This window comes from Salmo salar, chromosome 12 (assembly GCF_965601325.2).
Source record: "Salmo salar chromosome 12, fSalSal1, whole genome shotgun sequence".
Lineage (NCBI taxonomy): Eukaryota > Metazoa > Chordata > Actinopteri > Salmoniformes > Salmonidae > Salmo > Salmo salar.
The window spans coordinates 65,168,063-65,402,433 of NC_138302.1; the positions used below are offsets into that span (position 1 = coordinate 65,168,063).

Below are 234,371 nucleotides of genomic sequence, written 5' to 3' on the forward strand. Positions count from 1 at the left end.
TCCTCCCCTGCTGGCGGTGGTGCTACATTCGCTGGGAGGACTGTTCAGTATGTTATCTACCATCAAGCCAGGTAGGGTCAGCAACCTGTTGGGGAAGACAGAGGGAACAAACAGGGCCCAGTACTAAATTCGCCAAAATACGAAGTATACAAGCAGTGGACACTATTTCTGCGATTTTAGGGCCCATAATGCAATTCTTCTAAAAATGGGCGTGGCTTCACAACATTTTCAGATTTGAAGAAAATTGAGGAAAATATGCAGCCGAAGTCCGACTAGAGAGGTTACAAATTCATTGCTTTAACTAATTATGACACATGTTAAGAAAATATTGAGCAGTGTAATAAAGTAATGACTTTTCAAATATGTTACATTACATGTTATGTTGTCTGACAATTTGTTAGCTATGCTATCCCTACGAACCGCATAGCATTACAGCAGTATGTACCGGTATGTTAGCTAGTTACCTAACGTTAGTTGGCTACAACATTGAACTTGCCAGGCAGTATATTAACTATATGGTATCTAACTAACTACCCAACGTTTATTGACTTGATTATTCACATAATTCTTAGCTAAGTGGTATAGTCGTTGTGCATTCTCCTTGGACTTTGTTAATTCTGGCTATCTACTCCGATTTCAGAGCACTCTTGTCTGAGTGTGGATAACATGAAAACAGCCTAACTAGCTATGCTAGGGAGAGTAAAATGGTCAGAGTGAGGTGTTCTCTCATTTGTGTCTGGAAGTAGCTAGCAAGCTAGCCAATGTTAGCCAGTTAGCTTGGGTGCTTGACTGCCGTTGTGAGGTCAAAACGCTCGGATCAACCCTACTCCACTACCAGAGCGTCCAGTGTGCACTCTGAACTCTCCAAGAGCGAAATGCTCTGAATTTACGAATGGACAATCTGACAACCCTCTGGATTTACGATCTCCCAGAGCGCACTCTGGCACTCCAGATTGAATTTACAAACACACCTGAAATCATAAAATGTCTAGCTAGTAATTTGTTATGCAGGCAAGAGGTTGCATAGTGTCATGACCGTCCTGTGAGGATCCAAATAGGTCAGATCAGCTTTGAAATAAATAACTTCAACCAGACCCCTCTCACCTGCAGAGGGGGGGTAGGTGGGAACTGGTGGGGGTTAACACCTTACGCCCTGTTGTAAATCAAGGCGTGAACATTTAGACATCCCTCTTCAAATTCACCAAAGGAATGCGATTTGTTTTTAGAATATTTTCCCACCGAAACTCTAACACATTCAAAAGCAACTACTGGAACAATATTTCTAACATAGAACGTGAGGAATGGTCAGAGGTGACATAAAAGAACACTAAAATCATTTTGGTTGTTATTTTGTGATGTCAATAAAAATGTTATAAAGGAAATACTGTAACTTGAAAGTATACACACTACATGTATGAAGTTTCCATCCTCTGCATGCTATATGAAAAATGATTAAAATGTTCTTGTTAAGAGAGGGATCTGGTTTTAGAAACTTTAAGAGGAAATTGTTTCTATAACTGTACACAGAAAGTAGTCACCGCCCCCTTGAGTGAGGCTCAGAGACCGTGGCAGCCTGACGGAACCGCCCCTTTTGAACGAACTGTATAAAATGATGGGTTAAGAATTAACATATCAGACCAGAGAGACGTAGAGCTGCAGCTCACGTTTAAAGTGGTTTGAACTGAATCTCAACACGAGGTAGAGACAATAAAGTCACCTCCCGGACAATCACTCGTACGGCTGATTAGCTGTCCTAAGTAAAGTATCTAGAAAAGCGAATATAAGTGGGACCATTCTACTACTCTCGATAAACCATTAGATTCCGCTACCCCACTGGAACCATTGACACGGCTGGCTAGCCTATCTTCAAAGAAGCATCTTCCAGAGCGAATGGAAGTAGAATAAACTCTGTAGTTCTGTTCAAGTCACCGGATACAGGACGACTGTAGATGCAAGGAGGTTACAACTGTTCAGAAAGATGATATGATACGAGGTTATGATTAATAAGTTGACTGTTTGTAGATGTGATAGGTAAAGACCTTTAGAGTTTAATTCGGGAGATGGTAACTCTTTAAATAAGCGCTCTCGTGGTGCTCCAGATCATAATGAGTTAATTGTTACATTATTAATTTAATTGGGTAACAATTAAATATAGTTAATTAGATAAATAACAGTCTTCAGATTAATGAAAGTAAAGTCACAACATATTGGAGCCCCGTGCGAGGAATCTCAGACAAAATTGTGTTTAATTCAGTCTACATGAAATGTGTAGCAAATTACATTATACACCAATAGAGCAGTAGGCAGGATTGTCGTTGAGAATGTTTGTGTTTCCTTTCGACCCAGATAGCAGGGAAAGATTTACTCCGGTGTTGTATACCTGACAAAGGGTCAGAGTGCATAGGCTGAATTATTACGTTTCCAGAGCTAGGACATCAGGGCCAGCGTATTAAGGAAATTTGAGAAAATATATTTGTTTAGCTGAAACAAAGTATTATCTCTCTGTCTCTCACGCTTCAGGAGCGAGTAGACTCTACGAATTATTACGTTTCCAGAGCTAGGACATAAGGGTCAGCCGATTAAGGAAATTTGAGAAGATATATTAGCTCCCTGGTATACAGAAAATACACGAGCTCTGAAGCAAGCTTCCAGAAAATTGGAACGGAAATGGCGCCACACCAAACTGGAAGTCTTCCGACTAGCTTGGAAAGACAGTACCGTGCAGTATCGAAGAGCCCTCACTGCTGCTCGATCATCCTATTTTTCCAACTTAATTGAGGAAAATAAGAACAATCCGAAATTTCTTTTTGATACTGTCGCAAAGCTAACTAAAAAGCAGCCTTCGCAAATGGAGGATGGCTTTCACTTCAGCAGTAATACATTTATGAACTTCTTTGAGGAAAAGATCATGATCATTAGAAAGCAAATTACAGACTCCTCCTTAAATCTGGGTATTCCTCCAAAGCTCCATTGTCCTGAGTCTACACAACTCTGCCAGGACCTAGGATCAAGGGAGATACTAAAGTGTTTCAGTACTATATCTCTTGACACAATGATGAAAATAATCATGGCCTCCAAACCCTCAAGCTGCATACTGGACCCTATTCCAACTAAACTACTGAAAGAGCTGCTTCCTGTGCTTGGCCCTCCTATGTTGAACATAATAAACGGCTCTCTATCCACCGGATGTGTACCAAGCTCACTAAAAGTGGCAGTAATAAAGCCTCTCTTGAAAAAGCCGAATCTTGATCCAGAAATTATAAAAAAACTATCGGCCTATATCGAATCTTCCATTCCTCTCAAAAATTTTTGAAAAAGCTGTTGCACAGCAACTCACTGCCTTCCTGAAGACAAACAATGTATACGAAACGCTTCAGTCTGGTTTTAGACACCATCATAGCACTGAGACTGCACTTGTGAAGGTGGTAAATGACCTTTTAATGACGTCAGACCGAGGCTCTGCATCTGTCCTCGTGCTCCTAGATCTTAGTGCCGCTTTTGATACCATCGATCACCACATTCTTTTGGAGAGATTGGAAACCCAAATTGGTCTACATGGACAAGTTCTGGCCTGGTTTAGATCTTATCTGTCAGAAAGATATCAGTTTGTCTCTGTGAATGGTTTGTCCTCTGACAAATCAATTGTAAATTTCGGTGTTCCTCAAGGTTCCGTTTTAGGACCACTATTTTTTTCACTATATATTTTACCTCTTGGGGATGTCATTCGAAAACATAATGTTAAATTTCACTGCTATGCGGACGACACACAGCTGTACATTTCAATGAAACATGGTGAAGCCCCAAAATTGCCCTCGCTAGAAGCCTGTGTTTCAGACATAAAGAAGTGGATGGCTGCAAACTTTCTACTTTTAAACTCGGACAAAACAGAGATGCTTGTTCTAGGTCCCAAGAAACAAAGAGATCTTCTGTTGAATCTGACAATTAATCTGGATGGTTGTACAGTCGTCTCAAATAAAACTGTGAAGGACCTCGGCGTTACTCTGGACCCTGATCTCTCTTTTGAAGAACATATCAAGACTGTTTCAAGGACAGCTTTTTTCCATCTACGTAACATTGCAAAAATCAGAAACTTTCTGTCCAAAAATGATGCAGAAAAATGAATCCATGCTTTTGTTACTTCTAGGCTGGACTACTGCAATGCTCTACTTTCCAGCTACCCGGATAAAGCACTAAACAAACTTCAGTTAGTGCTAAATACGGCTGCTAGAATCCTGACTAGAACCAAAAAATTTGATCATATTACTCCAGTGCTAGACTCCCTACACTGGCTTCCTGTTAAGGCAAGGGCTGATTTCAAGGTTTTACTGCTAACCTACAAAGCATTACATGGGCTTGCTCCTACCCATCTTTCCGATTTGGTCCTGCCGTACATACCTACACGTACGCTACGGTCACAAGACGCAGGCCTCCTAATTGTCCCTAGAATTTCTAAGCAAACGGCTGGAGGTAGGGCTTTCTCCTATAGAGCTCCATTTTTATGGAATGGTCTGCCTACCAATGTGAGAGACGCAGACTCAGTCTCAACCTTTAAGTCTTTACTGAAGACTTATCTCTTCAGTAGGTCCTATGATTAAGTATAGTCTGGCCCAGGAGTGTGAAGGTGAACGGAAAGGCTGGAGCAACAAACCGCCCTTGCTGTCTCTGCCTTGCCGGTTCCCCTCTTTCCACTGGGATTCTCTGCCTCTAACCCTTTTACAGGGGCTGAGTCACTGGCTTACTGGTGTTCTTCCATGCCGTCCATGGGAGGGGTGCGTCACTTGAGTGGGTTGAGTCACTGACGTGGTCTTCCTGTCTGGGTTGGCGCCCCCCCTTTGGTTGTGCCATGGCGGAGATCGTTGTGGGCTATACTCGGCCTTGTCTTAGGACGGTAAGTTGGTGGTTGGAGACATCCCTCTAGTGGTGTGGGGGCTGTGCTTTGGCAAAGTGGGTGGGGTTATATCCTGCCTGTTTGGCCCTGTCCGGGGGTATCATCGGATGGGGCCACAGTGTCTTCTGATCCCTCCTGTCTCAGCCTCCAGTATGTATGCTGCAGTAGTTTATGTGTCGGGGGGCTAGGGTCAGTCTGTTACATCTGGAGCATTTCTCTTGTCTTATCCGGTATCCTGTGTGAATTTAAATATGCTCTCTCTAATTCTCTCTTTCTGTCTTTCTCTCGGAGGACCTGAGCCCTAGGACCATGCCTCAGGACTACCTGGTATGATGACTCCTTGCTGTCCCCAGTCCACCTGGCCGTGCTGCTGCTCCAGTTTCAACTGTTCTGCCTGCGGCTATGGAACCCTGACCTGTTCACCGGACGTGCTTGTTGCACCCTCGACAACTACTATGATTATTATTATTTGACCATGCTGGTCATTTATGAACATTTTAACATCTTGACCATGTTCTGTTATAATATCCACCCTGCACAGCCAGAAGAGGACTGGCCACCCCTCATAGCCTGGTTCCTCTCTAGGTTTCTTCCTAGGTTTTTGGCCTTTCTAGGGAGTTTTTCCTAGGGAGTTTTTCCTAGCCACCGTGCTTCTTTCACATGCTTTGCTTGCTGTTTGGGGTTTTAGGCTGGGTTTCTGTACAGCACTTTGAGATATCAGCTGATGTACGAAGGGCTATATAAATAAATTTGATTTGATTTGATATATTCGTTTGGCCGAAGCTGATTGAATATCGTTGTCTCATTCGATTTAACAAGGACGTTAAATTGCCAAACAAACATTTTTACCAGGTTAATCATTCAGATTAGGACCGAATTAATTCATTACAAACAATGAGACATTTTAAACTTGACAATATTAGCCTAGATACAGCAACGCTTTCAGGCTAATTCAAGCTTAATTCCCAGATAACCTATACAGGTATGATTAATCATTAACATTGCTAAATCAATTAAAGTTGTGTTTTCAAGTTCATTGAAGTCTAACTCCCACATTACTGATCCAGTATTGATGATTCATTAACGTCTATAAATTGTTTAAAATTATTTTGGCAGCTTTCAATGACTCAAAACCCAAACATTACAAAACATAATAATAATAATAATGAGCAAGCTATCAGAGGGTGTGCCCCCCATTCTCCCGCTAATAAGTGAACCCTCACCAACAGAAAGACTGATCGCTGACCTCTGTAGCAATGCAAACCCAAACTATGCTAAAGGGATGAGAATGTTAGATCACAATGCCATAAGCTAGCGCTAGCGTCCCACTGATCCGCAAGAAGTTAATGAACACAATGACCAAATTGGATGAAAAAACAGCGGAACTCATTGAAGTCGCTGATCAAATGAATGATGAGAAAACCCAGGTGAGGAAGGTGGAAAAATGTATCTCTAAGCAAGCAGAGGAAATTTCATCACTGACTCTCGCTCCACACTCAAGACCTCTCCCTGCAAACCATGACAGATAAGTATGAGGCCTAACGGAGCAAGTGCGACACTCACATGTCTAAAATAAATACTCTAATCGCCCATGTGGACTCTGCGATGCAGCAGAATACCACCCTTAGGTACCACCTGGAGGAACTTCATGCATGACTACCAAAGTTTTCTACCAGAGCTCGGTTCACAAAGGAGTGAAGATGACAGAAGATTTTAGACTTTACCTCTCTCAGTTGTCCCTCAGTCTATTCCTCTTAGCCACTCGGCACAGAGTAATATGGTTCCTCCCCGCTACCAAAGCTTGGCTTCTCCTCTTGGCCTTTCGGCCCATCCTCCCCCACAGGATGAAGCAATCCCCCCCCCCCCCCACTTGGCACGGAATGTCTTGATAAAATCAAAGACAAACGACACAGACGTTCCTAGCAGACACAGAGGATGCCTTAGATGGCTACCCGAATGCTACGGATACTGACAGGCTTTACCGGTTGAAGCGAACGTCGAATAGACACGTGACAAGGTTCATCTGTCTACAACAGCAACACGTGCAAAACGATTACGTGAAACTTGCCACGGCACTGAAACAGGAATGGAAGAGCTACTACCATTCAAACAAATGTTTATGTCAAATATGTATCCCAACTTCATTAACTTCTCAAGGGCAGGGGGCAGTATTTTGACGTCCAGATGAAAGGCGTGCCCGTAGTAAACTGCTCAGAAGGTAGGATATGCATATTATTAGTATATTTGGATAGAAAACACTCTGAAGTTTCTAAAACTGTTTGAATGATGTCTGTGTGTATAACAAAACTCATATGGCAGGCAAAAACCTGAGAAAAATCCAACCAGGAAGTGTGGAAATCTGAGGTTTGTAGTTTTTCAAGCGATTCCCTATCCAATCTACAGTGACTTAGGGTTCATTTTGCACTTCCTACAGCTTCCACTAGATGTCAACAGTCTTTAGAATGTCGTTTCATGCTTCTACTGTGAATATGGAGAGAACAAGAGGTCCTGGAAGTTGATGATTGAGAAAATGACATGGGCTCAGCGGCGCACGTTCCCATGAGAGGTAGCTCTGTTCCTTTTCTTTTTTGAAGACAAAGTAATCGTCCGGTTGGAATATTATGGAAGATTTATGATAAAAACATCCTAAAGATTGATTCTATACATCGTTTGACATGTTTCTACGAACTGTAATATAATTTTTTAGACTTTTCGTCTGAACTTAATGCGCGAGCACTAGCGCATTTGGAGTACTCGACCGAACGCGCAAACAAAAACGAGGTATTTCGACATATATATGGACTTTATCGAAACAAATTAACATTTATTGGGGAACTGGGATTCCTGGGAGTACATTCTGATGAAGATCATCAAAGGTAAGTGAATAAGTCGCTCTGGATAAGAGCGTCTGCTAAATGACGCAAATGTAAAATGTAAATGTGAATATTTATAATGTTATTTCAGAGTTTTGTTGACACCAAAAAAATTGCAGGTTTGGTTTCATGTTTGAGCGCTGTACTCAGATTATTGCAAAGTGTGCTTTCACTGTAAAGTTTTTTTTAAATCTGACACAGCGGTTAAATTAAGGAGAAGTGTATCTATAATTCTTTGAATAACAGTTTAATATTTTATCAACGTTTATGATGAGTATTTCTGTAAATTGATGTGCTCATTCACCGGATGTTTTGGGTGGCAAAACATTTCTGAACATTACACGCCAATGTAAAATGTGGTTTTTGGATATAAATATGAACTTTATCGAGCAAAACATACATGTATTGTGTAACATGAAGTCCTATGAGTGCCATCTGATGAAGATCATCAAAGGTTAGTGATTAATTTTAGCTGTATTTCTGGTTTTTGTGACGCCTCTCCTTGCTTGGAAAATGGCTGTGGTTTTTCTTGTATAGGTGCTGTCCTAATATAATCTAATGCTATGCTTTCGCCGTAAAGCCTTTTTGAAATCGGACAATGTGGTTGAATTACCCTGTTGGGGATAGGGGGCAGTATTTGCACGGCCGGATAAAAAACGTACCCGATTTAATCTGGTTACTACTCCTGCCCAGTAACTAGAATATGCATATAATTGTTTGATTTGGATAGAAACACCCTAAAGTTTCTAAAACTGTTTGAATGGTGTCTGTGAGTATAACAGAACTCATTTGGCAGGCCAAAACCTGAGAAGATTCCAAACAGGAAGCGCGGTCTCTGACCTTTTCTTGGCCTTCTTTGTTATCTCTATCCAAAACAAAGGATCTCTGCTGTAACGTGACATTTTCTACAGCTCCCATAGGCTCTCAGAAGGCGCCAGAACGTTGAATGATGACTCTCCAGTCTCTGGCTGAAAAACAGTAGCGCATTTGGTAAGTGGTCGATCTGAGAACAATGAGACGGGCCCGCGCATGCACATGAAGAGTTCATTTTACTTTCTCTGTCTTTGAACGAAAACAACGACTCCCGGTCGGAATATTATCGCTTTTTTACGAGAAAAATTGCATAAAAATTGATTTTAAACAGCGTTTGACATGCTTTGAAGTACGGTAATGGAATATTTTGAATTTTTTTGTCACGAAACGCGCCGCGCGCGTCACCCTTCTTTACCCTTCGGATAGTGTCTTGAACGCACGAACAAAACGCCGCTATTTGGATATAACTATGGATTATTTGGGAGTGCATTCTGACGAAGAACAGCAAAGGTAATCCAATTTTTCTTATAGTAAATCTGAGTTTGGTGAGTACCAAACTTGGTGGGTGTCAAAATAGCTAGCCTGTGATGGCCGGGCTATCTACTCAGAATATTGCAAAATGTGCTTTCACCGAAAAGCTATTTTAAAATCGGACACCGCGATTGCATAAAGGAGTTCTGTATCTATAATTCTTAAAATAATTGTTATGTTTTTTGTGAACGTTTATCGTGAGTAATTTAGTAAATTCACCGGAAGTGTTCGGTGGGAATGCTAGTCACATGCTAATGTAAAAAGCTGGTTTTTGATATAAATATGAACTTGATTGAACAAAACATGCATGTATTGTATAACATAATGTCCTAGGAGTGTCATCTGATGAAGATCATCAAAGGTTAGTGCTGCATTTAGCTGTGGTTTTGGTTTTTGTGACATTATATGCTAGCTTGAAAAATGGGTGTCTGATTATTTCTGTCTGGGTACTCTCCTGACATAATCTAATGTTTTGCTTTCGTTGTAAAGCCTTTTTGAAATCGGACAGTGTGGTTAGATTAACGAGAGTCTTGTCTTTAAAATGGTGTAAAATAGTCATATGCTTGAGAAATTGAAGTAATAGCATTTCTAAGGTATTTGAATATCGCGCCACGGGATTCCACTGGCTGTTGACTAGTGTGGGACGTTAACTACGTAGGTTTGCCAATCTCAGAGAGCTTGCGAGCACAGCTTTTGAGGCATCAAAAGTGAACCTCTCTAAGAGCCCTGACATCTTGGCTTTCAATATTGAGCAGGAGCACTCACTCCAGTTAGAGGGTGCAGCATTAGGATAGGAGCGGTGAGTGATGACGCAAATAAACTGTATCTACCACAAAACCATGACACCAATAACCACAGCTGTAAAAATACCTATAAAGAACATCCCCAACCAACCAGGTACTGCAAAAGTTCGACCTGGCCGCTATGTTCCTGCACCCAACTCACACAAAGTTTGACAAAGGGTTCAATGACCACCAAAGCATAGACCAATGCTCTCTAGAAGCTCTGCTAAGAGAAGTACAGAAGCAACAAACAAAAAAAGTACTACGTGTGGAATTGCCGGAGGACAGGTCTGCTGAAATTGACACCATCTGCGAGGACGTAAATAATCAAATTACCCCCACTCTCACTTGAAACCCTATCCAGGGCCCCCTTGATCAAGAAACGAGCCCACAGGCTTTGACAAAAGTCCCAGATACAAATGTTGCGACGCACAACATAAGCAACATCGCAATAGCCAATTCCACTCAAACTCTGATAGAGGACCCACTTGATCACAAGTCTGTGATCACCAGTCTGTCTTGACAATTGACACAGATAACACACCACACAGTTGCGGACACCCGCTCCACTTTGTTGGGGATATGACGAGAAAAACAAGTCCAACAGGCCATACCTCAAAACAGTCTTAGTGGACTGCTTAAACTGTGATGTGCTGATCGACTCAGGCTCGACAATTTCCCTCATATCTCAAACTTTGCTGGACAAACTCAAAAGGGCAGTGGACCCAGCAAAATGTTGGTTAAAAACTGAACAATGCGACACTAAACTTTGTGGTTTCACTCAGATTACCTCACCTCTCACCAGGCGTCTCCTACTAAAACTGAACTTCCAGAGCGTGTCACTTTTCCACCTTGTGTACGTGACTAGCATTGACACCGAGCAGACACTGATTGTGGTAGAGTTAATAGACCGTTTGGTACAACTAATGGATTGGAAAAACAACTAAGTATGGTCACAAATAACCATGCCACCTCCACTGACATCACTGCCGTCATCAGAGGCTACCTGCAATACCTTACGCAACAACGAAGGAACGGCGACATCAACCGAGAAACCCCTGGTGAACTTGGTCATGACTCCGCCATTAGTGGTAGATGACCGTGTGACAGGTTTAACTCTAAAGTTGACCGAATATGACGTTTTCCTGTGTGGCTTGGGTGAACCTCCTGCCGACACATACCGCCCTCCACTGATCGGCGGCGTGTGCCTAAACCTCACAATGGTTGAGGATACATACTGGCAACCTGGTCGGAAAAATCAGCAATCAGTTTGGAAATGTTCAACATTTGTCAGTTGTTGATGTGTGCAGAGGGTCCCTCGTTCGAGCCCAGGTAGGGGCGAGGAGAGGGACGGAAGCTAAACTGTTACACCATTTATCCAGCAACAGATGAAATCACAGGCACTCAGGTTGCAGCATGTCTCTCCAGGACACTATTCTGGTTGTAAACACACACACTCCTCTCCTGAACAAAACCCTCATATTGGTAGGCAAGCTAGTGGAGTCATGAACCATGACTATGCCCATGTCCAATTGGTTCGATTATTGTTGGAGGATTTTCTCTGTGAAGTTAGCTCTTCTATGGACCACTTGGCAATGAATAGAATCCCCTCATATCTAGTTCCCCTCTCAATGGTGCACAACATATTGACCTCAGCTACCACAACCACGATAAGGCCATTACAATGACACCTGGCCTATAGTCTGGGGTCTGCAATTCCAATACATGTTGATGTTAATCGTAATGAAGTGGGATTTTTACTGACGCTGCCAATTGTTGACCTGGAGAATATCTATAGGTTGAAAACGGTTCTAAACGTAGGATTTTGGTGCAACAACACCCATGTGAAAATCACCACACCCCAAGTTATAGCTTATCAGGAACACAACCCCGATTTCTATCTCACCCATAACCTGTTAATGTGTACTCTAACCAAAGATGTCCACTACCTTTGCCCTAGCAAACCATTCGTCAGGGATAACACTGAGCGCCTTTGTGGCCTTAAGCCTATCACCAGCGAAGAACTCTGTAGAGCCAAACTAAAAGCAAGAGATGGGGTCACCAACACACAAGTGAAGGTATTAGGGAATCAATGGCTGGATAACATTCCTTTCATGTTCGCTAGGTCCCGAGTGTTTTCCTCTGCGAGATCCAGGAGTGACAATACAGGGGAGGGTAGGTTCCGTATTAGGATAGGTCCCTAGTGGGTGTATTCCCCTGTGAGATCTGTAAAAGGGCCAAAAGTCCCAGTTGCAGTGAGTTTTTGTAAGAGGAGAGTTCTAGAAGCTAGTGAGTTAAAAAACAAAAAGAAATCTAAAATACCCTGAACACCATCGGGAAAGTTTAGGGAATAATAACTATTGATATGGCGACAAACGGCACCGTTTCTTCCTGTAATATGGAGCTAGAGGATTTTACAAAAGCCAAAGAGGCGTTAAAAGAAGCGCACCAGCATTCTACCAATTTGGCTCGAATATGGGGGAAAATGAGCAAACTGGATAAAATTGGGCAACATTTCCCTGCTGACGGAGAATTAAAATCAAATAAAGAATTCAGGGAGGCAATTATGACTTGGCACAAAGACATAAAACCAGAATCAAAAGCTCAATATAGCAGCGTTTTGATGTCAGCATTCTATCAGCAAAAAATGCATCACGATAAACCCGGAATGAGTACCAGTACTCTGCCACAGAAAGACTGGGAACGGGAGTGTATTGACAGAATTTGCACTTCTGCTTTGATGGCAGGTTTGAACCCTGTGATCATAACGGTAATTGCGTGGGTAGTGGATTTAATTCAAGAGGATGTTTAGAGAGTGGAATATGACTCCGCTCACTTCACAGACGTGCGAGGGGTTAATAAGGCCACAGGGAAAAGCACTAACTATAGTTTCAATGACCAAGATAAGACAAAGAAACATAGCGGAGAAGCATCAAAGCGTAGGGAGACAGAGTCCTGCTTTAGGTGTGGGGCTATTGGTCATTGGAAAAGGGAGTGTAAAGTGCGTATGGAGTCTGCTGTATTCGGAGAAAATGCTGCCAGGCAAGCGTTTGCATCGTTTTCAAAAGAGCAACAACAAATCCTCCAGAAAGTGCAGGAATGGAACTTTCACCTAGCGGTGTATAGTCTCTGTTCGATCGATAAGTGGTTCATAGAGATTACAGTTTATATGTGAAGGAAGACGTATGAGATCAATATTGGCCAGGGATCAAATATTGCGGATTCCTTATGATGAGAAATTGGCTAAATTTGCCACAGGAATACATATTTTGGGTTGAAGAATCTAGGCGAAATTCCAGGGGAATGGATTCTAAAGGTAATACATTTAAATTATACGGCCAAACACTCCTTGCAAACCTGGAGGCATAGAGTCAGGTGAAGAAAGAGTGGGAATTGTCATGGTCTCAGACTTTTGTTTTCATGCATATACACTGCTCAAAAAAATAAAGGGAACACTTAAACAACACAATGTAACTCCAAGTCAATGACACTTCTGTGAAATCAAACTGTCCACTTAGGAAGCAACACTGATTGACAATAAATTTCACATGCTGTTGTGCAAATGGAATAGACAACAGGTGGAAATTATAGGCAATTAGCAAGACACCCCCAATAAAGGAGTGGTTCTGCAGGTGGGGACCACAGACCACTTCTCAGTTCCTATGCTTCCTGGCTGATGTTTTGGTCACTTTTGAATGCTGGCGGTGCTTTCACTCTAGTGGTAGCATGAGACAGAGTCTACAACCCACACAAGTGGCTCAGGTAGTGCAGCTCATCTAGGATGGCACATCAATGCGAGCTGTGGCAAAAAGGTTTGCTGTGTCTGTCAGCGTAGTGTCCAGAGCATGGAGGCGCTACCAGGAGACAGGCCAGTACATCAGGAGACGTGGAGGAGGCCGTAGGAGGGCAACAACCCAGCAGCAGGACCGCTACCTCCGCCTTTGTGTAAGGAGGACAGGAGAAGCACTGCCAGAGCCCTGCAAAATGACCTCCAGCAGGCCACAAATGTGCATGTGTCTGCTCAAACGGTCAGAAACAGACTCCATGAGGGTGGTATGAGGGCCCGACGTCCACAGGTGGGGGTTGTGCTTACAGCCCAACACCGTGCAGGACGTTTGGCATTTGCCAGAGAACACCAAAATTGGCAAATTCGCCACTGGCGCCCTGTGCTCTTCACAGATTAAAGCAGGTTCACACTGAGCACGTGACAGACGTGACAGAGTCTGGAGACGCCGTGGAGAACGTTCTGCTGCCTGCAACATCCTCCAGTATGACTGGTTTGGTGGTGGGTCAGTCATGGTGTGGGGTGGCATTTCTTTGGGGGGGCCGCACAGCCCTCCATGTGCTCGCCAGAGGTAGCCTGACTGCCATTAGGTACCGAGATGAGATCCTCAGACCCCTTATGAGACCATATGCTGGTGCGGTTGGCCCTGGGTTCCTCCTAATGCAAGACAATGCTAGACCTCATGTGGCTGGAGTGTGTCAGCAGTTCCTGCAAGAGGAAGGCATTGATGCTATGGACTGGCCTGCACATTCCCCAGACCTGAATCCAATTGAGCACATCTGGGACATCATGTCTCGCTCCATCCACCAACGCCACGTTGCACCACAGACTGTCCAGGAGTTGGCGGATGCTTTAGTCCAGGTCTGGGAGGAGATCCCTCAGGAGACCATCCGCCACCTCATCAGGAGCATGCCCAGGCATTGTAGGGAGGTCATACAGGCACGTGGAGGCCACACACACTACTGAGCATCATTTTGACTTGTTTTAAGGACATTACATCAAAGTTGGATCAGCCTGTAGTGTGGTTTTCCACTTTAATTTTGAGTGTGACTCCAAATCCGACCTCCATGGGTTGATAAATTGGATTTCCATTGATTATTTTTGTGTGATTTTGTTGTCAGCACATTCAACTATGTAAAGAAAAAAGTATTTAATAAGATTATTTCTTTCATTCAGATCTAGGATGTGTTGTTTAAGTGTTCCCTTTATTTTTTTGAGCAGTATATAATTATACATAGCTTATCACATTGTTAATACTGTTATGTTTTGTGTGTCTTTTTGTTGCTTTCCAAGTCTTATGCTATCACTCTCTTAGGAACCAGAAGGAGGAAGTGGAGAAACAAAAAGCGCGCCAGCTGACACGGAACAAGATAGCAGATTCAGCTAGAATGCCATTTTGTTGTGTGATGAGAGATGGAAATAAAATTGTTTATTGTGTGATCATAGAACAGAGGCCATAAGTCTCTGAGTTTGTAAACCTCATGGTGAATGTTTATTATCATTGTTTGTTCATTTATAATCATGTTTTATTATTTTTTGTTCATGTTTTGTTATCATTGTTTGTTCATTTATAAGTAATTTCCAAGTTTATGTAAATTGAAAAGTAGGAAGCTATTGTTCAACAGGAGGGACTGTTGGGTTCTGAGAATATGAAATGTTACTTATTCATGTCACTGATGGAGTGCTAAGGTTGAGGGTCTACACCAGAAGTTAAGGGTTATAGGAGGAAGGTATATAGTGGGTGCAACTAAGCTTGGAATGTGTTGAGTGCAGGGAAGCGATTACATGTGGCAGGCATTGATAAGGGGAGACAGGTGATCTTCGAAACTAACAAATGTCACTGAGGGAGAGAGGGTAATGTATAACGTTTACATTATGTCAGGATGTGTTATTGTTAGCCATCAGGGATCCTCTGGAAGGAGAAGAGGAACAGTGTGGTATCAATAAACATGACAGCCTTGAGTTGCGGAGGAGTGAGCACTTTGGGGTAGAGGTCAGGTTAGATGAAGTGAGGAACAACAGATATCACTAAGGTTCTGTATAGCAACAGGGATGCATTGGCTGTTCGGTTGTGGAGGAGGAGACTCAGCCTAGGAGAAAGGGTTAAATATCAGTGCATGTGTAAAAATGTTTGTTTTTTTGTCTGAATTACAGCTGTAACAACCCTTTGGGAAGAATTAAGCTTGGTTAACTTCTCTAGGGCCGGCGGGACGAAATCATCCCACCTACGTAACAGCCAGTGGAATCCTGTGGCGCGTTATTCAAATACCTTAGAAATGCTATTACTTCAATTTCTCAAACATATTACTATTTTACACCATTTTAAAGACAAGACTCTCGTTAATCTAACCACACTGTCCGATTTCAAAAAGGCTTTACAACGAAAGCAAAACATTAGATTATGTCAGCAGAGTACCCAGCCAGAAATAATCAGACACCCATTTTTCAAGCTAGCATATAATGTCACAAAAACCCAGAAGACAGCTAAATGCAGCACTAACCTTTGATGATCTTCATCAGATGACACACCTAGGACATTATGTTATACAATACATGCATGTTTTGTTCAATCAAGTTCATATTTATATCAAAAACCAGCTTTTTACATTAGCATGTGACGTTCAGAACTAGCATACCCCCCGCAAACTTCCGGTGAATTTACTAAATGACTCACGATAAACGTTCACAAAAAGCATAACAATTATTTTAAGAATTATAGATACAGAACTCCTCTATGCACTCGATATGTCAGATTTTAAAATAGCTTTTCGGTGAAAGCACATTTTGCAATATTCTCAGTAGATAGCACGGCATCACAGGGCTAGCTATTTAGACACCCAGCAAGTTTAGCACTCACCAAAGTCAGATTTACTATAAGAAAAATGGGATTACCTTTGGTGTTCTTCGTCAGAATGCACTCCCAGGACTTCTACTTCAATAACAAATGTTGGATTGGTTCAAAATAATCCATAGTTATATCCAAATAGCGGCGTTTTGTTCGTGCGTTCAAGACACTATCCGAAAGGGTAAATAAGGGTTACGAGCATGGCGCATTTCGTGACAAAAAATGTGTAAATATTCCATTACCGTACTTCGAAGCATGTCAACCGCTGTTTAAAATCCATTTTTATGTCATTTTTCTCGTAAAAAGAGCGATAATATTCCGACCGGGAATCTGCATTTAGGTAAACAGACCGAAAGAAAATAAAGCATGGGGTCGACTCGGGCACGCGCCTAAGCCCATAGTACTCTGATCGGCCGCTTGCCAAAAGCGATAATGTGTTTCAGCCAGAGGCTGCCTCGATATCGTTCAGCTTTTTCCCGGGCTCTGAGAGCCTATGGGAGCCGTAGGAAGTGTCACATTAAAGCAAAGATCCTCAGTCTTCAATAAAAAGAGCCCAGATGAACAACAACTTGTCAGACAGGCCACTTCCCATATAGAATCCTCTCAGGTTTTGGCCTGCCATATGAGTTCTGTTATACTCACAGACAACATTCAAACAGTTTTAGAAACTTTAGGGTGTTTTCTATCCAAAGCCAATAATTATATGCATATTCTAGTTACTGGGCAGGAGTAGTAACCAGATTAAATCGGGTACGTTTTTTATCCGGCCATGTCAATACTGCCCCCTACCCCCAACAGGTTTTAAGCTTCTCTAGTGTCCACAAGTTATTTAATCTGAAAAATTAGAACCTAACAATAAAAAGCAGAAGATGGTAAATAACATTAATCGCAATGGTTAGCCTATGCAAATTAAAAGGAATACATTTAGCTTAATTGGTAATAAATATGACGTGGGGGAAAGTTGGGATCCTAGTCAGGCATTTGTTTGTCAATTCCAGATTAAATATAGGTCTTCATGTGTATCAAATCTATAGGCAATTGTGGGCTAAATCAATGACAAACAGCTTAAATGTTCAGGCTTCATCTTGATCTGTGATCAAAACAGGCTGGGGTGTTTTCGGTTCCGTTTAGTCTAAGCATATGCATAAGAACGCAACTGCACTGAAATTAATAGCCTGATTCAATGGGATTCTCCTGAATAATAAATGTTTTCATCCGCTAAGGTGTTTGGTCGACGCATAGATCCATACCGATTCTAACTTTGGTATTTTGCATTAGGTATAGCTCTACATTGTAGAGCATTTAATAAACCAACCACATTTCCTGTGATGTTTAGTCTGCGCAAGACCTTCGATAGGCTAGTAGACTGCGGAAATAATCGTGGAGTTTATCATTGTTATAGCCTAGATCGCTTTATAAAATCTGGACCGTTGCTTTTCCTATGGCTAAGCAAACAAGTGGTAGGCATATGCTTTTTGCACGTCTCTATAACAAGGCCAATATCCTCACATACCCCCTCAATTCGAACCCTGCTTTTAACCATAAGACATCTCCACAGAAATGTATAGAAGAAGGATTGCATGGTGACAGTGATTGTGTCTGTTAATCCGGTAAACTGGGAATTGGGGGGAAAACGAGGTCAAATCATGACGTCAGAGAAAGATGCCAGAGATTCTGAGTTAGATGACTGTTCAAAACAAAAATCCCAGTCTGAGCTAATTTTTTTCTAGAGTTCCCAGTTGTCTTGAACGCACTGAAGTCGGAAGTCAGAGATTGCCGACCTCCGAGTTGTTTCGAATGCGCCACTAGAGACCTAGGCTACCTCCAACAAAGAAAAGGAAAAGGGTGATACCTAGTCAGTTGTACAATTGAATGCATTCAACTGAAATGTGTCTTCTGCATTTAACCCAACCCCTCTGAATCAGAGAGGTGCGGGGGGCTGCCTTAATCGAAATCCACTTATTCGTCACCTGGGGAACAGTGGGTTAAATGCCTGGCTTGGGCAAAACAACAAAAAAGTTTATATTGTCAGCTTTGGGATTCAATCTAGCAACCTTTCGGTTACTGGCACAACGCTCTAACCACTAGGCTACCAAGAAACCCTTGTGTTTGTATTGATGCGAGAAATAGGCAAATCTACACAGTAATGGTGGCTGTGATATAAACTAGCCTAATCATTTTTTGCATTGAGGTGATAGGCCTATTTTAGCTAAATCGACAAATGAAATTGATTTACTAAACAGACACTTAAACTAACACGTGTAGACGTTTTTAAGGCGTTCATGGTAAGATCATTCATAATAAACTTGCCTGTCACGTCATGTGACGGCGTCGGCAGTTTGACGCCTTAGAAACAAACTTGTCTCCATTGACAGTCCATGTTAATTCATGGCATTATTTTATGGCGCTAGTTAGACGTTAGGTGACTTGGTGAGAGGTATCAGCAGCTTCACGAGCCTTAATTCTGGCATGAATCACCCCCCATAGGTCCTCCTGGCGGATGCACCACAACCCAGCTCCGACAGCAGTGGAGGATCATCGGCACTGTCAAGCAGGAACATCAGTCTACCAACAACAAACCATGGAACGAATGACAATGAGGAGGATCACTATACTTCTCAGGCATCACGCCATTACAGACTTCCACAAAGACCCGGACCAGGGATGGTAGTGATGTGGAAACAAAGCTTCCTGATGCATTGAGCATTTCCAGCCAATTGTGTCAAAAATAGGTTCATTACTCAAGGCTTTGATCAACACAGTGTACACTAGTTGCACCTGCTGGTCAAAATAATTTAGAACAGCCAAATGATTATAGATAACGTTGCACATGCCCCATAACATGTGCGCAGGGTAGCCTTTTGTCTTCTACCGAAACCAATACCAAACCAATCAGGTGGTTGTTCGACAAAACAAAAAACTTTGATCATGTGCTTCTTATAAAGTGATACAAGCATCGGCACAGTGTTTTGAAGCAAACTTCTGAGTGATTTTGACGCATGCCTAAGAGCTCAGATATAAAATATAACATCACTAGGCGAGGACGGTATGGGGGGTGGCACAATATAAGGACATCAACATCTAAACCACCCTCCGAGCCGACCAGACCAAGACCATCCCCAGACCCGTCCTACGGCCTTCAGTGTCCAGCCTCGCCGCCGCATTGCTCCTCCTCCACGCCACCGACCACGCCTCCAGCACATGCCAAGGCCGATGGACACATTCACTACCCCCACCCCCCCTTTCTTTCTCAATTTCTCTTGTGTAAGCTCCCTTGTGTACCTGATTGTAAGTCAGTGTCCAACCTTATCATAATCCACCGAGAAGGGTGCAATTCGGGGCGTTCCTGCACCTGCAGAAACCCCTATTTATACATCTATTGATCAATTTTTTTGTTAGGCCAGGCAGTAGGCCGGAGATGCTCCAGTACTGTAGGTAGAGTTAATGCACAATAATGTTGGATACCAGCCACGGATAAACCCCACAGAAGAATGGGGGGTGTCAGGCACTGTTTTCCCACAGTTCTGTTAACGACAGCGAGGGCATGTGTTCAGCATTCGGGAGTGAAGGACACCGTGTGCTAGCTTAGTCAGCTAGCCCGAAGAAGGACTCCGGTACACAGCAGTCGGGAAGCAGGGGTGACACGGTGTCGCTTACTAGCAAGCTAGCACAGGCTGAGGCCCCTGCCTTCCGCCTAATGTGTACCCCGCCTGTCGGGCACTGTTTTCCCGCAGTTATGTTAATGACGGTGAGGGCAGGCGGGGTACACATTCTCCCACTAGCTTGCAAGGAGGACTCGGGTACACGGGAGGCAGGGGTGACACTGCGTGCTAACTAACTAACTATCAAGCTAGCTAGTACACAGTGTCATTCCAGCCTCCCAACCACTGTGCTAGCGGAAGTCGGGACGATCGGTAGACAATGTCCTTCGCCCTCGCCTGTTGGGCATGGTTTTCTCCAGTACACAGCAGGTGGGTATGACACCTTGTACTAGCCAGCTAAATAGCAAGCTTGCACGTGGTGTCACTAACTATGTTAAAAGCTAGATAGTCAGCTAGCACACAGTGTCGCCCCGACCACCTGCGCTAGCGGTACAGTACAGTACAGTTTCACAATGAATGCATTCAGGACTACGACATACAAGTTTGGTTAAGCAGATTCGCCACCCTCAAGGCAGCGGCTAGGAGGGTCCTGGACAAAGACAACGTCTAGACGGGGACAGGAAAATGGCTGGTACTTTTAAGACCAGACTTTTAAGACCAACACCTCCCCAGCAACATCACGCTGGGAAACTACTACCGTGCAGCCATTGGCACCCTCGTCAACAGGGGTAAGATTTTACAGTACCTGTCACAGGACTGGTATGAGACTCTCACCACCTCTTTCCCTGTCAAAAAAGACGCCATCAAGCTGCTTGGGGTCACCTTCCAGAGGGATGGAGGTGGCTCCATCAGCTGAGAGGAGACGATCTGCCATGTCCAAGACTGCGAATGAAGCGCATGGTCCCTACAATGATGGGTAAGATCCTGCTCTTGAAGGCAATCATTCTCCCCATTCTCCTGTACCTAGACAGGGTGGTTTCCCCCAGACAGAGCGACCAGCAAGAAGATAGGTGAACATCATTCGTTCTATCTCTGGGGGAGACAGATGAAGTGACTCAAGCGCAGCACCCTTTACAATGCAGTTGAGAATGGTGGGAAGGGGGTCCCAGACATCCTTAACATCATTAGGGCACAAGGACTATCCAATTTGGTCACCAACATCCACAAGACAGACAGAAAAGCCAGCTACTTCAAACAGTACTTTGCCACCCGCATCCTCAGAACCCTCAGACTCAGCACCATCGACCACACTGTGCCCTATTGCTGGGACCCCCCACCAGTGTACAAGACGTGGAGAGATCTTGCCTGCAGGTCAGGTCTGCCCTCTGGGCTGGGCTGAAGTCCGGGAAGTACAAGGACATCGTGGCCCACATCCGCTCCAAGGACACCATCGCACACCTTTGAGCCAGCTCAGTCTTGGACCCGCAACAGGTATGGTTAAACATCAATCACCATGGCATCACAAACAAACAGAAAGACATCTCATGGATAGCTGTTCATAGTTGCCTCCCCACTAGGAAATTAATGTATAGATGGCACATAGCACGTACAGAGAGCTGCCCCCATGGATGTACTGACACTGAAAACATCCACCACCTGTTTGCTGAGTGCACCATGGCCAGGCGGGTCTGGGCCTCGTTTGTTCCCTCTGTCTCCCTCAACAGGTTGCTGACCATACCTTACTTGACAGTGAAGAACATCCTGAACGGTCCATCTGGTGGATGCTCCACCACCCAGCTCCGCCAGCAGTGGAGGATCATCGGTACCATCAAGCAGGTCCTGTGGGAGAAATTACATCAGGGTCTACCAACAACAAACCGTGGAATGAACGACCCTGAGGTGGAGGATCACCATCCTTCCATCCGACCAAGACAAACCCCAGATCCGTCCTCCGGTCTTCATTTCCATCCTCACGGACCACAGGGGAATGCCACAATTGACCTCCGGGTCTTGGGCTCCCTTGCTTGCTCTTCAGGTTGTCCTTCCTCCCCTCTGCAGATTCAGCACTAGCCCAAGCACCAGTCCAGTTCCTGGTTTCCAGCATCAGACCACCAGACGAGGTGCGGAGACACAACACCAGACCTTCACCCGGAGCGAGCAGACCACAGGGAAGTACCACCATTAACATCTGGGTCTAGGGCTCCTTTGTGTGTCTGCTTGCTCCTCCTGTTGTCCTTCCTCCCCTCTACAGACCCAGATCCCGACCCAGCACTTGCAGCAGCCCCAGTTCCCGGTACCTGGTTCCTTTTTTTCCGGTCTCAGCACAATTCCCGGTCCAAGCCACCACACCAGCACCAACCCTGGGCACAGCCCCGACCAACCATAACTGTTCCTTTCAGCAATTGCCACCCCACCCCAGCGCAGCCCGGACCCCACCCTGTCCTCTCCCCCAACAAAAAGACACAGACACATTGTAGCCAACGTTAGTCTGTTAGCTAGGATGCTTGACATTGAGAACGTTCAGATCAACCCTACTCCTCGCTCTGAGCGCTCCAAGAGCAAAATGCTCAGAATTTACCAATGTCGAGAGCACACTCTGGTACTCCAGAATGAATTAATAAACACACCCAATTATTTCTTTCTTTCTTCAAATACTCCATATTTAGGCAAATTTAGTACGACATCTGGGAACTTTTGGCATACTAACTATATCCATACTATGACTAATAAGCATACTACATACTCAAATTACGTCACAAATAGTATGGTTAGAATGAGTATTCGAACACAGGTAGTGTCTTTTGGGACCGCATGTCGGGCACTACTTTCCCGTAGTTCTGTTAACAACGGTGAGGGCAGGCGGGAGTGAAGGACACTGGAATCCGCTACACATCAGGCGGGAGGCGGGATACGTAGCTAGCTAGCTATGACATCGTTAGACAGTGTCCTTCGCACCTGCCTGTCGGGCACTGCTTTCCCACAGTTCTGTTAATGCCGAGGGCAGGTGTTCGGCAGGAGGACGCGAAGGACACTGTGTGCTAGCTAGCTAGCATGGAGGACTCCGGTACACAGCAGGCGGGAGCAACACCGGTAGCTAGCTAGCTAGGACACAGGTAGATAGTGTCCTTCACCCCTGAAAAACATGGATAATACTATTTCCCTTTTGACCCACATTTTAATTGCTTAGACAATCAAGGGAAATCCAGAATATCAAAAGTCTCACACAAGCCTGAAGATGGCGCGCTCGAGTGGGGGTGTTCATGCAGGAACCAATGCGATGCTCGAGGAGGGCGTTCTTGCAGGAACCAATGGGATGCTCGAAGGGGGTCTGAATGTGAATGCCCACATTCAGGAGCGCCCCGAATTGCGGCACGGAATCACACACTATTGGAGAGTTTCGCATCTGCATATCACACGTGTACATGGAATTAAATATAAATTAATCACATTTCATTCTGAAATAAAATAAACAAATTAAAAGAGGATGTTCTATTCCATTGATCACAGAAAGGCACAGAAACAACAATTGAGAACTATTTAAATATTGGCAAACTTCTACTGTCTAACAGAGTGACTACGTAATGAGAGCATAATAAACAACAGTGTATTTTTACAATAGGTGATGGCAATTTATAGGTAATATTGGGAATTTTGACAAATAATGTTAAATGCATTTGGTTCATTTTAATTATAATTGTACCAGATATTCTGTTCACTTGGATATAAAGAGCATAGGAAATATGTGAGTTTTTGTCTTTATTTCATAGCAAGAACAGGGGACTTGGCTAAAGTTTACATAATAAGAGTTCTACTAAATCAATCTGTGAAATGTCTTCATACCAAAACAATATGTCACCTCACACATGTTCCCTTTGAATATTTATTCATTCACATAGACATTTTTTAAATATTTTACAACAAAATATATTCCATAAATATCCACATGTCATGCGGTAATCCTGCATTTCATGAAGAACACTGACATCACTGGCTGTATGAAGAGGTGCACTTGATTTGTTTCGCCTGGCGGGCAAGATAGGCAGAGTTAGCACCCTAGACTAGAGCCAATGGCGAATGGTACAAAAAGGGAAAAGTCAGACTACCCATGTCAGGGTCAAGGGTAAAAGGTTACGGCTGCTCCTGGGAGACACAGCGGAACCCTAGGTTAGAGGCAGAGCTGTCAGGGGTGTTCTGACTCCGTGCTGCACACCTGTACCTGTAACAGTATGACTGGAGTGGTAGAGATAGAGAGAGAGAAACAGAAAATCATACGTCAATGTACATTAGATTGATAGCAATGTGCATTAGATTGAAAGCATCCAAACCACAAAGAATATATATTTTTAAAGTGCTCATTTTGGAAAGTAGGGTTTCCTTTAGCATTCACCAATCCAGAGTTACGGCAAATCAGTGAATACGCCATAGAATATAGAACGTAGGATGGGAAGGATGTACAGTCAAATCAAAAGTTTTACAACACCTACTCATTCGAGGGTTTTTCATTATTTTTACTATTTTCTACATCGTAGAATAAGAGTGAAGACATCAAAACTATGAAATAACTAATATGGAATCATGTAGTAACCAAAAAAGTGTTACACAAATCAAAATATATTTTACATTTGAGATTCTTCAAAGTAGCCACCCTTTGCCTTGATGACAGCTTTGCGCACACTTGGCATTCTCTCAACCAGTTTCATGAGGTAGTCACCTGGAATGCATTTCAATTAACAGGTGTGCCTTGTTAAAAGTTAATTTGTGGATTTTCTTTCCTTCTTAATGCATTTGACCCAATCAGTTGTGTTGTGACAAGGTAGGGGTGGTATTTAAGAACAGCTCAAATAAGCAAAGAGAAATGACAGTCCATCATTACTTTAAGACATGAAGGTCAGTCAATCCGGAAAATGTCAAGAACTTTGAAAGTTTCTTCAAGTGCAGTCGCAAAAAACATCAAGCGCTATGACGAAACGGGCTCTCATGAGGACCGCCACAGGAAAGGAAGACCCAGAGTTACCTCTGCTGCAGAGGATAAGTTCATTAGAGTTGCCAGCCTCAGAAATTGCAACCCAAATAAATGCTTAACAGAGTTCAAGTAACAGACACATCTCAAGACTGCGTGAATCAGGCCTTCATGATCAAATTGCTGCAAAGAAACCACTACTAAAGGACAGCAATAATAAGAAGAGACTTGCTTGGGCCAAGAAACACGAGCAATGGACATTAGACCAGTGTAAATCTGTCCTTTGGTCTGATGAGTCTATATTTGAGAATTTTGGTTCCAACCTCTGTGTCTTTGTGAGACGCAGAGTAGGTGAACAGATGATCTCCTTGAAGCATGGAGGAGGAGGTGTGATGGTGCTTTGCTGGTGGCACGGTCTGTGATTTATTTAGAATTCAAGGCACACTTAACCAGCATGGCTACCACAGCACTCTGCAGCGATACGCCATACCATCTGGTTTGCGCTTGGTGGGACTGTCATTTGTTTTTCAACAGGACAATGACCCAACACACCTCCAGGCTGGGTAAGGGCTATTTGACCAAGAAGGAGAGTGATGGAGTGCTGCATCAGATGCCCTGGCCTCCACAATCACTCGACCACAACCCAGTTGAGATGGTTTGGGATGAGTTGGACCGGCAGAGTGAAGAAAAAGCAGCCAACAAGTGCCCAGCATATGTGGGAACTCATTCAAGACTGTTGGAAAAACATTCCAGCTTAAGCTGGTTGAAAGAATGCCAAGAGTGTGCAAAGCTGTCATCAAGGCAAAGGGTGGCTACTTTAAAGAATCAAAATTATAAAATGTATTTTGATTTGTTTAACACTTTTTTTGTTACTACATGATTCCAAATGTTCCATTTCATAGTTTTGATGTCTTCACTATTATTATACAATGTAGAAAATAGTAAATATAAAGAAAAACCGTTGAATGAGAAGGTGTGTCCAAACTTTTGACTGGTACTGTATTTTGAAGTATTTAAAACATAGCCAACGTTTGTTTTACAATCACAATGCCTGTTAGATTGAAGTCCTTTTCTCCTTCACATGACCCCCTCAGATGAAACAAACCCAGGTTGGTGCTTGGGAATCGTTTTGCATGCTGTCAATCGCAACACCAAAGCAACCAGAGGAGGTGGGGCTAATAGCTCAGTATACTATGGAAGAGAGCATATTGGGTCTCCCAGAGGATCACGTAGCAACTGTACCAGGAAAAGTAGAAGTATGTTTTTCCCCTTAAATCATTTCCCCCTTTGCTGTTAAGCAGGTGGAGGTTGTATACAGCACCCTGTTGTTACTAATTACAACAGTACGTTGTGTAATTCAAGCTGAAAGACTCTCTCTCGAGCTGTGGTAGCCGAGTCAGGCTATTCTACATGGGCATAGAAGTCAAACACACACCTACACACCAGAGCCGGTCTCTGAACCACCCACACACAACGCACCCCTCCATACAGAAAGGCCCACTGTACTTTTTTTTGTGTGGGTAGATCAGCTTTAATATTGCAAATAGATTGTGGTTTCCATCAATGTAATTGTCTGCATCATTTCCAATCTCCCATACATTTTTTTGTAAATATAAACTTTTTTTTGTATATATTTTCTTTATCATTTCCCCTAACCCTACCACCCCTCCCCTAATTGGAGTAAACAAATGGACAACACTTAGGCTTCTACTTCCAGCTTATACATACTATATACATTTTATGGACACAGTATATTTTACAATACTTATCTTATTCCCACTCCCATCTCTGAAGACCATCCAGTTCTGATTTCAATTTGCCATATGTTTTTCAACTATGCTTCGATATTTCACAACCTTTCTGAACCTTTCTATTCTCATAGTTTTTACATATTGTAAATTAAAGAAACATTTTTGATATGAGTATTATTAATCGATTGACTATGACTTTTTAAAATCACCCAGCAGTGCTATTTGCAGAGTTAACTCTAGATAAATGTTGTAATTCGTCAGCCATTCCTTAACCTGCAACCAAAAACAAGCTACATATTGAAAGTACCAAAACAAATGATTTAAAGATTCATTCTCTTTGCAGCAAAATCTGCAGAGCTGGGATGGTTGTATCCCACTGTACTTGATTGCACTAGGCTAAAGCAGTGGTTCCCAAACTGTGGGAGGTGCGAGGGGTCGGCAAGGAGGGCACGCCCCACAGTTTGGGAACCACTGCTTTTTTCAAAGACCGGCTAGGCTCTGGTATGTAGGTGTGTGTTTGACTTCTATAGGTGCAATTTTGAAATTGGTTAGTGCACCATTAGTTTTCCTCTTGTCATGTCAGTCATTGGATACCTTAGAGAGCAATTTATAACTTGTCAGAAATGTACAAATCAACTAGCTCATGTCAGCTAATGTTTTTTAGTTATGTTTTTTAGCCCATAGATTTTGTTATAATGTTTGAGTCACTCAAATATCACATGAATACACATTAGACATGGGGAAATGTATAGAATTGCAAGACAATTAGCTTTAAACCTGCTAAATGTTCTCTCCGCCATCAAAAGGGGTGTGAAGAGTTTGTGTCATGAACAGTGCTTGTGGCCATAGAAATAGTAATTGCATGAAGGTTACCTTATGGCACATGTAGGAGCCTCCTTTCTTCACTCGGTCTGTGCCTGATGGTGGACCTGCCTGCAAAAGGGAGGAGAAAATATCAAAACATCAAGAGGAAATCCTCACAGATGTGACATAAAAAGTGTGTGTGTGTGTATTACCGGGTTGTGCCGTTCATCTGTGGTGTGGTGTACAGTCCACCAGTCAGATGTCCACTCCCATGCATTCCCTACCATGTTGTACAGGCCATAGCCATTTGCAGGAAATGACTTCACCTGCAGACATAGAAAGATATGAGATAGATACTTTCACATTCTACACCAATAAGGAGTCCCAAATTATTGAAATAGCGTTGCAACTGTTGCATGGGAAGCGTATTAAAAAGAGCTATAAACTGATAATTAAACATCACATTTGAACATTTTAGACATGCATCACAGTATGTTTTTTTGCATGTGTAAAAACAGTGCATATATACAGAATATACACTACTGTTCAAAAGTTTGGGGTCACTAAGAAATGTCCTTATTTTTGAAAGAAAAGCACTTTTTCTGAATTGATCAGAAATACAGTGTAGACATTGTTAATGTTGTAAATGACTACTCTAGCTGGAAACGGCAGATTTGTTATGGAATATCTACATAGGCGTACAGAGAGCCTGTAATCGAACCCACAAATGCTGATGCTCTAGATACTCAACGAGTCTAAAGAAGGCCAGTTTTATTGCTTCTTTAATCAGAACAACAGTTTTCAGCTGTGCTAACATAATTGCAAAAGGGTTTTCTAATGATCAATTAGCCTTTTAAAATGATAAACTTGGATTAGCTAACACAACGTGCCATTGGAACACAGGAGTGATGGTTGTTGATAATAGGCCTCTGTACACCTATGTAGATATTCCATAAAAAGAAAATCAGCCATTTCCAGCTAGAATAGTCATTTACAACATTAACAATGTCTACACTGTATTTCTGATCAATTTGATGTTATTTTAATGGACAAAAAAATGTTTTTCTTTTAAAAACAAGGACATTTCTACGTTTTTAATGGTAGTGTATACGTCATAGAAAGTGTAACCCTGAAAGACCTGTAAAAGAATGGAGCCGATAAATCTCAGCAGCCATTGAAGTGAGACAAATGATATCAAATAGTATCATTTCATGATTACTATGCAATTCGTTAATGTTCTCAATGTTATTCATGTGATCTAGAGCAGCTGTGAGCTGCTGGTGTTGTGACATTCTAAACTTGATTATCTCTCTAATCTCCAATGACACACAGTTCCTGTTGGTAAGCAGTGGCTGAATCAGAGATCAACTTCCTGTTTCATCACAATGGACTGTGGGTAAGGGCCACCCTGACTCCCTAACATGGGAGTGAACAGACTCCCTTGAGCCCTTTGTTTTCACAGTCTTTAGTCAAGTCAGACCAATTTTACATACTGCATTTCAGTCTCATTCTCTGTCTCGGTCTCTCTCTCTCTCTGTAACTGTCTCTCCCCATCTCTTACTGGTGAGGTTTTGGTGTACCCGTCCTCTTCTGAGTTGTGTGTGGGGAACTTTCCCTGCCAGAGGTTGGCGTAGTGCTGTCCTTTAGGTTTCAGTTTGTTCCCCCACGGGTAAAGTCTGAAATACAGGAACATAGGATCAGGGCAGTGGATAAAGATAGGCACTACTAGAACTGTGCAAGGATTAAAAGGTGTACTGTAGGAATAGTGGCATATAACATATTATAATCTGTGTGGTTTAAGCCCTGAATACGGATTGGCTGAAAGCTGTGGTATATCAGATCGTATACCATGGTTATGACAAAACAAATATTTTGACTGTTTTAATTAGTGGGACTGCAGGTAGCCTAGTGGTTAGAGCGTTGGTCTAGTGACCGAAAGGTTGCAAGATCGAATCCTCGAGCTGACAAGGTAAAAATCTGTCGTTCTGCCCCTGAACAAGGCAGTTAACCCACTGTTCCTAGGCTGTCATTGTAAGATTTTGTTCTTAACTGAGTAAGAACAGCCTTTAGCCATGGTATATTGGCCATACACCACACCCCCTCAGGCCTTATGCCTTATTGCTTAAATATACTCAATCTATATATATTAGCAGTGGGGTTGTTCCCTCACACACATATTACACTACCTGTCCTGTAGGCCCCCTCTGCAGGCGTACTCCCACTCAGCCTCTGTGGGTAGTCTCTTGTGGGCCCAGGAGCAGTAGGCCACAGCGTCCTGCCACGACACATGCAGCACAGGGTGGTCCAGCCTGCTAACACAACCAGGTTAATAATAACATCATAATACATGGTAATTTAGTAGTATAGCAACACATACTGTATACTTTGTACATTTGGCTCAAGCAGGAACCAAACACACAACTTCAACCTGAGCCATAAGAACCATCAGTTTATCAACAGACCTCTACCCATCTGTGACATACAGAGACTGGTGGACACTGGATCTCATTAGAATGAGCCAGTATAGCAATGTAACTCCTACCTGTCTGTGATGCTGGAGATATGACTTTATATTGGATTCTATTAATTCTGATTAGGATGATCCAGTGTAGAGCTCTGCCTCCTACCTGCCTGTGATGCTGGAGTCGGGGCCCTCAGGGTGCCTCCAGTCTGCTCCTCTGACAGGCAACCACCAGGGGGCAGCAGCCACCTGACAACCAGGAAGTCACAACAGCTGCTATGTCACACAGGTAGACAGAACACAACTTATCAGGAACTGATGTCATGGTGGTCAGGCCACAAAAAAGCACAAACACACAGTCTAATAGTTGAGTGTGAAGGGAGGGATAGTGCTACATTCCTAAGGCAAGCTGTGTTTACACACGCTTTCACCACTTCTAAAACACTCTCCTCTCCGGGTCCCCGCTTCAACTGAATCTGCACCCCATGTCTATAGTCCACCAACAGTCTACACATAACATAAATCTCTCTCCCTCCCTCACTCCCCCCTCTCCCTCTCTCCCAACTAGTTCACAGAGAAATAGAAAGAGTGAATCGACTCCAAGGCAAAACTGTGTTTTTTACACAACTAAAAATAACAGTGTAAGATATTGGTGTCTTGACTGGAAAAAGCTGTCAACAGCCATCAAAAACATATGTGCTTTCCTAAGCCAATTCGTCAGTCACACTAAACAACTCAGCTTTGGGAGTACATCACAACAGGTTTGAATAAAAAAATGGAATAAATCATTGAATCCAACCTAATGCACAGGGATCTGTATAGTAATACTGAGGTAAAAGATACAGAGAAAAAAGCAAGAAGTTCAAACAGCAGTCCAAGTTCCAGAAGGAAAACAAAGCGTGTGAACTAGTAACCTTGCTCTCTCAATCACCATGTTAACCAGTGAGGACATCCATCTGTGACTGATTACATGCTAATGTGTGTGCCCCAATATCCTCCATCCCATGAGGACAACAGTAATTAACTTCCAGTTTTCAGAGTAAGACATGGAAAATAAGGAAGTTGTTTGTAAAGACATATCATGTTTACAGTTGGCTATGTTGAAATCATACTGTAATCTAATTTGATGACATTGAATTCCAGTACTATGTGTCAGTACGATGTGTCAGTACGATGTGTGTGTGTGTGTGTGTGTGTGTGTGTGTGTGTGTGTGTGTGTGTGTGTGTGTACCTTTAACAGTTACTGGCATTATATCAAATAAAATGCTATTTGTCACATGCACCGAATACAACAGGTGTAGACCTTACAGTGAAATGCTTACTTACAAGCCCTTAACCAACAATGCAGTTTTAAGAAAATACAAACAATTAAATAGTAGCAGTAAATAACAATAGGGAGGCTATATACAGGGGGTACCAGTACAGAGTCAATGTGACTCTGTTTAGAAGCCTCTTGGACCTAGACTTGGCGCTCCGGTACCGCTTGCCGTACGGTAGCAGAGAGAACAGTCTATGACTATGGTGGGTGGAGTCTGACAATTTCTGGGCCTTCCTCTGACACCGCCTGGTATAGAGGTCCTGGATGGCAGGAAGCTTAGCCCCGGTGATGTAAATGGCCGTACGCACTACCCTCTGTAGTGCCTTGTGGTTGGAGGATGAACAGTTGCCATACCAGGCAGTGATGCAACCCAGCAGGATGCTCTCGATGGTGCAGCTGTAAAACCTTTTGAGGATCTGAAGACCAATCATACTGATTCCCTCTCGTATACTCCATGGTGAGAGAGTTCCACTATACAGTCTAAATGACATGTACTACCCCAGGGAGAATTACTTGGCTGTCTGCTGTGGAGCGGAGTGAACGCTGCTCAATAATTAAACCAGAGGGCAGTCACCTCTCTATACAGGCTTCAAAGCATCATCAAAGGAGACTGATAAAATGGGGGTCTATTGGAATGCCATCAGATGACAGAATGAGAAACCACAACATTGCCTCTCCATGGGCCGTAGACTAACTTTAGACACATGCTCATTGATGCAAAAAATTGGAGTAATGCACATGGAACTCAAGTTAGGGCCCTGTGTGTGCAGGACTAAAACAGCTATGAAAACAAGACGTAGGCTATACTAGCCTGGACGCCTGTATTTTCTTTAGCCAACTCCTGTATCGCTTTTGTCTAGGAAGGAGCATTGTTGAATGCAGAAACAGTCACGCTAGCACCTAGGTTAGATGTAAACAACCCTTAAAGAAGTTTACAATAGAACATTGAATGCAGCCGTCACTTCATTTCATCAGTATGATGGATGCACAATACATATCCCTTGCCTTGGGAGAATTAAATGTATCTTCCTATCTTTTTTGCTCCGAAGGGTACTTACTGCCTGGGATATCTGGCTTTTGACCTCCTCACTCAACACCCCCTCGAACACAAACGAATCTCCAAACCTCTCTGCCTGTAGGAATACACAGTGGGGAGGGAGAAGTGACAGCATCTTAGAACAATAAATCAGAGACGGAAGGGAGCAATCACTTCTATAGAGTGACATCTGTCAGCATGGCTGTCTCAGAGTAAACCACAATTCCACGTGTGAGGCAATGTATGTTTTCATGTTTGTAATTCATTTGTAACACTCCTGACACTACTTCTGTCTTTGACCAGCAGGTCTCCATTAAGAAAAAGAAACACTTAATATCAATAAGACTAATCTCAATAAAGTCAGTTACATTTTAAAAACCTACCTCAGTGATGTAGCCCGTGGCATTGATGAAGCTCTGGAAGTGGCGGTTGCTGACCTCATGAGCGTCCATGTAGAAATGGTCCAGGTGCACCCTCCTCTGGGGACCCTCCCCGTCCTGAGGGATGCCAGGATTGTCTGTACCCATCAGGAACTCCCCTCCTGGGATCAGGACCATCTACAGGCACACAACAGGACCATCAGACAACAGACACACACATCTACAAACAGACACATCAGGACCATTTTTTACATTTACATTTAAGTCATTTAGCAGACGCTCTTATCCAGAGCGACTTACAAATCAACAGACACACATCAGGACCATCAACAGGCACACACTAGGACCATCAGACACACACACACACACACACACACATCAGGACCATCAACAGACACACACCAGGACCATCAACAGACACACACCAGGACCATCAACAGACAACAAACACACATCTGGACCATCAACAGACAACATAAACACATCTGGACCATCAACAGACACACACCAGGACCATCAACAGACACACACCAGGACCCTCAACAGACACACACCAGGACCCTCAACAGACACACACCAGGACCATCAACAGACAACAGACACACACCAGGACCATCAACAGACAACAGACACACACCAGGACCATCAACAGACAACGGGCACACATCAGGACCATCAACAGAAAACAGACACACATCAGGACCATCAACAGACACACATCAGTACCATCAACAGACACACATCAGTACCATCAACAGACACACATCTGTAACATCAACAGACACACATCTGGACCATCAACAGACACACATCTGGACCATCAACAGACAACATAAATTGTTCTAGAACCATATGATAGACACCAGAACTATGTACAGACACCACCTACACAGACATATTTAGAACAGGGATGGGCAGCTTTGGTGGGGGTGAGGGCCACAAAAAATGTAACTCATCATGAGCTGCAGCAGTTGCTCGCGGGTCTGCGAGCAACTGCCATGATGTTGCAGTTTTAAAGCAAGTTTGCTGCAATTCTACACTTTTTTGGGGGGGGTAGAGTTAATTTCGTGCAATCCTACACATTTTGCCATTGGACGGAGTGTTCTTATAGGAGACCTTATACTTTTTGTTCTATGAGATAATATCAGTCAGTTAACATGACCTTAAAAAATTAGCTGTTGAAGACTCTTATATAACAAAATGGAAAATATATCCTAACCCTGTGTTACTACAGACCTTATTTTCGGCGTTAATCCAAAAAACCCTACAAAAACGCCATTAATTTCCTCATAGGCTTTGTACAAAGAACCATTGCGGAGTGAGTGCCTACATAAAGAGTCCATTACTATTTAACGTTATCTCTATAACGATGTGAACGCTTGATAGAATACCTGACTACGAGTATCTGATTCTTCCCCATTCGTCTGAGTGTCTGTATGCCTTTCATTTGACTTTTTCGAGTATTTGACAGAAGGGTTTTCTGTTATTATGGAGCTTTCCTTCTCGATATCCACAACTGCATCTCTCTTCAGGTTGTGGCAGCCACAGCTCGAGCTCTCTGCCGCCAGCGGAACGATCGTCTCAGGTTCTACGCCGACGGAGAGTCCTGGCTTGCTTTGAACACACAGCACATCATCTTTGACATTCAGGTAAAATAAGAAAAACACACAATAAAGCAACATTGTTGCACCATTCAGCTCAAGACCACTTGTTTTTGGACAGAGCCATGCTTCCGCATTATCAATCACGTGATCAGTCAGCTGATAACTGTAAGGTTGCAACTCTGTACCGTAAACATATAGGCTATCATTTCAGCATACTCATGATTTACAATGTGTGTCATAATGTTTGTGTATAGTTCTTGATTTAAATTTGAATTGCATTTCCTCCAGCAGTGTCTAAAGTTTGGAGAAGTTTCTTTAAATAACGCGCAATGCTCACCACACTTTGGGAGTTGTAGTCATAAATATGCTTTCTGTTTTGTTAAGTATCCGAAGGAATAATTCAAGAAACAACATTTCCCAGAAACCAGTACTGGTATATAATTTTCTGAGGGACTTACAGACCTTCAAGCGGGGACGAGCGCTCATGTAGCGAACGAACGGAAGGCAAGGTGATTGGATTGAGCTGTCAAAAAAATCTTTGGATTCTACTCGCCGACTGAATCTCCGTCCTATGGATTAGTTGAAAGCGGTATATCGCTGCTATGCTCTCCCGTTGACCCAGCCTCGCGCGTCGCTCCCAACCTCTTACCACAGCGAAGGTAAAGTTGACCACAACTCTGTACAGTTTGCGGGAGCATCCCCGCCTCTTAAATATGTATTGCTTGTGGCGAGGGAAGAAGCGCAACAATGTATCTGCCTCCTCATGAACGGCCAGTCATGATTTTCTGCACCGACGCTGATTAAACAACCCCCCCCCCCGATGAGAAACACGGTTTTGGCAGTCTGATATGACATATAATATAATTGAACAATTGAAGCAACGCAAGTGGTCAAACTGTAGACTACTCGTTCCATAGATGTGCTGAAGCTCAGTAAAGTTCAAGTGATGTCATACACTATCCCGTTTTGAAAGAAGACAGATAGATAAATATGGATTTGTGCCGGCAGTTTGTATGTTTCTAAGATGACTGCTCTGAAACTAGGCCTTGAGATCAGCCTCATTATACTCACTCCTGGGGGATGTTGCAGTGTAGGCAAATAATACGTATGTGTGTAGGCTACTAGACTCGCACAGTAGGAACTCTGTATACTGAAATGTCACCAATGTGAGTCGGGACTCAGTAGGTGCAGCATGTTCCAGGAGTTTTTCTCTACCAACCACATGATCAGGAAGAACTCTAGTCCCCATTGGCAGCCTATAGTTAGAGTCTGGAGTTTTTCCTGGACAGGTCAAATCAAATGTTATTTGACACATACATGTGTTTAGCAGATGTTATTGCGTGTGTAGCGAAATGCTTGTGTTTCTAGCTCCACCAGTGCAGTAATATCTAACAAGTAATATCTAACAATACACACAATTGAAAGTAAAAGAATGGAATTAAGAATATATAAATATTTGGATGAGCGATGTCAGTGGCAGACCAAGATGCAGTATAATAGGATAGAATACAGTATATACATATGAGATGAGTAATGCAAAATATGTATACGTTATAAAAGTGACTAGCGTTCCAATTATTAAAAGTGATCAGTGATTTCAAGTCTATGTATATAGGCAGCAGCCTCTGTGCTAGTGATGGCTATTTAACAGTCTGATGGCCTTGAGATTTATGTTTTTCAGTCTCTCTGTCCCAGCTTTGATGTACCTGTACTGACCTCGCCTTCTGGAGCATAGCGGGGTAAACGGGCAGTGGCTCGGGTGGTTGTTGTCCTTGATGATCTTTTTGGCCTTCCTGTGACATCGTGTCCTGGAGGGCAGGTAGTTTGCACCCGGTGATGAGTTGGGCAGACCGCACCACCCTGCAAATCCTCCTACTACCTCTCCTGCTACCTCTCCTCAGCTAAAAACAAATGTTCCCACAAATTTAGAGAACATTCCCTTAAGTCTCATTAGGTAGGTAATTAATTAATGTTGTCATATGAATGTTCCTGTGATGTGCAAGGAATGTTTCCAAGAGACCATTCCCTGAGTGTCAAATATAACTTACCCAGAACATGGTTACCATGTTTTCAGAATTGAAGATAAGAATATTGTAGATGTGTTTCATGGGAGTGTTAAAAGAACATTCATGCGTCCAGTTTTCTGTGGTCAGTAGCCTCAGTTTCCAGGCTTCCTAACTGTTCGTGATGTACGAGACATGGGGGCATGGTAAGGACTGGCTCTTAAGGGTCTAAACACAGCATAGGACACAGCTTTACTCACTGGGCACTGTAAAACCTGCAGTACAGTAACTATGCACTACTAGAGTCCAGACCATGTGTCATCCCAAGATGTCATACATTGTATTCTAACCACTGACCAGACTTGGGGTAACTTCCTTTACAATTCAGTCCAAGTCCAATAGAAAGTAATGGGCTGTTTTCACTTACTTCCCTGAATTGACTGAATTGAAAGGGGATTGAATCCAACCCTGATTGTAATCCAGCCTGGGTCAGTGTTACAATAACACACAGTGACACCATAGAATTTGTTGAACTGATGGGTCTGTCACTCCCTCCACCATATAGCCCAGAGCAGGTCTAATAACCACAGGTGCATGGCCTTCCTGTTTCTCTCTGCCTCTCCTAATCATTAACTGTTTACCCCACACACACACACCAGGCTGGAGCATCAGATAGTGCCTGGCCCCATGCAAATCTTCCTGCTACCTCCCTCTCTGGTATTTCTCCTCAGCTAACAACAAACTTTCCCACAACTTGAGAGAATGTTCCCTTACGGGCCTCATTAGGTAATTAACTAATGTTGTCATAGGAATGTTCCTGTGACGTGCAATGAATGTTTCCAAGAGACCATTTCCTGAGTGTCAAATAGAATATACCCAGAACATGGTTACAATGTTCTCACAATATAAGATATTCATGTTCTAGACACACTTCATGGTAACGTTGAAGAACGTGCATGTGTCCAGTTTTCTGTGGATTAGGAGAATATTCCATCAACGTCAAACTAAACATACACAGAACATGGTTGCCATGTTCTCAGAATATAAGATATTAATGTTCTAGACACTTTTCATGGGAAGGTTGCTGTGTATCAGTTGTCAGGATTGTCCCCCCCCCCCCCCCCATTGTTACAGTTGCTGAGCCGATCAAGGTCCTGATTGGTGGACCACTTATCCATTCATATCTTTTTGTCTTTTGGCAAGGTTAGGGATTACCACACACAGTGCTTTTAACGTACATATTTGACATTGTGAATTTATTTATTTTTAATCTTGTCTCATCGCTGCAACTCCCCAAAAGGCAAAGGTTGAGTCATGCCTCCTCCGAAACATGACCCACCAAACTTAACACCCACCCGCCAGCCACACTAATGTCAGAGGCAACACCATTCAACTTACAACAGAGAGTCAGCTTACAGGTGTCTGGTCCGCCACAAGGAGTCACTAGAGCACAATGAGCCAAGTTAAGCCCCCCCCCAGCCAGACCCTCCCCTAACCTGGACAATTGTGCGCCGCCCTATAGGATTCCCGATCACGGCTGGTTATGATACAGCCCAGGTCTGTAGTGACTCCTCTAGCACTGCGATGCAGTGCCTTAGACTGCTGTGCCACTCGGGAGGCCCACATTGTGCATTTTCATAGTAATTATTATTCAACATGACCTCACCTGGGATTTGAACTCACAACCTCTTGATTCACTGTACTCCAATCATCCCGCTATGCCACCATGTCAGGTATCGGTTAATCAGACTATTCTCATTATTTATTTGATTTACTTATTTCAGCAATTTAAGAGCTTTCAGAATAGTTGTATAATGTTGGTGGGGCATGTTAACCTGTTTTTAATGATACTCTTGAATCACTATGATCAATTCAAATAAAATAAATTCTTCAGTATACTTTTAACAGAGATGAGATTTACTTTAAAGTGCATTCACCCTATTGCTTACTCCTATCAAGTGGTTTCATCTACATGAGGGGTTAGGGTTTCTTTTGGCCATGGCTGTAATATATTGGCCTAATAAGCACATGCCATAGAGAGATCCCTTATTGGGCATTCGTCATCATTGGTGCTGGTGGCCTGGGTTCGAGACCCGCTAGGGTAATCACCCTACTCTCACATTCTTAGCAATATACTCTAAGTCAGTTAATGTCATTATTTGGCAACAGTTACAACGCGCCTGTCTGATACAGTTGAAGTCGGAAGTTTACATACACTTAGGTTGGAGTCATTAAAACACATTTTTCAACCCCTCCACACATTTCTTGTTAACAAACTATAGTTTTGTCAAGTCGGTTAGGACATCTACTTTGTGCATGACACAAGTAATTTTTCCAACAATTGTTTACAGACAGATTATTTCACTTAGAATTCACTGTATCAGAATTCCAGTGGATCAGAAGTTTACATATACTTAGTTGACTGTTCCTTTAAACAGCTTGGAAAATTCCAGAAAATGATGTCATGGCTTTAGAAGCTTCTGATAGACTAATTGACATCATTTGAGTCGTGGGATGTATTTCAAGGCCTACCTTCAAACTCAGTGCCTCTTTGCTTGACATCATGGGGAAAATCAAAAGAAATTTAGCCAAGACCTCAGAAAAATGATTGTAGACCTCCACAAGTCTGGTTCATCCTTGGGAGCAATTTCCAAACGTCTGAAGATACCACGTTCATCTGTACAAACAATAGTACGCAAGTATAAACACCATGGGACCACGCAGCCGTCATACCGCTCAGGAAGGAGATGCGTTCTGTCTCCTAGAGATGAACGTACTTTGGTGCGAAAAGTGCAAATCAATCCCAGAACAACAGCAAAGGACCTTGTGAAGATGCTGGAGGAAACGGGTACAAAAGTATCTGTATCCACAGTAAAATGAGTCCTATATCGACATAGCCTGAAAGGCCACTCGGCAAGGAAGAAGCCACTGCTCCAAAACCGCCATTAAAAAAGCCAGACTGCGGTTTGCAACTGCACATGGGGACAAAGATCGTACTTTTTGGAGAAATGTCCTCTGGTCTGATGAAACAAAAATATAGCTGTTTGGCCACAATGACCATCGTTATGTTTGGAGTAAAAAGGGGGATGCTTGCAAGCCGAAGAACACTTTCCCAACCGTGAAGCACGGGGGTGGCAGCAGCATGTTGTGGGGGTGCTTTGCTGCAGGAGGAACTGGTGCACTTCACAAAATAGATAGCGTCATGAGGAAGGACAATTATGTGGATATATTGATGCAACATCTCAAGACATCAGTCAGGAAGTTTGGTTGCAAATGGGTCTTCCAAATGGACAATGACCCCAAGCATACTTCTAAAGTTGTGGCAAAATGCCTTAAGGACAACAAAGTCAAGGTATTGGAGTGGCCATCATAAAGCCCTGACCTCTATCCTATAGAAAATATGTGGGCAGAACTGAAAAAGCGTGTGCGAGGAAGGAGGCCTACAAACCTGACTCAGTTACACCAGCTCTGTCAAGAGGAATGGGGCAAAATTCACCCAACTTATTGTGGGAAGCTTGTGGAAGGCTGCCCAAAACGTTTGACACAATTGAACATTTTTTTTAAAGGCAATGCTACCAAATACTAATTGAGTATATGTAAACGTCTGACCCACTGGGAATGTGATGAAAGAAATAAAAGCTGAAATCAATCATTCTCTCCACTATTATTCTGACATTTCACATTCTTAAAATAAAGTGGTGATCCTAACTGACCTAAGACCGGGAATTGTTACTAGGATTAAATGTCAGGAATTGTGAAAAACTGAGTTTAAATGCATTTGGCTAAGGTGTATGTAAACTTCTGACTTCAACTGTATACTGTAATTAAAATGAGTTTCTTAATCACATATGTTGGTTTTACATGGTATATGTGGTGTAGATTTAAAGGATACTGTTTTCTTTATAGAATGAGTAAATACTGATAATTTGCGGTAGTGTAAATGTGGTCATAATTTGTGCTCAAGGGGAAATCCTAGAGATGCCCATCTCTCAGTAAGAAACTCATTTTAATTAGATCTGAAGGTGTGTTGTAATTGATACCAAATAATGGCATCATATCAAATTGTATTTGTCACATGCACCGAATACAACAGGTGTAGACCTTACCGTATTTCGCTAAGAATGTGAGAGTAGGGTGATTTCCCCTAGCAGGTCTCAAACCCAGGCCACCAGCACCAATGACCAACACCCTAACCACTTTCCCAATAAAGGATAGGCCTTGCTTATTGGGCCAGTATAGTTAGGCCCTGTCCTGTCCAGAAGAAGCACTAACCCCTCCTCCCTAGGCACTTGTGTAGATCTGAAACAACTTGATAGGTGTAAGGTTGTAAGCAGTCAGGTGAATGCACTTCGAAGTACACCTCAGCTATGTTAAAAGTACACTTTTAAAAAAAAAGCTTTTATTGATCATAGTGATTCAGGAGTATCATTAAAATAGGTTAACATGCTCCCCCAACATGAGACAACTATACTGAATGCCCTTAAATTGCTGAAATAAGTAAGTCAATCAAAGATGAGAATAGTCAGATTAACCGAGACATGACACTGACATGGTGGCGTAGCAGGAAGATCGGCGTACCATAAACCAGGAGGTTGTCTGTTTTTAAATCCCAGGTGAGGACTGTTGAATAACAATTACTGTATAAATGATCATGCACAATGTATTCATGTAGGTCAAGTATGTAAATTGAAACACTATGTTCAAAGCACTGTGTGAGTATCTCTATCCTTGCCAACAGACAAAGCTATGAATGGATCAGTTGTTCACTAATCAGGGCCTCGATTGGCTGGACAATAGTAACAAGGTGTGATGTTTAGTGAAACGTATGGGGAGAACGTTTCTTTGGGACCATCAGGCGACGTCCTGACAGCGCATATATATATATATAGCGCAAATTGGCCAGTCTTACCTGGTGTTGATTTGTCAGTGTACCATTTCAATTGTTGATTCAGCAGTTAAATTTAACTCTGTAAGACATTATCACTCAGTGGTGTAAAAGAACCCCAGTGTTGGTGTTAATAACCAGTGTTGAGTGTGAAAGTGCCATTGTGTCAGTTTTACTCTGTGGAGAGTAAAACATTCCCATCAAAACCACCGCCATCATTATCAGATTTGCCAGCACGCTGTACTGCAAGATAGACATTTTTAGGATTGTTTTTAATATCTGTGTTTTTGCATTTACATTGATTCATCTTGTGTTACACAAAGATAAATAACAAAGATTTTTCAAATCTAGTCTAATCAGTTAGATTTATTGCACCCATTACTGAAATGTTTCCAGCTGTTGGATGTCCTAACTGTCTGGATTCCAATAGGAATTATACATCACTTTGCAAACCTGCATAATGTGTAAATCAGGAGGTTCCTAACACCGTTGTGTTAGGGTAAACCTTGGTCATCAAAGTAAGGCCTTATGATATATTTAATGTATTGTCCTAAAGAGTTTTAATAATACATTTAATCTCCAGTAAGAACTCACTTGAAATCCACAGGACTGAAACTTCTTCTTCGGGTTTTATGGCGGACTACAACCCAAAAATGTGTAATGCAGCCACCAACTGGACAGGGTTGGGGGAAAAAAGTACAAAGAAAATCCATACTTGATGGGAAAACTAACCCAAATGAAAATAGTACATTGACAAAAACAAAACTCCCACTTCTTCCTTCCTTCCTTCAAATCTCCATATTTCCCTTCTCAGGCTCTAGGGCCTGAGAGAGTGGTAAAGCTTGTGACAATACTCCATGCAACTCCTCTGCCGAGAAGTTTTTCAGTCCCAGGAACCCTCCGCCGCATCCACAATGATATCTATTTTTCTGTACTTCGTCTCCACCTTGGCAGTGCCATTAATCTCCATAGCTATAAAGGCCACAAAGTCCACCTTCTTAACCTCCTGTGTCCTACTGGTAAAAGGCAACACATTCAGCCTACAGTGAAGGCCTATCCACCACCATGGACTCTTTGGGAGCACCATTCGAACCCTCAACCCTTTTAACAGCTGATACATAAGAAATGCTCTGGACAGCCCTTGCTTTGGCAGAACTAAAAATGAACAAGTTCAACAAGCATGTCTCTGTCACGAACAAGTACCTGTCATTGGTGGTAACTCTGCAATTCACTCAAAGGCGCACTTGAAAATGATATTGGGGCGTGGCTTTCATGTTGTTATGGCCACCCTTGAGTGGAAGTGTTGTACCAGTTTAAGTTGTCTATGGTTATGTTAACTGAGTTTGAGCTTGTCTACTGTCAGTGCTGAAGTCTTTGTAAATGATTACATAAGAGCATTTGGCAGTGAAGACTTGTACCTATTGTTGCAATGTCCTTAATTCAACATTAGCGATATTGTGAAGTGATACGGACCTCTTTACATAATTGTAAAAAAATACTATTTGAGGTGTTATTGCATACACCATTGGTGTAAACTACACTGCTCAAAAAAATAAAGGGAACACTAAAATAACATCCTAGATATGAATGAATGAAATAATCTTATTAAATACTTTTTTCTTTACATAGTTGAATGTCCTGACAACAAAATCACAGAAAAATAATCAATGGAAATCCAATTTATCAACTCATGGAGGTCTGGATTTGGAGTCGCACTCAAAATTAAAGTGGAAAACCACACTACAGGCTGATCCTACTTTGATGAAATGTCCTTAAAACAAGTCAAAATGAGGCTCAGTAGTGTGTGGCTTCCACGTGCCTGCATTAGGAGGAACCCAGGGCCAACCGCACCAGTATATGGTCTCACAAGGGGTCTGAGGATCTCATCTCGGTACCTAATGGCAGTCAGGCTACCTCTGGCGAGCACATGGAGGCCCCCCAAAAATGCCATCCCACACCATGACTGACCCACCGCCAAACCGGTCATGCTGGAGGACGTTGCAGGCAGCAGAACGTTCTCCACGGCGTCTCCAGACTCTGTCACGTCTGTCACATGTGAGAGCACAGGGTGCCAGTGGCGAATTTGCAAATCTTGGTGTTCTCTGGCAAATGCCAAACGTCCTGCACGGTGTTGAGCTGTAAGCACAACCCCCACCTGTGGATGTCGGGCCCTCATACCACCCTCATGGAGTCTGTTTCTGACCGTTTGAGCAGACACATGCACATTTGTGGCCTGCTGGAGGTCATTTTGCAGAGCTCTGGCAGTGCTCCTCCTGCTCCTCCTTGCACAAAGGCGGAGGTAGCGGTCCTGCTGCTGGGTTGTTGCCCTCCTGCGGCCTCCTCCACGTCTCCTGATGTACTGGCCTGTCTCCTGGTAGCGCCTCCATGCTCTGGACACTACGCTGACACACACAGCAAACCTTCTTGCCACAGCTCGCATTGATGTGCCATCCTGGATGAGCTGCACTACCTGAGCCACTTGTGTGGGTTGTAGACTCCGTCTCATGCTACCACTAGAGTGAAAGCACCGCCAGCATTCAAAAGTGACCAAAACATCAGCCAGGAAGCATAGGAACTGAGAAGTGGTCTATGGTCACCACCTGCAGAACCACTCCTTTATTGGGGGTGTCTTGCTAATTGCCTATAATTTCCACCTGTTGTCTATTCCATTTGCACAACAGCATGTGAAATTTATTGTCAATCAGTGTTGCTTCCTAAGTGGATAGTTTGATTTCACAGTGTGATTGACTTGGAGTTACATTGTGTTGTTTAAGTGTTCCCTTTATTTTTTTGAGCAGTGTATATACACTTCCTAGTGTTCAAAATTCCATATGAGGTGTTATTGCATAACACTGGCAAAGTGTAACAGCGTCAGCACTAAGCACAGTGTTGATTTAACACTGAAAAGTGTGGACCCGTATAGACACTGACCAAGTGTTACATTTAACAGTGTCATAAATCAGGTTTCCATCCAAGCTTTTTATGCGAGTAAAGTACATGTCGGATAAAAAATGTCATGACCGGCCTGATGGAAACAGCACACTTTTCTCTAAACTTTCCAAATGTCGACAAAACAAAATATTCTAGGCAAGGTGGGATCTTTTTGTCAGTAAAATTATGTGAGAAATGTAGGTGGAAATACTTATGATGGTTACTATAGCAATATTTGCATATATCAAAATAATAAACTTGGAGTCACGCATTGACATGTGTGGTCCTTTAACTACGAATGGTCAGGAATCATGCTGTTTATTAGGCTACAGAGGAAATAAGTTCCGATGAACTTCACAGGGTGGTGAAAGTGCAAGGTTATGAGTTTGTTGCTCCTTTCCAATACATATCGAGGGTTTTATTTTGGTGACATGATAATCTGTGCTTGGCTGCTGTTTGACAAATAAAAATATTCTTAATTGTTTGTCCATAATAATAATCTCATGTGAGCTCTAGCTGGAGCGCACGTGCCAATACCAGAATGGGCACACTTTATAACACACTTTTTTTGTGAGACAACCATCAGTAGAGTGAAAATGCAATAGAAACCCATTTAACTTGTATCTTTTTATACGGTACATGGGAATTTAACATCAAAAGTTATTCTTATGTGCACTACGTCATTATGCACAGGATTTTATCTGCAACAAGTCAGTTTGATGTGAAAGTGCGCATATTATTTTTATGCGGATTTTATAATATTTACATGAAAATCTGTTGTCAATTGGATGAAAACCTAGCTAGTGTTGATTTAACACTGGAGAATTTGCTGTGCAGAAATGTTCTTGAAATGTGTCTAGACTACTTTTAATATCTTCTGTTCTGAGAACATGGTAACCATGTTCTGTGCATATTTGGCGGGAATATTCTCCTAACCCACAGAAAATTTTACACAAATGTTCTTGCGTTGTTCTCATGAAACGTGTCATGAACAATATCTTCTGAGAACATGGCAACCATGTTCTGTGTATGTTTGGCGGGACGTTGATGGACTTCTCTCCTTACCCACAGAACTGGACAGGTGAATGTTATTCAAAGTCCCATGAAATGTGTCTAGAACATTCAAATTGTACATTTTGAGAACATGGTAACCACGTTCTGGGTCTGTTGTGTTTGACATTAAGAGAATGTTTTCCTAACTCTAATGCCAAAACATGCAAAAAAGGTTCCCAGAAGGTTTTTGCTAACATATATAGAATGTTCTTCTAACTAATGGAAAACTGGACACTCAAACATTAGGGGAACATTACGGGTTAACATTACAAAAACGTTCTCTCTGCCTAAAATTGTTAGCTGGGAAGACATAACAAAAATGAAGACTCACAAATATCACTCTTTGGGTCCTGGGTTATTCCTGACCGTGTGACCTGCCCAGTTCAGAAATGTTGTTTTTTTTCTCTCCATTTAAAAAAAAAAAATGTGTGTTGTGATTTTATTTGTAGCAGTACTTCTCCTTGCCTCTCCTCTCCTCCAGGTGTGGCCCTGTGTGTGTGTGTGTGTGAGACATGTCGGATAAGATGTCCAGTTTCCTACACATCGGGGACATCTGCTCCCTGTATGCAGAGGGCTCCACCAACGGCTTCATCAGCACTCTGGGGTGAGTTCATTTCACCTATCCCTTTTATCCTTTAGCTATTATCACTGATTGGCAAACATGGATACTATCTATTGTAGTCATTTTAGATGGTGCCTATATCTTTCCCATTCATTTGGGATGGAGGAATCACTGAAATGTGGCTACAGGAACATTAGATAATTTACTTAATTAGATATGAATGTAAGTCAACACAATTTTTCACTTTGAGCACCTGCCCCTCAAGGTCTGTGCACGGTCCTGAGTGATCAAATCAAATTGTATTTGTCACATGAGCCGAATACAACAGGTGTAGACCTTACAGTGAAATGCTTACTTACAAGCCCCTAACCAACAATGCAGTTAAAAAAAAAAATGCAGATAAGAATAAGAGATTAAAGTAACAAGTAATTAAAGAGCAGCAGTAAAATAACAATAGCGAGACTATATACAGGGGGTGCCGATATAGGGTCAATGTGCGGGGGCACCGGTTAGTTGAGGTAGTATGTACATGTAGGTAGAGTTATTAAACTAACTATGCATAGCTGACAACCGAGATTAGCAGTGGTGTAAAGGGGGGGCAATGCAAATAGTCTGGGTAGCCATGTTTTTAGACATTTAGGAGTCTTATGGCTTGGGCGTAGAAGTTGTTTAGAAGCCTCTTGGACCTAGACTTGGTGCTCCGGTACCGCTTGCCGTGCGGTAGCAGAGAGAACAGTCTATGACTTGGGTAGCTGGAGTCTTTGAAAATTGTTAGGGCCTTCCTCTGACACCGCCTGGTATAGAGGTCCTGGATAGCAGGAAGCTTGGCCTCAGTGATGTACTGGGCCGTTGGCACTACCCTCTGTAGTGCCTTGCGGTCGGAGACCGAGCAGTTGCCATACCAGGCCGTGATGCAACCAGTCAGGATGCTCTCGATGGTGCAGCTGTAGAACCTTTTGAGGATCTGAGGACCCATGCCTAATCTTTTTAGTCACCTGAGGGGGAATAGGTTTTGTTGTGCCCTCTTCACAACTGTCTAGGTGTGCTTGGACCATATTCGTGTGTTGGTGATGTGGACACCAAGGAACTTGAAGCTCTCAATCTGCCCCACTGCAGCCCCGTCGATGAGAATGGGGGCGTGGTCAGTCCTCTTTTTTTCTGTAGTCCACAATAATCTCCTTTGTCTTGATCACGTTGAGGGAGAGGTTGTTGTCCTGGCACCACACGGCCAGGTCTGACCTCCTCCCTATAGGCTGTCTCATCGTTGTCGGTAATCAGGCCTACCACTGTTGTGTCATCTGCAAATTTTATGATGGTGTTGGAGTCGTGCCTGGCCGTGCAGTCATGCGTGAACAGGGAGTACAGGAGGGGACTGAGCACGCACCCCTGAGGGGCCCCTGTGTTGAGGATCAGCGTGGCGGCTGTGTTGTTACTTGCACTTACCACCTGGGGTGGCCCGTCAGGAAGTCCAGGATCCAGTTGCAGAGAGAGGTGTTAAGTCCCAAGGTCCTTAGCTTATTGATGAGCTTTGAGGGCACTATGGTGTTGAGTGCTGAGCTGTAGTCAATGAATAGCATTCTCACATAGGTGTTCCTTAGTCCAGGTGGGAAAGGGCAGTTTGGCGTGCAAGAGATTGCATCATCTATTGGGGCGGTATGCAAATTGGACTGGGTCTAGGGTTTCTGGGATGATGATGTTGATGTGAGCCATGACCAGCCTTTCAAAGCCCTTCATGGCTACAGACGTGAGTGCTACGGGTCGGTAGTCATTTAGGCAGGTTACCTTAGTGTTCTTGGGCACAGGGACTGTGGTGGTCTGCTTAAACATGTTGGTATTACAGACTCGGACAGGGGGAGGTTGAAAATGTCAGTGAAGACACTTGCCAGTTGGTCAGCGCATACTCACAGTACACATCCTGGTAAAACGTCTGGCCCTGCGGTCTTGTGAATGTTTACCTGTTTAAAGGTCTTACTCACATTGGCTGTCGAGAGCGTGAACACAGTCATCCGGAACAGCTGGTGCTGTCATGCATGTTTTCAGTGTTATTTGCCTCGAAGCGAGCACAGTTGTTTAGCTCGTGTCACTGGGCAGCTCTCGGCTGTGCTTCCCTTTGTAGTCTGTAGTGGTTTGCAAGCCCTGCCACATCTGACGAGCGTCAGAGCCGGTGTAGTACGATTCGTTGTTAGTCCTGTATTGACGCTTTGCCTGTTTGATGGTTCGTCGGAGGGCATACCGGGATTTCTTATAAGCTTCCGGGTTAGAGTAACGCTCCTTGAAAGCGGCAGCTCTACCCTTTAGCTCAGTGCGAATGTTGCCTGTAATTCTTGGCTTCTGGTTGGTGTATGTCACTGTGGGGAAGACGTCCTCGATGCACATTGATAAAGCCAGTGACTGATGTGGTGTACTCCTCAATGCCATCGGAAGAATCCCGGAACATATTCCAGTCTGTGCTTGCAAAACAGTCCTGTAGCTTAGCATATGCTTCATCTGACCACTTTTTTTCCTGACCACGGATGCCGTTCAAAAGCAGTCAGCTGGATCTATTCAGCAGATGCCATGGGTCTTGAACTTATCTGGGCATTAGGCCAGTTTTGAGGTCTGAAAATGTCTGACAGACTTTAATTTGGGAGGGAACTATCCCTTTAAGGGTGAATTCATGTAAACTTGAAATGGTCATAAAGGTACTGCCATCAAAGCTCTGCAGTGTATATATATAAAGGACTTTTGTCTGTGGTGGATGTGGTGTGTGAGTCCCCATATTAAAATGAGTGTGTTTGAGAGAGGAATGCTGTGGAGATTAATCACAGAAGAGATGGTGTGGACTGTGTGTCAGGTAACTTCTCTAGGGTAGGGGACAGTATTTTGACGTCCGGATGAAAGGCGTGCCCAAATTAAACTGCCTGCTACTCCGGCTCAGAAGGTAGGATATGCATATTATTAGTAGATTTGGATAGAAACACTCTGGCGTTTCTAAAACTGTTTGAATGATGTCTGTGATTATAACAGAACTCATATGGCAGCCAAAAACCTGAGAAAAATCCAACCAGGAAGTGTGGAAATCTGAGGTTTGTAGTTTTTCAAGTGATTGCCAATACAGTGACTTAGGAAGTGCAAAATTAACCCTAAGGCTTCCACTAGATGTCAAGTCTTTAGAACGTTGTTTCATGCTTCTACTATGAATATGGAGAGAACAAGAGGTCCTGGAGTCAGATGAGTGAGAAAATGACATGAGCTCAGAGGCGCGCACTCACGTGAGAGTTAGCGGTGTTCCTTTTCTTTTCTGAAGACATTGGAATTGTCCGGTTGGAATATTACTGAAGATTTATGTTAACATCCTAAAGATTGATGCTATACATCGTTTGACATATTTCTACGAACGTAAATAGAACTTTTTTGGACTTTGTCATGACATTTTGCGCATGCTTCCTGCATTTGGAGTAGTGGACTAACGCGCGAACAAAAAGGAGGTATTTGGACATAAATGATGGACTTTATCGAACAAAACAAACATTTATTGTGGACCTGGGATTCCTGGGAGTGCATTCTGATGAAGATCATCAAAGGTAAGTGAATATTTATAATATTATTTCTGAGTTTTGTTGACTCCACAAAATGGCGGGTTTGGTTTCGTGTCTGAACGCTGTACTCAGATTATTGCAAAGTGTGCTTTCGATGTAAAGTTTTTTTTAAATCTGACACAGCGGTTCCATTAAGGAGAAGTGTATCTATAATTCTTTGAATAACAGTTTAATATTTTATCAACGTTTATGATGAGTATTTCTGTAAATTGATGTGCTCATTCACCGGAAGTTTTAGGAGGCAAAACATTTCTGAACATTACACGCCAATGTAAAATGGGTTTTTTGGATATAAATATGAACTTTATCAAGCAAAACATACATGTATTGTGTAACATGAAGTCCTATGAGTGCCATCTAATGAAGATCATCAAAGGTTAGTGATTAATTTTAGCTGTATTTCTGGTTTTTGTGACGCCTCTCATTGCTTGGAAAATGGCTGTGTGGTTTTTCTTGTATAGGTGCTGTCCTAACATAATCTAATGTTATGCTTTCGCCGTAAAGCCTTTTTGAAATCGGACAATGTGGTTGGATTAACGAGAAGTGTATCTTTTAAAATGGGATATAATAGTTGTATGTTTGAGAAATTTGAATTATGAGATTTTTGTTGTTTTGAAATAGCAGAGTGCCAAATTAAAAACAACAAATCTCATTATTCAAATTTCTCACACATACAAGTATTATACACAATTTTACAGAAACTTCTCATTAATCTAACCACATTGTCCGATTTTCAAAATTAATCACTAACCTTTGATCTTCATCAGATGACACTCATAGGACTTCATGATACATATTACATGTATGTTTTGCTCGATAAAGTTCATATTTATATCCAAAAACCCCATTTTTACATTGGCGTGTAATGTTCAGAAATGTTTTGCCTCCAAAACCTTCGGTGAATGAGCACATCAATTTCCAGAAATACTTATCATAAACTTTGATAAAAGATAAACTTCTCCTTAATGCAACCGCTATGTCAGATTTCAAAAAAGCTTTACGGCAAAAGCAAACTTTGCAATAATCTGAGTACAGCGCTCAGACATCAAAACAAGCCATACAGATACCCGCCATTTTGGAGTCAACAGAAGTCACAAATAGCATTATAACTATTCACTTACCTTTGATCTTCATCGGCATGTACTCCAAGGAATCCCAGTTCCACAATAAATGTTTTTTGTTTCGATAAAGTCCATTTTTATGTCCAAATACCTCCTTTTTGTTCGCGTGTTCAGTCGAGTAATCCAAATCCACTGTGCTCGCGCAGTAAGTTCAGACGAAAAGTGAGTTATATTACAGTTCGTAGAAACATGTCAAACGATGTATAGAATCAATCTTTAGGATGTTTTTATCATAAATCTTCCATAATATTCCAACTGGACAATTCCTTTTGTCTTCAGAAATGAAAAGGAACACACCTAACTCTCATGGGAGCGTGCGTGATTGAGCTCATGTCATTTTCTCAGTCATCTGATTCCAAGCGCTCTTATTCTCTCCCCATTCACAGTAGAAGCATGAAACAACGTTCTAAAGACTGTTGACATCTAGTGGAAGCCTCAGGAAGTGAAAAATGAACCCACAGACACTGTATATTAGATAGACAATCACTTGAAAAACTACAAACCTCAGATTTCCACACTTCCTGGTTGGATTTTTTTCTCAGGTTTTTGCCTGCCATATGAGTTTATCGTGGCTGGGAGGTATTGGCACGAAGGGGTGTGTGTCAGGTGGAAGGGTCTCTACTTTGCTGCTCAGGGGCCCCTCTGCCTTCGGCCATCTGTGGGCCACTGATAGAGAGTGGTTTGGAACAGTTTGATAAATGACGTTCACACTTTTCCCTAAAGAACAGGGCTGGGAGAACTAAGCCCTTTGAAGTGGAAGTGGAGGTCTGGTCCTGGCTGGCTCCATGACCATGATAGTATGTATAATTTACTGGGAGACTGGGACAAATTGGAAGTTAGTGGGAAGCAATGAACACCATGATAAGGGGTGTGTGTGTGTGTGTGTGTACGGGCACCAGCATGCTTGTGCATGTGGACGAGAGAGAGAAAAAGTACATAGGACCATAATACCAGTGATTATCGACAGCGAGAATGAATGGTTCTAGTCAAGGAACAATTGAAGCCTGGAAAAATATGCTTGACTGTAAATAATAATCTCAGCTAAAGCCCAACACGTACAAATAACTATTTATACAGCCCAACACATACAAACAATTGGATTGGATGGAGACATCTTGGCTGGTTGGGGGAATGGGAGGTTGGAGGTGGAGGCACACTTTTTTTTTCTCTTGTGTATATATTGAATGTATTATCACTTAAACTTTATGATTTAATCAACACACCACACACACACACACACACACACAACTTCTCCATAAGATCAATCCCACCTGACTTCTAGAGGCTCAGTATCCCTGGAACCCCTTGCTGCGCATTAAAAATGGATCAGACTGAGTCATAGCAGAAGGAGACCTCACTGCCTCCACTGAGTTGTTTTACTATCCTTGTGGGGACCAAACAATTGATTCCCATTCAAAATTCCTAAAATTAACCTTAAACCTAACCCTAATGTGAATTGTAACCTTAAACCTAAGCCTAAAATAGCCTTTCCCTTGTGCAGCGTGGCACAGCTCCTTCGCATAGAGTTGATCAGGCTATTGATTTTGGCCTGTGGAATATTCTCCCACTCCTCTTCAATGGCTGCGCAAAGTTGCTGAATATTGGCGGGAACTGGAACATACTGTCGTACACGTAGATTCAGGGCATCCCAAACATGCTCAATGGGTGACATGTCTGGTGACTATGCAGATCATGGAAGAACTAGGACATTTTTAGCTTCCAGAAATTGTTACAGATCCTTGAGACATGGCCGCGCAAGTCAACATGAGGTGATGGCGGCGGATGAATGGTACAACATTTGGCCTCCAGGATCTCTTCACAGTATCTCTGTGCATTCAAATTGCCATTTATAAATTTACATTTACATTTTAGTCATTTAGCAGACGCTCTTATCCAGAGCGACTTACAGTAGTGAATTCATACATTTCATACATTTTTTTTTTTTTTTTTTGTGTGTTCATTGTCCGTAGCTTATGCCTGCCCATACCATAAAGCCACCGCCACCATGTGGCACTCTGTTCACGTCAGCAAATCGCTCGTCCACACGATGCCATACACGTGGTCTGCGGTTGTGAGGCCGGTTAGACGTACTGCCAAATTCTCTAAACGACATTGGAGGCAGCTTATGATAGAGAAATTAGTATTACATTTTCTGGAAAAGCTTTGGTGGACATTCCTGCAGTCAGCATGCCAATTGCATGCACCCTCAACTTCAGACATCTGTGGCATTGTGTTGTGACAAAACTGCACATTTTAGTGGCCTTTTATTGTCCCCAGCACAAGGTTCACCTGTGTAATGATCATGCTGATTAATCAGCTTCTTGATATGCCACACCTGTCAGGTTGATGGATTATCTTGGCAAATGAGAAATGCTTTTTGTCATATGGAACATTTCTGGGATCTTTTATTTCAGTTCATTAAACATGGGACCAACACTTTACATGTTGCTTTTATATTTTTGTTCAGTGTACTTTTTACTCCATACATTTTTCCTGTCACCCAAAAGTACTCACTGCGTTTTGAATGCTTAACAGGACAGGAAAATGGTCCTCATCTAGAGAACGTCCCTACTGTCTCTGATCTGGCGGACTCACTAAACACATGCTTCATTTGTAAATTACATCTGAGTGCTGGAGTGTGCTCCTGACTATCCGTAAATTAAAAAAAACAAGAAAATCGTGCCTTCTGGTTTGCCTAATATAAGGAATTTTAAATGATTTTCACTTTTTATACTTACATATATTTTTGCAATTACATTTCCTTTGATACTTTAGTATATTTAAAAACAAATACTTTTAGACTTCTACTCAAGTAGTATTTTACTGGGTCACTTGAGTCATTTTCTAATAAGGTATCTTAACTTTTATGCAAGTATGATAATTGGGTACTTTTTCCACCACTGTCACAAGGATAGTAAAAACTAACACAATCTCACAACATATAATACAACTTCAAAAGACAAAGAATAGGAGCTTCAGGCTTTAACATGACCTACACATCTACAGAGCTGGGAACCTAATGCTACAGCTTATGGAGAAATTCCTTTTCAAATTCACCATCAGTGTGCTCTTTAACCTCTTACCCCCAATCCTTCAGGGATAGGATGGCAGGGGAGAGAGATGAGGGTATTGTCATAGACCCTCTTTTCTTACAGGTTACTATTATACAATAACTGCTGAAATGAACCCTAAACACACAGGTCATGCTCTGATACCATGTCATTATGACAAATACACACGGTTGACATCCCTTGCCCTCTCCAAGAACCATCTTGCGCGCGCGCACACACACAGGCACACTGCAGTAATCACACTCAAAAACCAAGATGCATGCATGCAACACACCATTAGAAGTGTAGACCCAACAGATGGCCTTCTCCAACTCTCACGAACTGGAGTAGAAAGCCTGAGGGGACAAATCAAAGGTTAGAATTTCAACAATGCAGTATGATTCCAGGGATTTATTCTTGTCTTTTTAGGATGCCTGTTCTCTTGTCCTGACGAGCAGCTGTTAAAGTAGGAGGAATATACAGTAACTGGAATTGGACTGTAACAAATAGGGTCAGACAATCACATTTTTATCAGTGTGTGGACACTCCACGAGTCCACAGGAACACGACTAGGATGGATGTGGGATCTGGCTGGAGTCCAGGCGATCTTTATTCCGAGCCAGTAAAAAGCTAAATTTGTCACCGACAGGAATGCTAGCTTGTCCACCCACTGGCAACAGCCAACTAATCCTCACTCTCATTTCTTCATCATTGTGTGGACTGTGGAAGAGCACTGGCGATACAAGAAACATCACAGTGAAATCACAAGTATGTGATTGGTTTAACAGTAGTGACTAAGGGAGTCAGGATAAACAGTTTCTCTGTAGTTGAACGCAATGAAAAGTGTACTTTTTATGGGTCCAATGGTGCTTTATTGCAGGATCTCGTGCTGACAATGTGCTTAGATCAAATCAAAATGTATTTGTCACATGCACCGAATACAACAAGTGTAGACCTTACCGTGAAATGCTTACTTACAAGCCCTTAACCTGGAATTTCTTATTGTGTTAAAATACAAGCCCTCGATGTGCAAAGTTGCAGGTTTCCTACAAATATATGAATAACCCATGTGGAAAAATGTTTACACCGGCTCGATTCGGTCTTATGTAGCAAAATTTGAAATGGTATTTTGTACATTGGATAAAAGTAAAAACTCAGCTAGAAAATGGTATATCATACACTTCAGTTGAGGAACAATGGGAAACTAATTCTGCTTTGAAAGTTGATCAACTTGTAACCCCACTTTTGAGAAAATGGCCCTTAAATGTTTCGGTACACCTACTCGAGAGATAGCTCTTCTTTGTCTACACCCATTCAGCATCGTTCACACTCTGTTAACCCCTGTGCGGCCTCCAGCAAAAAATCATATCGCCATTAGCATAACAAAATGTAATCTTTTTTTTTCAAATTATATCGTTTTATAGATACACCTCTCCTGAATCGAACCACGTTGTCCGATTTCAAAAAGGCTTTACAGCAAAAGCAAAACATTAGATTATGTTAGAGGAGTATATCGTAAAAGTAGCCACATAGCCATTTTCCGACCAACCACATGCATCACAAATAACCAAAAAACAGCTAAATGCAGCACTAACCTTTGACAATCTTCATCAGATGACACACCTAGGACATCATGTTACACAATACATGCATTTTTTTGTTCGATAAAGTTCATATTTATATATTCATATTTATATATAAAAATAGCATTTTACATCGGTGCGTAACGTTGACTAACTGTTTTCCCTCATGCATCCGATGAAACAGAGCTACAATTTACTAAATTACTATTCGAAAACATTTTTAAAATGTAATATTGTCATTCTAAGATTTATAGATGAATATCTCTTGAAAGCACCTGTAATGCCAGATTTAAAATTAACTTTACTGGGTAATCATACTTTGCGATGAAAGGGGATGCGATACTCTGAAAAATAGGCTAACGTTACAGGTCAGCGCCATCTTGGAACAATCGCATATCACATCTAGTCTTGTATACTATTGTCAATAATCCCTTACCTTTGGTTGTCTTCATCAGAAAGCACTTCCAGGAATCCCAGGTCCACAAAAAATGTATTTTCGTTCGAAAAAATTACTCCTTTATGTTCCAAGAACTTGTTCTTGTTAGTGCGTCTGAAGGCTGATCCAAATGCTCCGTCAGCCGCGGGACAGCCATTTCGAGAAAATGCATTTTTTTCCCATTTAGGTTCGTTCAAACATGTCAAACGTTGTATAACATAAATCTTCAGGGCGTTTTTCAACAAGAGAGCCAATAAGATTCGAGGGGGACGATTGCATTGTGTTTCAAAACGTTTCAAAAGGGGAGGGTAACCAGGGGCGCTGGCGTCATAATGGTGATGGCCCTCTCCGTGTGACCACGTTCCACAGCATCTCATTCATTCAGTTTTAACAGTAGAAGACTCAAACCACTTTGTAAAGACTGGGGACATCTAGTGGAAGCAATAGGAAGTGCTCAATGAACCATAGCTCACGGTGTGATTAATAGGCAACGTGATGAAGTTGCGTTCGCAATTCAGAATTCCACTTCCTGTTTCGATCTGTCTCTGGGTTTTGACTGCCATATGAGTTCTGTTATACTCACAGACACCCTTCAAACTGTTTTAGAAACTTTAGGGTGTTTTCTATCCACAAGTATTAATCATATGCATATCCTAGCTTCTGAGTTTGAGTAGTAGGCCGTTTAAAATGGGCACGAATTTTTCAAAATGCGCTGTGGCGCCCCCTATCCTAGGCGACCGTCAAGAGGTTAAGCCTTAGCCCCACCCATCCTTTAAGGATTCACATGTGAGGCCATGTGCTAAACGGAGTGAATAAGGGCATCCCGAGTGGTGCAGCGGTCTAAGGCACTGCATTGCAGTGCTAGAGGCATCACTACAGATCCGGGTTTGATCCTGGGCTGTGTCGCAGCTGACAGGGAGACCAATGAGGCGGTGCACAATTTGCCCAGTGTCGTCGGGGTTAGGGGAGCGTTTGTCCTGCTGGGATGTCCTTGTCCCATCGTGCTCTAGTGACTCCCTGTGGCGGCCGGGCATGTGCGCACTGACTTCGGGCGCCAGCTGTACGGTGTTTCCTCCCACACATTGGTGCGGCTGGCTTCCGGGTTGAGCGAACAGTGTGTCAAGAAGAAGTGCGGCCTGGTAGGTCGTATTTCGGGGATGCATGGCTCTCGACATTCGCCTCTCCCGAGTCCGTGCAGAAGTTGCAGCGATGGGACAACACTAACTACCAATTGGGGAGAAAAAAGGGGTAAAAAAATACTGTGAGTAAGGTAGTGTACTAAACAACCAAAGATTTCAAGCCTAAAGGCTGGTTTATACTACGTCTGAAGACAGTCGTTTCAGTGACATCATGAACATTTTGTCGTTCAACATCAAACTTGTTGTCATTATGAAAAAGTATAAACACAAAAACGGTAGGCTGCATCACATCAGCAGCCTGGTGGTCCAAAATAGCATACAGTGGTTGCTCCACTAAAAGTTTTGCAATTATGCTGCGGGACTTGGAGGTGATTTGTGGTTAAGTACGGTACCCTGCGCCACCACTTCATTGCTCCAGACCGGCGCAAGGGGGAGTTAGAGCGCTGATTATGCTTTTGGGTCCTACTGTGTCTCTGACAATGAATGGGCTACATAAACCTAAATAGAAACTGATAATTGTGCATGACTAAAGTATTACTTACTAAAACTGTTGTTACACAAAGGTTTTTATTATTTTATATTGTTAGGGTTATTATGCTCTTACTGTAGCCCACTCCCGACCAGTCACATTGTACAGCGCCTGAGTGGCGCAACGGTCTAAGACATTGCATAGCAGTGCAAGTTGTGTTGCTACAGATGCTGGTTCAATACCCGTGCCGGCCTTGACTGAGAGACCAATGAGATGACTGTAGGTGTTTGGTTTCTCTCCCTCTAAAAACAGAAATAAATCATACTAAATGACAAACTGGCTTAATTACAAATTAGTAACAATGTTTCACCCATGTTCAAGAATGACCTTCTTGCTCATTTTACGTTATTTGAAAACAAAATCATCTCCAAAATATTGTTATTTTTTTAAACGCAATTTAGAATTGTTTTATTATTAATTTAGAGTTATATAAAAGTCTCTTGGATTTTCTCACAGATATATTTTTAATCCTGTTATTTGCAGGACTGTTGAAGTCGGAAGTTTACATATATATATTTAAACTCTGTTTTTCACAATTACAGACATTTAAACCTTGTAAAAATTCTCTGTCTTAGGTCAGTTCGAATCACCACTTTATTTTAAGAATGTGAAATGTCAGAATAATAGTAGCGAGAATGATTGCTTGATTTCAGCTTTTATTTCTTTCATTACATTCCCAGTGGATCAGAAGTTTACATACACTCAATTAGTATTTCGTAGCATTGCCTTTAAATTGTTTAACTTGGGTCAAACATTTCAGGTAGCCTTCCACAAGCTTCCTACAGTAAGTTGGGTGAATTTTGCACCCATTCCTCCATACTGAGCTGGTGTAACTGAATCGGGTGTTTTGGCCTCCTTGCTCGCACATGCTTTTTCAGTTCTGCCCACGAATGTTCTATTGGATTGAGATCAGGGTTTTGTGACGGACACTCCAATACCTTGATTTTGTTGTCCTTAATCTTATGGCTTGAATCCCGTTAGCGGGATCGATATGACGACAGCCAGTGAAAGTGCAGGGCGGCAAATTCAAAACAACAAAAATCTCATAATTAAAATTCCTCAAACATACAAGTATTATACACCATTTTTTAAAGCTTTACTTCTTGTTAATCCAGCTACAGTGTCTGATTTCAAAAAGGCTTTACGGCGAAAGCAAACCATATGATTATGTTAGGTCAGCGCCTACATACAAAAAAACACAGCCATTTTCCAGCCAAAGAGAGGAGTCACAAAAAGCAGAAATAGAGAGAGAACTAACCTTTGATCTTCATCAGATGACACTCATATGACTTCATGTTACACAATACATGTATGTTTTGTTCGATAAAGTTCATATTTATTAGAGGTCGACCGATTGTATGATTTTTCAATACCGATTTATTGGAGGACCCAAAAAAAAGCCGATGCCGATTAATCGGCCTATTTTAATTTGTTATTTATTTGTAATAATGACAATTACAACAATACTGAATGAACACTTATTTCAACTTAATATAATACATCAATAAAATCAATTTAGCCTCAAATAAATAATGAAACATGTTCAATTTGGTTTAAATAATGCAAAAACAAAGTGTTGGAGAAGAAAGTAAAAGTGCAATATGTGCCATGTAAGAAAGATAACGTTTAAGTGCCTTGCTCAGAACATGGGAACATATGAAAGCTGGTGGTTCCTTTTAACATGAGTCTTCAGTATTTCCAGGTAAGAAGTTTTAGGTTGTAGTTATTATAGGAATTATAGGACTATTTCTCTCTTCGATTTCTATTTAATATACCTTTTGACTATTGGATGTTCTTATAGGCACTTTAGTACTGCCAGTGTAACAGTATACAGTGCCTTGCGAAAGTATTCGGCCCCCTTGAACTTTTCGACCTTTTGCCACATTTCAGGCTTCAAACAGATATAAAACTGTAATTTTTTGTGAAGAATCAACAACAAGTGGGACACAATCATGAAGTGGATGAAATTTATTGGATATTTCAAACTTTTTTTAACAAATAAAAAAACTGAAATTGGGCGTGCAAAATTATTCAGCCCCCTTAAGTTAATACTTTGTAGCGCCACCTTTTGCTGCGATTACAGCTGTAAGTCGCTTGGGGTATGTCTCTATCAGTTTTGCACATCGAGAGACTGACATTTTTGCCCATTCCTCCTTGCAAAACAGCTCGAGATCAGTGAGGTTGGATGGAGAGCGTTTGAACAGCAGTTTTCAGTTCTTTCCACAGATTCTCGATTGGATTCAGGTCTGGACTTTGACTTGGCCATTCTAACACCTGGATATGTTTATTTGTGAACCATTCCATTGTAGATTTTGCTTTATGTTTTGGGTCATTGTCTTGTTGGAAGACAAATCTCCGTCCCAGTCTCAGGTCTTTTGCAGACTCCATCAGGTTTTCTTCCAGAATGGTCCTGTATTTGGCTCCATCCATCTTCCCATCAATTTTAACCTCTTACATCTAGACGTTCCGCTAGCGGAACACCTGCTCCAATATCCATTGATGGGCGTGGCGCGAAATACAAATTCCTCTAAAATCCGAAAAATAAAATTTTTCAAACATATGACTATTTCACAGCATTTTAAAGACAAGACTCTTGTTAATCTAACCACACTGTCCGATTTCAAAAAGGCTTTACAGCGAAAGCAAAACATTAGATTATGTCAGCAGAGTACCCAGCCAGAAATAATCAGACACCCATTTTTCAAGCTAGCATATAATGTCACAAAAACCCAGAAGACAGCTAAATGCAGCACTAACCTTTGATGATCTTCATCAGATGACACACGTAGGACATTATGTTATACAATACATGCATGTTTTGTTCAATCAAGTTCATATTCATATCAAAAAACAGCTTTTTACATTAGCATGTGACGTTCAGAACTAGCATACCCCCCGCAAACCTCCGGTGAATTTACTAAATTACTCACGATAAACGTTCACAAAAACATAACAATTATTTTAAGAATTATAGATACAGAACTCCTTTGTGCAATCGAGGTGTCCGATTTTAAAATAGCTTTTCGGTGAAAGCACATTTTGCAATATTCAGAGTAGATAGCCCAGCCATCACGGCAAGCTATTTAGACACCCACCAAGTTTAGCCCTCACCAAACTCCGATTTACTATTAGAAAAGTTTGATTACCTTTGTTCAGAATGCACTCCCAGGACTGCTACTTCAAAAACAAATGTTGGTTTGGTCCCAAATAATCCATTGTTATATCCAAATAGCGGCGTTTTGTTTGTGCGTTCAAGACACTATCCTAAGTGTAAATAAGGGTCACGAGCATGGCGCATTTCGTGACAAAATTCGAAATATTCCATTACCATACTTCGAAGCATGTCAACTGCTGTTTAAAATAAATTTTTATGCCATTTTTCTCGTAAAAAAGCAATAATATTCCGACCGGGAAAGCGTGTATACTTACAAAGAGAGAGAAAATAAAAGCATGGGATCCCCTCGTACACGAGCCTGAGTTTCATAGTACTGTGACTGGCCACTATCCAAACGCGCTACTTTTTTTCAGCCAGAGCCTGCAAAGCCACGATTCAGCTTTTTGCCGCCTTCTGAGAGCCCATGGGAGCCGTAGGAAGTGTCACGTAACAGCAGAGATCCCCTGTAATGGATAGAGATAATCAAGAAGGGCAAGAAATGGTCAGATTGGACAGTTTTAGGAACTTTGGAGTGTTTTCTATCCAAAGCTAATAATTATATGCATATTCTAGTTTCTGGGCAGGAGTAATAATCAGATTAACCTGTTATGGCTAGGGGGCAGTATTTTCACGGCTGGATAAAAAACGTACCCGATTTAATCTGATTATTAGTCCTGCCCAGAAACTAGAATATGCATATAATTATTAGCTTTGGATAGAAAACACTCCAAAGTTTCTAAAACTGTTTGAATGGTGTCTGTGAGTATAACAGAACTCATTTGGCAGGCCAAAACCTGAGAAGATTCTGTACAGGAAGTACCCTGTCTGACCATTTCTTGAACTTCTTTGCCATCTCTATCCATTACAAAGGATCTCTGCTCTAACGTGACACTTCCTACGTCTTCCATAGGCTCTCAGAGCCCGGGAAAACCCTGAATGTCGTCATTCCATCCCCAGGCTGAAACACATTATCGCCTTTCTCAAGTGGCCGATCAAGGGACTGTGGGCTTAGGCGCGTGCACTGGCCGCCCCCGTCTTTGTGTTTTTTCCTCTTTTTACCGAAAAGGAGATTCCCGGTCGGAATATTATCGCTTTTTTACGAGATAAATTGCATAAAAATTGATTTTAAACAGCGGTTGACATGCTTCGAAGTACGGTAATGGAATATTTAGATTTTTTTTGTCACGAAATGCGCCATGCGCACGACCCTGATTTACCATTTTGGATAGTTTCTGGAACGCACGAACAAAACGCCGCTATTCGGATATAACGATGGATTATTTTGGACCAAACCAACATTTGTTATTGAAGTAGCAGTCCTGGGAGTGCATTCTGACGAAGACAACAAAAGGTAATCAAACTTTTATAATAGTAAATCTGATTTTGGTGAAGGCTAAACTTGCCGGGTGTCTAAATAGCTAGCCCGTGATGGCTGGGCTATGTACTTAGAATATTGCAAAATGTGCTTTCACCAAAAAGCTATTTTAAAATCGGACATATCGAGTGCATAGAAGAGTTCTGTATATATAATTCTTAAAATAATTGTTATGCTTTTTGTGAACGTTTATCGTGAGTAATTTAGTAAATTGTTAGTAAATTCCCCGGAAGTTTGCGGGGGGTATGCTAGTTCTGAACGTCACATGCTAATGTAAAAAGCTGTTTTTTGATATAAATATGAACTTGATTGAACAAAACATGCATGTATTGTATAACATAATGTCCTAGGTGTGTCATCTGACGAAGATCATCAAATGTTAGTGCTGCATTTAGCTGTCTTCTGGGTTTTTGTGACATTTATATGCTAGCTTGAAAAATGGGTGTCTTATTTCTGGCTGGGTACTCTGCTGACAGCCTTTTTGAAATCGGACAGTGTGGTTAGATTAACGAGAGTCTTGTCTTTAAAATGCTGTGACATAGTCATATGTTTGAAAAATTGAAGTTTTCGGATTTTAGAGGAATTTGTATTTCGCGCCACGCCCATCATTGGATATTGGAGCAGGTGTTCCGCTAGCGGAACGTCTAGATGTAAGAGGTTAAATCGGGTACGTTTTTTTATCCGGCCGTGAAAATACTGCCCCCTAGCCATAACAGGTTAACTGACTTGCCTAGTTAAATAAAGGTCTAAAAAAAAAAAAAGAAATAAAAATCGGTCGGTTCGCGCCTTCAGTCCACAAATCCAAATTCAGGACGCGCAGGTCAGACAAACTCAAAAATGTCCATTACAGTTCGTAGAAACATGTCAAACGATGTATAGAATTAATCTTTAGGATGTTTTTATCGTAAATCCGCAATAAAGTTTCAACCGGAGAAATCCTTTTTCTTCAGAAATGCAATGGAACTGGGTGACCTATCACTTGAGCGCACATGCCTGAAGCTCATGCCCTGCTGGCAGTGTTCTGACTCCAGGAGCTCTTATTCCTCCCCACTTTACAGTAGAAACCTCAAACAAGGTTCTAAAGACTGTTGACATCTAGTGGAAGCCTTAGGAAGTGCAAAATGACCCCACAGACATTGTAGTTTGGAGAGGGACTTCATTGAAATACTACAGACCACTCCCTGTTTGGATTTTTTTCTCAGGTTTTTGCCTGCCATATGAGTTCTGTTATACTCACAGATATCATTCAAACAGTTTTAGAAACTTCAGTGTTTTCTATCCAAATATACTAATAATATGCATATCTTCGTTTCTGGGAGTGAATAGCAGGCAGTTTACTCTGGGCACGTCAGTCATCCAAGCTACTCAATACTGCCACCATCCATAAGAAGTTAAGCCATTTTGCCACAACTTTGGAAGTATGCTTGGAGTCATTGTCCATTTGGAAGACCCATTTGCGACCAAGCTTTAACTTCCTGACTGATGTCTTGAGAAGTTGCTTCAATATATCCACATAATTTTCCTGCCTCATGATGCCATCTATTTTGTGAAGTGCACCAGTCCCTCCTGCAGCAAAGCACCCCCACAACATGATGCTGCCACCCCCGTGCATCACGGTTGGGGTGGTGTTCTTCGGTTTACAAGCCTCCCCCTTTTTCCTCCAAACATAACGATGGTGATTATGGCCAAACAGTTCTATTTTTGTGGTATGACTGAGTGGTATGACTGCTGCGTGGTCCCATGGTGTTTATACTTGCGTACAATTCTTCAAAAACCAGCTTTTGACATTACCATGTGACGTTCAGAACTAGCATACCCCCCGCAAACTTCCGGTGAATTTACTAAATTACTCACGATAAACGTTCACAAAAAACATAATTATTTTAAGAATTATAGATACAGAACTCCTCTATGCACTCGCTATGTCCGATTTTAAAATAGCTTTTCGGTGAAAGCACATTTTGCAATATTCTAAGTAGATAGCCCGGCATCACAGGGCTAGCTATTTAGACACCCACCAAGTTTAGCCCTCACCAAAGTCAGATTTACTATAAGAAAATTTTTATTACCTTTGCTGTTCTTCGTCGGAATGCACTCCCAGGACTTCTACTTCAATAACAAATGTTGGTTTGGGTCAAAATAATCCATAGTTATGTTAAAATATCCTCTGTTTTGTTCGTGCGTTCAAGACACTATCCGAAGGGTAAATAAGGCCAGACGCGTTTCGTGACAACAAATTTCTAAATATTCCATTACCGTACTTCGAAGCATGTCAACTGCTGTTTAAAATACATTTTTATGCCATTTTTCTCGTAAAAAAGCGATAATATTCCGACCGGGAATCTGTGTTTTAGTACAAAGAGAGAGAAAATAAAAACATGGGGTCGCCTCGTGCACGCGCCCCAGTCTGATTGTCCTCTGATAGGCCACTTACCAAAGGCGCTAATGTTTTTCAGCCAGGGGCTAGAATTACATCATTCAGCTTTTTCCCGGGTTCTGAGAGCCTATGGGAGCCGTAGGAAGTGTCACGTTACAGCAAAGATCCTAAGTTTTCAATAAACAGAGCCAAGAACCCCAAGGAATGGTCAGAGAGGGCACTTCCTGTACAGAATCTTCTCAGGTTTTTGCCTGCCATATGAGTTCTGTTTTACTCACAGACACCATTCAAACAGTTTTAGAAACTTTAGGGTGTTTTCTATCCAAAGCCAATAATTCTATACATATTCTAGTTTCTGGGCAGTAGTAATAACCAGATTAAATCGGGTACGTTTTTTATCCGGCCGTGTAAATACTGCCCCCTAGCCCTAACAGGTTAAAGGCACAGTCAACTTAGTGCATGTAAACTTCTGACCCACTGGAATTGTGATACAGTGAAAGAATCTGTCTGTAAACAATTGTTGGAAAAATTACTTGTCATGCACAAAGTAGATGTCCTTACTGACTTGCCAAAACTATAGTTTGTTAACAAGGAATGTGTGAAGTGGTTGAAAAAAAAGTTTTTTAATGACTCCTACCTAAGTGTATGTAAACTTCCGACTTCAACTATATGTTTGTTTCTCCCGAGTGGTGCACAAAGAGATTGCCTTGCAGTTCTCCAGCTGTATCCACTGAAAGCGCGCGAGGTTCAAGGCACGAGGGCAGGGGGAACGGGATGAGCCGCGCACAGAAGACAGACCTAGCCCATGGGGGAGGGGGGGGGGGGGTGGACCTCCACCCGCCACACTGGGTAGCACAGGGCCACACTTTTAAGGGGCATTGCACTAATAAGGGCGCTAACTTGGGAAATGTTCCCGCTGTTCTTAGTGCCAGTCTGCATGTTCAAACTAAAACAATGTAACTAATAATGGCATCTTTATGCTTTAGTTAATAAAATAATGATACAAATATTATTTCAAAATGCCAATGTTTATTTAGTTATGAATAATGAATTACTATGGGAATAAATATCACTGAATTACAGAAATATCCTCCATATGTAATTATTGGCGGAGAGTCACGTCATATTTTTCGATATAGTGTAGGCCTACCATAGGCGACATGACTGGTGTTGAGTAATGTGCTGTTAAAAGTGGTGTAGGTCTTATTTATTTAAAGAGCATATTGAAGTTAGAAGCAATAGGATTTGAAGCGATAGCCTACAACTCTTTTAGCACTGCTTCGCGCTGGTCTGAGACAAGCATGGGGACTGGTCTTGATAAATCAATGAGATTTTTATTTTGACTGAATCTCCGTTTGGGTATTGGTTAGACTACAATTTGGGTGTAGAAATGTTATGCTCTTAGTGCAACCTTTATTTAACTAGAAAAGTCAGTTAAGAACAAATTCTTTTTTACAAGGACCGCCTACTCCTTCCTCCCCATCGGGGAATTGAACCCCGTTCTCCCGCGTGCCCGCATGACACATGGATTTTTTAGCAAAATAGCCCAGTACTGTAGCCTACTCCCAACCATCACATTGTACAGCGGCATATTTTCCGTTCCGTCCTAACGGAAACCCAGAGGGTTTTTCGTTTTTCTTGGAATAGAAACACCATAATATTAAGCAAATTTAATGAAGCAACATTTCTTATTCAGTCCCATATACTATGTTCTTCCAAAAATGTTTTTAAATTCTCTAGTACAGCCACTATTGAAGGCTATCAAATGCTTCTCAAAGATGCCTTCTGGTGGTCAAACTAGCATTAATGGTAAGTGGTCGGCACTTAAATAACGTGTCATAAAATTATGCGGCACCATGCAAGCTGTGCCGCATTACGCTGCAACTTTTAAAGGACAGACCACTGTAACTGGTGTATTTTAACACCAATAAACCCACCCGTTTAAAAATGAGTTTACTATATATCAGTCTAGCAAACCAGGCAACTAAAAGCAACTTTCCGAACAATGTTTTGGTTCGTTTCTAGCTTGTTACCTGCATTCCAGTTCAAATAATGACCATATCATATAGCTGACAATGTCTTGACTTGTATATGTATTACAGGAAAATAAACTCACAACAGGATCATTATTTGCAAGTTAATGGCGAGCTAATTATAGAAAATAGCTTACGGTTGTGAGTGGGATGAAATAAAACCCGGGCATTCTTCCAGAGAATTTTTGAACTTGGACACTGTCTTGTTGTCCTAACGTTATATCCTAATTTGACTTTAGTGCAGGTCATGTTTTTCTTCACATTACCGTCTCTGGTAAACACACACTATATCAAATAAATAAAAGCTTAAGTTTATTCGTCACATGCACAGGATACAGAAGGTGTAAACGGACAGTGAAATGGTTACTTGCATAGTGTAGTCATTTGTTTTAGACATGTAGATAGCTAAACAATTAACCATAATCCCAACTCATAATGTTACTACCCTACATAAATCGTCAGGTAGCCAAAACTAACCAACAAGGTTCAATGTTAGCTAGCTAGCTAACATTTGGCTATAACTAGCAATGCAAATGCCTCTGAGGTACGAATAATATTACTACACAGATCATACACGTAATGTTAGCTAGCAAGCCAGCTAGCTAACATGAGCTAGCTAGCTAACAGTACGCTTTAACTTGCAATGAAAACAACTTTCTGACAAAATTAAGAACTTATAATATCTGAAAATGTAGCTAGCTAGACTCTTACCTGTATGCATGGATGAACGCTTCTGTCACGGATGCCATGGTTGCCCTTAGTTTAAAAATTAATTTGGAGACAGGTGATTTATACAACTGCTTTCTCTGTGTTCTCTTGTTGACTCCCTCTGCATATTTGCAATCAAAAACCAGAATTTTCTCCTTAGCTATCATACGCTCCTCCCACTGGACAATCCATTGATTTCAAAACTCGGTCCTCCATAAAGTGGAGTGCATTAGCGACACTTTCGCAGTTCTTCGTGATATCTTTCAAAAAAGCTACGTTCGAATGGATTACCGACACATATTGAGCAGTTATAGACAGAAGTGTGCTACATGGCAGACCAATCCAAACTCAACTTTCGGCATGTTCAGCCAATCATGGCTAGCGGGAAAGTTCCTGTCTTTTTTTCCGTGGCTAAACCAACTAGGCTTGTAATTGTACTATTTTATTCATATTGACAAGTTCGTTATTAAGGCATGAAAATTCACATTTTCCAGAAGACATTTCTGCCAAATAACACATTTTGATAAAAAAATACATGTTTACGTTCAAATGCCCTCCTGTGAAGTAGTGAGGTGCGACATACACCTAGTTTCCTGAAACGAGCCACATTTGTTTAGAGCCAGGGGGTTATATATTAAAAATAAAGAGAGCTGTGTGAGTGCACATTTGTATGTGTGCATGAACGTTTCTAGTATATTGAAATGGTTTATGTTCATTGGCATGTTAAGGGTGTATGTGGACTATCTGTGTTTCTGACTTGTCCATGATTGACATCCGTCATTGTCTCTTCTCTCCACAGGCTAGTAGATGACCGCTGTGTGGTACAGCCCGACACAGGAGACCTAAACAACCCCCCAAAAAAGTTCAGAGGTAAGAGAATGGTACACTCCCCTCTCATTCTACTATAGCAGCTTACGCAGCATCACGTCACCTCAGTAAATCCAGCCTGTTTACACTGTGTTCCACTGTAGATGTTTCTTCTTGTATTACACTGCGTTTCTCTGGTGATAGCGCCAGTATCCCTCCCTGTCCACATGGACTTCAAAAAGTGCTGCTCTCTTTGACACTGTTGTGTATAATTTTGGTCTATCTTTCCGGCTCAGATGTGATTCTGTGAGAATAGGAACATATTGAGTCTCATGAAGGGAGATGTGTCTCTGGCTTTTGGGTTATTTCTATCCCCATAACAGGAAGTACAACTGAACTCACGACCTTTAAGTCTCAGGTCAGGGGTCGTTATCACCCATGGAACATTTTTGGCCTACAAAGCTGATGTGCGATGTGAGTGTGTGAGGCTGTGACTGTAGCCTGTGTGTCTTTTTATAGGGTGGGTTTAATTCCTGAATGCTGATTGGTTAAAACAGCATTCCAGCCGGTGTCTATTCCACATGTTACCACCGGCTTAATCTATGATGTTAAAATGCCTATTTACTCTGATCCATCTGACTGCGCAATCCACTGCCTCGTCAGCCCAGCCAGGCAATTTATAAACTTGATCTCCGATTATTTAATTTTTTTTAAGTATCTAGACATTATGTCACATTTCTGTCGGGGCGAGACAGGCAGGCTGCATTTCTCAGCCAGTCGAAATCATGAATCAGCTGGCATCGTTTTCTTGGATATATGTGGACTGATTCAGGAAACTAGGCGTATGTCGCAAGTTACGACTTCACAGAGCCGTTTGAACTTAATATTTTTTAATCAAAATGCGTTTTTTTTTGGCAGAAATGCCTTCTCGAACATGTGAACTTTCATATGCCTTAATAACAAACTTTTATGCCATCTGTAAATACGAATAAAGTTGTTAAGTTAACCTCTATGGGCTAGGTGGGATGCTTGCGTCCCACCTACTCAACAGCCAGTGTTATCCCGTGGCGCGATATTCAAATACCTCAAAAATGCAAAAACTTCAATTTTTCAAACATATGACTATTTTACACCATTTTAAAGACAAAACTCTCGTTAATCTAACCACACTGTCCGATTTCAAAAAGGCTTTACAACGAAAGCAAAACATTAGATTATGTCAGCAGAGTACCCAGCCAGAAATAATCAGACACCCATTTTTCAAGCTAGCATATAATGTCACATAAACCCAAACCACAGCTAAATGCAGCACTAACCTTTGATCTTCATCAGATGACAACCCTAGGACATTATGTTATACAATACATGCATGTTTTGTTCAATCAAGTTCATATTTATATCAAAAACCAGCTCTTTACATTAGCATGTGACTAGCATTCCCACCGAACACTGCCGGTGAATTTACTAAATTACTCACGATAAACGTTCACAAAAAGCATAATTATTTTAAGAATTATAGATACAGAACTCCTCTATGCACTCGATATGTCAGATTTTAAAATAGCTTTTCGGTGAAAGCACATTTTGCAATATTCTAAGTAGATAGCCCGGCATCACAGGGCTAGCTATTTAGAAACCCAGCAAGTTTAGCACTCACCAAAGTCAGATTTACTATAAGAAAAATTGTATTACCTTTGCTGTTCTTCATCAGAATGCACTCCCAGGACTTCTACTTCAATAACAAATGTTGGTTTGGTCCCAAATAATCCATTGTTATATCCAAATAGCGGCGTTTTGTTCGTGCGTTCAAGACACTATCCGAAGGGTAAATAAGGGTGACAAGCATGGTGCATTTCGTGACAAAAAATTTAAAATATTCCATTACCGTACTTCGAAGCATGTCAACCGCTGTTTAAAATCAATTTTTATGCAATTTATCTCGTAAAAAAGAGATAATATTCCGACTGGGAAAGCGTGTATACGTACAAAGAGAGAAAATAAAAACATCTCGTGCACGAGCCTGAGTCTCAGAGTACTCTGACCAGCCATTATCCAAACGCGATAATGTGTTTCAGCCTGGGGCTGCCTCGATATCATTCAGCTTTTTCCCGGGCTCTGAGAGCCTATGGGAGCCGTAGGAAGTGTCACGTTACAGCAAAGATCCTCAGTCTTCAATAAAAAGAGCCAAGATGAACAACAACTTGTCAGACAGGCCACTTCCTGTTCAGAATCTTCTCAGGTTTTTGCCTGCCATATGAGTTCTGTTATACTCACAGACACCATTCAAACAGTTTTAGAAACTTTAGGGTGTTTTCTATCCAAAGCCAATAATTATATGCATATTCTAGTTACTGGGCAGGAGTAGTAACCAGATTAAATCGGGTACGTTTTTTTATCCGGCCGTGTCAATACTGCCCCCTAGCCCTAACAGGTTAAGAGCGTAGTTGTTTTAGCCAAAGAAAAAGAAGGAATGTTCCCGCTAGCCATAATTGGCTGTGATAATGAGTTGCTGGACATGCCGAGAGATGAGTTTCAGATTGTTCTGCCGTGTAGCATCTTGTGTCTATAAAATGAGCTGCTCGTTATGCGTAGATAATCATTTCTACTGCATTTGTTTCCTAAAGATATAACGTTAGCCATGGAGAACTGCAAATATGTTGCTACTGCTCTCAATAACATTGCTGCCCTGAATTTATCAAGCGCTATCGACAAAGGTCAGTGGGAAAAAGTTGTGATGGGCTACTTTCTGGAGGACGATCGTGCCATGCTGACTCTCTCTGACTCTGAAAATGAATCGGCCGATGAGGAAATACCTAAAATCAGGGAAAACATTTTCATTGAAGAATACATTGTAGAGTCTTCTGATGACGGTGATGTGGAAGAAACGGCGATCAACAGTGTTGTCCGGAAGAAGTTGACCGAGTTTTGAAATCAGTGGAACACAACAGACCATACTAAACGGAAATGACACAGGACGTCTTATTTAATGAAAGGGGTTGCAGTCTGCCGTGAAGCTTTCATCCATGTATACGGGTAAGAATCTAGCTACAGTTTCAGATATTATACGTTTCTAATTTTGTCAAAGTTGTTTTCATTGCAAGTTAAGGCTTGCTGTTAGCTAGCCAGTTGGAGTTCGATGGCTGGCATGCTAGCTAACGTTAACATTGAACCTGAACTTTAGCTATGACAATTGGTTTGTATTGCTAGTAACGTTACTTTATGGATTGGGATTCTAGTTAATTTTTTTGCTAGTTAACGTGACATGTCTAAACAAAAGACCCCAAGTTAAAACTAGCTGTTAGCTAACTAATGTTAGCTGAGGTAAGATTGCTGGCTTGCTAGCTAACATTCATTTATGTGTATGAATTGTGTGTAACGTTAGTGATGTTTTCTCAGAATGCCATTTCACATGTTAGTTATAGCCTAATGTTAGCTAGCTAACTTTGAACCTATTTGGTTACCTTTAGGTATCTATGACAATCGGTTTGTATTGCTAGCTAAAGCTTGCAGTTAGCTAGCCAGCTGACGTTAGATGGCTAGCTAGCTATCTAACGTTACGTTTATGAAGTGTGTGTAGTGATATCTCAGAATGCCATTTCTCATCTATTGTATAATAATGCTAAAATATTTGTCTTTCAACATCAGTAGAACCAGCCTGACTCTTCTCCACCAGTCATACATGGAGAACGGTCTAATGCCTTCCATCAAAAAGAGAGCTGGCCCAAGCAAGCAAAGGCAGCAGCGCAGGTATCAACTACATGCACCATTTCTTCACCAACTACATAGTTGGGGAACCGCATGTGGACCTGAATTGTGATAACTGCAGTGGCCAAAACAAGAACAAGTTTGTGCTCTGGTATTGTGCCTGGCGGACCATGCACAAGCTCCACCAGTCTGGACCTTCACTTCCTGATCACAGGCCACACCAAGTTTGCCCCCGACTGGTGCTTCGGCCTCATCAAGCAGCGCTTCAGAAAAACCAAAGTGGACACAGCTTATCTTTTTGAGAAGATCAGGGAGTTTTGCGACCGAGGCTATGGACATCACATACCCTACACCAAAGTCAAGGGCAGAACCAAAACAGGCTCTCCGAATATAGATTCCCTTGTTCATGCGTGGTTCGGACGAACTAGTCATCAGCACTATCTGCAGTGCCTCTATTCAAATAAGTCTCTCCTAACACACACGCCATTCATTACTGCTACTATTATTTATTTTTTTATCCTGCTGCTCAGCCATTTTCCCCTTATTGTATGCATATAACCATCTCGTTTATCACTATCATTATTGATCTTGTTCTTGTACATACTGTATTTTATTTTGACACTATTTCTGATATTGCTACTATGCAAGTAACCATTTGGCTGTACCGTTTGCACCTTCTGTAGAGACCCATCCACTTAGCAAAATATTGATATGTGTGGTCGTAACATGATTTTGTTACATACCACAACAATATCATGTGACCGTATCAAGTGTCCACCACATAAATATATGGCGCATCCACATAAATATGTGGCGCATGCATCTGTTTATGTACTGTACATGTGCAACTCACTCAAGTTTCAACTCAGGTTGCACAGCCTTACCTTATGTATTCCATACATATGTGATAAGTGCGTGTGTAACAGTATATAAAGTATGCTAATGTACTGATGTGAAGGCATTTGGGCAGTGGTCAAAAGTACTTAAGTAAAAATACTTTAAAGTACTACTTAAGTATTTTTGGGGGGTATCTGTACATTACTTTGCAATTTATATTTTTGACAACTTTTACTTCACTACATTCTGAAAGAAATGTACTTTTTACTCCATACATTTTCCCTGACACCCAAAAGTACTCGTTACATTTTGACAGGAAAATTGTTCAATTCACACACTTATCAAGAGAACATCCATACTGCATCTGATCTGGCAGACTCACTAAACACACATGCTTCATTTGTACATTTTGTCTGTGTTGGATTGTGCCCCTGGCTATCCTCAATTATTTTTTTAAAAGAGAGAAATTGTGCCGTCTGGTTTAATATAAGGAATTTGAAATGATTTATACTTTTAGTCAAGTATGACAATTTGGTACTTTTTCCACCACTGGATGTCACAGTTGTTGTAAGAAACGGACCAAGGCGCAGCGTGTGTTGAGTTCCACATATTTAATTAGTGAAACTTCTTCAACAAAACAATAAACAAGCAACAAAACGTGACCATGTGGTGCAACAAGCACAAAACCAAACAATTTCCCACAAACACAGGTGAGAAAAATGGCTACCTAAATATGATCCCCAATTAGAAGCAACGATTACCAGCTGCCTCTAATTGGGAACCATACAAAACACCAACATAGAAATATTGAACTAGAACACCCCCTAGTCACGCCCTGACCTACTACACCATAGAGAACCAAGTGCTCTCTATGGTCAGGGCGTGACAACTGGATGTGCCTGGGGGTTATAGCATTTCTTTAACATGACCCATCAATTTAGACAAGTGTCTCTGGGTAAGCATCATCTAATATTTATAAAATATTTTTATCTGGACACATTCTGTTTACCTGGAATTTTTCCTTATTGTAGGCTACTACCACTTTTAGTCTTAATTCTTTACTACACTACTCACTGTTTAGCACATGACCCCATGTGAATCCTTAAAGAGAAGGGTTGGGCTGACTTAAGAGGGTGTGAACAATGCTGAATGGGTGTAGACAAAGGAGAGCTCTCCAGTAGTCACCAAACATTCAAAGGCCCTTTTTAATCAAAAGTGAGTTTACAAGTGTACCACCCTTCAAAGCATAATTACTTTCCCATTGTTCCTCAAAAATGCTGTGTATTGTATACCATTTTGTAGCTCTGAGTCTCTACTTTTATCCAATGTTAAAAATAAACATTTAACATTTTGCTACATAGGACCGGATCCAGGTGGTGAGTCAAATATGCAAAGGTTTGAAGTGATTGTGTTACCTTTGTTGTTGGCTAGCTCCTCTGAACAAAAGTGTCCTGACGAGAGAGCACATTTCTCAATGTTAGGTGAAATCGCGCCTCTTTATCTCATTATAATGGGGGCATCCAAATAAAGGTCACTAGAAAACAGCTTATGCAAATGCAGCTACTGCTGTTATTCTGGCTGCACTGTTTGAAGTGACTGTAATTTGGTTAGCTAGCAAGCAAGGGATAAGAACGTTGCCAGCCAGTATGGCTATGGAACATTTAGAACAAACAACTGGGTCGTGTCCGTAGATAAAGAACAAAAAGACAATGACTGGGTTGCGTCTCTGGCAACCGATAGAACGAATGACTAGCCGGCTTGTGTAGCAACCATAGATTATTGTCAGGACTATATTTTGTGGAAGGATGGAATAGTATGAATACATTTATCAAAATAACGTTTTTAATGGAAATATGTCAATCATTATTTGAATATGTTGGTAACCCGTTGTATTGGCATGGTTTGCCGGTCCTCGACTTGGTCTTGGTTCTAACACCAATGCCAATATTCTCCCAACACCGGCTTCCTATAGGGCATCACTTACATGTACACCACAAAATCTGTTTAATAAAATAAAGTATGTTCATCATTTTAGTCTGGCTTTAGTTGGCTGTTCCATCTATTTATTTTGGGTTTTAGCATTCGGCTGTGTTAAAGAGTGTCTAATTATGGCAGTGGAGGTGAGAAAAGTATGATGTAACTCTGCAGTAATCAAAGGATTGTATAAGTAAGTGTCGCCCCGAGAGGAGTTAATGAGGATGTTTCAGCATGGCTGTAAGGCATTGAGCCTAACAAGCATTCCACTCATACTGGGAGTTAGTTGCTACATTACATGATGTGGTTTAATCCGAGTTGGGCTGTGTCTATCGTACGTTGTGACCATTAGCTACAGTCTAGAGATTTGTACTGTATTTATAACCCATAAAGCTTGGGTCTCCTCAGAGTACACTGAATGACAATTGTCTTTGATGTCCCAGGGAAGTTCTCTGAGTTTATCTCCTAGGAGACTGTTACCAACACAAACCCAAGCCAGCTTCTGTCTATCTGTCTGTACAGTAAAGTAAGTGTTTTTGTGTGTGTGTGTGTGTGTGTGTTAGTCTGTATGTGGAGTCAAGTTATCTTTGTGCATGCTTGTGTCTGTGTGTGCACTCCCACTAAGTGGTCAAAGTGGCCATGGTAACCCCTCCTGCATGGACTCATCTACTGGTGGTGATGACATGTGTTGGCGACACTTGTTATCATGAGGGAGAGAGCAACACAGAGTTATCTATCCAAAACTGAATGTATGGGTAAGCCACTTTTTCAATCTTTCTGGCCCTATAAGAAAGAACAAACAGCAAAAACATATACATGATCAAATTCAAATCTTAGAATCAACTATTAAAGACTATCAGAACCCACTGGACTCTCCAATTACTTTGAATGAAATACAGGACAAAATACAAACCCTCCAACCCAAAAAGGCCTGTGGTGTTGATGGTATCCTCAATGAAATGATAAAATATACAGACCACAAATTCCAATTGGCTATACTTAAACTCTTAAACATCATCCTTAGCTCTGGCATCTTCCACAATATTTGGAACCAAGGACTGGTCACCCCAATCCACAAAAGTGGAGACAAATTTGACACCAATACCTACCGTGGGTAATGCGTCAACAACAACCGTGGGAAAATCCTCTGCATTATTATTATTATTATTATTATTATTATTATTATTATTATTAACAGCAGACTCGTACATTTCCTCAGTGAAAATAATGTACTGAGCAAATGTCAAATTGGCTTTTTACCAAATTACCATACGACAGACCACATATTCACCCTGCACACCCTGAACAAAGGTAACGTCTTCTCGTGATTTGTTGATTTCAAAAAGCTTTTGACTCAATTTGGCATGAGGGTCTGCTATACAAATTGATGGAAAGTGGTGTTGGGGGGAAAACATACAACATTATAAAATCCATGTACACAAACAAGTGTGCATTTAAAATTGGCAGCAAACACACACATTTCTTTCCACAGGGCCGTGGGGTGAGACAGGGATGCAACTTAAGCCCCACCGCTTCAACATACAGTTGAAGTTGGAAGTTTACATACACTTAGGTTGGAGTCATTAAAACTCGTTTTTCTACCGCTCCACAAATTTCTTATTAATAAACTATAGTTTTGGCAAGTCGGTTAGGACATCTACTTTGCATGACACAAGTAATTTTTCCAACAATTGTTTACAGACAGATTATTTCACTTAGAATTCACTGTATCACAATTAGAGGTTGACCGATTGAATTAGGGCCGATATCAAGTTTTCATAACAATCAGCATTTTTGGACACGATTATGGCCGATTTACATTGCACTCCGAGGAGACTGCGTGGCCTGTAACGCGAGTGCAGCAAGGAGCCAAGGTAAATTGCTAGCTAGCATTAAACTTATCTTATAAAAAACTATAAATCTTAACATAATCACCAGTTAACTACACATGGTTGACGATATTACTAGTTTATCTAGCTTGTCTTGCGTTGCATATAATCGATGCGGTGCCTGTTCATTTATCATTGAATCACAGCCTACTTTGCCAAACGGGGTGGTGATTTAACAAGCGCATTCGCAAAAAAAGTAGTTGTTGCACCAATGTGTACTTAACCATAAACATCAATGCCTTTCTTAAAATCAATACAGTATATATTTTTAAACCTGCATATTTAGTTAATATTGCCCGCTAACATGAATTTCTTTTAACTAGGGAAATTTTGTCCCTTCTCTTGCGTTCTGTGCAAGCAGAGTCAGGGTATATGCAGCAGTTTGGGCCGCCTGGCTCGTTGTGAACTGTGTGAAGACCATTTCTTCCTAACAAAGACCGAAATTTATTTGCCAGAATTGTACATCATTATGACATAACGTTGAAGGTTGTGCAATGTAACAGCAATATTTAGACTTAGGGATGCCACCCGTTAGATAACATATGTAACGGTTCTGTATTTCACTGAAAGAATAAACGTTTTGTTTTTGAAATGATAGTTTCCGGATTTGACCATATTAATGACCTAAGGCTCGTATTTCTCTGTGTTATTGTATTAGAATTAAGTCTATGATTTGATAGAGCAGTCTGACTGAGCGGTGGTAGGCAGCAGCAGGCTCGTAAACATTCATTCAAACAGCACTTTCCTGCATTTGCCAGCAGCTCTTCGCTGTGCTTCAAGCATTGTGCTGTTTATGACTTCAAGCCTATCAACTCCTGAGATTGGGCTGGCAATACTAAAGTGCCTATAAGAACATCCAATAGTCAAAGGTAAATGAAATACAAATGTTAGAGAGAAATAGTCCTATAATTACTACAATCTAAAACTTCTTACCTGGGAATATTGAAGACTCATTTTAAAAGGAACCACCAGCTTTCATATGTTCTGAGCAAGGAACATAAATGTTAGCTTTTTTACATGGCAAATATTGCACTTACTTTCTTCTCCGACACTTTCTTTTTACATTATTTAAACCAAATTGAACGTTTCATTATTTATTTGAGACTAAATTGATTATATTAAGTTAAAATAAGTGTTCATTCAGTATTGTTGTAATTGTCATTATTACGTGTGTGTGTGTGTGTGTGTATACAGTGGGGAGAACAAGTATTTGATACACTGCCGATTTTGCAGGTTTTCCTACTTACAAAGCATGTAGAGGTCTGTAATTTTTATCATAGGTACACTTCAACTGTGAGAGACGGAATCTAAAACAAAAATCCAGAAAATCACCGATTTTTAAGTAATTAATGTGCATTTTATTGCATGACATAAGTATTTGATACATCAGAAAAGCAGAACTTAATATTTGCTACAGAAACCTTTGTTTGCAATTACAGAGATCATATGTTTCCTGTAGTTCTTGACCAGGTTTGCACACACTGCAGCAGGGATTTTGGCCCACTCCTCCATACAGACCTTCTCCAGATCCTTCAGGTTTCGGGGCTGTCGCTGGACAATACGGACTTTCAGCTCCCTCCAAAGATTTTCTATTGGGTTCAGGTCTGGAGACTGGCTAGGCCACTCCAGGACCTTGAGATGCTTCTTACGGAGCCACTCCTTAGTTGCCCTAGCTGTGTGTTTCGGGTCTTTGTCATGCTGGAAGACCCAGCCGCGACCCATCTTCAATGCTCTTACTGAGGGAAGGAGGTTGTTGGCCAAGATCTCACGATACATGGCCCCATCCATCCTCCCCTCAATACGGTGCAGTCGTCCTGTCCCCTTTGCAGAAAAGCATCCCCAAAGAATGATGTTTCCACCTCCATGCTTCACGGTTGGGATGGTGTTCTTGGGGTTGGGATGGTGTTCATCCTTCTTATTCCTCCAAACACGGCGAGTGGAGTTTAGACCAAAAAGCTCTATTTTTGTCTCATCAGACCACATGACCTTCTCCCATTCCTCCTCTGGATCATCCAGATGGTCATTGGCAAACTTCAGATGGGCCTGGACATGCGCTGGCTTGAGCAGGGGGACCTTGCGTGCGCTGCAGGATTTTAATCCATGACGGCATAGTGTGTTACTAATGGTTTTCTTTGAGACTGTGGTCCCAGCTCTCTTCAGATCATTGTCCAGGTCCTGCCGTGTAGTTCTGGGCTGATCCCTCACCTTCCTCATGATCATTGATGCCCCACGAGGTGAGATCTTGCATGGAGCCCCAGACCGAGTGTGATTGACCGTCATCTTGAACTTCTTCCATTTTCTAATAATTGCGCCAACAGTTGTTGCCTTCTCACCAAGCTGCTTGCCTATTGTCCTGTAGCCCATCCCAGCCTTGTGCAGGTCTACAATTTTATCCCTGATGTCCTTACATAGCTCTCTGGTCTTGGCCATTGTGGAGAGGTTGGAGTCTGTTTGATTGAGTGTGTGGACAGGTGTCTTTTATACAGGTAACAAGTTCAAACAGGTGCAGTTAATACAGGTAATGAGTGGAGAACAGGAGGGCGTCTTAAAGAAAAACTAACAGGTCTGTGAGAGCCGGAATTCTTACTGGTTGGTAGGTGATCAAATACTTATGTCATGCAATAAAATGCAAATTAATTACTTAAAAATCATACAATGTGATTTTCTGGATTTTTGTTTTAGATTCCGTCTCTCACAGTTGAAGTGTACCTATGATAAAAATTACAGACCTCTACATGCTTTGTAAGTAGGAAAACCTGAAAAATCGGCAGTATCAAATACTTGTTCTCCCCTGTGTGTGTGTGTGTGTGTGTGTGTGTGTGTGTGTGTGTGTGTGTGTGTGTGTGTGTGTGTGTGTGTGTGTGTGTGTGTGTGTGTGTGTGTGTGTGTGTGTAATAATGAAATGGCTTAAGGACAACAAAGTCAAGGTATTGGAGTGGCCATCACAAAGCCCTGACCTCAGTCCAATAGAAAATTTGTGGGCAGAACTGAAAAAGTGTGTGTGTGTGTGACCAAGGAGGCCTACAAACCTGACTTGGTTACGCCAGCTCTGTCAAGAGGAATGGGCCAAAAGTCACCCAAGTTATTGTGGGAAGCTTGTGGAAGGCTACCTGAAATGTTTGACCCAAGTTAAACAAATTAAAGGCAATGCTACCAAATACTAATTGAGTGTATGTAAACTTCTGACCCACTGGGAATGTGATGAAAGAAATAAAAGCTGAAATCATTCTCTCTACAATTTTTCTGACATTTCACATTCTTAAAATAAAGTGGTGATCCTAACTGACCTAAGACAGGGAATTTTTACTAAGATTAAATGTCAGGAATTGTGAAAAACTGAGTTGAAATGTATTTGGCTAAGGTGTATGTAAACTTCCGACTTCAACTGAAAATCAACGAATTGGCAAGGGCACTAGAACAGTCTGCAGCACCCGGCCTCACCCTAGAATCTGAAGTCAAATGTCTGTTTGCTGATTATCTGGTTCTTCTGTCCCCAACCAAGGAGGGCCAACAGAAGCACCTAGATCTTCTGCACAGATCTGTCAGACCTGGGCCCTGACAGTAAATCTCAGCAAGACAAAAATAATGGTGTTCCAGTTGCCAGGACCACAAATACAAATTCCATCTAGACACTGTTGCCCTAGATCACAAACGATACATACCTTGGCCTAAACATCAGCGCCACACGTAACTTCCACAAAAAGCCTTCTATGCCATCAAAAGGAACATAAAATTCAATGTACCGATTAGGATCTGGCTGAAAAATCCTTGAATCAGTTATAGAACCCATTGCCCTTTATGGTTGTGAGGTCTGGGGTCCGCTCACCAACCAAGAATTCACAAAATGGGACAAACACCAAATTGAGAATCTGCATGCAGAATTCTGCAAAAAATATCCCCTGTGTACAACGTAAAACACCAAATAATGCAGTCAGAGCAGAATTAGGCCGATACCTGCTAATTATCAAAATCCTGAAAAGAGACGTTCAATTCTACAATTCCACCTCAAAGGAAGTGATTCCCGAACCTCACATAACAAAGCCATCACATACAGAGAGATGAACCTGTAGAAGAGTGCCCTAAGCAAGCTGGTCCAGGGGTTCTGTACACAAACACCCCACAGAGCCCCAGGACAGCAACACGATTAGATCCAACCAAATCATGAGAAAACAAAAAGATAATTACTTGACACATTGGAAAGAATTAACAAGAAAACTGAGCAAACTAGAATGCTATTTGGACCTAAACAGAGTTAACAGTGGCAGAATACCTGACCACTGTGACTGACCAAACTTAAGGAAAGCTTTGACTATATACAGACTCAGTGAGCATAGCCTTGCTATTGAGAAAGGCCGCCATAGGCAGACCTGGCCCACGAGAAGACGGGCTATGTGCACGCTGCCCACAAAATGAGGTGTAAACTGAGCTGCACTTCCTAACCTCCTGCCAAATGTATGTCCTCAGATTACAGACCCACAAAGAATTTGAAAACAAATCCAATTTTGATAAACTCTCATATTTACTGGGTGAAATACCACAGTGTGCCATCACAGCAGCAAGATGTGTGACCTGTTGCCACAAGAAAAGGGCAACCAGTGAAGAACAATTTATTTATTCATTTTCCCTTTCCCTATTTGCACATAATGTAAAATTTTGAAATGTCTTTATTCTTTTGGAACTTTTGTTAGTGTAATGTTTACTGTTAATTTTTATTTATTTCACTTTTGTTTATTATATACTTCACTTGCTTTGGAAATGTTAACATACGTTTCCCATGCCAATAAAGCCCTTAAATTGAATTTAGAGGCAGATAGAGGGGCGTTGTCATCCTCCTGTGATGGCTGTGGGCTATAGTGGCTCCCTCAAAGTTTGAATAGGATTCGTTTAAAGACTGTAGCCCAATTCCATTTCTCCTCTCTTCTTTATGAAACACATTTGCTCACTTACCCATACAGATTGGAAGGCATTGTATTACCGTGTTTATTCTTCTTTTTTTTTTTTTTTACACCAATCCAATGTTTGCCAATCCTTGAGGGTGAGGGAATGAGTGCACTCACTTCAGGAAGAATTGGGCTTGTGTGTCATGTAAGGTTTCAACCAGTGCTGTGACCTGATGTAGCCTGTATTCCAACAGTAAGTGCATTGTTGTTGTACAATAATATATGCTAGTCAGGAGAGATGTAGCCTGCTTGTCTAACACTACTGTGACCCCAAACTGATGTATTTATTATACTCTCATTTCCATTCTGTCTCTACCTTGGCATGCCCTATTTATTTATGGGCTTATTATTAGTTTTTTTCAGACGTTAAAATTAACAAGACTGTCTCTTCCTATTGTTTTTAACATTAGCCAAATACCTAAAACTGCTGTATACCCTCTGTGGGAGATACTGTACTTCCTTTTTTCTCCCCAAACTTCGGGTTGGGAAGTGCTTATTTAAGACTTCCTTGGGGAGGTAGCGTGTGTCTGCCGGATGGCCTCCGGTGTAGGATGGTGTTACCCTGAGACAGACACTGATCTTAGGTCAGTTTCACATTTCCCCTCCTTAATGGTTATGGTTAGGATTTGAAGCGGGTGAGCTAATCCTACATTTTTGCTGAAGGGGAACTTCTGCACTCCCCGCTTCTGTGTCATTCTTTGGAGAGTTCTTCCTCAGAGAAAATAATAGTAAAAAGTAAATACTGTGTTGTGAGGGATGCAGCGTTGTTGCTCTGAGAGACAGTGGAGATAATCCTCCTTACTTTAGCCTGCTGCTGGCTGAGGGCCAGACTAGCCCTGGCCACCAGGCCTCACTGCCGAGGTATGCGTACCATTTCCTCCCAATGTAAGCAGAAGCACTTTACACACACATTCACGTACGCACACACGTATGTAGGCAAACACACACGCTCACAAGTGCACACATCTGCAAGCATGGCACACGCACACAGAGACACACAGACTCTAATGTGTGCAAGGGCATTCATTTGACACACACTCATGCACTTACACAAACATACACCCATGTCATACATTATGTCCATGTCGCTGCAGCTCAGCAAACCATACACGCTCTGGTGCTGAAACGGCTGGGCTACTACATCTCAAAGTGACCATGTTAGAATTCCTATTCCTCCTCCTTCCATAACTTCAGCCAGGCGTGATTGCAGGGTTGTGTGTTTTGGAACAAATGAGGTGTGGGGTTGTTGTGTTGACAGACATCTTTATTCCGTTTAAGTTGCAGACTAAAACTACATTCCATCATGTGACAAACCCATCTCATACTGTTCAGTTTTCCTTTACTCAGTGAATGGTCTGTGCTGTGTAGACCGAGGTCTGTAGCAGTTCAAAATGTTGTAGTTGTTGTTGCCTGAGACGACCCATCCATTCCTCTCGTGAACACAGTTATAATGTCCACCTTTGTTGCAGTATATTAAGCTAGCTCCGTTCCACAATGATCTCTCAAACTTTCATTACCGTCTCCTCAGGAGAAACGTGTTCTCTAAATCAGGACAGACTCTGTTTCTAAGGTAATTGACAATGAACAAGATTAGAACCTTTTTGTTCCACCTAAAATACCAGAGAAGGGCCAGAGCCTTCTCTTAGTTTTTTTTCATAGAAGTTATTTTGTGCCATTTTTAAAACATTTGTTGGTGAACAACAATGTGAGAGCATGTGGAAGACATTAGTGGGATCAGTGTCCGTGGCTGGTTTTGTCTGTTTCACTCTCCTCCCTTCATCCTGCTTTCTTCCTCATCACAGCTAAAGTTGTTTACATGGATGTGTACTAGGTCATTAAGCAGCTCTTCACAGGCTCAAACCAGACGTTTAGAATACAGGGCCTAGCTACCAGATGTGTTGTGGTAATGTCTTCAGCATATGATTTTCACCTGGCAGTGAGGTAAAGGAGAGGTTAGGCAAGGGAAGGAAGCTATTGAATAGCTTCGAGACTCATCCATTGCCTGGGAATAAAACAAATATGGATACCGCCTAACCCTAATATACACATTCGTTGTTACTAAGGCACAATCGGGTAAATCCATTTGAATTGAATCAGTTTTTGACATCACCCCTCTTGATTTGAACAAAACCTTCCATACATATTTTCCCACTGTAGTACTGCTCAGAAAGTGACTTTCTGGACCTGAATGCCATAACATTCAAGAGATAAAGGTGACATTTAATCAAAGTCTACTAGAGGACAATTTTATTTTTAACTAAGACAAAATGATTTATAACTGATTTTTTTCCAGTACAATATACAGTGCATTTGGAAAGTATTCTGACCCCTTGACTTTTTTACATTTTGTTACGTTACAGCCTTATTCTAAAATAGATTTTAATCGTTTTTTTTACGTCAATCTACACCCAATACCCCATGATAAAAAATGTAAAACAGGTTTCTTGAAATGTTTGCAAATATATTAAAAATACAAAACTGATATCACATTTACATAAGTATTCTGACCTTTTAATCAGCACTTTGTTGAAGCACCTTTGGCAGCGATTACAGCCTTGAGTCTTTTTGGGTATGACGCTACAAGCTTGGCACACCTGTATTTGGGGAGTTTATCCCATTCTTCTCTGCAGATCCTTTCAAGCTTTGTCAGCTTGGATGGGGAGTGTCGCTGTACAGCTATTTTTGGGTCTCTCCAAGGATGTTCGATCGGGTTCAAGTCTGGGCTCTGGCTGGGCTACTCAAGGACATGAACCCTTTCACACGTGTGATCATTTTACAGTGGTCCCTGAAGCGTACCATCACACCCGTGTGATTTAAAATGCTTATTTAGAACGGCCGGTTTCGAATGACGCAACAATCAGCAATTGAGCTGGTCACACTTTTTTCAGAAACTATTTACACAAACACAGTCCTTACAAAGTTAAGTCCAGAATGTGAGCAATTTATTTTTTGGATGCAATGTTCAGATGTTCACAGAAGTATCTATAGCATAACACAATCATCCAAACCGGAAAAATGTAGGCTACATTTGTCCTAGCGCTAACTGAGGAAAGATTGACACAACACAAGCGGTCATATTTTCTAACTCTCGGCTGACATAAACTACAATATGAATTAGCTAATAGCAATTACTATCTATAATTAATCACATCACGGGTGAGCTCACCATTGATCGAAATAGAGTAAAACACTTTCTAGAAATCGAAAGTAATCCGACGACGATTAGTTTCAGCTCGCAGACATGCTTTTTATCCTCACAGAAACCAAAAATAATAAGACACGATGAGTTTGGTCTGTTTTATAGTATGCATGTTGAAGGGGTGTGTTGTCTACCATCGTTCACATCCCACGATTCACTTCCTGAACCCTTACTCACCTCATTTTGTTATAACATCTTTGGTCCGACAATCACGTGAAATCCAGAATGCATTGTATGTCAACAAACATGGCTCCACACATAGCTGGATTTAGGTTAGCTCATAATAATCAGTACAACCTTCAAAAATGTATTTTACACACATACTATGTGCCCATTACAATCTATGCAAGAATCGGATTGCATGATTTATCACCGGTAATTGAAAAATGTGAATAAAACAGTAAATATACCAATAATTACCACAAAACATTTTCTGATAGTGATTTATTGATCCAAATGGCACATGCAGGCAGTCAATCACGTAACCTCTCACTCACATTCTGAGCCATTCAGTGTTGTTGTTTATGTATATAGCTAGTAAGCTAAGCTGTAGCATTAGCAATGTCTTTCAAAAGGAGACCACTCACAAATGCAGAAATTCTGGAGATTTAAAAAAAAATCTGACAATGAGTCTGAAAGTCAGGAATCAGATTCTGACAGTGAGGAGCTGTCCCCCAGCCATTGAGAACCCTGAATCAGAGGACCCCTTGTCCACTGACAAAGTCCTAGTCCCCTTTGAAGATGCTGGTGGTGATGGAGGCAGTTCTGCTGCGATGACTGCATTTCATCAACAATGCTACTACCATCCTAAATGACCGTTATACAAAATAAGAAATGCCAACAGCTGGCAGTAAAGTGGCATGACAAACGAGACATCCATGTCCTCTCCACTGTCCATACAGCAACCATGTTGGCCACAGGGAAGGTGGACCACCTGACGGGAGAGATAAAAATCAAACCAGAATGCGTGCTTGACTATAACCTCAAAATGGGGGCAGTGGATAAGGCGGACATCATAAATTTGCTCTGTGGAATGCTCTCAGAAAACAACCAAGTGGTACAAGAAGATATTTTTCCAGGGTATCTTCAAAATACAACAAGCCAATACTTCTGATGCAATTAGGATTGTTTTACAGAGCCAATAGAATAATGTAGCTAGCTACATAAGCACGATTGAATATAACACCACCATAAAGGTTATGAAATGAGTAACGTTACCTCGTGTGTCCACGGTTATAAGGAATATACACAAATATATTATGCTCCATACACACAGTGAGCTACAGTAGAAACGGTATAACACGACATACAGAAACTATTATAACGTAATAAGGCACTTACTTTGATAGAAAGGCAGTCTGGATTTTAACATGGGTGTCTGTAGTGACGCCTCTAGCACTGAGATGCTGTGCCTTAGACAGCTGCGCCACTTGGGAGTCATAAGGCCAGGGTAGCTTCAAAATACAATACATGCTAATACTTCTCTGATGCAATTAACATTGTTTTCCAGAGCTAATAGAAGAATGTAGCTAGCTTCCTAAGCATTGAGAATAACACCATAAAGGTTACGAAATGAGTAACGTTATCTCGCATTTCCGCGGTTATAACGAATATACGCAAAAATATTATGCTACAGTAGGAACGACATAACACGACATGCAGAAACTAATATAATGTAATACTTTGATAATTTGATAGAAACGCACACATTTCCAAAGTTATTATTGCTAATGAAAACAACTTTGACTGCGATGCAGGCAACAGACAGAAAGTGTGTGTGTGTGTGTGTGTGTGTGCAGGACGGGAGATGAGCAAATGTCTGCAGACTTGAACTGCACAAAAAGTTGGGAAGTGTTTGGGGAATATTTTCCAGGTCAGAAATTTCAAAATTAATTGGTCCACAAAAGTAAAAATGGCTACTTTTATGTGAATGAATGAGGCGGAACACACCTAAATTCAAACTGTTCTTAGAAAATAAAAAACTTATTAGAAAATAATTGGAAATTGAGAAGTTGAAAACAGTCTATAAATAAAAACAGGCTGCGTGCTTTGGTTTGAGGGCAGTGCGGAATAAATGTACTGTTGCGTAACAATCACATTCTGGAATGGAGAGAACGTTCTAACATCACGTGCATAAAAAAACTCACACTGGGGCGACCGTTAGATATTTGGAACTCACGCATGAAAGGGTTAAGAGACTTGTCCTGAAGCCACCCCTGCGTTGTCTTGGCTGTGTGCCTAGGGTCATTGTTCTGTTGGAAGGTGAACCTTCACCCCAGTGTGAGGTCCTGAGTGCTCTGGAGCAGGTTTTCATCTAGGATCTCTCTGTACTTTGCTCCGTTCATCTTTCCTTCGATCTTGACTTGTCTCCTAGTCCCTTGATGCTGCCGTCACTATGCTTCACCATAGGGATGGTGCCAGGTTTCCTCCAGACGTGATGTTTGGCATTCAGGCCAAAGAGTTCATTCTTGGTTTCATCAGACCAGAGAATCTTGTCTTTAGGTTTGCCTTTTGGCAAACTCCAAGCAGGCTGTCATGTGCCTTTTACTGAGGAGTGGCTTCCGTCTGGCCACTCTACTATGAAGGCCTGATTGGTGGAGTGCTGACAATATGGTTGTCCTTCTGGAAGGTTCTCCCATCACCACAGAGGAACTCTGGAGCTCTGTCAGAGTGACCTTTGGCCTCATGGCTTGGTTTTTGCTCTGACAGGCACTGTCAACTGTGGGACCTTAATATAGACTGGTGTGTGCCTTTCCAAATCATGTCCAATCAATCGAATTTACCACAGGTGGACTCCAATCAATTTGTAGAAACATTTCATGGATGATCAATGGAAACAGGATGCACCTGAGCTATGGGGAATTGTGTGTAGATTAATGAGGAAAACAATTAATTGAATACTTTTTAGAATAAGGCTTTAACGTAACAAAATGTGGAAAAAGGCAATGGGTCTGAATACTTTCTGAATGCACTGTAGGTTCAGAAAATCCCCTTATTGTTTGGGATACCTTTTTAAATGTACTTTCAGAGGTCATTCAATTCAATATTCATCAATACTAAAAAAGCAGTTTCTGTCTAAAGAGACAGGACTAACAATTGAAATAAATAAACTAATAGTACAGGTAGATCGCAATAAAAATAATACTACAGAGATACAAAATAAGTTAGAGGAAAAACAAAAGGAACTGAAGGAACTTATTCAAGAACGATCTAATGTATTCTATTGCAAAAATAAAGCGAACTGTATGGAATATTGAGAAAGATGCAGCAAATTCTTCCTGAATCTCCAACACAGGAACATAACCAACATTTTTTTGCAGAAACCCATTACTAAAGACGGAGTCATCTATGATTCTCTGAATTATATTTTAAAGGAGGAAGCTAAATATTTTAAGCAGGTGTTTTAACCCACTGAATCATGTATGGTGCAGCTGTAGAACCTTTTGAGGACCTGAGGACCGATGCCAAATCTTTTCGCTCTCCTGAGGGGGAATCGGTTTTGTCGTGCCCTCCTCACAACTGTGTGCTTGGACCATGTTAGTTTGTTGGGGATGTGGACACCAAGGAACTTGAAGCTTTCTACCTGCTCCACCACAGCCCCGTCGATGAGAATGGGGGCATGCTCGATCCTCCTTTTCCTGTAGTCCACAATCATCTACTTTGTCTTGATCACGTTGAGGGAGAGGTTGTTGTCCTGGCACCACACGGCCAGGTCTCTGACCTCCCTATAAGCTGTCTCATCGTTGTCGTTAGTTTTTGCTTGTAAGCAGGAATCAGGATAGAATTATGGTCAGATTTGCCAAATGGAGGGCAAGGGAGAGCTTTGTTATGCATCTCTTGTGTGTGTGTGTGTGTGGAGTAAAGGTGGTCTAGAGTTTTTTTTATTTTTTTTATTCCCCCCTGGTTGCGCGTTTAACATGCTGGTAGAAATGAGGTAAAACGGATTTAAGTTTTCCTGCATTAAAGTCCCCGGCTACTAGTAGTGCCGCCTCTGGATGAGCGTTTTCCTGTTTGCTTATGGTCCTATACAGCTCATTGAGTGCTGTTTGTGGTGGTAAATAGACAGCTACGAAAAATATTGACAAACTCTCTTGGTAAATAGTGTGGTCGATAGCTTATCATGAGATACTCTACCTCAGGCGAGCAAAACCCTCGAGACTTCTTTAGATATTGTGCACCAGCTTTTGTCTTACCAGAGGCTACTGTTCTATCCTGCCGATACAGTGGATAACCCGCCTGCTGTATGTTATTCATGTCATCGTAAAGCCACGACTCTGTGAAACATAAGATATTACAGTTTTTAATGTCCCGTTGATAGGTTAAACGTGCTTGTAGTTCATCTATTTTATTATCCAATGATTGTACGTTGGCTAATAGGATCAACGGTAAAGCCAAATTACCCACTTGACGCCGGATCCTCACAAGGCACCCCGATCTTCGTCTTTTATCTCTGTCTCTTTCTCCTGCGAATGACGGGGATGAGGGCCTTGTCGGGTGTCTGGAGTAAATCCCTCTCGTCCGACTCATTAAAGAAAAGTCTTCTTTCAATACGAGGTGAGTAATCGCTGTCCTGATACCTAGAAGTTATTTTCGGTAAGAAACAGTGGCAGAAACATTATGTACAAAATAAGTTACAAATAACGAAAAAAAAAAACCTGCACAATTGGTTAGGGGATCGTAAAAGGCCAGCCATCCTCTCCGGTGCCATTCTTGTTGATGACATTCTTCTTTCCAAATAATACTAAATATTGAAAATTAACAAATGTACAAGATCAGTGCGAATACCAAATCAGAGGAATAACTTTGAGGCTATTAAGGGCATACCGGTAGAGGTATATCAACCCTTTTTTTATATACTCAACTCCATTATTAGCTTGTTTTAACTACTCTTATAGAAATAGTAGTCTGTCAGGTACTCAGCAGGAAGGTCTGATTTCACTATTATTAAAACAAGACCCAGGTGGCAAATATAAAGATCCAGTCTATCTTTATAAAAACAATCTGGAGGTGTCTTACACTTCAATGTTGTGATGCAAAAATACTAGCGAAATGCATAGCACTTTTTACCACCTATTGTTCATCCTGATCAGACAAGTTTTTTTTTTCTTCACATGGACGATACATTGGAGATAATATACGACAACTACCAGAAATAATTGAACAACATGAAACATCTAAGAAGCCAGGCCTGGTATTTATAGCAGATTTTGAAAAGGCCTTTGATAAAGTAAGACTGGATTTTATTTATAAATCAATTTCGGTGATTTTCTTATGAAATGGGTAAATGTAATGTATAGCAACCCCAGGTGTAAAATAGTGGCTACTTCTCTGAGTTAATTGTCAAAAGGATTTAAACAAGGGTGTCCGCTGTCACCATATCTATTCGTTATGGCCATCGAAATGCTAGCTATTAACCTCTCTGGGCTAGGCGGGACGAATTCGTCCCACCTACGCAACAGTTAGTTGAATCCCGTGGCGCGATTTTCTAATCTTGCTTGTTTGTAGGTGACCAAATACTTATTTTCCACCATAATAATAAATTCATTAAAAATCCTACAATGTGATTTTCTTGATTTTTTTTCTCATTTTGTCTGTCATAGTTGACGTGTACCTATGATGAAAATTACAGGTCTCTCTCATCATTTTAAGTGGGACAACTTGCACAATTGGTGGCTGACTAAATACTTTTTTGCCCCACTGTACGTACGTACATGCATACATACATACATACATGCATACATACATACATGCATACATGCATACATACATACATACATACATACATGCATGCATGCATGCATGCATGCATGCATGCATGCATGCATGCATGCATACATATTGTTTGGTGCCCAAGCCTAGCTCTCTCTTTCTGTCATCTGGTGGTCAAATCAAGACTGTGAAAACAGTATAGACCTCGCTCTCTCCCTGTCTGTCTGTGTGTGTGTGTGTGTGTGTGTGTGTGTGTGTGTGTGTGTGTGTGTGTCTGTCTAAGGCCATGTTTATTTAGGAGTGCTGTTTGATGTGGAGATCTGAGGTGTGTATGTGTCGCTGGTTTGGTTCTTTCAGTTTTCATGACAGAGGAACAGCTTGAAGCCGACACAGTTTAACACATGTATTGGGTGGTAATGAGAGGGGAGGAGCAGCGTGGTTGTCATGGTTTTAGTGGGATGCCTCACAGCCTGTCTTTCCGAGTAACACATTTGAGCTCTGTTGTTGCAGCACTTCAGGGGCCTTTGAGCCCCGCCAAGGGGGAAAAAATTGAGGGGAAAAACAACTTAGTGGGGTGTCTAGCTAGCTCCACTTTGGTCTACATTACGATTCCTTGACTGTGAGCTCATGAATTGAGTCGGTGGGTCATAGTCCTGTTTTGTGATGCGTAGACAGTATTTCCTTCTAATAAAGCGCAGAGCTCCAGCTAAGACCAGGAATGCCAAACAACGTTTCAAATCATTAAATGCTCTAGTTTACCAGGTCGCCCTCTGAGCAATCTCTCCTCCCCTTTTCCCGGAGTCCGAGTGGGAATTCTGAGAAGGAGCGTCCACAGAATTCCCTGATGTCTCCCACAGCTGACTGACTGACTGAGGAGGAAACTGGAGAGAACCTTCACCACAGGCTGTTTACCTGTCAGACACAGAGAGAGATTGTGTGTGTTTTTACCAGGGTTTCCATTAGCCGTTAATTGCCAGCTTTTGCAAAATAATGCTTTTTATTAAGTGATAGAAATACCAGTCGAGGTAAATACGTTTGACCGTCATGCTTATCGGTTTAAGTTAATTTGCATAATTTCGTGGACTTAATTTGTCCTGTGTGTATTTTTGTTAGTCGTCATGTATATTATTTATCCAACACAGCTATCACACGCAACATACAGAGCCTATTTTGATCAGGATTTCTCCTGCAGCTCCTCAGCTGGTTGCTGCTGGAGTAAAACATGCTTTTATAAGATGATTCATTGCTCAACAATTCTAAATGCAATTGCGTGTTAAAAACTGTTTTGGTGCATGATTAAAAAGAGCCACTATTTTTATTTCTCAACTGGTAATTGAATCGCACCTCCCATTCACCATTCAAGTGCAGGCAACAGGCTATCAGCGCATCACCCACCACAATGTGAGCTGGAGGCAGTATACATTTTGAAAATGTACTTCATTGTTTGAAACCTGAATGATTTATTTCATATTATGATGCATGTCTTACCTTGCATCAAAGTAACCTATAGGCAAAATCTGACCATGGAAAACGTGGAGGCAATTATTTTATAAAGACTTCATAGGCGACGTGTGAGATTTAAGTTTTGGGAAACGTACAATTTATACCACCATTTCTACCGATCTGCGTGCCAGTTAGGATTTTCGTATGCGCATTTTTGTGGAACAGTTTCATTTAAATAATAACGTTCTAGTTTCTCAAAATCATTGTCACGTGGTTAATCATAAAAATCTGAATTAAAATGATAAAAATATAAAAGTTAAGTCAACTAATGCGAGATCACCAGCCTCATTGATACACCGTGATTTATTGGCGGCTAGAGAAACGAGTGCATGGAACTCATAGCCCATAAGCCAATGCAGCAGTAGGCCTTTGACTTCTATTGTTCTTTCACACCGTGGATTGGTGATTATCGAGGGGGAGATTGTTGGAAAGATTCGAAAAATAGCTTACTGTGAGGAACAAATAGTTGTAATATATTATAATGCTCAATGGATGGTTAAAAAAAAAAACTTTTCTACTTTTCAGTGCAGCAGGCCAGGTACTTCTATGCGTGCTCAGGTGCACACGATTCCTCAACATTATCAAGATAGAAACCAGACACATGCTCATTGCTCACATGGAGCACTCCAAACAAAAGACAATGAACAAATTGACAAATCTCGTAAATTACGGTTATAAAATAAATCTGAACTTGTTTCTCACAAGTGTAGCAGATTGTTAACTCTGCAAACAACGTTTCCACTTTGAGAATGAGTGGTAAAAGATGAATTAATACAAGCACTAACAGAAATTAATGTAACTAAATGACAGGAATTAACAGTATATTTACTACTGGTGACATATGTAATGGGGAAGTGATAAATTAAAGGGCAAACAATTCACACAATACAACAGTGAATGTGCAAGAATTGGCAGGAGACAGCTGAGCCATTCTGGAGAGAGACTTGCCACACACCCCTCCCCTTCTTGTCTCAACATTTTTTATTATGCTCAAGACACATTATCTTCACACATTTTTAGATGCTTTTCAATGACCGTCACAACTCAATAATCAGCTAGGCCTATTGCCACGCTCGCTGCCCATATTGCGGGCTTCCCAAATAGGCATAAGCCTATGAGCTTGTGATTTGAAACAATCCACAGCTATTTTTTTTTAAAGAAGCTAATGACCCTTGGTTCCTCTGTGGCTAAGTCATGCTTTCTGGTGAAGTATTTTGAATTATTTTATTTTTGTACAGACAGGAGTAATCATATCATTTTGGCAAATTGATTTCCATTTACTTCCCTATTGGAACCACCACTATGCCATTTCTCTCCTGTTGTATTGGTTTTCATATCAACTTTCTTTCATTGCCCAGAAGCCAAAGGCACAATCCTAGTCATATTAGCAACCCATCCTAGTTCTTGCATCTTTAGATTCCGCTGCTTTCTTTGTTTCTAACAGAGATTTCCCTCTATCAGGTGAGCTGTTTAGAATGGTGTTTTCCTGCAATTTGCATTTTGGCAAATGTTTTGAATGTGGGTGGACGTCCTAATGGGTTATGCACCCGATGCAAAATCTTCCCGGTCAAGTTGTCCGGCATAACATTTTCCTAACGGAATCCCTGGTGTGTATGTACAATATGTCTGTGTGTGTGTCCAGTTTCCACTTAGGTATTTGTATGTCATGTAAACAAACAAGACTGTCTGTTAATATAAGCTACTTGTTTTGTGGTAAAGGAGTTGTATTTCTCAGTCGGTCCGTCTGCTCCCCTGTGGTATCCTGCATTCCTCTGCAGTTTGACTCCATTTTGACTCCTAGTTTGATCTGATCCTGGTGGATTTTTTTTCTTCTGCCCCATTGCCAGAGATGGAACATCTTTTTTCGATGGACACGCACACACGCTACACATTACAAAGGGCCGCTCTGTCCAGAGAATTGTGCTCTAAGGGAATAGATCAAAGCTCCTCCCTCTATGTTCACTCTCTACTTTCTTTTCTTTCTCTCTCACACTCCCTCCCTATGTTTTCCTTTCGCGCTCTTTCTCTCTGTCTTTCTCCACAACCACTTCCTCTTATTTGTTTGTCTGACCCTGTTTTTGGACTGCATGGTGTAAACCATATCAGAGAGAAGGGGGCAGAAACAGCTATTAGCTTGAGGAGAGCTGAGAGGGAGGGGAGGGTTGGAGAAAGTTGGAGTCCCCACCTCTCTCTTCCCACTCCCCTGCTCTGGCTAGCCTTATTTGGTCACTTTACTGCTGCTACGACTGGAGAGAGAGAAAGCAGGAGGATGACACATTGTTCTTTTTTCACATTTTCCCTTTGAGGAGAGAGAGAGAGAGAGAGAGAGAGAGCTCTCATCTAATCTGAAGTCAAAGAAGAAACCAGGCCTGAGAGACGGGGCGTGGGTGGCCCGTATAGTGGCATAGCACGCAACCCCGCATCCCCCACAAGGCGGGGGTGTCCCCAACCGTTTTTATTTGTTTTTACGGTATTGAAAATCAGACTGACAGTATTTCAAAATACCCCAGTATACGGTATAAAAGGTATATTGCCCAAGCCTAGTTTGGGATTTTCACTCTATATAGACTTCTGAATACAAGTTCTGTATGAAGTTGGCCCCGAGAAATGTGATTTGGTACTGACCATAGATACTTTGTACTGTTATAAGCTGAGTGGCAGTACAAAGAAGTGTAAGTTATGTCATATCTGCAGTATGTAATATCGGCAGTATGCAAATACATTTTTATGGCCTCCACTGCTTATAATACCCCTCTCTAGCGGAAAGGATTGACGTACTAAGTACTTGTGTTTTTTGGGTTCATCAGTGGAGCCCTTTGTCACTGCAACAGTACAGTACATTTGAACAGCTTGTTGGTTAGGTATTCCAGAAGAGGAACACTGCTTGGTTGGGTTAGCTGAGACCACATGCAAATCTGAGGAGCTGTTTCTCTCAGCCTGCTTCCTATCATGGCTATGGAAATGACAAGTAGAATCACTTTACTATCAGGACTGGCCCATTGTATGGCGTTATGTACAGTGACTGATCACTGCCTGTCATATCTCAGCATACACTACAGTACTCAAATCAAATTGTACTAGTTACATGCTTCGTAAACAACAGGTGTAGACTAACAGTGAAATGCTGACGTAAGGGCCCTTCCCAACAATGCAGAGAAAGAGAACATTTTCTAATTGAAAAACAGAAAAATAACACATTGAATAAATACACGATGAGTAACGATAACTTGGCTATATACACAGGGTAGCAGTACCAAGTCGATGTGCAGGGGTACGAGGTAATTTAAGTAGAAACAGTTGAATTTGGAAGTTTACATACACTTAGGTTGGAGTCATTAACTTGATTTTCAACCACTCCACAAATTTCTTGTTAACAAACTATAGTTTTGGCAAGTCGGTTAGGACATATACTTTGTGCATGACACAAGTAATTTTTCCAACAATTGTTTACAGACAGATTATTTCACTTATAATTGACTGTGTCACAATTCCAGTGGGTCAGAAGTTAACATACACTAAGTTGATTGTGTTTAAACAGCTTGGAAAATTCCAGAAAATGATGGCATGGCTTTCGAAGCTTCTGATTGACTCAAATTATGTCAATTAGCCTATTGGAGGTGTACCTGGTCAGAGACCTATGGTGCCAGGACAACAACCTCTCCCTCAACGTGATCAAGACAAAGGAGATGATCGTGGACAACAGGAAAGGAGGCCCGAGCATGTCCCCATTCTCATCGATGGGCCTGTAGTGGAGCAGGTTGAGAGCTTCAAGTTCCTTGGTGTCGTCCACATCACCAACAATCTATCATGGTCCAAACACACTAAGACATTCATGAAAAGGGCACGACAACACCAATTCCCCCTCAGGAGAGCGAAAAGATTTGGTATGGGTCCTCAGGACCTCAAGAAGTTCTACAGCTGCACCATCGAGAGCATCCTGACTGGTTGCATCACCTCCTGGTATGGCAACTGCTCAGTATTCGACCGCAAGGCGCTACAAAGGGTAGTGCGTACAGCCCAGTATATCACTGGGGCTAAGCTTCTTGCCATCCAGGACCTCTATACCAGTCAGTGTCAGAGGAAGGCCCTAAAAATTGTCAGACTCCAGCCGCTCTAGTCATAGACTGTTCTCTCTGCTACCGCACGGCAAGCGCTACCAGAGCACCCAAGTCTAGGTCCAAAAGGTTCCTTAACAGCTTTTACCCCCAAGCCATAAGACTGCTGAACAGTTAATCAAATGGCTACCCGAACTATTTGCATTGACCACCCCCCCGTTCTTTTTTTCTTTTTTTACACTGCTGGTACTCGCTGTTTATTATCTATGCATAGTCACTTTACCCCTACCTACATATTACCTCAATTACCTCGACTAACCTGTACTCCAGCACATTGACTCGGTACCCCTGTATATAACCTCATTATTGTTATTTTACTGTTACTTTATTACTGTTATTATTTTGTTTTTGTATTTTTTTCCCCCCCTTTTTCTCCCCAATTTTGTAATATTTCATTACAATCAAATTACGATCTTGTCTCATCGCTGAAATTCCCCAACGTGCTCAGGAGAGGCGAAGGTCGAGTCATGCGTCCTCCGAAACATGATCGCCAAACCGCCCTCCTTAACACCTGCCCACTTAACCCGGAAGCCAGCTGCACCAATGTGTCGGTGGAAACACTGTTCAACTGACGACCGAAGTCAGCCTCCAGGTGCCCGGCCCACAACAAGGAGTCGCTAGAGCGCGAAGAGTCAAACCCTCCCCTAACCCAGACGATGTTAAGCCAATTGTGTGTCGCCCTATGGGACTCCCGGTCACGGCCAGTTGTGACACAGCCTGGTATTGAACCCAGGTCTGTAGTGACACCTCAAGCACTTAGACCACTGCGCCTTTACTTTTTTTGTAAATATTTTCTTAACTCTTTTTATATATTTTTTACATATTATTATTATTATTATTATTATTATTATATATATATATATATATTTTTTTTTCATTTTTCTTTACTGCATTGTTGGTTAAGGGGCTTGTAAGTAAGCATTTCGCGGTAAGGTCTACACCTGTTGATTTGATTACCCTATCCATATTTCTTCCACTAATGGAGGAAATACACACATCACATCCTCTCCCTCTTTGATCTGAGCTCAAAAGACTTATCTGGATATGAACCTGATTTTAAACTGTGTGTTTTAGCATGTTGCTCTGGGAGAATGAGGATGCAAGTGTTTTGTGCACGTGTGGCTTTGTCGGTGTGTGCATCATTGGGCACCTCACTTAGCATTGTGTATTTATTTACATTGATCAATTGAAGTTCATCCTTAGTTATTGTTTCAGCAAGTTCAATATAGCTGCATTGACAACACCTCAATCCTAACCATCATTCACCTCTGAAACTGTTATTCATTGTCTACTTACACACACACACACACACACACACACACACACACACACACACACACACACACACACACACACACAGCCAACGCTCCTCATTCCATGTATATAAAGACATGAAACATTTCTTTTATGCAGTTTTTCACACTTTGTATTCATACTGTATTCTTCACAAATTGTAGCTCACTAATATATCTACTGCTGTACATATCATTCTGAGTATATACACTGAGTGTACAAAACATTAAGAACACCGTGCTAACATTGAATTACACCCCCTTTTGCCCACAGAACAGCCTCAATTCGACAGGGCATGGACCCTACAAGGTGTTGAAAGCGTTCCAACAGGGATGCTGGCCCATGTTGACTCCATTGATTCCCACAGTTGTGTAAAGCTGGCTGGATGTCCTTTGGGTGGTGGACCATTCTTGATACACACAGGAATCTATTGAGCATTAAAAAAAACAGCAGCAATGCAATTCTTGACAGGCGCCTGGCACGTACTAACATACCCCGTTCAAAGGCACTTAAATATTTTGTTTGCCCATTCTCCCTCTGAATGGCGTATATACATACACACACACACACACACACACACACACACACACACACACACACACACACAATCCATGTCTCAAGGCTTAAAAATTCATATTTAACCGGTCTCCTCCCCTTCGTCTACACTGTCACATGAAGAAGGGATCATAGCTTTTACCTGGATTTGCCTGGTCAATCTGTCATGAAAAGTTCCTAATGTTTTGTACACTCTGTAGTTTTGGTGGATATACGCATAGATTGCAGTTAGATTACTGATAGTGTTATTTGGGTTGTTAACTGGATTCATACTGACTTTCGTGATTTCTTGTTTTGAATTATTGTGTACTTGTTTGACATTTTTGCTGCAATTAGTAACAAAACGCATTCCGCTGCGCCCACTATAACATCTGCTAATCTGTGTACGATTTTATTTGTCTCTCTGTTCAGACTGTCTGTTCAGGTTGTGTCCAATGAATCGGTACTCTGCTCAGAAACAGTTCTGGAAGGCAGCGAAACCTGGAGGAAACAGCACCACGGACACGGTCCTCCTCAACAAACTCCATGTGAGTGACTCCTCCACCTGACCCCTATACAACTGTCTTAATATATAACTGTATTGAATTATTGATTATAAACATTAATCAGTGGTATAAGGACTCGTCATCTCATATCCAACTGAATGAAGAAGAGTAACAATAGATGAGCCCTCTTTGGATAACTAATTTCAACTAAACTCTAAACTAACAATACTTTTAAAATCCAATACAGCTACATTACATTAGTAAGGCACTGACACTCATAGTTTTTCTTTGACTGTGGTAATCCCTCGTACAAGTGTGAAATACTACATCCTGCAGTTCCCTTTAACAACAGACTTGTCTAGTTTGACAGGTACAGTAGCAGTCTTGGCCTCACCACCACTGTTTGAGGAGCTCTCTTAGAGAGGTTAGGTTTTCTGTCCCCACACTCATTTGAGGGTGTTCTTATGGAGGATTATATATTTGCTGAGGTAATGTTCAGGTCCTTTTATAGACATTTCTGAAGCATACTTTAGTTTCGCTACTCCCGTCCCACCTTTCTTTCTCTCTCTCTCTCTCTCTCCCCTAAAACAAAACCATTTAAAGCCTTCTGGAATCTAACTACAGAGTCATAAAATGATAGATTCAAATCTCTCCTGTGTTACCATGGTGATGTGAGGCCAGAGTTTTAGGTTCTAGCATTCCAGTTGACGCTTGCAGGCAACTGCACATGCCGTTGCTACATTATTTTTATTTGAGATTTCTGTCGTAGAAAGTTTTCCCTCCTACTCAAGTCCATATGTATAATTATTTGTGCAAAAGCAGCAGCAATGTTGGTAGTAGCAATAATGATGGTCTGTAACTCTTTCCTCTTTCCCTCACTTATGTAGCATGCAGCGGATTTGGAAAAGAAGCAAAACGATTCGGAAAATAAAAAGTTGCTCGGAACGGTGATTCAGTATGGGAACGTCATTCAGGTGTGTGTGTGTGTGTGTGTACATATTCATTGTCTGCAAGACCGATGTCTGGCTTGTACTCACGACTGAAAGTCACGTCATCAATGAAGCCAATTCATGTCATAATGAGTAAGCGTCTCAACACATTCAGTTACAGCTCACGTCTCATATTCCAAATTAGTGGCAAATGTCATCGTAGCCCACATATTTCTATGGGGTTTTAAAGTGAGGAAAGCATTTTGAGGCTTTCCATCCAATATATTTTGCTGGTTCCAAACTTGGACAGGAGAGACTGGGAGCCCTGGAGGCATCCATGTGGTTTCTGTGTGTTTATAAATAGAACAGTAACGTGGGAGGATCTAGATAGTGTTTTTCTAGCTTCAGAATTGAGCATATTCTTTTCTCAGTCATAACCTTTCAGTCATAGACTGCTCTGAGAGACTAAAATGTTTTGCATGCTCATAAGGGCAGAGAAAGCCCACACAACACAAGAATAAACCATATGAAGATGAAGTGCACAAGCAAAACTGTTCAGTATGTTTGTATCACAAAAATGACAGACATAAGTTATTGTATCGTATAATATAATATGTTTGCTGTATTCCCCCAGCTCCTCCATCTGAAGAGTAACAAGTACTTGACTGTGAACAAGCGTCTGCCAGCGCTGCTGGAGAAGAATGCCATGAGAGTGATGCTGGACACGGCCGGGAACGAAGGCTCCTGGTTCTACATTCAACCCTTCTACAAGTTGCGCTCCATAGGAGACAGTGTGAGTTCTATATGGTTCTAAAGCTCCACTTCATAGGAGACAGCGTGAGTTCTACTGTATCTATATCATGGTTCTACAAGCTGCGCTCCATAGTAGACCGTGTGAGTTCTGTCTACAGTATATGGTTCTACTAGTTCTGCTCCATAGGTGTTAGTGTGAGTTCCATCTAATTAAGCAATAAGTCCAGAGGGGGTGTGGTATATGGCCAATATACCATGGCTCAGGGCTGTTCTTATGCACAATGCAACACAACACAGAGTGCCTGGATACAGCCCTTAGCCGTGGTATAATGGTCATATACCACAAACCCTGAGGCGTCATACCCATGGTATACGGTCCGATATACCACGGCTGTCAGCCAATCAGCATTCAGGGTTCGATCCACACAGTTTATAAATGTTTACTTGTATACATCGATCCCTTCTACAAGCTGCGCTCTATAGGAGTCAGTGTGAGTTACACTTATGGAATTGATCACATGCTGTATGTAGGAATCGCTTGAATCTTACTGTATAAGTCAACTTAAACAAGTACTCAGACTGAGAGAATCAATTGTGTAAGGAAATCTAATATGGTCACAGATAGGGCTGTTATGGTGACCGTATTACTGCCACACCGGCAGTCACGAGTCATGACCGCAGTCAAATTCCACGTAATCGTTTAGTCTTCCCTGTGGCTCAGTTGGTAGAGCATGGTGTGTGCAACGCCAGGGTTGTGGGTTCGATTCCCACGGGGGGCCAGTACAAAAAATAAAATGTATGAAATGTATGCATTCACTACTGTAAGTCGCTCTGGATAAGAGCATCTGCTAAATAACTAAAATGTAAAAATGTAAATGTAGTCACAGTAACTGGTAACTAGGCTTTTCCAAGCTCTGATGTTGTTGATGGTCATTTGTAGCCTACCAAACTTGCTAACTGCCTGGTACTCAGCAATCTCTAATCACTCTAACTTCAATGCCAATGTTTTCGAAAATCGAATCAAACACTTCATGAGAGCTCATGTTGCGCAACATTTCTATGCAATTGCGTGAGATAAAACAGTTTTGATGGCCTCTATTAAAAAGAGGATCCCATCAGCTTTCTATAGGCTAGGCCTACTATATTTATTTCTCAACTTTCCTGATAGTAAGCACATTGCTTCTCTTTACAACGGGAGTATAGCCTACCTGGCTGGCATGTAAATGAACCACAGGAAAATACGTCCTCCATTCACTATTTAAGTGCATAGATTACATGTATTTTTTGCCCCTGTTTCGAGACAAGTGTGTGATAATGGTCCATTCTAAATAAAACAAATTTCACATATATATATTATTTTGTATATGTAAAGACAAAATTAAATCATGAATAGTCTGATGGGTGACAATATTATATAATTCACAGGTGATGGGCTTTTGTCACTTGTGAATGATTCCCAGCTGGTGTGTGACTTTTTCATGTAGCCTAGCCCATCATAGGCCTATACATTTTGATAAGGTTTGTATCACAAATAAGGTGGCCAAATAACTTGTTAAAGTTAAGCAAATTAATTAGCTTTACAGCTGTGTAGAGCCTAACTGGCATACAGTACATTGGCGGCGCGCAAGTTTAAAATGTGCATTTACCATAAATGCACCTTTTATAATAAAGCATTACATGCATAATCACATTTGCGTTCATTTTTGAGAATGGTGTTTTCCCACTGATTGTATTTTGGAACATTCACTCTTATAGCCTACTGCTGTGTGTGCATTGCTATTCTTATAATGTGAAGAAATAGCCTAATAGTTTATCAAAATGTTAAGCTAAATGTTCTGATCGGTTGCATCAGCCTCATTGCTTTTAAAATGTTTTTTGGATGCTAGTGGTTGTATTAATTTGGGATCTATTGCATCAAATAACTGTCCCAGACTATGTTTGGAATATTTCTTTCTTGCACAGAAGGACGAGAAAGTAATAATAATATATTGACATAGGCTAGTACTTTTGCTGTTTGTTAGGCCTACTCATCTTGTTGGCTGACAGAAAGTAAATGTGGATAATTCATCCAACATCTTCAATATGTGCCTCGGAATTCAATAAGGACGTGCGCAGTTGCCTCCACGATATGTCTGTCTTCACTTGTATCCTGTGAGAAGGACCCGATCACGTGATGGGCATTGGCTAATAAGAATTAGGATATCTGAGAGAGCCGTGAGAGGTGCTTTGGCGCACACAGCTGATAATTATTATCTTCAGCCCAAGGGCACAACGGTAACAGGCCACAAAAGGCATGTATTCTTTTAGGGGGCATTACGGCTACACAAAAGGGGATGCCGCCGGGAAATTTGAGGCATTATCAAGTGCTTGTCAAATTGTGAATGAGAGACTGATGAAGTGTGTACAGCCTGTGAAAAGAAACAAAGCAGAGCTCATGCCTTTCATGCAACTTTTTTCAATTCATCATTAGAGTCGCATCATGCAGCCTTAGACTGTATTAAATATCAAAACATATAGCCCAACGTTTGTATCACCACTAAAGTTGCCTAAATAACTGTAAATTAAGCGTTTAGGAGGACCTGTTTCTTTGTTATCCGCTCAACACAGACACGTGGACACTCCCTCAAATCGTTTGGAGAAAATGTCCTTTCTATTTATTCAGCTATGTTCAATTGTATTCTTCATATTATAAAATAATGCCACGGAATTCTAAGCAAATCTTTTCTGCTAAATAAACTAGTGTATCCCACAACCATATGGCATAGCCAGATCAGGACCTAACATCAGGACAACTGAGTATGCTATTCTGTTTTTCTGAAATGGACTACATTTTCTTTGTCATGTTTCTTTAGACCTGTCTAAAATAAAGATTAGATGTATTGTGATGGTGTAGGCTATATTAAATGGATTTATTAGACTTTTTTAAAATGTAGATGTTCCAAAAGTCTGCATCAGTGGCTAGTAGGTTATGCCTGGAATCCAGGAGATGCTAAATGTGTTTGTTAATTAACGGTTATTTGCTTGACAATCCCCAGCTGACAAAACTTCATGACTGCCACAGCTCCAGATTTTTTTTTACATTTTAAAATGTTTTTTTTTGCAACACGCAGCTTGCAAAACCCTATGACAAAACGTTTGCACAGTGGCACAGCACATTAATGTCAGTTTTGGGTTGGTGGAATCAAGTAGGCGGGAGGCAGTAGCAACAAAAAGGTTTTCTGTCCAAGATGGTGGCTGTGCATGTGCTAAAAAACACTGCATTTTACTTTGCTAATAATGAAATAAATATGCATGTATTCTGAATGATACACACAGTTTTGGAGTGTGTGTAATTATCCACAACTAACTAGGTATTCATTTTGTAGCTTAAGTAGCTATGTTTGCAAAGTTTGTTTACCAGGTTCGCTAGCGTACCAGTTAGCTAGCATTTTATAGGTAGCTAGCTAGCTGGCTAAAAGTACTAAATGGTGCATCTAACTACACTGAACAAAAATATAAACGCAACATGCAAAAGTTTCAAAGATTTTACTGAGTTACAGTTCATATAAGGAAATCAGTCAATTTTAAATACGTTTATTTGGCCCTAGTCGTTGGATTTCACATGACTGGGAATACAGATATGCATCTGTTGGTCACAGATACCTTAAAAGAAAAGGTAGGGGCGTGGATCAGAAAACCAGTCAATATCTGGTGTGACCACCATTTGCGTCATGCAGCGCGACACATCTCCTTCATATAGAGTTGATCAGGCTGTTGATTTGTGACCTGTGGAATGTTGTCCTACTCCTCTTCAATGGCTGTGTGAAGTTGCTAGATATTGGCGGGAACTGGAACAGGCTGTTGTACACGTTGATCCAGAGAATCCCAAACATTCTCAATGGGTGACATGTCTGGTGAGTATGCAGGCCATGGAAACTGGGACATTTTCAGCTTCCAGGAATTGTGCACAGATCTTTGCCACATTGGGCCGTGCATTATCATGCTGAAACATGAGGTGATGGAGGTGGATGAATGGCAGGACAATTGGCCTCAGGTTCTTGTCACAGTATCTCTGTGCATTCAAATTGCCATCGATAAAATCTGATTGTGTTTGTTGTCTGTAGTTTATGCCTGCCTATACCATAATCCCACTGCCACCATGGGGCACTCTATTCACAATGTTGATATCAACAATCTGCTTGCCCACACGACCCCATACACGCTGTCTGCCATCTGCCCGGTACAATTGAAACCGGGATTCATCTGTGAAGAGCACACTTCTCCAGTGTGCCAGTGGCCATCGAAAGTGAGCATTTGTCCATTGAAGTCGGTTACAACGCCGAACTGCGGTCAAGTTAAGACTGTTGAGGACGACGAACATGCAGATGAGCTTCCATGAGACGGTTTCTGACAGTTTTTGCAGAAGTTCTTAGGTTGTGCAAACCCACAGTTTCATCAGCTGTCTGGGTGACTGGTCTCAGACGATCCTGCAGGTGAAGAAGCCAGATGTGGAGGTCCTGGTCTGGCGTGATTCCACATGGTCTGCGGTTGTTAGGCCGGTTGGACATACTGCCAAATTCTCAAAAACTACATTGGACATATGGTAGAGAAATAAAAATGTAATTCTCTGGCAACAGCTCTGGTGGAAATTCCTGTAGTCAGCATGACAATTGCACGCTCCCTCAAAACTTGGCATTGTGTTGTGTGACAACTGCATTTTAGAGTGGCCTTTTATTGTCCCCAGCACAAGGTGCACTTGTGTAATGATCATGCTGTTTAATCAGCTTCTTGATCTGCCACACCTGTCAGGTGGATTGATTATCTTGGCAAAGGAAAAATGCTCACAAACAGATGTAAACACATTTTTGCACAGAATTTGAGAGAAATAAGGTTTTTGTGCATATGGAACATTTCTGGGATCTTATTTCAGCTCATGAAACATGGTACCAACACTTTACATGTTGCGTTTTATTGTTTAGTGTCGTAAGTACACTTACTGATATGGAATAATTGCTGATGATTGTTGGTTTTACCTTTTTTTGGGGTTGTTTTGTGAGCTAACATTAGCTTGATTTAGACAGACTTTTTTAGCACTCTGCTTTTCTGGAGAGTCACACTGTAGGTATTCCACGAGGCTCATCATCGAGTTGTTATGGATGGATCTCTTTCTCAGGTAACTCTGCCTTCCCTGCCTTCACGTTAGCGCTGGTACCTACAACAGGTCTTGCACTCGTCTACATATGGCTCAGCCAATCACACTGCACGTTCTAAACTACAGCTCCTGAACATTTATATCTTGCCCCAATATCTCCTAGGTTTATTATATTCGCCTCCCGCGCTGCGCCTCGCTTATTTTTGGTGATAAGTAGCTCGTCCGCCAGTTGCTCCAGCCACCTGAGCTATATATCAGTTTGCAACAGTCGCTCTCAGTGGATTAAAGCAGCAGAGGCTAGGAGGCATTCTACAACCACAACACATATGACTGAGCCCAAGGACCAGGTGACCGCAGGTGGAACCATGACTCGGTTGTTCTAGTAATAATACATCTAATGAATAGCCCCTGTGGATGAATGATTTAGTTTGTGGATTCAGAGCTTCACATAGTATCCTGTATTTGACTGTGGACAGACACATGCAAATAAGTCTTGTTAATGTTTCATAGCAGTTGACGTGAGTGTGTGTGTCTGTGCGGGCACACAACGTGTGAGTAAGTGTGCGTGTGCACACGTGGAATAAATGCATACTAAATTGTAGTGTGTGTATGTTTCATTCCAGGTGGTGATAGGGGACAAAGTGGTCCTGAACCCAGTGAATGCTGGCCAGCCCCTACATGCCAGCACCCATCAGCTAGTGGACAACCCAGGATGTAACGAGGTTAGACCCTCACCCTGTCTGCAGCTTATTTCCTCTATGTTTTATAGATGGCTGTGTGGGAGTATACTGTATGTAGAGTATTTATAGGAGTCTGTGTACTGTTATTGGGCCCCTCCTACCATATTAGACAATACACCACTGTGCCATGGTCCTCCACATTTGCATCAATTATTTATAGGATTTGCATTAAGCTCTAGCCTACAGCTCATTCTGTGAGAACGGTGTGCTGCTCTGTAGTTATTAGAGTACCAGTGATAATGTGTTTCTGTTATTAAAGGAATAAACTGGTAATCCTGTGGAACTCTTTTTACCTGTTTTGTGTTTCAGGTGAACTCGGTCAACTGTAACACCAGCTGGAAGATCGTGCTGTTCATGAAATGGAGTGACAATCAGGAGATCATTCTAAAAGGGGTTGGTTTTATCACAGTTCTCAACCAGTCAGGCCTGATTTTCACAGTTGAGTTTTCCTTGATTTGCCTTCATTTGGACCATCATCCAATCAATATGAATGAGAAAATAATGGTTCAACGAACCCGGTATCCCAGTTGAAGACAACACTGTTAATTGTTAGCCAAAAAATCTAGCCTAAGGCAGAGTGACACTTCCCTAGCAATCTCTATGGTAACAACCTTCCTGTCTGTTTGTTGCCAGGGCGATGTGGTGCGCCTGTTCCATGCGGAACAGGAGAAGTTCCTCACCTGTGACGACCACCGTAAAAAACAATATGTCTTCCTGCGCACCACTGGACGCCAGTCGGCTACCTCGGCAACCAGCAGCAAAGCCTTATGGGAGGTGGAGGTGTGGAGGAAGTGCACATAAAAATAGAATTTGTAGAAGGAACCTCAGATCATGGCAATTTCACTGCTCCCTCGCAACTGCCAATTTATGGTCACTAAAAGTTACATTTGTCTTTAAAGTTTATATGGTCTGACAAGTTATTAAAATGTGCATGTACAAAACTCCAGCGTGAGATATGACATGTGACTGATGTCTGTGTTTCTCCTCATGATAGGTGGTGCAGCATGATCCATGTCGAGGTGGAGCTGGCTACTGGAACAGTCTGTTCAGGTTCAAACACCTGGCCACTGGACACTACCTGGCTGCAGAGGTCAGTAACACTGCCTTTACAACACACACACACACACACACACACACACACACACACACACACACCCTTGCGGTACCTACAACACAGGTCAAAATCATATTGATCTTTAATTTTTACCAGGGTAGTAATCTCTAATCTCACATTATATGTGTGTACTGTTGTGTGTGTGTTTTCCAGGTGAACCCTGACTATGAGGAGGAGTGCCTGGAGTCCCGCTCCTCAGTAAGTCACATTGTCCTGTTCTGGTAGCAGTGGGCTCTGAAGGGTGTTGAGGAATGATGAATACTGTGGATCATCTGAACCAGTCGTTCCCAGATACAGTATTCTTCTGTGACCGTGTTTTCCTGTGACCCACTGAATGAACCAACCCAACGTCTTCAGTCACCATTGACACAATGTGAAATGTATCAGCCACATACCACTAGTGTGTGATCATTGTAACTCTTCTAACTTGTGTACCTCCGCTTGAACACCATGTCAGAGTAACGACCACTTCCCCAGTACCACCATTAGATGGCGGTGTCTGCATAGAGAAGTCTGATGGAACTAGTGTGGGCTGTTAACTTTGCCTGGCTACCCAAACTCCTTGCTCTGGCCAATCGCTACGCCACGCCCATGGACGTTGTTTTTTTTCTCCACAATGAGCCTGGATCTGAGTACCTTTCTGCCTATTTCTAGAAAGCAAACATATTCTAACCGTTCTGATTGGTCCCAGAAACCGATGGGTTGGGCTAGAGCCAAAGCACACGTGGGTAAAGCCACAGAGTTTCTAAACCCAGGGGCGCAACATCGCAAGACTTACGTGAATGCTTGCAAAACAGACCAAGTAGACCAGTTTGGGGTTTGAGAAGTCAATGTATTGAACAATTCTTCCTTAGTTGTTAATTTTCCTGAAATCTAAAGGCACAGCCTAGCCAATGTCTTAAGTAGTAGAACATGTTATTAGTCCAACCTCATGAAAGGAATGAGGAATGCCTTTGATTTGACGGCCTGCACATGCGCTGTTCGGCGCCAGACGACTAATAAACCTGATGACGTCTTTCTATGCATGAGCTTTGCTAGCCAACGTCGCCATGACATCGCCTACAAGTGTGGTTGAGGATTTCTATTGAAGAAGCAGTTTCTGCCTATCTTCATACTGTACTGTCTTTGGTAAAGCAGTGTTTTGAAAATGTCATTGGCTTTGATACACTGAGTGGTTAGAGATGATCCAATCGCTGATGACTTTGTTTTGTACAACACCACTCATTTTGACGTCACCAAAAACAATTTCAACAATGGCAGTCTCAGGCTGAAGTATGTAGCGAACATAGAGCAGCGGAACAGTTTGAGTCGTCAGGCAACCTTTAGCCAACAGATGGCAGTCTACCACTAGGAATGATCTCAGTTGCACAATTGTCCCCACAAAACACAGGACTATATAGTAAGTACTGATACCCTAGTCGCATTAGTCTGTGTTTACACAGGCAACCCAATTCGTATATTTTTTCACTAATTGGTCTGTTGACCAATCAGATTAGATCTGAAAAAATTATGTCAAAAGATCGGATGTGATTGGTCAAAAGACCAATTAGTGGGGAAAAGTTCAGAATTGGGCTGCCTGTGTAAACGCAGCCTTTGTCAACACATGGTTGAACAAGCTTGTATGACTAACAGAGCAGGGAGCTGAGGGCTGTCTCCATGCCTGGAGGTGTGTGTTTGTCCCTGACTCTATGGAGATGGACTTACAGTTGAAGTCATAAGTTTACATACACCTTAGCCAAATACATTTCAACTCAGTTTTTCACAATTCCTGACATTTAATCCTAGTAAAAATTCCCTGTCTTAGGTCAGTTAGGATCACCACTTTATTTTAAGAATATGACATTTCAGAATAATAGTAGAGTGATTTATTTCAGCTTTTATTTCTTTCATCACATTCCCAGTGGGTCAGAAGTTTACATGCTCCCAAATACTAATTGGGTGTATTGCCTTTAAATTGTTTAACTTGGGTCAAATGTTTCGGGTAGCCTTCTATAAGCTTCCCACAATACGTTGGGTGAATTTTGGCCCATTCCTCCTGACAGAGCTGGTGTAACTGAGTCAGGTTTGTAGGCCTCCTTCCTCGCACACGCTTTTTCAGTTCTGCCCACAAATCTTCTATATTATTGAGGTCAGGGCATTGTGATGGCCACTCTAATACCTTGACTTTGTTGTCCTTAAGCCATTTTGCCTCAACTTTGGAAGTATGCTTGGGGTCATTGTCCATTTGGAAGACCCATTTGCGACCAAGCTTTAACTTTCTGACTGATGTCTTGAGATGTTGCTTCAATATATCCACATAATTTTCCTGCCTCATGATGCCATCTATTTTGTGAAGTGCACCAGTCCCTCCTGCAGCAAAGCACCCCCACAACATGATGCTGCCACCCTCGTGCTTCACAGTTGGGATGGTGTTCTTCGGATTGCAAGCCTCCCCCTTTTCCTCCAAACATAACGATGGTGATTATGGCCAAACAGTTCCATTTTTGTTTCATCAGACCAGAGGACATTTCTCCAAAAGTACGATATTTGTCCCCATGTGCAGTTGCAAACCATAGTCTTGTTTTTTTTATGGCAGTTATGGAGCAGTGGCTTCTTCTTTGCTTAGCACCTTTTCAGGTTGTGTCGATATAGGACTCGTTTTACTGTGGATATAGATACTTTTGTGCCTGTTTCCTCCAGCATCTTCACAAGGTCCTTTGCTGTTGTTCTGGGATTGATCTTCACTTTTCGCACCAAAGTACGTTCTGCTTTACCAAAGACACAAAGTCGTAACCGACTTGCCAAAACTATAGTTTGTTAACAAGAAATTTGTGGAGTGGTTGAAAAATGAGTTTTAATGACTCCAACCTAAGTGTATGTAAACTTACTACTTCAACTGTATACCGAAGCCTAGCCAAGTTATACTGCACTGGCCTGGTTATGAATCCACAATGTAGTTTCTTAATAGGATAACGTAAAAAGAAAATCACCAAGCCAGAACAGTGCGGTTCTGGTCCATACCATAAAGTCAAAAGGGTAATGCATTACTAGACAATCATCCACTCAACAATAGTGACCATGTGAACACAGCAGAAGACCCAAACGTATAAAAGAGCTGCAGTTTAACCAGATAATTATACAAAATGTACTTATTACTCTAATTACTGAAATTAATATTTATACATATTTGTTGATATTTACGAGTGATAACACTGATTTGTACTTCACAATACACTAAGATGTCTCTTTTGGCCTTTAGAACTTCATACAATTAAGTATGAACAGTCTCAATTCGTCTGGGCATGGACGCTACAAGACGTTGAAAGGAAAGCATAGGGACAGGGATGCCGGCCCATGTTGACTCCAATGCTTCTCACAGTTGTGTCAAGTTGGCTGGATGTCCTTTGGATGGTGGACGATTCGTGATACACACGTTGCAGTTCTTGACACAAACTGGTGCGCCTAGTGCCTACTACCACACCCCGTTCAAAGGCACCTCCATTTTTTGTCTTACCCATTCGCCCTCTGAATGGTACACAATCCATGTCTCAAGGCTTGAAAATCCTTATTTAACCTGTGTCCTCCCCTTCATCTACATTGATTTGAAGTGGATTTAACAAGTGACATCGAAAAGGGATCATAGCTTTCACCTGGATTCACTTGGTCAGTGTATTTCATGGAAAGAGCAGGTGTTCTTAATGTTTTGTATACTCAGTGTATATTGATGGTCTATCAATTATTTTACTCTTCATAATCATTGATCCTGGTCTTCAGGGCCCATGTCTATGTTTCTGTGCAGTGATCTGACGAGACTGTGTTTCCATGTTGTGTCTCCAGCTGGACTCTGAGCAGGTCGACCTCCGCGCCCGCCTCAGGAACCCCCAGGAGAAGGTCATGTATACCCTGGTGTCTGTCCCTGAAGGCAATGACATCTCCTCCATTTTTGAGCTGGACCCTACCACTCTGAGAGGGGGGGACTCCCTGGTGCCCAGGTAGGACTTTGAGCTGGAGCCTACCATGCTAAGAGGGGGGATTTCCTGCTGCCCAGATAGGACTTTAGGGCCACATAGTCTGCCGCTAAGCAGCCCCCACAGTTCACATTGTGCGAAAAGACCCTATTACTCATAATACTTTTAGAGGAATTTACCATTTTTCTAATAAGAAATCTCTCTTTTTACTATGTCCATGAGAATTAGTTGATTTAAAAAAACATCCTGTGTTGTTGTCATGTGCAAAGGTGAGTGACCAGGCTGCATTTGTCAGGGTTGGGGTCAATTTGAGTTGAAGTCAGTCAATTGAGGAATTTAACTGAAATTCCAATTCAATAACTGAAACATTTTCTGATGACTGTGTGTCTGGATCCTAAAAAAACATAGTGACTATGTAGCCCACTGTTGATGCAGATCAGATTCTAATGAAAATGTTGCAATATGAAAAGTAAACAGTCATGTTCCTCCCCCTGGAAGGACACACACACACACACACACACAGTACCAGTCAAAAGTTTGGATTTTCTTTATTTTTATTATTTTCTACATTATAGAATAGTAGTGAAGACATCAAAACTATAACATAACACATATGGAATCCTGTAGTAACCAAAAAGTGTTTTATATGCTTTTCCAACAGTCTTGAAGGAGTTTCCACATATGCTGAGTACTTGTTGGCTGCTTTTCCACTCTGTAGTCCAACTCATCCCAAACCATCTCAATTGGGTTGAGGTTAGGTGATTGTGGAGGCCGGGTCATCTGATGCAGTACTCCATCACTCTCCTTCTTGGTCAAATAGCCCTTACACAGTCTGGAGGTGTGTTGGGTCATTGTCCTGTTGAAAAACAAATGATAGCTCCACTAAGCACAAACCAGATGGGATGGCCTAACGCTGCAGAATGCTGCAGTAGCCATGCTAGTTAAGTGTGCCTTGAATTATATATAAATCACTGACAGTGTCACCAGCAAAGCACCATCACACCTCCTCTTCCATGCTTCACGGTAGGAACCCCTCATGTGGAGATCATCCGTTCACCTACTCTGCGTCTCACAAAGACACGGCGGTTGGACTCATCAGACCAAAGGACAGATTTGCACCAGTCTAATGTCCATTGCTCGTGTTTCTTGGCCCAAGCAAGTCTCTTCTTATCATTGGTGTCATTTAGTAGTGGTTTCTTTGCAGCAATTCGACAATGAAGGCCTGATTCACGCGGTATCCTCTGAACAGTTGAGGTTGAGATGTGTCTGTTACTTGAATTCTGTGAAGCTTTTATTTGGGCTGTAATCTGAGGTGCAGTTAACTCGAATGAATTTATCTTCTGCAGCAGAGGTAAGTCTGGGTCTTCCTTTCCTGTGGCGGTCCTCATGAGAGCCAGTTTCATCATAGCGCTTGAAGTAATGATGGACTGTTGTTTCTCTTTGCATATTTGAGCTGTTCTTGCCATAATATGGACTTGGTCTTTTACCAAATACCACCCCTACCTTGTCACAACACAACTGATTTGCTCAAATGCATTAAGAAGGAAAGAAATTCCACAACTTAACTTTTATCAAGGCACACCTGTTAATTTTAATGCATTCCAGGTGACTACCTCATGAAGCTGGTTGAGAGAATGCCAAGAGTGTGCAAAGCTGTCATCAAGGCAAAGGGTGGCTACTTTGAAGAATCTCAAATATAAAATATCATTTTGATTTCTACAATGTAGAAAATAGTAACAATAAAGAAAAACCTTTGAGTGAGTCGGTGTGTCCAAACTTTTGACTGGTCGTGTGTGTAATCTTTAGATTTGTGTGGTGTTTGTTCGTTCGTTATCAGACACATTTAGTTGATTTCAAGTGGAATTCCCCCATTAAAACACATTTCTGTTCTCACTTTCAGTGGAAAGGGTGAGTGGGCTGTGTTAGGTTCATGGAGTGTTCAGAATCAGTTGACATAGGACAGGTGTGAGCCTGTGTTTTGGAGAGGGTAGGGAGAGTTTCCATCTTGGGAGAGTAGGTGAGGGAGTTTCATGAGGTCATGAAGCAATAAAGCATGTGCGTGTCTATGTCTTGTTTTTGACTTCCAAGCTGACTGTACAGTAGGGAGGGTTTGACTTGCAGTAACCAGTGTTACTGATTCATGTTGGTTGTGAGGTTGCAAGGACTGGTGACTTTGATGAAGGAGAAGATGTTTTTTTTTTTTTTTGAGATTTATACAGATAAGATGTTTGGTTTTAAAGTAACCACTATTATTATGATATCCCTCTCTGTACTGGAATACATCAGAAAATATACATTTTTCAACATTTAACCAGAGGCACATGTCTGTTCCCCTGTTTGGTATGGAACTTCTTAGTATGTGCTATAGTGGGCCTAGCCCAATAATGACATTAATTCTTGACTCAGTGTGTGTGTGTGTGTGTGTGTGTGTGTGTGTGTGTGTGTGTGTGTGTGTGTGCGCGTGCCCGCCCGCCCGCCCAGGAACTCGTATGTGAGGCTCAGACACTTGTGCACCAACACATGGGTCCACAGCACTAACCATCCCATCGACAAGGAAGAGGAGAAACCTGTCATGTTACGTGTGAGTGACAGCTCAACCAGCCAATCTCCATTAAGACCAGACAGTTTGAGACCTTACCAATAGTCTGTCAAACCCAATCTTTAACTACTTTATATCATGTTTTCTATGTGTCCCACTTAAATCTGTCCAACACAAACATTGCTCAATAATAAAATAATACCCTCACATTAGATCTGACCACCGGATGCACAAATGATTCATTTTCTATTTGTGAGTTTTACTTACTAGAATTCACTTAATCTTACAATCCTAATTAACTCATCAGTTTTTCAAAATGTTGTTATTTTTAGATCGGCACATCTGCACTGAAAGAAGACAAAGAGGCGTTTGCCATCGTACCCGTCTCGCCCGCTGAAGTCAGAGATCTTGACTTTGCCAATGATGCCAGTAAAGTGTTGGCGTCCATCGCAGGCAAACTGGAGAAGGGCACCATCACTCAGAACGAGAGGAGGTACATGGCAGCCATTGGTGTTCTTTACCTTTTCAATGTAGGCACCAAACCATTCCAGAATGGAATGTCCTTGGAACTCTGGGTATCAACATGACGCCCATTAAGAATTCTAAATCTCAAATAATCTTCCTGTGTGCTCCTGAGTGGTGCAGCACTGCATCTCAGGGCTCAAGGCATCACTACAGACCCTTGTTTGATTCCAGGCTGTATTACAACCGGCCGTGGTTGGGAGTCCCATAGGGCGGCGCACAATTGGCCCAGCGTCGTTAGGGTTTGGCCGGGGAAGGCTGTCATTGTAAATAAGAATTTGTTCTTAACTGACTTGCCTAATTAAATAAAGGTTAAAGTAAAAAAATACTTCCTGTGTGTCCTCCAGGGCGGTGACCAAGCTTCTGGAGGACCTGGTGTTCTTCGTGGTGGACATCCCCAATAATGGCCAAGACGTTTTGGAAATCATGGTCAACAAGCCCAACCGAGAGAGACAGAAACTCATGAGGGAACAGAATATCCTCAAACAGGTAGAGGACAATGTCATTCATAAGGGACAACTAGAACGTCCACAGACTGAAGGGGTGAAAAAGGCTTAGGCCGCCTAATTAATTCCTTTTCAATGTGGATCCATTGGGAAGCAAGCTCCTTTGTCTTCTATTAACCTCTGTTGAAGTTCAACAAAGTATAACAAACTGTCATACTTCAGCTAACATTTTTCCAAACAAATGTATTTTCTTAACCTGATGGACTATCATCCAATGGGTGGAATTTCTCTCCAGATCTTCAAGCTACTGCAGGCTCCATTCACAGACAGCGGGGATGGGCCCATGCTGCGATTGGAGGAGCTGGCTGACCAGCGCCACGCCCCTTTCAGGCACATCTGCCGCCTGTGTTACCGTGTGTTACGCCACTCCCAACAGGACTACCGCAAGAACCAGGTACGCAGTGCGGTAACTGTCAGGCCTGCTGGTCTGGGCCTACAACAGCCACACAAGGACACACATGACAGTTCACATGAATGGCCTGGTCCCAAAACAACCACTACCCCAACCTTATCCCTAGCTCCTTAACCTAACCCATACTCTTTCAGTGTTTGCTGATCTGAAGATGCTAAATGAGCGTGTAAGCAATATGATGGATGTTCTCCTAATTCAATTGCAAGCCTGAGTGGAGCTATATCCATTTGGCTTATATACACCTACAGTATCTGGTTCGATTAGACCTGCAGACCCTAGCGGGCTTTAGTAGAGGAATGGCATAGGGGTTGTTTTCACATGGTGTTCTGGACTGTGTGTTCCAGGGACTTAGCCTATAGCCAAAATATCAAGCCACAGCACTTATACAATTAGCCTAAACTGTATGATGGCATTTAGCTGTAATTGAATGTGCTGTTTAGTCAGTGTGTCAAGTATTCTCTAATCGAATTGTATTAGTCACATGCGCCGAATACAACAGGTGTAGACCTTACAGTGAAATGCTTACTTACGAGCCCCTAACCGACAGTGCAGTTTCAAAAAATACGGAGAAGAGATAAAAGTAACTAGTAATTAAAAAGCAGCAGTAAAAAATAACAATATATACAGGGGGGTGCCGGTACAGAGTCAATGTGCGGGGGCACTGGTTAGTTGAGGTAGTATGTACATGTAGGTAGAGTTAATTAAAGTGACTATGCATAGATGACAACAGAGAGTGGCAGTGGTGAGGGGAGGGGGGGGGGGGGGGGCAATGCCAATAGTCTGGGTAGCCATTTGACTAGATCTTCAGGAGTCTTATGGCTTGGGGGTAGAAGCTGTTTTAGAAGCTTCTTGGACCTAGACTTGGCGCTCCGGTACCGCTCCCCGTGTGGTAGCAGAGAGAACAATCTATGACTAGGGTGGCTGGAGTCTTTGACAATTTTTAGGGCCTTCCTCTGACACCGCCTGGTATAGAGGACCTAGATGGCAGGAAGCTTTGCCCCAGTGATGTACTGGGCCGTTCTCACTACCCTCTGTAGTGCCTTGCGGTCAGAGGCCGAGCAGTTACCATACCAGGTGGTGATGCAACCAGTCAGGATGCTCTCGATGGTGCAGCTGTAGAACTTTTTGAGGATCTGAAAAAAAAATCTAGTCTCCTGAGGGGGAATAGGTTTTGTCATGCCCTCTTCACGACTGTCATGGTGTGCTTGGACCATGTTAGTTTGTTGATGATGTGGACACCAAGGAACTTGAAGCTCTCAAGCTGCTCCACTGCAGCCCCGTCGACGAAAATGGGGGCGTGCTCGGTCCACTTTTTCCTGTAGTACACAATCATCTCCTTACTCACATTCTGCCTTCATCAAACTTTCAGCAGCACAACGCTCCCTTCCGGGCCACAAGACATGCACCCTCGCTCACACACACACGCACACACACACACATGCACACACACTCACGACCGCATGCCTACAGAAACATGCATTGTCCAAACACACAGACAGACACATTGTCCAAACACACAGACACTGTCACATACTGTGTGTAATTGTTGGAGTGGTGGCTGGATTCAACTGAAGGAGGAAGCTGCCTGGTGCCTGTGGACGACCTCTGTTCTCCCAGTCTCAGATTTGTATTTATTTGTATTTATTATGGATCCCCATTAGCTGCTGCCAAGGCAGCATGTGTTATCGTGTGTGTATGCATGTGTCTGTGCCTATGTTTGTGTTGCTTCACAGTCCCCGCTGTTCCATAAGCTGTATTTTTATGCATTTAAAAAAAATCTGATTCTACTGCTTGCATAGAGTTCCATGTAGTCATGGCTCTATATAGTACTGTGCGCCTCCCATAGTCTGTTCTGAACTTGGGGAATGTGAAGAGGCCTCTGGTGGCATGTCTTGTACGGTATGCATGGGTGTCTGAGCTATATGCTAGTCGTTTAAACGGACAGCTCAGTGCTTTCAACATGTCAATACCTCTCACAAATACAAGTAGTTAACTTTGAGCCAGGAGAGATTGACATGCATTTTATTGTTTCCTCTCTGTGTACCTCCAAGTGCCAGCCGTGCTGCCCTGTTCTGAGCCAATTGCAATTTTCCTAAGTCCCTCTTTGTGGCACCTGACCACACGACTAAACAGTAGTCCAGGTGTGACAAAACTAGAGCCTGTAGGACCTGCTTGTTGATAGTGCTGCTAAGAAGGTAGAGCAGCGCTTTATAATGGACAGACTTCTCCCTATCTTAACTGCTGTTGTATCAATATGTTTTGATCATGACAGTTTACAATCCAGGGTTACTCCAAGCAGTTTAGTGTCACCTCAACTTGCTCAATTTCCACATTATTTATTAAAATATTTAGTTGAGGTTTAGTGAATGATCTGTCCCAAATACAATGCTTTTAGTTTGAAATATTTAGGACTAACTTATTCCTTGCTACTCATTCTGAAACTAACTGCAGCTTTTTAAGTGTTGCAGTCATTTCAGTTGCTTTAGTAGCCAAAGTGTATAGCATTGAGTCATCTGCTTTCATAGACACATTGGCTTTACTCAAAGCCAGTGGCATGTCGTTAGTAAAGATAGAACAAAGTAAGGGGCCTAGACGGCTGCCCTGGGGAATTCCTGATTTCTACTTGGACTTTTTTGGAGATGCTTCTATTAAAGAACACCCTCTGTGTTCTGTGTTTAGACTCTTTATCCACCATATTTATCCACCATCCAGCAGCAGCATTAAGATCGATAATGACAAAACCCGCACTGAAGTCTAACAAAACAGCCCCCACAATCTTTTTATCATCAATTTCTCTCAGCCAATCATCAATCATTTGTTTAAGTGTTGTGCTTATTGAATATCCTTCCCTATAAGCGTGCTGGAAGTCTGTTGTCAGTTTGTTTACTGTAAAATAGCATTGTATCTGGTCAAACTCCATTTTTTCCAAAACTTTACTAAGGGTTGGTAACAGGCTGATTGGTCAGCAATTTGAGCCAGTAAAGGGGGCTTTGCTATTCTTAGGTAGCGGAATTACTTTTTCTTCTCTCCAGGCCTAAAGGCACACACTTTCTAGTAGGCTGAAATCGAAGATATTGCAAATAGGAGTGGTAATTTTGTCTGCTATTATCCTCAGTAATTTTCCTTCCAAGTTGTCAGACCCCGGTGGCTTGTCATTGTTGATAGACAACATTACGTTTTTCACCTCTTCCACACTTAGTTTACGGAATTCAAAATTACAATTTTTATCTTTTGTAATTTGGTCAGAAATACTTGGATGTGTAGTGTCAGCTTTTTTTACTGGCACGTCATGTCTAAGTTTGCTAATCTTGCCGATGAATAAATCATTAAAGTAGTTGGCAATATCAGTCGGTTTTGTAATGAAGGAACCATCTGATTTGACTGATGTAGCTGAGTTTGCCTTTTTTCCCCAAATGTCATTGAAGGTGCTCCAATGCTTTTTACTATCATTCTTTGTCATTCATCTTTGTTTCATAGTGTAGTTTCTTCTTTTTATTCAGTTTAGTCACATGATTTCTCAATTTGCAGTATGTTTGCCAATCGGTTGTGCAGCCAGACATAATTTCCATTTGGAAGACATTTGGGAATTACCCATGGGAATTTACAGGAGGGGGGAATCTTACTTTTTATCTACCTTTTTTAAATCCCCCAAAATGTCATTTGTTTTGCCTGTGTTACAGTAAATGTGTTGTTGTTGAAGTAATGAGTGGGAATTGTAGGTAAGTAATACTGAGGCAACAATACGAAAACTTTTTTGTGTAACCTTTTTAACTAGGCAAGTCAGTTAAGAACAAATTCTTGTTTACTATGACGGCCTACACCGGCCAAACCCGGATGACGCTGGGCCAATTGTGCGCCACCCTATGGGGACTCCCAATCACAGCCGGTTGTGATACAGCCTGGATTCGAACAAGGGTGTTTGTAGTGAAGCCTCTAGCACAGAGTTGCAGTGCCTTAGATCGCTGCGCCACTCGGAAGCCCTGAACTAAACTCAACAAAAAAAGAAACGTTCTCTCACTGTCAACTGTGTTTATTTGCAGAAAACTTAACATGTGTAAAAATGTGTATGAACATAACAAGATTCAACAACTGAGACATAAACTGAACAAGTTCTACAGACATGTGATTAACAGAAATGGAATAGTGTCCCTGAACAAAGGAGGGGGGGGGGGGGGGGGTCAAAATCAAAAGTAACAGTCAGTATCTGTTACTGCCACCAGCTGCTTTAAGTACTGCAGTGCATCTCCTCCTCATGGACTGCACCAGATTTGCCAGTTCTTGCTGTGATGTTACCCCACTCTTCCACCAATGCACCTGCAAGTTCCTAGACATTTCTGGGGGGAATTGTCCTAGCCCTCACCCTACGATCCAACAGGTCCCAGACGTGCTCAATGGGATTGAGATCCGGGCTCTTTGCTGGCCATGGCAGAAGACTGACATTCCTGTCTTGCTGGAAATCATGCACAGAACGAGCAGTATGGCTGGTGGCATTGTCATGCTTGGAGGGTCATGTCAGGATGAGCCTGCAGGAAGGGTACCACATGAGGGAGGAGGATGTCTTCCCTGTAATGCACAGCGTTGAGATTGCCTGCAATGACAACAAGCTCAGTCTGATGATGTGGTGACACACCGCCCCAGACCATGACAGACCCTCCACCTCCAAATCGATCCTGCTCCAGAGTACAGGCCTCAGTGTAACGCTCATTCCTTTGACGATAAGCGCGAATCTGACCATCACCCCTGGTGAGACAAAACCGTGACTCGTCAGTGAAGAGCACTTTTTGCCAGTCCTGTCTGTTCCAGCGATGGTGGGTTTGTGCCCATAGGCGACGCTGTTGCTGGTGAGGTCTACAAGCCCTCAGTCCAGCCTCTCTCAGCCTATTGGGGTCTGAGCATTGATGGAGGGATTGTGCGTTCCTGGTGTAACTCAGGCAGTTGTTGCCATCGTGTACCTGTCCCGCAGGTGTGATGTTCGAATGTACCGATCCTGTGCAGGTGTTGTTACATGTGGTCTGCCACTGCGAGGACGATCAACTGTCCGTCCTGTCTCCCTGTAGCGCTGTCTTAGGCGTCTCACTGTACGGACATTGCAATTTATTGCCCTGGCCACATCTGCAGTCCTCATGCCTCATCTGCAGTCCTCATGAGCAGGGACCCTGGGCATCTTTCTTTTGGTGTTTTTCAGAGTCAGTAGAAAGGCCTCTTTAGTGTCCTAAGTTTTCATAAATGTGATCTTAATTGCCTACCGTCTGTAAGCTGTTAGTGTCTTAACGACCTTTACACAGGTGCATGTTCATTAATTGTTTATGGTTAATTGAACAAGCATGGGAAACGGTGTTTAAACCCTTTACAATGAAGATCTGTGAAGTTATTTGGATTTTTACGAATTATCTTTGAAAGACCGGGTCCTGAAAAAGGGACATTTCTTTTTTTTCATTTTTTTTGCTGAGTTTAGTAGCGAGGTTGATCACACTATGAACAAATTGAAAATCCAATTCAAATGTTTGTTAAATCAAATGTGGCTAAGACATTCAACGGGGTTTACATTAATTTATTGACCTCATTCAGCTTTTATCTATTGCGACTTACATTAGTGAGTGCATAGATTTTCATATGAGTAGCCCCAGTGGAAATCAAACCCACAACCCTGGTGTTGCTAGCGCCATGCACTTACCAACTGAGCCATAAAGGACCACAGTCCCAATGTTGTGATAATGTTTGACTATGATCAGAGCCTGTGTTTGTCCCACAGGAGTATATAGCCAAGCAGTTCCGCTTCATGCAGAAGCAGATAGGTTATGATGTTCTGGCTGAGGACACTATCACAGCCCTGCTCCACAACAACCGCAAGCTGCTGGAGAAACACATCACCGCTGCAGAGATAGACACCTTTGTCAGCCTCGTCAGGAAGAACCGGGAGCCCAGGTCAGTGTGTGTGTTTGGTTTTACTATCCTTGTGGGGGACCAGAAGTCCTCACAAGGATACTTTCCCCATAGGGAAAAAGGCTATTTTAGGCTTAGGGGTTAGGGTTCCAAATTCTCTAAAATGACGTTGGAGGCAACTTATGGTAGAGAAATTAACATTAAATTCTCTGGAAACAACTCTGGTGGTCATCCTGCAGTCAGCATGCCAATTGCATGCTCCCTCAAAACTTGAGGCATCTGTGGCATTGTGATGTGCGACAAAACTGCACATTTTAGAGTTGCCTTTTAAAGTCCCCAGCACAAGGTCCACCTGTGTAATCATGCTGTTTAATCAGCTTCTTAATAGGCCACACCTTTCAGGTGGATGGGTTGTCTTGGCAAAGGAGAATGCTTACTAACAGAGATGTAAACAAATTTGTACCCAAAATTTAGGAGAAATAATCTTTGTGCGTATTGAAAAATGTGGGGATCTTTTATTTCAGCTCATGAAATATGGGACCAACACTTTACATGTTACGATTATATTTTTGTTCAGTTATGGGTTAGGTTATGGGGTTAGGGGTAGGTTTAGGGTTAGGGAAAATAGGATTTTAAATGGGAATAAATTGTTTGGTCCCCACAAAGATGGTAAAACAAACAAACATGTGGGGGTGTGCAAGTGCGCTCACTTCGCATGCACACATGTTTGTGTGTATAGTGTTTTTTATGTGTTCATTTGCTTGTCTTGATATGTCTGTATGCTCCTTATAGCCAGATGATACAGTATATTGCTGTGTTCTATGTAATTGAAGACTGGTGGCTGTGTGTCGGAATGTGTTAGTCGTTTGCCACATCAAGGGAGTAAAGACGTGTGGATCACAGGAAGTTGGTGGCACCTTAATTGGACAGGACGGGCTTGTGATAATGGCTGGAGCGGAATAAGTGAAATGGTATCAAATCCATGGTTTCCATTTGGTTGATGCCATTCCATGTGCTCCGTTCCAGCTATTATTAGGAGCCATCCTCCCCTCCGCAGCCTCCTGTGGTGTGGAGTGTATTGTAAGCTGCTCGAGGGCAGATGCTATGTTTTCATGTGTCATTTAATTGTGAAGTGTTTGGGGAATTTTTCATTGGGGACATCATGGGTCTATAGAAATGTGTTTTTGTGCACTTGTGAATGCCTTTGTCCATATGAAAGGAGCAGTTGACATTGAATGGTGTGTGTGTGTGTTCCAGGTTCCTGGACTATCTGTCAGACCTGTGTGTGTCTATGAACAAATCCATCCCGGTGACACAGGAGCTCATCTGTAACGCAGTCCTGGACCCCACCAACGGAGACATCCTTATAGAGACCAAGTAAGCCCTCTCCTCAGTTTTATAAGGGATTTCAATTAATCAATACCTTATAAAATCCCATTTCCCCTAAACATTTAACAATAATAGTCAATGGTCGTCTAGGTCTATGGTGTGTTACAGGCTGTTCTAGTATGGCAGATAAATAGCTCTTCAGTGTACAGTAGTACTGCTCTCTTTATTTAAGTGTATTCAGTAGGAGCCCGTTCAGTCATACAGATCAAGCTGTTCAAGGTGACTACATAACGTAGTGTTTACTCCTGGTGGATCCTCATGCTTGTCCTAATGGACATGCCTATCTAGTACAACATGTAGCCATTCAGTAAACATCTGTTCTTTCAGACAGAAAATGCTTTGATTGCAATGCACTTAATATCTCCATGTGTCCATTACAAAATTATATAGTAAGCACTACACGATCGAGGGATACTACAATGTGTAGTATTCTACACTATACTACAAAATTCTATAGTAAGTAGTACATATGATCGAGGGATACTACGGAGTGTAGCATAGTATTCTGCTGTATGCTACAGTTTACTACAGAATACTATATAATTCTATAGTAAGTACTATAGTATTCTATAGTCAACTGTAATATTTGTTTATGACGGAAGGCTTGCATTCATTTATACCTATGTGTTTTGTTCTCAGTGCTAAACAAACACAAATGAAGAGGCAGTTTTACTCCTTGTGTTCTCAGAAATCCATGTGATGCTGTTTGGTTCAACCACACTGTGTTTCATAGCTATAATATGTCAGTCATATGTATAGCCACGCTAACATGTTTGTATGTACCTCTGGGATGGTCAACCGGCTGTGTGCAGGATTTTGTTCTAGCCCAGCTCCAACACATCTGATTCAACTAATCCGCCATTGGTCTTCAATTTGCACCACTGTTAGCTGAATCAGGTGTGTTAGAGCAAGACTGGTGTTGTCCAGGTTTGAGATCAGATATTGTTTCCACCCCTGAATGGTTAAGGATATGATTGTTGATAGTCTACTCCTAAATCTGTGGTTAGAGGAGTAATACTGGTTCGTCTCCTCCCCAGACTGGTGCTGTCCAGGTTTGAGATCGAGGGAGCGTCCATCGAGGATAATTCAGTGGAGTCTGAGGAGGACGAGGAGGAGGTGTGGCTGTTCTGGAAGGACCGCAGTAAGGAGATCAGAAGTAAGAGCATCAGAGAGCTGGCCCAAGATGCCAAGGAGGGCGCCAAGGAGGACCAAGAGGTGGTCAGCTACTACAGGTCAGAAACACCACCACGCTTTCTCTCATCTTTACTGTCTTATCTGTAGAAGATGAATAACTTCTGTCTCTGTCGATACTCGTGTGTGTGTGTGTGTGTGTGTGTGTGTGTGTGTGTGTGTGTGTGTGTGTGTGTGTGTGTGTGTGTGTGTGTGTGTGTGTGTGTGTGTGTATATATGCTTGGTTTCCTCCTTGCTTTTGGAAATGGGGGTGGGTCCTGCACATTGGGAGTGGATGAGATGTGTACCCACCCCCCTCATCCCTTACACATGACTACTTTGAAAAGGTCGACTTTATTCTGCAACTAATTACATTAATTGATTAATAAAAAGAACCAGGCGGCGTCACTAACCTTAACTTTAATTTTCTGTTTGTTCCTGGTCTCTGTGTATCTTAATGTCTAAGCAGTGATGCCTATGTCCCTCTCTCTCTCGCAGGTACCAGCTGAACCTGTTTGCGAGGATGTGTCTGGACCGTCAGTACCTGGCCATCAATAAGATCTCTGGCCAGATGGACGTGGATCTGATCCTGCGCTGCATGTCTGACGAGGATCTGCCTTACGACCTGCGCGCCTCCTTCTGCCGCATGATGCTGCACATGCATGTGGACCGCGACCCCCAGGAACAGGTCACTCCCGTCAAGTACGCCCGCCTCTGGTCCGAGATCCCCTCCGAGATCGCCATTGACGAGTGAGTGGCAGGGCCGACGGCCTATCAGGGTTGAGGAAGGGAGTTAGTGACATGTTCAATGGCCAATCAGAAAATACGTTAGTGCAATGTATACAGTTTGTACTGAAGGTTTGAAAACAATGTGCCATAGCCTTGTCTGTCTTACATGGACATTATTAGAACTTAGATAAAGCAAAAAAAAATATTCTTAGTGGAGTATTTAGAGAAGCATTAACATGGTAAGAGTTAGTCGTAAGTACTCACCTGTCCCCTACCTGTGATCTGTGTCCCTCTGGTCCCAGCTATGACAATGACGGGACGTCCAAGGATGAGATCAAGGAGTGTTTTGCCCTGACCATGGAGTTTGTCGAGAACTATCTTAGAGACGTGGTGTGTCAGAGCTTCCCATTTGCCGACAAGGAGAAGAACAAACTCACCTTCGAGGTCAGTCCCATCTGGAAGCTCAGTCTCTATTGGTCATATCAATATGAGACCCAGTCCATATTGGTCAAAGGCAAAAAGCAGTATTAGGCTCAGTCACTATTGTTCTAATCTGTATTAAATGCACTTCCTATTGGTCAAAGAAGAATGAGTTTCAGTAGGACATGGTTTTACTAAGCACTAGCTTTGTTCTCTCTTCCTGTCTCTTTTTGTCCATTCCCAGGTAGTGAATCTATCTAGGAACCTCATTTACTTTGGCTTCTACAACTTCAGTGACCTGCTGAGGCTGACCAAGATCCTGCTGGCCATCCTGGACTGTGTCCACGTCAGCACCATTTTCCCCATCAACAAGCTGGAGAAGGGAGACGAGACTAAAGGTAGGACACAGTAACACACTTCCCCGCAGAGGGGTGAAGCTCCATACATCAGTGGGGCTTTAGTAGGGTTGCAAACTTTTCTAAAGTTCCCAGGTTTTTCCCAGAAATTCTGCTTGACTTCTGGGATTTTGGAACACTAGGCTTGAGCATTATTCACCCCATGGCCAACAAAGGACAGAACAATTTTGCTCTCACATACACGATGGTTGACGCAATCATGTGTGTTTCCAGGCAGTAACGTGATGCGCTCCATCCACGGGGTGGGGGAGCTGATGACTCAGGTGGTGCTCAGAGGAGGGGGGTTCCTGCCCACCACCCCCATCAACCCACCCGACGGGGACCAGGTCAAGACCCAGACAGAGCCGGAGAAACAGGACATCCTGGTCATGGACACCAAGCTCAAGATCATAGAGATACTACAGGTAGAAAGGCCCACACACATGCAGTACACACATAGCACAATCAATGCCATACAGACCATAGATCTACTGTATACACCCGTACACCCATTTGCAAACGCCCTTCCCCCAAACTTGGTTACCCTCCTTAACCCCAACCACTCACCCATAACCCCCAATGCTTATTCTAATATGATCCCTCTACAGTACAATAGTCTTACTTATTCAGTATGTGTCATGTTCCTCTCTGTCTCTCTGCAGTTCATTCTGAATGTGCGTCTGGACTACCGGATCTCCTGTTTGCTGTGTATCTTTAAGAGGGAGTTTGATGAGAGCAACTCCCAGTCAGATCTGTCTATAGCAGGAACCCATGAGGGACCAAACAACATGCCAGGTAGGAGGAGAGCTCAGGTCATGTCACCCATCACTTGGCATGTCACCTCTTTGTGTGTTACTAAGGTTACTCTGAATTGTTTTCTCAGGAGCTCTGGACTTTGAGCACATAGAGGAGCAGGCAGAGGGGATATTTGGTGGAAGGTAACTGTTGTGATACACCAAACCTGCAGCAGTTTAGTTATTGTTTGATACTTGACCGTGTGGGTGTGTGTGCGTTTGCCTCTGTATTTTTCGTGTGTGTGTGTGTGTGTGTGTGTGTGTGTGTGTGTGTGTGTGCGCGGCGCGCACGTTTTACATATGTTTGCTTGTGTGTCCGCATCCAGTGAGGAGAACACCCCGTTAGACCTGGATGACCATGGTGGTAGGACCTTCCTGAGGGTCCTTCTCCACCTGACCATGCATGATTACCCTCCCCTGGTGTCCCGAGCCCTCCACCTGCTCTTCAGACATTTCAGTCAGAGACAGGAGGTTCTACAGGCCTTCAAACAGGTACACTCCTACTACCCACCCACTGTATATACTAGTGATGCGTGGGTCAGCTGTTTTCTGACCTGCAGTTTAAAAAAACAAACTAAAAAAAACAGACCTTCACTTGCCTATTGTAATGTTATAGAAACCATGACCTATATCTCATTCAAAGTTGCCAATTCCAAATGCATGAGTAGATTGTATAAACATTTCTCAGAAAGACTAGGGTTGAGTTTATCTGCATCACAAAAGCATAACCATTAGCTATAATTATATGCCCTTATTATAATGCACTTATTGTATGTCTGTCAGAATATGAATGACTAATGTACTGTTGTCTTGTCATATATGCAGAATAATCATACATATTCACTTTCCTAGAAGTTACTGTACTCATTGTCCATATTTTCCATTCGTTTTTTATTTTATTTTTACCTTTATTTAACTAGGCAAGTCAGTTAAGAACAAATTCTTATTCTCAATGACGGCCTAGGAACAGTGGGTTAACTGCCTATTCAGGGGCAGAATGACAGATTTGTACCTTGTCAGCTCGGGGATTCGAACTTGCAACATTTCGGTTACTAGTCCAACGCTCTAACCACTAGGCTACCCTGTCTACCCATGACCCATCACTCACACTTACGTAATATCCTTAGAATTATACAATTATCCAAGTACCACTTAGGCTTTTAATTTAGCTTGACCAGGAAATGGCTGCATGACTTGACCAGGAAAATCTGCAGTTATAACCTCCGAGGGCCCAGAGTTTGTCCTAGTCAAGGCACATGGTCAGGTAAAACTATTGTTCGACTCTAATCATAAACAACCATCCCACACCTGGTATCCTCCATACTGGTGTCCTACTGGTCTGTTGCCCATGCCTCCAGGTCCAGTTGCTGGTGACCAGTAAGGATGTAGAGAACTACAAGCAGATCAAGTCAGACCTGGACCAGCTACGCTCCATTGTGGAGAAGTCTGAGCTGTGGGTCTACAAGAGACAGGGGCCAGATGAGGGCATGGACGCTGGGGAGGGCTCTGCAGAGTCGCAACACAAGAAGGTACAGTAGTAGGCATCCACAGACCAGGAGTTAGCGCTGTAAAGTACTTAAGTGAAAATACTTTGAAGTACTACTTAAGTCATTTTTTGGGGTATCTGTACTTTACCTACTTATGTTTTTGATAACTTTACTTTTATTTCATTACATTCCGAAATAAAATAATGTACTTTTTACTCCATATATTTACCCTGACACACAAAAGTACTCGTTACATTTTGAATGCTTAGCAGGACAGGAAAATGGTCCAATTCACACAATTATCACGAGAACATCCCTGTTCCTCTGATCTGGTGGACTCACTAAACACAACTGCTTAGTTTGTAAATTATGTCTGAGTGTTAGTGTGCCCCTGACTATCTGTAAATAAATAAAAAAACACGTAAATTGTGCCTTTTACTTTAGTCATTTTCTATTAAGGCATCTTTACTTTTACTCAAGTATGACAATTGGGTACTTTTTTCACCGCTGGCTCTCTGTGTTAAACTATGGCAATAGAGCTTTATTGTTAGCTAAGCTCACTATCCTTTGTGAGAGATGCATTGGCTAATGGTCTTGTTCTGTTTGTTCGTTAGGGTGACTCCAACTCGGGTGGCTCAGACAAGCCAAAGAAACCAGAGAGCACCAGGAGCTACAACTACAGAGTGGTGAAGGAGGTGAAGTCTAAAGAGTCTTAACTTTTCAGTATACTGTATTATCTCTGGGATGGATAGGGCTATGGTTAAAGGGATACTGCAAGATTCTGGCAATACCTTTTTACTTACCCAGAGTCAGATGAACTCGTGGATACCGTTGTTATGTCTCTGTGTGCAGTATGAAGAAAGTTAGAGGTAGTTTTGCGAGCCAAGTAAGTAGAACAGCAGCTAAATTGCCCAGAATCTTGCAGTTTCCCTTTTAACATAGTTGAGCTAGACCCTCTCTCTCCACTTGTTTGTCTCCCCCGTGTGTGTGTGTGTAGATTCTGCTGCGTCTCAGCAGGCTATGTGTTCAGGAGGGTCTGTCAGGCAGGAAGAGTAAGAAGCAGCAGCAGAGACTCCTCAGGAACATGGGGGCTCACACCGTGGTGCTGGAGTTACTGCAGATCCCCTACGAGAAGGTACTGGTGTGTGTGTGTGTGTGTGTGTGTGTGTGTGTGTGTGTGTGTGTGTGTGTGTGTGTGTGTGTGTGTGTGTGTGTGTGTGTGTGTGTGTGTGTGTGTGTGTGTGTGTGTGTGTGTGTGTGTGTGTGTGTGTGTGTGTGTGTGTGTGTGTGTGTGTGTGTGTGTACTCGCAATCCTTTCATCCTCTGTGTTATCTCCAGGGGGAGGATGTGCGTATGCAGGAGATCATGAAGCTGGCCCACCAGTTCCTGCAGAACTTTTGTGCAGGGAACCAGCAGAACCAGGCTCTGCTCCACAAACACATCAACTTGTTCCTCAATCCAGGGGTGAGACAGACCGCACTGACCCACCATGACCTCACCACTGTTATTACTTTAACCATGGCATTAGCACTGTCTTCCCCTAATAAAATAAAACCTGAGAGATTATATACATCAGGAGTTCTGAAGATGTACCAATTCAATGTTGATCTCTCTCTTTTTTGTATCTCCCTCCCTCCATCTCTCTCTCTCTCCTTCACCCTCCTTTCTCTCTCCCCCTATCAGATCCTAGAGGCTGTCACCATGCAGCATATCTTCATGAATAACTTCCAGCTGTGCAGTGAGATCAACGAGCGCGTGGTACAGCACTTTGTCCACTGCATCGAGACGCACGGCCGCAACGTCCAGTACCTCAAGTTCCTGCAGACCATCGTCAAGGCCGAGAGCAAGTTCATCAAAAAGTGTCAGGACATCGTCATGGCTGAGGTAACTATCTCATCATCACCCTGTTGTCTCATTGCCAATTTTTTATTCTGCCCAGCCAGTCGTACGACACATTCGTCATTAAATCAAATCATAACCACCCAATGAAATCATATTGTATCCTACACAGTTTGTTGTATTTTTCAATCCCTGTTCCATAGTCTATTTCGTTCCATTGACTTTCTATATGTTTCTTCTCTGTCCCTCTCTCCCCCTAGCTGGTGAACGCTGGCGAGGACGTGCTGGTGTTCTACAACGACCGTGCGTCCTTCCAGACCCTGGTCACGATGATGAGGTCTGAGCGAGACCGTATGGATCAGAACAGTCCTCTGATGTACCACATCCACCTGGTAGAGCTGCTGGCTGTCTGCACTGAGGGAAAGAACGTTTACACTGAGATCAAATGTAACTCTCTGCTACCTTTGGACGACATAGTGAGGGTGGTCACCCACGAGGACTGTATCCCTGAGGTGAGCTGAGGAGATTCAGGATGGAAGAAGCAGAGTTTAGGTTTAGGGAGTTAGGGTTAGACTTGAAGGTGTAGAGCAGGGGGCTGTGGATCCTCAAGTCTTCACAGGCCTGCCATTCATCATCTAACCGTCCCCATAATGGCCTGTCTGCCCTCGTTCCCATCTCACTCTTATGGACAAGTCATTGTCCACTATCTGTCATCTTTCGGTCTTAGACAGTAGTGAGCCCTACTCTATAGGGACAAACTCAGAACAACCATGGCCCCTAGATTAGTCAACTAACAGGCCCCAATCACTGTGCCCTGCCCTGAGCTAGAATCACATCATGATGTATTCATCATCATTGTAAAACAACTCCTTGAGCTATGGACAGGGTGTAATGAGTGTGCTTAACGCTGTCCTCTCCAGGTGAAGATAGCCTACATCAACTTCCTGAACCACTGCTATGTGGACACGGAGGTGGAGATGAAGGAGATCTACACCAGCAACCACATGTGGAAGCTCTTTGAGAACTTCTTGGTGGACATCTGCAGGGTGAGAGACTTATACAAGACAGGAGCTGTGTGCGAATACTCCCCACATGAACAGTACTATTTGTGATGTGAATTGAGTATATTTTATGCTTACTGGTCATTGTATGTTGTACTAAATTCGCCAAAATATTAAGTATACAAGCAGAGGACACTATTTCCGTACTTTAGGGCCATTGATGCAATTCTTCAGGAAATGGGTGTGGCATCACATCGTTTTCAGGTTTGAAGAAAATGGTGGAAAATATGCCACCGAAGTCCAACAATAGCGGATACTAATTATGACAAATGCTAACAATGTTGAGCAATGTAATAAAGTAATTACTTTTCAAATAAGTTACCTTACACGTTATGTTGGCTGACAATATTTTAGCTACGCTGTCCTTACGAACCACATAGCATATCATTACAGCAGTATGTACTGGTATGTTAGCTAGCTACCTAAAGTTAGTTGGCTACTTATACATCAAACTTGCCAGTATATTAACTATAGGCTATCTAACTAACTACCCAATGTTTATTGACTTGATTATTCCTGTCATTCTTAGGTTAGCTAAATGTTATAGTCGTTGTGCGTTCTCAATGGACATTCGGGTGCTTTCGTAAATAATTAATTTACGAGTAATCAACACTCGTTGAATATGGCCGGTGTCAGTTAAGTCGGCAAAAAAAGCGTAATTAAATAGTTCCCAGCAACACAGTTAGTCACTAACGCTCTGGATAACACGGAAACTGCCTAACCAGCTCTGCTAGGGCGAGTACAATGGTCAGATTTTTCACTCTCATTTGTGTCTGGAAGTAGCTAGCAAGCTAGCCAACGTTAGCTTGGGTGCTTGACTGCCGGTGAAAGGTCAGATCGCTCAAATCAACCATACTCCTTGGCCCGAGCGTCCAGTGTCTGCTCCAAGAGCGAAACGCTCAGAATTTACAAATGGACAATCTGACAACGCTCTGAATTTAAGAGCACACTCTGGCACTCCATATTGAATTTAAGAACACATCCAACAAAATGTCTAACTGTTAATTTGTTATGCTAACTAGCTTGCAAGAGGTTGCACAGCAACAGCATCAACTTCCGGTAGACCGGCGAAGAGCTAGTAAGCTCAACTGAAAGGATACTCTTCCATTTACAGTATACTAAAATGAACTAATTGTATGTAGTATATACTCAATAAGTATGTAGTATACAGTATGTTAGTATGGGTATTCGAACACAGCTAAGGTTTTTACTGGATCAAAATGGGGCTCCGGTGGTGGGAGGCGTGAACATGGGCATGGCCATGGTGTGCGTTCAGAACATTTCAGGCCCTCCTGTTGGCCACAGTGACAAAATGTTGCCGTTTTAAAGCTAATTTCCTGCAATTCTACACATTTTGCCATGTGGCGGAGATTTGTTTTGCTGATTTAAAAGCAATTTTTTTGCAATTCTACATATTTTGCCATGAGGCTGAGAGAAAAATGTTCCGTTTTAAAGCACATTTCTTGCAATTCTACACATCTTGCCATGGCTTATGCTATCTGAGTGACTCAAACATTATAACAAAATCAATGAGGGCCCCATGCCATGACAAAAATACTCCTGAATGCATACCTTTTGGAATTTTTGAATCTCCCTGACTGTCTAGCTTTTGAGGTGATTGTTAGTTCTCAAAGCACTAACTAGCAGACTTTCAAATGACTAAATTTGATCTTGTTTAAAAAAAAAAAACGTTGTCTCTTATACATACTTTACCTCCAGTTATATTTAAGTTTACACCGAGAAAAATTTTCCAATTCAGAAAAATATTATTATTATTCTGCATTACCGCCACCAACTGGACTGGAGTGTGGATCTCAGTTCATTTTTCAATCACCCATGTGGGTATATGCTCCTAAAAACCAATGAGGAGATGGGAGAGGCAGGACTTGCAGCACGTCAAACGTCAAATAGAACCAAGTTCTATTTTAGCGCCTACCTACGCAGATGCTCATTGATGCGCGCAAGCAGTTTGGATGAAATGATTGTGTAAATTTATTTTGCAACGCTTCACACGCAAAGCGGGTCGTGGGGTCAGCATGTTAGGTGGCCTGTCCAATACTTTTCTAAGTAGAAATAACCAGGCAAGAGTTATACGTCTGAATGACTGATGAGAATGGATCAGGGTTTCAATCAAACTTTTTCTAAAAAAATATTAAGGACATTTAGAAGGCATCATTGGAGCACAATAGCATAATTATTAGCATAAATACACTTCATCCTCCCTATACTAAACTATAATGTACTTGTAAGAAATCCGCCCCTTTTGAAAACTCATTGGTTTTTCACTATACTATTCTATACACAGGCCTGGATTTCCTACAGTATTCAGAATGTATAGATGTCATAAGTGCAGTACAACTGCAGGTGAAACAGGAATGAGTTGTGTTCACCTTGTGACGTCTGCAGGTGTCCAACAACACGAGTGACCGCAAACATGCCGACACGGTCTTGGAGAGCTATGTGACCGAGACGGTCATGAGCATTGTGACCACCTTCTTCAGCTCACCCTTCTCCGACCAGAGCACCAGCCTGCAGGTAACCAAGGGCAACCCACCCCCCTACCCAGAAAAGAGAGGGACGTTCTGTCAGAGGAACCAAGGTCTTTCAGAGAAAGCCAGTACAACCTTCCTTCCTCTGTTTTCACAATCTCATTTGCCATTTATGTTATCTTTCTATCTTGGAACATGAAGTTTGTCATAATCCCGTAGAGCTAGCCTTAGAGAGCTGTATGCTACTCCTGTCACAGTCTATAATGATTGTTATAATGGCGTCACTGAGTAATGTTTTCCTGTTGTACATGGGAGCCACAACCATGGTAGACAGCATTTAGTAATTGTTTATCAATCCCCCATCCCCAAGATCTTTATGTTCAATGTCCATTCATCTAGTTCTTGGTAAAATGCTCTTCAATTCCTAGAATAAAAGGAATACCACCTTCCAGACCTTTATTATGGACATCTGCACCAATGTGGAGACTATAAGAGAGGAGAGAAACCAGGTTATCAAGTGGCTTGTCCTGAAAATCATCACTGACAATTGTTTTATTCTTTGACTGCTTTTATCCTCTGCTGCAGGCCTCACTTTTGGGGAAACTGACAGAGGTACTTTATATACATTTTTTGAAATGGGGACCACACATGACTAGGTGCTAATGCAGTGATATTCAAACTTTTTCAGCTGGGACCCCATTTTTTTTTTCACCAGAATTTCTGGGCACCCCATTTTTTTGGGGCCAAAAACTTCTGCCGACCAAACAACATCCTAAATCTAATGATACACCCTTTAAAATCGGTACATTTAGCCCCCATTCTGTCTTTGTAATTGTATTTTTAAATCATCTCTGTATATCTAATAAATCACTGTGTGTGTTTATTTAATGAAAATAAATAAATACAAATATTTGTAATAATGTATTTCCCTGAGCCTCCTTTGGTCTGTGGAATGCTCACAGTGATCGTGTTGGCGTTAGGAACACATTTGAATATATTTACATACACAGCCCTGATTGGCTAATAGGATGGTCTAGAGCCCGCCCCTTACCCAGAGGAACAGTCATTGGTCTATTATAATCAGATCACATTGTGACAAATCACATGATGATCACATCCCAACTGAACTGGCTGAAATTCCAGGATTTTTTTTCAATCAGCTTTTACACAAAAAGGGCATTATCATATTTTTCACAATTTCAGAGTATTATTTCAACCTCATAGTGTGGAAATATAATTTAAGAAAACAGGAAAATCTAGTTTTAAACTGCACTGCCACTTTAACAAATAACCTTCAATTCATTACATTCATAATTTTTTTATTTCAAAATGAAAATAAACCAATAAATACATTTACTCAATAAAATTGAATTTGTAATTATATTTAAGAAAAACAAATCTGTGTATAGTCTCATACAATAATCTGTACTCTTAAGTATTCTATTCTGTGATGTGCACGCAGAGGAACTTGAAGCTTCTGACCTTCTCCATTGCAGCCCTGTCAATTTCAATAGGGGCGTGCTCCCCTTCCTGTTTCCTGTAGTTCACGAGCAGCTCCTTGGTTTTTCTGGCACCACCCTGCTAGGGCTTTAACCTCCTCCCAGTAGGCTGTTTTGTCACCGTCGGCGATCAGGCCCACCACCATCGTGTTGTGGCTACTCAGTCGTGGATGTACAGGGAGTACAGGAGGTGGCTGAGCACACAACCCTGAGGGGCCCCTGTGTTGAGAGTCATCGTGGCGTAGGCTTTGTTGCCTACCCTCACCACCAGTCCAGTTGCAGAGGGAGGTGTTCATAGCCAGGGCCTTGAGCTTAGTAACGAGCTTGGAAGGGACTATGGTGTTGAAAGCTGAGCTGTAGTCTCACATCGGTATTCCTCTTGTCTAGCTGGGATAGGGCACTGTGCAGAGAAATGGAGACTGCGTCATCTGTGGATCTGTTGGGTCGGTATGAAAATGTTAATGAGCCAGGGTGTCGGGTACGGTGGAGTTGATGTGGTCCTTGACCAGCCTCTCATAGCACTTAATTACAGAAGTGAGAGCTACAGCGATGATCATTAAGGCAGGTTACCTTTGTTTGCTTGGGTACAGGGACAGTGGTGGACAACTTGAAACATGGAGATCAGACTGGGACAGGGAGAGGTTGAATATATCTGTAAACACTCCAGCCAGCTGGTATGCACATGCTCTTGAGGACGCGGCCGGGGATACCATAGGGGTCTGCTGCCTTGTGAGTATTTACATGCTTGAAGGTCTTACTCACGTTTGCCACAGAGATCGAGCGCTCACAGTCCTCTTCAGTAGCAGGGGCTCTTGTAGGAGGATCGGTGTTGATTAGCTTGAAGCGAGTATAAAAAGTGTTTTGCTCGTCTTGGATAGAGGCATCGTGTTCTCCACGCAGCTGGTTTTCTTTTTAGAATCCCCAATGGTTTGAAGTTCTTGCCACATGCATCTTGCGTCGAGGCCATTTGAAGTGTGATTCCACTTTGTCCCTGTACTGTCTTTTTGTGTCTTTGATTGATTTCCAGATTGCGGCCACCATGTTGTTTCACAGGGCTAGGTGGAGGTATGATTTGTAATGGTGGAGCCTTAATAGTTAGTGTGAGTCGGAAGCATCCATGTCAAGTATGCAATAACATGGTTATATAAACCTTATAATATTATCTCGTTGATCAGTTTTTTATAACTCAATTATTCTACCTCTCACTCCCCTCTGCCCTCTTCCCTCCTCTCCCTCTCCTAACCCTCAGACCAGGCAGCCAGTGTTTGTACAGCAGTTACAGGCAGTGTTCAGAGTGTATCACTGTAACTGGTTGGTCCCAGTCCAGAAGGGCTCAGTGGAGAGCTGTATCAAGGTGCTGTCTGACGTGGGTAAGAAGTACAACACATTCATAACACTAACCCCCAACACTACTGTAGCTCCGATTTTACACCTCCAACAAAGACCCCTCAAAATAACCTGGCTTCTATGAACTACTCTACTGTATGTATAGATTTGACCAACTGTATAACACTTTATATATTGGGGTTGTCAAAGAAATCCAACTTGATGTTAGCCATTTGTTGGTCATTTGTTAGTCAAATTCCCTGATGAGGCAGTGCTATTATGATTGGGATGTACTCTGAAGATGAGTGTTGTATGACATCTTCCTTGGTTGTGTGTACAGTGCCAGTCAAAAGTTTGGACACACCTACTCATTCATTGTAGAATAATATTGAAGACATCAAAACTATGAAATGACACCAAAAAAAATCTAAATATATTTTATATTCTAAAGTAGCCACCATTTGCCTTGATGATAGCTTTGCATACTCTTGGCATTCTCTCAACAAGCTTCACCTGGAATGCTTTTCCAACAGTCTTGAAGGAGTTCCCACATATGCTGAGCACTTGTTGGCTGCTTTTCCTTCACTCTGCAGTCCAACTCATCCCAATTGTAAAGGGAAAGTGGGATACCTAGTCAGTTGTACAACTGAATGCCTTCAACTGAAATGTGCATTCCGCACTCTCTGAATCGCAGAGGTGCGGGGGTCTGCCTTAAATCCAAATCCACATCTTCAGTGCACCGAGGAACAGTAGGTTAACTGCCTTGCTCAGGGGCAGAATGACAGATTTGTTTTCCCTTGTCAGCTCGGGGATTCGATCCAGCAACCTTTTGGTTACTCGCCCAATGCTCTAACCACTGCTGCGAATTGGGTTGAGGTCGGTCATTGTGGAGGCCAGGTCATCTGACGCAGCACTCCCTCACTCTCCTTCTTGGACAAATAGCCCTTACACATCCTGGAGGTGTGTTGGGTCATTGTCCTGTTGAAAAACAAATTATTTTCCCACTAAGCGCAAACCAGATGGGATGGCATATCGCTGCAGAGTGCTGTGGTAGCCATGCTGGTTAAGTGTGCCTTGAATTCTAAATAAATCACAGACCGTGCCACCAGCAAAGCACCATCACACCTCCTCCTCCATGCTTCAAGGAGATCATCTGTTCACCTACTCTGCGTCTCACAAAGACAGAGGTTGGAACCAAAATTCTCAAATATAGACTCATCAGACCAAAGGACAGATTTCCACTGGTCTAATGTTCATTGCTCGTGTTTCTTGGCCTAAGCAAGTCTCTTATTATTGCTGTCCTTTAGTAGTGGTTTATTTACAGCAATTCGACCATGAACGCCTGATTCACGCAGTCTCCTCTGAGCATTTCAAATCAAATTGATTTATAAAGCCCTTCTTACATCAGCTGATATCTCAAAGTGCTGTACAGAAACCCAGCCTAAAACCCCAAACAGCAAGCAATGCAGGTGTAGAAGCACGGTGGCTAGGAAAAACTCCCTAGAAAGGCCAGAACCTAGGAAGAAACCTAGAAAGGAACCAGGCTATGAGGGGTGGCCAGTCCTCTTCTGGCTTCTGGCATTTGATGTTGATGTGTCTGTTACTTTAATTCTGTGAAGCATTTATTTGGGCTGCAATCTGAGGTGCAGTTAACTCTAATGAACGTATTCTCTGCAGCAGAGGTAACTCTCGGTCTTCCTTTCCTGTGGCGGTCCTCATGAGACCCCGTTTCATCATAGCGTTTGATGGGTTTTTGCGACTGCACTTGAAGAAACTTTCAAGGTTCTTGAAATGTTACGTATTAACTGACCTTCATGTCTTAAAGTAATGATGGACTGTCGTTTCCCTTAGCTTATTTGAGCTGTTCTTGCCATAATATATCTTTTACCAAATAGTGCTATCTTCTGTATACCTCCCCTATGTTGTCACAACACAACTGATACCTCCCCTATGTCAACCCAACACAAGGCACACCTGTTAATTGAAATGCATTCCAGGTGACTACCTCATGAAGCTGGTTGAGAGAATGCCAAGAGTGTGCAAAGCTGTCAAGGCAAAGGTTGGCTACTTTGAAGAATCTCAAATATAAAATATATTTTGATTTGTTTTCCACTTTTTTGGTTACTACATGGTTCCATATGTGTTATTTCATAGTTTTGATGTCCTCACTATTATTCTACAATGTAGAAAATAGTAAAAATAAAGAAAAACCCTTGAATGAGTAGGCGTGTTCAAACTTTTTACTGGTACTGAATGTGATAGCTAAAGGGCGAGCCATAGCCATCCCAGTGGATCTGGACAGCCAGGTGAACAACCTGTTTGTGAAGTCCAACAACATCGTTCAGAAGACAGCCATGTCCTGGAGAATGTCTGCCCGTAACGCTGCACGCAGAGACTCCGTACTGACCACCTCCCGAGACTACAGGAACATCATCGAGAGACTGCAGGTAGGTACACTGTTTGTGTGAGTCTGTCTGAGGGATGGGGCTAGGGAAATGTAATCCCTCCTAAATTCATAGATATTGCGCTACACATGCAAGGACTGACAGACCATGACATCCAAGCGATAGTTGTAACAATTTTGAAGCTATACATTGTTTACATTCTTGCTGTTTGTGAGCAATGGATTAATAAAACCTTATATTTTGGGTTATGATAAAGACAGACAGTTGTGTTAAACTCATGAGCCCTTTATAAGTTATATTCTTCAAGAATCAGTGCGTGAATAAAGAATTGAAATGACAGTTATCAACTTCACAAATCCCAGACCAGCTTTAATTTTTTGTGCCTGAGTATGTTAAAGGGGTAGTGCGAGATTTTGTCAATTAAGCCTTTCTCTACTTACCCAAAGTCAGATGGGCAGTTGTGAACTAGCACAATTGCTAGCTATGGCTCACAAAATGACCTTCAACTTCCTTCAAATTTCAGTCAAAGACACACAAAAGGTATGAGTTTCTGACTCTAGGTAAGTACAAAAAGGGCTTCATTGGCAAAATCTTGCACTATCCCTTTACCACACTGAGGCACAAAAAGTTAAAGCTACAGTCTGGGATTTGTGAAGTTGGTAACTGTCATTTCAATTCTTTATATTTACTCATTGATTCTTGAATAATATAACTCATAAATGCCTCATGAGCTTAGCACAACTGTCTTTATCATTAATTGCCAAAATCTCGCAATATCCCTTTAACTCGCTCCCTTTTTCTCTGCCCCTCTTTCTCTCCCCCCCTTCCCTCCCTGTCCCTTTGTCTCTGTAGGACATAGTGTCAGCTCTAGAAGACCGCCTGCGTCCGTTGGTCCAGGCTGAGCTGTCTGTCCTAGTGGATGTACTGCATCGGCCCGAGCTACTCTTCCCTGAGAACACTGACTCCCGCAGGAAGTGTGAGAGTGGCGGCTTCATCTGCAAGTATGTGTGTTCACAATCCCACCCCACACTAAACAACGTATACAGTGTATGGGATAGTATGTAGCAGAGGTGGGACCAAGTCATTGTTTTACAAGTCACAAGTAAGTCTCAAGTCTTAGCACTCAAGTCCCAAGTTAAGACAGGCAAGTCCGAGTCAAGACCGTCAAGTCTCAAGTCTTTAACTTTGAGTTTCGAGTTCTAAACGAGTCATAATGTGCTATTTTGTCACCTTTATTTAACCAGGTAGGCTAGTTGAGAACACGTTCTCATTTACAACTGTGACCTGGCCAAGATAAAGCAAAGCAGTTCGACACATACAACAATAGAGTTACACATGGAATAAACAAACATGCAGTCAATAATACAGTAGAAAAGGTTTGTATACAGTGTGTGCATATGAGGTAAGATAAGGGAGGTAAGGCAATAAATAGGCCATGGTGGCGAAGTAATTACAATATACCAATAAAACACTGGAGTGATAGATGTGCAGGAGATGAATGTGCTATCGCCCAACCTTGTTTTAGAAACGTCAGGCAGGATTTAGGCTACCAATTGCCTAGCCATTTGTAGCTCAATCTTGGGTGCAATGATCACGTTCCCATACTGACTGGCTCATTGATTTAACTTTACGCTAGCCAACATGATACACTATTAAAGTAATAAAATATATAGCTGTCGGCTATATTAGCCACAACTTATTGTTCTTTGTGCAGCTTCAAATGTTGAACAAAGTTGGAAATTGTTGCGCCTCCGTCTGTAATTTTCTTCCCGCAAGTTTTGCAAGTTGCAATCCGTTTTTTGTTGATACAGCATTGTCTTTATATCCGAAAATAATACTTTTGGGTATCATCTTTCCAAGGGCTCCATCTGGATTCACCCGCCGACGTTCCTCTGCACTGCCTTGCACAACTTTTTCTCAGCTGGCACAATTTTATTGGCTGCTGTCCGATTCAAACTGTAATCGTTAAATGAAGAGTTGATGCGCTGCACACTTTTTTTTAATAGCATCATTTTTAATATTTGGGCTTGGGGAGGGTATCAAGTCAGGTCGAGTCATAAGGCTCGGGTCCAAGTCAAGTCACGAGTCATTGGTGTTAAAGTCAAAGTCGAGTTGCAAGTCATCATATTTGTGACTCGAGTCTGACTCGAGTCCAAGTCATGTGACTCGAGTCCACACCTCTGGTATGTAGACAGATCATTATATGTATTTCACTTTGCCCAAAGTAATGACAGACACATTGCCCCTTCTTTATGAATGTATTGGTGGGAGGAAACATTCATCCACACCCTGAAGCTACATGGTGAAGAGCAGGAAGTCACTGAAGGTGGTACGAGTAAAGATATCATCATAAACCTGGTGGGCTGATTCGAGCTGCAGGTAGACCACATCTCCCTCCTCTTACTCTAGGACTGCTGCATTAGATTCATACTCATACTGGCCATTATTAATTTCACCTGTGACTACTATACTCTGGTTGTTCTTATACAAGTGTACACCTATTGGTTCTGTATCCTGACCACCACAGACAGTGTATCTGAAGTAGTAGACTCCTCTCACTGGCGCTGTGAAGAGACCTGGATCAGGATAAAAAACATATTCAGACACTCGTGCACATTATTTTGTCCTGAAATGGTTGAAATGTATGCCACGAACAGTATGTGGTAACTATAATTTGGTTGTAAGCCTGGCCAAGATCAGCATAGTGTCACTATGGAAGGGTCCTACAGCGTTAGTCAGAGCAGTAGAGAACACCACCTTTGGTCTGTCTGGGAATAGAACATGGTAGAGGAGGAAGTGAATTATGATTAAATAGATTTATTATTGAATCACCACGTCTTCTACTAAGATTTAGAGGAGCTACATTAACTGCATTCTCTCTCTCCATCTCCTCCACCTCTTTCTCACTGCTAGTCAGTCTGATTTGACAGCTCTGCTGCTTGCGCTGGAGATTGATAAAGAAATAAAAACATCTGATAGTGGCGATTGGTGCCATTTGGTACCATTTTCATGAGCATGGCCTTATTTCTATTACAGCATAGTGGATGACTGTCATTCATATTCCATTCACCCAGCTCAATGTAACATTGATAGCTTTAGGCTACCACATGATACTCAAGATTTCCCTAAACCCATCATGAGGTTGCTACAACCTAGCCTGTGAATGAAAGTTTACAACGTAGGTGCATGGGTCGAGAGAACTTTTTGTAATCAAGGTGACAAACCGTGACAGATTCAATACCGCCTTGCACACTCTTGCCTTCATCTAGCTGATCTAGGGTGTAATCGTTAGTCCATCAGTTGCAAACTAGAATTTCTATTTGACAAATTCAGGTATGTTGATCCCCGTTTTGTTACGTTCTGTTTTTCAACAGAATCGGCAGAATGATCACACCATCACTCCTGTGTTCCAATGGCATGTTGTGTTAGCTAATCCAAGTTTATAATTTTAAAAGGCTAATTGATCATTGGAAAACCCTTTTGCAATTATGTTAGCACAGCTGAAAACTGTTGTTCTGATTAAAGAAGCAATAAAACTGGCCTTCTTTAGACTCGTTGAGTATCTGGAGCGTCATTATTTGTGGGTTCGATTACAGGCTCAAAATGGCCAGAAACAAAGACCTTTCTTCTGAAACTCGTCAGTCTCTTCTTGTTCTGAGAAATGAAGGCTATTCCATGCGAGAAATTGCCAAGAAACTGAAGATCTCGTACAACGCTGTGTACTACTCCCTTCACAGAACAGCGCAAACTGGCTCTAACCAGAAAAGAAAGAGGAGTGGAACGCCCCGGGTTCACATCTGAGCAAGAGGACAAGTACATTAGTGTTTAGTTTGAGAAACAGATGCCTCACAAGTCCTCAACTGGCAGCTTCTTTAAATGGTACCCGCAAAACATCAGTCTCAACGTCAACAGTGAAGAGGCGACTCCGGATGCTGGACTTCTAGGTAGAGTTGCTAAGAAAAAGCCATATCTCAGACTGGCCAATAAAAAGAAAAGATTAAGATGGGCAAAAGAACACACACTGGATAGAGGAACTCTGCCTCGAAGGCCAGCATCCCAGAGTCGCCTCTTCACTAGACCCTGCCACATGCATCTCGTGTCTGAGCCGTTGAATTGTGACTCCACTTTGTCCCTGTACCAGCATTTTTCTTGTTTGATTGCCTTGCGGCGGGACTAACTACGCTGTTTATATTCAGCCATGTACACATGTACACAGCTGTGAAGATGACTGACGAGAATTCTTTTGAGAGGTCATTTGGCCAGCATTTGATTGTAAGGAATTCTAGATCGGGTGAGCAGAAGGACTTAAGTTCCTCTATGTTATGATTACACCATGAGTCGTTAATCATGAAGCATACAACCACGCCCTTCCTCTTCCCAGAGAGGTGTTTATCTCTTACTCTCTTAGGCTGATACAGAGAGACTCATCCATGCTTTTATTACAGTTAGGCTTAGCTACTGTAATGCTCTCCTGTAATGCTCTTTTAGTCTTTCAGTTTTAAATTGTTATTCCTTTTTTTTTAATCCTCATGTTTCTTGTGCAGTAAATATTTGTTTTTATTTTCATTTTTTGTATTAGTTTTTTTTCCTGTGAAGCACATTGTGTTGCATTCATGTCTGAAATGTGCTATATAAATAAAGCTTGATTTAATAACGGGATGAAATTTGGATACCCAAGCTATAGTCTTCTGTAGCTATGCGCAAATGACAGTATAGAGCCAAACCTACCAAGTTGATGATTTCTAGATTGTTTTAATTATATGCCCAGACTTTTCACTATTATTAGGGTAGGTTTATAGGACTACTGTTCAACCCCTATTGTATGTTATTCTCACCTTCCAATATTTCATGAATTGAATATTGTAACTTTCAGGATGAATCAAACCAATATATTTAATGCGTAAAAGCTTTCCAAACTTTTAATTTGTTATTCATAAATACTTTATGAGCCCTAAATAATATACAAGATCAGACTATTTTTGTATCTACCAATTGGTGCTTAAAATGAGACCAATATGTATGTATTTACATGGCTTTCTTTCATTGGTCCCTAATATTCTGAACCGTTCTCTCCATATATTCTAGTAAGTCTGTCAATGTACTGAAAACGCAATTGAATAAAAACTCCAGCAGAAAATCTGTTGGCCAGCAAGTGGGAGGATTTTCAGCGGTTAAATAATTTCTATTCAATGCGCACAAGGGAACCATGCCTGAAATGCTCGTTACGCACCTACATACAGTGCCTTCGGAAAGTATTCAGACCCCTTGACTTTTTCCACATTTTGTTACGTTACAGCCTTGTTCTAAAATGGATTACGTAAAACATAATCTACACACAATACCCCATATATGTCAAAGCGAAAACAAGTTTTTAGAAATGTTTGCACATTTATTAAATGTAAAAAACAGATACCTTATTTCCACAAGTATTCAGACCCTTTGCTATGAGACTTGAAATTGAGCTCAGGTGCATCCTCTTTCCATTGATCATCCTTTAGCTGTTTCTACAACTTGATTAGAGTCCACCTGTAGTAAATTCAACTGATTGGACATGATTTGGAAAGGCACACACATGTCTGTATATGGTCCCACGGTTGACAGTGCATGTCAAAGCAAACACTAAGCCATGAGGTCGAAGGAATTGTCCATAGAGCTTCGAGACAGGATTGTGTTGAGGCACAGATCTGGGGAAGGGTACCAAAACATTTATGCAGCATTGAAGGTCCCCAAGAACACATTGGCCAACATCATTCTTCAATGGAAGATGTTTAGAACCACCAAGACTCTTCCTAGAGCTGGCCGCTCGGCCAAACTGAGCAATCGGAGAGAAGGGTCTTGGTCAGGGAGGTGACCAAGAACCCGATGGTCACTCTGACAGAGCTCTAGAGTTCTGGTCTGTTGAAAGCAAGATTGAACTCTTTGGCCTGAGTGCCAACGTCACATCTGGAGGAAACCTGGTGGTGGCAGCTTCTTGCTGTGGGGATATTTTTCAGTGGCAGGGACTGGGAGACTAGTCAGGATCGAGGGAAAGATGAATGTAGCAAAGTACAGAGAGATCCTTGATGAAAACCTGCTCCAGAGTGCTCAGGACCTCAGACTGGGGCGAAGGTTCACCATCCAACAGGACAATGACCCTAAGCACACAGCCAAGACAATACAGGAGTGGCTTCGGGACAAGTCTCTAAATGTCCTTGAGTGGCCCAGCCAGAACCCAGACTTGAACCCCATCGCACATCTCTGGAGAGACCTGAAAATAGCTGTGCAGCAACGCTCCCCATCCAACCTGACAGAGCTTGAGGTTATCTGCAAAGAAGAATGGGAGAAGCTCCCCAAATACAGGTGTTCCAAGCTTGTAGCGTCATACTCAAGAAGACTTGAGGCTGTAATCGCTGCCAAAAGTGCTTCAACAAAGTACTGAGTAAATGGTCTGAATACTTATGTGAGTGATATTTAAGTTTTTGCTTTGTCATTATGGGGTTTAGTGTGTAGCTTGAGGGGGGAAAAAACAATTGAATCAATTTTAGAATAAGGCTGTAACAATTTGGAAAATGTCGAAGGGTCTGAATACTTTCCGAAGGCACTGTAAGTAAGGTAAGTCTGAATTCCAACTACTGAGAAGTGTGTAGGAAAGGCGTACATTTCCTAAGTCTGAATCGGGCCCAATATGGTTGCTGTGGTGGATAAAGTAAAAAGATTATGCCAAGTTTTCACATTACTGTTACCATGGAATTACATATAAGAACTAGTAATTATTAAATGAATAGGATCTTTGTGATTGTACCATCATTCTCCTTTCTGACCTCCTCCATCTGGTACTTGGTGATGTCAGCTCCACTTTCAGATCAACCACCTGGCTCTTGTAGATGGATAGTTCAGTCTGTGTTGCTTAGCTGCTCTCCCTGCTTCAACACGATGACCCCTAGGTTGTGCACAGTGTCTCTGAGGTCTTCCAGTTTAGTCCAGATGTCAGGTTGGGTGTTGGTCTGTGTGTCGGTCTCTCCCTGAACCCAGACACACAGCGGCAACACCAGTGGAACTACAGAGGACCTCATTCTGACAGTACCAACACCGTCTAGTGTACCTTCTAGTGTCAAATTGATTTCAGGTCATGAAACGTAGGACCAGCACTTTACATGTTGCGTTTTATATTTTTGTTCAGTATAGACGGGTGTGGCCAAGGCCTTCAAAAAGAGAACATTTGTGGATAAGATTATTGGTCTTGGGAAACGTGAAGCTGTTGTTTATCTTAAGTTATGTGTCTGCGTGAATTTCTATTTCCACATGACAGACTTCATCTGAAAAGAAACAAAATGAAGTGTTTACTTGCAATGACTAATATGTGATTGTTTTCCAATAAAAAAAACGTAGTTGAATGCACCGACTAAGTCACTCTGGTTAAATGACTTAAATGATAATGTGTGTACAACATTCACCACCCCAACATACAGTGAGCCCCAAACCCACCCATCCAGTCAATCCTTGTGAACTCAACCCCACCATGACCCCATGGTTAGTGACCCCACGGTGACCTTTGACACTGTCTCTCCTCAGGCTGATCAAACACACCAAGCAGCTTCTGGAGGAGAATGAAGAGAGGCTGTGTATCAAGGTCCTGCAGACCCTCCGAGAGATGATGACCAAAGACAGAGGATATGGAGAGAAGGTAGGACACGAGTCACAACACAACACGCCTTACCTTACCTCCATCAGCAGCCCCGAACCTCGAATACCACTGCTTCTCTCCATCACAGTATAGTGGTGTCGATGACCAACCCTATCTAGTTTCTACCCTTCTCTTTTTAGGATCGCTCACATTGTACGACTCATCAACCAGTGTGAGTGTGTTCTTTTTATTCTGATGTGATACAGAATGATATGGATCTACATGATGAGTACACAGACACACACACACACACACACACTGAGCTGGTCCAGGCTAGACTGACCTCATGAATACTTGGCTGGACACTAACTCACCAGCACGGTCTAATGAAAGCATTTATCTCTGAGGTCAAGCAGGGAGATATAACCCCCGATCTTCCTAGAAAGGGAATTGGCTCAGAATGGATGGATCTCGCCTTTACTATTATACCAATTCTTTCCGTTGTGTCAAACACCCTTTACTAATGAACGTATTTTCTAAAGTATTAAATGTGTACTAAGATACACATCACATGAGTGCTTTAAAGAAGCTCTTTATGTACCGTCCGACTAAAGTTTGTGTATGCTTCCTAATGTTGTGGTGTGCCCTGGTCACAACTGATACAGCAGCAGCCTGTATCCTCCCTATGCTAACCAATAGCTGACAGTACCTCCGTCATTATGTAAGAGCAGTCATAGCTTTTAGGAGGTATAGTTGATTCGGGGCGGCAGGTAGCCTAGTGGTTAGAGAGGTGGCCCGGTAACCGAAAGGTTGCTAGATTGAATCCCCGAGCTGACAAGGTAAAAAATAAATCTGTCTTCTGCCCCTGAACAGGCTGTTATTAACCCGCTGTTCCTAGGCCGTCATTGTAAATAAGAATTTGTTCTTAACTGACTTGCCTAGTTAAATAAAATAAAAAATTGTACAGCCTTCAAAAGAGATCATTTGGTTAAGATTATTGGTCGTGAGAAGTGTGAACCTGCGGTTTATCATGTGTCTGCGTGAATTTCTATTTTCAACTGACGGACTTCACCTGAATAGAAAAGTCCAATAAAAAGTTAATGAGAACAAGGGTCTACTTGCTAAGACTGTGACATTTCTTTTTTTTTTTTCCATCTAATGATGTGGTGTGCCCTGCTCACACTGACACAGCAGCCTGCATCCTCTCTATGCTAATCCATGGCTAACCCTCCACCCCTCTCTTCTCTTTCAGCTCAGGGCCTTTGATGATGAGATGGATATGCCTGAGGTTGTCCCTCTTTTTCTTCTACTTCTCTCTCCCTCTTTCAGTTGTTCTGTGAATGTGCCTTGTCCTCTTAAATGTAGGTCTGTGATTGTAGTTGTGGATGTATGTGGTGGTGAAATGTGTCTGTAGGTAGTACGCCTGGGGTTGTAGTGGTAGTTTTGGGTTGCTTTCTCTGTCACCCTCTCTCCCGCTCATCCACCCGCTCTCCTCACCCTCCCAATCAGTAAGTAAAGGTGTGGGTGGGTGGGTGTGTGCGCGTGCCCATACGTGCATGTGTGTGCGCTTTACCCAGTAGTGTTGTGCTGTTCCAGGGTGAGTCCCATGCTGGTAGGGCAGGCTGCCAGTATGTGTGTCCCAATCGGTCTCTCTAAGGGCTGTGGAAAGTGTGCACTAGTTCCATTTAGGAACATCCCTCCCTATTTCACTAGAAGGATGAATGGAGCTTTCAGGAAGAGCTTTAGTCAATGATATTGCAGCACCATGCCGTCATGGACAGGACCAGGAGTTCTTTCTGTTCTGGCCCTAGTCATGGACCACTAAGAGGAGAGTGTGAGTTTGATAGAATATTCTGACACTTTCTGTTTGACCTAAATGCATTTGTGACCGGAAATGTTGGCTTCTCATGTGTGTGCCACTTATTTATCTTCTCTTCCTCTCTCTCTTTCCCTATGCATTCTTCCTTTCTCTCCATTCTCTACTTTCTATGTGCAGTCTGAGCTCATGGCTGTTTTAGGGTGTTTCCCCTGCCTTTCCCCAGGGTGTCAGTAGGAGGCACTGTAACAGTGTATCTAGGGCTAGGAAGGTGTGTGTGTGTGTGTGTGTGTGGCTGCGTCCTAGTTTTCCCTGCCTGTGAGCTGCACGATCCCTGGGCCGCTGCCAGCTCTGGGGCGGTGGTTACATAAGAACCGGGTCGGCTTTTTTTCCTTTTTCCTGGAACCCAGCCTGCCTCTCTCTCTCCTTGCTTCTCTCCTTGCTTCTCTCCCTCTCTCTCTCCTTGCTTCTCTCCTTGCTTCTCTCCCTCTCTCTCTCCTTGCTTCTCTCCTTGCTTCTCTCCCTCTCTCTCTCTCCTGCCCTCCACTGATGTGTGACCTTCAGAGGTAATTGCCAATAAAAGTGTGGAGGAGCAGTATACCAAAAGACACTGGCTGTGCCTTTGCAGGAGGGGGCCAAGAGGGGATATGGGGGGGGGGGGCTATATGGGGTACAGGGTTGAGGGGGGGGGTATATATCTGTCTACAGCCCTCCCTATCCACACCGGTTTGATGCCCCTCCCTCCTCACCGCTAGCTCTGATGTAATAACGGCAGTATGAGGAAAACAAGCCAGCCAACCTCGCCCACCTTCCCTTCTCTCGCTAATACCTCTCCCTCTTTCTCCCTGTTTCCTTCTCTCTTTCCTTCCTTTTTTCCCCTCTATTTATCTTGTGTGTCTCTCTCTCTCTCTCTCACGTTTTCTCAGTATCTCTCTCCTTTCTCTCACACTCGGTACAGTCCTGCAGACACTTACACTGTGTGTGTAGTCTAAGTGGAGTTGGCAGAGGTTGTTTCCGTGGTGTGTTAGTGTTGGAAGAGACTCCCCACACAGCACAGTGCAGACACACACTCCTCTCTGTGATTAAGCAAGAGGAATATATGTGGGTTAAAATGTAGCTTGTCCATAATGCACATGAACATATATGTGTGAGCTGCTCTAGAATATCTATGTTATGTATTCTTAATTCTGTTAGGACCGGGAACTCACAGGGCGTCCATGTCTGTTCTAACCGAGCACTAACTAACTCAATTCAACACATCATGGGCTTGATGATAAGTTGATTAGGTGAAGCTGAATCATGTGTGTTGGTGTTGGGCCAGAACAAAAATGTGCTCATTCTGGTTCGCCACTAAATAAGCGTGTATTTTTGGTTCTGATGGGGTGCGACAGTTGAACTAATAGAGGCATCTATAAGTGATATTCTTCTAGAATCAATGGGTATCAAATGGATAAATAATACAAATGGATGTAATAAATAATAAAAATGGATGTAGCAATCTCAGATTTCCCCTTTAACACCTGGGCCCATGATTTAAAGAGGAAGGAGGCAAATCAGTGAGAGGGACCTGGGCTCTGGTCAGGAGGGTGTAACGTCACAAAGCCGTCAGATATAAATGTTTTCGAGCAGTTCTGATACTCTGTCATGTAGAATATGGAATTGTGTCAGCTCTATACATTACATATCTGCAACATTCTGAACTGTTATTTTAGCTGAATAGGTCCTTTATAGATGACTGACTATGTACAAAAGTAGTTCCGGTCAATTGTTGACACTCACCGGACACTTGGTTGGTATTGGCCTTGGCTCAAGAGCTTGGGTGGACGAGATGGATTTAATTTTACAAGTCTGAGAAAAGCAGATTAGTTGCAGCGAAAATGACAGAGAGCAACAGACATTTTATTAGGTTTCCTCAATGTCTTTATTGTGTTTGGAGAACTTTGGACAGTGGGCAGCCAAGCGGCAAACCCCAAGATCCATTTCAGTCAGCAACGGGTCTGAACATGACTGTCTCCCTCCGCCTGCTAAAACACAAACACATGGACATGCACAGCACACACACCAAAAAAAACAGCTAAAAGGGGAATGTTTTTGCATGTGTTTTCTCTTAACGTGGAATCTGGAGATGTGACAGACACCAGGGGCTTGCCGCGGGGAGATTCCAGCTCGGTGGAACGATTGTTGGGGAGGATGTGGTGAGCATGAGGGGTTGTTGTGCGGTCGCTGTGGTCGGACCATGGGCGTTGGGGAGAGAGAGCGCAGATCTGCTCTGATCAGCAGGCTGTGTGACGGTGGCTGTCTGGCTTTGATGTGGTCATACGTTTTGAAGGAAACAGTATGGTTATGTAAACTTAACTTGCTAAGTTAGATTGAAATCTTCTTAAGTCTTTAAGTGATGTGTAAAAGGTAACATAATCACAAAGTTTTAAGGTGACACAAACATGCTTGTCTCTCTATACAGACACATACCAGATATTCTCAGGCTTATCTACCATATATTGGATATACAGTAGGAAAACAGTATACTATTCCAACCCTACACACACACACACACACACACACACACACACACACACACACACACACACACACACCACACAACCTACACACACAACCTCTCTAATGTAGCCAATTATAGGCCTGCCCTCAGCCGCTCTTTATTCCCTCCTTCCCTGTCTGACCTTGTTTCAGGGGGCCATGGTTGTGCTGGCAGAGCCCTGTGTTGTGATTTGTTGTGTTATTCTCTCTCTCTCTCTTGTTATGGTGACAGATGGGTTTTCTAAGCTCCTGTGTGTCACTGAGCTCCATTATGTAACTCCCTCTCTCTCTCTCCCCTCCACCCCTCCCCCATCCACACCTCCGCTCCCCTTCTAGTGTTTCTGCATCTTATGTAATTAACATGATTGCATGGGAGCGTGATCGGACTCCAAACAGTTGCTAGCTAACAAGTATCCTGTACTTCCCACTGTGGCCGCACCTCTCCAAAAGGCCAAGGATCCACATGAAAGAGAAGAGAACCATGGATTACTTTTATTTGTGCTGTCATTTGTACAGTAGTATTGTACTTTGCTGAGAGTAATGTTGGTCTGCAATTCGTTATATGCAGTGGTTCCAGAGAGTGAACTGTTGATTCTCTCCCCCACCCCCCCTTTACTTCCTGATTGATAGTCATCATCACCGCTGCTGACCCCTCTCTTTGCTTTGACCCCCTCCATAACCTTCACACCACCCCGCTCTAACCAGTCAATGGCATGGCACAACCCTATAGCTGCCCTTTGCAAGTCAATCATTTATAATATTATTAATAATCTGTTATTAACCCTGTGCCTGTGTATGTTGGCCGTACCAACCCTGCATGAGGAATAACCCTGTGTTTGTTTCTGTTGGCCCGCTGTGCTGTGCTAACCCACCTTACTGCACCAGCAGCTGGATCTCAACCAGCCACAGAAAATACTGGATGACCAGAGGAGGGTAGGTACTAATCCTGACTGTAACATGAACACAACCTTAAACCCTTAACCCCAATTTAACCTTAATAAACTACTGGAGGATCCTAACATGAACATAACATCAGAAAAGGGTAGGTACAACTGGCCAGGAACATAACATGACCAAGATAAACCCCTAGCCCTGAACGTAACTCTAACCTAACAGAAGCTCACACATTCTACGATCAAGACCGACCGTAGAGATTGCTATGCTTTCCCCCTGGCCTGAACCCTTAACCCGTCACTGAACTCAACAGATTACCAACTCCACTGCAGCCCTTACCCTACAGTTGTGGTTAGCTGACTTGGCGTCCCCCATATAATTGGCTTAGTGTGTTTGTGTGTGTGGAAAGGATAAGCACAAGTGAAGCCTGTATTTCAGTGGCATTGTCTTAGCAGTTTCTCTCTAACACGAACTGGGTACTGCAATCGAACACAGATGGACCAACTCACACAACATATGCTACCTTCCCACCTCCGCACACTTGTTGTCTCGAAGGAAATAGGGAGTGGAAGACAAAGATGTGGAGCGTGATTGGATGTTTGGCTCTCGATGTGTGATTGTGTAGTTTGTTTCACACAATGCCCAAACAATGTCCATTTATCTGCCCCCTGCCGATGACAGATAAGGCTCTGTTCTCCGTACTGCGTGGGTTAGCCCATCTCTGTTAGCTGGAGCATTACCATGGTAGCAGGCTTTATGTAATGTCGCTGTCATTCTCAAATGCACACCCACGGCTGACTTAACACGCACACACTCTGCCACCTCTCACTCTTTTCCCTCAGTTCCCCTCATGGGAGGTCTGTCAGGTAACGTGTGCGCTGCAGTTGCCGTGGCAATGGCAGAGTCGTGCAGACTCCCATTGGTGGCTGGATGAGTCATCATTGCTACGTCTTGGGAGGGCAAGCCTGTCTGAAAACAGCTAGGTCCCGAACTCCCAAAGCAGGACGCAGGCTCACTTTTACCAGAGATAGAGATATAACAAGCTCATGACTTATTTTTACCTGTGTTATTGAGTGTTTATTCAAAATGTGACTGAGAATGTTGGGAGAGTAATAACAATATGGACATTTAGCAGATGCTTTATCTACAGCGACGTAGGTAGCCCATGCTGATATCAAACCCAGAACCCTATTCAAACCAAAACAAGCGAGCCATCTGAACTCTAATCTTCATCCTTGCAGGACTATGTGGGTAACTTAGAGCAGTACAGTTCATGCACACAATGTTTATTTGGTTTGGCTTGGCCTGAACCTTCACTCTTCAAACCACTTTAATCAATTCAACTGGGCCTCATTGGCATGATGATGCGTATATGGTGCTCATAATGTACACTGTATAATAAACTCCCTCTCAAGTCTCCTTCTCTCTTACATCATCACACTAATACACCTCCATTTTCTTCTCTCTGTAGGGTGAGGCGTTGAGGCAGATTCTGGTGAACCGTTACTATGGCAACTTCCATAGGAGTGGTGGGCGGAGGGACAGCCTGACTGCCTTCAGCAACGGAACCCTGGTTCCAGTAGGGCCCAGCAAGAGCCAATCAGGTGAGAGCATCTATCTCCGAGCATCTCCCCTATATATAGTATCTAGTATATAGTATCTCTATCTGTCATCTCCTCTGTCTGTCCTATTCGCTCTGTCATCTTATTTGTCTCTCTGTTTGTCATCTTGTCTGTCTCTCTGTCTATCCTCTTCTCTGTCTCTCTGTCCTCTTCTTTGTCTCTCTGTCTGTCTTTCTCTTGGTCTCCCCATCATCTTCTCTGTCTGTCCTCTTCTCCGTCTGTCCTCTTCTGTCTCTCGGTCTCTCTGTCCATTGTTTTGGACGAAAAGGTTAACTCTCAGGTCATTTTTATCCCATGTTGCATAAATCACCCCACAATCATATGAGCTTGTTTTGTACATTTTTATGTAACTTGTCACAAACTGTAGTATGAGTAATTTGCCAGATACAAATTAACAAAATGACCCTAAAATGTAAAACAAAGCAAGAGTTTCTAGTGCACACAGAAACCAAGCATGACAATGTTGCATATTTTTCTGACCTAATTCTGAACTCTGGACCTCTGCCCCTTCCAAAGAAAATGATCTTTATTTATCACGCAGATAGCATCACTTTGAGCGGTGGAAGTCTGTGCATGGTAGATAGGGACATTTATATTGTTCTGCTAAAGAAGTGTATGCATGTCAAGGTTTCTCAAACAGACCTGCTCATTATCTCTCTGTTATATAACCGGTAGGTAGGTCGGTAGGTCGGTAGGTAGGTAGGTTAGGTAGGAAGGTAGGAAGGTAGGTAGGTAGGTAGGTAGGTAGGTAGGTAGGTAGGTAGGTAGGTAGGTAGGTAGGTAGGTAGGTAGGTAGGTAGGTAGGTAGGTAGGTAGGTAGGTAGGTAGGTAGGTAGGTCTGTCTGTCTGTCTGTCTGTCTGTCTGTCTGTCTGTCTGTCTGTCTGTCTGTCTGTCTGTCTGTCTGTCTGTCTGTCTGTCTGTCTGTCTGTCTGTCTGTCTGTCTGTCTGTCTGTCTGTCTGTCTGTCTGTCTGTCTGTCTGTCTGTCTGTCTGTCTGTCTGTCTGTCTGTCTGTCTGTCTGTCTGTCTGTCTGTCTGTCTGTCTGTCTGTCTGTCTGTCTGTCTGTCTGTCTGTCTGTCTGTCTGTCTGTCTGTCTGTCTGTCTGTCTGTCTGTCTGTCTGTCTGTCTGTCTGTCTGTCTGTCTGTCTGTCTGTCTGTCTGTCTGTCTGTCTGTCTGTCTGTCTGTCTGTCTGTCTGTCTGTCTGTCTGTCTGTCTGTCTGTCTGTCTGTCTGTCTGTCTGTCTGTCTGTCTGTCTGTCTGTCTGTCTGTCTGTCTGTCTGTCTGTCTGTCTGTCTGTCTGTCTGTCTGTCTGTCTGTCTGTCTGTCTGTCTGTCTGTCTGTCTGTCTGTCTGTCTGTCTGTCTGTCTGTCTGTCTGTCTGTCTGTCTGTCTGTCTGTCTGTCTGTCTGTCTGTCTGTCTGTCTGTCTGTCTGTCTGTCTGTCTGTCTGTCTGTCTGTCTGTCTGTCTGTCTGTCTGTCTGTCTGTCTGTCTGTCTGTCTGTCTGTCTGTCTGTCTGTCTGTCTGTCTGTCTGTCTGTCTGTCTGTCTGTCTGTCTGTCTGTCTGTCTGTCTGTCTGTCTGTCTGTCTCATAACACTGTTATTTCCTCATGATGAGCAGGTCACTGTGTGATTGATCTGACCACACTATTTCAAGTCAAAATATTGAGACAATTTATCTCCTCACACAGCTTTTCTCATAGAGCTCAGTTGAGAACTACTCTGGCTTTTTGGGGAATGAGGCCTGTTGAATAAACCATGATAATAGTGTAGCTTATTTCTATGTAGTATTAAGAACATGTATGAGTCAGTCACCAGGATGCAGAAGAAGTGTATCACACTTAACATGGTGGCAGCTGTACACGCATATGGAATGATGTCATATTACCCAGTTATAGCATTTTTAAGTGCCTATGTTCATGTCAATCAATGTAATATGTAAGTACTGTTACACCACTATGCCTCTTATGGGAATGAGTAATAAGACTAGTTCTTGGGTCCCTCCCTCCAAGCCTTATTACTGTGTGTGTTTGCGTGTGTGTGTGCAGTGTGTTTGCGTGTGTGTGTGCAGTGTGTTTGCGTGTGTGTGTGCAGTGTGTTTGCGTGTGTGTGTGTTTGCGTGTGTGAGTGCAGTGTGTTTGCGTGTGAGTGCAGTGTGTTTGCGTGTGAGTGCAGTGTGTTTGCGTGTGAGTGCAGTGTGTTTGCGTGTGTGTGAGTGCAGTGTGTTTGCGTGTGTGTGAGTGCAGTGTGTTTGCGTGTGTGTGAGTGCAGTGTGTTTGCGTGTGTGTGTTTGCAGTGTGTGTGTTTGCATGTGAGTGTGTTTGCGTGTGTGTGTTTGCATGTGAGTGTGTTTGCATGAGTGTGTTTGCATGAGTGTGTTTGCATGTGAGTGTGTTTGCATGTGAGTGTGTTTGCATGTGAGTGTGTTTGCATGTGTGTGTTTGCATGCGAGTGTGTTTGCATGTGTGTGTGAGTGCAGTTTGCATGCGTGTTTGCATGCGTGTGAGTGCAGTTTGCATGCGTGTGAGTGCAGTTTGCATGGGTGTGAGTGCAGTTTGCATGCGTGTGAGTGCAGCGGGTGTGTTTGCCTGCGGGTGTGTTTGCCTGCGCGTGAGTGCAGTGGGGGTGTGTGCCACTACTAAAGGCTGCCATGGGTGTTGTCATTGATACTGGTGTTAATCGCTCATAAGAAGCATAGTAGGCCCTCTTATACATTCAAATAAAAAGGTCATTATTTGAAATGTGGCTAAAACTTGAATTTGCTTTCCAATTATATATGCAATTACATTGTAAATTAGTATGTAACGGTTTCACAATGAAATACACATGTAGGCGACTGCCTGGATGAGCCCTCCCGCACCTCATATTTCGCCAGACATTCCATTGTGAATTAGTAATTTAGAGGTATCTATAGATGACTGTGGTAGTAAGATGTTAGATATAAGATTTGAAACCTCTCCTTATCCTTGTAGATCAGGGAAAACCACATTCATAATCCTGACCCTCCACCTCTGTCCCTCCCTTCAGGTCTAGGTGGTCCGGGAGCCCTGAGTCGAGGGGAGATGAGCCTGGCAGAGGTGCAGTGTCACCTGGACAAGGAGGGCGCCTCTGACCTGGTCATCGACCTCATCATGAACACCACCAGTGACCGTGTCTTCCAGGAGAGCATCCTATTGGCCATCGCCCTGCTGGAGGGTGGGAACACCACCATCCAAGTGAGTCATAGCCAGCTGCCAATCATAAGGATGTGGGTTTGTCAGTAATGACTGAAGCCTAATAAATACCTGAATGATAAATCAAACCAAACATTATTTAAAGTGCATTTCACTACCATAAACAACATACATCATTGGTCCCAACATCCAACACACTTCATAGATGAGGAAAAAGAGAAAAAGATAAGTCCATGGATTGAGACTATCCAGGTACTGGCCTGCTCTGACCCTGTACAAGGCAGCCATTTTGCATTAGTCCACACCCCTCCCTGCTGCCTTAGAAGGGGTGGCCGGTAGCCTCAAGGTTCGAGCGTTGGGCCAGTAACCAAAAGGTTGCTTATTTGAAAACCGGAACTGATAAGGTGAAGAATCTGTTGCTTTGCCCTTGAGTAACGCACTAATTGCTCTAGGGGCGCTGTGCAATGGTGACCCTGGCTGTGACCCCACTTCCTGCGGGTCGCTCAGGGGAGTTGGGATATGCAAGAAACACATTTCCATTACCCACTTGTGTGTAACAGGACAAACATAAACACCCCAAAAGTATTATTATTATAGAAGAGAATGACTCAGCATGCCCCACAACACTGCTCTACTTCTCCTGACAGAGCTGAGCACACAATAAAGACCGAGTTTACTGTCAACTTTAAACAGTCCCATGAGGCCAAGGGGAATGATTGAACTGAATCTGTGAGGCACATGACACCTGCTCCATAAAGCCCTCTGGATTGTTTACAAGGGAGAAATATGATACTTCTCTGCAAACATAGGAGACATTTAGTTACGTGTGTGTGCATATAATGTGTGCACAAGCCCGCTGCATTTATGTTTGCTATCAATCTGTCTGTCTGCTCCTCTCTGTCTGTGTGTCTGTGCTTGCGTAAGCAGGGGCAACTTGCGTAATCAGATTAGGAGGGAGGAAGCCACTCTAGCAGAGATAATGTCCTGACTTCCCACGGCTGCAGCCTGTCTGCCTGTATCCCTCTTTGCCTCCCTCCCTGCCTGTTAGCCTGGCTGCTGCAGAGAGAGCACAGAGTATCACGTGACCAGCGTTACATAAGGCCTGTGTGAATGAACAATGAGGAATGTCTCGGGCATAAAAACATTCCAGCCCTCCCTCTTTCTCTCTTTCCCTCCCTCTCTTTCTCTCTCGACCCAGACTGGGTCATGCTGGGCCTCTGGAAGTGGGGCAGTAGGGAGAGAGGGGGGGGGGGGGGGGGACTGGAAATAAACTGGAGCTCTTTATTACATAGTTAATTTGTTCTGAAACACTGAGTGGAAATTTAGAGGGGGAAATACTGAAGTATTAGCATTTAATGCTAAAAAGGGGAGACATTTTCTCTTAAGTACTTCATGACTTAACATACTGTAGCATTTCATGAATGTAAACCAGCTTGCTAGGCGAGGTAATTTGCTTTCTGACCCGGATACTTCTCCAGATGATCACCAACTGTCACCTCTACAAATAACCGCTTGACGTCTCTGCAGTTGTCCTCTGTGGTGTTTGGACTGTCTTGTCTCCCAGTAGATGATGAAACCTGAGGACACACTAGAATAGGTCTTTCTTAGAAACCTCCAGGTTCACTTTTCATACTGATGAGCTGGATAATAATTTTCTGAACCCTGGTCTTTGAACCCTGGTCTTTGAAGATATATTTATTTTAATTATGATGAAAAGTGGATTTGTCTCTCAAAGAATATTAAAACTATACAAATAGTAATGTACATTTTTTTTTAATTCATTTGCTGGAGTTCTGACCTCATATTATTTCTATGAAACACAAACTAACAGCAATGTGCATGTTTGTTGGTGTACTAGCACTCCTCGTTTTCAATGTATCTTTTTAAGAAGGGATCCACTCTGAGGTGTCTTATCTGTGTTGACGTGTCTATCCCAGACAAGCATTTCACTACACCCGCAATAACATCTGCTGAACACGTATGTGACCAATATAATCAGATTTTGATTTGACAACTCTTCTGGATGGAAGCCTGAGATAGCACTCGCACGGTTTACCATTACCCCCTGATCTACATACCACACAGAAATAAACCTGACCATGTACTCACTCACCCACTCCCTCACTCATGCTCACACTCCTTACTTATTCACTCTCCTGCCAGCTTCTAGGCAGGCCAGAAGTGACTGAGCAACTGTCTTTGTTCAAAGAAAATAAAGTTAGCCAAGAACAATCAATGTCAGGGCCTCGGTGCTAGAGGCGTCACTACAGACCCTGGTTCGATTCCAGCCTGTATCACAACCTGCCATGATTAGGAGTCCCATAGGGCGGTGCACAATTGCCCAGCGTCGTCCGGGTTAGGGTTTGGCCGAGGTAGGCCGTCATTGAGAATTTGTTCTTAACTGACTTGCCTAGTTAAAGGTTACATAAAATAAATAAAAACATAAGTCACTTTGCTGCAGGAGACATTAGATTGTTCCTGCCTGCCACACTCCTCGTTCCTGTGACAGCTACTGTTGGCACAGAGAGAGGGAAAGGTTTTCTGTGTGTGTGTGGTTATTGTGTTTACATTTACATTTTAGTCATTTAGCAGACGCTCTTATCCAGAGCGACTTACAGTAGTGAATGCATACATTTCATAAAAATGTTTTCCGTACTGGTCCCCCGTGGGAATCGAACCCACAACCCTGGTGTTGCAAACACCATGCTCTACCAACTGAGCCACACGGGACATTTCAGCAGTGGGCACCTGACATGAAACCAGAAGTCATGCTGCTCGTTTGCCTTCCAGGAGGCATCCATAGACTGGCTGCACACTGAAGAACCAACGCCACACCAATAAAGGCTTATTTGTGCTAATATGTAAGGAAGGAAGTTAGTAAGTTAGGGATGGTGAGGTTCCTCTCTGGGTTTTAGTCCTGAGTTACTGTGTAAGATGATAGACAAGACACAAGGTCATCTGTCCTATTCTATTCTGTCTAGTCTGTGATTTTATTCAAGCTTCCATTGTCAGGGGAGGGCCAGAGTGACAGAGAGGACAGAGGATAAGGAAGAAGAGTAGAAGATGAAGGAAGAGATAAGACAAGAGTTCAGAGAGGAAGATGGCAGGAAGAAGGAAACTAGAGGCTAGTTTGGGGTATGATAGGACAAAAGGCTGTAAGTGAAGAAAATGATTCAGTGAAGAGAGAAGGCAAAAGGAAGAGAGCTGCGGAGGAGAGCTGCAATTCCAGTTAGTCTGTGTGGCGCTGCCTGACGTGAATTAGGGAGAGAGAGAGAGAGTGGGAACGAGAGAGAGCGCTGTTATAAATAGCTGTTATATAACATCCCTTTGTTGATGCCAAGTGGCGGAACGGAAGGAGAGAAGGGAAAGCGCTGTGACCTTGTTTTTCAGAGCCCCCGCCTCGCCCTGCCACGCCTAAATCTCATTCCGCTAGGGGTTAGTCTCCATGGTTACAGACAGTCTCTCTGTTTACCCAACACTCCAGGGGGCCCCTGAGACTCCCCATTCCTCACTTCCCTCTCTCTCCTCTGTCCTCACCATCACTCCATTTTCTACTCCTCCACCACCATGTCTTACTTAACATCCTCAACATCAATCTGTCGAGCGTTGTCTCTTTTCCAGAACTATTTTTCTAAGTCCGGTCTAAACACAGATGTCTTTTTAATACTCCTGCCAAAACAATGTACTTGGAGGAACACTATATCTCTCTATTCTACTAATGTCTTCTAATAATAGGGGGATGTTTTGACCACGCTGAAATGCAGAACAAAGACCATATTACTTCTACCATCATGTTGTTGCAACGTGCATGGTTAGGCAACAACAAGTGTGTACAATGTGTGATGCATACAATGCAATCGCACACAATGCAAACTTTGTTTTGAATTAATTGTGGCGAGGGAGACCCTTTAGGACCCTCTAGGATTTAGAAGAGCTCAGATCAAGCCAGCTCTTAGAAAGGGTCTAAGCCTCGTGAGTGAGTGAGATCCATCACAACCAAACTGTAGCGTGATCATTACCGCCACAAAACTCCACCAAAACCAATGTAACCCGACCCAGATGCCCAAACCCCACCAGGCCTGTTATATATGACAACACCACCAACTTTGAGTCCCATTTGCTCATAGATGGGGATGCCCTAGTGAGAAGAAGCATGTTAACAAAAAGGTGGTGAAGGAGTGGAGAATGAATGTGGTTATTATATAAGAGAAATGTAGTTTGAGAGAGTGCTTGTGCGTGACACAGAACATTTCACACTGTCCTCCAAGGCTGCTCTGTTTTGATGGGGACAGCTGACCAACATTTCAATACATTTTTTTTTTATTTAACCTTTTATTTAACTAGGCAAGTCAGTTAAGAACAAATTCATATTTACAATGACGGCCTACCCCGGCCAAACCCGGATGACGGCGGGGCAATTGTGTACCGCCCTATGGGACTCCTGCATCTCCCAACTGAGATGCGGTGCCTTAGACCGGTGTGTGTGTGTGTGTGTGTTATGTAAGCTATCCAGGGTTAGAGGCAGGAGGGGAGGAGTAGGGGGGCTGTGAAGAGCTCTTGTCTCCGCTAGGATCAGTGTAATCGCTGTGTGTGTTATCCTGGCCAGGGCCCCACCGGTGTAGCCTCTCCCCCTCCTCCCTCACCCCCTCCTCCCTCACCCCCTCCTCAGGCCCCAATGTCCCACCCACGCCTGTGCGCGAAAGAGAGATGTGAAGGAGAGAGTTTTAGATTTTTTTTTTTTTACGGTCTCTGGGAGAGATGAACGTGAAGCGAGACAGGCATGAACACTCCAGCCCCCCCCCCCACACACACACACTTCTGTGGGTTGCCAGGTTGTGAGGTTCAGTTAATCCCCCCTCTCTGCCTCTGCACGATCCACTCTGTCATCAAGTTATTTATTGCACTGGATCTTGCTGGATAGCATGCACACTCCCCCGCACCACCACCCCTACTCTCCTCCATCCCACACCCTTTCACCCTGACTGGTGGCAGAGGGTGTACGTGCGAGTGGTCTGGTGCACAGTGGTGGGGGTAGGGGTGGGTGGGGCTGGGCCTGGGGGATTTGGAGTCTGCTGCCCAGGGGGCATAAGTACACAATGATGTCATTGTTGATTTGGAGTAGAGTAGGGTGTAGGGAGAAGTCACTGATTTTGGGTTTAAGCTGGGCAGATCTGTCATTGGAAGACCTGATGACACAGCATAATACTGTTTTTATTCAGACTGCATAATCCTTTGATACTGAGGAAAGACTGCCGGCTAGACACTAGTATGTTATCAGTTTCACTGAACTGTAGACATACTTTTTGATAGTAAGTCAGCAAGGTACTATCCCATTAAATGTTGGCTTGGAAACTTGGAAAATGCTATCTTTACAACCACACTGATTCATTGTGACCTACATATTTGAGAAGACATTATGTATGTGACGTATGACAATGTATGTGAGCAACATTGTAACATATTTTGCCCAAGCTTTTAAGCGGAGTTTATTAATGCTGCAGATTACTCCACTACTGTGTGTGTGCATTGTACAGTATGGTGTGTCAGTGGGTTCACTTAGCTATCCCCTATAGTATGAGATTCCCTTGTATTCAGAGAATTAAGGTAAGCAGACTCAGGGCTGTTTACCAAGGAGGAGTGGCATGTTTCGTTCATTTCACATGTCTAGCATTGTGTTACTGAATGTCCTCCTGCCAGCAAGCGTTCCATACACATCTCTCTTTTCAAATATGACATAAAATGGAGTTTGTCCATTTTGTTTAAACTAATTACAACTATTTGTTTTTCAACCTCGCATGTCAACACGCCCGCACACATGCACACACATGCTTAAACCAGCCCTAAAGCACACAAACACTACCCCAGTTTAAGACTTCACACCTAACCTAGAAAAAAAGCTAGTTATGCAACAAGCTTTTTAGAGCTAGCCTAGATACCAGCTCTGATAACATTACTTCCCCCTTCCTCAACCACTCGCTCACTCCGTCCCCATTTCTCCCTACCTCTTACTCCATTTCCCTTTCTCATTTAATTTTTTGTTAATCTCACCCCTTTTCTTACCCCTTTTCTGCTGCCTGTCTGTGTCTCTCCCTCTTCCTCTCTCCTTCTTTCCTCCCTTCCTCCCTCTATCTGTGTAATTAGGGGAGGCTTCTCCCTCTCGTGTCATATTCACCCTGAGCATTGGGCCTGTTCTGCCACTTGGTCAGAGTCTCTCCTCCTCTCCCTCCAAGTAGACTGTGACCAGATAACAGCTCTTACCCCCCCCCCCCCCACCCCCTCCCTCCGCTCCAGGGAAATAGGACAGCACAGATCTCATTGCAGTCAGGGGTTAGAATGTGCTCCCATTTAGCTTGAATGTGACCCCCACTGAATATAGAGTCCAAGTCCAAACTGTGGTCTCTCCACTGAGGTTCTGTAACCACATGAGATAATAATAATAATAATAATCCATTTATTTTATATTGCAATATTCATTACAAGAAGAATCTGTCACTTTAAAAACAGAATAAATAAACAATTTAACAAAACATATGTATGGATCTGGCAGTTCTTTGGCAATGGTCTTCCACAGCTTTAGATGACAGGCAGTTTAGAAAGGATAGTATCTTGATAGCACAGTCAAAGCCTTAACAGGGTTTTTTCCTTCCCTTCTTTAGTGTTTGCTGAGGCTGACTGTGGTCATGGTGTAATTGTGTTTTGCATGCATGGGGCACACAGAGATCGAGAGAGTGAGAAAGAAAGGAGAAGTCCATCTTGAAACACGGTGTTGTCAGACCAGGGATTTATCAGCTAGTTTTAGCCGTGGGACAACTTTTTCTTGAGCGGATGGTTGGAGGGCCGGAACATCATTACAAATAATTTGTAGACTACAAATTGACCGCAAGAAGCCCGAACATATAATATTTGACTAAAACTCAAAAGTGTGGACACACCTACTCATAGTGAAGACATCAAAACTATGAAATAATACATATAGAATCCTGTAGTAACCAACATTTTTTTTTAAACAAATCAAATTATATTTGAGACTCTTCAAATATAGATATTGCCTTGATGACAGCTTTACACACTCTTGGCATTCTCTCAGCCAGCTTCACCTGGAATACTTTTCCAACACATTTTAATGTTTTTGCTTTCCATATAACTCATTTCTGTGTTCTATTCATGTACTGTTCTATAAACAAATATGTGTTCATGCAAGTGGCTGACTGTAGAAATCCTCACTATCAGTAGCTGCAACTTGGTAGTACATCCAGACCTTGTTTTGAGAATGAACAAAATATATCTTAGTTTCAAGGTCTCAGCTTAGAGAGAAGAAACCTGGTGCGATATTGCTCAGTCACATGTTATGAATACTGATTGGTCTGTCACATGAATGAAACATCATGCAAATATAACTTGTCTGTATATAGCCGTATATAAGACAACTGCTGGGACTGCCCAGGCAGAGCTTCTGACACATTCACTATGGTGCATTAAGCTTGTTGGAACCTCTCCAGCGCGCTGACAAATAAACAACGATTAATTTAAGATTGACTTCGAGTGTCCCTGTGTAAGAATTTCCACGACAAACTCTTGAAGGAGTTCCCACATATGCTGAGCACTTGTTGGCTGCGTATCCTTCACTCTGCGGTCCAACTCATCCCAGACCATCTCAATTGGGTTGAGTACGGGTGATTGTGGAGGCCAGGTCAACTGATGGAGCACTCTATCACTCTCCTTCTTGGTCAAAAACCCCGCTTCACCATTTGGCAGTCTGACAGACAAATTTGGGTTGCCCGAATCAAACAAGTTGTCTAAATAGGCGACTTTAGGTCATCTCGATGGTAATATGCAGTGTTACAGTAACTACATACATTACCAGAATTGCCCTTGTAGCAGAAAGTGTATACGTTTATGATATGTACTTGGTGGTACTGTATACACAGTAGTGCAGACCTATCTTATTTTGATCAATTTGAATTACCTGAACCTTTGTTTAGCGAAAGGGATATTTAGCAGATGCTTTTATCCAAAGCTGTCTTACAGTTATCACATGTATTGTTGTCATGCGGGAATTGAACCCAGAACTGTGGTATTGCGAACACTATATGCTGCAAGTAACCAACTGAGCCATCAACAATAACGCCTATTGTACTCAATTTGGTGAAGTAGGCTGCACACAACAATACACAAGCATTCACATGATGGAAATGAACGTTCCTTCCTTGTTATTTACAACAGAAGGTTACGTTACTTCCCAGTAACTTTTACTTGTCTTCCTTTATACTAGCGTTCCTTCTTCTGCCGTCTGACGGAGGACAAGAAGTCTGAGAAGTTTTTCCGGGTGTTCTACGACCGGATGAAGCTGGCCCAGCTGGAGATCAAAGCCACTGTGACAGTCAACACCAGCGACCTCGGCAACAGAAAGAGGGACGACGACGCCCCCGACAAGGAAGTGCCCATCCGCAAGAAAGGTCAGAGGTCAACCTCTTTTATTGTCAGTTTTTGCATTTTAAGAGAGTAGGATGAAGTTACCCCTAGACACTGATCTAAGGTTTGTTTTTCTCTGAACACGTTAGCAATAAATACTAGCTGCCACAAAGAAGTCTTTATTTTATCCCCAGTACCTAGTTTGGTTCCTCTGTCCTCCCTGTGTCTCTGCAGCCAAAGACTCAACGGTGGTGGTGACAGAGGAAGCGAGAGAGCAGCTGCTGGAGGCCTCGTCGGCCACTAAGAAAGCCTTCAACTCATACCGCCGTGAGGCTGACCCAGAGGACCACTTCTCGGCGGCCGACGGCACGCCCAGCGCCGGGGACAAGAGCCAGGAGGACGGAGAGATGAGCTTCATCATTGTCATCATGCAGCCTATCCTGCGCTTCCTCCAGCTGCTCTGTGAGAACCACAACCGAGACCTGCAGGTCAGTTATTCAGCCAGCCCAACATCAGGGGAGCTAGCCCTCACAGCTAGCCTCTTAGCAGGACAAGTCATGTTCTATGGCAATAGTTATGAAGTTCACCGCTATGTCTTTAGTTCGCAGTGGTCTGGTTGTGTAAAACGCTCTGGATAAGAATGTCTGCTAAATGACCAAAATGTAAATGTTAGGACTTTCTGCGTTGTGTTCTACGAGCCATTTAATATTGCTGTGAATGAACATGAAGAGTAGTAGAATAAACATGAAGTGCATAGTCAGTACATGATATGGGGTTTCTCCCCTGGGCCAGAGGTGGTGGAAGGATCATCAGGAGTAATGAGATTGATGGTTCTATTCACTAATGGAGGCCTGGTGGTCACGTCTCTAATCTAATCTGTTAGCTCAACACTATGACGCTGATTACCCAGTGACTCAAGGATAGATATTCTCTGTGTTTTAAGGAGTCAGGGTCATCCTGTCCTAATTTTGATGTTAGCTGGAAAGTTCTTCAGTTCAGAGTCACACTTTCAATGCACATTTGCCTTTCAATATGTAATGTAATTTTTTCCGAATGAAATAATAAATGTTATGTATAAAATGTGCAAACTGCTGTATTGTTACCCTCCCTTGGTCCCTCTCCAGAACTTTCTGCGGTGTCAAAACAACAAGAACAACTATAATCTGGTGTGTGAGACGCTGCAGTTCCTGGACTGTATCTGTGGCAGCACCACGGGAGGCTTGGGTCTACTGGGTCTCTACATCAATGAGAAGAACGTGGCTCTCATCAACCAGACAGTGGAGAGCCTGACCGAGTACTGCCAAGGACCCTGCCACGAGAACCAGGTACTGGGATGGGTACTGACCTTTTAGAACCACAGCTATTTATGGGCCCTTGTCATTAGAACCAATTAACTGTGGGCCTTTGTCATTTTGTCATTAGAACTACAAACAGATACAGTGGGCCCATCCCGTAACAACTAGCTACAAGCACATATGCATACCATACGAAGCAGTTATGGACTCCTATCCTGGGGTCCACTTCTATTGTCATCCATACTACTAATACTGTTTATGGATAGGTTGAGAGGGCCCTGACATGGATAACTAGTGACCTAGTGTAGTCTATGCAGCGTGTTTATAAAATTGACTTAACTTATTGTTTCCTTGCAGAACTGCATCGCCACCCATGAGTCCAATGGCATTGACATCATCATCGCCCTGATCCTGAATGACATCAATCCACTGGGGAAGAAGAGGATGGACCTGGTGCTTGAACTCAAGGTGAGGCCTCCCTCTCAAAGGGTTTTTGTCACAAGTAGTGCACTATATAGGGAATAGGGTGCCATTTTGGACATAGGCTGGGTTTCCACACTGGACCTAGTAGTAACTTTAGTAGCTACTTTACTCCCTACTCTAGTAGCTACTCTATCCCGGAGTGGAACTTCACAAACAGTGTGCTGCTGCTTTTGAAACCTAGAAAACTCATGAATCTCTCCTAAGCTAGCTCCTTTGGTGCCAAACCAAATATCTGCAGATTGCATTTTCCCCCTAAGCCTTGTGGATTCTGCATGTTTTCTTTGGAAGGAGGAACAGAAACGGCCTAGAAAAGATTTGATCTTCAACTTTATACATATCTCATGACTATGACATAAAGTTTACATGATAACAAACCATCATCTCCGTTCTTTCTCTATTTCTCTCTTTCTCTCTCTCTGTAGTGTTTTTAGTGTAATGAGGATGTCTTATTAAAGACAAAAAGTTTTTTTAAAAGTGTGTCTCTGTCTCTCTCTCTCTCTCTCTCAGAACAATGCCTCCAAGCTGTTGTTGGCTATCATGGAGAGTCGCCATGACAGTGAGAATGCTGAGAGAATCCTGTACAACATGAGACCTAAGGAGCTGGTGAGCCCGTTGTCCCCACAAGACTATGTGTGCACACAAGTCCCCCCCCAAAATCTAAATTGCACCCATAAGTCTCCCCACACAGGTATAGAGCGATGAAGGTAATGGTTGTCTGGGTGGTGGTGAGATCTTCAGGTGGAGGTGATCAAGAAGGCCTACCTGCAGGGAGAGGTGGAGTTTGAGGATCCCGAAGAGGACGACGACAGCGGAGAGGAGGAGGAGCATGATGCTGCCTCCCCCAGGAACGTGGGCCACAACATCTACATCTTGGCCCACCAGGTAGAGGACAGGGCCTAGTTTACCATAATGACACATTTAGATACACATAGTTTTTTGGATAACCAACCATTTGATCCACAATTGATTGATATTACCCAACTATTGGACCCAACCATTTGATCCAACCATTTGAGGCTCTCACACAACAGAGTCAGATGCAGTTTTGCCTGCTATACTTCTCATGAGCGATTTGACCCCTTACTTGACTTTGACCTCTGTAGTTGGCACGCCACAACAAGGAGCTGCAAGTGATGCTGAAACCAGGAGGGACCAACGGAGAGGGAGACGAGGCTCTGGAGTTCTACGCCAAACACACTGCTCAGATAGAGGTCAGTGACATCAGTCAAACACACTCACACAGTGTATTAATTGGATATCTTTAACTGTCATTGACAAAGGAAAATGCTTTTGCCATAGGGAAGTGTTTCATAATACTGGTCCTGTTAGTGCTAGGGGAAAAAAACTAAATATGCACCCCTTTGGGTCCCCAGGACCAGCATTGGAGAAAATGCCATAGAGGGATATCAGTTCCTCTTAATCTGATGTGGTTAAATGGGAATACTCAAAAGCCTGGAGCTAAATTACAATGTCCAGCCACATGAGTGCTCTCCAACCAGGAGCTAGGTGGCTGGTCCACTCCACACCCATAGAGCTGACATTGACTGAGTGTGTTCCTGTGTGTGTCCTCCTCGCAGATTGTGCGTCATGACCGCACCATGGAGGAGATAGTGTTCCCTGTGCCCAACATCTGTGAGTTCCTGACCTGTGAGTCCAAACTGAGGGTGTACTACACCACTGAGAGGGACGAGCAGGGCAGCAAGATCAATGACTTCTTCCTCAGTGCAGAGGACCTCTTCAATGAAATGAACTGGCAGAAGAAACTAAGAGGTAGCTAGCTCTTCCAAATGGCTTCTCAACTCATTTCTATTACTCTACTTCCACTGAAATTTGACTGCATTAACTAGATGCAGTCAAAAGAAAACATTTTAATAAAAAGTTCTGCCAAAACTTCGTAGTAATTCCTAGTGTAGAGGTCGACCGATTTAATCGGAATGGCCGATTAATTAGGGCAGATTTCAAGTTTTCATAACAATCAGAAATCTGTATTTTTGGACGCCGATTTGGCCGATTTTTATTTATTTTTGTAAGACCTTTATTTAACTAGGCAAGTCAGTTAAGAACACATTCTTATTTTCAATGACGGCCTAGGAACGGTGGGTTAACTGCCTTGTTCAGGTGCAGAAAGACAGATTTTTACCTTGTCAGCTCGGGGATTCAATCTTGCAACCTTACGGTTAACTAGTCCAACGCTCTAACCACCTGCTTTACATTGCACTCCACAAGGTTACACGAATGCTGTAAGAAGCCAAGGTAAGTTGCTAGCTAGCATTAAACTTATCTTATAAAAAACAATCAATCAATCATAATCACTAGTTAACTACACATGGTTGATGATATTACTAGTTTATCTAGCCTGTCCTGCGTTGCATATAATCGCTTAGGTACACGTTGCTCCAACCATAAACATCAATGCCTTTCTTAAAATCAATACATAAGTATATATTTTTAAACCTGCATATTTAGTTAATATTGCCTGCTAACATGAATTTCTTTTAACTAGGGAAAATGTGTCACTTCTCTTGCAAACAGAGTCAGGGTATATGCAGCAGTTTGGGCCGCCTGGGTCGTTGCGAACTGTGAAGACTATTTCTTCCTAACAAAGACAGCTGACTTCGCCAAACGGGGATGATTTAACAAAAGCGCATTTGCGAAAAAAGCACAATTGTTGCACGACTGTACCTAACCATAAACATCAATGCCTTTCTTAAAATAATACACAGAAGTATATATTTTTAAAGCTGCATATTTAGCTAAAAGAAATCCCGGTTATAGCAGGCAATATTAACCAGGTGAAATTGTGTCATTTTGCGTTCATTGCACGCAGTCAGGGTATAAGCAACACTTTGGGTAATTTGTCCGAATTTTACGTAATTATGACATAACACTGAAGGTTGTGCAATGTAACAGGAATAACGTTTTGTTTTCGAGATGATAGTTTCCGGATTCGACCATATTAATGACCTAAGGCTCGTATTTCTGTGTGTTATTATGTTATAATTAAGTCTATGATTTGATAGAGCAGTCTGACTGAGCGATGGTAAGCAGCAGCAGGCTCGTAAGCATTCATTCAAAATAGCACTTTGTGCGTTTTGCCAGCAGCCCTTCGCAATGCATTGCGCTGTTTATGACTTCAAGCCTATCAACTCCCAAGATTAGGCTGGTGTAACCCATGTGAAATGGCTAGCTAGTTAACCGGGTGCGTGCTAATAGCGTTTCAAACGTCACTCGCTCTGAGACTTGGAGTAGTTGTTTCCCTTCCTCTACGTGGGTAACGCTGCTTCGAGGGTGGCTGTTGTCGATGTGTTCCTGGTTCGAGCCCAGGTAGGAGCGAGGAGAGGGACGGAAGCTATACTGTTACACTGGCAATACTAAAGTGCCTATAAGAACATTCAAAGGTATATGAAATACAAATTGTATAGAGAGAAATAGTCCTATAATTCCTATATTAACTACAACCTAAAACATCTTACCTGGAAATATTGAAGACTCATGTTAAAAGGAACCACCAGCTTTCATATGTTCTCATGTTCTGAGCAAGGAACTTAAACGTTAGCTTTTTTACATGGCACATATTGCACTTTTACTTTCTTCTCCAACATGTTGTTTTTGCATTATTTAAACCAAATTGAACATGTTTCATTATTTATTTGAGGCTAAATTGATTTTATTGATGTATTATATTAAGTTAAAATAAGTGTTCATTCAGTATTGTTGTAATTGTCATTATTACAAATGAATAAATAAAAGTTTTTGAGCCATTTTGAGCCTGTAATCAAACCCACAAATGTTGATGCTCCAGATACTCAACTAGTCTAAAAAAGGCCATTTTTATTGCTTCTTTAATCAAAACAACAGTTTTCGGCTGTGCTAACATAATTGCAAAAGGGTTTTCTAATGATCAGTTAGCCTTTTAAAATGATAAACCTGGATTAGCTAACACAACATGCGATTGGAACACAGGAGTGATGGTTGCTGATAATGGGCCTCTACGCCTATGTAGATATTCCATAAAAAATCTGCCGTTTCCAGCTACAGTTGTTATTTACAACCTTAATAATGTCTACACTGTATTTCTGATATACTTTGTTATTTTAATGGACAAAAAATTTGCTTTTCTTAAAAAAATAAGGACATTTTTAGGTGACCCCAAACTTTTGAATGGTGGTGTATATCTTAACCGTTTATCATTTCCAGTGATGAAGACATGGATGTCTCATGGTATGGTGGGGTATGCAAAATAAGTGAGCCCTAAGCACCTTTATCTCTTGAATGGTTTAGCGTTCAGGTCCAAAAAGTCACTTTCTGAGCAGGACTACAATGGGCAAATATGTATGGAACGTTTTGTTCGATTCAAAGGGGGTGCGGTCAAAAAGTGATTGAATACAAATGGATTTACCCTAATAGCTCTTCTTTCCACTGTCTGTCAGTGGGCCGTTGGGGAATTTCCACTGAGGTGTGAAACATCTGTAACTGTATGAATCACTACTAAGAACACACACACACATGCCTAAACACTTTTTCCTCACTGTCAGACAAGCGAGAAAAGTCCCTCTCTCTATTTCTTCTTTTCCAATAAAACCAAACTGAATCAGAATAGCGACACACCAATAGCGTCTTTAAACTGTGCCAACGGGCCAGATTGACTGTTAGCTGTGGGGAGGGTACAGCCAGCCTCAGTAGAGGAAAGGTTACAGTGACATGTCTAAAGGTTGTGCTCCTCAACAGTGTCCTAAACCAACATGAACAGCAGTAAAAGTATCATATTTGTTCATTTAACGTTTCGTTCTGTTCTAAGAATGTATTTGTGCTTTAGTACTGAGCCTTTCTATTGTTTCACACTTACAGTACGAGTCACTGATACACTGTAACACACAGAGCTCAGCCACACACTGACCTCCGACTATACATACTACAGAATATACAGAGCCTGCTATACAGTTTCATAACAAACAAAATGTCCAATAGATTCACTCTTATTGGTAAAATGTGTAACTTCATGTTCATTCCCTCCCTCTTCTCTCTCTCTACCTCTCTTTTTTTCTACCTCTCTCTTTTTTTCTACCTCTCTCTACCTCTACCTCTACCTCTCTCTCTCTACCTCTCTCTCTACCTCTACCTCTCTACCTCTACCTCTCTCTACCTCTACCTCTCTCTACCTCCACCTCTCTCTCTACCTCTCCCTCTCTCTCTACCTCTCCCTCTCTCTCTACCTCCCCCTCTCTCTCTACCTCCCTCTCTCTCTACCTCCCTCTCTCTCTACCCCCCTCTCTCTCTACCCCCCTCTCTCTCTACCCCCCTCTCTCTCTACCCCCCTCTCTCTCTACCCCCCTCTCTCTCTACCTCCCCCTCTCTCTCTACCTCCCCCTCTCTCTACCTCCCCCTCTCTCTACCTCCCTCTCTCTCTACCCCCCTCTCTCTCTACCCCCCTCTCTCTCTACCTCCCTCTCTCTCTACCTCCCTCTCTCTCTACCTCCCTCTCTCTCTACCTCCCTCTCTACCTCTACCTCCCTCTCTACCTCTCTCTCTCTACCTCTCTCTCTACCTCTCTCTCTACCTCTCTCTCTACCTCTCTCGCTCTACCTCTCTCGCTCTACCTCTCTCTCTCTACCTCTCTCTCTCTACCTCTCTCGCTCTACCTCTCTCGCTCTACCTCTCTCGCTCTACCTCTCTCGCTCTACCTCTCTCGCTCTACCTCTCTCGCTCTACCTCTCAACCTCTCTCTCGCTCTACCTCTCTCGCTCTACCTCTCAACCTCTCTCTCGCTCTACCTCTCTCTCGCTCTACCTCTCTCTCGCTCTACCTCTCTCTCGCTCTACCTCTACCCCTCTCACCTCTCTCTCGCTCTACCCTCCTCTCTCTCGCTCTACCTCTACCTCGCTCTCGCTCTACCTCTACCTCTCTCTCGCTCTACCTCTACCTCTCTCTCGCTCTACCTCTACCTCTCTCTTGCTCTACCTCTACCTCTACCTCGCTCTACCTCGCTCTACCTCTACCTCCTCTCGCTCTACCCTACCCCTCTCCCTCTCCTCTCCTCGCTCTACCTCTACCCCCTCCTCTCCTCTACCTCTACCTCTCTCTCGCTCTACCTCTACCTCTCTCTACCTCTACCTCTCTCTCGCTCTACCTCTACCTCTCTCTACCTCTACCTCTCTCAACCTCTACCTCTCTCTACTTCTACCTCTATCTCTCTCGCTCTACCTCTACCTCTACCTTGCTCTACCTCTACCTTGCTCTACCTCTACCTCGCTCCACCTCTACCTCGCTCTACCTCTACCTCGCTCTACCTCTCTCTCTACCTCTACCTTTCTCTCTACCTTTCGCTCGCTCTACCTCCCTCCCTGTCTCCTCTAGCTCAGCCCGTGTTGTACTGGTGTTCCAGGAACATGTCATTCTGGAGTAACATCTCCTTCAACCTGGCCGTCCTCATGAACCTCCTGGTGGCCTTCTTCTACCCCCTGGAGGGTTTGCGTGAAGGTCAGTCACCTGCCAGCGACCCTGACCTTCGACCTTTACATTTTTTATAATCTTTACGGTAATGTAATGTACTGTTAAACCAAAGTTAATTTGGAAATGATGGTAACATACTGTACTTTTTTTAACAGTAGCTTACCGTAAATTCCGGACTATAAGCCGCAACTTTTTTCCCAGATTTGAACCTCACGGCTTAAACAATGACGCGGCTAATATATGGATTTTTCCCGCTTAAAAAAAAAATTTCTACAAAAAAACACATTCTGTGACGTGCTCAGTTTTTGGGCGGCATGAAGCTTTCATTAGACCAATGAAATTGCCGAACAGGTTAAGGTCAAACAACCTTTTTTGTTTACTGTTTAGATTAAATCGAGCGCTCTCAAACTTCCCATCATTCTGATTACGGTAGTCATTTTGTCACCCTCATCATGGCAAAGACACGGAGAAATGCATATGATGCAGCTTTCAAGTTGAAGGCGATTGATCTGGCTGTTGGAAAAGGAAATAGAGCTACTGCATGGGAGCTTGGTCTTAATGAGTCGATGATAAGACGTTGGAAACAGCAGCGTGAGGAATTGACTCAGTGCAAAAAGACAACTAAAGCTTACTGCTAATTTTTTGTTACAAGCCGTGTTTCGTTAAAGCCTATTTATTTTTGTTACAAGCCGTGTTTCGTTAAAGCCTATTTATTTTTGTTACAAGCCGTGTTTCGTTAAAGCCTATTTATTTTTGTTACAAGCCGTGTTTCGTTAAAGCCTGTGTAAAGTTAATTTGTTTCAATGTACCGGTAGGCACCTGCGGCTTATAGACAGGTGCGGCTTATTTATGTTCAAAATAAAAAATATAAAAAAATCTGTGGGTGCGGCTTATATTCAGGTGCGCTTAATAGTCCGGAAATTACGGTACAGGTAACTGGCTGCCAGTAAGATACTGTAAAAACAACCAGATTTTTTTTTTACAGTGTGTATATGTGTGTAGTGTTGGTTTAAGAAAACACTTTTACAAATTAACCATTGTCTACACATACTGTAGCTGGTCACTAGGGACATCATCTGTATATTCAGTCAGTGCTAAGACTTCCCTGTACATGAAGGAGTTAAGAGACTTCAGCTTTCCACTGTTTCCATTGCTGATCCTTTCATATGTATTGAGCCATGGTCTGTTTATGTGGGCACTCCGGCCACGGTTCTGTTCCTCTTCAGAGAGATCAAGCTTGTTTGTATGTCCCTTTGAGGTGCTGCTGTAGAACATAGGGTCAGAGGAAGGTTGCGTGAGCCGCACATACAACACTGAGTGCAAAAAAACAGGAAGAACAGATGGTTCAGGTCTCTGTGGTACCTTCCTGACAGTTGCACTGCATCACTTGGACTTCTACATGTATCACAGTGCAACTGGATTGCTAAGATTTTCTCCTTTGTGCTCTTTTGTAAGTGTTTGTAACACAGCTACTTTGTGACCAACCTTCGTTGTGTTTTCTTGTGTGTTTGCCAGTGACCAGCCTTCACTGTGTTTTGGACACTGGGCGTACCAGCATATGGCTGGTCACCCACAAAACCAACATCAAGTCACATTATGCTCGCTTGCAAGGTGATGTCTCATTCCTATTGGAATCTAGCCTGAGTGGGGATATCCAACCATTTTGAACTTTGGTTCACCCAAAATATGCATTCAGAATGACTACTAGGGATAGAAAGTGAATGAATGAGACAACCTAAACTGGAACAACCATTTCAGTAACGAGTACAATAAGTCCAACTAACATTTTTTATTTATTTATTTCACCTTTATTTAACATATTGGATTAGTTTAGGAAAATGTATGTTACTTATCTTTGTGTACCATAAGATCAATGAATTGATTAATTAATCAATGAATGTACATGCAGAAACACAGATATTGAAACAAATAATTCTACAACTCAATCTGCAATAGAGCATGCTGGGAAATATCATAATGATGGGCATGGTTTTGCAGACCAGCTACTAGACCATGCTGGAGCAGCAAACACAAAATATATTTTTTAGGGGTTCTTTGTCAGGGGTGAGGGTGATATGCATAACCATTATTATTTTATTAATTTTGGGTGGAAGGGTTCATTACTGCTGTGGTGGTTGTGAAGAACCATCCTGTTATTTCCCTCTCCACCATGTTTTCCTTTAATGCAATGAAATGATATACTGTTAAAGTTCCTGTATTTTTCTGTTACAATACAGGCTACTGGTTGCAGTGAAAGTAAGGTGAAGAAGTTACTGAATTTTTACAGCTGAATAAAGGTGTTGCTGTAAAATGCTGGTTACTTGAGACGATACCTCACAACCTCTCGGTTGCTAATGACCAGAATGTCCTGCTACGCCACCAGGTCTGTGGGTATGACAGAGATTTGCCCACACATTTAATGGCAAGAATACGCTTCTGCACTTTGCTATAATGTGCCCAGAATCAAGTCAATAATTGTCTGATTATCTGACAACACCAATGTAAAAATAGCAGTGCTTAGGGACACTTGATGTAAAGTGTGCATAAATGCTTTGGGGATTTGAACTTGCAAGCTTTTGGGTGGAAGTGCATTACTGTTTTAGCAGTGCCACTAGGCACATCTTTATTACCAAGAATATATATCCACACACTCTCAATATTAGGATACAGTTAGGATACAGTGTTGTTCCCTGGGGTACAAAAAGGTCAAAGGTACACATAAGGTACCTTCAGAGGTACACATAGGAACTCACCGGGTACTGGTTGGTTCCTATTAGGGTACATGTGTGGATAATCAAGTATAATGGTAAATTGTTTTACCCAATATTTTGAATATAAGGTACTATCACCACTGCATTTTGAAATGTAGGTGGGGGCAATGTATCAATGGGCTCATTAGCATATTTGGGCGGCTTGTTCTAATATATTTTTGACAACTGTCAGTGGAAGTGTAGTACCAGTTTAGGTGGTTGATGGTTATGTTGTCGAAGGTTGAGTACTTCTTTAAACACTAACAGTTCTGCAGTCTTTGTTGGAGCTTGTGACATTAAAGAGCTGCACTTTTAAGAGGTTACTGTTTAAGTTAGGAGGTGCCTGGAAGTTGCTGTGAATTTTGTTACCCAGTTAGCAACCAGATGTCAGTAAGTTAATGTGAAATTCACAGTAACTTAATAGCCAGTAACTGCTAGTAACTCACTGACACCCAGATGTCAAATGCACAGTAACGTACTTGCAAGTTGCTGCCAGAAGCTCAGTGTACCTTCACCGAGCTTTCCTGATTACAACAAAGCTTCTAACATTAGTTGACAACTACTAAGCATTCTTTGTGATGAACACACTTGGGACCCCGCCTTACCTTGCCTCAACCTCTTGGTTGGCAGCAAACTGACCTTCCTGACATAACATCAGGTCAGTGAGGGTGACAGAGATCAGCCCAAAAAAACACAATGAAGGCTGGTCACCAGTGAAAACACAATGAAGGCTGGTCACCAGTGAAAACACAATGAAGGCTGGTCACCAGTGAAAACACAATGAAGGCTGGTCACCAGTGAAAACACAATGAAGGCTGGTCACCAGTGAAAACACAATGAAGGCTGGTCACCAGTGAAAACACAATGAAGGCTGGTCTGCTAGCATAAACAGCTAGACCATGCTGTTTTCCCAGCAGAACCAATTAGACCATGCTGGTCAGACCAGCTTGGCCAGCGTGGACCAGCATAGACCAGCATGGACCAGCTTAAAATGTGTTCTGGTCTATGCATTTATTTTCAGCAGAGTGACCTCTGACCTCTAGTCACTTGACTGGGATCGGGACTCACTCACTATCCCTGCTCCTCACTGAGCCATTTAAACACTTCAGCACAACCTTTCATTGGCTTCCGTAAAGCACAACTTAAAGTTAACCTCTTTCGATGCACCCAGTTCTGTTAAAATATTAAAATACTTGAAGAAATGCATAACACTCAATCTTCCAAAGCCCTCTCTAATGTGGGAAGTTCATATACATTGGCTCGTTGACATTAGTCTTATCCAGAGAGTGCTACCATACAGGCCGTATACCCAGTACGGTCAGAGATTAGGTAATTACTGGGGCGGCAGGTAGCCTAGTGGTTAGAGCATTGGACTAGTAACCGGAAGGTTGCAAGATCGAATCCCCGAGCTGACAAGGTATAAATCTGTTGTTCTGCCCCTGAACAAGGCAGTTAACCCACTGTTCCTAGGCCGTCATTTTAAATAAGAGTTTGTAAAATAGTCAAAATAAAGGTAAAATAAAAAAACTGAGTGGAGCAGAATGGCTGTGGGTGAGGCCTCTCCTGTTGACTACAGCAGTATTACAGCATAGTACAGTACATCCCAGTATGCCTGTGTGAGCGTTTCCCTCCCTACAGTACAGTAGAGCTTTGTGAAGAGGGAGAGGGTATCACGTGACACCCCACATACCTTTGGCCTAGTTCTTGTGTGTTTACAAATACACCCACTATTTTTGGGGGTGAGACACACACACACACACACACACACACACACACACACACACACACACACACACACACACACACACACACACACACACACACACACACACCCCTCCAGTAGCCCCCAGGCAGTCATTCCAACCCTCATGAATCTTTCAGTAAAATATTTTTAGAGGCAGTGGTAGTTATGTAAGTGGCACCTGTCATGTGAGGGGGGGAGTTACTGTCATTCTCTCTCTCACTCACTCACTTTCACACTGCTGTCTCCTTTTTCTTTTTTCCATTTTTGCTCCTCTTCTTCCTTCTTTACCTCTGTCTTCCCTCTCTCTCTTATGTCTATCTCCCTCTTCTCTCTACTTCTCCCTCTCTCTTTCCCCCTCTCTCTTTCCCCAATTTTCTTCTGCCCTAATTTCACCCCCCCGTTCCTACGCACGCACACTCACACACGGGCTGGGAATTGCCAGAAAACCTCATGATACAATATTATCACTATACTTAGGTGCCGATACGATATGTATTGCGATTCTCATGATTCTATATGTATTGCGATTCAATATTGCGATTTGATGTTCCAAACATATTGCTCACTACATGTCTGCTGCAGATGGACAAGAGAGCATAAGAAAATGAGTTTTGGTCAGTCATGGAAATAAACCTGCTGCAAACATGTTGGCTCACTGTTTCAATAGAAAATGGAGGATGAAAAAGCTTTGGGGCAGCTACTTTTATTTATTTTACAAATCGATACAAAGTATCAATATACTGTAATATCATCCAAAATTATTTTGCGATATGTAAATATCGATTTCACCCACACCCCCCTCATCACTAACACAAACATACACACACCTGCCAGTAGTAAGCTCCTGGTTTAGTGAATGGGGCTGGTTACAGAACCAGGTCTTTGCGTGGCCCTTTTTTTACCTGCCTAGTTCAGGTTGGGGTAGTGGTGTGGTGGTGGGGGGATGCGATTGGTTCGGTGGTAGTGACGGCAGAGCCACATGAAACCCTATGACTGTCACATTAATCCAGGATTTACCCCTGGATCAAGGGGAGCATCAGGTAGGCTTCTCTCTAAAGCCCCGCTAAGGAAAACACACTCAAAGGTGTGTCCTACTTTTTTAGGGTTATGTAACATGCTCTGTTTGAGTTCAAAGTGCAGCTCCTCAAAGCCCCCAGGCGGCTGCTGGTAGTCAAAGGTCAGGGAAAAGCCTCTTGGTCTTAATGTGCACGGTCATTTTCATTCTCAAGTGCCTTTCAGTATAACTATGAGGTAGCGTTATTGCATTATTTATTACATCATTCTTATGTGGCGAGATTGTTGTTTGTAAGTGGGGATTGTAGGCTGACAAGGTAGGTGTTTAGTGTGTGTGTGTGTGTGTGTGTGTGTGTGTGTCTTTGTGTAAGTGAATGCTTAATGGCCCAGTGTACTCAAAATTCAGTTTTCCTGTGTTTTGTATCATACATCATTGTACAACCAGTGTTGGCAAAACATTTTCAGTGCGATCCGCTATTGGCTCCTTGTTTTGTCGCTAGAAGTCAATAGGTGACGTTTTGTCAAGGCCGCGACAACGTCACGGCACCAATTGACCAAAATTGCATTTTCGCCCCCTCTCGTGCATCAAACCCCCTCCCCTTGTGCTTCTCTGCCTGTGTGTGCGCCATTGTTGGGACTCATGTTGCACAAACAGCGTCTCCTATTCTCGTTTGCGGAAGAATTGAGTGGGAAAAGTTGCTAAATGCTATCAAAACCATAGAATCTCTCGGTGTCCAAACTCCCCAAAAGCAGCCTGAAAAGTAGCTGAAATTATCACTAGAATCTTTTACCAATAAAAGTTGCTGGAGGGGTCTGAAAACTCGCTAAATATAGCAACAGTTGCTACGTTAATAGACCAATAACAAAGAGTTCCAAAACTCTCTACTAATAACAGCTATTTTTCAGGTTACATATCCCTCCTATTAGGCCCCTCCAAGTAGATCTCTCACTCTGTTCTAGCTAAAAAGCTATTTATTTTTCTATTTGACAATTTGTGAAGTCCTCAAAGCATATTGCATGTAACCCACTAAATAGATTTAGAACCACGGAGAGTTACTGAAAGTCGCAAAGAAAACAGAAGCTCCTGCATCTATTCCAGCACCATTTCAACTTCAACATTTCAACATCATATATCACCTATGTTAAGTCTTATACAGTGACAACTAAAAGATACCAAAAAAAATGTAGTCCAATCAAAGTAAGCTAAATATGTGGCTGTCCATGGTTCTGTATTGTGTGCGTGTGTGTGTGCGTGCAAGTAGAAAAAGCATGTTGACTCACCCAACTTGTAGAGAAACTCCGATGCCATCCTCCTCTCTTTAATGTTGACGAAACGGTCTATGTCATACAGTATACGCTTTTTATTTTTTGTTGTCCTAGGCTACCTGGCTATGCTTTCTCGCTAGGCTAACTTCCTTTCATAGGCAACACTAGCTAGTTAACATTAGTTTTCTACATCTAGTTACATATTGAACTTCCATCCTCTCAGTCCAGGGGCACAATGTATGCATTTATGGTTGGATCAGAATCGCCGTTATAATCAATGACCAGTATGGAGAATTAAGTAAAAGTCCAAATCCCTATCTCCATCCATGGTTAATTTAGGAAGGGACCATTTTAGCTAGCTAGCTACCGGAGGACAACAACAAAATGAGATGCAACAATTCAAGTTGTTTATGTCAATGACGTAGTTCTCTCTCGACGCGATGTGATAGGAGTGAAGCCAAATGTTTCTCTTTTCACTTTTTTTGGGGGTGTGCCAGGACCATTCAGTTGCGCTCACTCAGTTTAGCTCAATGTTGATTGCTGCTATATTTTATACTTTTTTTTTATCAAGGGATGCCAAATGCTTGCTGGCTTCCCTTTCATTCAATGCTACAGGCAGCAATAATGTCATACTTTTTTTGACCAGACAGCATCAGACAGATGGCCTACACATACAGAGACAGAGGGGCAATGTTTTGTGCTTTCTCCAGTGAGATACATTCAGCCTCTTGTGAATTGAAGGAAAATTATGAAAACACAGACAAAAGATACATTATTTCAATTTTTAATTTTTTTGGGATGCCTGGCCTTCGCATCCATGAATACATTCCACTGGCATGTGTGTGTTTGCTTATGTTTGTTTGTGTCCTCGGCAGGTACCCTGGAGCCCCACCTGTCTGCCCTGCTGTGGGTGGGCATGTTGGCATTGTTGGCCATCGTGGTGGCCATGCCCCAGCCCCTGGGGGTCCGAACCCTCATCATCGCCACCATCCTCCGCCTCATCTTCTCCGTGGGCCTGCAGCCCACCCTGTTCCTGCTGGGAGCATTCAACGTATGTCTGCATGGGGAAACGTGTGACTGACTTATTGTATCATAAGTCACACACTTCATCTTTTTTTCCGTGTGCTCCAATGGGAATGGCCTTGCTAGTCTTCAGTAGCCACCCCCCTCTCCTCCATACCCCCAGCAACACTTACTCCCTTCACACCTCATTCAACAGCCCATACCCACCCTTCTGCCCACTACCCACATACCTTGTCCACATGCCCCCTCCATGCAGACCTCTCTCCAGTGCTCAGTCTGCCTGTGGTGTCACTCCCTGGCGTGGCTCGCTCACTGGCCTGGCATGGCTTGAGTGTTTGGTCGGTCAGCTGGGAAATGCCCCTTTCACACGGCCTGCTCCCCTTGTGTCCTCAAATGGGCTCTTCTGCCTTCCTCTCCTCCCTCTGTCTGTCTCCCTCGCTCCCTGTAGTTGGGAGACAGCTACCCCACACTCATCTACTGAACCCCAGTATTACTAAAACTTACTCTACTAAGAACAATCCAATGCTAATCAATGAAATGCCTGTCCTATAGTATCACGTTGTGTCTTATGGTCATCATGGATCATCATGTAGTGCATATCCAAGGAGAATATTGACAATTTATGTAGAGAGAGACCTACAATATTCTAAGCCTTGTTTTATAAGACATAATGAAGGCTTATACATGCTTACAACAAGTTATAAAGCATTATGGCTGGATACTTTAAGTAAAGTGTTACCTCCCATTCCATTAATGGTGAGGTCTCACTTGTGAAAGAGGTCTTCTGACCTCGATGTGGGATTTCCTGATTTAAATAAAGGTTCGATAAAATAATGATAATAAATATGAATCTATCCTGTCCCTGCAGGTGTGTAATAAGACCATCTTCCTGATGAGTTTTGTGGGGAACAGAGGGACGTTCACACGGGGCTACAAGGCCATGATTCTGGACGTTGAGTTCCTCTACCACCTTATGTACCTCATCATCTGTAGCCTGGGGGTCTTTGTCCATGTCTTCTTCTACAGCCTACTGGTGAGCACATCTATAAATGTACATATATATTCTGTATATTAATATATATGGCTGATGGTGAGCACACAGTTACACTTAATAGGAAGCTGTCCAGGGGCATTAGCGTATGTTCTGGTACAGTCTCAGCACTCAGTACAATGTGTGCAAGCAGGCGCAAACACACACGCACACAGGGTATTTAAGGACAGTGGCTTTTAATGAACAGGAACTGGCTTAGGTTATGTTGTTGGGGAGTTGAGTGATGCTTGCTGGTGTTTTATGTGTCAGCCGTACTGCATGTGCCAGTCTGGATGTTTTCCATTCAGTAACTAACTCTGAGGCCCAGGGGCTTTTACATTTTTGATTTAACTTTTATTTAACTAGGCAAGACAGTTAAGAACAAATTTGTATTTACAATGACTGTCTACCCCGGCCAAACCCTCCCCTAACCCGGACGACGCTGGGCCAATTGTGCGCCGCCATATGGAACTCCAGATCACGGCCGGTTGTGATAAAGCCCGGGATCGAACTCGGGTCTGTAGTGATGCCTCTAGCACTGCAATGCAGTGCCTTAGACCGCTGCGCCACTCAGGATGCAGAAAATGTCCATGTGAATGACAGGATATACTGCTGAAAAGTTATGTAAGTCCTATCATAGAGAAAATGGCTAGGAATCTGCTCAGGAAAAAAGAACAGCTATGAAAGAAGATGCGTAAAAAGAGGAAATTATTTATCCAAATGATTCTGTTTTTGGACAAATGTATCAATCCCTCTTACACACACACACACACACACACACACACACACACACACACACTTTATCTTTCTAAACCAGAATATATTTATCTGAATCCATTTATCGAGGTCACAAAAAAGTATAATTCCAAACAGATATTGAACTAATAATAATTCCTAAATGCTTCCATGCTGTTTCTGTATTAGGTCTAACTATAACTCTGTGTTAACTCTGTATTGTGTCTCTCGTGCAGCTCTTTGACCTGGTGTACAGGGAGGAGACTCTACTGAACGTGATAAAGAGTGTGACCCGTAACGGTCGCTCCATCGTACTGACAGCAGTGCTGGCCCTCATCCTGGTCTACCTGTTCTCCATCGTGGGGTACATCTTCTTCAAGGATGACTTCATCCTGGAGGTGGATCGCATCCCCAACACCACCCTGGGTGAGGACAAGGACCAGACCATAAAAAAATAATTACTTTTTGCTTTACTGCTATGGGGACACACAATATGGCAGCCAGTCCACCCATTATGCCATAATTAATCTGAATGGGGATGCCCGTTCCATTCCTTCCAATTCTATAGTGGAGACCAGGGATGTTTATTAGCCTGGTCCTAGATCTGTTTGGACCGTCTTGCAACTCCTCAACTCCAAAGGAGTTGGCAAAACAGCGAAAACAGATCTGGGACCAGGATAGACTTTCATGGTCTGTTGATAGGAGTTGCACAACAACCAAACATCCCTCACACCCTGGAAAGCCATAACAGTACAGGGACAAGGAAAACAATATAATAGTGTTATCTGGAGGTGTTGTTCATCTAGTTGCCATTAACACATGTTGCTACCTAACCTGATGTCTTTTATAGAGAACGGAGCCAGTGTGGCCAATGAGCTGGTGTCTGCTGGGATGTGTCAGTCTGAGACTGGAGAGAACAACTGCACCACAGAGCTCCAAGTGGAAGGTACAGTACAATACAGTAAAACTATATACAATAATAATAACCTATGACTTATACAATGTAAGGTGAAAGGGCAATTAGATATGTTCTGCCTGACTGTTCAAAAGTTCTAGTCAACCAAAATCATTTCTAAAAGGCCTTTATCAGATTATTGGCACGCGATCATCATTAAGGTGCTTATTATGTGTGTGTATTAACCCTCTTCCCTGTCTCTCTCCCTCAGACTTTGTGGAGGACATGGAGGATGGCAAGGAGCGTACGTGTGACTCACTGCTCATGTGTATTGTCACTGTGCTGAGCCACGGCCTGAGGAGTGGAGGGGGGGTTGGAGACGTCCTGAGAAAGCCCTCCAAAGAGGTAAACACACAGACCAGACACCAGACACGGGGGGGGGGGGGGGGGGGGGGAATCAGAACCCGAGATATACAGTACCAGTCAAAAGTTTGGACACACCTACTCATTGAAAGGTTTTTCTTTAGTTTTATTAAGAAGGAAATAAATGATTTTAAGAAGGCACACCTGTTAATTGTGACTAACTCATGAAGCTGGTTGAGAGAATACCAAGAGTGTGCAAAGCTGTCATCAAGGCAAAGGCTGACTACTTTGAAGAATCTAAAATCTATTTTGATTTAACACTTTTTTTGCTTACTACATGATTCCATATGTGCTATTTCATAGTTTTGATGTCTTCACTATTATTCTACAATGTAGAAAATAGTCAAAATAAAGAAAAACCCTTGAATGAGTAGGTGACCCAAACTTTTGACTGGTGCTGTACGTGCATGTAAATGGAACTTAATTCCCTTTTCACACACTTTCCTCTGTGTGCATTCTGACCTTGAATTAAAGCATGGGGAAATGCATGTGCCAGCAATCTATGCGTTTGGGGTGGAGATCACAAAAATGTAGGTGTGTCTACAGATATGCGTATTCTGACCTTGATTTAATTTCTTCATAAATACATCACGTTTTTGCACGAGGAAACCATGAATAAGGTCTAGCAAACCTGTCGGTTCCAAGTGGAAAAACATTACTTCATTTTTCCCCATGCAAATAACACCATTCTTCATGCACTGTCATTTATAAATTGATAAGTTAATGATTGATAAGAGCAAGGTAAATGGGTAATTCGTTTGGAGAAGGGGATTGTAAATAAACAGAAATGTTTCAGATTATTTTTCCTTATGTACACTCGAGATGAACGTGAAACCAATCATATGGCAGCAAACTGAAAAACATAGCAACATGACACGTATTTCCGCAGTAACAGTTTGAACATGACACATGCTGCAATACTTGGCCATTGTCATCACACAGTTCCTTAGTCAGTGCAGGCAGTAGGGCTATACTATTGTACTGTCCTCCCTATTATAATTCTATGTACACCAGTCTTTCAACATTAGAATAGGTTCAAGAACTCGATGTTACAATTTTCATGTGTAAAGCTTTCAACCTGATTTTTTTTCATAAAGTAGCTTAGGGTTCCTGAAAACTTCCCTAAGTGTACATATTGTGAAATATCAGAATGCTTTTTAATCTAAGCATGGCTTATGAAAGAGAGACGAATATGCTTATGTTTTGATGGCTATCTTTCACTGATCTCCATTCTGAACGCATTCTCCATAGGCTACATTCTAATGTTGCGCCAATCAAATTAAAGGTACACAGTAAACCTGATCAAATTTGTAGGCCACCCAGTGGGTGTGTTTTCTGGGTTTGAAGAGTAGGATAGCTAAGTAAGAGGGAGGACCTGATCCTAGACCAGCACTCCTACTTTGGATGCTTTGTGAATGTCCAGACCCAGTTAGACTATAGAGCTCAGTATCTTCTGTAGGGTTAAGCTGATGTTTATAGCAAAATTCTGTATGTTCTGTATTGAAGCTGGTGAGTCATGTCATTATCATCATTACCAACACAATGTGTTTTCTGAAGCCAGTTAGATAAGAACCATTAAAGTGCTGCTGGTATATAGACTGGAGTGGCTGCGTAACCGGATTCTCTGGACGCCTCTTCCTGTAGCTAAACAACTGTACTTTCTGCACATGTGTTACTAGAGTAAAAGCATGTTGTACAAACTGATTGTGTGCTGTAACTATAAACGACATGATCGACATGTTGTACAAACTTCTTTATCAGTATCTAGCTACAACATAGGTTACATCAATTGATGGGAAGTTACAGACCATATAAAACCAAGATCATGTCTTAAAATACATTCAACATAGGCTACCGGTAGACTGATTTATGCGTTATGTAACACGTGCAGAACTTTATACGGTTGTTTAGCTCTGGGGGAAGAGGCATTCTGAGGGGTGAAACGGGGCAGTTCGATACGGTAGGATGGAGGTAGACTCTGGGGGAGCCATCGGCAGTCAATTGCGGAGGTCATGGGCCTACCCCCACCCCCACATTGAGGTTTTGCAATAATTTCCTCATAACCCCCTCCATCTGCTTGGCCTTCTTCCCTGTGTGGGAATCAGTAGGGTCTGGAAATAGCTTTTCTCTGAACTCTGTCAGACCAGGGCTGATGACATAGAACATCGTGGAGAAATGTCTGCTCCTGTCATAAACTGGTACACACACACTGGGTGCCTCCCAAGAAGGCCATTTGACCTGTAGCCTACATTTGAAATGAATGTCAGTTTGTTTTTGTTTCTTAAAAAAAAAAAGCTTCATCCAGAAACTCTGAAATCTATAGCTTTTCTGAAGCTTTCCAGAGGTTTTATGGTGCAGAACATTTTAATCTTTGCCTCTGGAGCTATAAAATGCTCGTTACGGTTCAAAAGAGGTGCTGGAAGAGAGAAGAGCCTTTGTTAGGTTACTGACATTATAGCCTGTTTGCGTAACTGTTTCTTGTTGTCGTAACAGTGTGGCATCTGGCCGCTTGCACTTGTGTTCTTATGTTTCACATCAACACACATGATACATGGCAGATTAGGCTATACCCCTGTTCATAACCAATGCTCCCATTCTGCCTTTATGTAAAAGCCTGGGCCATGTTCATTATAGGCACCAAATGGAAGAAACAGACTGAAACGAAGAGGGACTACCTGGACCTGTCTAATAACAGATTTCCACTTTCCATTGCAAAATGTTTTTAAATGTGTTCAGTTGTGTACTCAAATGAACACAACCCGGGCCATCACTAAAGCCGTGTTGACATTGGCAGTTTGAAGTGACTAAAATCCCATTTATTTGCATATCCTACTCAATTTTTACTTTTTTGCAGTCTGAATAGCCATAAAGCACATGGAATCGAATATTTCAAGCCACATATCAAACCACCTTCGTAGGTGGTTTGACGTCAGATACAAATCTGATTCTTGGCGATGTGACTTGTGTCTGAACAGTCACATCTGATTTATCTGCCCTCAAGTGGTTTTTAGATTGTTGTTTGGCATTATGTTGTTGCTAGCTAGTTACTCTGTTGACAGTTTGACAAGAACATGTGGTAGCTAATTAGCTTGTTAATTGTTTACAAACAAATTAGTGAATGTGCTAGAAAGCTGAACAGCTACCTAATTAGCTAACTTAGTTGACTGCCTTGGCTAGCCAAAAAGGATTTGATTTGAAAGTTGGATCACCTTATCCTTTGAGACTTTAAAAGTGTTCTTACACTAGGATTTTGAACATTCAAAGCAACTGGGAAACATCCATGGCAGGCATTATTGTCACCTTAGCGTGCTACATAACTTCTGAGTGATAGGAAGCCTGAGCACCACCACCAATCAGCCTACACCACTGTGTACACACCCGTCGTTACTATGACAACTAGCGTAGCCATGTCAGAAAATGAATGCTGTCTGAACACGCACACATCCGGTTTGGTCACTTGTCTCTTGCTGTTTGGACAGTCAGTATTCCAAAATGGATTTGAAAAATCAAACTGATTTGACCATTAAGTCCTGCACTGTGAACAAGGCTTATGGGGTCACTCTTTCTGAACTAGGTCACTTCATCATATGTCAGCCCAGTATGATACATGCCAGGGTTGGGCCCCACTTTCACTGTCTAACATTTTGGCTTTACTCTGACCTTATTGTGCAATGGGTTATATGTGTCATTTCTTTGTGTTATATTGTGTTAAATCTTATATGTGGTTAATCCACAGGTGGGCAATGCCATCCTGAAGGGTCACAGTATGTCCAGTCCAGCACTTACACACCTAAATCATCTAATACTGGTTTACATTGATTTAAATTGACCTTGATTATTTTATTGTATTCGAGCAGTTAAATACATTTTTATAGGTTGAGCTGTTAGTGGGCTGGACCAAAAACCTGTTGCTCATCCCTGGTTTAGTCTGTACACCCGCACTGTGTCACTTTCTACTCCAACTAACAAGAATAATTGTTATAGCGTGGTACAGTTAGGGCTGTTGCGGTGACCGTATTATCGCCACAGTGGCGGTCACCAGTAATGAAGGCAGTCAAATTCCACGTAACCGTTTAGTCACGGTAATTAGGCTTCTCCAAGCTCTGATGCTGCTGCTGCTCATTTGTAGCCTACCAAACTTGCTAACTGCCTGGTACTCAGTACTCTATTGTCCCTCTATTCACTCGGACATCAATGCAAATCTAATCAAACACTTCATGAGAGCCCATGAGCTCATGTTGCGCAACATTTCTATAGGCTATGCAATTGCGTGAGAAAACAGAGTGATGGCCTCTACTAAAAAGAGGAGGGTCCAATCAGCTTTCTATTGGCTAGGCCTACTATATTTATTTCTCAACTTTCCTAATATTAAGCACATTGCTTCTCTTTACAACAGAAGTATAGCCTACCTGGCTGGGATGAAAATGAACCACATGAAAAGCGTCCTCCATTTGCTATTTATGTGCATAGATGACATATTTTTTTCCGCTGCCCCTGTTTCAATATAGGTGCATGATAATGGTCCATTCTAAATCAAAACAAATGTTGTATATTTAGTGTATGTAAAGACAAGATTACATAAAGAATAGTCTGATGGGTGACAATATTCGCCTATTAATTGCGAATGATATATTATCACTTGCCAGCATAAGAAACAATGCCTTTTTTTTGCCACTTTTTCTAATCATAGTCGCACAAATCATGTAGCCTAGCCCAAACGCCTATAAGTTTTGATAAGGTTTGGCCAAATAACTTAAATTAAGCACATTAATCCGCTTTACAAGGGGTGTAGAGCCTAACTAGCATACATAAGTAGCGCGTGAGTTTCAAGTTTGGGGAAGATAATTTTCACCATAAAAATGCACCTTTTTATAATTAAAGCGTTACATGCATAATTGCATTTGCGGTCCCTTTTGATCATGGTATTTTCTGCCAATGGAACATTCGCGCTTATAGCCTACTACCATGTGCACATTGCTACGCTTATAATGTGAAGAAATAGCCTAATAGTTTATGAACATTTTGAGCTAAATGTTCTGATCTGTTGCGTCAGCCACATTGAGTAAAAAAGTTTTTGTTGATGCTAGTGGTTGTATTAATTTGGGATCTATCGCATCCCACAACTGTCCCAGGCTATGTTTGGAATATTTATTTCTCACACAGAATAGAATACGTCAACGTTTGTACTATAGGGATAGTAGATTGACATAGGCTAGTGCTTTTGCTGTTCGTTAGGCCTACTCATCAAAGTAAATGTGGACAGTTCTCCCAATATCTTCAATTTGCATCCCCGATGTGTCTGTCTTCACTTGTAGCCTTTGAGAAAGACCCAATTACGTACGTGATGGAGAGCCATGTGAGTGAGAGGTGATTCGGAGAGCACAGTACTCAGCGAGAAGGGCACATCGACCACAGGCCGCAAACGGCATGGATTTTTTAAAGCTGCATTATGGCTACACAAAGGGGATGCTGCTGGTTTTTGAGGCATTATCAAGTGCTTCTCAAATTGTAAATGAGAGACTGATGAAGTGTCTACAGCCTGTGCAAAAAACTTTTTTCAAATCATCATTAGTCGCATCACGCAGCCTTACAATGTATTAAAAATCTAAACATATAGCCCAACGTATGTAGAACAACTAAAGTTACATTAATAACTCTAAATTAGGAATATAGGAACACCTATTTATTTGTTAACGCTCAACACAGAATAGCCATATGTGCGCACTCCCTCAAATCGTTTGGAGAAAATATCCTTTAGATTTTATTCAGCTTTGTTCAATTGTGTTCTTCATACTATAAAATAATGCCACGGAATTCTAACCAAATCTTGTCTGCTAAATTAACTAGTGTAGCCCACAGCCATGTGGCATAGCCAGATCAGGACCTAACATAAGGGAAAACTCAGAGTATGCTATTCTGTTCTTCTGAAATAGACTACTTTTTCTTCATATCATGTTTCTTTAGACCTGTCTAAAATAAATCATGGATTTATTGTGCAGGTGTAGGCTGTATTACATGGATTTATTAGACTTTTAAATATGTAGATGTTCCAAAGGTCTGCATCAGTGGCTTGTAGGCTATGTGTGGAAGTCAGGAGATGCTAAATGTGTTTTGTTAATTAACGGTCAATTACCGTGAGACCGACTAGTTATTTGCTTGACAATCACCGGCTGATGAAATTTCGTGACCGCCACAGCCCTTGTACACTACATGTCGTGACCTGGTGTTTATAATGCTTCCTAACATGTATTATAAGTTATAACCTCTCCCTCCAATCCCCCCTCTCTCTTTCTAGGAGCCTCTCTTTGCGGCCAGGGTGATTTACGACCTGCTCTTCTTCTTCATGGTCATCATCATTGTCCTCAACCTCATCTTCGGAGTCATCATCGATACCTTTGCAGACCTGAGGAGTGAGAAACAGAAGAAGGAAGAGGTCTTGAAGACCACCTGCTTCATCTGTGGTGAGACATAGCTGCACTGTCTCTAGGCTGTGAAGAACAGAACTACTAGTCATTTTACTGGGGTAGACATTTAGTCTGAATAGTTTGTTTTCAGTTTGTTAGTAGAAAAGTGACAGATTCGTGCAGAATTGAGTTCTACTTTACAAGATAATCTTAAATGGCTGCTTTTTTTCTATTTCTAAATAAACTACATGGTGTCACGGTGGTTGAGCATGACCGGAGTGTGTAGGTAGTACAGACACACATATATACACACACACACACACACACACACACACACACACACACACACACACACACACACACACACACACACACACACCCTCATGAGTAAGCACAAGTTCTGCAGACACGTCCTTAGCTTGACCTTCCTGTATGAATGTTAGTTTACTGCATGCATCACCTCTCTACTCCCTCTTTCTCTAGAAGATTGAGTCATGGAGGATTCCTGCCTGCCCATCATGCATTTATTCTTTCTCAGGCAGTCAAGTAGTGGGGCCAAGTGGGCCGCAGTTATAATTAGTCCAGGGCCAGTTCTCACACAGTATGATCTTGGATCAGTTTTCCAGGCACAGGCCCTGGTCTGTTTCTGAGCTGTATGTATGTGGAGCTGGTCTATGACTCACACGCATTAGATGAGGCCTACCAGAGAGGTTCACCATCACCATGGTTTCCTGGGGGGAACGGAGACAAAGAAGAGACGGGAGAGAGATTAGAAAGATGGTATCCCATCACAGTGCGCGAGGTGGTTCCTCTAGCCATTGACCTGGTCCTCCTCTCAGCTGCTGAAGTAACAGTCAGACTTGCCTTTTGTTCCTCTTCCAGTATACAGTATGTCCATGAATAGAATCCCTATTCATTACTTCAATGACAATACACCTACTGTAGTAGCAGGACCTAAACGGGTGTCGGAGGATTTTGGCCTAGTTAGATCAAATCTAAAATGACAACACTTTCCCACGCATTCCCTAAATTCACATGATAATTTTCATATTTTGGAGATTCTGGGAATATGGCCAGTCTGTCCAGGAAGACTAATGTTGTTTAGTCATCAGACTGAGAGAGGGTTCTTTGTTCACAGGAAAGGTCAAAATGCTTCTGCCAGATGCTTGTTAAACACAACACTATATCACAGGATTGAAAGTGCTCCTCTGCTTTCAGGAAGTCACATTTTCCTTTTCTTGGAAGGTCGACAATGGCTTACCCTCGATGAATTGATTTACGATCTTTATCGCAACCCGAACCCTATAGAATAACTATCTTCAAAGTAATAACTCGGCACGTCGGGTTTGAAATGAACGTTTCTTTTAGTAATACTACTCGTTCACGTTACATTTAACAACTTTAGATTCTACAAAGCAATAAAAGAAAGTTGCTAGCGAAAGTCAGGATAATCACTTGTCACTTGTACATAACTGGCGCGTTCTCTTTCTACTTCCTGTCGCAAGGCATTCTGGAACTTGCAGTCAAAAGCGTAATCCAATACTAACCAATACAACAGAATATGTATATAGTTCTCTCAATCTCCAACACACGAATTCTAATACAATTACATATGTAAATAACAAAAGAAATTATCTGTAGATACAGCTCAATGAATTAACTGTAAACATTAACTCTGTAACCCATTAAAGTTACAACATCCTCCCCCCGATGAACAAGTGTTCATCTAAATCTTTAAGCAGTATATCAACTGAATAGGTCTCCTCAACAAAGTCCCTGAAGCAGTACGAACTGAACATGACCTAACTAGGGCATCTCGGCCTGGAAACAGTTCCTCAATCTTTCCTAGTTTCCAGGTTTGTCTGGGTATGTTATCTTCTCCATTGAGTACAACGTCACCCGCTTTCAGTGGGGTGGGCTGTGGTGTGTCACAGCGGTGTGCTGACTTTAGATCCAGCAAGTAGTCTCTTCGCCAACTGTTCCAGAAGCTGGTCACAAGTCTCTGCCTGTACTTCCATCTGGGTGTCATTTCCTCCTTGTTTAGCGTTGGGTGCTGAGTGTCAGCTGGAAATGGCTTGGGCGGCAAAGAGATTAGTCTTTTACCCACCAGGAATTGTGCTGGGTCAGGGGTTGTGGTTCATCCACTTCATTGTGCACGAAGGTCAGAGGCCTAGAATTTAGGATAGCTTCAACTTCTGTCAGGACTGTGCACATCTCTTCAAAGTTGAGTGAAGCTCTCCCAAGAACCTTTCTCAGGCATGTTTTCACTGACCTGGTGAGTCTTTCCCAGAATCCGCCCCACCATCGCTCGGCGTTGAACCTCCAGTTGATGCCGCTTTCTGAAAAGAACGCCAATAGTTGGGGCTCTTCGATTGCCTTCCACAGCTCTTTCAAGTCCTGATCAGCTCTCTTGAACATTTTTGCCTGCGTAGATTACCTTGCATAATCCTCTCCTTGAGATTAATCTTTTTAGAGCTAACAGGAATGTCTCTGTTGACTGATCTGAGACCAGTTCCAAATGCACTGCTCTGGTTACAGCACAAGTGAACAGTGCAATGTATGACTTTTTCGCAGAACTATTTTCTTTCACATAGAGCGGTCCTGCAAAATCTACACCTGTGACTTTGAATGGTGGGGATTCAGTTATTCTGTCTTTTGGTAAAGGTGCTGCTGTCCGGCCCTTGCCTTGAATCTCTGCACACTATACATCTTGCGACGGTGCTCTTGACTAGCTGCCTAGCATGCAAGATCCAGTATCGCTCTCTGATTTGTACTAGAGTGTCTCTTGCTCCAGAATGCATCACCTTCTCATGGTGGTACTGTATCAGCATTTCTGAGTATCTGTACTTGTTGGGCAGAACCCACAGATGCTGCTCTCTGAATGTGAAGTTGGACTGTTGCAGTCTTCCTCCTACACTGAGTAGTTTGTGTTCGTCCAAGAATGGTTTCAGTTCTCTGATTTTACAGTCATTGTTTAGGCTTTTTCCTGCCTTCAGTAGTTTGATCTCCTGTCCGAAACTCTGTTGTGTTACCTTGATCCGGTACTTTTCTGCATCGAACAGTTCGTCAGCAGTCAGTTCACCTTGCATCTTTGTTTGTACGAGCATTGGCTATGAATCTCTCTATCTAGGTGGTGACTCTGAACACTCTTTTCAGTTTGCTGTACCTTTCAAGCTCCAACACAGGTTCAGTGCTGTCTATGCTGTTTGCTGCGAGTTGTACAGTAACCTGGCGACTGGACTTGAGTTGGGTATTTACCTCTTCTGGAACCTTGTTATCATCAGTCTCCTTGGACTGATTGGGTGATGTCAGAATTCTGGGTCCATTCCACCATAGCTGGCTCTGTGTCAAGTTTCGAACAGTTTGGCCTCTTGTAGGGAGGTCGGCTGGATTAGTTTTCCCTTCAATATGTGACCATGACTCTGGATTGGTCAAGGACTGGATCTCGGTCACTCTGTTCGACAAACTGTTTCCATTTCTGAGCTGAGCTTCAAATCCAATGCAGCAAGATCATCGAGTCTGTCCACATTTTGATCTGTTTTTCTTCCATTTTCAGTGTGGCCATCAGGTTGTTTTCTAGTCTCACTCCAATCCCAGCTCCCATGAGCTCCAGGCATGGCAGCGTCATTTTCTTGAGTGGGGCTACCATGGACTTGGATGCGACTAGACTTGTCGTTGTTTCCCTGTCTTGTGATTCACCTTGCAAGTAAGCTACTGCACCGTAAGCCCTTTCACTTGTATCACAGAACACGTGTAGTTTCAGGGTGTGGCGGTTCTGTGGCCGCATGTCTGTTCTGTACCACCTTGGTATGGCGAGCTGGTGTAACTGGGGTAGTTCTGAACACCACTGTTGCCATTCTCGTGTCAGATCAGGTGGTAATTCTTCGTCCCAGCTGAGTCCCCTCTCCCACATTTCCTGGAACATGCACTTGATCCTGATGGTGAAGGGGGTCAGGAAACCAAGAGGGTCGAAGATACGTGCAGACGACTGCAGAACACTTCTCTTTGTGTTTTCATTTTGCTTTAGAATGCTTAGTAGCGGCCCGAGGTCAAACACAAAGTCATCTGTTCCCGGTCTCCATACTAAACCTAAAACCTTCAGCACTACATTTACATTTTACATTTAAGTAATTTAGCAGACGCTCTTATCCAGAGCGACTTACAAATTGGGGCATTCACCTTATGATATCCAGTGGAACAGCCACTTTACAATAGTGCATCTAAATCTTTTAGGGCGGTTAGAAGGATTACTTTATCCTATCCTAGGTATTCCTTAAAGAGGTGGGGTTTCAGGTGTCTCCGGAAGGTGGTGATTGACTCCGCTGTCCTGGCGTCGTGAGGGAGCTTGTTCCACCATAGGGGTGCCAGAGCAGCGAACAGTTTTGACTGGGCTGAGCGGGAACTGTGCTTCCTCAGAGGTAGGGGGGCCAGCAGGCCAGCGGTGGATGAGCGCAGTGCCCTCGTTTGGGTGTAGGGACTGATCAGAGCCTGAAGGTACGGAGGTGCCGTTCCCCTCATGGCTCCGTAGGCAAGCACCATGGTCTTGTAGCGGATGCGAGCTTCAACTGAAAGCCAGTGGAGAGAGCGGAGGAGCGGGGTGACGTGAGAGAACTTGGGAAGGTTGAACACCAGACGGGCTGCGGCATTCTGGATGAGTTGTAGGGGTTTAATGGCACAGGCAGGGAGCCCAGCCAACAGCGAGTTGCAGTAATCCAGACGGGAGATGACAAGTGCCTGGATTAGGACCTGCGCCGCTTCCTTTGTGAGGCAGGGTCGTACTCTGCGAATGTTGTAGAGCATGAACCTACAGGATCGGGTCACCGCCTTGATGTTAGTGGAGAACGACAGGGTGTTGTCCAGGGTCACGCCAAGGTTCTTAGCACTCTGGGAGGAGGACACAATGGAGTTGTCAACCGTGATGGCGAGATCATGGAACGGGCAGTCCTTCCCCGGGAGGAAAAGCAGCTCCGTCTTGCCGAGATTCAGCTTGTGTTTCTAGCGTCAACGGGTGGTCAGTTGTCGTACTCTCCTCCCATTTTGTTTTCAGCTCAGGAGAGTTGGTCATCCACTTGCAGAGGTTCATGCCTGCAATCGACAGCATTCGCTTTGCAGTTGTTGTCACAAGGTAAGCCTCTTCAACATTGCGTGAACTTGCAATGAAGTCATCTACATAGTGACTCTCTCAATATCTCTACAACTTCTGGTTGTTCTGTTTCATATTGTTTCAGGTGCTTCCTGATTGTAGCTGCCAGCAAGAATGGACTTGGGGAAGCTCCAAATACCACTCTTTTCATCCTCAGCATGCGCAGCTCCTCTTCATTTTCTCCCCTTGGTGGGCCTGTGAGCCATAGGAATCGCACGGTGTCTCTGTCTCTCTCTGCTAGGGATATCTGCAGGAAAGCCTTCTTGATGTCTGCCATGAATGCGATCTCATGTAGTCTGACCCTTATCAGAACTCTGAGCAGATCCGGATTCAGGTTCGGTCCTGTGAGTAGACAGTCATTGAGGGAAGGACAGCATCTTCATGGGACGAGTCAAACACCGCTCTCAGTTTTGTCGTCACCTTATCTTCTCGGAGAACTGCATGGTGAGGTAAGTAGTATTTTACATTGTCTGCGCTTGATGCATTGTCCTTGGGCACGTCCTCTGCCATATCCTGTTGTAAGTAGTCCTCTACTACTTCATTGTATCTGCTGTACAACATTACACCCTTCTTCAGTCTTCAGACCTTCAAACCGTTTCTTGGTGATTCTATAGTTGTCTTGGAATTCTGGTATTTCTCGTGCCCATGGCAACTCCACATAGTATCGTCCATCTTTTGAAGGTGGTTGTTTCCTCGAACCTCAGTAGAGCCTCGTTTTCCTCTGGGTTCTGTGTTTTCTCGCGTATAATACCCAGAGACTCAAGCTCCCAGAATGCATGCAGTTGTTTGGAGACTAGTGTGTCTTCATCAAGTGAAATGAACATGCATGTTGCCTCGACGACACTTGACATGGACACTGGTCCCTGCACCGACCATCCAAAGGTGCTCTCTAAAGCAACCAGCGTCTCCGTCAGTCGCTCCACTCTGCCTGATACTATTTGCCAGTAGTCTGTTCCTATCAGGACAGAGAGTTCAGGATCATTGTCATCTCCTGGAAAGTCTGCGAGCTGCAGTCCCTTTTCTATTGAGCTCATGTTGAATCTGTTCACCAGGAACCTCCATCACAGCTGTGCACACTTGTGGGGTTTCAATTGCCTCTATCTCTATTCTCTGCTGTTTGTCCCAGACATTCTCCAAGATGACTTTCACTGTGTTGCATTGAGACGTTGCTGGAGCAGAGGAGCCAAACGTGTGAAGAGTGAGTGCCTCTTGTCTGATTACTGGTAGCTTCAAGCCCTTCACAAGGTTTTCAAGTATGAAGCTTCTCTGACTGCCTCCATCTAGTAAGCAATGAGTTATCTTCCTGCCCGATGGGCCTTCTACACATGCCTTTGCCGTTTGTAGCGACACAGTGTTCTCTCCATCTGGTTTCATCTTCACTGAATGGGGAATAACTGAGGAAACAACAGCATCTGCAGAACAGTAGGGGGTTGCACCTCACTCCTCTTACCGGTACACACAGCAATGTGATGTCTGCTTCCACATCTTTGACTTTACAGAATTTTGCTAAGCGTTTCTGTCCTAAACATACAAAGCATCTTCCCATTTTCTTCAGTTTCTCTTTGCGTGTAGCAATATTGTGGTCAGGGCAGTTTTCTGATTTGTGGTCTGCACTGTCACAGAATAGACCGTTTTGTTCCTTCTGTCTGGCTGTGTGCAGTGCCGCAACAGATGGCATGTTGGGTCTTTTTGTTTTAATTTCATTGGAGGAGCATGACTTGTTCCATGGTTTGCTCTCTTTCTGTTGGTTGCATGATCTTGTCATTTGTAGTGCTCTCTCCTTGCTCTGAACCTCCTTCTGTAGGAAACTGACGATCTCGAACACTTTCCAATCATCATCTGCTCCCCTCTGACGACTATAGTCAAGAGCTATGTACTCTGGAATCATCTGCAGTAAGATTGGGCATAGTAGGCTTCCATAGGTTTCTGACACTACACCCAGTAATTCCAAGCTCCTAATCTGAATTTCACATTCATCATATAGCTGCCTCAATGCATTTAGGTCAAGGGGATTTCTTCACAGGAGTGAGATTCAGCAGCTTTGACATGTGAGTACTAATCACAAGATCTTTCCTTCCAAATCTGCTCTTGAGCAGAGTGATTGCATCATCATAGTTACTGTCTGTTAACATCAGTCCTGCTACTGCCTTTGCAGCTGGTCCAGTGAGATATGTTTTCAGATAGGTAAACTTCTCTCTATTACACAGTGAATCATTGTTGTCAATAGCGGTCTCATACTGGCTCCAAAACTGCTGCCACATACTGACATAGAATTTCTCAATAATCAACTTTGGTAGCCTTACTGATTGTCGTCTCTGTGATCTGTTTGAGTTAGTGTCACTCGCCCGTGCTGGTAGTGGATTGAGGTCCTGTTTTTTCTTTATCACTCGTTGTGCACGGCTCTTCAGCATGATAACGCGCTCTTTGTAGTCCTCCGTGCATGCAATCTCTGCCTCCAATCCATCCAATGGCATTAACTGTTCAATTCCATGATCAAGTTCAAACAAGCTGTCCTCCTTAGCTGACAGCAATTCCAACAACGTACTCAAGTGATTGGTATCTGAATTTGACTGGGTTATTTCCACGTCAATCTGATTCAAAATCCGTGTTGTGGCACCTCGAATGGTACCCCGCTTTCGTCTCATTCTTTCTGCTTCATGCCGACGTTCCTCCTCAGCCATTTCAACTGCTTCATCCCTACGATCTTCGTCGCAGCTCATACTTTTCCCGGGTTTCGGCACCAAAATATAGAATAACTATCTTCAAAGTAATAACTTGGGATGTCGGGTTTGAAATGAAAGCTTATTTTAGTAATACTACTTGTTCACGTTACATTTAACATCTTTAGATTCTACAAAACAATAAAAGAAAGTTGCTAGCGAAAGTCAGGATAATCACTTGTCAATTGTACGTAACTGGCGCGTTCTATTTCTACTTCCCGTCGCAAGGAATTCTGGAACTTGCAGTCAAAAGCGTAATCCAATACTTACCAATACAACAAAATATGTATGTAGTTCTCTCAATCTCCAACACACAAATTCTAATACAATTACATATGTAAATAACTAAAGAAAATATCTGTAGATACAGCTCAAGGAATTAACTGTAAACATTAACTCTGTAACCCATTAAAGTTACAACAAACCCCTAGTTTATCCTAGAACCCTTATTAATAATACCCCTAATATTCACCAGGTCCTCTGTCATATTGACCTAATTGACAGCATTCCTAAGTGTGTTTGTGTGTGTGTGTGCATGTTTTGTTTCCTCACAGGTCTGGAGAGAGACAAGTTTGACAACAAGACGGTGACATTTGAGGAGCACATCAAGGAGGAACACAACATGTGGCACTACCTGTTCTTCATAGTGCTGGTCAAGGTGAAGGACTCCACAGAGTACACCGGCCCCGAGAGCTACGTCGCAGAGATGATCAAGGTGACAGACACGCACGCACTCATAAACAAACACACACCAGGCCTTTGCTGGCTCTGGACTCAAACCACAATGTCTAACAGGTCATTTGATACAGCATATAACCAGGCAGCCCCACTTAAACTTCTGGCGCCGACAGATGGCCGCCTCGCTTCGCGTTCTTAGGAAACTATGCAGTATTTCGTTTTTTTGTGTGTTATTTCTTACATTGTTACCCCAGGTAATCTTAGGTTTTATTACATACAGTCGGGAGGAACTAACTACGTAGAAGAAGGGGCAGACGGAGTGGTCTTCTGGTCAGGCTCCGTAGACGGGCACGTCGCGCACCGCTCCCGAGCATACTACTCGCCAATGTCCAGTCTCTTGACAACAAGGTAGACGAATCCGAGCAAGGGTAGCATTCCAGAGAGACATCCGAGACTGTAACGTTCTTTGTTTCACGGAAACATGGCTCACTCGAGACACGATATCTGAGTCGGTACAGCCACCTGGTTTATTCACGCATCGCGCCGACAGAAACAAGCATCTCTCCGGTAAGAAGGAGGGCGGGGGTGTATGCCTTATGATTAACGAGACGTGGTGTGATCATAACAACATACAGGAACTCAAGTCCTTTTGTTCACCTGACTTAGAATTCCTCACAATCGAATGCCGACCGCGTTATCTACCAAGAGAATTCTCTTCGATCATAATCACAGTCGTGTATATTCCCCCCCAAGCATACACATCGACGGCCCTGAAAGAACTTCATTGGACTCTATGTAAACTGGAAACCACATATCCTGAGGCTGCATTTATTGTAGCCGGGGATTTTAACAAGGCTAATCTGAAAACAAGGCTCCCCAAATTCTATCAGCATATCGATTGTGCTACCAGGGCTGGCAAAACCCTACACCACTGTTATTCTAACTTCCGCGACGCATATAAGGCCCTCCCCCGCCCTCCCTTCGGAAAAGCTGACCACGACTCCAGTTTCTTGCTCCCAGCCTATAGACAGAAACTAAAACAGGAAGCTCCCGCCCTCAGGTCTGTTCAACGCTGGTCCGACCAATCGGATTCCACGCTTCAAGATTGCTTCGATCACGTGGACTGGGATATGTTCCGCATTGCGGCGAACAACAACATTAACGAATACGATGATTCGGTGTGCGAGTTTATTAACAAGTGCATCGGCGATGTCGTACCCACAGCGTCTATTAAACCATTCCCAAACCAGAAATCGTGGATTGATGGCAGCATTCGCGCAAAACTGAACGCGCGAACCACTGTTTTTAATCAGGGCAAGGTGACCGGACACATGACCGAATACAAACAGTGTAGCTATTCCCTCCGCAAGGCAATCAAACAAGCTAAGCGTCAGTACAGAGACAAAGTGGAGTCGCATTTCAACGGCTCAGACACGAGAGGTATGTGGCAGGGTCTACAGTCAATCACTGACTACAAAAGAAAAACCAGCCCCGTCGCGGATCACGATGCCTTGCTCCCAGACAGACTAAACAACTTTTTTTGCTCGCTTTGAGGACAATACAGTGCCACTGACACGCCCCGCTACCAAAACCTGCGGGCTCTCCTTCACTGTAGCCAACGTGAGTAAAACATTTAAACGTGTTAACCCTCGCAAGGCTGCAGGCCCAGACGGCATTCCCGTCCTCAGAGCATGCGCAGACCAGCTGGCTGGTGTGTTTACAGACATATTCAATCAATCCTTATCCCAGTCTGCTGTCCCCACATGCTTCAAGAGGGCCCCCATTGTTCCTGTTCCCAAGAAAGCTAAGGTAACTGAGCTAAATGACTACCGCCCTGTAGCACTCACTTCCGTCATCATGAAGTGCTTTGAGAGACTAGTCAAGGACCATAATCATCTCCACCCTACCTGTCACCCTAGACCCACTCCAATTTGCTTACCGACCCAATAGGTCCACAGACGACGCAATCGCCATCACACTGCACACTGCCCTAACCCATCTGGACAAGAGGAATACCTATGTAAGAATGCTGTTTATCGATTACAGCTCAGCATTTAACACCATAGTACCCTCCAAACTCGTCATTAAACTCGAGACCCTGGGTCTCAACCCTGCCCTGTGCAACTGGGTCTTAGACTTCCTGACGGGCAGCCCCCAGGTGGTGAGGGTAGGTAACAACATCTCCACCCCGCTGATCCTCAACACTGGGTCCCCACAAGGGTGCGTTCTCAGCCCTCTCCTGTACTCCCTGTTCACCCACGACTGCGTGGCCATGCACGCCTCCAACTCAATCATCAAGTCTGCAGACGACACTACAGTGGTAGGCTTAATTACCAACAATGATGAGACGGCCTACAGGGAGGAGGTGAGGGCCCTCGGAGTGTGGTGTCAGGAAAATAACCTCACACTCAATGTCAACAAAACAAAGGAGATGATCGTGGACTTCAGGGGGCTGCTCCCTCTGCTGTTTCCTATCTACATTGACGGGACAGTGGTGGAGATGGTGGAGAGTGTTAAGTTCCTCGGCATACACATCTCGGACAAACTGAAATCGTCCACCCACACAGACAGCGTGGTGAAGAAGGCGCAGCAGCGCCTCTTCAACCTCAGGAGGCTGAAGAAATTCGGCTTGTCACCAAAAACACTCAAACTTTTACAGATGCACAATCGAGAGCATCCTGTCGGGCTGTATCACCGCCTGGTACGGCAGCTGCTTCGCCCATAACCGGAAGGCTCTCCAGAGGGTAGTGAGGTCTGCACAACGCATCACCGGGTGCAAACTACCTGCCCTCCAGGACACCTACACCACCCGATGTCACAGGAAGGCCAAAAAGATCATCAAGGACAACAACCACCCGAGCCACTGCCTGTTCACCCCGCTATCATCCAGAAGGCGAGGTCAGTACAGTTGCATCAAAGCAGGGACCGAGAGACTGAAAAACAGCTTCTATCTCAAGGCCATCAGACTGTTAAACAGCCATCACTAACATTGAGTGGCTGCTGCCAACATACTGACTCAACAACAGCCACTTTAATAATGTAAAAATTGATGTAATCAATTTATCACTAGCCACTTTATATATATATGTTTCCTTACCCTACATTACTCATCTCATATGTATATACTGTATGCTATACCATCTACTGCATCTTGCCATCTTGATGTAATTAAATGTATCACTAGCCGCTTTAAACAATGCCACTTTATATAATGTTTTCATACCCTACATTACTCATCTCATATGTATATACTGTACTCTATACCATCTACTGCATCTTGCCATCTTGATGTAATGTATCACTAGCCACTTTAAACAATGCCGCTTTATGTTTTCATACCCTACATTACTCATCTCATATGTATATACTGTACCCTATACCATCTACTGCATCTTTCCTATGCCGTTCGGCCATCACTCATTTATATATTTTTATGTACATATTCGTATTCATTCCTTTACACTTGTGTGTATAAGGTAGTTGTTGTGAAATTGTTAGGTTATATTACTTGTTAGATATTACTGCATGGTCGGAACTAGAAGCACAAGCATTTCGCCACATTTGCATTAATACCTGCTAACCATGTGTATGTGACAAATTTGATTTGATTTGACATGAGTGCATAGGGTACACTACAACATGCATCCTGTTCTGGGGGTAAACTGAAGTTTGCATCGTTAGGGTATACTGTATTAAAGTTGTGATATATAGAGTTGTTTGTTCAGGTAAATCCCTTGACTAGCTGCTGACCTTGCCCACCTGTATATTTATCCTCCTGATTCTCCTTTCAGCACCTAAATGCCTCCTCTGCTGACATTGTGTGTGCGTAGTTGTGTGTGTATATAGTGTGTACTGAGTCAGAGAAAAGAACGTGACACATACACACACGCCTCAACGTAGCTATTTTCCCTTCTGCCCTCAGCTGACAGAGATGGCACGTACACACTGAATGACACTGAGTGACTGAATGACACAAACACACTGGATGACAGACACACGTTTACATTTTAGTCACTTAGCAGACGCTCTTATCCAGAGCGACTTACAGGAGCTATTTTGGGTTAAGTGCCTTGCTCACGGGCACATTGGCAGATTTTTCACCTAGTTGGCTCAGGGATTCAAACCAGCAACCTTTCGGTTACTAGCCTAACACTCAACCGCTAGGCTACCTGCCACCATCTCACACACATTGATCTCACAGGATGAGACAAACAGAAATGCAGAGGGACAAGACTTAACATGAACTGTTGTCAAACCCCAAAACAGATTAAGCTGTGACAATGAAAACACTTGAAAGGGAATGGGGTTAATTATTGAATTCCTTTATGATAGACCTGAGATGCCAGTAGTCCGCTCTTAGAGAGTCATAGGTTTTACTGTTCGGTGTACATTGTTATTTTTAGTCGTCATACCGTACGGTTCAGTTTGGTGTCCTATTCAAATCAAAGTGTAGAACACAAATACAGTTCCATGGAGGATTATGTTGCTAACCCTCAGCCTTTCTCTTATGTTTCAATGCCTTCAACGCATTTCTCTGATTCAGAGACGTTGGGTTAAACATGGAAGACCCATGTCATTTGAATGCATTCAGTTGTGAAACTAAGAGCAAATTCTTATTTACAGGAGCACAACCTGGACTGGTTCCCGCGGATGCGTGCAATGTCGCTGGTGAGCAGTGATGCGGAGGGCGAGCAGAACGAGATCAGGAACCTGCAGGAGAAGCTGGAATCGGCCATGAGGCTGGTGTGTAACCTGTCTGGACAGCTCACAGAACTCAAGGAGCAGGTGAGTCTCATCTGCACAGAGACACACAGATCTGTCTCCCAACAGCTAATTGGCTTGGCATTCATGTAGATCTGAGATGACTGGATAGGTTACTATTGCTTATTAAACTGATCAAATCCTTATATATTTACAAGTGCCTGTGGATAGGGGCCATTTTGAATTGACTAGAAGGCATGTTCGAATCTCACTGCTCCAGGCTTTTGAGTGGTTGTGGAGAAAGGTTTGTGGAGTTGGGGATGGGTGGGGTGGGTTCCCAGAGTTCATAACCCTTGTCACACCTCCTACCCCCAACCCCCTTGGCAGATGACGGAGCAGAGGAAACAGAAGCAGAGGATTGGGCTCCTGGGTCACCCCCCTCACATGAACGTCAACCCCCAACAGCCAGCCTGAGGAGGACCGTTGTGGAAACAACCGCCACCTCCCAGGACCCTAACCCAGGACCACTCACACAAAGGAGAGACCGACCTTACAGTGTCTAAGAACTTATTTTTCTGACAATCTAAGAAGGGTACAGGAGTATGCCAAAGTTTATATGTACAGTAGTAGTGTCCCTGACACTACTATGGGCTTTATGTGTATGAAGGGATTTATGTGTGAGTGTGTGCAGAAGGCCTTAAAGGGCCAATCTGCAGTTGAAACAATATCAAAGCTGGCACCCCAACTCTGTTTTGGTAAAAAGCTGAGGGATACATGCGGTAAATAGGTCAATCAAGCTTGACCAAAACAATAGAAATGCCACTGAAACGCGTGGGGAAAAGATCCCAAATCCCCTCATTGCCTCAATCAAAATTAGCCTACATTTAAGCTATTGTTTATATGTGTATTTCACACCTATGTTTAGGTAAAAATCTGAGTATAATGCTTGTATGGCTGTCAACCCCAATACTTGTTTATGTCATTGTCTCGAATCAACTGCATTACAGTTAAAAAGGACTTTGACTACCACCACTGATTTATGTATGCTAGCTATGCTACCAGTTTATACTAATGGGAGTTAGCATTTAGCAGTAGCTTCTTCTAAACCTGAAAAGGGACAATTTCTAAATGTTATGAGGCGAAAACAGCCAAATATATCCAAATGGCACTTTAGTAAGCACATTGTGGGCCTGTTACAATACATAAATCATGACGGATTTGACGAATATCCACTTTGCTAGATCAGATTTGTTGGATTTGCGCCAATCCAGCATCCTTCTTCTATCCCCCACCATCTGCATTCCATTGACCTCTTTACTGCATCTATGGGCCTGGAGAAATGTAACCTCTCTTAAATTCATAGACAGAGCTATGGTTTCAAGGACTGACCATCCATGATATCAAATGTATAGTTTTAACCATGTTTATTAGGCTATACAGTGTTTGTTTACATTTACATTGTTTACAAACATTGGAGTAAAACAAGCTGATATTTTGGGTTCTGATGGGGTACGACAGTTGAACTAAGCTCATGAGGTATTTATAAGTCATATTCTTCAAAAATCAATGGGTTTATATCGTTAATATAGGAGTCCAAAAATGGATGTAGCAACTGCAGATTTCCCCTTTAATCAACACTAAGTTATGAAGTTAGTACACATTAGGAGATGGGGTGTATGCATGTCGTGTACTGAGTATGTACTGTGCATAGTGCACATGAGTTTGAGTGGGTGGATGGGAAATATATGGAGTGTGCCAGAGTGCCCTTGAACTTAAGAAGAAGGAACCAGTTATGTAAGTTTAGGTCGTAAAACGTACTAAAGTGAATATGCCTTAGGTTGTCATACTACCCTTAATGCCTTGTCCATCTTCCTCACCACTTGGAATGGGTGACAACGGTTCTCCTCTCCCATGGCCTTGATGTATTTGGTGAACTTGAAGTCTCAGACAATTGCACAACAGGGCTCATGAGAGCACTGGGACACTCGTGTTGAAGGATGCTTTCCTCTTGTTTTGTATTTGAAACCTGGTGGGCAAACAATAATTAATATCTTATTTTTGTACGAGGTGCAATATGAATACTTTACAATATGCAACCACAAATTTGTTTTATTTGTACATAATGTCTGAGGGAGATGGAATTATTATTATTTTTTATATATAATAATGGCGGAATAGAGTTGTGATCACCTTTACGATTTTTCTTTTCAATATATTTAGACCAATGTTGTCCCACAAATGAGACAATTATATATGTTTGTCAAAAGACAACTCAACCCAAAATCCATTTGCACAGCATGGGTATTTTGCTAAAGCCAGGAGTGTTGGCTTTCAAACACTTTATATGAGTTTGTGTGCATATATACTATATATGTTTATATTTTCTTATATTTGGATTTGAAGGTATCTGAACATTCCAGGAAGCTTTAAGAAGGAGGCATCTGTTTGAGGTCATGTATTTGTGATGTCTTGTCCTCAGGCTCCTGAAGTGTATTTGCCTGTTTGTACTGTGTGTATGTCCCCTGTAGATGGTTCTTGTGAACACTGGTATGTACTTGAGCACTATGAGGGGGGTACACTCCCATATAGCAGTTGATGAGGAAAGAAGACGTCACATATAGCAGTTGATGACTCTGAAGACGTCACCACATGTAAAAGTGTTGGTATTGCTTATGTCATACATTGGGAGCACACTAAACACCTAAGTGAGAATGATTTTTTTTCTCCTTGTTTTGATATGTTGGCACTGAATGACATTCTGACAGTCTTATATTTTCATCAATTTCTACTATCAATTCAGTGCTGATTTTTATGTTATTATCGCTAGTTTCTTAAGTCTACTTGTCACTTTTTTTTTGTGAAGGGCCTTCCGTGAAGAGAGGTGTCCTGGTTTGATTGCAGTGTTCAAGTAAAGAAATCAGAGTACTAATATAAAAGATTTTGAGTGCTGTCTGACCAAAGTCTCATTTAAGCCTTTAATACTACTATATAAAACAAGCTGTCTAAAATGTACATTCCATTCTTTAAAAGTCTATTTAATAAAGATGTGTGAAAAAAATCACCCTCTGTCTATCTGTATGAAATATAACAGCACAGAGAGAAGAATTGTGACATGTATTACACAGAATCAGTATCAGAATCTAATGATTGGTGTCCCCCAAGGATCAATAGTTGGCCCATTACTCTTTTTATTTTATAGGTTAGGAGTTTTTCCTGAACACTTCACCTGACCAGGGAAAACTCTGAGCCCTATAGCCTATAACTAGGTCCCAGAGTTTGTCAGGTCACATGGATGGAAAAACCCCTCTAACATAAGCATTTTTAGAGAACATAGTCTTAAATTGTGCTTTAGCTTTTCATAGATAGAGGCATCATGATGAAGCTTGTATAGGAGGTTATTTTTCCCCACTAATTAGAAGTGAATGAGACATTAACGACGGACACGGGCTAGATTGCTGTGTGCTGTTATGTGCATCATGCGATGCACATAACTGGTTATCCACTTATGACTAGAGTAGTGCCATTCATGCAGGGTGCTGCCCACTGTAGCCGGAGCTGAATGAGTCCTCTGACACACAGGAAGCAGGGGAATGCCACCAGATAGTGTGAAATCTCCTCTGGAGGCTCTCTCACTTTAACACTAATTAGGAAATGCCCTGCAGCTGATCTCCTGCTGTTTTTTAGGTTGCTTTATTGAAAGAGTTCCAAAAGTTTCAGGACAACACAGATTGAAAATGACATATCACAATCCCAATACAGTAAGCAGACTGAAGAAAATAAAACTAAGCAGTAGAAGATCAAATTAATATACAGCTACAATGCAGATACCCTTTAACAGAAATATAATAAATACCTAAAATAAGTGATAAATTAATAAAGATGAGGGGAAAAAAGGGTCAGATTGAGTCAAAACCTCAGTCTCCTTTTCTTAGTATGGAACAACCTGGAGAGTTCAAAGGGGTATTAATAGTTGTCCCCATTATAACGTTACATGGTTCTTCAGGTCAGTCAGGTACGTGCCATTGCCATGGCACCTGGACCAGTCGTTAGGTAAGTGTTCTCTTACCACAGCACCTGTTGTCAAGTGAGTGTCCTCTTACCCCATTCAGACTGCCATCGGCAAAGCATTACCAGTCACTGTTCTGTAACAGTGCTAGTAGATGATGCAAAGAGGTCCATTAAAGACCCACTCCAGCCATTCGATCACCTCATTTGAAAAGGGCTTTTTACAGTATGTGCAGATTTTTGCATTTGTCTGCAGAGCAGTCAACCACAAGCAATCAAACTACATCATATAGTGTGCGGTTATGCTAGTGTTAGCAGAAGGTGAATCCAAAGCATGTGATGCGTTGTAATTCTCTCCTAATTTAATCCACACATAGGCTGCAGGACTAGTTCCTGTTATTTACGAGCAGTAAACAGGTGAGAATGAGTTTGTGGTTTGAATCACTCATCACAGAGGCAAACACTACAAAGGCTGACCTGAAGCCAGTGCCATAGAATGAAGAATCATGAATCATTCTTATTCTATGGGCAACACAGACTGTGGAGAATAATGGTGAGACAAAGTTGATCGAGAAATGGAGTGCTGTTTGAACAGATTCTCAATAAATGTGTATAAAATATCCATTATTTACAGTCTATTTGAAAGATATGTGAAAACTTTCACCCTCAGTAGGGCATCACATCTATATGGGGTATTTTATTTCATTTATTTATATAATTTAGTTGACAGGAATAATACGTCACACATCAAAATTTCAAATATAACATTTAAAGTGTGGACTTATTTCTGGTTATTCACTTTATACAGAGGCGCCATGCCCCTAATGTTGAGTACATTTTTTACATTTTAGTCATTTAGCAGACGCTCTTATCCAGAGCGACTTACAGTAGTGAATGCATACATTTCATACATTTTTTTTTTTTCGCACTGGTCCCCCGTGGGAATCAAACCCACAACCCTGGCATTGCAAACACCATGCTCTACCAACTGAGCCAGGGACTGATGGACAAATTTCTTTGAAATAATTGTGGAAATAAACTTCTAAAACATTGAACAAATTGATGAGCATGACAATTATGATTTTATACCCCCCAAAACACACACACACTGGCTTAATTAGCTTTTTTGGGGGGAGGGGCTTTTACCCCTTTTTCTTGTCCCATCGCTACAACTCCCGTACGGACTCGAGAGAGCCGAAGGTCGAGAGCCATGCGTCCTCCGAAACACGACCCCGCCAAGCCGCACTGCTTCTGGACAGTGCTCGCTTAACCCGGGAGCCAGCCGCACCAATGTGTCGGAGGAAACACTGTACAACTGGCGACACGAGTCAGCATGCATGCACCTGGCCCACCACAAAGAGACACTAGAACATGATGGGACACGGACATCCCGGCTGTCCAAACCCTCCCCTAACCCAGACGGTGCAAGGCCAATTGTGCGCCGCCTCATGGGTGTCCCGTTCGCAGCCGGCTGCGACACAGCCTGGGATCAAACCCTGGTCTGTAGTGACGCCTCTAGACCGCCGCGCCCTTCGGCAGGCCCTGGTTTAATAATCTTAAACCTGTTTGTGTCCCTAAAGTTAATCTCTTTGGTAACAGAATGTATTGTCAGTTGATGAGGTGTGTACTCAATCTTTATCAACACTGAAAAAAATGAAGGTTCTTAAATGTTTCTTTCTCAATTCTTAAGGATCCTTGGAGAACTCTTGCCGGATTTAAGTGAGTTAAGTGTGGGGTTCTTGACGAGGTATCTACGGTTCTTCAGAATTCTTAAAGGTTCTTGAAATGCAGATGCGTCCCTTTCATAGCAGGCAGCAAATTGCCCAGTGTTAACTAGTGTTGATTTTTCAGCGTAAGATTTCTAGTGTTGATTCAGGAGTTAAATTAACACTCAGTGGTATAAAAGAACCCCATCCACTGGGCACACTGGTTGAATCAACTTTGTTTCAACATAATTTCTATGAATTTACATTAAACCAATGTGGGACATAAAATTGACATAAAGTTGAACCAAAACCAAGTCCATATTATATTTTCCAGAATGTTCTATTGCAGGTTGATTTGTAGAATTGTTTGCTTCAATATCTAGGTTTTTGCATGTACATTGATTAATGAATTAATCTTATGCTACTCAAATATAAATAATATACATTTTTATAACTAATCCAATCTGTTAGTTGGTCTTATTGCACCCGTAACTGAAATGGTTGTTCTATTAGATTATTTAGATTTATTTAGTCTAATGTCCTAAACTTCCCAACCCTGGCAGTCATTCTGAATGCAGGTTGCGGGTGAATAAAAATACAAAATGTTGGATATCCCTACTCTGGCTGGGTTCCAAGAGGAATTACACATCACGTTGCAATCCAGCATGATATGACTTGCAGGCCTGATGTGGCCTGTGAACTACAACTTTATTAAATATGTATTGTCTAAAATGTATTTTTAATGGAAACATTCATTTTGAATCTCACTTGGTGAAAGGCACAGTAATTACTATGATGACTGCAACAATCATGTCTCTGTCACAAGCAAACACAGTCATGGGTGTTACCATAGAGATAGATAGAGGACTCTAGTGCTCAAAAGCCCATTTTAGCATGGGCAGTGCCATTGAGCACTTTCACCATTTTGAAATGGTCAATTGGGTGGGACTTCCTTTGGGTTAAGGAAGGATCACATAATTCAATCCAGGTCACCAGGAGGATCAGCCAATGAACTAATACTTCTGAGCAAACATTGCGTAACTACTGATGGCAGTAAATCGCCAACCTTGGCTCTATACCTGTTCAAACAACACACTCCAAGTGGTCGTATACACCCTTTCAGTTTGTTTGGCAAGTCATTGAAGTAGTAGAAGAAGAAAATGTACAACTTAAAAATGGAGATGGCTTCAATGGAGCTGCCCGTGCTCTCAGAGACGGCATAATGGGACAGATATAATGTCAATCTAAGTATATGGGTGGTACTGGTAACTCTAAACTTCCCTCGAAAGGCAACCAGGGAAATATGCAAATAAGGCTCAACACCCTATAGCAGGGCTATTCAATTCCAGTTCTGGAGGGCCAGAACAGTGCTTCTCAAACCTGTCTTCGGAGACCCCCAGACGTTTCACAATTTTGTTGCAGCCCTGAACTAACTCACCTGATTCACTTAGTCAAGGGCTTGATGATACGTTGGCAATTTGAATCAGTTGTGCTAGCTGTGGAATAGTTAAAATACATGGAATGGCTGGGAATCCCCAAGGAGAGGTTTGAGAACCCCTGGCCTATGGCATCGCTCTGATAAAACATATTTGGTTCCAACTCAAACTTTTATTTTTAAGAAGTTAATTGTAGGTTATTATGTGTGGCAAAAACATTAGCCGTAAAGGGGTTCTGATATGGTTAACTAGCCTATATGTTGTCCTTCTGACCTGTTTTATTTCTCTATGAATGTCACAATATTTTGTTTTTTTTCCCCTCAAATCCGGATAGTGGGGAAATAGGATTAAATTAGTTTATTTGGTTATGCCGGTATATAATTGGTCCATTCAGTCTAAATGATTCAGGTCTGTGGGGGCTTTCCCTATTAATTGTCCGCATTCCAAATGTAAAATATTTTAGTAATGGTCGGAATGCGTAGTGTGACGTGCGTGTTGTTGGTAAAATTGAATTACTTAAACCCTTAGATTTCAACGAATGATACTAAGTGGTATGTCGCATGCTTGGGACTTTCTTCAATATTTTTCAGATAAATCAATGAATTTGGTGCGCAATGTAGGCCAACAACCTCTTCAAGCCAAGGCTGTATAGACTTCTATGATAGAAGCCTATTTAATAGACAGACGTCGGAGTAATTGACAGAAGTCACCAGAGTATGGCGCAGGCAGGTGCATGTTAACCTGTTCAGCTCTGACACCCTCTGGTAGCATTTTATAAAATATGCATAATATTGTATACTACCCTCGTAAAGTACATTTTGGTTTTAAAACTATAAGTTCTACAAACCAGGGGTTGGAAGCAGTTCAGGGACCCGAAATGAAAATGGGCAAATACATTTTTTAAAGCACAGAATCAGAGCTGGAAACTAGCGTGATCTACACTGTTCCAGAACAGAACCGTTATTTTAAAAGCATATGCACCGGTTAATAACATTTTACATTCCAAGATTTTTTTTGCAGTCCCCCCACAAAAACGCATCAAAGCGCCTATGCACAGCCCTCACTCTGTCACTTGGAAATGTATTCCAGTGTCTGCCTGCCAGAAAATATTTTTGCGTGTAGGCTACAGTGCCTTCGGAAAGTATTCAGACCAGTTGACTTTTTCCACATTTTGTTACATTACAGCCTTACTCTAAGGTATTACATTAAAAATCCTCAGCAATCTAACCACAATACCCCATAATGACAAAGTGAAAACAGGTTTAAGAAATGTTTTCAAATTTTAAAAAAATTAAAAAGGTAAGTATTCAGATGCTTTGCAGGTGCACCCTGTTTCCATTGATCATCCTTGAGACGTTTCTACAACTTGATTGGAGTCCACCTGTGGTAAATTCAATTGATTGGACATGATTTGGAAAGGCACACACCTGTCTATATAAGGTCCCACAGTTGACAGTGCATGTCAGAACAAAAACCAAGCCATGAGGTCGAAGGAATTGTCCGTAGAGCGCCGAAACAGGATTGTGTCGAGGCACAGATCTGGGGAAGGGTACCAAAACATTTCTGCAGCATTGAAGGTCCCCAAGAACACAGTGGCCTCCATCATTCTTAAATGGAAGAAGTTTGGAAGCACCAAGACTCTTCCTAGAGCTGGCTGCCAGGCCAAACTGAGCAATCGGTGGAGAAGGGCCTCGGTCAGGGAGGTGACCAAGAACCCGATGGTCACTCTGACAGAGCTCTAGAATTCCTCTGTGGAGATGGAAGAATCTTCCAGAAGGACAACCATCTCTGCAGCACTACACCAATCATGCCTTTTTTTGGTAGAGAAGGCCAGATGGAAGCATCCTAAAGACAAGATTCTCTGGTCTGATAAAACCAAGATTGAACTCTTTGGCCTGAATGCCAAGCATCACATCTGGAGGAAACCCGGCATGGTTTAGATCCACTTGTAGAATCTATGCCAAGGCGCATTGAAGCTGTTCTGAAACACCCTTTTAAGACACTTTATGTTGGTGTTTCTTTAATTTAGGTAGATACCTGTTTGTGCTTGTGATAAAACCTAATCCACAGTTATTTTTTATAAACTATTGATCCTCTGTAGATAAATGATGCTCTCTGGTGTATTGTGAACATTGAGAGTGGGCTCCTGTGATTTGATACAAAATTATTTTAATTAAACAAATTACGTAATTATTATTTAAATTGTTTCGCCTCTATGGACTTGGGCCCAGCCCCTGACTGACACAAATGGACAGTCACATTTATTTATTATGCATTTTATTTTTATTAATCAGTTACCCAATCAAGGCAGAGCCCCCCCAGTTACCCACGTGGGCCCCATACCTCCTCTCCTCCCCCCATCTGATATTAGCAGAGCAGCAGCAGGCTGTCTACAGTACACTCATTGAGTGGGCTCATGAGTCTTCCTGTGGTTGGCGGTTGCATTAAAAAATATATTAAATATATTCTACATATTTAATATATAGCCTACAGTACATATTTCCTTAATAAATAAATAAATAAAAATGTGTGCTGCCTCTTGTATCCCCCACGGGCCTGGGCCCAGAGGCTTCAGCCCCTGTAAGCTCCTGCATTAATCCGTCCCTCCTGTATTAACCCGTCCCTTAGCACGACAAAGTTTGAGGATATTTTTCAATTAAAGTAAAGGACAGTAATGTTATGAGTAAGGTAGGAAGCCCACCCCAGTTTTGATAGGCGATAAGATACTAATGTATCATGAAAGATTGTGGATATTTGGCCTGGTAAAGCAGTTTTATGCTGTGACTGAATGGGAGCTGATAATTATGAGGTTTTTACTCCGCTGGTCTCGGCTATCTCGGGAAGAAATGACCAAGACCGAGGCTGTGTTCGAATACCCATACTAATATACTAACATACTGTACACTACATACTTAATGAGTATATACTACTAGTTCCTTTTAGTATACTGTAAACGAACGGTTTCATTTCAGTTGAGCGTACTAGAGCTTCGCCTGTCTACCGGAAGTTGATGCTGTTGCTACGCAACCTCTTGCTAGCTAAACATTATACGATTTTGGGTGTGTTTGTAAATTCAATCTGTAGTGCCGTTGTCAGATTGTAAATTCAGGCGATTCGCTCTCGAAGATTTCAGAGCGCACACTGGACGCTCTGGCCGAAGAGTAGGGTTGATCCTAGTGTTCAATTGCAGTCAAGCACCCAAGCTAACTGGCTAATGTTGGCTAGCTACTTCTAGACACCAATGAGAGAACACCTAACTCTGAACATTTTACTCTCCCTAGCAGAGCTGGTTCGGCTGTTTTCATGTTATCCAGAGCGTTGGGGACTGTAACTGTGCTGCTGGCAACAATTTATTACGCCCTTTTTTTGCCGACGTTTACTGACACCGGCCATATTCAACAGTGCTTTTAAATCGGAGTAGATAACCAGAATTAACAATGTCCATTGAAACGCACAACGACTATACCAGTTAGCTAAGAATGATGCGAATAATCAAGTCAATAAATGTTGGTTAGTTAGATAGCAGACAGTTAATATACTGCCTGGCAAGTTCGATGTATTTGTATCCAACTAACCTTAGGTAACTAGCTAACATACCGGTACATACTGCTGTAATGCTATGCGCTTCGTTAGGATAGCGTAGCTAACAAATTGTCAGCCAACATATAATGTGTAACTTAACTTATTCGAAAAGTCATTACTTTAATACATTGCTCAACATTTTCTTTACATTTGTCATTAGTTAGTTCAATGAATTTGTATTTGCTCTCGACAGACTTCGGCTGCATATTTTCTGCTATTTTCTTCAAATCTGAAATCTGAATTTAGTAAGACATCCGGGAACTTTTGGCATGCTAACTATATCCATACTATGACAAATAAGTATACTATATACTCAATTCACGTCACAAATAGTAAGGTTAGCGAGGTTAGTATGAGTATTTGAGCACAGCTCGAGTCTTCAAGACCAAGTAAAAATGTACAAGACATTGTGACAAGACCAGACCAGGGTTGCCAGGTCAAGCTAAAATTTCTAGTCCAATGACCACTCAAAACCCACCTAAAAGGCCTGAAAACAGACCCATTTTTTTGTTTACAGCAAGAGAGAAGTTGCTATATCTGTACAATAAACCCTTTTTCCCTAACGTTATCGAGCCTATTAAGAAGGAATATCATAGTAACTTGTAATGACGTTAGAAGCAAAATTCAGGTTTCCTCAAAATAAGAATTATTGCAAGTTATGAGCTTAATCATAGCAGTCAAACGAGTTAAATCGACATCCACTGATAGAAAATTATATGGCGAATTTAATAAGGCCAAATTATATTTTCTCTTGCCCCATATTCAAATTCCTTTATTATGTCATAAGAAGTGGAAGCTGCTGAGGGGAGGACGGCTCATAATAATGTCTGGAATGAAGTCAATGGAATCGTATCAAACACATCAAAGACGTGGTTTCCATTCCATTGACTCCATTCCAGCCATTATTATGAGCCATCCTGCCCTCTGCAGCCTCCACTGGTCATAAGGCACAAGGGGTATGGTATATGACCAATACACCATGGCTAAGGGCTGTTTTTAACCATGACGCAACGTGGAGTGCCTAGATACAGCCGTTAGCCGTGGTATATTGGCCATATACCACAAACCCCCAGGGTGCCTTATTGCTATAAACTGGTTACCATTGTAAAAAGTCATTTTTTCATACCCGTGGTATTATGGTCTGATATACCATGGCTTTCAGACAATCAGCATTCAGGGCTCTGTCACGTCCTGACCAGTATAAGGGGTTATTGTTTATTGTAGTTTGGTCAGGACGTGGCAGGGGGTATTTGTTTTATGTGGTTCGGGGTTTAATGGTATATGTATTTATGTAAGAGGGGTGTTTGATTTATGTGTTCCGGGGTTTTTGGGTAATGTTCTTGTTTTGTATTTCTATGGTTTTTTATGTTGTGTATTTCTTTGTGTTGGCCTGGTATGGCTCTCAATCAGGAACAGCTGTACATCGTTGTTGCTGATTGAGAGTCATACTTAGGTAGCCCTGTTTCACCTGTCCCTTTGTGGGATGTTGTTGTACTGTTGTGTGTTAGCCTGCAACGCTGTTCATTCGATCGTTTTCTTGTTTTGTTTGTTACGTGTTCTAATAAAGTAAAGATGAGCACTCAACCCGCTGCGCCTTGGTCCATTACGTACGACGACCGTTACAGGCTCGAACAAGGTTTATAAATCTAAATGAATCCCCTTTGCGCATGTGAATAACTATACATAAATCCCACAGGAGAGTTTGAGTGATGAAAGTTGGACAGAGGATCTCGAAATCTCTGAGGAAGGAACACTTGGATGAACATAAAAAAACTCATGTTAGGCTATTTTCTGGCAATTGCACCGTTATTATGTCCCATATGTTGACTACAAACCGTATAAATGGCCCATTTGAGAGATTGACTTGTCATTTCAATAGGCATAGGCTACAGACTAAAATCTGGGTTTATGATTGTAGTTGCATTTTGCCATAGTTTGCTTAGCTAAAGGCAGGTAGCCTATATCCCCTGACAGGCCTACATCTAATTTCAGATAGTCTACAGTAGCCTGTAGTTCAAATTAGCAGACTAATTTATGAATGAATAGCGAGGCCTTAATCTGACTGTTACTGTCAATCTAATGTGTTCATGATAACACAAGGCTACAACAACAAACTGTTGTAGGCTATTTATTCAATTGGTTTGCCAGGTCTCGGTAGGCTACACAAGTTGCACAAATTGATTTGCAATGACTCCAGTGATATTGTTCCACATAAAACCAACCACGTGTGTCACACCCTGATCTGTTTCACTTGTCTTTGTGCTTGTCTCCACCCCTCTCCAGGTGTCGCCCATCTTCCCCATTGTCCCCTGTGTTCTGTTTGTCTGTTGCCAGTTCATCTTGTCTCGTCAAGCCTACCAGCGTGTTTTTCGTACTTCTGTTTCCTTGAGCCTGTTTTCCCGGTTTTGATCATTCTGCCTGCCCTGACCCTGGATTACGGACCTCTGCCTGCCCCCGATCCTGAGCCTGCCTGCCGCTCTGTACCTTACGGACTCTGCCCTGGACTACCGACCCCTGCCTGGCTTTGACCTGTCCTTTGCCTGCCCCCTGTTTATATAATAAATGTCCATTATTCGAACTGTCTGCATCTGGGTCTTTTCCTGAGCCGAGATAACGCGAGGGAGTTCCATAACTTCCATTTCAAATTTCCTCTCGGGCTGACCCCGAGACCCAAGAACTGACCATGCATAAAGCCCTTTGCTTAATACCATTTTCTTTAAGCAGTCAACATTAGAATGCAGTTTAAACCACCTCTGAGTGAATTTATGTAATGCACTCTAGTGCGCCAAAAGTCATTTTCCAGTGCTTTGTCTCCATTATTTATTTAGTTCTAGCGTATTATTATTTTTATGTTTTATGGAAAAAGGGTTGTAAATAGGTGTCTCCATAATGACAATCTTTGTAGCCCACCTACAACTAGTAAAAAGTTGTCACAACCGCTCTCTCTCAATTCAATTGAAGGGGCTTTATTGGCATGTGAAACATATGTTTACATTGACAAAGCAAGTGAAATAGATAATAAACACTTGGCTCACAAGTGGCACAGCGGTCTAAGGCACTGTATCTCAGCGCAAGAGGCGTCACTACAGTCCCTGGTTCGAATCCAGGCTGTTTCACATCCAGCTGTGATTGGATATCCCATAGAATTGCGCACAATTGGCCCAGCGTCATCTGGGGTAGGCCGTCATTGTAAATAAGAATTTGTTCTTAACTGACTTGCCTAGTTAAATAAAGGTTACATCACTTTTTTTTATTGTGAAATAAACAATAAAAAATTGAACTTACAAAAGAATCAAGACATTTCAAATATACAGTGTTGAAATTATGTGCAAATAGGTGTGTACAAAAGGGAAAATAAATAAACATAAAGGTTGTATTTACAATTGTGTTTGTTCTTCACTGGTTGCCCTTTTCTTGTGGCAACAGGTCACAAGTCTTGCTGCTGAGATTGCACACTGTGGTATTTCACCCAATAGATATCTCTCTGGCTCCTCTCGCTCATGTGACTCAGTCAATAACTGTAGTGCTCTCTCAACACACACACAAACACCTCTGGCCCTACCCACCAGTCACTCACTCAGCAACAGCATGCGGCACTGCCTGACAGTCAGTAGCAGGTCACAGTGAAATACATATGTTTTAAGAGAAAATGCCATGGCGGCCGTGGTGCAACTTAGAAATAGCCCAAAAACCTGCAACATCGTTTTCAAAGTAGCCCAATTTGTCAGGAAAACTGCGAACATGGCAACACTGACCATATGTGGTCTCGAGCACGGACTCTTCTTGAGTACTAGGCCTTAAAAACTGCTGGCAAGTAAATAATATTTGCTCGGGCACATTATTTAATTATAAATCTGATTCTTTCACATGGGGAGATGTGGGAAGCTAATAGGCTAGCTTTCTTGCTGTTTTTAGCCAGCTAGGTAATATGCTGCTAGTGGAGTAGCCTACAGCAAATGTGCCCTTAGCGCACAGGGGCGGGTGAGGCCATGAGATCAATTTGACAACGGGTGTGACACACTTGATAACAAAGCAGCCAGTCTTCAGACATATTTCCAGTCTGAACTAGCAGATGGTTCTGATGGCGCGAAATAACATTATGGCCCTTCACACAATTAGTCTGGTTGTCTCTAAGCAATGAGATCGCTTATAAAAATAAATGTCTCAAGCAGGTGCACTTTCTTTCAACCGGGTCCTCCTAATGCAAAAATAATTAATACAAAATATCAGAGGTTATCAATTATACTGCATGCTTGAAGGATAATTTATAATTTACAAAAAATATGTTGGCTATTACATTGAATTATAATGTTAAATTGTGGGCCTATGAATCTATGGATTCATTCCAAGTTAACCATTAATAATAGGGCTAGCCTACATTTCCAACATTTGACATTGTGGCATCACATGCACTTTTACTCAGTTTTTACGCACGTTCTCTTTCAATGATAGGACCTATCTTGCATTTTCAGTTCATTCTTTCAGCCAATGCGTTTATATGGTGAAATAACTTAATATAGCCTTACATTACTATTTTTAAGGATTACACAAGGTAAATGGCAAGCCCCCTATTATAAAACCCTATGCCATAGTTATATTAACTTATCACAGTGAAGAGGTACAAGTTAGAGTATGATAATTTAATAATGCATTGTAATTGTGAATTACATGATTAATCGTTAATTGAATTATTTTTTATAAAGTTATGGCTAAATTGTGTCGTGTATGATGCAACAGGTGGATGAGTCCCATGGATGATATAGCCTAAATAAACGGATTGGGATAAGATATTATCAATTTTAAACTCCCCAATATTTGCAAAGTTATTCCCATATCAATATTATTATTAATGGCATGATGTCTTGTCAGTAGTGGAACCTGCTGAGCATTATTGGGGAGATGCGTAGCTCTGTGTTTTGTGTAGCTACTAGCCTGGCTATATTAGCCAGGTACACTGGACGCGGGATTCAGCCCTCCGGTGTGACGTGGCGCCGACGTCCGCCCCCAGATCCTCATTATCAGTAGAAAATGGGCAGTCCGAGAAGACAGCGCCGTCCAAAACGTGAGACTCATGTGACAGAGGTAGGTCATTGCGAGCGAGAGTCAGGGGTTTATTTAACACGTAGCTCTGTCCTCCCCCACTTTCCCAACGCGCAACCAAGACTAGTGCATCTGCGGGACTCCCTCTTGACTGACTACGTGGAGATCTCCGGGACACTGCTCCCATTATGCGATAAATAATCATAACAACAACAATGCAAATGTAAAAGAGATTACTTATCTCTACAAATTGGAGGAAATACTGAAATATTTTTGTGAAACATTTCACGGACTATTTACTTCCATTAAATTTCATATGCATTCTTGAGTGAAAACATTGGAAAAACAAGCTTTCCCTTTCCTGCGTCATTTGGAGTAGCTTAAAGAAAATGGAAATGGAAAGGATTCCAAGTGCGCAACCCACCACCAAGCACCAGCAGGCTGAGCTGTCTGACATGCAAGGGTAAGTTGCAGATGATTCTTCTTGTGCCGTATGCCATGCTTGCCCTCTTCATAGTGGCATACATTCGCGTCTCCTGACATTGAGTGCGCAACCTCACCAAACCCACATCTCATTGACTGTCTTCTGGTTTTCTTTAGGATGGATTTCCCTATGTATGTATACAAATCCCGTCGGGGAATGAAACGAGGAGATGACAGCAAGGTTGGTTGATATTTTAGATCTTTTTTTTATAGAAACAATATTGCTGTTTATTCACTTAATTAACTGTTTGTAAATATGATTACAATAGAAGAATATTATGATTATATACAATGCTATTGAAACATTGATTTATTTAGATCAATTAGTTGGCCTGATCATTCACATCATGTGGTGACCTATTTTCCCATATGATGTAATCCTTGGGAGTCCATGTTACTGTTCACAGTGCTGCTTGTCAAACTGCTGAGGTTGTTATATAACCTCAATGTCACTCCTGCCTTTAGGAAACCTACAAACTGCCTCATCGACTTATCGAGAAGAAAAGGCGTGACAGGATAAACGAGTGCATCGCTCAGTTGAAAGATTTATTGCCCGAGCACCTGAAACTTACAGTAAGTTCCTATTTATCTTGAAGTAGTACATTACTTGGCTACAGTTCTCTGCTTGTAGATGTTGGCTAAGGCGCGATCAAGTGGTTGCTTGGTGGTACTTCAGGTTATGGTGACAGCCTGACTAACAGGTGAGACCTGTAAAGGAATTTTAAATTAATGAATGTGAATACAAATGGCATCTTTGAGATGTTAACTAAAATTGAACACATTTCCTCAGATTAGTATTTTTAATGATTAAAGAATGTAATATTACACATTACACTTTTGTATTTGAGTAGATCTACTTAGTTATTGCTTTTGATTGTTGTTGTTGAGCAAGTTTGTGTGCATGTGTGTGTTAGTAATCCATAAGAGATGAGCCCGTGCTGAAAGTAGTGTGTGATCTTCCCATAGACTCTTGGCCATCTGGAGAAGGCTGTGGTTTTGGAGCTCACGCTCAAGCATGTGAAAGCTCTAACCACTCTACTGGAAAACCAGCAGCAGAAAATCCTCAGTCTGCAGAATGGCATGCAAATCGGTAAGCAAACACACACACACACACACACACACACACACACACACACAATAAGATGATTATGCAGAAGCGCATACAAATCAGTGAATTTAAATATAGCTTGTGGTCTCTTGCCTTGGCTAGTTTCAATTTGGATGCAGACCACATCCTCACAAATTCTCAAATGCAGCACAGTGCATTGCTCATCTACTGCATTATAATTACATAATAATAGAATAAGGAACTGAGTCAGAATAACTGCTAAGTTTAGTTTGGATGTGGTTGCGTAGAAGGGGAATTTATACCCATAAGATATATTACTTACAAGAATCGTCCAAATACGATGAAAGTAGTTTGGTAGTTTCCATAATAATGCATTGTGGTAGATCTGTGTTTGACAGTGTTTGTGGTGTTGTTCATTCCTGTCTACAGAGCAGTCCTCTTCCAGCCAGGAGAACAGTGAGGAGGTCTTCCGCTCAGGCTTCCATGTCTGTGCCAAGGAGGTGCTGCAGTACCTGGTCAACCAGGAGGGTCACGGTGACCTTACATCCTCCCACATGGTCAACCACATGCACAAGGTGTCCGCTGAGGTCCTCCAGGGTCCTCCCCGTAGCCCCTGCAAACCCCGGCCTGAAGAGACCACCAGCCACTACCAACATCATCAGGCCCACAGGGAGAAGCCTGCAGGCCAGCCCCCCAAGCCCAGTGAAGGCCATGGGAAGAACTGCGTTCCCGTCATCCAGCGGAGGTATGCCCATGCGGGAGGCGAGCAGAGCGGCAGTGATACAGACACAGACAGCGGCTACGGTGGCGAGCAGGTTGAGCATCTGGCATCGCATGCAGGGTACTACGGCCAGGAGAAACAGCTGAAGAGGGCGCTGGGCGAAAAGAGGGCGTCATTTTGCATTAAGCAGGAAGATGAGCCGTGCCACAAACGCAGCCGGGTCGAGTCATCCGAGGACGAGTCTCTCTCGGGCGGAGAGTCATCCTCATCGTCCTCCAGCGGCCACGGCAGCTACATGAGCGCCTACTCCCCTCACCAGGCCCAACCTCATCCCCTCTGCATGCCCTTCTACCTCATCCCCCCCTCTGCCGCAGCCTATCTGCCCATGCTGGAGAAGTGCTGGTACTCAGGGGCCATGCCCATGATTTACCCTGGCCTGGGGGGCTCCGCGCAGGGTATGCCTAGTGACAGGCATGCCCCCTCTCCCTCGATCATGATGTCCCCCAGGGGGCGCTCTCCCTCTCCCCCCACCGTAGCCCAAAGCCCCATGGACTCCCCAGCCTTCCTCCAAGTGTTAAAGCAGGTACTTCCCATGAACCTGGAAACCAAAGACTGAGAGACCACTGAACACTTACACAGAAAAGTGTTATTGAACATAGACTGCTATGCTGAAAGGGTACATGGAGGAGAACATGACCGGACAGTCAGATCACCCACCACCACCCCTCTCCCCTCATCCCTCATCCCAGAAGTCAGAAGACAGAAGGGAGACAGACAGAGCGCATGCAGAAGGTCTGGTCCCAGACCGGTGAAGCATAATCCACAGCTGCGAACAGAAAAAGAGAATAAAAGAAAGAGGGAATGTGTGGATGGAAGACAGCTCAACCTGTTACCTAACCCTCTCTGAATGTTTGACTTTATACCCCCACCAGAGTGCTGAGTGCAACATTGACCCCACGGATCTGGATACACACACACACACACACACACACACACACACACACACACACACACACACACACACACACACACACACACACACACACACACACAAACACGGTTGAATGTATAAATGTAAAAAAGTGGCAATCCCGTAGATGCTGCTGCCGTTGAGGTTTCTACATGCTGTGGACACTGACAGGGCTCAGTTGTACACACACCGTCCTTGTAAACCATGTCACACCAAATGTCAATAGTTACCATTCACCCAAAGTTTGCTGTCTATTTACCTTAGGTCACCATTGCCATCACTGACAATGTGCTTTGCCCCATTCCCTATGACAACAACAAACATCCTGAGTGAAATAATTTCCCTACTGTATGGAGTTAGTGAGGTCATCATGTGACCATGTCAAGTTGGGAATTCACTGACAGTTTAGAGGGACTCTGTAATTATTGTTTATACTTCTTGTACATCTCTATTTTTGATACGTGTCCTAACGCTCGAACCAGAGAGAAAGGTTGGACAGTCGTTTTACCGCATAATAACTCAGAAATCATGTACATACTGTAGCCCTATGCTGACCCTGATCTGCAATCTGTTTCTGCTCAAGTCAAACCTGGAGTTTGTTCATGCTGTTGCCTTTTACTTGTGAAACACTGATAAAAGAAAACATCAGATGTTTATGAAATGTATTTGGGAGTTGGCGAGAAGTGAATGTATATGTTTTAACAGAAGATGAGTTTTCTATAGAAAGAGGTACTTTGATATTTTGGGACCTACCAGAAAGATGTTTGATGTACATATTTTGTCTATAAATGTTGACATACATTATATAAGCGTATTAATAAAGTATTTTATCGGCTTGGTTCGTCAAGAGTGCATGTTGCGGTGAAATTTATATTCTGGAATCAAGTTCTGCCACAAACACAACAACTCTAATGGGGAGTTGCTGCAGTCTACCTGCTTCTCAGGCCCGGGTGGTCATAAGGAGAGACACACTGCTATGGATGTTCTCTCTGCTTCTGTCATACATAAATAAACACACACACACACACACACAGATACCGTGGTAGTCCCTCAACAATCAGTAAGCTCCAAAGGCAATTTTTAATATTTATCTGGAGGTCATTTGGATGCAGAAGCACAATAATAATACAGTAATGTAAATAATACAAATACTGAGCTAAATTATATTGCAAAAAGAAATTGGGAAATTATATTCTTTTATAGTAATACAATTGCTTAGAGAAAGAGATTTTGTTTAACAAGCAATATTGTTATTCTCTCAAAAAGATGGGGTTTTTAAGAGATTGGAGAACACATTGGGAAGGATCTTAGACCATTCCTCTCATACAGTATCTTTCCAGATCCTAGATATCTTTCTACTGCGCTTATGGACTGCCCTCTTCAATTCAAACTACAGGTTTTCAATGGGGTTAATGTCTTGAGACTGAGATGGCCACGGCAAAATGTTGATGTTGTGGTCAATAATTTCTTTGTGGATTTTGATGTGTGCTTGGGGTTATTGTCTTGTTGGAAGATCCACTTGTGGGGAAGTTTCTGCCTCCTGGCAGATGTAACCAGGTTTTTGGCTCAAATATCCTGGCAGATAGTTATAATCATAATGTTATCACTTCATAGTCCAGTCTATATAGTTTATGGACAACAAAGAATTGGGCATTGGGTCAAAGATCCTGGTGCAATGATGATTATTAATAAACTGCGATCAAGGTTTAAAGAACTGGTGTACATTTAAGTCAAAGATGTTGAGTTTAGCAACCATCTCAGGCTGATCAATATTGTCCAATAGAAGAAGATAAATGTGGAAGCACATAATAGACCGACACAAAGTAAAAGCCAGCAGACACATCATTTTTACAGCTACCTATGATTTTGATCACACATGGCCGTCACATGTGCAGCCACACTGCTGTCCCTGGGTAGCGCTGAGCTGTGATTGGTGAGTTGATGGGACCAGGAAGGGAGAGATGCTCGGCAGTCAGGTGTACATGAGCATGGTCACTGCTCTTCATCACACACACACCAACCTTCTCTCATACAGTGAGGGAAAAAAGTATTTGATCCCCTGCTGAATTTGTACGTTTGCCCACTGACAAATAAATGATCAGTCTATAATTTTAATGGTGGGTTTATTTGAACAGTGAGAGACAGAATAACAACAAAAATATCCAGAAAAACGCATGTCAGAAATGTTATAAATTGATTAGCATTTTAATGAGGGAAATAAGTATTTGACCCCCTCTCAATCAGAAAGATTTCTGGCTCCCAGGTGTCTTTTATACAGGTAACAAGCTGAGATTAGGAGCACACTCTTAAAGGGAGTGCTCCTAACCACAGCTGATTACCTGTATAAAAGACACCTGTCCACAGAAGCAATCAATCAATCAGATTCCAAACTCTCCACCATGGGATAGACCAAAGAGCTCTCCAAGGATGTCAGGGACAAGATTGTAGACCTACACAAGGCTGGAATGGGCTACAAGACCATTGCCAAGCAGCTTGGTGAGAAGGTGACAACATTTGGTGCGATTATTCGTAAATGGAAGAAACACAAAAGAACTGTCAATATCCTTTGGCCTGGGGCTCCATGCAAGATCTCACCTCGTGGAGTTGCAATGATCATGAGAACGGTGAGGAATCAGCCCAGAACTACACGGGAGGATCTTGTCAATGATCTCAAGGCAGCTGGGACCATAGTCACCAAGAAAACAATTGGTAACACACTACACCATGAAGGACTGAAATCCTGCAGCACCCGCAAGGTCCCCCTGCTCAAAAATACATATACATGCCCGTCTGAAGTTTGCCAATGAACATCTGAATGATTCAGAAGACAACTGGTGAAAGTGTTGTGGTCAGATCAGACCAAAATGGAGCTCTTTGGCATCAACTCAACTCACCGTGTTTGGAGGAGGAGGAATGCTGCCTATGACCCCAAGAACACTATCTCCACCATCAAACATGGAGGTGGAAACATAATGTTTTGGGGGTGTTTTTCTGCTAAGGGGACAGGACAACTTCAACGCATCAAAGGGATGATAGACGGGGCCATGTACTGTCAAATCTTGGGTGAGAACCTCCTTCCTTAAGCCAGGGCATCGAAAATGGGTCGTGGATGGGTATTCCAGCATGACAATGACACAAAACACACGGCCAAGGCAACAAAGGATTGGCTCAAGAAGAAGCACATTAAGGTCCTGGAGTGGCCTAGCCAGTCTCCAGACCTTAATCTCATAGAATATCTGTGGAGGGAGCTGAAGGTTCGAGTTGCCAAACGTCAGCCTCGAAACCTTAATGACTTGGAGAAGATCTGCAAAGAGGAGTGGGACAAAATCCCTCCTGAGATGTGTGCAAACCTGACCTCTGTGATTGCCAACAAGGGTTTTGCCACCAAGTACTAAGTCATGTTTTGCAGAGGGGTCAAATACTTATTTCCCTCATTAAAATGCTAATAATTTTATAACATTTTTGACATGCGTTTTTCAGGATTTTTTGGTTGTTATTCTGTCTCTCATTGTTCAAATAAACCTACCATTAAAATTATAGACTGATCATTTCTTTGTAAGTGGGCAAACGTACAAAATCAGCAGGGGATCAAATACTTTATTCCCCCATTGTATATGTTTACAAATACAGCTAATTTAAAATGACTCTAAAAGAAAGCCTTTGATTGAAGGCCTCTGATAAGCTAGATTTCCATCCAATTGGTGACAGATTTTCATGTGAATATTTAAAAATCCTCATTTAAACAATATGCTCATTTTCCCAACAGAAATGTGTTTCCATCAAATTGACTTGTTGTGGATAAAAGGCAGTGCGTGATAACGTAGTGCACATAAAAATAAGTTTTGCAGTTAAATTCCCATGTACCAAATAAAAAATACTAGTTGAATGGGTTTCCATCGCATTTTCATCTCTACTGATGATTTTATCACAAAAAAATGTGGCATTATATAGCGAATGTGCACATTCTGGTATTGCCACGTGCGCCCTAGCCAACAGCTTGCAGTAGATAGCCCACCGTGCAGGTAGGCCTATAGCCTAAACTATGAGATTATTATGGACAAAAGAGTGAGAATATTTTTGATTTGTCAAATGGCAGCCAAGCATCGATCATGTCACAAGAATAAGACCCTCAATATTTATTGGAAAGGAGAATCAAGCTCATCACCTTGCACTTTCACTACCCTGTGACGATCATAATTTATTTAATCTGTAGCCTCATAAACTGCATGCTTTCCCAGAGTCTTAGTGGAAGGATCACGTCATTGTGTGACTCCAAGTTTACTTCGATATGATTGTTATTATATCAATATATGTGTATAAAAGCGTTTCCACCGACATGTCTCACACTATTAATTTTACCAACACAAAAATAATCCACCTTGTCTATCGTATTTTGTTTTGTTGACATTTGGAAAGTTTACCGACAAATGTGGTGTTTCCATCAGGCCTGTCGTGACATTTTTTATCCAACGTATTTTTCTCACCTAAAATGTTTGATGGATAACTGGTTATAGACACTATTAAATGGCACATATCCTACTAGACTTTGTTTGGTGTCTTCTCTCCCTAGTGTGTAGATATGATACTACATCTGCTATTAATCTATCCTGTTTTTCTGTACTGTTATCCAGTGGAGAACCTCAGCCCTGTGGGGGCCCCTGCTGGTAAAATAAGGAACTCAAACCTCATTGATATGATAAAAGAATGACCTCAGCGAAACATAGAAATGTTTGAGGCAATAGTTAAGGCAAATATTTATTAAAACAAAGCAATAATTTCATACTTCCATAACAATGTTTTGCTTATGGGTCAATACACATACTTAGATTTGCCCTCACTGTCCTGCTAGTGGGGGTTTGGTAAAATATTCTGGCTGGGTTTGGGGCTTATCTTTGACTCCAGCCCCTGGATGTATTTCGTAGATCTGTTGTATTGGCCGATGTTGTTGTTACAGTTAAGCAGATTCACAGCGTCTGGGTTCCCGTAGAGTTCCCCTAGTTTGGCTTTGAGCTAGGGACCATCATCATGTGACTCTGCCATTGGCCACATTCTGCCCCACGTAGCCCAGAGCAAAGGATTTCTTGTATTTTTGTTGTTGTCGTATAAATCAGATCAAAGCAAATGTTATTAGTCACTTACAGGTGTTTAGCAGATGTTATTGCGGGTGTAACAAAATGCTTGTCTTTCTAGTGCCGACAATGCAGTAATATCTAACAAGTATTATAAACTGGGTGGTTCGAGCCCTGAATGCTGATTGATTGACAGCTGTGGTATAACAGAATGTATACTATGGGTTTGACAAAACATATATTTTTACTGCTCTAATTACGTTGGTAACCAGTTTATAATAGCAATAATGCACCACGGAGGTTTGTGGTATATGGCCAATATACCACGGCTAACGGCTGTATCCAGGCACTCCGCTTTGCGTCGTTCATATACCACACCCCCTCGTGCGTTATTGCTTAAATATCTAACAATTGTACAACATATACCCAATGCACACAAATCTAAGTAAAGAAATGGAATTAAGAATATATAAATATATGGACGAGCAATGCCAGAGCGGCATAGACTAATATACAGTAGAATAGAATAGAGTATATACATATGAGAAGAGTAATATAAAATATGTAAACATTATTAAAGTGCCTAGTGTTCCATTTATTAAAGTGGCCAGTGATTTCAAGTCAATGTATATAGATAGCAGCCTCTAATGTGCTAGTGATGGCTATTTAACAGTCTGATGGCCTTGAGATAGAAGCTGTTTTCAGTCTCTCGATCCCAACTTTGATGGACCTGTACTGACCTCACCTTCTGGATGTAAGGATGTCTGTGACCCCCTTCCCCATGTTCTCAACTGCTTTGTACAGGGTGCTGTGCTTGAGTCGTTCCATCTGGCTCCTCCAAAGGTGAACATCATGCGTTCTATCTTCTTCCTGGTTGCTCTGTCTGGGGGAACACCCTGCCTAGGTACAGGAGAATGGGGAGAATGTTTGCCTTCAAGACCAGGATAATTCTGAGGGACCATGCATTCCATTCGCAGATCTTCTGTTGGATGGAGCCACCTCCATCCCTCTGGAAGGTGACCACAAGCAGCTTGATGGTCTATGTTTTGACAGGGAACGAGGTAGTGAGAGTCTCATGCCAGTCCTGTGACAGGTACAGTTCACTCCCCTGTTGACAAGGGCACCAGTGGTTGCACAGTAGTCGTCCACCACTTTTGTTGCTGTGGCAATCGAGCGACAATCTGTGCCGATGTTGGTGATGTCATCCATGTACGCCGCCACTTTAAGCCTCTCCCCCAGTATCTGGTAGCCAGGGATTCCTGGTGTTGACCTGATCTTCTGGAGAAAAGGCTCTAGGTAGAGGATTTACCCCAGAGAGGCTAAGGGGCAGCAGTGGTGTATGCCGGATCAGATGAGGAATGGGTCTGTGATGGTGTTGTTTACCAGAACCTGCTTGTGATGTTCTGGTAGCAGTGGATGAGATGTTGGAGGAAGTTCATCTTGGTTAGCACCATCTGCAGGACGCCATGGCTAACCCTGTCAAAAGCTTTCTCATGGTCTAGAATGAGAAGGCCCAAAGGGGACCGCCACTCCTGGGAGTGCAGGATGAGATCTCTCACCAGGAGCAGGTTGTCATTGATGGACCTACTGGGAATACAAGTCTGGTCTGGGGCTATTACTATTAATATGCATGTAAATCTCTCATGGCTCAAAGTGGAGGAGAGATTGACTTCATCGCTACTTGTTTTTGTAAGAAGTGTGGATATGCTGATTGCACTGAGCTGTCTGGTTAATCTACTAGCACACAGCTCGGACACCCATGCATACCCCACAAGACATCCCACCAAAGGTCTCTTCACAATCCCCAAGTCAACAGACTATGGGAGGTGCACAGTACTACATAGAGCCATGGCTACATGGAACTCTATTCGACATCAGGTAATGGATGCAAGCAGTAGAATCAGATAAAAAAAAAAACAAAAACATGAAAAATACACCTTTATGGAACAGCGGGATCTGTGAAGAGACACACACACAAGCACAGACACATGATAATACACGCACTCTACACACACGTACACATGGATGTTGTATTGTAAATATGTGATAGTGGAGTAGTGGCCTGACGGAACACATTAAATGTATCTGGTAAAGTGCTATGAAATGTAATACTTTATAAATTGTATATACAGTGCATTCGGAAAGTACTCAGACCCCTTGACTTTTTTGTTACGTTACAGCCTTATTCTAAAATGGATACAACAAAATAAATTCCTCATCAATCTACACACAATACCGCATAATGACAAAGCAAAAACAGTTTTTTTTTGCAACTGTATAAAAAATAAAAGACTGAAATATCATATTTACATAAGTATTCAGACCCTTTACTCAGTACTTTTATGAAGCACCTTTGGCAGTGATTACAGCCTCAAGTCTTCTTGGGTATGATGCTACAAGCTTGGCACACCTGTATTTGGGGAGTTTCTCCCATTTTTTTTCTGCAGATCCTCTCCCAGGTTGGATGGGGAGTGTCGCTGCACAGCTATTTTCAGGTCTCTCCAGAGATGTTCGATCAGGTTCAAGTCTGGGCTCTGGCTGGGCCACTCAAGGACATTCAGAGACTTGTCCTGAAGCCACTCTTGTGTTGTCTTGGCTGTACGCTTAGGGTCGTTGTCCTGTTCGAAGGTGAACCCTCACCCCAGTCTGAGGTCCTGAGTGCTCTGGAGCAGGTTTTCATTAAGGATCTCTGTAGTTTGCTCTGTTCATCTTTCCCTCGATCCTGACTAGTCTCCCAGTCCTTGCCACTGAAAAACAACCCCACAGCAAGATGCTGCCACCACTATGCTTCACCGAAGAGATTGTGCCAGGTTTCCTCCAGATGCGACGCTTGGCATTCAGGCCAGAGTTCAATCTTGGTTTCATCAGACCATGGTCTGAGAGTCTTTAGGTGCCATTTGGCAAAGTCCAAGCAGGCTGTCATGTGCCTTTCCTTAGGAATGGCTTCCGTCTGGCCGCTCTACCGTAAATGCCTGATTGGTGGAGTGTTGAAGAGATGGTTGTTCTTTTCTCCCATCTCTCCAGAGGAACTCAGGAGCTCTCTCAGAGTGACCATCGGGTTCTTGGTCACCCCCCTGACCAACGCCCTTCTCCCCGATTGCTCAGTTTGGCCGGGCGGCCAGCTCTAGGAAGAGTCTTGGTGGTTCCAAACTTCTTTCATTTAAGAATGATGGAGGACACTGTGTTCTTGCGGACTGTCAATGCTGCAGAAATGTTTTGGTACCCTTCCCCAGATCTGTGCCTCTACACAAACCATTTGGACAATTCCTTCGACCTCCTGGCTTGGTTTTTGCTCTGACATGCACTGTCAACTGTGGGACCTTATGTAGACAGATGTGTGCCTTTCCAAGTCATGTCCAATCAATTGAATTTACCAATCAAGTTGCAGGAACATCTCAAGGATGATCAATGGAAACAGGATGCACCTGATCTCAATGTTGAGTCTCATAGCAAAGGGTCTGAATACTTATGCAAATAAGATATTTACGTTTTTTATTTTTAATACATTTGTGAATATTTCTAAAAACCTGTTTTCTCTTTGTCATTTTGAGTATTGTGTGTAGATTGGGGCGACAGGTAGTGTAGTGGTTAGAGCATTGGGCCAGTAACTGAAAGGTTGCTAGATCGAATCCCTGAGCTGACAAGGTAAAAATCTGTCGTTCTGCCCCTGAACAAGGCAGTTAACCCACTGTTCCTAGGCCGTCATTGTAAATAACAATTTGTTTTTAACTGACTTGCCTAGTTAAATAAAGGTGAAATAAAAAAATTGATGAGGAAATTAATTTAATCATTTTATAATAAGGTAATATAACAAAATTAGGAAAAATTCAAGAGGTCTGAATACTTTCCGAATGCACTGTAACTGCCTTAATGTGGCCCACTCTTGACCACCATGTTGGACTTGTTGGAGGTAGGGGTTGGTCACCAATATGTTGACTCCGTCCGCTCTGGCGGTGTTGGAGCCTGACCAGATAGAACTGTCCAGGGTCCACTCCTCCTCCAGGAGCACGTACATCTCCTTGTATGGGATGCCGCACTCCTGGAGGAGGTAGATGTCTGCAGAGTTATTGGAGAGGTGTCCCAGGACAGTCTGTCACCTGTCTGGAAACCAGAAGCTTCCGGTGTTGAGGGTGAATAGAGTCAGGGACATAATGGGTTATTTAGACGTCCAGTTCTGGTTTTGGCCATGTCATTGCAGATTTGGATGAGGGATTCTTGGGGAATGGTGGCACTGGATGGCAAGGTCAGGGGAGAGGACTCAGGGCAGTAGGAGGTATGGTAGTGTGATCAGGGGCAGTTGGAGTGGAAATTTTATTCACCTGCATTCAGAATGACTGTCAGGGTTAGAAACATTGATAAAGGGGACTACCTAAACAATTTAAACTGGAATAACCCATTCAGTAACAGTGACTTAAATGTAACTAACTGATTGGATTACATTAGAAAAATATGTTCTTTATCTTTCTGTAGCATAAAATTGGTCAATCAATCAATGTATTTGCAAAAACACAGATGCTGGGAAATGATAATCATGGGCGTGGTTTTGATGGACATGTTTTAAAGCCAATTTATACATGATCCAGAGGCTTCGTGGCCAGAGGTTTTGTATGGAGGGTGTGACACAATTGCGGAGCATCCCGAGGCATGCTGAGTCTAAATCAATCTCTGTACTGCATCGCCCTGCGCCTCTCAATTATTTTTACAATGCAGAGGGCTCTGTATAGCTCTGCATTGACATGATTGGTTGACGGTAGATGGGGGTGGTGACGTCCTGTAAAACACAAGCTCACTTCCTTGACAACTTCCTTCACAATAGCTCTGTTCTGCTCCGCTAAACACAAGAAGTATGAAAGCCCTGACGTTTGCTGAGGCTGCATTGCAGTAAATGCTGTACGGCCACTTCAGTTTTCGGATTGACTATGCAGAGCCTTTTATTCTCCACAGAGTAAAATTGACACAATCACACTCTCATACTCAACACTGGTTATTAACATCAACACTGGGGTTATTTTACACCACTGAGTGTTAATTTCACTTAGAGAGTTCATTTAACTCCTGAATCAACACTACAAATGTTAAACTGAAAAATCAACACTCACTGACATTGGCCAATTTGCTGTGTGATAGCCTGATTCACGTCACAAAATAATGGATTAAAACACTCTGTAGGGTAGCACCATAGTGTAGCCGGAGGACAGCTAGCTTCCGTCGTCCTCTGAGTACATTGACTTCAACACAAAACCATGGAGGCTCATGGTTCTCACCCCCTTCCATAGACTTAAACCGTAATTATAACTTTCGGAGGACGTCCTCCAACCTATCAGAGCTTTTGCAGCATGTTGTCCACCCAATCAAAGGATCAGTGAATTAATCTAGTAATGAAAGCATAAGCTACAGCTAGCTAGCACTGCAGTGCATAAAATGTGGTGAATAGTTGACTCAAAGAGAGAGAAAGAAAATAGTTCAACAGTTTTGAACACATTAATTTCTTCCTAAATGAAGGAAAAGCAAGAGAGAAATAGAGAGAGAGTGAGATTGTAATTTTTTTTCCACTTTCAGTTTCACTTACTTAGCCAACAAGTGCAGCTAGCTAGTTTAGCCTACTGAAACACCCTGCTCAAACAGAGGAATGCTATGTTACCTAGCTGGCTATGACTATCCAACACAACACTGGAACTGTTCCAAGTTACTAATTTATTGCCATCGGGGCCCGCCGGTGTAAATGCTAACTTGACTGTACACTGTAATGTTACTGCATGATTGTAGCAGGTTCACAAATGCGTTGGACTAATGATTACATCCACTATCAGCTAGATGCAGGCAAGAGTGTGCAAGGCGGTATCAGTCTGTCCATGTGTCATTGTCTGTGACATCAAATTTGTTTCTCGACCTGTGGTCACCTACGTTGTAAACTTTCATTCATAGGCTAGGTTGTAGCAACCTCATGATGGATATAGGGAAAATTAGAGTATCATGTAGTAGCCTAAACCTAACGCTGTTTAGCTGGGTGAATGGAATATGAATGACAGTCATCCAATATGCTGTAATAGAAATAAGGCCATGCTCATGAAAAATAATCATCCTCCCTCATCTGAAACGGCACTGACCGCCATTGTTAGAAACATTTGCTTTGAATTTGTGCATGTGTGTGTGTTGCTTAATCAGTGGACTTTTTTTGCTAATGTGATAAAGTTTCTTTACTCAACAAATCTGCTCGAAGTGAACTGATTTTGAAAAAACTTGTTGAGTGAAATTACAAATTAATGTTTGCCTTTGAAGGCAACACTCTAAAAAAAAGCAAACTTAAGCAATGGCTTAATTAATCAGCGCTATTCTGTGAGTTGAGTGGACTTCAAAAGGACATGAATTTGAGCTAATGTGTTAAAGATTGTTTTCTTAACAAACTCTGCTTAAAGTGAGCTGAATTTGAACAAGCTTGTTGAGTAAAATGACAAATTTATGTTCGCTCTAAACCAAACCCATCATTATCATATTTCCCAGCATGCTCTATTGAGGTTGATTTTCAAAATTGTTTGTTTCAATACCTGTGTTTTTGCATGTACATTGATTGGTTGATTAATCTTATGCTACACAAACATAAATAACATAACATTTCTAAACTAATCCAATCTGTTAGTAGTTGGACTTGGAATGGAAATCCTGACAGAAAATTACCATACCAGTGAGACTTTGCCAATGAGGTGAGATTCTGGCATCTTATGTGGAAGTGTAAAAAGCATGTTGCAATTGCCTGAAAAGAAAGGTACCAAGGCTGGCAGTCAGGTGACAGGAATGCCAATACCTGTGAACAATTAAGAATAACACAAATGACCTGCCAGAGGCCCTCATCCAAATCTGCAATGAAATGATCAGACTTTGACCCTGACAACACACTACGAACAGAAGGATGACTGATGACTGTTCATGGTTGCCTCCCCACTAGGGAATCCATCTATAGATGGCACACACAGAGAACTGCACCCAAGGAGGCACTCTTGCTAAACACAAGTACCAACTGTTGGTGAGTGCTCTGAGGCCAGGCGGGTCTGGACCCTGTTTGTTCTCTCAGTCCTCCAGCACCAGACCCCTTCTCCCTCTCCATCTCTCTCCCCCTTCACCAGGGTTTCCCAAAAATTGGTCCTGGGTGAGCGTTTTTTAAATTTTTCTAGGCAAGTCAGTTAAGAACAAATTAATATTTACAATGACGGCCTACCCCAGCCAAACCCAGATGACGCTGAGACAATTGTGCGCCACCCTATGGGACTCCCAATCACGGCCAGATGTGATGCAGCCTGGATTCAAACCAGGTACTGCTGTGACACCTCTTGCACTGAGATGCAGTGTCTAAGACCACTGCACCACTCGGGAGCCCTACTGTAGCACTACACAGCTCATTCAAATATTCAAAGCTTGATGGTGAGTTGGTTATTTAAATCAGCTGTGTAGTGCTAGGGCAAAAACCAAAACGTGCACCTGGGGGTGGACGACTCCACAACGTGTGTCAAACTCATTCCATGGAGGCCTGGGTTTTCGCTCCATCCTTGTACTCGATTGATGAATTAAGGTCACTCATTAGTAAAGAACTCCCCTCACCTGATTGTCTAGGTCTTAATTGAAAGGAAGAACCAAAAGCCTGCAGACACTTGGCCCTCGAGGGAATGAGTTTTGACACCCCCGCTCTACACCTATCCCTCTCACAGAACCAGGAACCTCCACTGACCCCTGGGTCTAGGGCTCCCTTGTGTGCCTGCTTGCCCCTCAGGTTGTCCTTTCTCCCCTCTACAGACCCATATCCTGACCCAGCACCTGCAGCAGCCCCAGCTCTAATCCAGATCCCGGGTTCCAATCCCAGCACTAGACCACCAGTCAAGGCGCGGAGGAGGGACCAGACCTTCACTCGGAGCGAGCAAGCCACAGGGGAGTCCTACCATTGAACTCTGGGGCTCCTTTGTGGGCCTGCTTGCTCCACAGGTTGTCCTTCCTCTCATCTACAGACACAGATCCTGACCCAGCACCTGCAGCAGCCCCACTTCTCGGTTCCCGGTTACTGTTTTTCCCGTTCCCCAGTCCCAGCATCAACCCCTGGTCTCCAGTCCCAGCC

At 42.6% G+C, this 234,371-nt stretch overlaps 3 protein-coding genes across 5 annotated transcripts; 2 read left to right on the forward strand and 1 right to left on the reverse strand.

Annotated features, from left to right (window-relative positions):
• Positions 1–23,486: 23,486 nt before the first annotated feature.
• Positions 23,487–34,531, reverse strand: sumf1 (sulfatase modifying factor 1). 2 transcript variants are annotated; one of them, NM_001140135.1, is given in 9 exon segments: positions 23,487–24,288; positions 27,643–27,702; positions 27,786–27,899; positions 29,135–29,249; positions 29,760–29,882; positions 30,201–30,283; positions 32,411–32,485; positions 32,772–32,945; positions 34,160–34,497. In NM_001140135.1, coding segments are annotated over 9 exon segments (1,137 nt in total). In that variant the 5' UTR covers positions 34,451–34,497; the 3' UTR covers positions 23,487–24,186.
• A 252-nt stretch (positions 34,532–34,783) lies between these two features.
• LOC106565476 (inositol 1,4,5-trisphosphate-gated calcium channel ITPR1) lies at positions 34,784–205,250 on the forward strand. Of its 2 annotated transcripts, XM_014132696.3 has the most exons (60): positions 34,784–35,031; positions 45,726–45,848; positions 67,689–67,759; positions 97,827–97,942; positions 98,788–98,874; positions 99,464–99,622; positions 105,337–105,435; positions 105,763–105,846; positions 106,087–106,233; positions 106,448–106,543; positions 106,721–106,765; positions 110,384–110,538; positions 112,996–113,095; positions 113,386–113,546; positions 113,923–114,064; positions 114,317–114,475; positions 120,246–120,418; positions 121,634–121,753; positions 122,803–122,997; positions 123,434–123,685; positions 123,967–124,108; positions 124,329–124,482; positions 124,714–124,904; positions 125,142–125,274; positions 125,363–125,417; positions 125,600–125,765; positions 126,632–126,802; positions 127,375–127,455; positions 127,758–127,895; positions 128,099–128,224; positions 128,444–128,644; positions 128,860–129,111; positions 129,520–129,645; positions 132,067–132,195; positions 134,898–135,018; positions 137,237–137,421; positions 138,232–138,380; positions 144,931–145,042; positions 146,235–146,270; positions 150,225–150,269; positions 151,702–151,834; positions 154,878–155,065; positions 163,296–163,479; positions 163,670–163,923; positions 164,560–164,760; positions 165,088–165,198; positions 165,721–165,816; positions 165,952–166,095; positions 166,317–166,424; positions 166,791–166,983; positions 171,568–171,690; positions 179,313–179,488; positions 180,329–180,493; positions 181,462–181,651; positions 182,076–182,171; positions 182,392–182,525; positions 188,839–189,004; positions 197,365–197,525; positions 202,112–202,273; positions 202,577–205,250. In XM_014132696.3, exons 2-60 carry the CDS (start codon positions 45,757–45,759, stop codon positions 202,661–202,663), a joined length of 8,238 nt encoding a protein of 2,745 aa, XP_013988171.1. In that variant the 5' UTR covers positions 34,784–35,031; positions 45,726–45,756; the 3' UTR covers positions 202,664–205,250. The 2 variants fall into 2 exon arrangements, with proteins under 2 accessions (XP_013988171.1, XP_013988173.1); XM_014132698.3 differs by lacking the exons at positions 146,235–146,270; positions 150,225–150,269.
• Positions 205,251–217,986: 12,736 nt separating this feature from the next.
• Positions 217,987–221,262, forward strand: LOC106565477 (class E basic helix-loop-helix protein 40). Its single transcript, XM_014132699.3, has 5 exons — positions 217,987–218,421; positions 218,559–218,622; positions 218,907–219,014; positions 219,408–219,531; positions 219,940–221,262. The coding sequence occupies exons 1-5, from the start codon at positions 218,348–218,350 to the stop codon at positions 220,845–220,847; spliced, it is 1,278 nt and encodes a 425-aa protein (XP_013988174.3). The 5' UTR covers positions 217,987–218,347; the 3' UTR covers positions 220,848–221,262.
• Positions 221,263–234,371: the final 13,109 nt, after the last annotated feature.

What these genes read in the sequence shown, in the direction of transcription:
- sumf1 (XM_014132276.3), bottom strand. Translation starts at nt 34,450, where the DNA reads ATGTTGCTTTATTGTGTGTTTTTCTTATTTTACCTGAATGTCAAAGAT. An exon ending in AGAGGGGGCCTACAGGACAG is followed by an intron (nt 29,250 to 29,759) that starts GTAGTGTAATAT and finishes CCTGTATTTCAG; the next exon opens with ACTTTACCCGTGGGGGAACA. An exon ending in CAGATGAACGGCACAACCCG is followed by an intron (nt 27,703 to 27,785) that starts GTAATACACACA and finishes TCCCTTTTGCAG; the next exon opens with GCAGGTCCACCATCAGGCAC.
- LOC106565476 (XM_014132696.3), top strand. Translation starts at nt 45,757, where the DNA reads ATGTCGGATAAGATGTCCAGTTTCCTACACATCGGGGACATCTGCTCC. An exon ending in GGCTTCATCAGCACTCTGGG is followed by an intron (nt 45,849 to 67,688) that starts GTGAGTTCATTT and finishes TTCTCTCCACAG; the next exon opens with GCTAGTAGATGACCGCTGTG. An exon ending in GTGGGAACACCACCATCCAA is followed by an intron (nt 155,066 to 163,295) that starts GTGAGTCATAGC and finishes CCTTTATACTAG; the next exon opens with CGTTCCTTCTTCTGCCGTCT.
- LOC106565477 (XM_014132699.3), top strand. Translation starts at nt 218,348, where the DNA reads ATGGAAATGGAAAGGATTCCAAGTGCGCAACCCACCACCAAGCACCAG. An exon ending in GAGCTGTCTGACATGCAAGG is followed by an intron (nt 218,422 to 218,558) that starts GTAAGTTGCAGA and finishes GGTTTTCTTTAG; the next exon opens with GATGGATTTCCCTATGTATG. An exon ending in CCGAGCACCTGAAACTTACA is followed by an intron (nt 219,015 to 219,407) that starts GTAAGTTCCTAT and finishes ATCTTCCCATAG; the next exon opens with ACTCTTGGCCATCTGGAGAA.